This window comes from Oryza glaberrima, chromosome 1 (genome assembly GCF_000147395.1).
Source record: "Oryza glaberrima chromosome 1, OglaRS2, whole genome shotgun sequence".
NCBI lineage: Eukaryota > Viridiplantae > Streptophyta > Magnoliopsida > Poales > Poaceae > Oryza > Oryza glaberrima.
In genome coordinates this window covers 38,267,281-38,530,466 of record NC_068326.1, presented here as the reverse complement: position 1 = coordinate 38,530,466, position 263,186 = coordinate 38,267,281, and the positions used below count along the sequence as shown (strand labels likewise).

The 263,186-nt window shown below is 42.5% G+C and overlaps 35 protein-coding genes and 2 pseudogenes across 45 annotated transcripts; 14 read left to right on the top strand and 23 right to left on the bottom strand.

Annotated features, from left to right (window-relative positions):
- The first annotated feature begins 7,342 nt into the window (after positions 1-7,342).
- LOC127753480 (protein LATERAL ROOT PRIMORDIUM 1-like) lies at positions 7,343-9,939 on the top strand. 3 transcript variants are annotated; one of them, XM_052278971.1, is made up of 3 exons: positions 7,343-7,985; positions 8,282-9,151; positions 9,217-9,576. In XM_052278971.1, the coding sequence occupies exons 2-3, from the start codon at positions 8,515-8,517 to the stop codon at positions 9,435-9,437; spliced, it is 858 nt and encodes a 285-aa protein (XP_052134931.1). In that variant the 5' UTR covers positions 7,343-7,985; positions 8,282-8,514; the 3' UTR covers positions 9,438-9,576. The 3 variants fall into 3 exon arrangements, with proteins under 3 accessions (XP_052134931.1, XP_052134926.1, XP_052134936.1); XM_052278966.1 differs by having other exon boundaries at positions 7,397-7,985; positions 9,239-9,939; XM_052278976.1 differs by lacking the exon at positions 7,343-7,985 and having other exon boundaries at positions 8,275-9,151; positions 9,239-9,939.
- A 9,450-nt stretch (positions 9,940-19,389) lies between these two features.
- LOC127780678 (uncharacterized) lies at positions 19,390-21,629 on the bottom strand. Its single transcript, XM_052307952.1, has 4 exons — positions 21,411-21,629; positions 21,189-21,307; positions 20,370-20,474; positions 19,390-20,286 (listed from the first exon to the last, which is right to left on the bottom strand). The coding sequence occupies exons 1-4, from the start codon at positions 21,504-21,506 to the stop codon at positions 19,773-19,775; spliced, it is 834 nt and encodes a 277-aa protein (XP_052163912.1). The 5' UTR covers positions 21,507-21,629; the 3' UTR covers positions 19,390-19,772.
- A 6,228-nt stretch (positions 21,630-27,857) lies between these two features.
- LOC127754436 (probable NADPH:quinone oxidoreductase 2) lies at positions 27,858-29,448 on the bottom strand. Its single transcript, XM_052279976.1, has 3 exons — positions 29,169-29,448; positions 28,871-29,062; positions 27,858-28,371 (listed from the first exon to the last, which is right to left on the bottom strand). The coding sequence occupies exons 1-3, from the start codon at positions 29,260-29,262 to the stop codon at positions 28,046-28,048; spliced, it is 612 nt and encodes a 203-aa protein (XP_052135936.1). The 5' UTR covers positions 29,263-29,448; the 3' UTR covers positions 27,858-28,045.
- A 2,737-nt stretch (positions 29,449-32,185) lies between these two features.
- On the bottom strand, positions 32,186-33,647 carry LOC127760055 (AT-hook motif nuclear-localized protein 22-like). Its single transcript, XM_052284267.1, has one exon. It carries the CDS (start codon positions 33,526-33,528, stop codon positions 32,734-32,736), a length of 795 nt encoding a protein of 264 aa, XP_052140227.1. The 5' UTR covers positions 33,529-33,647; the 3' UTR covers positions 32,186-32,733.
- A 6,141-nt stretch (positions 33,648-39,788) lies between these two features.
- LOC127760644 (probable NADPH:quinone oxidoreductase 1) lies at positions 39,789-42,298 on the top strand. Its single transcript, XM_052284933.1, has 3 exons — positions 39,789-39,976; positions 40,099-40,293; positions 41,762-42,298. The coding sequence occupies exons 1-3, from the start codon at positions 39,883-39,885 to the stop codon at positions 42,064-42,066; spliced, it is 594 nt and encodes a 197-aa protein (XP_052140893.1). The 5' UTR covers positions 39,789-39,882; the 3' UTR covers positions 42,067-42,298.
- Positions 42,299-46,806: 4,508 nt separating this feature from the next.
- LOC127779777 (uncharacterized) lies at positions 46,807-49,299 on the top strand. Of its 3 annotated transcripts, none has more exons than XR_008018732.1 (3): positions 46,807-47,034; positions 47,130-48,454; positions 48,980-49,299. XR_008018732.1 is itself a non-coding variant. In XM_052306680.1 (2 exons), exon 2 carries the CDS (start codon positions 47,190-47,192, stop codon positions 48,381-48,383), a length of 1,194 nt encoding a protein of 397 aa, XP_052162640.1. In that variant the 5' UTR covers positions 46,807-47,034; positions 47,130-47,189; the 3' UTR covers positions 48,384-48,640. The 3 variants fall into 3 exon arrangements, 1 of the variants encoding a protein (XP_052162640.1); XR_008018733.1 differs by lacking the exon at positions 48,980-49,299 and adding an exon at positions 48,867-48,888; XM_052306680.1 differs by lacking the exon at positions 48,980-49,299 and having other exon boundaries at positions 47,130-48,640.
- On the bottom strand, positions 49,257-51,999 carry LOC127779767 (uncharacterized). The gene has a single exon (XM_052306669.1). The coding sequence runs from the start codon at positions 51,883-51,885 to the stop codon at positions 49,600-49,602; it is 2,286 nt and encodes a 761-aa protein (XP_052162629.1). The 5' UTR covers positions 51,886-51,999; the 3' UTR covers positions 49,257-49,599.
- Positions 52,000-55,873: 3,874 nt separating this feature from the next.
- Positions 55,874-61,296, top strand: LOC127773253 (protein IRON-RELATED TRANSCRIPTION FACTOR 2). Of its 3 annotated transcripts, none has more exons than XM_052299298.1 (3): positions 55,874-56,389; positions 56,480-56,836; positions 58,207-58,308. In XM_052299298.1, the coding sequence occupies exons 1-3, from the start codon at positions 56,087-56,089 to the stop codon at positions 58,288-58,290; spliced, it is 744 nt and encodes a 247-aa protein (XP_052155258.1). In that variant the 5' UTR covers positions 55,874-56,086; the 3' UTR covers positions 58,291-58,308. The 3 variants fall into 3 exon arrangements, with proteins under 3 accessions (XP_052155258.1, XP_052155267.1, XP_052155250.1); XM_052299307.1 differs by lacking the exon at positions 58,207-58,308 and adding an exon at positions 61,180-61,296 and having other exon boundaries at positions 55,875-56,389; positions 56,477-56,836; XM_052299290.1 differs by having other exon boundaries at positions 55,876-56,389; positions 56,477-56,836.
- LOC127773275 (uncharacterized) lies at positions 61,247-61,991 on the bottom strand. Its single transcript, XM_052299317.1, has one exon. The coding sequence runs from the start codon at positions 61,907-61,909 to the stop codon at positions 61,247-61,249; it is 663 nt and encodes a 220-aa protein (XP_052155277.1). The 5' UTR covers positions 61,910-61,991.
- A 1,847-nt stretch (positions 61,992-63,838) lies between these two features.
- LOC127773234 (protein LONG AFTER FAR-RED 3) lies at positions 63,839-69,797 on the bottom strand. Of its 3 annotated transcripts, none has more exons than XM_052299266.1 (16): positions 69,578-69,797; positions 69,294-69,429; positions 69,054-69,193; positions 68,754-68,855; positions 68,553-68,625; positions 67,914-68,020; positions 67,718-67,841; positions 67,119-67,313; positions 66,716-66,801; positions 66,515-66,622; positions 66,051-66,146; positions 65,872-65,970; positions 65,681-65,755; positions 65,181-65,312; positions 64,985-65,100; positions 63,839-64,417 (listed from the first exon to the last, which is right to left on the bottom strand). In XM_052299266.1, the coding sequence occupies exons 2-16, from the start codon at positions 69,376-69,378 to the stop codon at positions 64,243-64,245; spliced, it is 1,713 nt and encodes a 570-aa protein (XP_052155226.1). In that variant the 5' UTR covers positions 69,379-69,429; positions 69,578-69,797; the 3' UTR covers positions 63,839-64,242. The 3 variants fall into 3 exon arrangements, with proteins under 3 accessions (XP_052155226.1, XP_052155235.1, XP_052155241.1); XM_052299281.1 differs by having other exon boundaries at positions 64,276-64,417; positions 64,985-65,060; XM_052299275.1 differs by lacking the exon at positions 66,716-66,801 and having other exon boundaries at positions 66,515-66,603.
- A 989-nt stretch (positions 69,798-70,786) lies between these two features.
- On the bottom strand, positions 70,787-78,754 carry LOC127776722 (uncharacterized). Its single transcript, XM_052303252.1, has 18 exons — positions 78,597-78,754; positions 78,257-78,450; positions 77,918-78,157; positions 77,494-77,640; positions 76,770-76,848; positions 75,954-76,137; positions 75,435-75,500; positions 74,890-75,126; positions 74,592-74,798; positions 74,172-74,475; positions 73,939-74,098; positions 73,736-73,844; positions 73,198-73,333; positions 73,033-73,088; positions 72,657-72,956; positions 72,459-72,581; positions 71,378-72,079; positions 70,787-71,227 (listed from the first exon to the last, which is right to left on the bottom strand). The coding sequence occupies exons 2-18, from the start codon at positions 78,387-78,389 to the stop codon at positions 71,057-71,059; spliced, it is 3,354 nt and encodes a 1,117-aa protein (XP_052159212.1). The 5' UTR covers positions 78,390-78,450; positions 78,597-78,754; the 3' UTR covers positions 70,787-71,056.
- A 2,246-nt stretch (positions 78,755-81,000) lies between these two features.
- Positions 81,001-84,504, bottom strand: LOC127757051 (two-component response regulator ORR4). Its single transcript, XM_052282476.1, has 5 exons — positions 83,973-84,504; positions 83,739-83,842; positions 83,544-83,621; positions 83,352-83,422; positions 81,001-81,833 (listed from the first exon to the last, which is right to left on the bottom strand). The coding sequence occupies exons 1-5, from the start codon at positions 84,076-84,078 to the stop codon at positions 81,491-81,493; spliced, it is 702 nt and encodes a 233-aa protein (XP_052138436.1). The 5' UTR covers positions 84,079-84,504; the 3' UTR covers positions 81,001-81,490.
- Positions 84,505-100,112: 15,608 nt separating this feature from the next.
- LOC127753663 (PH, RCC1 and FYVE domains-containing protein 1-like) lies at positions 100,113-107,638 on the top strand. Its single transcript, XM_052279082.1, has 9 exons — positions 100,113-100,555; positions 101,792-101,878; positions 101,971-102,060; positions 102,818-102,898; positions 103,042-103,236; positions 103,597-105,720; positions 106,149-106,295; positions 106,545-106,900; positions 106,978-107,638. Exons 1-9 carry the CDS (start codon positions 100,487-100,489, stop codon positions 107,108-107,110), a joined length of 3,282 nt encoding a protein of 1,093 aa, XP_052135042.1. The 5' UTR covers positions 100,113-100,486; the 3' UTR covers positions 107,111-107,638.
- A 404-nt stretch (positions 107,639-108,042) lies between these two features.
- LOC127753654 (F-box protein At3g54460) lies at positions 108,043-113,394 on the bottom strand. The gene is made up of 8 exons (XM_052279070.1): positions 112,738-113,394; positions 109,642-112,164; positions 109,341-109,554; positions 108,996-109,247; positions 108,860-108,919; positions 108,612-108,742; positions 108,376-108,490; positions 108,043-108,304 (listed from the first exon to the last, which is right to left on the bottom strand). The coding sequence occupies exons 1-8, from the start codon at positions 113,181-113,183 to the stop codon at positions 108,149-108,151; spliced, it is 3,897 nt and encodes a 1,298-aa protein (XP_052135030.1). The 5' UTR covers positions 113,184-113,394; the 3' UTR covers positions 108,043-108,148.
- A 503-nt stretch (positions 113,395-113,897) lies between these two features.
- On the bottom strand, positions 113,898-115,322 carry LOC127759894 (germin-like protein 1-4). The gene is made up of 2 exons (XM_052284112.1): positions 115,035-115,322; positions 113,898-114,749 (listed from the first exon to the last, which is right to left on the bottom strand). The coding sequence occupies exons 1-2, from the start codon at positions 115,171-115,173 to the stop codon at positions 114,181-114,183; spliced, it is 708 nt and encodes a 235-aa protein (XP_052140072.1). The 5' UTR covers positions 115,174-115,322; the 3' UTR covers positions 113,898-114,180.
- Positions 115,323-117,292: 1,970 nt separating this feature from the next.
- LOC127753844 (germin-like protein 1-3) lies at positions 117,293-118,331 on the bottom strand. Its single transcript, XM_052279295.1, has 2 exons — positions 118,080-118,331; positions 117,293-117,960 (listed from the first exon to the last, which is right to left on the bottom strand). Exons 1-2 carry the CDS (start codon positions 118,201-118,203, stop codon positions 117,413-117,415), a joined length of 672 nt encoding a protein of 223 aa, XP_052135255.1. The 5' UTR covers positions 118,204-118,331; the 3' UTR covers positions 117,293-117,412.
- Positions 118,332-125,668: 7,337 nt separating this feature from the next.
- LOC127760495 (mitochondrial fission 1 protein A-like) lies at positions 125,669-128,816 on the top strand (annotated as a pseudogene).
- A 2,759-nt stretch (positions 128,817-131,575) lies between these two features.
- Positions 131,576-133,635, top strand: LOC127756997 (cytochrome P450 CYP94D108-like). Its single transcript, XM_052282391.1, has one exon. The coding sequence runs from the start codon at positions 131,647-131,649 to the stop codon at positions 133,282-133,284; it is 1,638 nt and encodes a 545-aa protein (XP_052138351.1). The 5' UTR covers positions 131,576-131,646; the 3' UTR covers positions 133,285-133,635.
- Positions 133,636-135,154: 1,519 nt separating this feature from the next.
- Positions 135,155-136,914, top strand: LOC127773353 (cytochrome P450 CYP94D108-like). The gene has a single exon (XM_052299420.1). The coding sequence runs from the start codon at positions 135,157-135,159 to the stop codon at positions 136,813-136,815; it is 1,659 nt and encodes a 552-aa protein (XP_052155380.1). The 5' UTR covers positions 135,155-135,156; the 3' UTR covers positions 136,816-136,914.
- A 325-nt stretch (positions 136,915-137,239) lies between these two features.
- On the bottom strand, positions 137,240-140,782 carry LOC127773372 (uridine 5'-monophosphate synthase). Its single transcript, XM_052299441.1, has 6 exons — positions 139,925-140,782; positions 139,042-139,125; positions 138,400-138,482; positions 138,225-138,312; positions 137,823-138,077; positions 137,240-137,561 (listed from the first exon to the last, which is right to left on the bottom strand). The coding sequence occupies exons 1-6, from the start codon at positions 140,711-140,713 to the stop codon at positions 137,433-137,435; spliced, it is 1,428 nt and encodes a 475-aa protein (XP_052155401.1). The 5' UTR covers positions 140,714-140,782; the 3' UTR covers positions 137,240-137,432.
- Positions 140,783-142,667: 1,885 nt separating this feature from the next.
- LOC127773364 (uridine 5'-monophosphate synthase) lies at positions 142,668-146,105 on the bottom strand. Its single transcript, XM_052299432.1, has 6 exons — positions 145,204-146,105; positions 144,449-144,532; positions 144,265-144,347; positions 144,096-144,183; positions 143,725-143,979; positions 142,668-142,994 (listed from the first exon to the last, which is right to left on the bottom strand). Exons 1-6 carry the CDS (start codon positions 145,996-145,998, stop codon positions 142,866-142,868), a joined length of 1,434 nt encoding a protein of 477 aa, XP_052155392.1. The 5' UTR covers positions 145,999-146,105; the 3' UTR covers positions 142,668-142,865.
- A 735-nt stretch (positions 146,106-146,840) lies between these two features.
- Positions 146,841-150,646, bottom strand: LOC127762691 (probable ADP-ribosylation factor GTPase-activating protein AGD11). Its single transcript, XM_052287162.1, has 9 exons — positions 150,337-150,646; positions 150,095-150,165; positions 149,584-149,677; positions 149,126-149,201; positions 148,193-148,356; positions 147,881-148,058; positions 147,677-147,799; positions 147,496-147,591; positions 146,841-147,395 (listed from the first exon to the last, which is right to left on the bottom strand). Exons 1-9 carry the CDS (start codon positions 150,468-150,470, stop codon positions 147,114-147,116), a joined length of 1,218 nt encoding a protein of 405 aa, XP_052143122.1. The 5' UTR covers positions 150,471-150,646; the 3' UTR covers positions 146,841-147,113.
- Positions 150,647-152,412: 1,766 nt separating this feature from the next.
- Positions 152,413-159,223, top strand: LOC127779497 (flowering time control protein FY). Its single transcript, XM_052306295.1, has 18 exons — positions 152,413-152,751; positions 152,857-152,948; positions 153,191-153,259; positions 154,035-154,139; positions 154,694-154,789; positions 154,867-154,949; positions 155,072-155,143; positions 155,230-155,327; positions 155,453-155,512; positions 155,594-155,654; positions 155,746-155,833; positions 156,385-156,448; positions 156,688-156,766; positions 157,062-157,151; positions 157,397-157,485; positions 157,709-158,154; positions 158,276-158,542; positions 158,668-159,223. Exons 1-18 carry the CDS (start codon positions 152,535-152,537, stop codon positions 158,749-158,751), a joined length of 2,160 nt encoding a protein of 719 aa, XP_052162255.1. The 5' UTR covers positions 152,413-152,534; the 3' UTR covers positions 158,752-159,223.
- A 123-nt stretch (positions 159,224-159,346) lies between these two features.
- On the bottom strand, positions 159,347-163,266 carry LOC127779504 (CSC1-like protein At3g54510). Its single transcript, XM_052306307.1, has 10 exons — positions 162,830-163,266; positions 162,579-162,722; positions 162,153-162,216; positions 161,696-161,905; positions 161,417-161,602; positions 160,974-161,272; positions 160,589-160,868; positions 160,236-160,508; positions 159,697-159,930; positions 159,347-159,574 (listed from the first exon to the last, which is right to left on the bottom strand). The coding sequence occupies exons 1-10, from the start codon at positions 163,108-163,110 to the stop codon at positions 159,422-159,424; spliced, it is 2,124 nt and encodes a 707-aa protein (XP_052162267.1). The 5' UTR covers positions 163,111-163,266; the 3' UTR covers positions 159,347-159,421.
- A 128-nt stretch (positions 163,267-163,394) lies between these two features.
- LOC127760722 (uncharacterized) lies at positions 163,395-168,447 on the top strand. The gene is made up of 10 exons (XM_052285018.1): positions 163,395-163,666; positions 163,757-163,823; positions 164,488-164,534; positions 164,715-164,802; positions 165,060-165,193; positions 165,270-165,368; positions 166,872-166,986; positions 167,156-167,277; positions 167,448-167,569; positions 167,666-168,447. The coding sequence occupies exons 1-10, from the start codon at positions 163,445-163,447 to the stop codon at positions 167,955-167,957; spliced, it is 1,308 nt and encodes a 435-aa protein (XP_052140978.1). The 5' UTR covers positions 163,395-163,444; the 3' UTR covers positions 167,958-168,447.
- A 609-nt stretch (positions 168,448-169,056) lies between these two features.
- On the bottom strand, positions 169,057-171,474 carry LOC127754880 (calmodulin binding protein PICBP-like). Its single transcript, XM_052280482.1, has 3 exons — positions 170,355-171,474; positions 169,802-170,247; positions 169,057-169,693 (listed from the first exon to the last, which is right to left on the bottom strand). Exons 1-2 carry the CDS (start codon positions 171,223-171,225, stop codon positions 169,814-169,816), a joined length of 1,305 nt encoding a protein of 434 aa, XP_052136442.1. The 5' UTR covers positions 171,226-171,474; the 3' UTR covers positions 169,057-169,693; positions 169,802-169,813.
- A 6,672-nt stretch (positions 171,475-178,146) lies between these two features.
- Positions 178,147-178,979, bottom strand: LOC127780762 (glutathione transferase GST 23-like). The gene has a single exon (XM_052307720.1). The coding sequence runs from the start codon at positions 178,966-178,968 to the stop codon at positions 178,252-178,254; it is 717 nt and encodes a 238-aa protein (XP_052163680.1). The 5' UTR covers positions 178,969-178,979; the 3' UTR covers positions 178,147-178,251.
- A 2,059-nt stretch (positions 178,980-181,038) lies between these two features.
- LOC127780791 (probable glutathione S-transferase) lies at positions 181,039-182,385 on the bottom strand. The gene is made up of 2 exons (XM_052307764.1): positions 182,071-182,385; positions 181,039-181,600 (listed from the first exon to the last, which is right to left on the bottom strand). The coding sequence occupies exons 1-2, from the start codon at positions 182,374-182,376 to the stop codon at positions 181,220-181,222; spliced, it is 687 nt and encodes a 228-aa protein (XP_052163724.1). The 5' UTR covers positions 182,377-182,385; the 3' UTR covers positions 181,039-181,219.
- A 339-nt stretch (positions 182,386-182,724) lies between these two features.
- Positions 182,725-184,654, bottom strand: LOC127780781 (probable glutathione S-transferase). Its single transcript, XM_052307755.1, has 2 exons — positions 183,318-184,654; positions 182,725-183,204 (listed from the first exon to the last, which is right to left on the bottom strand). Exons 1-2 carry the CDS (start codon positions 183,627-183,629, stop codon positions 182,824-182,826), a joined length of 693 nt encoding a protein of 230 aa, XP_052163715.1. The 5' UTR covers positions 183,630-184,654; the 3' UTR covers positions 182,725-182,823.
- Positions 184,655-184,749: 95 nt separating this feature from the next.
- LOC127780774 (probable glutathione S-transferase) lies at positions 184,750-186,049 on the bottom strand. The gene is made up of 2 exons (XM_052307745.1): positions 185,705-186,049; positions 184,750-185,268 (listed from the first exon to the last, which is right to left on the bottom strand). Exons 1-2 carry the CDS (start codon positions 186,014-186,016, stop codon positions 184,885-184,887), a joined length of 696 nt encoding a protein of 231 aa, XP_052163705.1. The 5' UTR covers positions 186,017-186,049; the 3' UTR covers positions 184,750-184,884.
- A 1,255-nt stretch (positions 186,050-187,304) lies between these two features.
- On the bottom strand, positions 187,305-188,363 carry LOC127780800 (probable glutathione S-transferase). The gene is made up of 2 exons (XM_052307773.1): positions 187,931-188,363; positions 187,305-187,824 (listed from the first exon to the last, which is right to left on the bottom strand). Exons 1-2 carry the CDS (start codon positions 188,240-188,242, stop codon positions 187,453-187,455), a joined length of 684 nt encoding a protein of 227 aa, XP_052163733.1. The 5' UTR covers positions 188,243-188,363; the 3' UTR covers positions 187,305-187,452.
- A 194-nt stretch (positions 188,364-188,557) lies between these two features.
- On the bottom strand, positions 188,558-189,837 carry LOC127780769 (probable glutathione S-transferase; annotated as a pseudogene).
- A 10,314-nt stretch (positions 189,838-200,151) lies between these two features.
- Positions 200,152-201,200, top strand: LOC127756411 (probable calcium-binding protein CML10). The gene has a single exon (XM_052281749.1). The coding sequence runs from the start codon at positions 200,230-200,232 to the stop codon at positions 200,785-200,787; it is 558 nt and encodes a 185-aa protein (XP_052137709.1). The 5' UTR covers positions 200,152-200,229; the 3' UTR covers positions 200,788-201,200.
- Positions 201,201-201,965: 765 nt separating this feature from the next.
- LOC127756402 (phytochromobilin:ferredoxin oxidoreductase, chloroplastic) lies at positions 201,966-205,289 on the top strand. The gene is made up of 8 exons (XM_052281743.1): positions 201,966-202,388; positions 202,959-203,078; positions 203,507-203,601; positions 203,712-203,805; positions 203,891-204,022; positions 204,188-204,292; positions 204,435-204,485; positions 204,583-205,289. The coding sequence occupies exons 1-8, from the start codon at positions 201,981-201,983 to the stop codon at positions 204,769-204,771; spliced, it is 1,194 nt and encodes a 397-aa protein (XP_052137703.1). The 5' UTR covers positions 201,966-201,980; the 3' UTR covers positions 204,772-205,289.
- Positions 205,290-208,064: 2,775 nt separating this feature from the next.
- LOC127762700 (probable calcium-binding protein CML10) lies at positions 208,065-209,177 on the bottom strand. Its single transcript, XM_052287172.1, has one exon. It carries the CDS (start codon positions 209,039-209,041, stop codon positions 208,427-208,429), a length of 615 nt encoding a protein of 204 aa, XP_052143132.1. The 5' UTR covers positions 209,042-209,177; the 3' UTR covers positions 208,065-208,426.
- An 8,293-nt stretch (positions 209,178-217,470) lies between these two features.
- Positions 217,471-224,415, top strand: LOC127757583 (protein OSB3, chloroplastic/mitochondrial-like). Of its 2 annotated transcripts, none has more exons than XM_052283128.1 (9): positions 217,471-217,916; positions 218,602-218,740; positions 219,341-219,494; positions 220,992-221,089; positions 221,176-221,338; positions 221,412-221,468; positions 221,913-221,974; positions 222,055-222,223; positions 224,101-224,415. In XM_052283128.1, exons 1-8 carry the CDS (start codon positions 217,549-217,551, stop codon positions 222,199-222,201), a joined length of 1,188 nt encoding a protein of 395 aa, XP_052139088.1. In that variant the 5' UTR covers positions 217,471-217,548; the 3' UTR covers positions 222,202-222,223; positions 224,101-224,415. The 2 variants fall into 2 exon arrangements, with proteins under 2 accessions (XP_052139088.1, XP_052139096.1); XM_052283136.1 differs by lacking the exon at positions 224,101-224,415 and adding an exon at positions 222,938-224,085.
- A 28,391-nt stretch (positions 224,416-252,806) lies between these two features.
- Positions 252,807-256,152, top strand: LOC127753294 (BTB/POZ domain and ankyrin repeat-containing protein NPR5). 2 transcript variants are annotated; one of them, XM_052278786.1, is made up of 2 exons: positions 252,807-253,814; positions 255,050-256,152. In XM_052278786.1, the coding sequence occupies exons 1-2, from the start codon at positions 253,284-253,286 to the stop codon at positions 256,034-256,036; spliced, it is 1,518 nt and encodes a 505-aa protein (XP_052134746.1). In that variant the 5' UTR covers positions 252,807-253,283; the 3' UTR covers positions 256,037-256,152. The 2 variants fall into 2 exon arrangements, with proteins under 2 accessions (XP_052134746.1, XP_052134738.1); XM_052278778.1 differs by having other exon boundaries at positions 252,810-253,814; positions 255,044-256,152.
- Positions 256,153-263,186: the final 7,034 nt, after the last annotated feature.

Below are 263,186 nucleotides of genomic sequence, written 5' to 3'. Positions count from 1 at the left end.
GTTATAAAACTTTCTAGCATTGCCCATATTCATGTAGATGCTAATGAATCTAGACATATATATATATATATATATATATATATATATATATATATATATATATATATATATATATTTATTAACATATATATAAATATAGGTAATTTTAGAAAATCTTATAATATGAACTGAGGAAGTAAGCTTCAAGCTTTTCCTCATTGCTCCAAACTTCAAGACAAAACGAAGATCCACCGCCATGCTCCCTCGCTGCCCTTGCAGCCACCACAGAAAGCTCCTGTATTCTGCGATGAGCATATGAAAGGAATTGGACTAGTCCATCAGCCACCTCGTCATCACCAAGCACCAATTAAGCGCGCCCAGACAACCTACATCTTCAAAGCACGAACGAGTACACTGGCATTATACGGTCATCACTGCAGGACACCACACCGATCGAGCTATCGTAACTTAGGTAGTTTAGTCCCTCCTCCCCAAACACCATCTTATATTGTCAAAAAGTGATCGTTGTTATGCCGTCATCACCACATATCATGACGCACAACGCCATATATCATGACAACCATCACCCCACAAAAACAAACAAACCAGTCCGCTGTTGTCCCCATGGGCGGATCACTGGTGGAGAAACCATTTATACTCTCGTTGGTAACCCCCCTTAGCCCCGGTTTTTCAACCGGGACTATGAATCCGGGACTAAATATGACCATCTTTAGTCCCGGTTGAAATAACCGGGATTAAGGATCCATCTTTAGTCCCGGTTGGTAACACCAACCGGGACTAAAGAGAGGGTAGCGACAGTCCCATTAGGTCTTTTTTTTCATTATTTTTTAGCTAGAGTTTAATCCGGTATTTTCTCCCAAATCAAGTGGGATACATATCCCCAAATCAAACCTCAAATCAAAGTAACATCTCAAAACATTCACATCACAAATATTAAGTTACTTATACACACAAATCAAATACATCACAAATCTTAAAAAAATTACACACAAACCAAATACATCACAGATTATATATCTTAGTGAATCAAAAATTATATAAAACAAAAAAGATGCCGGCAGCGGCTGCCGCCTGCCGCCGCTCGCCACTGGGCCCGTGCACAGCCCAGCCGGCCGCCTACTGCGTGGGAAGGGAGGAGGGGGAGGAGAGGGCCGGGGATGGGAGGGAAAGGGGAGGAAGCGGAGGGGGAGGAGAAGGGAGATCAATCTGAGGGGGAGGAGGAGAGGGAGATCGATCTGAGCGGATGGGAAGGGAGGACGGGAGGAGAGGGCCGGGGATGGGAGGAGGACGGGGAGGAGGCGGAGGGGGAGGAGGAGAGGAGGAGAGGGAGATCGATCTGAGAAGATAAGTGCGAGGCGGTTGTGGAGGAGAGGATAGGGAAGAAAGATTATATATTAAGCGTTAAATTTTAGTCCCGGACTAAAATTCTTCTAGATCTTTAGTCCCGGTTGATAACACCAACCGGGAGTAAAGTTAGGATCTTTAATCCCAGTTGGTAACACCAACCGGGAGTAAAGATCCCGGGGGGCCTAACAAGGCCTGACAGGTTTAGAACTGGGACTAAAGATCAAATATGCCCACTGTAGCCACCAACCGGGACTAAAGATCATCTTTAGTCCCGGTTTTTAGTGGAACCGGGACTATTATGGATTTCGGCTGACCGACCAAAGATGGTTTCTCCACCAGTGGATCTACAGGACTAGACCCGGTTTCAGGCGACACCGACGACTTTCGGCAAAATCTATAGCAAAACTGTTTATCCATATGTTATAACACTATGATCTAAACATAATTAGCATACTATGACACCGATAGACATGTTATGACACCAACAAATATGTGTGTATGACAGGTGAGACCATATATTAATAGTATAGTAAGCAACTATTATATGAAATAGCTATTAGATTGGTTATAGATAAATTAGAGTTAGTAGTGGGCTATACTATTAAACTTGCTCTTATCTCACCGGTTCTCCTCTCTTGCTTCTTACCTTTTCGTGTGCCTTGGTGATTAGAGAACAAAGCACTTTGATGTGTGTGTTTTCCTTTTACTGTCGTGTCACTTTCCTATAAAAGCCTAAGATGTGCTTATATATTAGATACACCTATAAGACATTTACAGGTCAGCAGTAAAAATGATCTTTATTTAGCTTTATCACCATGAGAAATAACTATCTATGCACGGACAACACTTCGGTACAAACTTAATGCATGGAAAAAAAAATGATACAGTAACCACGCATTTGAAGCCAAATACATGCAACACACTAATGCACGCCTGGTTGATATTGCTTGCTACAATATGCGCTTGATTCTATCGAATTAATACATCACTAATTGGTGTATTGACGGGCAATCGATACCCTCTTAGGGTACCAAAATTCAATTATTAGTTTCTACACACGACATTAAATCTTGATTATAATAAATATTAAAAATATATTTCCGGTAATTTACATGCGACAGTTTCGGTTAAATTTTTTTGTAACATCCGTATCATGAGACTTCACGTTAAATGGTAGGCATACTGTATTCACGAATGTGCATGACAGCGTGTCTACTTCTTATCTAAGGATTAAATAAACCGAACGGAGAAAAAAAAAAGGTGGTTTGTGACAATTCAGTTTAGATCGGACGTACTACCCGATAGAAGCCGTTTCACGTGTTGGTGTAGCGGAACGGAATAAATGTCGTCCGGTGACTCCGGCCGCAAAGCTGCCAACGCTCTCACCAATAATCGGGGTCATCATCCATCATCACGGGAAGGAGGAAACCGGCACGTTTACCTTGTTTTGCTCGATCCATCGCTCGCATCGCAAGCAACAAAAGCTGACGCTAGCTGGGGGCAGGTCATGCGAGAGCGAGCGATCGAGGAGTTCACCGATGGATGCATCGATCGAAAAGCTCTCTTTGCGTCGCTCGTTCACGTACGTTTGGGACCCCAGCTCGGACGACCCGACCCCATCATCGCCGGTTTGTCGTCACGTATCCATCGTGGTCGTGGCCCAGAGTTGGCTTTGCTTTGCCTACTTTTTGCTCGTCGCAGGCACAGTTTGGTTTGGCGTGCTACGAGTACTAAACCAGATAGATTAGCGTGTGAGATTACGCAAGCAGCTAAGCGTAACCTTTTTGTGTGCAACTGTTTCTACTTCCATTTGTGGCGTACGTTTTTTTTTTCTTTTTTACTTTGGGGAGGAAAGCAAAAGGGGAGCTAGGAAAAGAGCGGCGGTGTTGCGCGCCGTGCGGCGCTTTGATCGACGGATCGGTGATGTGTCCGTCCTGTGCCGAGCAAAGCCGGGCCCCCGTGTGGTGTGTGTGGGGGCAACGCATCGCATGTCATGTGATCCATCGATCGATCGCTTTGCGGCCTAATTTTCGCATGCCCCAACCCATTTGCGGCGCACGCTACAGCTTCGCTCCAGTGGTGGCTTGGCCGGTTTGGACTTTTGGACTCGTGTTTCTTCTCTGCTGTTCATGTGAACGTTTCTGTGTTTAAGGTGTCGGATTAGCCTTCAACTGGGGGACCGCTAGAGATGCCGTGTACGAAGCTGAATCTATGACTAGATATCGAAAGATTGCTTGGATTTGGACGTTGCTGTACTGCACGTCTACTTATAACTGGCATGGATGCAGGCATGTTTCATGCTTGAACGCACCTTTGGTCATCCAGCCGTGAGGGACTTCAATTATTCATTGACGTCCATAGATCTCTACAATGATTGCCATGACAACAACCGGAAGTATCTATTCCCCTCTCTCCACACATACATACATCCCCATACATCCCCGTCTTAAAAAAAACCATCATATTAGGATATAATAATGAATCTAAACATACGCTACGTCTAAACTCTAATTCACTGTGTTAGGATGTGTTAAATCTCAGTACAAGATAGGTTTTTTTTAAGGATGGAGTAGTACACATACAAACCTTCACGTATCCTACTTATGTTTTCTACACTACCAATTTCATGTTGGCAATCAACATGATTAATTAATTCCTTCTCTAATGAAGCACCTTCCTGACTACTGAGCTGACACAGGAAACTGGAGATCCCATCGGATGAAACAAAACGAGGGCGAAGGAGAGCCCACGGCGCAGGCAGTGAAGTGAAAAGAGTCATTCGTGCCTGCCCCAATCATAGATCATGCTGCTGCTGCTGAAGAGCAGAGAGGGGAGATACACAGTGCGTTACTGCTGCTACTCCTCCCGTCCTACCCAATGGAGCAATGGCCGGAGCCCGGAGACGGCGAGGAGGATGTTCCAGATGGAGAATGCACAAGATGAGTCCTTTGACGCAGGTGTATGACATGTGGACCTGTTGAATATACGGTCCATATGTCAGCCACTTACAATTAGAATACAACACTATAGATGGTCTATTCTCAAATGAACCGCATAAGCGTTGGACGCCTAGAATAAGCTCAAAACATATTCAAATGCAACATGCCTCTTTTTATTATTTTAGATTTTTAGTCAAACAATTTATGGTCTATCGATAAAGTAGTACCTTAAAACTTGTTTCGAAGAGATGGTTCTCATTAATCATGGTTACTGTTGGTGGCGTGTCAACATTCTGGTAATAATCCAAGGAGTTCCCTTGGTAAAAGTTTTTTTTTGAAACCTTAGCCAGCTTAGCTAGTTTTATATTTCAGAAGATAAGCACTGTACAAATGCCACCAATGGTGACAAGGGGAAAGACAGGGGGAGGAGAGCAGAAAAAAAGGAAAATTACAACAAAGGATGAGAGGTTAAGGCGCTATTCTCGCAAGATTTTTTGCCCCACATGCCGACCATGTATGTATTTCGTCCATTATTCTTGCCGTTAGTTGAGGGATTTGAAGTTCTTTATCTTTGAAAACTCGCCTGTTCCTCCCGCACCAGATTTCCAAACTCAAGAGCATGTGCAGTGACTGCATCCCCTTACTTTGACATTTGCTTTGTTGCTTTGTTCTTGATTCCCACCAGTCAACCAGGCTCTCGTCCGGATTGTGCACCGGGAAGGGTTGGTTGTGGTTCATCCTAGCCATTATTTTGTCCCAAATTTCTCGCGTGAATGGACAATCCTTGAATAAATGTTGCGCCGTCTCCAAGTTCCTGTAGCAGAGTTGGCAAAAGTAGTTATTGGGCCATTGTCGGAGTTGCAAGCGGTCGGATGTCCATATCCTGTTTTGTAGGACAAGCCATGCAAAGTTTTTGCATTTGGATGGCGCCCATGTCTTCCAAATCAAGGTGGCGGCCCTTGAGTCTTCTCTACCGGCGAATTGGGCTAAATAAGCCGATTTTGCTGTGTATTTTACCGGTATTTGTCCATCTCCAGGTGATGGTGTCTTCAACTCCTTCCTCCAGGTTTGTCTCATTATCCCAGATAAGGCGGAACACTGCGAAGAATTCTCGGATCAGTGGCATGGACAGCTCATGCCTAATATCCTCAATCCATCTGTCATTGGTTAACGCATCCTGAACCAAGTGTTGCTTTTCTTTAGAGTGGTTGAAAAGCGCTGGCGCTAGGTATTTCAGCGGCTGGTGTCCAATCCAGCTGGATGTCCAAAATTTTGCCTTCCGCCCATTACCGATTGTTACCTTTGTTGCGGCCGCGAAGATTTGCTCATCTAACTCATCGCAGGGGGGTGTTGTCCCAACCCAAGGTTTGTCAGGGCACTCCCACTCAAACCATAGCCAACGGAGTCTCAAAGCTCTCGCGAATTTATCAAGGTCCAACACGCCTAGTCCTCCCATCTTTATTGGGGAGCATACTTTTTTCCAATTCACTTTGCACTTCCCCCCGCTAATCTCTTGATCGCCGGCCCAGAGGAATTTCTTCCTAATCTTGTCCATGTCTGTGAGGAACTGTTTAGGCGGCTTTAAGGCGGTAAGGAAGTAGGTTGGTATGGAGCTGAGAACAGACGTGACTAGCGTCTTCCGCCCTGATTGTTGGATTAACTTCCCTTTCTATCCCGCTAACCTTGATTGCAACTTGTCCATCACTGGTTGCAGGTGTTTGGTAAAAGTTAACATTGGAATGATTTTCTTGGGTAAGAACATAGAAATTTCTAACTTTAGATCTCCCACCAAATATTAGTGTATCACCTAGTCATCCCTTCCATCACCGACTAGAGAGTGGGATAGGGGTTAGAGGGAGGGACTAAGGGTGCAGACGCTTTGCATGTGTGGTGGACGGCGATGGGGTACTGGAGACGACCAATGTTGTGCGTTCGGAGAAAACAGTGGGGCGGGAAGCAAGGGAAAAGTGGTTAGGGGGTGATGGTTGGTGGCAGTGGTGGCTCCAGTAGAGTGAGGTGTTTGCTGTGGCGGAGGAAGAAGATGAGAGTGGTTCGAAGGCGGTGATTGTCTAGTGACAACATGACATAATACTAGAGGTATCAAATAAATCCTTGCGAATGGACAATACTAAAAGCATAGTAATAATACATATTATATTAGATTTACAATATGTTTTTAAAAAATAATACTAGAAGCATAGTCAGATGAGGTTCTCGTCACCGCGCCTTTAGCGTGGCTACAATGGGGCTCTCGAGGGAGAAGAGAGAATAGGGGCAACAAGGTTATTTCAACCTGTTGTCACGTCAGTTGGTTGTGTTGGCAAGCAAAAAAAACAGCACAATGAAAACAATTTAGTGGGCTAGCTTGGATGGTAAATAATGAAAGTTTGTCGAGAGAGTGGTATTTGAGCGTGCGCTATCCAGGAGAGTGGCATAAAGTAAAAAGAAGACGTTGGAAATGTCCTTCCTGATCTTTAATTGCAGCGCTGAGTTAATCGGAGCATTAAAAAAAATAATGTTACAACATACTCCACCTGTCCCAAAATAAGTCTAACCCATATGCGATTCATCTCGAACGGGTTAGATTTAATGTATGCGATGAATTTAACATATAGGTTTGAGACAGAGGAGTAGATGGAATAAAACAATAGGTTTCAAAAGATTGATTTATGATTTGCACGTGAAATATGAAAATCACATAAATTGCGTAAACACTTGTTTGTGAAGAGAGGAGAGAGCTGTAAAGTTGGAACGGAGCATCTCTGATCTGAGAGGAGAAGAGAAGGGCTATGGAAAGCCAATGGGAATAGGGAGGTTTTGTCATTTGTGCGCGTGGGGATGCGCGAGTTTTACATTGATACCGATGTTGGTAGCCACCAGAGTAGAATCTAGATCCACGCCTCGCTGGGGTAGCTTTTAACGCAGAGCCGCAGCAGCAACGGCAGGAGCAGAAGCAGCAGCAGCAGCAGCTGCTGCAGAAGAAGCTCGTCATCAGGCAGGCTGCGCTGCTGCAGAGAAAGCGAGGGCCGGTGTTTTCGGTTTGTGCGGTGCGCGGCATGTGTACTATTGCTACACTCTCGTAGTATATGTGTGCGTTTTGTGAGGCATATGAGGAGTGCAATGCAAAAAAGAAGAGCAGCGGCGCCAAAGGCAGGCAATAAAAAGGCCATCCCACCGCCAAAGATAGAAGTAGATAGATCATCGATAGGGAGTGATCGAGACGATCTCCCAGAGGAATTTCAGAGTCCCCACCCCTCCACCCCAAGCCACCCACTTAAATTCCTCATCTCCTCCTCCCTCTTCTCCTCTTTCATTGCCTCCTCTCTTCTCTCCTCTCCTCTCCTCTATTGGAGCGAGAGTGAGAGTGACCCTTCTTCCATGTACTACTACTACACTATCTAGCTTCCTCCTCCCCTACTACACTGCACACAAATCCCTCTCAAATGTGCAGCAGCAGCCAAGTGACAAAAAGAAAAGGAAAAAGGAGAAGAGTTCCCCACCTTCACTTGATTGCTGGTGGTAGTAGTAGTAGTAGTACTATAGGCTCTTCTTGGAGATAGCGGACGAGCTGGAGTCCTAGCAGCCGCAGCTAGCTGCAGCGAGCAGCTATCGTAGACGGAGATAGAGACAGGCCAGTCTAGTGCACTTACGGGAGATCGAGGAGACTTCTCAGCCTTTACTTGAGGAGGCCTCAGCTGCGTGAGTATTTGTTGTTGTTAATTTAGTGGAGATTTTTATTCTTCTTCTCTTCTCTTCTCCTCTCCTTTTCTTCTCTTTTCTTCCTTTCTTTCCTTTAGTTTTTGGTTTGTTTTTGTTTTGTTTTTTCTCTCTGGGTCTCTCATGGCGGCTGCTGCTGCTGCTTGAGAGAGAGAGAGATAGGGAAGAAGGTGAAGAGGAGAGAGAGAGAGAGAGAGCCTACTGCTACTAGTAGCTCTTTAGGGAAAGAAATCTAGGCTCTAAGTGCGGAAATTAAGCCGTATTTTTATCATTTGCAGCTGCGAAATCCGCGGATATAAGTGTGGCTTCGGGACGGCGCTTCCCATCCGACACCGGCGCCTTCGCGGACTGGGTCGCCTCCTCCGCGGCGGCGGCGGCCGCCGGCCGAGGCGACGACCTCTCCCTCGGCTTCAATGCCACCGCCGCGGCCGCGGCCCCCTCCGGCGCCTCGCTGGCCGCCGGCCTATGGGGCCCGGCCTCCTCCTCGCGCCAGGCCGCGCTGAACTATGGCATGGCCGACGTCGGGATGGTCGTCGTCACCCCCGCCGCCTCCTTCCACCACACGCATCACCACCACCACCACCACGAGGCCGCCGCCGCTGCCGCCGCCGCGGCGGCGGCGGCCGCCGATCCTATCTTCCCGCTGCTCTCCGCCGGCCCCTGCGTGCTTGATCCGGATAAGTCGGCGGCGTCGGGCAGCGCGATCCAATTTTGGCAGCCGCCGCCGCAGTCGCCGTCATCGGCGGCGGGTGGTAACCCTAACCCTAGCTCCAGCGCCTTCCCCTACCTCAAGAAGCCCCTCCCGATGCTCGACACCGGCGGCGGATCGTCCGGCTCCGGCGGCGCGGCGACGTGCCAGGACTGCGGCAACCAAGCGAAGAAGGACTGCGGCCACCAGCGCTGCCGCACGTGCTGCAAGAGCCGCGGCTTCGATTGCTCCACCCACGTCAAGAGCACCTGGGTGCCCGCCGCTCGCCGCCGCGAGCGCCAGCAGCTCACCGGCTCCGCCTCGTCTTCCCCGGCAACCGCCTCCGCCGCGGCCGCCTCCAAGAAGCCCCGCCTTCTCACCTCCCAAACCACGACGTCGCACACCTCCACCTCCAACGCCACCACGCCCCGCAGCTTCGACACCACCTCCAGTCATCAAGGTAAACCCGCCATTGATACCAGCACACGTAGTACGCGCAATTCGACATGCTCAATTGATTAGCAGTAAGCTTGTGCCATTGTTGCAGACGCGTCGTTTCGGGAGAGCTTGCCGAGGCAGGTGCGCGCGCCGGCGGTGTTCAGGTGCGTGCGCGTGACGTCCATCGACGACGGCGAGGACGAGTACGCGTACCAGGCGACGGTGACCATCAACGGGCACGTGTTCAAGGGGTTCCTGTACGACCAGGGAGTCGACGACGGCCGCGGCCTCGCCGCCACGAGCAATGACGACTCGACGGCCGGCGGCGTGCCCAACATCTCCGAGCTCCACCTCGGCGGGGCCTCCATTTCTGGCAATGCCATGAGAGAAGGCGGCTCCTCCATGGTGCACTCGGACTTGTACGGCGGCGGCGGCAGCGGCGGAGGCCCGCACATTCTCGGCGGATCGAGCTATGGTAACACCATGAACTGAGCTTCTTATAGAAGAGTAAGGTTATTACACCAATTACTGCCATTCTTTTTCTCTCGTCGTTCTTGCCCCGTACCACCACGAAGGGGCATCAACGCATGCTGTTTGTTCTACTACTCATATCTTCGGTGGTGTTAGTGTTATCGTTGTTGTAGTATAATAACATCGGAGAATTGTTGTTAGCTTGTACTACTACCTTAGCAGTAGCTGTTCTTTTTCCATTTTTTTTCTTTCCATTGGAGTAGAGATTAATAATTGTTAGGAAGAATTCCAAAGAAGATAATGCAAGATTAAATCAGTAAGCATAAGATAGTATTATAATTGCCTTTCGGTTCTTGTTCCCGATGCCTGGTGTTTTTCCTTATATGGGGATTTGCTCAGGGGTGCAAGCTATTATACTGATATACTGGAGCAGCAGGTAGAGGCGTGCACTGTTCGAGCTCGTGATAGAAATACTGTTGTGTGGGTGAAGTATTTCGAGCTGAAAAGTTTGACTCTTGCTTGGCCTTCACTCTTTTGCGTGCTTAATTTGGCCTCCGATGAATTGTTTGTCCGCACTGCACCCTCGTTGTCTTTGTTTTACTCTTATCGCTTCTTTTTCTATGGGTTGGTGAGGGAGGCGTGGGTTCTTGGCTTGGCTTTGTGCTCACTAGAGAGAGCATCTTCTACATGCATCGGAACTTGTATCCGTGACGACAATGTGCAATGCATGTGATTAGAGCATTCCTGCCCATATTATAGGCATCTTATTGCTGTTAAACTATGTTAGCGAGATTGTTGCTGCCTCTTCTTCTTTTGACATGTAGACGGGAAGGGGAGGCAGGATCATGGTGGTTTCCTGCTCCCTTCACTTCATTTTTTTTGGGCGAGTTCCCATATTTATTCCTTGTGCCGGATCCCATCGAGGATGACAGGATGTGAGAAGAAAGAAAGGTGTGGTAAAAGCATAGCCATGCACTGGTTGCTCAAAGACACATGCTTTTTTGTTTACGGGTGTTTCTTTGGTTCCTTTACTCCCTTGTCTTGGATTGCTGTACGCTGTACTGTATTTTCATTTGCTTTGTCCTAGTGAAAATTTTGGTCGGCCTGCTTAGTTGGAGTACTACGCTGTGACAAGTTAACAGCACATGGCTCGTCTAGGCAGTCATGAGTTGTGAATAACTTTTAATTTTCTTTGCATTGATGTGGTTGGGCGCTATCTTGTCATCATCAAATTGTTGTTATCTCATGTATATATATAATCTAGGCGTTTTCTCCATTTCGCCTTGTCGACTGCCCTAAACATTTGGGGACATGTTTACTGTTCATATTGCTTCTTTATTTGATGCATCTGAATGTATTCATAGGCTCTAGCTCGACAAATTTTGCTATCAGTTTCATATTTTTTCTAGGAATTATTATGCTATCCCTTAATTCATCAACAAAATGTTTGCTGTTGCTGGTGGGCTTATCTCTATTAAATAACGGCTATATGTCTTTTTAACGCGGCATAGTTGATCTGTCAATATAGGACGTTTCACTATTGGTGTTTCTTAACTGTTGCAAATACTGACAGACTGTTAGGATTCATGCATATTGATGAGAACTGTACAAGAAGTAGATTCTTACTGACATGCATGCATAGTTTCTTTTGGTTTATCCATTTACATATGACAGTACTTACTGTGCAACCTTGTTGCCGCCGTTAATTAGTGCATCCGTTTTTCTTGGGATGTGGTTATGCATCTACATCCGTCACGTGGTTTATTTTAGCCCTCAAACTTCTACTTCTCTCGTTAATAAATTCGGTGTACCATGTAATGTGGACATCTGCTTTTTGTCTTTTCTGATGATTATTATCCCTTTGACTTCAAGATTTCGTTTCAGCACATTTGTTTTCTAGTAGCTACGTTTGAACAATTCTTCTGTCAGGTGATTCTTGTATCAGTTACAATTTTTTACACTATCAGAAGTGAAATTATAACTAGTAAGGTATTTATACTTTCAGGGATTCTAATGTCTTAACAATTGGTTTCAGAATAACTGCTATTGTTTTGTTAACATTGCTTATCACAGTTCTACAGCAAGAAACTTTTAAGAACCAACTTAGGGTGAGTAATGGTCTAATGTAGACCTATAATTTGCTTGGCTTTTTGGAACAATAATGCCAAGTGTAGTTTGACCAAATATATCATTGAAGTGTAGTTTTGCGGCACACAGTAACAATAGTTGTATCCCTTATATACGCAAGGTTGTTTCAGTCTTTATACTGCTCATTACTATAATCTGAAGTATCTTTTGGAACTATATATGACTTGTTGATTAATATTTTTATAATGCCGTGTTGATGGCCTTTGTTTCCCTTTGAAAACAAGCAAGTTATGAACACTTGTCTGTGACTTGGCTTTTGTTCGTCAACCAAGGTCTGTTAATGACTTCGACTGAATGCTTGGCATTTTTGTATTGGTATGCTATTTGTTGCGAGTGGGAAAATGGTGATGAATTTGTGGATTCTTGTGATAGTTGTCACAACTAGGCGCTTGAGTTTATGTTTTTATCAGTTTTATTTTGTGTTATGTGTATTGTAGCGGTTATTTTCTTATGTAATTATAATTTTGCATATGTTTGTTTGCAAGTGTTTATGGTCCTCTTTACGGAGTGGTGGATGATGCAGGGTTTGCATAATTGCATCTTCAATTAAATGGAAATCCAATGAAAGGAATGTACATATGTATAGTAGTAATTTTCTTTTGATTATACCCATGATTTGTTAGAGCACAATTCTTTCCATAACATTGCTAGCTGCACATTGCACTTTTGCGTTGGTAGCGTAATCGGTTTTCTTGAATGAGTAGTTTTGTTAATCTTGTATTTTTGGTCTTGAATATGCGGATTCTGTTTTCTGAGCAGCCCACAGATGGCTCAAGCATGTTATCTTTACTTGATAATTTGCTTTTGTCCTTTTTTTAAGGTAATCTGATACTTTAGATCTGATTATTCTTGTTGAGGATCTGGCAGTTTCTATGCCGTGTTTCCTGTAACTGGTATTGTGAGATCACCCACACCTTTGGAGACTTTTTTCTTGCGGGATATCTTGGCTATTAACTTGTATTGTTTGGTCAAAATTCGACAATATTCATTGCTCAATCTGCTGATGGTATTGTGTGTTGAACTTTTCTTTTATTACTTGGTGCACAAATGTTCGGTACTGGCACTGAATTACTTGGTGCACATATTGTTTTCAAATGGGTATGGGTGTTCTTTAGATGGTGTGGAGTTTAAGCTTTGTGTTTTGATAGATGTACACCCTCGACACATTTGACACATTGGATTTGTTTTTTTTTTTTACATAGTGACTCCATGTAGGAGTACCTTCATAAATATTGGAATGCTTGCCAGCACGCGAAGGCTTGTTTTGCTTGATATGGGAAATTTGGTTTGTTTCGTAGGAGTACACGGAAGCTTGTGGGGGATTTTTAAGTCTTTTGTTCCGTCCGATCACTCAAATCTATATCTATCAGTTTTTGTCATGAATTATCTGTACCAAGACCGATGCTAGTCATGTCAATGTCAATTTAGTGCCAAATTATTTCGACGGGCATGTGCATACCCTCCGTCCTATAAAAAATCTTATATTCATAGCTATAAATTTAAACATATGCTTGTCTAGATTTATAGGTACGATTTGTATTTTTTTTATTTTAGACATAGTATTATCTAAGTGGTGTTAGAGGTCTGAAACTTAACTCCTATACTGGCCAGTAAAGTGGAATTTTCTTCGAGCTCTAATTCTACGCTTCCTTAGCTGAAGCCAAATGAGCTCTAATTCTACTCTTTCCTCATTAATGTTTAATGGTACTGTTTGTGTTCTAATACTGTACTCCAGTTACATTACATTTCCTTGCTGGCATCATGACGAGCCGCCATTTTTCTTGCTCTTAAATGTAAAGTTAGTACAACTACTGGTAGAGCTGTGCGTGCATGAGTGCATGTCGGAGATACTGTCTGATGTGATCGTACGCACGAGCTGATTTTGTGTTTGCATCCAAGGATTTTTCGGAAACGCTGGGATGACAATAGTACCTTTGCTTGTGGCTGGGGCTGCTTGTCTTGTTGATTTTACCGTCACTTTTATTTTCTTGCGACTTATTATGCTGTGTTGCAGTCACTTTGCTCCTGGTGCTGCAACCTGCAATCGGGTTCTGATTTCTGAGTTCGAAGTGACGGTATAAATTGGCGAACCAAAAAAAAAGTGTTATGGCCGTGTTTAGTTTTGTGCTAATTTTTTTTTACAGATATTAACACACATTTGAAGTATCAAATGTAGATTAATAACAAAAAAAATTATAGATTCTGCCTGGAAACTGCTAGACGTCCATCATTAGCAAATGTTACTGTAGCATTACATTGTTTTATCATGGCGTAATTAGGCTCAAAAGATTCGTCTCGTGATTTACATGTAAACTGTGCAATTGTTTTTTTTCATCTACAATTAATGCTTCATGCGTGTGTCCAAACAAAAAAGTTGGAAGTTTGAAGAAAAAAGTTTGAATCATGGCAAAGTTTCCGACCGAAGGTTCCCTTCTTCCCTTTTGGAACTTGATTTGTAGAAAAAAAAATAAGGGAAGTTGGATTCAAGTTCTATACAAAATTTCCTATTTGGTCATCTGAAAAAAAAAAGATTGGAACTCCAACAATAATATGAAATCATTATGGAGTGGCACAAGACAACACCATTTTGGAGAAAGGCAGCATACCGAATCTCATGGAAACTTTTTTTTTTTTTGCATTTTTATCTCTCCTCTAATTTCTTCCTTTTTTCCTGCCTTGTATTCAAACGATTATTCGTGTGTTTGGCCATCATGTATTACATACTTGCATTTTCTGTTAAAGTGCTGTGTTTTTCTATTTCTATGTTTGTTTTAACATATCCACCAATATCTGCGCATTTGTGTTGTTTATTTTGGTACTTACCATTTTGAGGAGTGATTGGTTTTTGTTCGAAAAATTAAACTGGGACTAATCATAACTTAACATCAAATTGTATTGAATATGAACGCAATGTAACTTATCTTGAACATTATCTTGTTTGAAATGGAACATCGAGATTGTTAATGTTATGATCTTCTACGAAAAGGAAGATTTGAGATTGTTGATGTTCTCTTCTAGTGTAGCCATAAAGGTTGGCGCAATGCATAGTTATGGATCAAGTGTGGTATGCTGCTCCGTGGATCGCAACCGCTCTTGCCTCTGTGTACTAGCTGTCATCGTTGTCGACCTTAGAATCGTCATTATTGGCTTAGGATTGGTTATGGTTTTAAGAATTTTCAGTGTCTTGCTAAACCTAAAATTTTGAGGCCGTATTTGAAAAGCTGGCTACTAATCGTAAATACAGTTGGAATGCATCTGATCATGGTACTGATAACTTGGATGCATTGGTTGAGTAGTAATTGGGCACTTCTCTCCCATTTTTTGTTATTTTTACCGTCAGCAGTTCAAGATTACTTTCGAAAGTTTATTTTGCGTCAATTTCATTTCAACTTTTTTTTCACTTCTAACAAGTGATGAATACTACCCTCTTACTTTCATAAGGAGTATTTTGATTTTAAAATGTTAAAACATATAATATCTGATGAATAATTAGTTAACTTAGAAATTTCTTTAGTGTATAAACTTGTACAACTATATTTATAATCACAATATTGATTTTATAAGAGTATTAGAAATACTGTTTTTATAATAAATTAATGGTCAGGACTTATAAATGGACAAGCAATGTTCTAACTTGAAAGTTACTAAATTTTTTTCAATGTGAACATGCCTACAAAACAGGAAATCATATTACAGTTGAGAATATATCTGCATCCAAGGAAATTGAAAGTGTGACTGCATTGTAAAGTTCATATGACGAGTGAACAAAAAATGTGCGTTTTCTATACCGTGCAAGTATTTGTCATGTGTTTTGCAGTAGATAGTCGACACGTTGGAACAAAGGAATTATGAAGGATTAGAATCCGTTGGAAATGTATTTCTACATGGTCATTTGGAACAAATGAATGACTGCTATATAATCATTCGAATTGAGGTGGACTAGAGGACGAGGTCCGTTAGATCATCGTGATACTTATATATGATGACGACATCATGAGGTCTACACGAAACCAGAAACCAGGTATCGTATATGATACAAGTAAGTCTGATCTAGATCGAGCACTAGGATACTTTATGCGGCGACAACTGGTACCGATGTATCAAGTCTAATACTTGATTTGGTACTGGGATACCAAGTCTGATATCTATTGATTAGTACAAGGTCTCATACCAATAGGTATCAACAAATTAGTACCGAAGCTAACATCGGGTTACCAAGTCTAATATACCTATGGGTACCAAACCTATTGCCACAATACCAATGAAATCATATGCATACCTAGAGAGAACTCAAGAAAAAATAAATCAACTCCAGAAAATCTAATCAAAACAAGTCAACAACAAATTGCGCTATGCAAAAGATTCTTCATTATCAGTCAAGTACAAATTTGACATAAAGCTCCCAGCTAGCTTCTGTCAACGGAATAAGAAATAGGCCTAGAAATTAACCTACTACTATTATTATGTAGCTTCCTTTTTCACTTGCACCAACCAGAAGAGCCCTAACATTTGCTTGCTAAGGATGAGGTAGTGACTCACAATTCTTATACATTTTCTATGGTGCTAGCAAATAATATTTTGTTGCAAAATCACGTGGACTCATTTCATGAAGTATTCATTATTTATCTTCCCTTTTTTGAAATTTTGCATTATGTAGGAGCCCTATCAATGTGTAAAAAACAAACGAATAAAAGGCTTGTCAGGTAAACGCTGCGCTTGAAAGCGCATGTCCATATTCTAGTCCTAGGATGGGACGAAGGGAGTACAAGTGTAGTTCCTCCGTTTCAAAACAGTTACTTCTAATGTAATTCTATCTCAAAATATCGCTATTTTATTACCTACTCCCTCCATGTCAAAAAATGGCATGCAGGAGCATATATGATTCATCCTAGTACGATTATTCTGGATAGATGGTTGTCTAGATTTGTTGTAATAGGAATGTTCATATCTAGGTTGTTTTTTTTTAACAGAGGGAGTACACTATTATCATAGCCCATCATATTCATCTGTAATTTAATTTGTGTACATATTTTCTATTTCAAATCAATCGTGACAATCTCTTATTTAGTTTCATATTTCTGCCTAATCTCCGCGAAACAGTCTTGAAGTGCCTAGATCGTCATTGGTAGTTTGGTACTAGAATCAACCCGTCCGATGTCATGCAACGATGCAAGCTAGGACGAGCCTATAGCATGTGCCATGGAAGCTCAGTAGTCCGTAGGGGACAAAGGCTTTTGCACGGCAAAGTTGCGTGATTGCTCGAGGCACAGGACACGGGTCTCGTCTCTCGCCTTTTGCATGCCACCCCCATGTTCGTCGCAGTACCCCCACCACTGTGTGATGTCTGTGTGTGCAAACTGCTATCAATGCACAGGATCGATGGGGTGCGTACGTGTGTGCCGATCCTACGAAAAATCCGGAACAGTGGTGGAGAATTCGCGGCCGTGGGCTGTGGCTGGCTGGCATGCACGACGATAGTAGATCGAGGTGGATTAATTTGGGACCGTGGCGTCGCACGATGGCGTTGAATTGATGGAGTTGACATGGCCAAGACCATGACGATTAAAGTTTTAACGTGTTCGCATAGGGTATTTTATATATATATATATATATATATATATATATATATATATATATATATATATATATATATATATATATATATATATATATATATATATATATATATATGGTATTATATATATATATATAGTATGTCGTATATGAGGTGTTTGGACACTATTAAAAAATTAATTACAGAATCTATCTATCAGTAATCAGCGAGACGAATTTTTTTAACCTAATTAATCTATCATTAGCAAATGTTTACTTAGCACCATATTGTCAAATCATGGAACAATTAGGCTTATAAAATATTTATCTCGCAAATTAGTTGTATTCTGTATAATAAATTATTTTTTAAGTCTATATTTAATACTTTATGTTGGTGTTCAAGCGTTCGATATGATAGGATGTAAAATCTTTAGTGGGAATTAAATAGAGCACAAGTAAGGAAGCGCGCGGCGCGGTGGCCTGGAGACACGGAGGCGCGCCCCCCTCGCCTGGATTGGATTGTGCTCTCCGAGGTAGGGGGCTGGCTGGCTCTGGCTGGCCCGGCTTGTTGGCTTGTTGCGTTTGCGTCAAGCACCCAACACCTCATCCCGGGACTGTGCACGGCGTCATATACAGCTTCGGCTGTCGATCGATTGGAAATTTGGAATAGTTTACTACGGCTAACAATTTCGTCATTTCGAATTGAAACAATGACAGTAGCAGATGGAATTTGACATTTGATGCCTTGGTAGGTACTCCCTTCTTCCCATGAAAAACTAATATAGTACCAAATATGACACAACCTAGTACTACGAATCTGGACAGAGGTATGTCACATCCAGTCCTAGAGGCTTGTTTGGTTTGGTAGCAAGTGCATGTTTGGTTTGCTATCAAATTTTACCCATAACAGTTTAGATTGAACACTAACCAATAGTGCCAAAATCTGCCAATATTTTGATACTACCAATATTATGGTAAGGTAAAAATTGGCTACAAACCACACAAGCCCTAGATTCATTTTTATTGGTACGGAGTGAGTAGGTAGCAGTATGTTTCGCACATCCGTTACTGCTTGTGGTAAAAATAAACTTCCTGAACTACTCCGTAAAAAAAAAAAAGGTGAAATGAGAGAAATTAAGTCTTTTTTGTGGACGCAAGCGACCACAACACCATGCACGAATATGAAACGTGTGCACCTTCCAATATGCGCCGACACATACTCAAAGATATGGAGTCGCCGGAATAAAATGATTTTTTTCGCTGGGAAAACATTAATCAGAAAATGGTCACTAATGTTTTAAGATTAGCAGGGAGACGGATGCTTATGCCTGAATCATTTTTCAGTAATATAAAATGGTGAGCATAGCTAAAGGTGTGTTACTATACGACGATGCAGTGCTGTGGATGGAATGAATTAAATATTATAAAATTAACAAATATTGTTTGAATAAATTACCTAAACAATGCTGATTAGTATTTTAGTTTTTATTTGGGAGAAATTAGACCTTTATAGAAAGATTATTCGGGTGACCCAAGGGCTCTACCAAACTGGGCCCAAGTCCATCCACAAGCAGTGCATTCTCTGGGCTGGGCCGATAGCTGCTACTGAGTGAAGCCCGTCAAGGCCTCAACAGGCCCGTGGGCTGCGCTAAACTCCACACCTATACAGTTTGCAGACGCGTATCAGAGCAAATTTAATAGTATAGCCCACTACTAGCTCTAATTCATCTATAGCTAATCTAATAATCAATTCATACAATAGTTCCACTATTAATATACTTACTATACTATTAATATATAATATATAGTTCCACCTGTCATACGTATAGTCTGCTGTTGTACCTGCTCTCAAAGGGTCAAAGTGAACCGGCGGCGGTGGTTCACCGGCGCTCTGCGACTGTTCGCTGCGGATTGGCGATCAACGCGTGCGGCCAAATAAGTTGTGCACACTTTTTCTGTGTTGCATCACGCCATCAACTGCAACTGCGTATACCGCTCGCCAACAACTTTCATTTTCAACCATCTGAATATCTGATGGATAGACAACGCTGGCTAAAAGATTCATTCAACTGATAGTCACACAATACATGCAAGAAGACCAGGTTCCTCATTTCATTTATCGGAGGATAGTCACATGCAACATTCTATCTAAACTGATACATTGCAGCACAGAATACTAGCAGAGCTAGCAACTGACATTCTCCTAGTTCAGGGTCCTCTGCATCAGAGGAATCCCGGTAACTGAAAGTATTATCAGATTGAGGTAAACCGCATTGCATCGCCGCATCTGGTGCAGACTGATGTGCAGTTCAATGCTACGAGTAATTTGTGAAACTAAAGTACTGTACAAATCGGCAAGTTTGCCAACGATACAAGGCCACGCTCCAGTCCTTCACAATGGAAGATTATTCGGGTGACCCAAGGGCTGCAGTTTTCTTCACAGCACCATTATCTACAGAAGTTGGTGAAAATCACTCGTTCAGCTGAGGTTCAACCTCTGGAGTTGCTTCAGCTGTTGCTTCGGGTGCCTTCCTGAGGCCCAACCTCTGGAGGTGCTTCAAGTGCTTTTCTGCAGCTGCCTTATCAGCAGCTTCACGCTTCAGAGCTCGTTTTGCTCGTCTTCCTGCAACTTCCTTGGACACAGAACCTGATCCCGATGCTGATACATCTTTCTTCTTGGGAGTCCTGGATGGACCAGCATCAGTGTCATTCAAGGACTGGCGACTCACTGGCCTTGCCTCTTTCCTGCCTCCTCTGACATATCCATTGTCACCCCACCTCCTGTTGCCAATTCGAATGCTCGGAGACCTGCTCATGTAATAAGCTTCCTCGTCAAGGTCATCTTCAACGCCATCATCATATTGATAGATGTGGTATAACTCTTCTTCATCCAGAGCCTCTTCGTGAGCCTCTACGATCAGAGGTTCAAACCAAGTGGCCCTCAGGAGAAGGCAAACGCTTTCCTCGAACATGTAGTCATGAATACTGGAGAAAAGAAACTAGCATCAAGTTTACAGTCTACCTGAAACAAGTATGCCCTCCCCCATAATGGAGAAACAAGGGGTTACCAGCCATCGAGAGAGCGGTGCACGCTGAGGAAATCAAACGGATGTTTGCACTGTGGGCATTGAGGCGTCTGTTTGTAGGACGCCCACCTCAGAATGCACGTCACACTGTTTCCACAAAGTGTAGTTGGAAGAGAATTAGCAACAGGTCTATTGCAAAACAATTTTCAGCAGATGATAGATAAATATGCCCAATATCAGTTTAAAATACATTACAATAGTTGACAACTGAGAACAGAAAATGATCCGTGAGAAAGAATGCTAACAGAAGTTAGGTTCTTCAGCATTAGCTGTGACTCACATACACATAAGCAAGTTATCAATTCACATATGAGGTCAAACACTCATCTAGGGCGTAATACAAGACCAAGTCATCAGACCAGGCACATAGGATTTGTTAGGAACCACCATTCAATATGTAGCTAGTAGTTTGACAAGGAGAAGCCAACCGACCGCACATGGCTAGTATGGTAGATAACATGTTAAATTACATTCCCAACAACGGAAGTCTGGCATTTGATTTGGAATCAATCCAACAAAGCTTTAAGGCGTCATGTTAATATCAGTGTCATGGGTAGCTCGCATATGTTACAGCTAATATGCTAGTATAAATTATACAGTTGAATGAGAAACACAGGCTAATTGAGGCATCGCAAACACCATCAAATCTAAAAGGGTCTCATCCAAATTATTAACCAGTTCTATCCAATAATATTCTATAGAGGCAAAAATCGCAACAACAATCCACCAAAGAAATCGGAGGATCCAGTGCTGAAGCCTAGCAGCAATTCGTATCGCAGGGGAAAATTGTAGAGAACGAACCAGTAGGCGTGGTCGCATCCCTTGACGAGGGCCGTCTCCTGCAGGGCGATCTTATCCAGGCAAATCGCGCACACCCCGCAATCCACCGCCCGGTCGCCACCGCCGCCTACAGCCGCCGCCTAACACCAACACACCAACACAACAACAAGAACCAACCAAAGATTAACCCCCCCCCCCCCCTTTCACCAACAACAAACAGATCGAGATCCAGCTTGCGCCTACCTTGTCGATGGGGAGAGTCGTGGTGGGGAGGGGGACGGATTCGGCCGAGGAGGAGGACGACGACGAGGAGGAGGCGGAAGCAGCGGCGGCGGCCATGTCGGTGGCTGGAGAGAGGCGAGGTGGGGAATATTCCTCCGGTGTTTTTCGGGTGGTGTGTGGTGGGAGGAGAGGAGGAAGGGGGGCCCTTCGCGAAGGAGGCGAGGGGTTCGCGGCCGGAGAAAAAGCGTGGGGATCTGCGCGAGAGATGCCGCCCGGTTATTCGGTCGTGACGCGTCGTCATCGGCGGCGCCCACCGACCTACTCGTCGGCCCATTATCTCTTTGCTGGACGACGGCCCGTCGAAGTGAAAGCCCATGTGTATGTATAGGCGGCCTGGCCCATCGTGTTGAATTGGACCTCCTTTTGAGGCTTTTGACCATAGTGTAGTCAATTGGGTGTTGGTCTACCAGCCGATGACATGTCGGCTGACGACAGTAGATTAAAGATTGTGGAATTTTCATCATGATCGGAAGCGACGTCGTGTATTGTGCGGAGTGAAAAGTTGGTTCAAATTTGCGACTTCTCTCGTCTGCTCCGAATCAAACCGACTCGGTTTAAGACCATATCCCCTTCAAAACGATTGACACTACCGTTCCAATTATACTCGGATCACCCTACAAATCGGGCGCCCGATCGTGGGTGGGGAAAAATTGGGTGCTGACGTCAGATTTACGTGCAAAACTATTTTAAACTGAATTTTCTCTTAAATTACTTATCTAAATCATGATCCGATTGCACCATTAAATTCGTTGCAATTAAATCTTCAAAACAAGACCACGCATGGATATATTCCGACGAAAAGAAATTTTAGCTTATTATTGAATTATTTTTAAATATTACATGATGTTCCACCAGGTATATCGGAATTGTTTCACTAAGTAGAGCGAAAATGTTTCACTCGTTTAAATCAGGTGTTATTTCACCTTATATAAAACAATGTTTCAGCAAATAGCGAAATAATGTTTTAGTTCACTGCAACATTAAATCTGTACACAGTGAAACATTGTTAGTACACTAGGTGAAACATTTTTCGATGGAACAAAAAATAAACCAAATTCCCTTAATAGGGGGTTTCCAAAATATATGGGTTTTTTTTGTTGCAATGGAATGTTTCGTTCACTGCAACATTAGATCTATACGTAGTGAAACATTGTGAGTACACTAGGTGAAACATTTTTTATGGAACAAAAAATAAATCAAATTCCCTTAATAGAGAGTTTCCAAAATATGTGGTTTTTTTTGTTGCAAAAGAGTATTTTAATTCACTGCAACATTATATATATAAATAGTGAAATATTGTAAGTACACTAGGTGAAATATTTTTTTTTAAAAAAGAAGAGGAAGAAGTGAGTGGGCCTAGTAGATATGCACGTGGGAGGAGGGGCGCGCGGGGAGAGCGCCCGATCCGGCTCCCCCGCGGTGGACGCCCGACGAGTATCATTCTCGATTATACTCCTTGGAGTCAAAGGAAAACAGGGGAAAGAACACAGAGAGAAACACAGAACATGGCTCAACTTAGACCCCGTTTAGTTCCCAAAAAGTTTTTTTCAAAAACATCACATCGAATTTTTGGACACATGCATGGAGCATTAAATATAAGATTAAAAGAAAAACTAATTGCACAGTTAGGGAAGAAATCGTGAGACGAATCTTTTGAGCCTAATTAGTCCATGATTAGCCATAAGTGCTACAGTAATCTACATTTGCCAATGGCGGATTAATTATGCTCAAAAGATTTCTCGCGGTTTCCAGGCGAGTTATGAAATTAGTTTTTTCATTTGTGTCTGAAAACCTATTCCGATATTCGGTCAAACGTCCGATGTGTTACCCAAAAATTTTTATTTCACGAACTAAACATGCAATTAAGACGGCGTACGTATTGTCCGATACACTTGATTGGCCGACCCGACCCGACCTGACCGTACGTACGTGTAGTTGTTGGGCCACGCGCGTGCATCAATCATACACCAGCACACCATGGGTTGGTTTGGGAAGGCAACGTGCATCTGCCGTCCCAATGCGGCAGCTTCACAAAATCACAGCACCCCGCCATGCATGCGACCATCTATCGCTGCGCGGCAGCAGAGGCAGAGCAGCTCGTGCGCGAAGTACGTAACGTACCAGAAGCCGCCCCCCTTTCCCCCACACGCCCACGCCAGCCAGCCCAGCACGCACGGGGGGCCGTCTACTACTACACGCGAAACACTGGACACGGCGCTCGCTGCGCTGCGTGCGTCCTGCCGCTGCATGCGCTGCCGTTCCGCCCGGCGCTCGAGGCCCGAGGGGAAAATGCCCCTGCATCCGCTGAAGCCTCCACGCCGCATGTCGCACCAAATTATTGCGTCGCATATCCCTCCCTCGCGTGCGCACATCAGATCGAAGCCTCCCTTGCAAACACTTGTGCAGCGGGACGCGGCAGAGACGGATCGACGGTCGATGACACGATGCAAGGAGTAGCACAAGACCGTGCACATGCTTGTCATGATCGTCGCTATGCGCCTTGTCTAGGCAGTGGACGCTTACGTTGCTATCGCTTCTTTGGCGTCTCGCGCTGGGGCATCCACCATGTTCACCAATCTTATAAGACTAATTAAACCGGCCTCTGCCTGACTGACTGACTGCTTTTGTCTCGCGTTGCCATGAACGAGAATCAACACAACTCTGTTTGTACATTTCTTGCTGAACGAGAATCTAGGGAAATTAGTAAAGAAATGGAAGGCAAAAACGTTCAACTCGAGCTTATTTCTCCCTTCGATGGTGCCCCCAATAATTGCATGCGTGCATCCAAGCTACGTCTGCCACAGGTGACAGTGATCTCACTAACTTAGGGGTTGTTTGAATCGGTGTTGCTGAGATTTTCAGTCAATTAATTGTGTATATTATTGATGCACCAGTTCTGCTGCAAAGCTGCTCAGCTCGTGCGTGTGGGAAGTGGTACTCCGCGTAGTCCTACTACTACTACGATGGAATTACCTCCCGATTTTGAAATTCAGTTGGGCATTGTCCATATACGCTGCAATAGCTTTCAGAACATCACGCTGCATGTGCGTGAATGATTGAGCCTGATGTTTGTGTACGAGCATCATTACATATGGGCCGGTACGGCTAATAACCTGATGGCCCTACCCCATAAGCGAACAATGCAAGATGTTCACTGTTTAGGACAAACAACAAACTGTCCTACACTGCACATCACTACTCGATTCACCTTCTCTCTTTTTTCAGATTGATGCTGCTCTAGTATACCATTTCCATTTGTGGTGCTGAATTTCTTGACCAATGGGTTTTCTCATGGATTTGTGTTATGACGGATTATTATAACTCGGTCATACTTTAGGCCCCATTTGAAAAAAGAAGAGAGAGAGAGAGAGAGACATAAAATTCTAGAGGATTTACATCCTTCGGGAAACAATCAAGCGGAACCCTTTGAAACACTTCAGTCTCTTTAGAAATACCTACTAAATGGGCTATTCTATATGAATTTTGAAGGAAAATAAGTATGAGATCCCACCTCATGTTGATATTCTTATGTCTTTTATGTCTGAGTTTCTGCGTTTTTCATATTTGACGATCAAACGGTGGTTTTAAAACTTCCTTATTTTTCAAAATTTCATGGGAGTTCCATGAGCATGGCAATTATATTCTTGCCTTTTCTTATTCATATGTTTTGACAACCCTGTATTTCAAAGGAGCTCTTAATAAATGATCAAAACTAGACACTTCTCTTTGATTGATCTTTTTTGAAATGCCCTCCGAATGTCGTTTAGTTTTTAAAAAACCTTTCCCAATTGTGAGTAGGTTTGAAGTAATTCGGATTTAAATTATATGTTTTATATTCGCCTTCACTAATAAATGCTAGTCCTTATAAATAGATTATCTCTTTCCAATATATAGTAATAATAAATGAATGATAGTATGAGATATTTCTCAATTTGACTTATATTTGAAATCAAAGAGTTATTGATAGCATGATACATATACAGATATAGATACATAGAGATAAATATATAGTAGATATTAAGATATCAATACAGATATAAATACATAGATAGATATAGATATATAGATAGATAGATAGATAGATAGATAGATAGATAGATAGATAGACAAAAATGATACATATAGAGATATATATAATAGACAGACAAATATAGGCACATGCTGCATTGATAGATACAAATAAATATATATACAGACAAAGATACACCCATACATAGATACAAATTAAAGTATTCAATATAGCACTAGTAGTAAAACTAAAAGCGCCTAAAAACAATCTGGACCGTTGATTATACGTGGCACATCGCAGGTACGGTCCCAAGCAGCACAGTGACGTGTTTTATTCATCAAAACCACACATGGTTTTGTTGTAGAAGTACACCTCCAAGGCTCCAACCTCCTTGAGCACTGCGCCCCAGCTTCTTCCGTCTATATAGGCCGAGACCCCCCCTTCTTCAGTTCTTCACTCACGACTACCTGCAGGTACTCCACATATCTGGCCTTGGACGGTCTAGCTTGCAACCAAGTTAGTGGCAGCGCTAGGTAGGCGAGAGGCAATGTCTCGTCATCGGCGACAACCATCCCGCTCGCTCCCCCTCGACTTCAACGTCGACATGGACGACGAGCCAGCGGCGGCGGCCAAGGGCACGGCGGCGCACGTCGACGGCGGCAGTGGTCAGCCCGGCCGCCGCAATACTACCGATGATGCCAAATCCCAGGAAGCTGGGAACAATGGCAAGAAGCTGCCGCCGTCGTCCGCCACTACAGGCGGCGGCCGGCCCGTGGCGTCGTCGGAGGAGACAGGGAAGAAGAAGTAGTGCGACGACGGTGGATTTGTCGTTAGCCATGCATGTACTGTGTGTGTTGCATGCCGGCATGCAGGTGTAGTTCGGCCTGGGTAACTAGCTATAGCTAGGCCTTTGCTTTGTTTTTGTCCTCTCCATATTGGTCCTCATGTATCCTGTTTTTTGCCCATCTCAACCGACTTATATATGTCCCTGTAAACGTTAAAACGCTATATGTAAGGCCAGAAAAACTTTATATATGCTAGCTTTCATCCCGTTCCTAATCGTCGCGTGTTCGTGAAAATGATCGATCTCAAAGTTCTTCCAGAAAAAAATTGATGTGTTTGTCAGAAGTTGACATCATGATTAATGGCCATAATATGTATGCTGGTATATCTATGTTTAGGTTTCGTGCCATTAATTTTGTAATAAATGGTTGTAGCTTCAATTATAGCAAAGTCCAGGTTTAATATCCATTATGTAAAAAGAATTTCACATATGTAGACGTGTAAGGCTTTTGTGCGCCATGAGGACACAAGAATATAATCAAGATTGATCTTCTTATACAGCGGGGTATCTCGATTATGACTCGTCAGTGTTCGAGGACCATCCGTGATCAATCCGACCCAAATGTGTTGGATGAAAACAAATAGCACCATGCAGAAGAATTAGTGAAAGTTGGTGTGCATATAGTGTAGCAATAGCACAGGCCATGCATGGAGAAAGCCAAATTGAGACGAGACTAGTCGACAGGCATGAACAATGATGCACTGATGACTGATGAGAATTAATTCAGTACCAATGAACTCGTGCTTGATTGGGGTAGATCCATAAGGAGACAATGAATGACTGTCCGGCGTGGAGGGATGAGGTAAAATTCAGCATTATATTTTTGTCGGATATAATCACATTATGTGCTATACCACTATGAGTAGTCGTCAACTCGTCATTGTAGTGCTACTATACTGCCATACTGGTGTTCTGGGGATGAAATGAAGTATGCAGTAAAAAAAAAATCAGCACACAAGTTGAAGTTCGTACAGAATGGCAGGGTCCAATAAACAAGATTGGGCAGAATCACATTCTGTACTACAACAGTACGTACTAGATAGATTCAATCAGTGGACAACATGAGATAACGAAGAACTACACATGAACGGATCGACATGACCAAGGACCACAAGCTAGGTCCTCCTCCTCCTCTTGGTAACCGCATTGTTGAAACATCATGCATGTTGGTACCCATGCTGCTGGACCGCAAGGCTGCCGGCCGGAGCTCATCGCCGATATATATTTAGGCGTTTAGCTCAATGTGAAAATCGTTCCAGATCTAACCTGTGGTCCCTTGTGAAACCCAGTTTATATATGATCATCAGAACTCAGAACAGAACAGAGCATGCACAGCAGTCAGCTGGTACAGATATCCGAAATACGTGTACTGTATGTTAATTTGTAGCTGTGTTTCGAATATAGTTAATCTGAACAATCCTTTCAGAGTCTCAGAGCTAGCTAGTCTTGCTCTTATGACAGAAACCGCGAAGAGATAGCACAAAGTCATGACAAGTGAAATCAACAATTGCAAGGCTTCTATCTGAACTAAAAATATGCAGTAGTAGAAAGCATGGTATCAAATGCATTCTGTGAACAGAAAAGGAAAGTGTGGTTTGGTAATTCCATCAAGATGAACAAGTTACACAACCAAAAGATTTATTTAAGCTACCGTTCAAATCACGGCTACACAATTGTTCGGCGTTAAGATGTCCTAGAATCCAATGAGTTCTATTCATCCAGTTTTTTTTTCTGAAAACCCGCTTAAGCTGCATGTTTAGAGTTTGCAGGTTTGCCCTGGAGCCTCAGGGCGAAAGCTTGCAGTGACAGGAGCATCTCCTTGAGCTCTTCTTTAATCTCCGGATCAATCAAATTGCCATCGCTGTCGAATTTTTTCGGAGGCTGATGTGCTTTGATGAACACTTCAGGCTTGTTGATGAAATGGATGTCCAAGAAAACCCCGACTTGCCTGATGTGGTACATTGATCGGCTGCCACCGGAGCCTCCTGACGCGCTCACGATGGCGGCGGCTCTGTCAGCCCAGCAGTTGGGCGGCCTTGATCCCCAGTCCAACGCGTTCTTCAGAGGACCTGCACAGGATATGCGTACATCAAACAGTTGTAGACACAGAGGGCTCACCTGAAAAATATCTCACGCATTTTTTTTTGACAGAATAAAAACATGACGGGTCTAATTGGAAAAAAAGTAACATTTCTCTCGCTGACTAGTGGGCCCATGCCTCCTTACTGGACCCATAGCCATCACAAAACTAAATTGCCCAAACAAAAAAGAACCTAAATTTACTTTGTTTTTCAATTTTGGTTCTCTATTTACTCATTCTCCACGAGCAGTAAAGAACTTCATAATCAATCAACAACCTGGCAAGCCAATTGCTTTGTGCCTGAATGGCATATGTCACGGGAGGATTGGGATCCTCTAACATGAAGTCAAAAGAGAGTGGTGACTGACATATGGGTCTCACAGCTCACGGCCCCACCTGTCAGTGGCTACGTCAGGGGGAAGTACTTGAGAGGATCCTCTTCCATCACAGGAGAGTTGACATGAGGTCATGAGCACCAGAGCACGTACCTGAGATGGAGTAGTTGTACTCGGGAGAGGCGAAGAGGAAGCAGTCGGCGGCGCGGACACTGGCCCGGAACGCCTCGACGGCCGGCGGGAAGCCGCCGTCAACCTCCATGTCGGTGTTGAGCAGCGGCAGGTCGGAGATGTCGACGTGGTCAATAACCATCCCCGGGATGGACTCCTCGCATATCTCCTTGGCTGCAGTTCAGTCAGAATCAGAGCAGCCGCACATGAGACGAAACGAAAAAACGAAACGGATTGATCAGCCTGAGCTGCAGGAGAGACGATCGATGTACGTACGTACCGGCGCGGATGAGGCCGGTGTTGGCGGAGCCCCTCCGCAGCGAGCCGGAGATCGCCGCAACTCTCAACGCCTTCGGTGACGTCGAGCCTTCCATTTTCTTGGGATCGGTTTAGTGCGTGATTGGTAGCTTAATCAGAGCCTTCGTGCTTATGTAGGCAAATCGATGGAGGCGAAGGAATTATCTTTTTCCCCAGTGGACAGAATCATGGGAACCACATGCTACGCTTACCGGGAAAAGTATGGCGCAAGCCATTCCACTGGTCGTTGCGAACTTTGAATTTGTTTGGAACTTTGGAATTGTTCACGGCTGCAGTTGGAAGACATGCGCCATCACACACGTACACTACCGTTTCCTTGCTTTTTGTTGTTGGCCTCTGCTCTTTTCAGCCTGACAGAGTTGCTTAGCTTAGTGGCCACGGAATAATTGAGCGTCGTAATCCAAGGCCCACGCTGACCTGACCTTTGTACTTGTCGTTTTTTTCCTTCTTGTGTTTCGTATAATCATCAAAAAGCTACTTATCCTTGTGATATGAGCAATCTTATAAGCCGCTTGAACCTTGAAGGCCTCCGCGTACACGTGGTGCTCGTCGTTGTCACCGGCGAGGCGACGCATGTCCACGTACGGCGCCAGCTGAGTCGTCATCGTACTCGACCTGGATGAACATGCCACCCGGGGAGACGGCCGCGATGGAGTAGTCGATGACGACGTCGTCGCGGGAGGAGCTCGTGAGCTACTCCCGCACAGCTCGCCACCCGCGCGCAGCTCATCCCGCCGCTCGTGGAGAGGAGAGAGAGAGAGGAAGAGAGGTAGAGAAGGGAGGGGAAGAAGAGACTGACGTATAGGGTCCACGTGGATCCCACACTAAGTCAGCTGTCATGTCGTATAAAACCGGAATTAAAACCGTCGAGAGATCTAGTTTGCATTATTTTGTAAGTCTGGAAATACTTGTATTCGGTTTTGCGTGCGTTGTATTCGGTTTTGTAATTTAAGGATGATTTTATGACTCGATGACAAGTTAAGGGATCTTCGGTGTACTTTATCTTTCGTGTAACCATCAAAAAGCTACTTATCCTTGTGATACAAGCAATCTTATGGGCTGAAACATGTGGAAAGCCTTTCTAGCATGTCAGCTTTTCACCGATCTTTCGGCCTAGTCAAGCACTCAGCCCAACCCATTAGATATGTCGGCCCACGGATGAACGTGCCATCGTCCCGGCCCTACTCACGACTCTTTGATCATTTATGATTGTTTGGGGAGCTTAAGATTGTGAAAAGCATGTCCGCTGAGAAGCTAGCTGTTGAGAATCTGGAGAAGCTGGAAAACCCAGATTCAGGCTTTTAGTTCATTTTCCAGATTCTACAACTATAGCTTCTCTTAGAATCTGGGTAAAAAACTAGATTGTTTAGAGGAACTTTTGGCAACTAGAGATTTTAAGAGAAGTTGTAACTGTTAGAAGCTCCCAAACAAACCCTAAACCTCGCAAAGAGGAAGGGAATTGAAGCCACAGCATCGGTGCATGTAGGACAGACACGCATTGCAGTTGCAGAGATCGCTTTGGGCAGTAAAGCAATCCAGCCGGCGAGATCGATCGATTACCCTCGCTTCGTCCTCCACAACCACGTACAAGTACGTACAACATTGCCTGCGACGCCCGCGGCAACAGTGGTAGCATGCGCGCCCTTCTGGTCGGGGGGACAACCCAATATTGCTTCACCCTTTTCGCTGCTGTTTCTGTGCCTGTACGCAGTCACAGCCAAGCAGCAGGAAATAAAGCTGAACGAGTAGCACGAGCGTGGTGCGGCCGCTGTAAACCTGGACCTCTCGCTCCTTTAGACTCAACTGCCTTTCCAGTAACCATTGTATCATACTTTGTGATAATTGAGAATAAATACGTTCAAAACAGAAAAAAATGAATAATTGCATTAAGATTTAAGATATGTGTTGGTATGTGTTGGATGGGTGAAAAAATAACTTATTTCAAGATGGAGGGAGTAGTAGCAGCAGCAGCAGCAGTCGTGGTTTGTTATTGAGAAAATATTTTGTGTACACTTATTTATGATAGAAGTACAATATATTTGTTTTATAAGACAATATTTTAATAACTATAAAATTAATATAACTTTTATGTCATATGTACAAATAAACTATATGGTAAACAATATATCGCATAACAACTCATAGATAAAATAGACTCGTTATAAATTTCTACCATCCAATGATATACTCCATAATTTACCTTCATACAAAGGGCAAAATATATCTTATGATAGAAATTTAATGGTCAACTAACGAGAAGGGTGAGAAAGAAATCCAAACTAAAATTAGGATAAAAATTTAAAGACAGAGAAAGGGCTGGAGAAAGTTTCAGGGTACACAAGAAATTTTTATCTTTGTTATAGATATACTTGGAGATTTTATGACTTGTATCTCTGCACTAAGAGCAAAGTCAATAATATAGTTAACTAGTACTACTCCCTCCATCCACAAAAGTTAGACATATTTCACATTTGAGTTTTTCCAGATAAGTTGTTTCTTTTTTTAGTCTTTATGCATTTAAGACTTAAAAGAAGAGATAAATTAAATGTTTGATTAGAATCCAAGGAGTTATCTAAATACTCATTGGTTGCATGCTTGCATTCACTCCTTGATTTTATAATATCCAAGATGATTTAATTTCTTCTTGATCTTAGTGACAAAAGTAATAGGTGTAACTTTTGTGGATGGAGTATTTCTTAAAAAATGTAATATCATACCCACTTCTATAATAATCAGTTGTAAATAATAAACGGAGCGGTTGAGTTACTGTTTACATTATCACACTGCATATGCAATGCAAAGACAACCTGCCTTTTGAGCAGTCAACTTTAGGCTTGCATGGACTGCATCGGAAACTCCACGGTTTCGCGCCTTCCCGATAAAATCAACGTAGTACTATCAACCTTCTCTTTTAGAGCAAGTATAATAGTGGGCTATAAGCCTGCTGAGGTGGTTGGGAGAAAAGAGGAGAGAGATGAGAAGCGGGCTATAAGTTTACACCGACTTAGACACTGGCTTAGACAGACATATGGACCATATATTTATAGTGAAGAGTTAACCACTATATGAGTGAGCTGATAGATAGACTATAAATAAGCAGCTGACTGTATTATTATCCTTTCTCTTACTCGCCATCGACATCGATAACAAAGAAGTAAAAGCAGCCTGTTTCGGTGAGTGATACCTCTACTCTCTAGTTGGTGGCTTGGTGCTGTTTAGTGCAATGCCTACCACAATATGCACAGCAGATGTGGGGAAGTTGGAAAGAACCGAGGGAGCACATTCTCTGCTTGGCTAGTCGTTTCGTGCATGGTAAACTCTGTGAATCTCTCAAGCTCACAAAGCAACATAAATTAACCACATAATACATCTTAAAATAACTGCTGTGAAGTTTGGAGCCAATTATACCAAGCACAACCATCCCGTGTAGAAGTAGTAGACGTGAAATACCCCAGTACGTAACGTACGATGGTAGGGGTGGCATCATGACGCCATCACCATGCCGGGAGAAAGAAATACCGTGCTGGCTAGTAACGACTCGTGGCAGGATGGGCCGGGCCGACTGAGCCTGGCGACTGGGCCCACAAGACCATCTCGGCCTGCTGCTGCTGCTGGTGGTGGCGGCCCACCTGCCCGCCACTCGCACCGCCGGCAACCCCCACACCGCCGCCGTACCCAAGCAGCCCCACGTCGACGGCGCTCGTGGCGGCGGCCACCGTCTGCGGCGGCTGCTGCTGTGGATGCCTCCGCTCCTCACCGCCGCGGCTTCCGGTGGCCTCGTCGTCCTCATCAGCAGGCAACCGGTGCACCTCGGCGCTCCCGAACGTGGCGGCCACCACCACCAACCCGTCCGCCGCCGTCATCTCCCCGGCGAGCGTGCCGCCGATCACCTGCCCGCCCGCCCCGGCAAGAGACACCGAGAACGGCGGCGGCGGCGCGGGCCCCTCTCCGGCCGCGGACGGCAGCACCGTCCCGGACAGGGACAGCACCTCGAACCGCCCGTGCAGCTTCACCGCGGCGGGCGGCGAGGTCGGGAGCCGGAGCGTGACGGCGGCGACGGTGCCGCGGCCGCAGAGCACGGACACGCCGACGCGCCGGCGCCGCGCGAACGCGGCCACCGCGGCGGCCACCTCGCAGCCGGCGCCGAGCTCCAGCACGACGGGCCGCATCGCCGCCTCGCTCTCCCGCGTCACGACCACCGGCGGCTTGGGTTTGTTCTTGGACCCCAGCGGCCGGCCCCGCGGCTTCCGCGGCGGCGACGGAAGGTCCAGCGCCGGCGAAGCCTCGATCAGCTCGGCGCGCGACGACCCCTCGTCGGCCATGGACGAACACGATCGAATCGCCACAAGGTTTATATATCTACTCCGGCTTTCAGCTGCTACAGTGGCATGAATAGTAAAAATAGCTCCGGTTCTTGGCTCTACGAGGAGTACTAGACCAGTAGCCGGTGAGCTTGAAATAGACGCAGCGCTGCATGGCAGCTTGGCCGGGGCCGCGCTTCGATCATCCGCGGTGACCGAGGCGTTCAGAAACGTTCAATCGGATGCGTTGGGTTGGGCCTGTGGGCCCCGTGCCTCCCCGTCTCACGTCAAGCCAGGTACTGTAGCACTCGCGCTGGTCAAGCTGCTCGGTCACACGCTGACTTGTGGGCCCGGGAAAACCTTTGGCCGACATGGAAGTGAGAGGCAGGATGAGTAGTGAGGTGATTGCAGTTTTGGTGTGGTCAAAAAATGCAGTTACTCCCAGTTTGGCGTGCGGTTGTAGCCTTGTAGGTGTAGGATCATTTGCAACGGCGAAAACTGGTGGTCGCTGCGGTTTCTCCCCAGAAATCGCCTCGCGAGCGCAAAGCCTTTCCTCCGGGCTCCGGCATGCCGTTCCGCCTGGAGAAGTGGAGATGCGCTTCAGGATACAGATTGACCGCGCGCGTTTGTATAAGGGGGTGTTTGGTAACTAGGGACTAAATTTAGTCTCTCTCACAAAAGTATAAGTTCCTATGGTAGGGACTTATGTTTTTTTGAGAGGGACTAAAGTTTAGCCCCACTTTAGTCCCTCCAACCAAACACCACCTAAGTAAATTGCTATGCATAAGATCCAACCGTCTGACTCAATTTAACTAACGGTTGTAAACGGCTACAGATGCATATAAACATGTTCTTTTATTGATCCATGGTTATGGCTGTGTTTAGATCTAGGGGTTAAAATCTTTGCTGCGTGTTACATCGGATATAAAAAACACATTTAAAAACACACTACAGATTCCACCCGTAAACTGCGAGACGAATTTATTAAGTCTAATTAATCCGTCATTAGTAAATATTTACTGTAGCACCACATTGTCAAATCATGAAGCAATTAGGCTTAAAAGATTTATCTTGCAATTTATACGCAATATGTGTAATTAGTTTTTTTTTCTATATTTAATACTTCATATATGTGTTCAAACATTCGATATGATAGAGTAAAAAACTTGCCAGAGGATCTAAACAGCCCTGAATGTCTCTAGTTTTATATGAGTTATACAATACTCTTTGCATAAAGGGCCTATTTAGATTCTACTCCCTCCATCCCAAAAAAAAGACAAACCCTGATTTCCGTGCCCAATATTTGACCATCCGTTTTATTTGAAAAAATTAAAAAGACAAGCCACGCATAAAATATTAATCATGTTTTATCATCTAACAATAATGAAAATACGAATTATAAAAAAATTTCATATAAGATGGACAGTCAAAGTTGAACACGCAAACCCAAGGTTTGCCTTTTTTTTTTTTGGACGGAGGAAGTAACTTTTTTCTTCAAACTTTCAACTTTTCCAACTTTTCTACACATATAAACTTTCAACTTTTCAGTCATATTATTTTAATTTCTTTAAACTTTTAATTTTAACGTAAAACTAAACACAGCCAAATCCGTGATGTATTGGTGCATCTGGCCACAAGGCAGCAGCCCGTTGAGAGGCGTCGACTATTCAAACACACCCGTCCAAAAAGAATCAAAACGAATCTAAAGCCGTGAATGCAACAGACTGGTGCTTCACCTTCCTTCAATGGGGCAGCAGCTAGCAGCAAAGCAGAAGGGCAGCTTCCACGCGTGGTCGTAGATACAGGTATGCATGTGGCCGCTCCTCATTGGATGCTAGTACTAGTATCTCCTCCTGCCTGCGCCACCAGCCAAATTCGATCAATGGTCAAAAGGCAGTGAATGGCTTGAAAGAGAGAGTAGTGCAGTGTGCAGTGCAGATGGAGGAGTGGAGAAGATCAGAGCAGAGCAGGACTGAAAAGGCTGAGCTAGGGTGTTCTTAGGGCATCTACAATCAAAGATATTCTATAAATGCTCTCACTAAGGCTGTGTTTAGTTCAGCGCAAAGTTTGGATTTTGGTTGAAATTGGAGATGATGTGACTAAAATGTTATGTGTGTATGACAGGTTGATGTGATGAAAAATGACTGAAGTTTGGATCCAAACTTTGGATCCAAACTTTAGATCTAAACACAGCCTAACTGAGGGTACCCTCTGGGGAACTCCTCTCGCAATCAATGATACCCCTAGTAGCTCAACGAGTGTCCCTAGCCAAAAAAGCTCACATGGTTATGTTACAATATTACCCCTCTCTTCTCCCTTTCTCTCTCCCTCATTTACTCCATCGGTAGCTCATCGCCTCATCTTTGTGACTCCGCCCGTCTCTTCTCCTCCCCTCCGCTTCTCGTGCCGTCGCCGTCGCCGGACTCTGACGGCGGATGCAGGCCGGCGGCGGCGGCGGCTGCTCCCCTCTCTCTCCCTCTCTCACCCATCGCCGCTCTCTCCCTCATCCTCTCTCTTGCCGCCGCCCTTCGACACTGCCAATGAAGAGCGCCGCGCCGGTCGAGGTAGCGGACGGAGAGCCTCGCGCGGGTTGCGTTGGCCGTCGTGGTCCTCCCCGCCTCGCGCTGGCCCCGCCCCGACGCCGTCGCCGACCTCAGTTCCGGTGCCGGCGGCAGCCAGAGGCGGTAGATCTGGCGCCGTCGTGCGCGGATCTAGCCCCCTTGCGGCCAGATCGGGATGGAGCGGCACCGGCCGCGCCACATCGAGGAAGAGGCCACGGCGGCGTGGAGCCGACGGAGGAGGTCTCTAGGTCGTCGCCGACATCGTGTGCGCCACTCGTCTCCCTCTCTCCCTCGCCGCCAACGGTCACCTCTCTCCCGCTACTCGTCACTCTCTCTCCCGTCGCCGGCGGCCGCAAGAGCGACAAGGAGGGTCGCCGCCGCCACGGAGTCATGCGGTTGGTTGTGGAAGGGGACGAGGGTGGAAGGGGAAAAACTGGGGGACGGAGCGGTGTCCTTGGGCTACTCCCCACCCAGCGCGTCTCCCAAATCGATCCCCCAGCCCGGGCGCTCATAGAGACGCGTCCCTCTGTTGGGGGACGCGCGGTTCTGCTGGGGCACGACACGGCGTCAAAAAGGGACGACGTTAGCTAGGGACACGGCTTGAAGAGCCGCATTGGTGATGGCCTTAGTTCTTTGCATGTAAAGTTTTTTAAATATACAGACACATTTGAAGTATTAACCATAGACCAATAATAAAATAAATTATAGATTCCACCTATTAACTACGAGACGAATTTATTAAGCCTAATTAATTCATCATTAGTAAATATTTAATGTAGCATCACATTGTCAATTAGACTCAAAAGATTCGTCTCTAAATTAACATACAGCCTATGCAGTTGTTTTTTTTCTGTTTACATTTAATGTTCTATGCATGTGTCAAATATTTGATGTGATGTTTTTAGCTAAATTTTTTAATCTAAAAAAAAGTCCCATAGTCTTCCTTGTGGCCGCTTCAGTTAATGTCTCTCTCCAGGCTCTGTCTCTCTCTCGCTCGGTCGCCTGCTCCGTTCCTGCAGAGTCCCGAGTCCGGCCACTGTACGCTGGCTCTGTGCATCATCCTCCGCGCCGGCCGCCAGGAACTCGTCGGCGAAGCCCAAGAGCGATTTGTTAATTACTATCTCGATTCCTTTACCTGTTGGGCCGGCCAACTTCCTTCGGTGACTGGGCCTGAGATATCTCTAGCCCAAGAGTACCGACCTCTCTCACGATAGCCCAAGCCTAATACTCCTCTCTCACGATAAACCAATGAGCAAGGGTTTACGATTTCGAGATGGCCTTCCGTTTCGGACTCTGGCGGAACGATGGTTTTCGTAAAATCTGGTGGAAAACCGGTAGATTTCGAACAAATTTCATAGATCAAAATTTGAATACAAATACTCTTAGTTTAGCGATAAGCTTGCGAAAACCAATCAGCTTTAGTGAAATTCCGAGTGAAATCATCGAAATTTGAATCGGTAACTAGAAAACCGATCAGCTTTAATTTCAATCAAAATTTCCTACTATAAATTTCAGTAAATACACGAAATTCATCATTTTTTTAAAAAATTTATATCCCAATAGGTTCTACGAATATCATACTATTTATAAGATTTTATTTGATTTTTTTCCTTTTTTATCAATTCAAATTTGAATTTGGATGAAACTCATCGAAATCTCAACTGGCTTCTACTTTCGAGCCTCGTTGAAACCTCAAAATTTCACGGAATTCGACTAGTATTCGTCCGAATTGTGAACCCCTGGCAATGAGACAAGGAGAAGAACAATGGCGCAATCGATGATGTTTCTGCTTCTAGCCGATAGCGACTACCTGGGTGATGCGCATGACAGGGGGAGATAAATACATATATCGGGTAGTAGTATTGGTTTATGCAGAAACATCCAAGCGCAACTAACTAGGAGTTTGAAAAACAATCAAAATTTGACTCTCACAAATGTAGAACATGCGCCACGTAAAGAAAAAAAAAAGAACAAACACGTTTTGTGCCCACATTAGAGCAGGTACAATAGCAGGCTATAAGCCAGCTATAAACATATTTTAAAGAGATAAAGGAAGAGAGAGAAGATCAGCGGGCTACAGATCTGTAGCCAGCTGCAACACGGGCTCTAAGACGCACTGTATGTATGACATGTAAGACCAGATATTAATAGTATAGTAAACAATTATTGTATGAATTGACTATTACATTGGTTATAAATGATTTGAAGCTGGCAATTGACTACACTGTTAAACTTGCTCTTAGCATGCTCTGATTAGTTTTTGTTCCCATGATTAGGCGACGATACGCCAATTAAAGCCATATCAAAGCTAACGACAAAACATTACTACTAGCGAGAGGTGCAAGCGAAACTTCGAAGTTCCGTCCAATTGCCATGATCAATGATCCATGTGTGTACTAGCAACTTTCGCGTTAACCGGAAATATATAACAATTAAGTAGATAAATCGTATTGCATGATCATATATCAACACTTAACATGTCAAAAACCTATCAGTTCTGGACGTTGTGGGAATCGAGACTCCAATAGTCTATGTTTTTGTTGATTGTAAATTCATGTTTGATGAATTTTTGGATTAACCCTTTTGATAAACCGACCGTTTTGGTGGATGATTGGACCTATATGTATTTTAACCTGTATTGCCGTTGAACCCTGTTGACATGAAATGTGTGCTACCTCACCAAGCTTTTTTTTGGGACCAATTACATGGAGCCAAGAACATAATTTAACCGGTATATGGGGTATTGGCGCTGACCCCTGCTGACCTAGAATTTGTATCACCTCGATAAGTTTTTCGATGCCAATGTACGTGGTGCTTAGATGTTTGGTCTTATCATCAACATTGATGTTGATAAGGTTAAGGTTTTTCTGTTTGAAGTTTTTAGCAAGGTTTATTTTAAAAAATAATTTCCTAAAAAGTTAAAATGATAAAAAAAATCGGTCCAAACCCAATGCAACATTTCAGTTTGCCGGGTTTTGCCTGCTCGCGCATACAGAAATAATTTCAATCTAGCCATCTAGGTACATGTTCCAAAAAAAAGCCATCTAGGTACAGTACAAGACATGCAAATAATCAGAACTACTGTAGAACTTCCTCACATATCTCGCTAAAAATGATTTTTGTTTTGATGCTGTTTCATTCAACTGACAAATTCTGTTCATAGTCACGCGAAGACGAAAATGATAACAAACGGAGAGCAGAGAAAATTAGTCCTGCACTAACCAATAATGGTGATTAGTCCACACTAACCAATAAGGGTGACGGACGCTGTGGAAAAAGATGGAGCGCTACGATAATACTCCCTACGTTCCTATTTGTCGCCGTTAATTTTTTTAAATATATTTATCATTCGTCACATTTAAAATATTTAAGTAATTATTAATTCTTTTTCTATCATTTGATTCATTGTTAAATATAATACTACTAAAGTTTTTAATAATATTTATAAAAGTTTTTAATAAGATGAATGGTTAAATATGTTTTAAAAAAAATCAACGGCGTCAAATATTTAGAGCCGGAGGGAGGAATAAAGAAAGAAAAATGATAAAGAAAAACGTTAGCCGCCGATGGGTCCGACTCCGATGACCTCTTTTTCCATGAGATTTTAAACCTTTTCTTTTCTCTTTTAAGATTATTTGTCACTCCCTACAGGCTACACGTGACCAACTCAGAATTAATTATTCCTCTTTTCCCTCCTACTCTGGCAAATCTATTTATTCGCTTTCCATCTCCGCTGAGTTGGGGGCACTTGGCAGTTGGCAAGCGCGCGTCACCAACTCAGCAGCCTTAGCCGCCGACGGAGAAGACGACGACCATGGAGGCCGCGGCGGCGAGGCCCGTCATCCGCGTCGCCGCCATCTGCGGCTCCCTCCGCAAGGCCTCCTACAACGGCGGCCTCCTCCGCGCCGGTACACACACACGCCATTCCCTTCCCTTCGCTCCCTCACCCCTGGTCCCCCACAATCCCCGCGAGTTTTGGGCTTAACCTGAGACGCCTTCTTCTCCTCCGGTGGCGGCGCCGATCGATCAGCCGCGGAGGTGTGCGAGGATTCCATCCCGGGCCTGCGCGTCGACCACGTCGACATCTCCGGCCTGCCGCTGCTCAACACCGACCTCGAGACCGCCGATGGCGGATTCCCTCCCGCCGTCGAGGCCTTCCGCGACAAGGTCCGCCAGGCCGACTGCTTCCTCTTCGGATCCCCCGAGTACAACTACTCCATCGCAAGTACGTGCCTACTGCTGCCTCCATATGTGATTTGTTGCCAAATATCTCGCCCGAATTCGCGATTACTGGCCGATTTTCCACACGAATTGCCATGGATAAAGTGATACGACCAGATAAATTTGGGGGAATCCACATACCTGTAGTGCGTACCAATTCAGTGATCTGTTCGGTTCGTTCAGACTACAATTTTAGATCAGAGGTTCATCAAGTGATTACTGTCTTGAGCTATTAGGTTCGTTTCCATTTGGATATCAATGTCATGGTGCACGATTTGGTTGGGGGTCCCTTTTCATTCTCGTGACCCGCAGATAATGGAGCTGGTTACCATCTCATTGTCATGATGCGTTCCCTGTTGAGAGTTGCGCAAAACATCACAGGGCCCTGAAGTGTGTAGTAGGGAAAGTGATAAAGGAATTCCAACACTGATTTAGAAAAAGTAGAAAGTCAGTTTCCTTTATTCCTTCCTTACAAAATGTTATGTATAAAGTAGAAAGGAATACCTCAATATTCTTTACTTACTCCTTTAAGCTCAAATTGAATTATTGTGCTTGACTGAATTATTGTGCTAACTACCAGTCAAGCTAACTGATGCCCCTTTTCATTCCACCAAATATCCAGCTCTTTACCTTGTAAAAATAAATAGACCTTCCAACGAAATCATGGTTTCTATACTTGTGTAGACCTATATGTATTTTATTAGGGCAAGTATGGCATCTAGTAGCATAGCTTCAGCATTTGATCTATGCTGCTATCCTGTCAATCTATTCCCAGAAATGTATAATTAGTTTACACTTTACAGTCCAATTCATGTACTCTAGCAATTCAAGAGCCAATATGTTTGGATTATATCCCACATCTCTCACATTTCTGGTTGCATTCTGATTGGCATACTGATTTCAGCATATACTTTGTTTTATTTTTTTTGTTGGCCTGTAAGTTCACTGCACGCCTCTTTTCATCTAGTAGTTATTTAGTTTACCATTTGGCTGCAATTTAATACATGCTATGCTGTGCACCGTCTTGCAATGCTGAATCTAAGTAACTCGATTGAGCAATTCACTCTTCAACTTGTGTTTGTGACATACAATTTAAATTTGAAAGATATCATACGCAACAATTTTATCACTTACTGGTTGACAGATAAGACTATATACATAATATACTACAATACCATGCTCAGTGTTCTTACCATTAAGAAAAATGATTAAATTGTGTAACACCCTTGTATGATTAATAGATATGTTGATATCTAAAGCAAAACAAGAGGCATGGATAACTACCCTGGAAATTCCAGTTACTAGACAACACTAGACTACTTGTAGAAACTAGCCTGCAGATTAAGTGAAATCTCAGAAACTTGTCCAAAGATTCAGTGATTCCCTAAAGGATGGACTGCATGCCTGCTATATTGTATTTCTGATGTTCATCTATGTGCTTGCGCCTCATATGCTTCACGTATCAATTGTAGCCCCACTGAAGAATGCACTTGATTGGGCTTCTAGAGGGCAAAATTGCTGGGCAGACAAACCTGCTGCAATTGTCAGTGCAGGAGGTGGCTTTGGAGGGGGTAGATCACAGTACCATCTTCGTCAGGTTGGGGTATTTTTAGATCTTCACTTCATCAACAAGCCAGAACTAGCCGTAAAAGCATTTGAGCAGCCTCCAAAGTTTGACAGTGATGGTAATTTGATTGATGCGCAAATCAGAGAACGGATCAAGCAAGTTCTCTTATCCCTTCAGGCTTTCACACTCAGGCTCCAAAAGAAAGATTGAACCAGTGAAGTGATACATAATCTTGTTAATCTGCATTTCTGAAGCATGGCTCCTTGGATATTGCATATTACGGCTTATTTGATGGTATTTTACTTTCAATCAAGCAATGTATCGTGGAAAAACTGAAAATTGTAATAAATGCTTGTGGAATTGTTTCCCCTGTTCATTTGAAGGTTTAATGTTTTGGTCACATCTATACAAAATATATTAATAAAGATTTATATTTTACCCATTCCCCTGTACTGTAACCACGATGATACATCAAGATCACTTGGTATCAATTATATCATACTGTAGCCAGGTGAATATTTTCCCTGTTATCTCATTCTCTTCGTTTAGTATTATCACTGAAATTTGTGAAATTGGAAATTCCCACGAAATAACATCTAATTAAGGATGTCTGAATGCAACGAGCTAATTCAGAATTTCAAAGTTTTCTCTAACTGCATCTCTTCTCTGTTATTTATGTGTTTGTATCCGTTGGTTGTTTTTCTTCACATTCTTTGATGGCATGTCTTCATATGGTTTTGCATCAAGCGTAAGATATCCAATCTTTTTCATATGGACTTATCAGAACTATTTTGGTTTTGTATGACTTGTTTGTGTTGCTTGTTAGGTTGATCAGGAATGGATGACAGATTGAGAGGCATATGCCTCACACTGATGTTTTATTGTTGATAAATGGTGTCCATATTCTGAACCGAGGAGAAGAAGCTTTTGCACTAAGCAGCGCGCGTGCATGCATCCAAATAATGCATCAGGGGAGAAAGAAATGCATTTCTTCCAAAAATAACTGTTGAGACACATCGGTGCAAGAGGTGCGATGTTACGGTCGGACGCCTCCGTGGTTCTGTGCTAATGTGGATATTATTGCGTTTTGGCGTACACTGGCATTAGAGATTTACTCCGGTCCAGTAAAAAGTACCTCAACGTATCGGTACCTCGCGATACCAAATCGTTTTCGATCGTTGGATATAGCTGGGCAGGATGGACATTGTTAAATCCAATGGTCGGAAACGATTTGATACCGTGAGGTACCGGTATCTTGAGATACTTTTTGTTGGATCAGAGCAAATCTCCTGGCATTAACATATTGGGTCATCTGCACGGCTTCTATGCATTTGCTAATACTGGTTGAGAAAAAAAAATAGTGTATATAATGTACTCTTAATCTTTTAGGTGATAATAGTTAGGTTGGGATTCTATACCTTTTGTCCTAGGCTTCTAGCACATTGCATAAGTCAGTGTGAACGAGATGAACTAACTCAATGTGAAATGAATCTTGCCAAAATTTTAGCATCAAGCAAAGCAAAAGGCCAAGCTTTCAATATAAATTGGAGACCTTTGTCAAAAGGAAACAAATTTTGAGAGTACTAAATTTGTTGAGTTTCTGGAAGGACTATTGAGCTATAAAAAGGATCCCCCTGAGCTCCCGTTTAAGGAGGTGGACAAAAGTTGATCCAGACCTAATCCAACCAAACTCTGTACCTGGTATATGTGAATATATGCTTGCTGTGTGACCCTTCAGTTTGCTTTGTCACCCTCTCTTGGACTTGCAGAAACACGCCGTGGTGTGGACAAGCGTGGCAGGCACGTACTACAGATTACCAGCCAACTTTGCCGCATGATGTCCGGAGGTAGTGCCACTTGTTTTTTTGCATGGACAGCAAAAGGTGTTTGCAACTTTGCATCGACGTATCATGATCTTTGCCACTATCTCCACTTCACAAAAATCACAAAATGGGAGACCACACACACCATGGAAAATGGCTGACTCATCTATTGGACATTTGGGCCTACAGGTACAACTTCCTGCTTCCCTCTCCTGACTATCAATATTTGGTACTACCTCCATCCCAAAATATTTGACGCCGTTAACTTTTTTAAAAATGTTTGACCGTTCATCTTATTCAAAAAATTTAAGTAATTGTTAATTTTTTTCCTATCATTTAATTTATTGTTAAATATACTTTTATTTATACATATAGTTTTACACATTTCACAAAAGTTTTTGAATAAGACGAACGGTCAAACATGTTTAAAAAAGTCAACGGCGTCAAATATTTAGGGAAAGAGGGAGTACTAATTATGCTTATGAATTATCATAAATAACACGTGCTGATAGGCTATCCAATTGATATTTATTATGCTCGTTAGTACTATGTTTGTTCCATCTAAAAAAAAGAAAAGAAAAACATACATTTGAACCACCCCAACCACTGCAACAGTCATGGTAGGATCTAAGGACAAAATATACTTCCTGGTCTATATAATTTCACCAAAAATATATTCCTCTGATACTCTATTCGTCTAACAAGTACCATGTGATATAATACTTCTTGGCTGTAACTGTAAGCCGTTGTTTTTGGCTTGTGACGTGTAGATCCTCTTTATTTCACTCTTGTGTTTCACGGCAAATTGGTTTAATCAGCGCTTCAAACCATATTTTATTTTTTCTACTGACTTATCTAATAATAAACAAGGTCGATGGCAGCAGGAGCTATTGGTAGTCGTTCAAGAAAAGAAAGGCCTTTCATTGCAATCACTTTCTGGAAAAGGAGTGGAGTAAAAAGCACTAAAACGTCACCAAATTATTCACCTCAGTAAATACTCCAAATGCTATTAGTTTCCAAATTCTCCTAAATAGCATGGGTTATGGTCTAATACAGTAAGCAGTAGAGCAACTCCTGGTACTGTATGAAAGTATATCAAATTTTTGGCCTCTGAAACGGCAAATTCTAGGAAGGGTTGTGAGATCAGACTTTCAGGCAGAGAAGATGACCAAAATGCAAGAAATTATTACTGATGATTATTATTTCTGCTCTATTAATATTTTAGACAACCACTCTTACCTTTCTAAGAGAGAAAAAAAAACTGGCGATGATGTTCTGAAGATATGCATTGTCTTTTGTTTTGCAAGACCCGCTCGATCGTCGGTGGTTGGTGCTCATCGATCAATTAAGTTCGAATTGGTGCCTTTCACTGTCTAGAGTCAGTGTTTTCCAACCAATTCAGTTGACAAAAGGCCCCATTTCTCCGGCACTTGGCTCAATCCACTTGCCTGCAGAAAAACCAAGCCACTTGTTTTGCCAAGTGCAATTTCTCTCTTCTGCCGGCCAGACTCTGAAACCGAGTTCAGACAAAGGAGCAGTATTCTACAACTCAACCATTGTCTTGTGTTCTCAAAGTCAAGATTATGCATTATATATACGGCACGTAGACGAGCTCTGTCTGGTACTGCAGCACACATACGTCGCAGGAGTTCCTTCAGGCGCTGGACTCTTCTGCATTTTGAGTGGATCTAGTTATGGACACTCTGACACCTGAAATCAACAATGACATGGCAACTGGCAAACCACAGGTTGATGGAGCTTCGCTTCTAGAAGGCAAAATGTTGGTAAACCCGTGAAGATTTATGCACACACAATTCGGAGTTGAGAATTCTGAGGTAATTAGTCATCATTTCAAAGAAAGTTGCTTTTGGGCTATGCTCTGCTTTCTCTCGGCTGGCTGGCGTCCACCTTGTTACTTCGCGCAGCAGCAATATTCCTCTTCCCTTCAACCATTTCGTCTTATGTGACGATATTTACAAGATCGTGAATATATATGGCAACAAGATTTTCCAAATGATTCGGCCTATGGAAATTACCATTGGGATTGTCATCTTCAGAAAGGTGCTCTGACTAGTCGTTGCAGTTAACAGAAAAAATGGAACTAAAATATGCCCTACTAAATTATTGGTAGCTTGGATAGCAATAGTAAATGTCTGGATTAAATTTTAATCATAGATAATGCCTATGATCAATTTGGCAGTAATCTACAACTTTCATTTTCATATATTCTAAATTTAGCTTTATATTGGTAGCAATCCAAACATGTGTAATATAACTTCACCCTACCAATGAATTGATGATACCAAAACCTGCCAAGAATTTGGCACTACAAAGATTTGATAGGGTAGAGAACCAGACCTACCCTAAAACCACAAACCAGTAACAGTTAGTATTTTAAACGCAACATCAAATCAGACATTGTTAATTTTTTTTAACGCAAGACCAAATCAGACATGCATCTTCAGTCAAGAACAGTGTCCACCAAAACGGGACCAGATCATCCAGCAGCGTCAGGTTCATCCAGCTGCCAAACTGCACAAACGCCGATGCTCCGAATCCTTCAGAGAGAAAACGTTATTGTCAAACCTAGCTCGCATCAGAAAAGGGACACAACTATTCTTTTCTGCTCTGCTCCAATCGCGTATTTGTCCAAGACAAGCAACCACAACAACTACATGACAGCGAGACCGACGCACAACAAATAATCTAATCGTAATCGATCCGGGAGAGGAAGGAATTGCGATGCAAGGGTGTGGACAAAAAGCAAGATGAAGAAAAAAGAACACGTAGTGGTGGATGGTGCTGTGGTGAGCTACTAGAATGCTAGATAGATATCCGAAAAATATATGATGGTTGTGCACTACTAGCCTTGCAAGGGAGGAGGGGTAGTTGGCTATCCTTTTTCACAGTGTCACTGCAGCCAAAGCCAAGCAATCCTCCTCAGTCCTCACTATCACACACACACACACACAGAGGATTATCTCACTTGACAATTGACATAGCCTGACTTTTGGAAGTCTGCAGCTGCTGCAAGATTCAGCAATACACTAGGAGAAACAAGCCAGCAGCAGACAGTAGTTAGACAGGTAGCGGTTACGGTTACGGTTGGATTTTGCTTGTCTGCGGCCGGTGGACAGCTGAGAGAATGGCAATTAGGCATGTAGTACATGTACATACACCATGTGTGGAAGCAAGGCAATCAGGTGTCGTTTGGGAAAAACCGGACGCATAGCTTAACTTTCTCCCTCTTGCAAGTGCAACCAACCATGCCCTTCTCGCGTGCGTAGCTACAAATGTCTCCATCTCGCGTCTTCTCGAGGTTACTACTGCTGTTCATGTTCTCATGTTCTAAACTGTAAGTGCTTGAAGCCATGGTTTCCTCCTCTCTTCTTGCTTGACATCCTGTGAAACTTCCATATATCAAGTTTGTTTTTGTCTGAATTTTGTCAGGATTTGTACTTGAGGAGTCTGAAACTGTTGGATTTTGTTGGAAGATAGTGGTGATCGACGATGGAGTCGGCGAGGTTTGTGTACGAGCTGGATCATGGGGGAGAAGGCGAGGAGGAGGAAGAGGAGGAGGCCTGCTTCTTGGATATCTACGTGCACGGCGCGCGCGGCATCCACAACATCTGCATCTACGCGGCGCAGGACGTGTACGCCAAGCTCGCGCTCACGTCGAGCCCGGACGACGCGCCGGCGCTCGCCACTCGCGTCGCGGCGGGCGGCGGCGCCAACCCGCGCTTCGACGAGCGCCTCCCGCCGCTGCGCGTCAGGCGGGCGCGCCTGGGAACCGACGTGCTCAAGTGCGAGATATGGATGCGGAGCTGCGCCAAGCGGCTGCTCGACGACCAGCTCCTCGGCTTCGCGCTCGTGCCGCTCGCCGACGTCGCGGCCGCCGACGGCGCGCGGCTCGCGCAGGACTTCTCACTGTCGTCCACCGACCTCTTCCACTCGCCGGCGGGGACCATACGGCTCTCGCTCGCCCTCCACTCCGGACCACCCGGCGACGCGTGCCCGCCGCCGGAGCGCGCCACCGCCGAGCCGTCGATCACGTCGGAGGTGGTGATCCTCGAGCCAGCGCCACCGGTGGACTACGCGAGGATCGAGTTCCCTGACCTTAACGCGGTGAAAGAAAACGACGACATGGCCGTGCAGTACCTGCCGTTCTTGCACCTCGGCGACGCGCGGGCCATGGACGACGACGACTGCGAGATGGCCACGAGCCCGCGCGAGGAGAAGCCGGCGTCCTCGGACGACGGGAGCAAGAACGCCTCGACGTCGACGACCACCGCCGTCAGCGACGACAACAGGGCGGTGACGCACAAGGCGCGTCCCGACGCCGACGACGCCGCCACCGCGCCGATGTCGTGCCGCTCGCCGGACACGCCGACGTCCAACGGCGGCAAGCCGTCGTCGTCGGACAAGGAGAAGGGCGCCGCGGAAGACGTGTTCGACTCGCCGCCCGCCCTGCGCGACATCGACATGGAGGCGGAGCAGAGCGCGATGCAGCGGCAGATCATGGAGATGTACATGAAGAGCATGCAGCAGTTCACCGAATCGCTGTCCAAGATGAAGCTGCCGATGGAGCTCGACGGCGACAATGGCGTCGTCGTCCAGAAGGAGGAGAAGCCGCAGGCAGAGGTGAAGCTGCAGCCCAAGAAGGATGGTGCAAGGGTGTTCTACGGAAGCAGAGCTTTCTTCTGAACAAAAAGCAACCAAAAAAAAAGTTGCAGGGAGAAACAAATTAAGATGATCTCTTCTTGCAATTGCAAAAGGTAAATGAGTTTAAATCTTTGGCACAAAATTCAGTGTGCAGTTTGAGAATTAGGTTTTGCTTGTTAACTTAATTCGTTCATCGAAAGTGTAAACTAAATCTATTTCCGAGAGAGAGTAACAGATGGAAATTGGAATGGAGTTGTGTTTTGGTATCAGTCAAGATTGCTTGTTAACTTACTTAAATACTCCATATTTTGATAGTATGTTCAGATGTTCTATGGTGAAACTTGAAATCTCTTGCCATTTCGTTCAAATGGAAACACAATCAGCTACAAAGATGAGTATGTTTAAAGGGATTAGAAGGAGAACTAGTGTAGCAGTAGAATTCTGTACTAGAGAAACAATCATTTCATTTGAAACAAATTCGAATCACAATTATAAGGAGGAGGTCTTTTAATTGATTGCAAACAGGTCCCCTCAGCAAACAGAAGCTGTTTGAAAGGCTTACATCAGACTCCAATAATTTTTGTTTCAGAAGGAAGCAAGCCATTGATGATTAGTACTAAGCTCTCTCTCTTCTGTAGTTATATCTCAGCAATTCAATGCCATGTACGAAGCAAAATGCCAAAGAACAAAACAGAAATTGGTGGTTGCTGTTTCTACATCGAGTTCAACGCGACTAACAACACGATCAGTTCTCCTGATTACAATGGACTGCCATGAACTTTCAATGCAATTAGTTTCGAAATGCCAATGTACAAGTCCAACATTTCTGCCGGTCGTACACTTCAGTTCTTGATGAAGCTGGGAGACAGCCTTCAGTCATCACAAGAAATTTGGTACTCACTTGTGTACTCTGTATGAACAATGACTTATTAGTATGAGATTTATTAAAGAAGACGAAAACTTGAGACAAGTCAAAGTCAATGGGAGTATTCATTTTGCCGATATGGACTTGGACTAACAGAGAGGAAATTGCACTAGAGAAAGCAGCTTCCACATACTGAAAACTGTACAACAGAAAGGGGCTTTGATCAGTGATCACTACTAGTAGTAGAAAACAGAAGGCATTAAGAAAGCACCTATCTCTACAAATTGAGAAGGATTGCTATAAATCTTCAGTAATCAAGTCACAAGCTGAAGTTTAACTTCTTTTTTTTTTTTAAAAAAGAGAAAAATCTGATTTGAATTCTGAAACGCTTAGCTAGTTCTCGATGATGAGCTTGGCGCGGGCGTGGCCGGCCTCGACTCTGTACTGGTCGCCCATGCCGAAGTGCGCCATGAGCAGCCACACGACGGTGAGCAGCTCGCCGCCCTGGCTGAGCTGCTTGGCGTGGAAGTTGCCCCTGCACTTGCCGGCGGCGTAGCACAGCATCTCCACCCACACGCCGGCCACCAGCCGCCACCGCTTCCGCCGCTCCAGCCGCCGCAGCTGCTCCGCCAGCCTGCACGCGTCGAACAGCACCGACTTGCTCCGGTCCCCCTTCACCTCCCGCGGGTTGATCTCCGTCTTCACCTTCGTCAGCGCCTCCGCCGCCTTCCTCGCTGCCCCGAGCTCGTCCCCCCGGAGGAAGAAGTTCTTGGTCTCCGCGCACGTGTCCCCGAACCGGATCTGCCCGATGCTCGCCGTCAGCATGAACGGCCGCATCACCAGCAGGAACAGCATGTAGTTGGAGATCTCCCTGCTCGCCGCCGGCAGGTGCGACACGTCGTTCAGGTGGCTGTCGTCCGCCGTGGGGGCGTGGTCGGAGCAGGAGCAGAAGCAGCAAGATGACCACCGCTTCAGCTTCCTCTCGCCGGCGTCGCGGCCGTCGTCGTCGTCGTCGTCGTAGAAGCAAAGGTCGGTGGCGATGTGCCAGAGGATGATGCTCTCGTCGAACTCCACCTCGACGCTGGCCCCGAGCTCCTGGTAGCACCCCATCCGGTGGAGGAACCACTGGCCGCGGTGGTCGCCGAACCGCCGGTAGCTCATCGGGTCCGCCGTGCTGTTGGCCTTCTCCTTGAGCTGCTTGAAGACGAGCTGCTTGAGCACCATGGAGACGCCGATGTGGTGGGTGTACCAGACACTGTCCCAGATCGTCTTCACGCGGACATTGTAGTCCCACTCGAGCTTCTCGAGCGCTCCGGTGAGCCATGTCGGCTTGTCCTTGAGGCAGTAGTGGATGAGGTTGTACTGCGCCATCTGGTTCGACCACCGCGGCCTCGCCTCCGGCAAGAAGTAGCTCACCGCCCGGAACACCCCGCTCGCCACGGGGAGGCACTTGTCCTTCTTCCGCAGGTCGGCGAAGCTCCATGGCGAGATGGCCATGAGGAGGATGGCGTAGATCTCCAAGAAGATGGCGCCGCCGAGGAGCACGTAGGAGACGGCGACGTCGACCGGCTTGTAGGGGGCCTTGTCGGTGCCGGAGAAGACGATGAGGGAGAGGACGGGCGCGGCGAGGGTGAAGATGCGGAGGTAGCGGCCGGTCGGGCCATGGATGACGGAGGATTTGGAGTGGAGCGACTCGTACATGAGCAGGAGCTCGATCTCGACCACCTTATACGCCTGATCTCGCTGGAGGCGGCGGAAGAAGGCGAGGCTGTCGGTTCGGTCCTGGAAGCTGAGGATGAGGTCGACGAAGAGGCGGCGGAAGGTGTGGAAGAACCGGTGCGCCTTGACGACGAGCTCGCCGTACTCCATGTGCTCCTCCTGGACATGGATGTTGTCGTCGGGGGGGCGCTCCGGGACGATGACGATCTCGGCGTGCAGGCCGGCCTCCTTGCTGGAGTGGTACTCCTCCATGAACTTGGCGTAGTTCGGGCCAGGGTCGGGGCGCGTCAGCATGGAGCTCCGGAGGCTGCTCATGCTCGCCGACTTGAGCGCCCATGTCCGCTCGCCGTACTTGACGACGCCGGAGACGAACATGAGGATGGCCGGGACGAGGAGGCCCGCGGCGGAGGGGCGCGACTTCCAGTAGACGTAGAGGGCGAGGGCGATCTGGGAGACGAGGCTGAGGAGGTGGCGGAGCCAGAGCTCGTTGTCCTCGATGGCGAACGCGGTGATGGTGTCCTGCCCGCCGAGGTGGAGGATGAGGAAGGGCGCCCAGAAGACGAGGAGGTGCATGTCGCCGCCGCCGTGGGGGCCGTTGCTGCAGAGCTTCTGGTTCTGGGAGAGGTTGCCGAGGGCGTAGATGGCGATGGAGTCGGCGAGGAGGTAGGCGAGCCAGAGCATGAAATGGAGCCAGGCGGCGACGTTGCGCTTGCGGAGGCCGCCGGTGAAGAGGAGGAAGACCTGCAGCGAGAGGCTGCTCAGCAGAAGCACCCGGATCTCCCACTCCCCCCACAGCCGCCGCAGGCCCGCCATCTGGCCGCCTCTTCTCTCGTCGTCGGCGGCGGCAGCTGCTGCTCTGCTCTGCCCGGAGTCGGAGGCGGAGGCGGAGCTTGACTCCAGTGGAGGCAGGTCGCCGTTGACTCGTTGACAAGTCGTCGGCTCGTCGTCGCCACTCGCCATGGATGCGTGATCAGATGGGCCCGATCAGACGCGAGCGCCAGTTTGTACGGCCCACTATGAAATGGGCCAACACATGGATGTGATGGCCCACTCTCACCTCCCCATCTGCTGCCCGACCCATGCAGTGGCAACGCACCGCAGCGGAACGGATATTGCGGTTGGAAAAAAGTACAATTTGGCTCCCTTCAATATAGGTTTGGGCTGTGTAAAGTTCCACCGGCAAAAAAAAAAAAAATTGCTACGTCATATCAGACATATGTGGACACACATTTGAAGTATTAAACGTAGATTAATAACAAAATAAATTACATAATCCATATGTAAACTGCGAGATGAATTTATTAAGCCTAATTAATCAGTCATTAGCAAATGTTTACTGTAGCACTACATTGTCAGATCATGACATAATTAAGCTTAAAAGATTCGTCTCGCAATTTACACCCAAACTGTTTAATTGTTTTTTTCGTCCACATTTAATACTTCGTACATGCGTTCAAATGTTCTACGTGGCGGGGCAAAAAAAATTGTTGGTAGATCCGGAGGTGCCCGGGATGCAGAAGGATGCGGCTTCCTTGTTTTGACTGTGTGTTCCTATCTCTGTCCCCTACCAGGTGTCCTCTCTCTATTGGTGATCGCTTTTCCAACGGGCCCAAGGCCTTACGCTCCTTTTTTTTCATCTAAACGGCTTAACCTCTTCGTTTCTTTTTGAAGCAAACAGCAGCAATCTCCGTTTTCTTTCCCTAATTCCCTTACACTGCAGCGGCATGCCCTAGGCGGGGCAATTGGGTAGGCAAGGCAATTCCAGTGCTTGCCATTGCCATCGATGGGCAATATGCGTGTGCAGGATGGCTGCTTACCGGTGAAGTTGTAGGAGATGTGAAGTTCCTGAGCAGGGGGAGGCTGCACGGCCTCCAGCACGGTGCCCGAGAGGTGGTTGTGCGCGACATCGAGCTACTCCACCTTTTGCATCCTGGGAACCTCCGGTGGGAGCGGGCCGGCGAGGGAGTTGAAGCTGACGTTGAAGAATGTGACCTCCCATAGCATCCATCCCGACCTCGGGAGGGTGACACACAGAAGTTGAGGCCATTAATTGTTGATTTGTTGATGAGGAGGATATCGTTGTTGGAGAGGACGATGAGGGAGACAAGGGTAGCCAGGCATGGTTCGACCATTCATGCAATCAATTTCAGGTAATACTTAAGAATTTAAGATGATATGCGCTAGGAAACTAAAAGAATCACATGAGCAAGTGATCTCGCCGGAGAAATCGTGGCGTTCGGGCGTTCGGTGGGGGAGTGAGCGTCTTCGAAATTTCCTGGGCGCTAGGATTTTTTTTTACTTCATGGATCCATAGCAGCGGTGGGTGCATCTCTGCCGCTCTCCGTGCTGTCACCGCGCTTGCTTAGAAACGAGCCATCCCGGATGTTAACGTTGTTTACGTTAAAAAAGAAAACAAGCGCATGGCCTGGGTCCACTAGAAAAGCAGCAGCCAATAGAGGGAGGACATCTTGCAGGGACAAGGAGGGGAACATAACACAGGAACAGGGAAGCCGCATCCCAATGTTTGACCGTCCGTCTTATTTGAAAAAGTTATGAAAAAAATTAAAAAGATAAGTCACACATAAAGTATTAATTATGTTTTATCATCTAACAACAATAAAAATACTAATTATAAAAAATTTTCATATAAGACGGACAGTCAAACGTTGGCATGAAAATCTAGAGTTTGCCTTTTTTTTTTTGGAACGGAGGGAGTAGACTGTTTCCTATTGCGGTTTGGTTGTGATCTAGCCAGGTTGAGACAGCATTATATTTTTGAGATTGAAAAAATCACCACACATGTCTCACTATCGACTTGTATATTATCTATCGCTGAAGAAATAATTAATCGTAAATGATAACACTAATGAAAGTCTAAAATTTAAACCCGAACGATCATGTTTCAAAACAAGGGACCTTGCCAGGTGAACTACGTTCCGCTACACTTCTAAAATCTCAACACCCTTAGACCTTATATTTTACCGTTATTCAATTAATAACAAATAATACCACCTTTATTAATTCTTGAACTGAAATGTCTTGCCTGGAAAAAGAAAACACGGTCATTCATAGGTTCCGTGGACCTGACATGGAGAGAGTTTTCCTTTCCCGAGACGGTAGAGTAGAGTTACTACCCCTGTCAAAAAAAAAAAATAAATTAAACCCTGAGTTTAAATCTCAAACTTCACGCTAAAATTGGAAGTTTGGTTGAAATTGAAACGATATGACGGAAAAATTGAAAGTTTGTGTGTGGTCTGGTTTAGTTCCCAATTTTTTCTTCAAACTTTCAATTTTCCCATCACATCAAAACTTTCCTACACACATAAACTTCTAACTTTTCCATCACATCGTTCCAATTTCAATTAAACTTTCAATTTTGACGTGAACTAATAAATACACCATGTGTAGAAAAGTTTTGATGTGATGGAAAAATTAGAAGTTTGAAGAAAAACTTTGGATCTAAACTCGGCCAGAGTAGTACTCCCTCCGTTTCACAATGTAAGTCATTCTAGCATTTCCGACATTTATACTGATGTTAATGAATTTAGACATATATATCTATCTATATTCATTAACATCAATATCAATGTGAGAAATGCTAGTATGATTTATATTGTGAAACGGATGAAGCAGTACGTAATATCACGCGTCGTATCGGTTAATTTGGACGCTACACCCAAACTCCCAGGACGGAGACAGACGCCGCGCGCGCACGAGACGTGAGGCCCCGGGGCACGCGCGGCCACGCTCCCCGCCCGCCCAGCCACGTTCCCGGCGCGTGTCGACGCCCACGCGCTACATGGCCGCGCGCGTCCCCCCGCGCCCGACGTTTCTGATTAGATTAACCCTGCGATCGCCGTAGCTTAGGTTCGTTATTAGGATACGCCAAATGATGAAGAAAGCATTCCACACAGTGTATTAAAAACTACTGCTCCTACCCATATGGCTAGCTAATTAGGGCTCGAAAGTGATAAACCTACCCCCTAAGCTGTTCGCATAAACTAATACTCCTTTCGTCTCATAATATTTAAGATATTTTTATGAAAATAATATAACATATCCTAATCCTGTCAAAATTCATAATACTATAATTTAAGACATTATATCAAAATCCCTTATATTTCGAATAAGAGATTCATAGTAAAAACGAAATGTATCACGTCGCTTTAAAATCTCTTATATTTTGAGACGAAGAGGTATAACCATGCATAGCACAATTAATGGTGCCTCAATTTTGTTAATTAATTAGCTGATGCTGACGCTAACCCTGAACTGAACCTATTAGATCGGGAGGTTGCATTAGTTAATTGACTGATTTAATCTCTGTTCGTACCCAAAATATAGCAACTGGCCCCCAGAAAGTAGTACTGCACTCGCCTTACACGTAGTACTAAGATTCCAATAATATGAAGAGAACTCATCAACAAAGGCTGATAGTGTAGTACAACCATGCATAAGGAGTAGTACAAATGATCAAATGCATATCTAGCTGTGTTATATCCGGGTGCAACGTACGTCTCTAATGGTACGTTTAATTTGGAAGAGATAATATAAAGTGTAACTAGCACTTCTGTCAAGTTGGCTCATCATACTGTGATCAACATACTGTGCCCTATATATATGGTTCGTGTGTACTGACAAGTAGTACTACTAAATTAATTAAAGAACCATATGCATGAGATAATTGATAAGTACACACACATTTCCCCCCTCCCTGTTAACAACAGAGTATCTGCACCCACTTGAATCAAGATAACATAATCTATACTACAACGTAACCTTCCCCCTGTACTCACATTATTATCGCATGTAAATATATATATGGATCACTAGTTCTAGTTTTATCGATATATACTTTGGTAAACTACATATATAAATTAAGTTGTGGGTGACACTGACATCCATCATCTCTCTTTCTCTCCCCCCATTATAAATAGGGAAGTCATCTCCTTGAAGCTAGCTGGCCTAAGCTAACTCAATCAAACCTCCCTAGCTTGGCAGAATAGTTAATGTTAATCACCTGATTAAAATTCGATTAGTCCCCTCCTACCCAGCTAACTACTGCTTCTATTTCACGGAGAAAAATGTCTTCCTAGGCTTTCTCTTTCAGCTCGATCGATCCACAGCTCAGCTAGCTCTCTCTCTCTAGCGACAAGCAAGCATGGAGCAGCTGTTCGTCGACGACCCAGCCTTCGCGAGCAGCATGTCGTCGCTTGAGGCGGACATCTTCTCCGGCGCCGGCCAGCTGCCGTCCTCGCCGTGGCTGGACCTAGACCTCGACGACGATGTCCAAGACCTCTCCATGGCGCCGACGACGGCGAACGCGGTGTCCTCCGGCTACGGCTCCGGCGGATCCGGCTCCCACAGGAAGCTCAGCCACAACGCCTACGAGCGCGACCGCCGGAAGCAGCTCAACGAGCTCTACTCCTCCCTCCGCGCTCTCCTCCCCGACGCCGATCACACTGTAATTTAATTTACACAAAACCAATCAAATCCAGTACACCAAATTAACCATGCATATGCATGAGATCTTGATGTGATTTTGCTGCAGAAGAAGCTGAGCATCCCGACAACGGTGTCTCGCGTGCTCAAGTACATACCCGAGCTGCAGAAGCAGGTGGAGAATCTGGAGAGGAAGAAGAAGGAGCTGACGACGACGAGCACCACCAACTGCAAACCAGGAGTGTTGGGGAGCCAGCTGATGAGCGAGGGCATGGCTCCCATCGTTTCGGCTACCTGCATCAATGACATGGAGATCATGGTTCAGGTCAGCTTGTTGAGCAATGTGGCGGGTTCAGTTCTTCCTCTCTCCAAGTGTATCAAAGTACTGGAGAACGAAGGTCTTCACTTCATCAGTTCATCGACTTCCTCCGGATTTGGGAACAGGACATTCTACAGTATCCATCTTCAGGTACACATTATACACACAGCTCTATGCTAGAACGTTTAATTAATATTTCTTATGGTAATATATTTTTGAAAAGAAAATCCCTCTATACTATCTCCATTCTAAAATATAAAAACATAGAGCCCGGACAGACTGTCTGTCCAGATTTGTAGTACGAGGAATTAAATGTCTCATACGATTTTATTAGGTTTTTTATATTTTAAAATGGATGGAGTATTTTCGATCAACAATAACCTAGCATCAAATCAAGGACTAGAGTCAGGTTAAGATCCGGGTAAATTAGATAAAGGATGCTATAGTACAATCTAGAGATACTACTACTCTGCCTTAAAATAGTTTCTTTTTAGCTATTTACTCGTATATATACCACTGTTCAAGTTCATAACTAAACATATAGGTTTTTTAAGATGAAGGTAGTAGTAAATATGAGTAAATTTTATACAACTATGAGTATATTGAATAATATTATAGAACTATACTTTTATATAGCACACTGTCATAAAATTAGAGACTTAATACTACACATTTAAACCACAATAACACGAACTATATAGTTGTATATATGGCACAAATCTAGTATAGAATATATCATAGAACTACATATTTTAATAAGCCATGGATCTAGTAACACAAATTACAGATTTAAATAGTGGTAAATTTTATTAAAAGTTATATATATTCTAAAATTTCTATCGAAACAACAATGTTAGCTAGGGATCTACTAATTACAAATTACAATATACTATTTTGCAACAAATTTGATGCTAGGTCCATAGTTTTTCATAGGTGGTTTAATCTTGCAAAATTGAAAAAACTTGTGGCAAATTTGCAAATGCCCCTTTAATCTACCGTTTATGCTCATAGTTTGATGTTCAATCCATAATTATGTAATATTTTGCATAGTAACAGATGAGAGAAATTATAAGTGAATAAGATGAAATTCTACCATAAGCATGAGAGATATAGTAGTCCCTGAATCGTGTGTGGAATTCATCAGCTAGTTGTTTTTAAGATTTCAATTAGAGCTGACCTTCTTATGATAAAAACCAATGTTGCTTAGTCACAAATCTCAAAATATACTTGTTAAATCGAAGATATATGAATCACATGATAATTGTAAAAATATATGTAGCGTTACTCATGATACTAATACTTGAGATAACCCTCTAAAAATACGGGATATTACATATGAAAGTTTCTCCTTTTTTGGGTTAAAATTGACAGTAGAGCATGTTTGTGTGTATATATAGCGTACAATTAGACCGTTATTTAGTTGTCATAGAAGTTCGGTGTTCTGAAAATTACTCACAGTTTTCATATATATATATATATATATATATATATATATATATATGTATCTAATGTTGAAACAGAGAAGTGAAGGAACGATCAACGAGGAGTGCCCAGCATTTTGTGAAAGGTTGGAGAAAGTCGTCAGGAACAAAGCAAAGCTTTAAGCACTAGTACCGCGCGCGCGTGCCTGTGATAATCCTGAATTAATCAAGGGCCAAAATCTAGGTAAAAATGACCATGCGCAGTGGTTAAATATAGCATTTGGTTAGCTGATAATAATGATATATAAGTAGTGTGCTCGATTTATATTAACTAATTTCTATGACATATATACTATGTTGCTCGATGTAGCTTTTGTACATATTTCATGCATGACTCTCAGTGTATTAATTAATTATATTATGAGATTTGCAAAATGTTAATTTTTGCAATGCGTAACGTTGCTGGAGGAAAATCAAACCTTAAGAATATATTACTTTCGTCCGCTAATATAAGGGATTTTGACATTTTACTTATACTGTTTAGCCATTCGTGTTATTCAAAAAAATTTAGAATTATTATTTATTTTATTTGTGGCTTACTTTATTATCCAAAGTACTTTAAGCACAACTTCTCCTTTTTATATTTGCACAATTTTTTTAAATAAGACGAGTGGTCAAACAGTGCAAACAAAATGTCAAAAATCCCTTATATTAGGGGACGGCCGGAGGGAGTAAGTATGTTTCTGGACATGCTATATATCACTCGACATATTTTAAAGAGAGATCATACGAATTTCTAATCTTAAGATCTACTTCACGACCTCCTTCTCCAGCTTCGACAAACTCTACCGAGCTCCCTAGTAGTCAATTAGCTAGGGTTGTGGAGTGGGTGGTGTTCCACGGTTTATAGGGATGCTAATTAATCTATTCCCTCCGTCCCTAAATATTTGACGCCGTTGACTTCTAAATATGTATAACCGTTCGTCTTAATCAAAAAATTTAAGTAATTATTAATTCTTTTCCTATCCTTCGATTCAATGTTAAATATACTTTTATGTATACATATAGTTTTACATAATTCATAAAAGTTTTTTTTAATAAGACAAACAGTTAAACATGTTTAAAAAAGTCAACGGCGATAAATATTTAGGGACGGATGGAGTATATTTTTGCGCAAGTTATGGGAGGAAAATATGAGGACGCACATCCTTTAGAGTACTTAAAAGAAGATAATGCATGCAAATACACTGCAACCTGCATCCATGGATTAATTGGGATCTTATTTTTTCGCTTATGCTTATGCTTATCAACCAAAATTTAAATTTTCAATCTTAAATTTGGATCTAATTTTGATAGTTTTTTCATTAAAGTTTATTTTTCAGCCTTTGCTTTTAGATCGCTAAGTATACATATATAAAAGTTTTATTTACAAATTATTTTTCGTTTGTAAATATGTCGTTTGGCTTATTTCACGAATAAGCGAAACAATGGCGCTCTTGGATTCTTCTCCTTAGGTACTACTCTCTCTATTCTAAAATGTGGTGTACTACTAGTATTTCATCTGAAAATTAATCGAGCACCAGCTGACAGTACTTGCACATCTACATTACAGTATGTACTAGCAGAAGTAAATGTACTTGCGCGCTCTGTACTAGCAACCAGGAGCAAGCTGATCGTACTCACATGCAACAAGTTTGTGGATAAGGCGTACTCCTACGTTTTTGCAGTTAATTAACATAAATAGGGCGAGAGAGGAGGATTAGTGTAATTATATATGCAAAGACTAAAGACCTTTCCTGCAAATATTTCTGAGGATGTCGAAGGTGTTATCAAAAAGTGTCTTTTCCATTGCAATTCCAGACTAGGCACAAATTAAATTTCGTAGGCTTTGGGGGCTTTCTGCGTGTTATGAGGACCAATAATGAGGTCTCATCCTAGCTAATTTGCTGAAATCGGCCGAGATCTTATAGCAGACCATATGGACCGCATCATAGCATGAACTATGCTTAGGTTTGGCTCTTACTTTAACCGGGTAAAGAGTTGAATCGTACCAAACATGTCACGAGCCACATCCAAATTTGATTTTTTTTTCGCGAACGTGTAAAAAAAATTGCACGTCAATATATTAAAAGAAGAGAGCAGAGTTTGATTACACAACACACACGGTCAGAAGGTCGTTGCCAGGGGTCAAAGAAAAAAAGAAAAAAACAGATAAGCTACTAAGAAAGTAAAAACTCATATCGCAAGAGAGGGTGGGGTAGGGGGTCCTACTACACTCTGGCCTGCGCCGGAGGCAGCGAGTCGGAGAAGAGAGAAGAGAAGGTCATTGCGTGATCTGGAGGGAGGGGTTGGGAGAAGAGGCCGTTGTAAGCCGCAACAGCCTCAGTTGACACAGGACCCTTCTCAGACACCATTCCAAGCTTGCGCTTCAGATTGTGCTAGGCGCGTGAGGTCGTGTCACTCGGGCCGGCAAGCGCGAGCTTGGCCGCAATCCTCTTGCTACTTTTCGGCACTTCTTCCACGGTGGCATGCAATTCGTGGATCTGGTGGCACTAATCCAGTTTTGAGATTTCGTGGATGATTTCATCTAAATGAAGTCCAGGATCTGGTGGCGATTCTATCTATATTGAAGTCCATGACATTTATACTCTCTCTGTTTCAGACTATAAATTTATTTTGACTTTAGTCAAAGTCAAACTACTTTAAGTTTAGTTAAGTTTATAGGGAGATATAGTACTCATATTTACGGCACCAAATTAGTTTTATTAAATCAATAATTGAATATATTTATCTTGGGCTAAAATATTACTATTTTTTCATTAAACTTAAAACAATTTAACTTTGACAAAAACCACAATGACTTATAGTCTGAAATGGAGGAAGTATCGTTTAATTTGAGACTTTGAATACTTAATTTACAAAGAAGTGTGTATTTGTGCCGTGTTTTCTCGCTCTATATATATCGCAGTTTCACCCATCTAATTAGTTGAACAGTGCGTCTTAATCTCAATCTCCATTCGCCAATTGACTGTACATGTCTGAATGGAATCCTTCTATGTATTATCTGCACAGCTAGAATCCTACAACTAGCGTAGTGTGGTGGTGGTCGTCTTCGAGTTCGACGCGCCGCCGCCGCCGCTCATCGTGACGACAAGAGCCTCGCCGGCGTCCGCAGTAGCAGCTTCCTAGTCTTGTTGCACTCCGAGATCGTCTCCAGCCTCGGCGACCACGGCTGGTTCCTCCGCCCCATCAGCAGCGCGTAATGCCGCTTCAGCTCCGGCGTGCTGCACAGCTCCGTCGCCGTCGCCGTCGCCGTCGCCGTCGTCGACGGCTTCCGGCGGCGCGCACCGCCGCCGTTCTCGTCGCAGCTGATCACCTTCTCGATGAACTCCGGGAGGACTCGGATGAGCGTGGCGCCGCCCTCGCCCTTGACGTACTCGAACGGGCACTGCCCCGGCCCAGCCACGGACACCTTCTTCGACGGCGCCGGCGACAGCGACGCGAGCGCCGCGGCGGTGAGCACCTTGAAGCAGGAGAAGCGCTCGGCGGGGAGGACGAAGTACGTCCGCCCCGCCATCAGCTCCTCGCTGGCGGACACCACCGGGATCGGGAGGCCGACGTAGAAGGAGTCGGCCGCGCAGACGACGTGGTCACCGGGGAGCTCCGCCGTGACGTCCCCCGCCACGGCGCACACCCCGCCATCGTCGTCCAGCATCCTCGTCTGCCCGCCCCAGTACACCAGCTTCACCCCCGCCGCCGCCGTCGCCGGCAGGTGCATGCACGGGGAGAGGCCGTTGCCCATGGCAACTGATGTGTCTAGAACCTTCTAGAACGAGCTCGAGCTTGCAGATGGAAGAAGAGGAGAAGAGGAGATGCTTGTGTGAATTGGGGCTCGTGGTTGCGAGAGGGGAATATATATAAGCGAGCGTTGAACGGGGTTGACTTTGGAAAATTCAAAGATGGAGGAGGTAAATACTCCTACTACTACTGGTCTGGCTTGGTCAGCGGTCAAAGGCGATGGCTTTTGAGACGGAAGCGGGTGAGCTCGCGGGGGGCACGTGGCAGCTGCCGATTGGGCCGCGGAGGGGGAGAAGCGAGTTGCGCGTGCGCATCGTCGTTGGTCCGATCGGGTTGGATCCAACCAGATATTCAGAATTTCAGATCAGATGTACAGTAGTACAGTTGCAAGTTGCAACTAGAAGTTGCCGATTAATTTGACAGCTCCTGGCTGCAGGCTGCTACCGCACTCCAACGCCGACATGGCAGGTGTTTTTTTTTTAAAATCTTGTTCCAAATTTGGAGCTGACTGAAGAGAGTTTTATACTCCGTATTATGGGTATGAGTTCATTTATACTCCTATGTCACTTATCATCGATTTGTTTTCGGACTTATTCACTTTTTTATAGCTATTTTCAACCATTACAAAATTTAACAATTCCCATAATTTTAGCAAATTAACGATATTGTTAAGTTTTGGTAGAATAGACTAAGTGTGATGTTGCTAAATTATCTATACATGATCAATATTTTGTAACAAACTAAATACCATTATATATTTATCAATTTTACTGAATAATGTTATGATTTAAAATGAAATCAATCTGAACGTGTCATCTTTTAAAATTTACGAGTTCTAAAACGAACCTAACTAACTGTATGTAACATGCTCCAGCCACAGTAAACACACAAAAGAAGAAAATGGCGTGCGAAATTTGTCCCAAAAAATCCATTTGGCTAACAGCGCACTGTTTCACTTTCACCTAGCCTGCCGACTTCCTACCGTAGACTACCATACGACTGGAACGACCAGTAATACTAACTTTTAAGTAATATATAATTTTAGCATATGCAACTCGCGTCGCTGTGATGATGTGCGTCTTAATTTACAGTTCTTGTTGCCGACTAGTACTACACTACTACTCCTTGAACCTAATCCAGTCCAATATTCATGGCACCCGTTGTCATCGTCAACACCAAGTAAACTGTGGGCGAGACGAGAGCCCTGTACTTTGATCTCCGGTGGCTGCAAACCTTTACAAGTTGTGTTCTATGATTACCGGTGCCAAGTTCAGAGCATCAGTCAAACGTAATCTGTTATTACTAGTAGTACTACTTCTCTTAGAAAATATAAAACGTAACCTGTTACGTAGTATACGTATACTTCTCTCTCCGTATCATTTTAAGTGTAGTTGTAGGTTTTCGTATCCAACTTTTGATCGTTCATCTTTTTTTTTATGATTAGTATTTTTTTGTTATTAGATGATAAAACATTAATAGCACTTTATGTATACTTTATTTTTTAAAATTTTTAAATAAGATAAATGTTAAATGTTAGAACACAAAGATTCACCACTGCACTTAAAATGGAAGTAGTAAGATCAGAGCTGTTTCAATCAAAGATCAGTCTGGCCAACGCTGACGCCTTCATTCAGAAAAGTGGCTTGGCTGGCCTTCGTCAAAAGGGAGAAGCAGTCCGAGTCTCCCCTGTCTACTCTACCGGTTGTCACGTTGCGGTTTACGCAGCACGTGCAACTTGTGCAGAAACGGGCCGTGCGTGACGCAGATGCCTCGTCGTGCCTACCACGCCTTTTTTCTGGAACCGTGAAGTTGGAAGGTGACTGCAGTCTGAGTAAACACAGAACATTTCAACTGGTCAAATCCCAGCTGCAACTGGGACACTTCTTTCCACTCTATATCCATTTCAGCTCGAAGAATAGTATCGCTTTAGATGGACGACCGTTAGCCACAATAACATTTCATTGGCACACAGATGTTGTATGCTGTCGACTTTGCTTATGACAATTACAGTACTCCCTATCCACAAATTTAAGAGATTTTGGCTGTGTATCTCTAGACAAGTGTTTGTTCAAGTACATACTAAAATCTCAGATGTTGTATGCATATGACAATTACAGTATTCACTGTCCACAAATTTAAGAGATTTTAGCTGTGTATTTGGACAAGTGCTTGTTCAGGTAAATAGCTAACTTTGCATATGACAATTACAGTACTCCCTGTCCGCAAATTTAACATATTTTGGCTGTGTATCTGGACAAGTGCTCGTTTAGGTACATAGCTAAAATCTCTTGTTCAGGTACTCAACCTAGAGCACAGTCAGTCGGTCACCTAATGGGATCATGGATAGGCCTGCTTGCCGTTCACATATGTTGCCAAGACGTGGTCCGTTATGTCGCTGCCGAACTCGTTCCATGATGTGCTAGGCAGGATCACAAAATCGGCGTACTTTCCTTCAGATAGGCTGCCCAAAACATGGTCAAGGAAGCAGGCATAGGCGGCAGATATAGTATGTCTGCGTGGAGGATAAATCCATCAGCAGGGGCACCATGACGTGTAATTGTAAACAGCAGGGTATTAGTGCAAGAGAAGGAAACAAATGAATGAGTCAATGATATCTCCATGAACGCAATATGCTAGCCGGTTTATCGTGATAGGTAATTTCACATTTAAACTACGTCAGCCATGAATAGGAGTATAGGACAAAGCTATCATTATGTATCAGAATTAAACTACTATGAATGGCATGTGAGGCCCTATTTGTCATTGTCACAGCAGATGGTATTTTGGCGAACCATTGTTCAAGGAATCGTATTTTGGCATCCTTATTTTCTAGTTATAGGTTGAAATATGTTTATGGAATGCAGATCCTAGTAGTGTGACGAGAACATTTCCATGTTGTCATGTGAAAAACAGTAAAACAGCATTACACGTTGCACGATCTAAAAACTGGCTTCATCTGTGAAGTGACTAAAGTGTTTAGGGTTTTAATTCAGAGAGTTATCCAGTGGCATTTTACTCGAGTACGAAGTTTGCAATGGCACATTCATGAACAAAAATATTTGGCCAAAAATAGACTTACGCTTTCAGAGAATCATCTAGAGATAAGCGTTCCGCAGGGATCCAAGGGACTTCCCATCCAACAGGTTTGCGGGATACTGCAGTTCGAATAGCTTGTAATGGATTAATATCTGAAACCTGTAAACGTGTACAATTAATTATCTATAGTCTACAAAATAAAAATCAAATTTTATTCTTAAGTTTCAGGAAACACATACAGGCCAATCAGAACCAAAAGCCAGATGTGCACCACCATCTAATAGTGACCGAAAAGAATAGGAGCTTCGCTCAGCTTGTTCTATCCCAATTTTCTTCCCAGCAGAATTGGCATCATCTAATATATGATCAGGCTGGCAAACAATAAGCAAATCTTTCAGAAGATGAAGATCGTCGTCCATACTTTTAACTAGCGGGACAAATTGTTGCAATGTAAAATTACTTCCCAGCCTTAATAGATGATGTTTTAGAAAGTTTCACTTTTAGTTTTTGGAACCATATTAGTCTCTTGTCGGAGTAGTGTTAGACAGTTTGTACAATCAATGGATCCTTTATATAAGTAGGAACAATACTTTCCAATAATTCTTAACAAACTATTTATTAACCTCGTTCTACTCAAACATTACCTGAATTGAATTAACTGAACATGTCATAAGGTAACAAAAATAAATTGTTTCTATAGCGGGTATACAAGATAAAGCAGTGGAAGGAGATACATGACCTGCACAGATGCAATAATACCATGTTTGCCAAAGCGCTTGGCTGCACCGGGAGCAAGGTGTTGAGCATGCTCAATCTGATTTAGCACACAACTTTCAGTTCGAATTCCATTCAGCATATTTAACTTTTTGAAAAGAGTGAGTCTGAGGACAGGGGAAAAAAAAACAGTTACGCTATACTATAAGAACATACCCGGAATCTATGATCCTTCATTCCATTCAAATCAACCACCTTCTCATACATATCGAGTAGCATATCATTGGCTTTATCTCCAATTGCATGTATGGCAATCTGAGAAAAAGATTGGTTCAACTTTCTGGATTGATGATAATCAAAATTTAAGCATGCCTGTACAAATGAAAAACATGTACCTGTAGTCCTGATTTGTCTAATTCTAATGTTGTATTGAGCAGATAATCCATGTCAACCAATTGGAGACCATAACTTCTAGGATCATCCTTGTAGTGCTGTAGAATTCATTCGACACTTATTTACAAGAATTGAAAGTTTCAGCAGTCAGAATAGAAGAACAGGAAGTTTAATGATTGAACGTAGGCATGAATGGAAAAGTTACATCTGACATTAATTGCGAATTAAAAACTCCATTAGCAAATAATTGTAATAGTTTCCCTTCTCCATGTTGACTCTATTTGCATATAATATGGAGCAACGAGGTAGCAAATGGCCATGCTCTAACTCTAAGCTCTAGGATAAAGCAGTGTAGCCATGGTGAACACCAAAGCATTTCTGTGCACCCCAAATATACTACAATTACAACTAGGTACAAGTACTTCAGTACAGCAAATGTAGTCAAACAGTACTCTTCACTACTTACCTCATAGAATAAAGCACTGGAAGAACCCAAAGAACCATCAAGGAAAGCTTTAACACCACCTAGATGAATCCATTGACTTAACATCCAACCTTTTTCATGGATAAGGTCCTAAAATCAAGAAATGTATAGTACAAGATATATTCACATAAAGGTAAAGCGAGTAAGATAGAAGAGCTAGGTACACATCATGAAGCGGCTTACATAAACACGAGACCATGTGGGCATGGGGAAGAATAAGCAAACTCTCATAATCATTGTTTCGACAGAATGAGCCCATTCATATATATCTGTATTAATGGAAACGTAGTACTTGCATCAAGGGGTACACATAAGGTCATAGATGGGATAAAAGCAAAAGCGGATCCATAAAAATGGTACAAAAGTATAACATACAATTTCACCAGGGATCATCTAAAATATCACTTAAGCTTTACTGCGACTTGTGCAATACAATACAAGTTTTTGCTCCAACTACAATTTTTTTTTTTGGGACTGAATACAAATATTTCATATTGTCAAGTAGTGAGTAGATATACACGAAGGATGTTTCATATCTGAGTTGCATTTCTCAGAATAGCGATATAAAGCAAGTGGTACAGTATACCTGTAAAATCTTGCCAGACTTGCTTTTCTGACTTTCCAGGGAAATAACTTCCAACATCAACAACAGTAGTCACCCCCCTCATTAGGGCGTGTCTACTTGCCCTAAGAAGAGCATCTCTCCTTTCATGGATAGAGACTTCTGAGATAACATCAAACACAAGCTTCATAGCAGCATCAACTAGAAGACCGGTAGGCTCTACAAGCAATGATGTGGATCAGATAATTTGGTCACTCCTTTTACTTAATCACAGGAATGAATAATCCATATTTTGATAGTGAAAAACGGTCCTTCGAAAGAGTAATCTATATCTCATATTGAAGAATGATCCACTGAAAATGTCATACAGGGACCATGATAATATTCTGAAACTATATAAAAAGCTTCTTACCAGGTACATGTGAACACAATTCACTATATTTGCAATTTAATTAACTGACTTGAACTTATAGTTCTTTTTTGTCAGTGAGACATTTTCTGTATTTTAAACTAGCAATTTCTGCATGCTCGCTAAATTGGTAATCTTTAGTTCAAGATTAACCATAGAAAGTACTGACAAATAAAGGTAAAAAAGGGGCTATGCTAACTTTTATAAAGGTTACCTCCTTCAGTTGTTCTCATAATAGTTCCACCAACTGGATTGTTTGTGTTTTTGTTGATCCCAGCCATTCTCATAGCTAGTGAATTGGCTATTCTCATATGTCCATCCATGCGTGAAAGCCAGACCTGCAGTTCAATAAGTTACTGATACACCTTCTGTCATGGCTTCTCAAAAGAGGAGCAAGTTTGAAAACCCACAGGATTATCAGGAGATATATCATCCAACCAAGCAGCAGTGGGGTAATCACCTCCCCAAAAATCATTGTTCCAACCTCCTCCAAATATCCATTGCCCAGGATGCTTATCTGATCAGAAGATAATTCTCAGGTTCCTATCAAAATTGGTTTCTGAAAAAAATCCTAGAGATACTATGAGCAATGCATTATTTATATGCTAAAGTTTCACAAATTTGAACCGATCGAGTGTATTAAGACGATGTTTCATATCTTCAAGTAGACGAGGCACAAGGGTTTTTTTATTATTTTTTTTTGTTTATTTGCCAAGAAGGCATTTATGGATGAACTAAAGTGAAGACTGGAGTTGATCAAAATCATTCAAATATGAATAAAAATAATGTAGATCTGCAGAAGAACTTAGGTTTATATAGATTAGCAGTTTTTGAATGACATCTGTTTTTGACTGCCTTTATGCAAAAAGTGTCATCTCATCACTCATAATTCAATACACATGTACTAAATCTAATTAATTATGTTGTGTAATCATCCCCCTGATTCATGTTGTGTAAAGTCATATATCATGCTAAGAAGCAAGATAGATTTTTAAAAAAGAAAACAGAAAGGCTAAAACAGGAGAAGGAACAGTATAGTCGTTCGAAACCTTTGACAGCTTCCTTGACCCTGTTGATGAAATCATCTTTGCTTGTAACCCCTCGAAGTGGCACCCGAGCTAACTACAGGTGAGTTCACAAAACAGCATCACAAAACAAAATATACTGCAAACAAATTTACCTAATCCATTACTGTACTTGCAAATCACAGTTTGGCCAAGCCGAATGCAATGGTAGATAAGTGGTATTACCTGCAACCCACCATCAATGAAGTGCACATGGGAATCAATGAATCCCGGAAGAACAACATTTCCACTAAGATTCAACTCCATTGTGTGTCTACCCTTCAACTCCTGCATAGTGCATACATAGCCTCAAACATTCAGAGAAAAGCAAAAAGGTACAAAAACATGGTTCATTGGTGCTTATATAGCAATGAAGCAACGAACATTTTTTTAAAAAAAAAATATTGCAGTTACTCTCTGAAGTCTGAACCTAAACACACACCAAAATGAGAAGGAAAAAAAAAGCAGCAACGAATTGAACACGACCTTAACAGAGTAGTATCCGCCCACGCGGAGCACGCGGCCGGCGCGTACGGCCATGGCTTCGGCGAACGGCATTGCGGGGTCGGCGGTGTAGATGGTGGCATTGGCCAGTATCATGTCAGCGACGGCTTCCCCCAAATCCCCTGAGGAGCGCAGATGCAGAAACAAATTAGTTCAGTTCACCGTGACAGATGCGTTCGTGTAAGAGTGGAAGCGAGTAGCAGAGATGAGTAGCGCGCGTACTCGACAGGTCGGAAGCAGGGCGGAGGAGGAAGATGGCGGCGGCGATGGCAACGCCGGCGGCGAGGAAGGCGCTCCGGGTGGACATGGCGCTCCACGTGACCTGCTCTGTTCGAACTTCTCTCTCTCCTCTCTCTTCCTGAAACAATCAGAATACAACCAAACCAAACCAAACCAAACCAAACCAACCAAACGTGTCAGTGTCATGGCATGGCTTCAGATAAGAAGAGAAATCAGGAGCGGTTTGGTTGACAAAAAAAAATGAAATGAGATTGAATCCAGCTTACTGAATCCACAGCCTACGATTTCGACGAGGCTGCAGGCGGAAGCAATCACCGGCGGCGGCGCGGCGGCGCTCGCTCTCAAGGGAGTGGAGTTTCTGGATTGTCGCCGGAGCTGTGGGAGAAGCAGAGGAGACGGAGTCGGGGCGGCCGCCGTGGATGAAGCCGTGTGTGTTCGCCGGAGCTCCGCCGCCGCCGCCGCCTCGTCCGGGGAGTCCCTCGCCGTGTGAGGGAGCCTAACACAAAAGAAAGCGAAAAGAGGGGAGGTATCTTCCGAAATATACCACCGGATCGTGGCCGCACACGTGGCTATCCAACGGTTACTAGGAATCCAATCCTAATACTACTTTCCAAATTACCCCTGTTTTGGGTCGCCATCAATGATAACGAACTCTTATAAGTTTTTGTTGAATTTCGATATCGTCTACGGGATACTATTTTGACCGATAATATCTATATAATAGTAAGATATTTTAAATAAAAATATTACATATTATAAAAGTTACATCAGTTTATATGATTGATCTTTTTTTATTTTTTACTATTAATAATCAAAGTAAAAAATGTTTGATTTGTTATTATTCTAAAAATATTTATATTTTAGGAGGGAGTAGGTTTTTTTTTTCAAATCCCCCGATTCTACCATCTCGTATGGTTTTTTTTCTTCCTTTTATGAGGAATTTCACTCTTATCATTGAGCTTAATGGATTCAAGAGACATGATGAGGTTAGGAGACACTAGAGATGGCAACGGTTCCCTTGCCCCATACCTACACCCGCAATGGCTAAATGTTCCCATTTAAATACCAACACCCTTCGCGGGTACAAAATCGTCCCCATACCCACAGTCCGTGCGGGTAACGAGTACCCAATGGGTACCTATACCCATATAATTGACTTGTAGCATTTATTTTATATTGTAATTAGCTATATTTGAACTGCAAATCATGAATATTTTTTTTCTCTGGCAACAATGCTATTAACATTAGTGTTCAAAGACGAGTAAAAAATTCTACAACCACATTACATAATTAAGAAATCAAATAATAATTTCATATAACTAGACTAGAACAATGTTTAAGATGTGAAAAGAGTTTTATGCTATGATTTAATAGTAGTTAGGATTTATGTTATTCATAGTTTTAGGCTTAATCTACAGGATTTTTCACCCACAGGTTAGTGGGTAAAGAACATAGCCATACCCACGTACCCAATAGGTAAGAATTTTCGCCCATCAATAGACCCATAGGTATAAGAGTTAGAACATAATTAGCTTATAATAGAGTAAAAAACCCATCGGGTATCGGGGTCATGGTCCCCATTGCCATCTATAGGAGACACTGACACTCTAGTCAAGATTGAGGAATAGCATCAAGCTCGCTCGCTTATTTCACAGTCGACAAACAACCTGGCCATTGCAGCCGGTAGTTTACAGGAGCATATAGACGTCTCTGCTTTATTGCCTCACTTGCCCATCTCAGATGGATCAACAAGGTAGCTGAGAATGGTAGATGTCATGGCACGACGACGACGGCAGCAACGGGCACAGCCTCACCGAGAAGGCGTATCTCGCCGGCGGCAGCAGGTACTGCTCGTGCACGCACGGCGACCAGCTGTCGTCCCCTCCCAGCCCCATGTGCTTGTGATCAAGATGCACCTGCAACACAAACCCAATTTCTCTCTGAAATCATCGCCAAATCACAATCAAAAGTTGTTATCAGTGCAATTCTACCATCATCTATAATGTAATTAAGTTGAGTTCGATAAAGCTTTCGTTTATCCAAACACAATGCAAATGCGAACCCACCTCGATGTCGTCTCCCTTGACGAGCTTGTGGTTATGCGTCGCCCGGTCGAGCTCCACAGCGCCGTAGTAGCTGGCGCTCACCTGCATCGGCGGCGACTCGCCGTAGGCCGACGCGAAGAGGCCGAATCCGTCGGCGTCCTGGAGCGCCACCCACCGGACGTCGGCCCGGCCGCCGCACTCGCCGGGGACAATGTACGGCACGTGCAGGTCGTCGACGCCGCTCTCGTACACGCCGATGTGCGCGGCGGCCTTCCGGTCCGGGTAGCACTCGAATGGCCCCCTCCCGTACCATTTGGCACGGCTCAGGGACTTGTCGGCGTTGAACACGATGCCGACGCGAGGAAGAGGAGGCAGGTCGTTCTTGGGGCTCACCTCGTAGTCCAGGATCACGTCGCCGGAGTCGTAGATCCGGCCGCGCATCTGCACCCGGAAGAGGACGGACTCGGATTCGTCTGAGAGAGAGGTTTCATCAGGCTTTGGTTGATTCCCAGGAAGACCGTAGTAGATGGTGGAGATCTCGACGGTTTGGTCTGGCAATTCCTTCAGAGAAAACTGGCTGCTGTAGAACGAGATGTTGTCGAGAGAAGCTTCTCTCCATCTTGAAGCATAGGGCTTGGTGTAGAAGCCTCCCTTGTCGTTGTCAGTTGGTGTTCGCCAAAAGCATGGGTGTATTCCCTTGCTCATAAGCTCAATGTTGTTGACCTACGGTTCAGAGGAAGTATAATGAGTTCCAGATTTTGATAAGGAAATTAAAACTGACAGTGTATATAAACAGTCTGGAGCAAATTTCAAAACTTGGCTAAGTTTGACAGAGTAACAAGACTCCGCAGAAACTGCCGATGGGAAAGCTCGTCTGCAGTTACTTTCAGTTCAAACAGAAAACTAGTACATCAACAATTTTGGAATTCAGACAAATGTAGCTATTGCGGATTAAACCAAACCATAAAAGGGAAAACAGTTCGTTAGATTGCAAAGAAAAATTGCTTAGATCAAAAAGGTATTACTTCCTAGATCAAAGATGAGCAAACAAATATGCAAACAGAACAATAAAGCAAAGGAAACCCATCCATTTTAGTCTCACCTTCCAACTATCGATTGTTCCTGAAATACTGTTTACTTTGATTTGCCAGGCATTACTTTTGCTGATGAGTACATGATCACCAACACGTTCCGAAACCAAAGAGCTCCTGGACAGTGCTATCGCCTGAAAATGGTAGTTAGCTGGAAGAATAAGACAATTCAGAAGAAGTAGCAACCAAAATGAGGTTGAAGAACGTACATGAGGGACAAAGCCTTTTTTCGGAGGTAAACAAATTTGTGCTGAAGCCAAGATATGGCCATCTTTGGCCCATTGTGTTTGGTACCTCAATTTCACGTTAATGGACAAAAATATTTCTTTTACGGCACAAGTACTCCAAATAGTAAACCAAGGTGATGACTCCATATTGATCAGATGAGTACTCTGTGGTGCTATGGATGGGACATTAAGTGAACCAGAGCCCAAAGCACAGCCATCTCCTTGAAGTAGCCAACTGAAGTCCAAAGCTTCTGTTGTCTCAAAAAAATGTACGTTTTCAATCTGCATGATAATAATAAATCATTTAGATCAACTACGTATGCAAGAAAACAGCTCAATAAATGGCAACCAGAGTTACCTTAAGCATGTTATCCATCATTGTTATTTTGATAGGCTGGTATAAATATTTAACTTCTGCAAAACCAGAGTCAATTCAGTAATTAGTATCACATCTAGAGATAGGAAATAGGGATCTTATGTTCACAACATATATTAACAAAATAAACATTGTATTTCGAGTTACCATGCACAGCTGGGTGAATTGTCCGATCAGGCCATACAATGCCATTAAGACAAAAATTCAAGTCATTTGGAGTGTCTCCAAAGTCGCCACCATATGCCCAGTTTTTAGATCCATCAGCATCTTCCTTTAGTAAACCCTGAAATGAACATTGGAATAATATTGTGAAAGTAGCTTACAGCATTTATAAACAGGTAGAAGTCAACGGTCAATTTTTTTGGCACTTCACTTTTGTGTACCATTGTTCTATATTAGCTTGACAGCCTTGACATTGACTTATGCTATGATAAAAGTCTTATGCAAATGCAACCTCTATGTAGCAGAAGACAAAGAAAGTTAACTTTTACGGCCATGTATCTATTTTATCGAATAAACAAAGAATCAAAGAACCAGGCCATAACTTGATTTACCGCTCCACCTAGGAAACCTCGCATATGGATCCCTTGCAGTCTTAAACAATAAACATGCAAACAGAAATTCCAGGGGATGGCATGCTAAAATGCAAATAAAAGGGGCTTAAGAAGTGAAAGTTGTTTGTAACCTGATCGACCCAGTCCCATATAAAACCACCTTGGAGTCCAACAGTGTTGTCTATGGCCATCCAATATGCATCAATATTTCCATTACTGTTTCCCATAGCATGTGAATATCTTGAAAACAAAATAGAAAATTTTCTTTAACATTTCTGGAATTTTAATACAAAAAAGGGGAACAAGTTAACATGTGAGGCTGCATTGAACATACTCGCAAAGAATGAGGGGCCTATTTTCAGAAGGGTCTTGTGCGATCTTAAGAATATCCCAGACACGCATGTACATTGGGCATACAATATCAGTGGAGGATGTTCTAGAACCACCTCCTTCATAATGGATGGGCCTTGTCGGGTCCTTTCCACGAATCCAGCCTACAAGAATGTGATCTCTTAGATGCGTCAAAAAATATCATTAACTGAACTATCACAGTGAAGAATATTATACCAGACATGGCTGAGTGATTTGGTCCATACGAAGATTCATTTCCCAAGGACCATACTATAATGCATGCATGATTCTTGTCTCTCTCCACCATACCAACAACACGATCAAGCATAGCACTTGCCCAGAAGGGTTCAAGTGTAGGATGTTTGAAATGGCTAGATTCATCAAAGCCATGCGTCTCGATGTTGGCTTCATCAATTACATAAAGTCCAAAAATGTCACATAGCTCATACCACCTTGGATGTTGGGGATAATGGCTGTTTCTAACAGCATTAATGTTGTTTTGTCTCATCAAAACCAGATCCTGTCACAAATAAATAAATAGTTAATACCTGAAAACAGCCTGGGAGAAGAAAACCGAGCCAAAGAGATAGTAATACGAAATGTCTTCAGATATGACAGTTGACAGAAGAGAGCTACCTTAATCATGCAAGCTTCTAAATTTGTCTTTCCAACACGTGGATGATGCTCATGTCTGTTGACACCTCTTATTACAACAGGACATCCATTGACAAGCATCTGCTTGTGTGCCAGGACGACATTACGGATTCCTACTTGGCATGATTCACACTCAATGAGCTTCCCGTTGGAATCTTTAAGGACAACAACAAGAGTGTATAAGTTGGGCTGTTGGAAAGAAAATATAGTTATAAGACAGTTTCAAACAGTACGATTGAAATAAAAATTAATGATATTTCCCTTGTATTAGATCTCTTACATGTTCACTAGACCAAAGTTTTGGATTTTCTACTTTTCCACCAAGAACATAACCATGAAAACCATAACAGTGTTTTGGTCTTGAAGCTGGCTTCAACTTCAAATTGGCCACACTAGCAGCAGACATATCAGAAGTTAAAACATCAGCAGGTCCATAATTGTCATATAATGTTGCTTCAATAGACAAAGTTGAGACATGCTCCCGATCTTGCTTTTGTGAGTCAATTTCCACCTCAACCTGGCATATGGAACAACAGAAGTACAGTAACTGAATACAAATACAGAACAATGAGATTGAGTGTTTACTGGACTCGTGCATCAGTCAGCACTATACCATCTGGACTATTGAAATAGGTAGTTTGCTATTAATAATTAATAACATTATTATAATAAATAATCTTGAAGCTTACAATAATATTCTGACCCAAAAGAATGGATAGGAAACGGCAAGCAAAAAAAAGGTTTGCAACCTTGTACACTATTCCTGTATTTGCACTATCATGCTGCAGAAGTGCACAACCCTGCATGCATAGCTAGCACAATTACCTCAATATCAGCTACACGGAAGCCTTCATCCAAGGTTGCTTTGAAAAAATAATCTGTAATAAAGATCTGTAAACAAAATTTTAGCTTGTTAACTAGCATTTCCATGGATGATAAGGAATCTCTTCAAGAAGTAAAACAGATGTAGAAAATCACAAATGATGTTGCAGTGTGCATGTCAGGAGTTTGACAAAAAGAACATGTTAATAATATGACCTATTGTCAACCAATGCCAGTGGAATAACAATCTTTTTCTGACTTAAATATTTGCTTCCATGAGTATTCAGGTCTAATCAAGTTCAACAAGTTAAGACACCCCTTTTTTTCACTGTAACTGTGTATACCGTGTTTTCTTGTTAGAGTGAGCACATGACAGTGGATTCATGGTTATGTAGTTGTTATTATATTAAAGTACTAAAACCCTGAGACGAAGAAAATGTCATAAGCTCAGCTAACCATTCACTTCATTGCAAAAGGGAAAGAATTCGTTCAATATTGCACGAGCAAAACTAGAGAAGTAACCTGTGGCTTTGATACTAGTAGAACATCCCTGTGAATACCAGATACCCACCAATGGTCCTGGTCTTCAAGATAGGAACCGTCACTCCACCTCATCACTTGAACAGCAAGAACATTTTCCTTTTCTGAGTCACAAGGATGGCAGAAATCTGTGATCTCAAACTCAGCAGGAAGCCTGCTGTCCTGGCTGCATTAACACATCAAGCAAACTGTTTATTCTCTAGATGAACACTCTATTTTCTACATGACCATGTTAGTAAAATCATCATCCCTCAAGAAGTCTAAACACCTTTAATTTTGTAATATTCAGTAGAATAGCAGTCCATAGTCCATCATAAAATACAAAATCAATACAATCGAGCTACTAAATAGTCCAACTAAACCATAGTCAGAAGAACAGAGTGTCATTTCTGATAACAGGAAGACACAAGTAGAAGATTTAGGGGAAATCCAGGATTCTTGAAAATAAGTATATTTTGGTGATTCCAATTTCCAAAGATGATAAATCAAAAATTTGAAGAGGCCTATATGTACCAAAATTATGGATCCTATTCCATGTAGTTTGTGCTGCCAAAACTATTCATGCATTCCATTCTGCTATCTAAGGAAACTTTTAGTGAGCACAAGCAAATGTTGAGTCTGATAATCATATAATCGAAGAAGATAACAGACTTGATAAAACCAATTAGCAGTAAACACGTGAAAAGGGAAGTAGTTTTCTTTTATAAATGGTACTAACTTGATAGATCACTGGAACATTTTTCAGAAATTGAGAAAATACAAGTAATAAATCAATGCAATGCATTGTTTGTGCCATACCTATATCCAACAGGAACGCCGTTTACCCAAGCAAAAAACGCTGAATCAACAGCTTCAAAGTGCAACAAGATTCTTCGACCTATCACAATCAACCCAGAACTGTTTAATATAGAACAGGAACATTAGGGGACAACAGTCAAATGCCGGCTGCATTACTGTGATTATTAGAGAAAAAAAAGACACTATGCATGCATACGAGAAAAGTTTAGAGCATGTCATAAGAAGCATCAAACACTGCACCATACACACAACATATACTCTGTCAGAAAATCAAATACGTGAGAGAGTCCAAGGCGATAATCAATAACTATACCACCAATAAATTCTTCAACAAATGCACGGTAGGATTTGGTAAGTCCTGGATAGGGAACTTGACAACAGGGTAGTCACTATTAACATTTTATTTTTAAGCTGATGAAGCAACTATAGTTAAAATCCTCTCTTGATGTTGTTGGCACTTGTCACTAACAAAACTTCAATTTAATGAACCCTGACGTTACCATCAGCAGGGCACAAAGAAATCTAACTTTCTTGAGCATATCAATCATATTTTGTATTATTCTTCTTAGATAAGGATGTTTTTGCTAGCTGCAATGCAACAAGGAAAACCATAGCAGAAAGGGGAATCCATTTTGGACTTTAAAACATGGTCACTGGCCCCTTTATGACTTGCTGTGCATAAGAACAGAAGAATAAGAAAACGAATGATAAGTACATATCATACCTTTCCACTCTTTTGGGATGCGAAAAACCGTCCTATAACAGCCAGTAGGATTATCATTTGGCACAAATGGCGGGTTCATGGTGAAAGGATAAGTGACATTTGTGTAGATTGGACGGTCAAACCCATGCATTTGCCAGTTTGAGGGAACTGCAACCAAGCACATGTTCGTTTGAGTATAAACTTCAAACGATATGAACAATAAGAGGAAATTCTAGAATATTTGTCATGGAACATTTTGACTAAATGACAGTAAAATGTCTTGTTTCAAGTGTATAAAACACTAGAAGCTAGAAGCTTTACAGTGAGACTGAAATAATAGCTGATGCTATATAAGCAAACACTGAACACTACTGACTAAAAAATGAGAACAATATCAACTAAAGGCATCTAATAAAAGCAAGTAATGATGTAGTAGCATGCATGCCTGGCAAAGCCTCCCAATCTGAATCATTGAAGTAGGCATCATAGAATTTCTCTGGAACAGATTCTGGCGAGGAAGCCAAAAGGAACTTCCAGTATCCACTTAGAGTCTGGACATATGGCAAGCCCTTGGACCAAAACGCAGCACTTTCCAGGGCACCACGAACCGCGTCATCATTCCAAACAGCAGAGTCAGAATTAAGATAGTTCACATTCCTCCGTTCATGCCAATACTTGAGGGCTCCTATTGACAAGAGAAAACAAATCAATCCGAAAATCACTGTACAACCAAATCTTCTATCTACCTACATAGTGGTTCTGGGTTCAGTGCTGCAATCTCTACCTTCAGGTGTGTCATGTGAGCGCAACGGCACATGAGCCTCCCGCTTTCTCCACCTAAAGAATGACGGGTCCTCCCAGGGTTTATGCGGAAGATTCTTGGCGGAAAACAGTGCACTGGCAGAAGCTACAGCCATTATGGTCAAAGATTTATACCCCCTTTCCTCCGATTTTTCACAGGCACATATCCCTCCCCTCCTGCAGCAACATGGAGATGAAACTCGATAAGAAGAACACCTCACCTCACTCGCCCTAAACTATTTTCAGGTGAAAACAGACTGTTGTTTGTTTCTAGTACTAAGGTTAAGGCGAAGAGATGAGAAAGAGGATGTGCGTGTGCTCACCGGCGGCGGAAGCAGCAGCAGGACGGCGGCGGGAGGGATGCTCGCCGGATGGAGATCGGCGAAGGCGGCGGGCGAGGAGACGGGGAGGCGAGCGATCTGTTGCTGCCGATCGAGTTGGAGTGGATTAGACAGACAAGTGTTCCAAAGGTAGAAGAAACTGCAGAATCTGGGCCCCACCTGGCAGTGACCATGGAACCCAGCTTTGAGCGGCTGGGTGGGCCCGGTCCCATCGCTGTCGGGTTCTATTACGTGAGTTCGTATGGGCCCAAGCCTGGGAATGGAATATTCTCTTTTTTTTCCGAACTAGGCCAGAGATTAATTAGCTGGGTTCTGGGCCTTACCTTTACTTCGGCCCCGGGCTAAGCCCACCAACTGTAAAATCGTATAAACGAGATTACTTACGTGCTCCCTCCGTCCCAAAAAGATAAGCATTTTTAGCACAGTGACAAGTCAAACATTTTTAGTTTTGACTATTAATAAAAAAATATCAATCATATAAAATTGATGTTACTAGGTTTATTATTAAACAAACTATCATAATATGCAACTCTTTTTATTTAAAACATCTCACGGATATTATTGATCAAAGTAGCATCTCGGAGACTGTGTCAGGGTCCAAAAATAATTATATTTTGGGACGGAGGGAGTATACAAGAAAAAAAATTTATTAAGTTGGACAGATGATGAAAAGAGTAAATTATACTCATGTTACAATAACACCCACCAAGTTGTTCTACTAGCACGCTTACTTCTCATGTGTCTTGTAGTAAATTGTACTTACATGTCAAGTTGATTTCTCATGAATGTATTTTACTCTTCTCAAAATATGAAGAAAAGTTAAAATAAGAAGTAGAATAAAAAAGGCAAAATTTACCACAAGAGATCTAAAAATCATGATATTTGTTGATGTGCATCTTAGCCTAAGGAAAAAACATGTAATTTGCTAAGAAACACTGCATTATTTTTTTATCATTTCCATCCTGTTTTGGAAAGATAAATATATTTCAAAATGATCATAATGTTCGAACAGGATCATCTGAAATTATTATTTCCAACAGGATCATCTGCGCTCTGGGCTTTACATTCACTTTGGCCCCGGGCTAAGCCCACCAACTGTAAAATCGTATAAACGAGATTACTTATACACATAGAAAAATAATATTTCATGAAGTCTGACAGATTCTGAAATTATAAATAAAAAAGAGTAAAATCAGAGGGTGAAAAAAAAGGTCCAACAAAATGGAAATAAAAAAAGGGAGAATAACAAAACGGTGAGTTAAAGAAAAAAAAATCAGTCGGCCATTTAGCAATTTCCGTTGTTTATTTTTCTGCGTCACCATCTCACGGATGCAAGCAAACAAGGAGTATATAAATTATAAAATCCTAAACATCCACGAAGAGAAATATCATTGGCACAAAAAATTGTCATTAAAGAGAAACGAAGATTATTAGTCAGACACCCGGAATCTCATCTAGGTTGTACTACACTTGTGTATCCCCCAACCCAAAAAAAAAGGGCTTCAGAAAAAAAGCATAAAATGACAAGCATGGTACACCAAATCTTCCTAGCTTCTCCATGCAAACACAAACAGTACTAACAGCAAGGCTGTCATCACAAGCAATGAATTCCCTTTCCTCATGCCAAGCCAAATGGACCACCGGCAAATTGCACAAGTTGGACGGCAAAAAAATTGCAGCAAAATCGCAGGCAGATGCATGGGGGGCTAGCTGATTAACAGCTGCGTGACTGCATATGAATGCCCAATTTTCTATTGGGGGCATTGTGATCAGTCAGATCGGAGAGATCTCCGGGTAATATTAGCTTATTCGATCCGGGATGATCCTGCCAGATCCTGCCTAATTCCCAGCCAACCACCAGTCGCCGGGTTAGTTTGCTTCCATGCCACAAATACCCAGCATTTGCAGCACCACGCAATAATCAAATTTAATCTGAACGCTCCATAATGCAGCTACACACAACAACATTGCCAGTTTGGCACACGCACGAGCACTGATCATCTCTCTCTGCTTGCAACCTAATCCTCCTGAATAAATTACGCAGCGGATAGATTGATTAGCAGCTTGTTCGTCGGAGAAACCTTTGATTTTTTTTTTTGCGTGGTAGTAGATTTGGATTGGACGTACATCAATCAAGAAGAGCGGGGGCCAGTAGAGATCCGAGATCGTCTGCCTCCATTGTCACTCAAGATGAAAGGGACGAGTCGTACTCGTAAGCTGGCTGTGCTGCTGCTGTGCTGGCCTGACCCAGCAACTTAACTGTTCTTCTCCCTCTTTTTATCACTCCAAACAGCGATCAAAAGATCTTGCATGGTTATCTGAATCGAGCTATAGGAGTATACACTAAATTCAGCAGAAAGGAAGAACTTTTTTTAACATAATGGCAGAAAAGAAGAAATGGTAGTACTTCAGAAAAAATGAATACATGGACAATTTGCAAAAGACCAGTTGGTTGGTCCATCAATCTGCTAGACAATTCATAGTAGCAGTAGCACTTAGCTTTTTCCTCTCCAAGTTCAAACAAAACACTAGTCAGCTTGAATAATAAGCCTTAAAATTAGCCTAAAAGCATCCAAGGTGCTGCCTTTATCTACAACTTCCCCTTCCATTTCATTCCCACAACTCCTTTTCTAACGAACACCACTTGGTGCCATGGTGTTCCTTTGGCACAACAAAATTTGTGGATCGAAGCAAGAGCTAGTGTAAAAGTACGTGGACTTTCCTTTCACCTCGAACTACTAATTAAGTAAATTAATTAAAACCCCCAGGAGCTAATGGTTCCATACTTCCATGAGCAGCTCCATAAAAAAAATCAAAACAGAAAAAGAGGCCAAAATCATTTCTTAGTTGGGGGGATTCTAATTAATTCAGTTTCATCAGGTCTCCACTGCAAGGCCGCTGCTAGTGGAGGACAATCTTGGCTTCGTCCTCTGATCAGGTGAGGAGGAGATGACCTCCTGCTCCATTGCAGCCGCCTTCCTCTTGCTGCTGCCGCTGCAGCTGCAGTCACTGATGATTCCATCGGTTTGAGCTGTTGCAGCTTCAGCAATTGCAGCTGCTGAGGGTGCAGCTTCATCTGGTTTGTGTGGCGGCTTATCTGGTGCAGCAGCAGCCATGGGCAGCTGCTGTTTCCTTTTGAGCAGGTGAGACTTGAGCTTCTTCATGTCAGCGAGCTTGACAGGTTTCAGGAAGAACTCCTCTGCACCATCTTCCAAGCACCTGAAATTTCGTGAAGCACAAATCTTTAGCAATATACAGGAAGCATTGGGAACAGAAGAGGATCTTGCAAGGACAAACACTCAAAGAACATGTCAGAGATCTTTGCTAGGACAAGGAAAAGATCTGGTCTTTTGATTTCAGGACTCTTTTGACTCAGCCCCATTTCATGTCCTCTTTAATGCAAGCCCCAATTTTTTGACCACCTGAAAGCGACCTCCCAAAAATGAACCCCAAAAAAAAATCCATTTTTTTGCAATAAATCTTTTTTTGGTGTGTCTGAAAGATTTTGTGAGATCTTGACCCACCACTACATTGGCATTGAGAGGAACCTTTCCTATGCTTTACATCCTTGTCACCAAGATATGCAATCTATGCATGAAAACTCCATGCATTCATTGCCCCCGTTGCATTACTACTAGTACTACAACAGCATCAACGGAGAGAGCTGTTGTGAGGGGAATCCCCGGACTTTTCTCTCGCCCCTTTCTGCCATCAAATCACAATGCTATTCCACTCTTTTGTTCATATCTGAACGGCCAAATCTTCAACATTTGGCTTCTTTCAGATTACTTGTAATAATTTCACTACAACCTAGCGGAAATTCTTAGGTAGGGACTTTAAAAGAACATTTCAAAAAAATAAAACTTTCAACTAGGTTTCAGGGTTCAGACTTTCTCAGTTTTGCGAGTTTTAGACAAACCTGACGCCCAGCCTTTTACTACCAGGCACGAAAACTAGAGGGGTAAAGTTCTGAATCTTTTACGGAGTGGTAGCAATTATGAAATCAATCCCAAAGTCTGAACAGGCTCTTTGCACACATTAAATAATCCCTTGGGCATTCAAGTCTTTTAGGCAAAAAAAAACTGCTATGATGCCATTATATTCCTTCTGTTCCCCAACCCCATGTTAAGCAGATCCTCAGTTGAGTCACTGACATGTGGGTCCCACTTTGCTATGGCCCACATGTCAGGGACTTAACTGGGATCCCTTTCCATGTCTCACATACGGAGTATGTACCATGTTCGTTACTGTTAAAATCAGATCCAGGAAGGCACCAAAAACAGTACTCCCTCCATTTCAAAATATAAGGAATAACTACCCCTAACCCACCCAAAGACTAAGAAACAATTATTATCATCTTGTAGTTTGGATTATCATAATAAATACAATGCATGCATCCAATAGAATTAGAGAACATGAGTGGAGGATTTAAAAAAAGTAATAATTTAATGAAGAAGGGGCCATAGTTAATTAACTACATGCATGCATGCCTTATATTATGAAACATCTAAAAAATAGTTGTGCCTTATATTATGGAATGCAGTGAGTAAAAATAAACAATCTTTTTCGTTTTCTACCTCAGCAATGCATACCAATATCATGAACTTAAAATAAAAACAATCATCATAAAAGCAGGGACCTTGGTAGATTTGTAGGAGTATGCCTCATGGACCAGCAGCAATAATTTCAAGGATAAGCTAAAATAAGGGGACAGCTCAGATAGAATTTTCAGCTCACCTGTTGATCCTTGCAGGCACATTCTCAGAAGACATGATCACAACTGGTATGTCCTTCAATGAAGATGATCCCTGTACCCCCAAAATGAACAGCAAAAGGAACAAATTTTACTCCACTTCCAGCAACAAAAGGACCCAAGATTTATGAATGCTCAGAGGATAAGAATTCAATTCTCTGCAAACAAAAACTTACCTTCACCCTCTTGAGCAGATCATACCCTGTCATGCCAGGCATGCAGTAGTCAGTGATTATCAGGTTGACATCAATCTCCTGTACCAACAGTTCAGAAAACCACATGGTTAATTTCCTGGATTGCAAGCACAGCAGAAGCCAATTCAAAAGAAACATGAAACAGAAAAAAAAAAGAACAAGATTTCATTCACTGACCTGATGGTCAGGTGAGGAGGAAGAAGGTGAAGAGGAGGAATCATCACCCTCATCCCTCAATCCAAGCAGCTCCAAGGCCTTGCTCCCAGAATCCACAGTGGTCACTGCACCAGTAGCAAGCAAGCAGAGAATTCAGAAGAAGAAATGAGAAAAAAAACAAACCAAACATTGAACACAAAACACAAACATTCCACCCAAATCCAAGGTCAAGAACATCATTTTTCACGCACTCACCTTGGTAGGACGAGTTCTTGAGCAGCATCTCGATGAGCTTCCTGTCGATCAGGCTATCATCCACCGCGAGGACATGGAACCGCGACTCCGCATCAACCACCGTCATGGCGAGACAAGAACCAGAAGAAACCCTGAAGAATTGAAGAACCCGCAGAGAAAAAAGCCTCTGTTCCTCTCTTCTCCAGGGGCTCAATCAGAGCATATCAAACCACCAAGAAGTCTTCTCCTGGTGATTTCTTCCTTGCTGCCGCGGCAATGGAGCTAGGGAGAGGAAGCTGATGATGATGGGTGTGGCTGGCTTGGCTAATGCGGCATCTCGAGGATATAAGCAAACTACCCACCGCATCACACCGCGGCCACCTCCACCTCTTCTTCTTCCTCCTCCCAGGAAAGCAAGATCCGACCAGATCACACACCCGAATCTCCACAGCAAATCGCCTCCATGATTTCCTCTTTTCTCTCTCTCCTCCGGTGGGCTTGAGCTGCTCTTGGCTTTGGTGGATGGCAATGCGAGCGAGAGGGAGAAGAAGAAGCTAAGCTGCTGATTTTAGTAGCTCGTGCTGCTCCGATCGGACGGCGACGAGGCCTTTGAGATTCGTGCAAGGGCGCCACGTAGGAGAGGGGAGCCCATCAGCCCATGGTTTTTTGGTTGCGAAGATTTGCTTGTTGCTGGCCGTGCAATCGTCCTCCAATATGCGTTGTCAGTTAATTAGCGGATTGATGATAGCTATCACACGAACAAAAACAGGCGAACGGCCGGAGAAAACAGCGGATTAGTGCGTGACAGTGACAACGACCCCGCGATTTTAATGACCACTGTTTTCTGGCAATAATGTCTGCGACGACATGGGATTTTCTGAATAATTCCTGTAGTAGTAGTAGTAGTAGTAGTAGTAGTAGTAGTAGTAGTAGTAGTAGTAGTAGTAGTAGTAGTAGTAGTAGTAGTAGTAAATAAATAACGAAAGTTTGGAGCTGATTGATCAAACACATGAAGTAATTTTGCACTGTATTTGCACAGAAACAATAGTAGTAGTACTAGATGATTTGAATTTGGTGTATACAAAATCGGTGCAGTTTTGTAACGTAAATCGTACGGAACGGGGGGTTAGCGTCCAACGCCGTACACGGCTTCAAAACGGAACGGAGCAAACACAACACAGGGGTTCTTCTCTTCCGGTCCACACCCCTCTCATGGGTGGACCCCACCAAAATCCCGGGGAGAGATCCGCTGACGTCACGCCCCATGCCTTTGCCAACCCCGATCCATCCATCCATACATGTCAACATGTGTGTATGAATACGTACGGTCTCATGTGTTGGATGGTCGCATGGTCCCTCGTCTACTCATCTACCCTATCTCTTGTATTACTACCGTCTTAATTACCCATGGTTTACGACTTTAAGAGAGTAATTAGTCATCAACCTATGCAAGGAATGAGCTAGGTTAATTTTTGTTATGTTCTGCAGGAGTGAAAATTAAGGTTCCCCTAGTCTAAACTAGCCGAACGGGCTACACAATTCTTATACCGAGTACTCAAGTAGTAGTATGTATAGTTGGTTTCATACTCCCTCCTTCTTAAATTGATCATCATATAATAAAATCAAAATTTCTCAAATTGATCATCATATAACCGTATGGATATGAATTTTATAAGAATACAATTCATACATCATGAGAAAATATGTGCATGCTAAGGTGTAATTGGCATAGTGTGTTTAATCGATACATGCATTATGGGAAAATGTGTACATAGTGTCTTGATTGATGTGATTTAAATTATACTTGGTCTTAGTGCATAAACATATATGATAATCATTTTGGGAATGAGGGAGTAATTCTTAATGTTTTATTTTATATAATGATATGATCTTTATATATGGTTTTTATTATAAATTATAAAAAATAGGTAAACATTTAACTTAAGTATATTTTAAGACTAATACATACATCATGTCTTAGTGTAGTACATCCTTAGATATGTTTTCTATTAAATATTTTTAAAAGTTATTAACAATTGATGTTTCTAAACACAGAAAAATATTTTTTTAATGGAAAAAGACATCAAATATAACTCCACCAGAGTTTGAAAAGTTGAACAGTACAAAGTACTCTAGTTTAGCCATTGGATTTCAGAGGAGTCAGGCAAAGTAAAATATACTCCATAATTTATCAGTGGCTTTCCAAAGCTTAATGGAGCTAGCAAGGAGGAGTAATATGCTTACGCCAACGGGAGATCCGGGTACACGCATCGAATCACACCTACGCAGACCTCGAACTGTTAAGCAATCTTGCATTAAAAAAAAACTGGCAAAGATCGATCACGCAGATGTGGCCAACTGACCATCCAAAAAAAGCTCTCCTTATTGCATTGCATGCAGGATTCGACGCATCCGATCGAAAAGAAAACGAAGTCGATCGCGATACGATCTGATCGATCTTATCTTCTCTCGTTCCGTCAAGAACGATTTTGTGTGTGCGTCGATGGTGATTTCGTTCGTTTTTTCCGATGATTTGGGACGATCCTTTGTCCCGGGAAAATCGAAGCAACGATCAGTACGCTGATGTGGAGTTACTATGTCTGTGTTCAGCAGCAAAGGAAAGGTTGTTTCTTCTTTCTCTACTGGTAGTACCTTTCATCGACTCAAACCTGTTCTTTGGTAGATGATGGATAAAAACTGATTTTATTATAGTTGATGGAGAGCATAAATGAGTAAATTAAATATTAGAAAGTTAATATTTTAGATTAAATTTTGTTCTAAGAAATGCAAAAAAAGTTCATGAAGAAAGTTTTGAAAGAAAAAAAAACATATTATGTAGAAGTTTTATGAAACGTGTTGATGATAATATATACTCACTTTATCCTAAAATATAATAATATGTCAGTCCAAATCTTTAAGAGGTGCTCACAAGGATAAGGGATGTGTGTTCATATAGATGAGTATATACGCATTGTGAACGCTTACATTTGCATTGTGTTTCTAGAAAAATAACAAGTTAATAATAAATTAGATACATCATAATACTACGAAATCTAATACAATATCTAATTACTATATTGTATATTAAGGCCCTTTTTATTTAGGCTTAGGCTTATTAGTCTAGACTTTTAAGTCAGCTTATTGGCTTATATGATTTATAAGCCAGTGGATTTAATGTCCTAAGTTTAGTGGTGGAGTCATACATCTATCTCATATAAGCCAAAAAAGCTTCTCCAACCTAGCTTTTGGCTTTGTTAGAGTGGCTTATGGCTTAAAAAAGCCAAATGAAAAAGCTGCTTGTTTGTTTTGGCTTAGACTGTTCGACTTATAAGTTGGCTTATAAGCCTAAACAAAGAGGGCCTAAAAAGAGAGAATAACCCATAAGCTGAAAACTACATGTCCCCAGTTCTATTCAACTAGTCCTCGATTATAATGCTGAACTTCCACGTGTTTGTCTGGATAAACTGAAGTGTACTTGTCACATCATAATACTGCTTAAAACAAATACTACCACTGTTCTAAAATATAATAATTTTTGGCTTATCCAGATTTATAGCTAAAAATACTTATATTTTAGGACGAAGGGAGTACTAGATATTGTAATTGAATTGGTTATGTTACTTATCCTATTCATCCGGTTCAAGATATTGATTTATCACATGTGCTTATATTTACGATTAATTATTATTTTAATAGCAGATGTTCTACCTATTAATAGTGAAAATCTTTAGTCACTTTGTCAATCTCAGTATGCGACTTAATCTTCGGATGTGCTCATACGTTTAGGAGGTACGTGTCAATGTACGTTTACGGAGTTGAGTATTTACGTGTTATCTAATAATTTATTTCTTTATTACTATGAGAATATCTTGAACTTTAGAATGAACATGATATCTTCTTTCTAAATTACTCTTTCCGTTTTAAAATAATTGAGTGTACTTATTTTAAGACGGATAAAGTATCTCTTATATAGGTAAGTAGGAGGGGAAAAAAAATCAGGAATGAGCTCTACAGTATTTCCACGGGAATTTCCTGTACTAACAGTTCTATTGTGGATTAGGATTTGGCGCAAGCCACAATTTCAACTTTGCTGGCTCTGACGCAACGTAGAAAGAACTACAGCTACGAGCTAAAAACTACAGTACCGATGGCAATAGCTCGGCCCAATTCCACGGATGACGGATGGAAGTTTCTGCAGAGGGAATTATCGAGCCAGCAGTTGAGTGTAGACCAAATCATCGTCTCCAACAACTGAATCTTGTACGGCCAGATTTAAAAAGATTTAGGTACTGTAAAGATGGGTGCTTTGGGTTGGATGGATACATTGTACCGCGCGTGCAGATGGAACAAACAAACATTGTGTTTGTGTGTGGTGACACCTCATCAGATTCTTATCCAGGATATGTTGGAGTCAAGCATAGGCGCCGTTAAGTTTCCGCATAAAAATTTTACACTATATCACATACAATATTTAAACACTTACATAAAACATTAAATATATATTAAAAAATAATCAATTGCACATATTGTGACTAATTTGCGAGACGAATTTTTTAAGCCTAATTGCTCCATGATTTGACAATGTGATGATACAGTAAACATTTGTTAATGACAGATTAATTAGGCTTAATAAATTCATCTCGTGGTTTACTGACGGGTTCTGTAATTAGTTTTTTATTAGTGTCCGAACACTCCATGCGATATCCTACATGATATCTGATGTGACACGTCAAAACTTTACACCCTTAGATCTAAACATCCCCTGTGTTTTGAATATATTTTCCAATACATTTTGTTGAAATTTCAGTTGATCTAGTGAACTAGAGCTACTCGCAAACTTAAAAAAAAAATAAATGTTTTTAATCTCTATTACAAGAGCAAGTTATCTGAACATGTCTGAATGAGAGTATGCTTGGAAAACATTTTTATGGTTGTAGCTCATGCCAACGATGCAATGGAGAAGAATTTTAAGGGAAGATTAATTCTTATATTTTGTTTTAGCAGTCTAACATTCATGGTTGAAGAATAAATAGGCAGAAAAAAAGAACCCGTAAATTTAATTTTAAAATTGGCAGCATTATATATACGCTTAGTTTACTGCGCATGTGATTGTCCTGTCAACGAGATTGTGATGTACACACGTCCTATTTTAGAACTACAACTCAGATTCGTCAGACATCTCTCACATGGTTATTCAGATTCGTCCCTATAGTGAATTACCTCCACGCTCTGTCAAACTAGAATCAGGATGCATCTCCTTTGGAAAATAGGGCACAGCATCCCCTGACTTTTTAGTTGTGTTTCTCTTGCATAATCTTCATTTGTTGGTCAACCGAGTTTAGCAAGGCCATGTTCTAAAGTATTGATAGATGTATCTGAGATTATGTTATTTGATGGTACACACAAATTAATATATGATAGAAAATTGAAATTTTGATTTAAATAGTTCTCTAAGAAATACTGGTGAATATTTTTCTTTAAAAACCGTATTGCTTATAAGCTTATAAGACATGCTTATGATAGTTCATAATCCGTTAACGGTCCAACAAGAACGCATCCTTAAGATTAGAGTAAGTTCTCAGGAAGTCAAACTTGGCCAAACATACCATGAATGTCAACCTTTGGTTTTCAGTACGACCTTGCATTTTCATCAGAATTTCAGCATCAACATTTTACACCTCTAAATTTTTGGACTAGACAACTCTGAATGTACTAGTAGCAAGTTGGATTTGATTTTTCCTCAAGAAGAGTAGTACAAGGCTACAAGTTAGAACCTCCAGAACAGTTGTAATAATTTGTATAGATGCAGGTCAAATACTGCACGTTCGGCGCAGTTTGTACTACTCTCAGACTTGAAGGTTCTGGTCAGGTTTGACTTAAACTGGATAATTTTAGGATTTGAATAGTCATCATTGAACACTATCAGCTTAGAGCAAGTTCAATAGTATAGCCAACTGCTGGCTCCAAATCATCTATAGCCAATCCAATAGCCCATTCATACAATAGTTACTTATAAAAATATACTACATCATTAATACCCGGTCCTACCTCTCATACACTCATAACGTATTGGAGTCCGTGTTGCAGCCGGCTACAAATTTGTAGTCCACTTTCTTCTCTCTCTTCTCTTTTCTTCTCAATATGTGGTTATAGCTACCTTATAGCCTGCTATTGTACCTGCTCTTAGTTAGGAAAATTGCCAGAGGAAGTCGCAACTCATGTGCGCCCCATCTTTTAGCTTATATTTATATTTATCAGCCAAAATTTAAAGTTTATTTTAAGGTTTTTTTTCATTGAAGTTTATTTTTCAGCATTTACTTTTAGGTCGCTAAGAACATTTATATAAAAGTTTTATTCACAAATTACTTTTCGTTTGTAAATATGCCATTTGGCTTATTCCACAAATATCCCAAACAATGGGGCCGGTACTTCCCTGTCACGGTTAATCATATTCATTTTAACTTTGATTATCAATAAATTTTTAATGGTTATATCATGATGTATATAAGTTTCATGACTATATTTAGCATGTAATATACTTCGTTAATATATAATATTTTTATACAGTTTTTTTCTAACAAAAACTTACAGTTAAATTTTTTACATGAATAATATCAAGTGAAAAGTACTCCGTCTATCCTAAAATAAATTCATTTTTCATCCACCCTATAAAAACTAAAAAAAAGAATATATATAATACCCCACTTTATCACAGCCCAATATAATTATTAATACCTTTATTTACTTTCAATGTATTAACTTTACAAACTCCGATGAAATGATTGTTTTAAAACAAAAATTATTTTAGAACAAATAGATAAACATAAACGGTTAAAAATAAACTTATTATGGATCAGAGAGAGAGAGTATTTTGAAGACGGGGAGAGTATATACGCTACTACCACATTGTTTTCTCCGATTAACCTTATCAATCTTTCGATTCCAAAGTTGATAGGCGAAGACCGATCGAAAAAGCGATCGGGGAAAAGCTGCGTGGGGATGAAGGATGATATCGAGGTGTAGGGGACAGAGGAGACCACCAGATCGCTTCACCGGCGTGGCCTCACACCTCTCTCTCTCTCTCTCTCTCTCTCTCTCTCTGCAACGGTGAAATCGAATGGATGGCAAAAAAAGAAAAGAAAAAAAGGAGCAGCAGCACTGCATGCTCTGCATCTACATGCCTCCCTTCTCTTCTCTTCTCTTGTGCATGATTGCTCATGAGCTCAACCTCAAGAGAAACAAAGGGAATAATCCATGCTCTCATGAGGTGTCACCTGTCTGATCGATCATCGCAAAGGATTTCTTGTTTTCTTCTCTGGCTTTGTGTCTCCCTCCCATCATTGATCAACTTCTGGCGATCGGAGTATTATATGTAACTCTGAATTCTTAATCTTCGACAGCTTCGCTTTTCTTCACATGCATTAACTAGATTAATTATCTACCTACCCAACATTTAGTAACATTTTAATAATTTGCATCGCAACAAACGAGAATGGAAAGGAAGGAAACATGCTGCTGCATCCATTCGTGGTCGATGGAAACTTCTCTTTAATTTGGAGGCTGTTCTTCGTTTGCCACGTAAAAGAAGTGCAATCACAGCAACGAGGAAAAGGAAGATAAAAGGAAGAATCAGGCCTGAATAATTCATATAGAGCGTGAAAAAAGATGCATGGCACGTAGACGCAGGCTGCAGGCAGGAAGGCATGGATGAGGATTTCAGATTTTATGGACCATTTTTGTGACCAGTAGTGTTGTTGCTTTTGTTTCTGGAGTACTAAAACAGCAACATTTCTTCAGATTCATCTACGTTATCATGTACCTCCGTTTCAGATTATAAGACTTTCTAGCATTGCCTACATTCAGATATATATTAGATTCATTAATATATACCTGAATATGGGCAATGCTAGAAAGTCTTATAATATGAAACGGATAAAGTACTATCTTGGTTTCATATTGAACTTGTATGCTACTACCTCCGTACGAGAATATAAGCACTTATAGAATTAGATACGGAGTATTAAGAAAGTAGGTTTAATTAAATGGGAAAAAATTATGATTGGTTTAGAAGTGAAGGTATGTGAAGAAATTGAATGGTGGAGGGCTGTAATTGGCTTACAAGTATTTTGAAACAAATCTTGAATGCTAGAAATTATTGTATTTTGCACTTAAGTTGACGATACCAACATGATAAAAAAATATGCTTGCTTTACGATAGTTTAGACAAATTTCATATTTTTTTTGTGGCTTGTGAATGGCCTGGTCCAAACCCAATCTACGTTCGAATAGGCCATGTCAAAATGGTTTGGGCCTGTTTGCCAGATCATAAGGCCGAATACGGCCCACATACTGCCCACGCAGTTTACAGATCATGGCCCAAATATTTCATCCAAGTTGGGCTTCTTTGCAGGTGTCAAAATGTGAGATTTAGGGGTTGTTTGGTTCACTACCACAATTTGCCTCATCATGCCACAACTCAAGTTAGCCAGGTTTGACTTAGTTAGGCATTCGTTTGGTTGGTGCCACACGTTTGGCAAGATTCCTTCACCATGATGTGGGTTCTACATGTCATTGGCACATAAAAGTGTGGCAAGTTTACTCTCCTATGGTTGAAGTGTGGCTTCAATTTTGTTGGCCACATGTTAGGCATGTTAGCTAAATAAAATATAGCAAGTTTTGGTAATGTGAGTATGCCAACCAAACAACCCCTTACTCTGCAGTAGTATTCAGATTTCAGTGGGGGGATACATCGATCGGTTCCGAACTTCCGAACTCGTCAATTTCGCACGGCCCTACGCAGATTCTGAAGATGTAAAATCATCATTGGTTACGATATCCTTCACTCCAAGCAGAATTCCCATGATGATTAGCAACAGTGCCATCATGGAGTGTGCTGAACTTATCTGTCAAATGGTACCATCAGGACAAGAAATTTGAACAAATTGACACAAGTTATGAACTGGACATTGATTGCTACGTACTAATATTATTCTTCAGTTTTTTTTTTTGTCGGCGAGCTTCAATTTCAAAGGTTGAAATTGAATTTAAGTTCTGCAGGCGATCATGTCCATCGATATGGGTTGAAATCATGCAAAGATCTGCCTATCTGTCAATTCTGAAAACTGAATCCACCAAATTAAAAGTTTGGCCCGATAGATCGAGTATTTATACGCACGTAGTAGCATCCAACATGCAATGCAAACTGCAAGCCTGCAAACTCTGCAAGTGGAGAAGAAGCAACAGCTAAGCTGAAATGAAATTGCATGTTCTCTGAAACTGCCTGATCACCATGACACGGTCTGCATCAGGCAGCAGCAAATAACATGGCACGGATCTAACACAATTAATCAGATGCAAATTGGAGTAGCAATATAGCATAGCATGCGCGTGGTGTCATGCAGTTCGGCGATCGAACTAACCAACCAACGCCTGATCAAGAACAAGGCGACATGGCCACCCGTGGCTCCTGCTGCCTCGCTACCTAGCAATCAATAATCTGTTCGATCGTCCCCTACCTACGCTGTCTCAGCATTCTACGTTTTCTGCATGTAGATGGACACTGAAATCAGTGTCCAGCTTTGTCACTACTTTTTCGATCATATGTACAGTACAGATATCGATCGATTGCATAATTGCATTGTGCGTATGGGGGGTTAACTGTTGATCGATCTATGGATTTGTTTGGGTGCTGTTTGTTGCAGTGGATTTGCCGGCAATGCCATGTTGCCATGCCGGCGAATTTCTGGCCGCGTTATGCCTGAACCTGTTGCGTGGGGCTAGCTAGCTAGCTAGCTGCACAGTGATATTTTGGGGACGGTATCAATTAGAGCAGGTACAATAGCAGACTATAAGCCAGCTATAAACATATTTGAAAGAGATAAAAGAAGAGAGGGAAGAGCAGCGGGCTACAGATTTGTAGCCAGCTGCAACACGTCCTCCAAGACGTAACGTGTGTATGACAGGTGGGACCAGGTATTAATAGTATAGTAAGCAAATATTGTATGAATTGACTATTACATTGGCTATAAATGAATTGGAGTCAGTGGTTGTCTATACTATTAAACTTGCTCTTATGGAGGAAATCTGCCTCTTGCACGGCCAAGATCTGGTAGCAGCGGTAACTACTGTAGCAGCAACGGCAATGAGGCGTCAGCGATTGCAGCTTACCAAGATTAGGTACTAATCTAAATTAAGGCCCATTTGAAGTGACACGGCGGTAGGTTTTATTTAAGCTCACATACGAATAAAATAAATATTGAAAGGTTAAAAATAAAGATTCTTTTTAAAGTAATCATCATTTAATAGCTTATAAAACGTGTCCACGATAATCCAACCCTAGCACTTTATAACCAAGGGCCAATCCAACGGGAGTGACAGGTGCCATCAGCCCCTATCCGGTGGAGAGAATTGTAAAGGCTTATTCGTTTCAAAGAATTACAAAGGAAAAGCATAGGAATAGAAATGAGTTTTAAACTACCATTCGTTTCATAGGAATGCACCATAGGAAAATTATAGGAAAGTTTTCCTTTCCTCCATTTTTGAAGGAAAAGCATAGGAAACTAAAAATAATCCACTCCAACCTAATGTTTGTATTTCTTTGTTTGGCTTGCTCAACAACATAGAAAAAATTCCTGTGTTTTTCAATCCATACGTTTGCACATGTATTTCTATGTTTTTTCTATTTCTATATTTTAAAAATTCTGTGAACCGAATGAACCCTAAAGAGAAAGAGGGAAGAAGAGAGAGAAAGAAGAGTAGTGGGGCTGGAGAAGAAAGAAGAAATGGTTTCCTTCTCTGATATTTTTGGATCCGTCTATGTAACCCTCGAAGGCCTAATTAGAATTATCTTTCGGTTTAGCGCTGTTACTATATGATTTAATCATAATCATGATGTATTACAACGTTTTCCATGCGAATGACGGCATCAGATTGTATTTTACCGGCGAATAATTTGGGTTTTTTGGCGTGTTACGTGGACCACCAAATCCACTCACACCGAATCACTGTCGCTGCTGCTTGCACCGGTTGTCCGGTTGGGCAGGCAGGAATTTGCGTACTCCGTCGTTCCTAAAATGCAAGTATTTAGACTCTGACATATTCTCCGAGATATTATTTTAACTAATAATATCTTTAAAAATAAGATGTTTTAAATATAAAAAGTTACATATTATAGTGTATTTTATATGATTGATCTTTTTTTTATTAATAGTTAATGTTGAAGGTATTTTACTTGTCACTATGCTAAAAATTGTATATATTTTGGGACGGAGCGAGTAGTATGCATGATCAGGCTGGCTTTGTCAGCTCAGCTGTCGCGTGTACCGACAAGGTAAACGTAGCTGATCAGCAGCAGTGCACACTGCTCACACACACACACAATGGCCAGTGCCGGTTTCTGGATGATGAGGTCGATCGTGTTGGACAAGGTCGCGTGTACCAGCCAACGATTAAAGAATATGAGAAAAAAAAAGGTGCACAGTTGTGTGTGTGTCCATGCATGTTCTGGTGAGGAAAAAGGCACCAGCACGTACAGTGCTGCCTCACGTTTTCTTCCCATGCCAACTTTTTTTGGCCGTAGCAGTTGTGCCAAAAAAAATGAATAAAAACAATAATTCCCTTTTTACAATTAACAAAAAGAAAACGTAAAATCGAGATGAAAGTTTTAAATTTCCCCCTTTTTTTAATTACATATGTTCTGCTTTCCGTAACTAATTTGTACTATTAGAAAGGAGTTAAAAAAACAAAATCACTACTTTCAAATTCTACTAGTGCTACTCGAAAATTTCCAATCAACCGTCACTTCGCGCGGATTTATAGCTTTAGCTTGCAGATGCGGTAGATCATGGGAATGATTGATCTGATTGGTCATTTGCGTTGGTAATACATGCCCCACCCATTAGTCACTGAAACAGAGGCAAACTATTCCTGCTCGTGTTCTTCGATCCTTTGAAATATAGTCTGAGAGGTGTCATCACAAAGTTTGTTTTTTTAAAAAAGAAGTTATTTGGACGGTTTCTTTCTAAAATCACAATTATAAAAAAGATTTAGGAAAATCTAGAAGGGGAATATTGTCATCTTGAAGTTGAACGAATGGTTGCAGTGGTTACTATGGACATATTTGTGAGAGCAGCTGGGGATTCCGATAAACACCTAATAAGTAGTCAGTCGGTGAGAATCTAGAAAACCTCGGCTTTTTAGTTTTCGACTTTTACTTTATTTTGTAGATTTTATAACATTATGTTCTCATAAATTGGATGAAGAAAACCTCAAGATTATAGAATAAACTATAGCTGCCACAATCTTCTCAAACATGTCGAGCATCGAAAACCCGAGTTCTATTCGAGTAGGAGTGGATGAGTGCTTTGAAGTTAGGACTAAAGATGATAAGGGGCACCCACTTTGTACAGGAAGGACAACCTTTTTGTGGGGGCAGTGGAAAGTGAGATTTATGTGCTGATGTTTTGCCAACCTAGCTTACACACACACCATCAATCAAGCTTGATTAATTAGCCAGCAATGGCCCATTTCCATCCACAAATATATATTCCATTAATTGTTCCACCCTCCCCCTGTGTGCCAATCCATATGTCGACAGACCTCGCCCACAAACAGGTCATCTGGCCTCTCATGTGCACATCCAAGAACTTCCAAGAAAACAAATTAATGGATCGAAAAACTAGGGCACCTTAATCAACTACTTCTAGTAGTTCTCAAATATAAACATTTATGCGATTAAAAACTGTACAACCATAATATATAAACATTTATAGGACAATAATTAATTCCAATACATGGAAATCAATATAACTTTAACCAATTATAGGTGCTTGGGAGATGAATTTAACCAATTCAAAATTCAAAATTTAACCACTGAAAAAACTAAAATAAAATATTTTCTCTTAATCTCAGTACATACTAAACAATCTTAAGATGTTTATATTTTGAAACAGATGAAGAACCAGTTAAGTGTAGCTAAGTACACTGTTCAATACTACACGGTTGATGAGATGAAAAACATTGTGTTTATATGTCATCATTGGCAGAGTGTAGTTAACACTCTAGTAGTATGTCTCTAACTCTCTATGTAGTGATTGGTTGCATGATTGGCAGATAATGCATGATCGATCGATGATAATATCGGTGATTAACTAATTAATCCGTGGTTTGGGAGTGCACTAAATTGGAGTTAATTTGCATTTTTTTTTTGCAGCAGCTGGATCGATCACTTTCGGCATCGTCCTAGCTGGACGGTGTGCACACACCGCGTGCTGCTATCAGCCCGGCCTGACCGATGGCGATTTCTGGCCCATTTTTTCCCCTTGGCTCCAACGTGAGCTCAGCTAATCTGATACCGACTTGTGCTGCATGGTCGGTTCGTTGGTCTGCAAATTCTAAGTGAAAATTGATGGCGTGTGTGTGTGTTCTGATTAATTAATTAGGTTCGTTTTCTCTCTGCAATGTAACTATAGTACGATACGTACTATGGTAATCGTCACTTTGATAATGATGGATGCTATAGCACGTACTTAGATTTAGGCTAAGCTCCCGGAATTAGGCAGTCTTACGTCCGTCAGGATGCATGGATACACCACTACGTATGTATGCGTACGTAGCCCAATTAAGGAGGAGACCACAAGAAAAAGAGAAGTCTAGCTAGAAAGAGACTGGCAATTCTTTTGGTTTAATTAATTATGAGCTGATAACGATGCCTGAAATGCTACATACTACAGCGATCGATGCTTAACTCTACTCCGTAACAGCGAACACACGAGTGGTTTGGTTTTGGTTAGTTGGTTTGGGTGGAGCAGTGTACTCCTTCCGTCCAAAAAAAAAGACAAACCCTGAATTTTCGTGTTCAATATTTGACTATCCATCTTATATGATTTTTTTTATAATTAATATTATTGTTGTTAGATGATAAAACATGATTAATACGCTTTATACGTGACTTATCTTTTTAATTTTTTAAATATATTATTGTTGTTAGATGATAAAACATAATTAATACGCTTTAGAGTGACTTATCTATTTAATATTTTAAATAAGATGGAAGGTCAAATGTTAGAAACGGAAATCAAGGGTTTGTCTTTTTTTTTTTTACGGAGGGAATAGGTGCAGCAGTACCCTCCACTGCAGGAAGGCATATACTATCCCTGTGTGGCTGCAGGTGGGCCCCACGAGGGGGAGTGCTGCCGTTTGGGGGAAGGCATCCCATCTCGGCGTCCGATCTTCGCTTGATATACCGGTACATTTACCGCCGCCTGCTGCGCCTCACCCGTCCCGTCCATCACGGCATCATCCATTTAACGGTGTTGCAGTAGCAGGCCAGGTAGCCAGATGGAGTACTAGGAGAAGTAGGGCCCAACCCAAAATTCTACACCTGTCACATCGAACATTTAACACCTACATAAAATATTAAATATATGTAAAAAAATAACTAATTATACAGATTACAACTAATTTGCGAGACGAATCTTTTAAGCCTAAAAGATATGACGGATTAATTAGGCTTAATAAATTCGTCTCGCGGTTTACTAACGGATTATGTAATTATTATTTTTTGTTAGTTCTCAAACACCTCATGCGACATCTATATAATATTCGATATGACATGTCAAAACTTTACACCTCTGGATCTAAACACTCCCGTAGTACTACTCCCTCGTCTAAAAAAGGCCAATCTAAAATGTGACGCGTTCTCTCCTAATACAACGAAACTATACCGTCCAGAATCGTTCCAAAATATAGTAATGTTTTATTGGATGTGACACTTTTAGTGCTATAAATTATTTAGAATGCTATATTTTGAAACTGATGGAGTGCTATCGAAGAGCTTGAGATTTCGAGAATTGGTAATGCAAGTGGTTGAGTGGAACGAAGAAATTAGCTTTCTAAATTTCATGACTATAGATTGTTAGAATTGATAATTATTTAGATTGTTTAAGGAGTTGGTGCGTTCGAGATGGCATATCGGGTTGGTCTTTTCGCCCCACACCCATAATTATTAAATTTAACGAAATGAATTTTCTTTTTGATTTTTTTTGAAAAAGCTTCTGCATAGAATATTTTTGCACAAAACATATTGTTTAATAGTTTAGTCGAAACGTGTTAAACGAAAAATGAGAGAGTTGTTTTTAAGTTGCTGAAAAGAACTTAGCTTTAGATATTCCGAGAAGAACTACATTTTCAAATTAGGCAATAGTGTCGAGGAAGCGATTCAAAAAAGTAGCCTGTGAAAATCTATATAAAAGCTTAGTTCACTTAGTAACTTACTTTTAAAATTTTACAACAATTGATTATTTTTAAGAATTACACAGTACAACATAGACACTCACAACGCAGTAGATGAGAATTTAGGATGTTTAGAGGAGCTAGAAATTTTAGGAGTAGCTGAAGATACTAGGGTTGTATTTGGCATGTGGTGTCCCACATGGGCAAAACGGAGCAGCTCATTAGCACATAATTAATTAAATATTAGATAGTTTTTTAAAAATAGATTAATATAATTTTTAAAGCAATTTTCGTATAAAAGATTGATAGAAAACATATTATTTAGTAGTTTGAAAAACATAAATGTGAAAAAAAGAGACAAGTAAGATAGGAAACTCAGCTATTGAACACAGGCAGGTGTACTCCCTCCGTATTCGTAAAGAAAGTTGTTTTGGACAGTGATACGGTCTCCAAAATATAATTTTGACTTCTTGTTTCTATAAAATATTTATTGAAAAGTGATAGATGTATACTTTTATGTAAGTATTTTTTAAGATAAATCTATTCATATAATTTTTACATTTTCAAACTCAATAATTTAAGAGTTATTCATAATTTATATTCTCAAGGTTTGACTTAAATATTATCATAAACACCTAAACAACTTTCTTTACGGGCAGGAGAGAATACTCTCCAAAGTCCAAACAAAAGAATGAGAGAGAAAAAAAAGCGGCGAACAGGATAACAGCAGGGCGCAAAGCTACACACACGTACGCACACGCGCACAGGTAGATAACACCAACGCCAAAGCACAGAAAGACGAGACGGCCCCGACGCGAACCGAATCATCACCACTCACCGCCCCCCAACGATCCAGCCAAAAAGCCGACGCTTAAATGGATAAAATTATTTTTAAATTCCCATTTCATTTTTAAATACACGCAAATTTAGAAGAAAAAAAAAGCATCACCCTCCCCTTCTCTCTCCCTCTCCGTCTCCCTCCTCCGCGTCGCGATCTCTCTCTCTCTCTCTCTCCCTCCTCCACTCCCAAACCCCTCCTCCTCCGCCTCGAGCTCCGATCCGATCCCCCCCGGCGGCGGCCGCCACCGCGGAAACCTCCGGTTGCGGCGAGCCACCTCCTCACGGACGGAGATACTCGCCGTCGGCGAGGCCCCCATTGGCGCTCGCGTCGCTGCCCGTGGTGGTGATTGCAGCGGCCATCAGGATAGAAGAGGTGCGCCGCTGCTGTGTAGAGGAGAAGGGCTGTGATGGTGTGGCGGCGGCGGCGGTGGCCGCGGGGTTGTTGATGCGCGCCGCGCGCGCCCATGTCGGACGCGTCGTCGGATCTCGCCGGCGGTCGTGCGGGCCCCCCCGTGGAGCGCGACATCGAGCAGGTGCGGTGCTGCTGCCGCCTCGCCGCCACTCCCCCATTTGCACGACATCTCAGTGAATCGGTTTTCCCGTACTTGTTTTTCTTTTAGTTTGTTTTTTTTTTTTTGGTTTCTCGCGGGGTGCAACTCTGAGGAAGAGAGAGAGAGAGTAGTACTCCACACCACATGCTTCTGCTTGGGTCTCTGTGCTCATGTGCTGTGCCGAATTGGTTGCTGGATTCGTCAGTTCGTGCCGATTGGGCCTTGGGGGTGAAATGGTGCCCGAATTCGCGGAGCTAGATAGAAGCTATTTGACCGTGTTCCAGTTGGTTTTCTAGTATTTGAATTGAGCTGGGATTTCTAGTTGAATTGAATTGGGAGCGACGGCTTGCTCTTGCTCTCGTGAGATTCCGGGAGCCGGAGAAATGATTAACCTGATATCGTCTATCTGGATTCTGGAGTTTTAGTAGTATGCATTGCATTTGAGGTCTAATTGGAGTTAGTCCTTTGTAAATTTTCTGGAGTTGGGAGCCTGAAGGGAGTTCAGTTTCGAATTAGTCTTGGAGCGTCAGGAGTTCGTGTTGTTTTTCAGTTACAGATGCTTGGCTTGTCCTCAGGGCTGTTTGGCATTTGCTAAATGATTGTCCATTCTGATGTAGTTGGTAAAGTGGACCTGAATTTCGGAAATTCTGATGGGGCTATAATAGGATTTTTATGACTTGTTAAAATTGTCGAGAGACTGAGTGCATATAAAGTCTTAATGCTGCTGTGGATTGAACTCCTGTAGATTTCGAAGGAGGTTGTCAGTCAAATGGATAGGAGATGCTTATTTTGCCCGTATAATCCTCTGTCTGCTCTTTTGTCGCTGAGATGAGTGGACTGTTCAGCTGAAATGCCGTTTATTTTGTGTTCTTTTCTGCTACTTTGTATTCTAGTTGAGGTAAAACCTGTTCAACAAGATAAAATGGGAAGTGGGGGTGAAAGCAGGACGGTTTCTGTTCAAGATTGAACCAATACCGCGACACGGCATAGAAATTACTCTATTCAGTTCATTATTTTTATAATTAATGACCGAATGCCTATAGTTAGCGGAAGATCACATTTCTTTATTGTTTGATTTGTTATGAAAGATACTCAGCCTTCAAAACATTTAGTGACTGGTGTTCTATGCCTATATTACTTTCCCTTGTGTCATGGCATCTGAAGGTTGCATTCTCCTGATGATCACTAGCCTCTTTTGATTAATTCGACTTTCTGCAGGCTATCACCGCCCTTAAGAAAGGAGCTTACTTATTGAAGTATGGACGTAGGGGAAAACCAAAGTTCTGTCCATTTAGGTTATCCAATGTGAGTTTTTACTTTCCCACCCGTTAAGTTTTTTTTTTCTGAACTTCTATGTGATTTTCTCACTTTTAAGGTGTCTTTTTGTATTCCTTCAGGACGAATCTGTACTGATATGGTTCTCAGGGAAAGAGGAGAAACATCTAAGGTTGAGCCAAGTGTCCAGGATAGTTCCTGGGCAACGGACTGTAAGTTAACACTCCTAAAAACTATCCAGAATTCTACAAGGCAGGGGTGGATCTAAAAAAATGTCATTGAGGTCACTCTTTTCACATATCATGGTGAAAATGCCTAAGTATAAGAGTGATTTATTAGTTCCTAAGAATATTTGGTAGTGTAATTAGCAAAAGTCATAGGTGTCATCCGACACCAGTAATTATACTGTGGATCTGCTCCTGCTACAAGGTGATCCTGTTTAACTATGCTTGCCCATTATGACAAACTATTCTGATTAACAAACATAATTACAAGAGAAGTTTGATATTTATATTCTTGCTGTTTATGTTTCCTTCAGCCTCTTGCATCATTCTTTTGTTTTCTCTGTGGTAAACTAAACTACGGCAAACTTTACTAGTGTCTCTGCAAGTTCTTACTTGTTTAAGTTTCTATAATATGTATATTTTTTTTTGAAAGACGTGTCTATAATATATTGGCACTAAACCTACTAACCTAGTATCATTAAGTGGAATAGCGATTCCGGACTATGCAATTGGTTCAAATCACTGGTAGCCTTAAATCTGTATTTGAATAAATTGGTTCATTGTCTAATCTGACCAATCTACTGAGGAAGCTATTAGCATCACTCCAAACTGTCATGTGATGGTTTGACCGTATGATCGCCTCCCATTTTTAATGAATGTTCTGATGAGTTTGGTTACAGGTATTTCTAATCTGATGTTGGCACACAACTTACTGACTAGAAATCATTTTTTGGGATAAATCTAGGCAATTTTTCAGAGGTATCCACGACCTGAGAAGGAATGCCAGTCGTTTTCTCTGATTTCACATGATAGATCATTGGACATCGTAAGTTCTTCATGGTTCACATTTCATGTTTATCTTTGTCGATCTCTTTCAAACTTTGATGTAACCTGCATTACTTTCTTTTGCTTTTGACTTGTATGGAGTCTCTTCTTTACATGGAAATATGTTTTCCTCAATAATTTCAGATTTGTAAAGATAAAGATGAGGCAGAAGTGTGGTTTGCTGGGCTGAAAACATTGATTTCACGTAGCCATCAAAGAAAATGGAGAACAGAATCGAGAAGTGATATCATATCCTCTGGTGCAACTAGTCCAAGGACTTATACACGTCGGAGTTCTCCATTGAGTTCTCCCTTCAGTAGCAATGACAGTGTCCATAAGGTATTTGCTATCCATCATCTCTTGAATATGAATGATCTACTCTTGTATTCCGTCATCTTTCCACTTTGCTCATGTCTCATCTCTTGTTCAAAGTCATGCCAACATCTGTCTGTGGTCCTGAGTGCTCTACCTGTAGTATTATAGTTTAAGCTAAATAATATCTCACGCGTGGTCAAGTATTGTTATGTGTGTTTTCATTTCATTGACATGAGCAATAGTTAAACATAAGGGAGTATACAAGTTTTAATTATTTTTATGACCTTCCTTCTCATCATGTTGAATCATATGCTATTCCATTTGATACGACACTATTTTTAACACCAATTCATAAAGTGATTTCTGACAGTTATTTTACATCAGGATGGCAGTGATCATTACCGACTCCGGAGTCCATTTGGGAGTCCACCAAAGAATGCATTGGATAAGGCCTTTTCTGACGTTGTGTTATATGCAGTTCCTCCCAAGGGCTTCTTCCCATCAGATTCTAATGCTGGATCAGTCCACTCTATGTCGTCTGGACACTCAGATAACACAAATGGTCACCCAAGAGGCATCCCAATGGATGCTTTTCGGGTCAGTTATTCAAGTGCTATCAGTTCGTCAAGTCATGGTTCAGGTCATGATGATGGGGATGCTTTAGGTGACGTTTTCATATGGGGAGAAGGAACTGGGGAAGGAATTCTCGGTGGTGGTAGTTCAAGGGTTGGAAGCTCTTCTAGTGCAAAGATGGATTATCTTGTACCAAAACCATTAGAGTTCGCTGTGCGACTTGATGTGCAGAATATATCTTGTGGAGGAAGGCATGCTGCATTGGTCACTAAACAAGGGGAGATCTACTCTTGGGGTGAGGAATCAGGTGGCCGGCTTGGGCATGGTGTAGATTGTGATGTGGCACAACCAAAACTCATTGATTCTCTTGCTCACATGAACATAGAGCTGGTAGCATGTGGTGAATACCATACCTGTGCTGTTACACTATCTGGAGATCTGTATACATGGGGGGATGGCACCTTTAAATTTGGGCTTTTGGGTCATGGAAATGATGTCAGTCACTGGGTACCAAAAAGGGTTGATGGGCCATTAGAGGGTATACATGTATCATCAATTTCTTGTGGCCCTTGGCATACGGCCCTAGTAACTTCTGCTGGCCAGCTGTTCACATTTGGAGATGGATCTTTTGGTGTTCTAGGGCATGGAGATCGTGCAAGTCTTTCAGTCCCCAGGGAAGTAGAATCCCTAAAAGGTCTACGAACGGTTCGGGCAGCTTGTGGTGTTTGGCACACTGCTGCTGTTGTAGAAGTCATGGTTGGGAATTCAAGTTCTAGCAATTGTTCATCTGGCAAGATATTTACTTGGGGTGATGGAGATAAAGGCCGTTTAGGACATGGTGACAAGGACTCAAGATTTGTCCCAACATGTGTGGCTGCTTTGGTGGAGCCCAATTTTTGTCAAGTTGCTTGTGGGCATTGCTTGACAGTGGCTCTTACAACCTCAGGGCATGTATATACAATGGGTAGTGCTGTCTATGGTCAGCTTGGAAATCCACAAGCAGATGGTTTGCTTCCTGTACGTGTTGAAGGGAAGCTGCACAAAAACTTTGTAGAAGAAATTTCTTGTGGTGCTTATCATGTGGCTGTATTGACATCCAGGACTGAGGTGTACACGTGGGGTAAAGGTGCAAATGGTCGGTTAGGTCATGGTGATACTGATGATAAGAATACTCCTACATTGGTTGAAGCATTGAAAGATAAGCAAGTCAGAAGTGTTGTGTGTGGAATTAACTTCACTGCAGCAATATGCATTCATAAATGGGTATCTGGAAGTGATCAGTCAATGTGCTCTGGATGCCGTCAGCCGTTTAACTTGAGGAGAAAACGTCATAATTGCTACAATTGTGCTCTAGTATTTTGTCATTCATGCAGCAGTAAAAAATCTTTGAAGGCTTCATTGGCGCCAAACCCGAACAAGCCTTACCGCGTCTGTGATAGTTGCTACAGCAAACTCACTAAGGGGCTTGAAACAGACACAAACTCCTCAACTAAGCGAGGCACTGTTGTACAGGGATTCAGTGAAACTAATGAGGAGGAGCTGGAAACACGGTCAAATACCCAACTGTCGAGATTGTCTTCTATGGAATCTTTTAAGAACATGGACAGTAGATATTCGAAGAAAAACAAGAAGTTTGAATTCAACAGCACTCGTGTTTCCCCTGTTCCAAATGGCAGTTCACACTGGAGCGGGCTCAATATTTCAAGATCCTTCAATCCTGTATTTGGATCCTCAAAGAAGTTTTTTTCAGCATCTGTTCCTGGATCAAGAATTGTTTCTAGGGCAACATCACCTATCTCAAGAAGAACAAGCCCTCCTAGATCGACAACCCCAACGCCTACTTTGGGTGGTCTAACTTCTCCTAGAGTTATTGCCAATGATGCCAAGCCTACAAATGATAGTCTAAGCCACGAGGTCTTGAATTTGAGGTCCCAGGTATACATTCTGTTGCATTTTTCTGTTTTATCCACTGTTTTTTTGTAGCAATTTGATGATTTCTACCGTTTGCTTTTTAGGATTGTAGTTGTTGATTTTCTGGATTTCCAGCACAACGAGTCAGCAGATGATATTAGCTTAGTAATCACGTAAAGCTGTTGGCTTGTAAAACTAACAGATAGCATTACAAAATTTTTGACGCGATAGCATTACAAAATATGTACATTCTATTCCTATTACCACTTTGAAATCTGTAAAACGGATGTCTGCACTTCCTTGTGTTCTAACAGTAAAAACGTACAAGCTAGTCATTAAGTGCATTATCATTTGACCAAATATCAACCTTTTGAGTTCTATCTGGTTTTACCCAAGTCCCTATTGAACAGTGAGGATCTGATTGCTGATATAGTAAACCTCTCCACTTGCAGGTGGAGAATCTTACTAGGAAGTCTCATTTTCTGGAAGTTGAGCTGGAGAGAACTACGAAACAATTGAAGGAAGCAATTGTAATTGCTGGGGAGGAAACTGCCAAGTGCAAGGCTGCAAAAGAAGTAATCAAATCACTCACGGCACAAGTAAGATTGCATTTTTGTGAGCTTGCCGTTTTGTTCCCCTTGTTATGCATGAATAAGTAAGAACCAACCCCATATCAAACAGTAAGTTACCTAGTTTAGCAGTTTGGTACAATGGCAGATCTAATGGTCTCAACAATTTAAAATACATCAAACGCCACCATGTTCCATAACCCAAGTCTCTATTGACATCTATTTATGCCATTCATGTGATATTTTGTGTAATATAGTTTCCACTCGCTTTTATAATAGTTGAAGGGAATGGCAGAGAGATTGCCTGGAGGAGTAACCAAGAATAGCAAACTGCCGCCCCTATCTGGATTTCCTATGCCAAGTGAGCTATCATCCATGGCTACAGAAAGTTTGGGTAGCCCAAGCAGTGTAGGAGAACAAATTTCAAATGGTCCTAATGGGCTGCTTGCTTCTAATGGACCAAGTTCTGTTAGAATCAAGGCAGGTCATCCAGAAGTTGGCAAAAATGGTAGTAGACTGCCTGAAGCAGAATCATGCCATGAGGCTGAATGGGTGGAGCAAGACGAACCAGGCGTTTACATCACTCTAACCGCCTTGCCTGGAGGTGCGAGAGATCTCAAGCGGGTTCGGTTCAGGTACATCCTGTTAATCCTGTGCAAGAATCAAAGTTTTGTTTGGTTCAGCTTTTCACTCTTGGTTTGTATGAATCCAGCCGGAAGAGATTCAGCGAGACCCAGGCAGAACAATGGTGGCAGGAGAACAGGACAAGGGTATACCAGCATTACAATGTTCGGATGGTTGAAAAATCAGCCTCCAGTATCGATAATGAGATTGCATCTCGGTGACATTAGATTTGACATTTGGACAAAAGGAGAGCTGAGATCCTTTACGATGTGAAGGCGCTCTCTGTTCGGTTGCTAACCTGGCCTCCATAAAAGAGGAGATTCTCGCTATGTAAGAAAGAGAAAAAGAAAAAAGAGAAAGAAAGGCGGCATCTCAGTTTTACGGTTTCTCCCTCGCTCCCCCTCCTTTCCCCCCCCTTGTGTGCAAAGTAGAGTGCTTAAGAAGTAATGTAAATGCTTAGTGGAAGAAAGCTAATTTGTCAAATGTAAATGCATACGCAAGCGCATCGATTTTAGATTATGCATTTTAACTAATTTTCCCACAATGTCGTGCCAGTGCCAGTCCAATATCTGGACCTACCTGAAATCAGAACATTGGGCATCTACTGCGGTCTGCGTGGATGCAGAGGATCTCACCACCCAGCCAGCCAGCCTGGTTCTTTTGTTGCTGGAGGCAGGTTGGAAGATGCAAAAGAAATGTCTTAGCCTAAGGGTGGTGAGCTGAAATTTTATATAGTTTTATCTTAAAAATATGAGCACTAGGTACGATCGTGCAATGATTCATGGGCCTTGACCATCTTGACCAATTACCACTCCCTTAAGCCTTAGAAAATAAATGGAAGCAAGAAGATATGAAACTCGTCTTTTTTTAAATTCTCACTAGCTCCCTCAAACGGTTCAAATTTTCACCCACCCTATTCACAATCAAACATTAAACCAGAAACAAGCTAAGAAACTTGACTTTTCTAAATTCTCACCGGCTGTTTTTATAATCAGAGCCTTGGAATAGCCTTGCCTGCCCTTCAGTTCTGACCGGCAATGGACCGGGCGACGTGGCGTCATCCCACAAGGCAGCAGGCAACTCCAAACGAGCCCGAGCTACATTACAGCCCGGATCGGCCACGATAAGCTCCCCATAAAAATAAAACGAAAAAAGGCAGGAAACAAAAGGACTCATTTCTATATCAAAAGAATTGAAGGGCCTCAATATTGAAGGAAACAGAGGTAATCAAGAAAGAAAATTTTTGTTAGTGTTAGCAACTATAATTTTTCCGGCGCGTCAGATCCTTTCACAAAGCTGAGTTGCGCCAGATAACTGCTTTCCGCAAAATCATGCAGGCTCCGGTGAGGCCGAGCACCTTCATTATCAGTGCTGCTTGTTCCTTTATTCACCATTTGTCTGCAAGCATTGGAATCCTGTGGTGGAGAAAGCAAATAGGTAAGACTTCACAGTGGAATGTTACGAAACGGTGTGATCCAAAACGTACCTGTAAAAGTTTTAACATTTGCTCTTCGATGGTACCACGCATGGCCAAAGTCTCAACAAATATGGGACGAGTAGCACCCATACGATGTGCGCGACTAATAACTTGCTCCTCCATACTGATCAAATGAAAAGGGGGAAATAGAACACATTCGTGAATGAGTCAATGGCACACATTGATAGCGAGATGATGTCACAAGTTATTTCGGCAATCGAAGAGCAATTAGAGAGTAAGATTACCTCCTATCCCATATTGGTTCCATCAGAAAAACATAAGAGACAAAACTCAAATCAAGGCCCAGTGCTGCAGTTCCATCCATGACTAAGGCCATGCATGCTGGATCATCTTTGAACTTCGTCAGTGAACTTCTCTGCGTTATAATTGTGGCAAAATCCACATTAGCATAGTTTCCCCAAAAATAGGCAGTTCATTTTAAAGAGGGAACAGAGGGCAGTGTGGAACAGGATGAATAAATTGTAAAACGTACCTTACTGCCTAATGGCATGGGACTGTACATTCCAGCATATGTTATGCCCCCAATCGTCAGCTGAACAGAGAGGAGATCAGCGACCAACTAGTTCACATTCTTAAGTAAACGCTAAGTATGACCACTTCAAATTTACCTGCTGCTCAATCACATGGATATGCTCCAGAAACTGAGAGAATATTATTACTTTGTCAGGCATTGTGTGTGGTAAACTGCCCTCCACATTATTATGGTCTTGACAAGAAGATTGACTAGAAAGGCAAGCACCATTGGCCATGTTCCTAGAGTACCCATGTTTTATGTTTTCTGCCTTCAAACTTCTCAACTTATTAACCAAATAAGCAACTTTGCTGCTTGTTGTCGACTGCCAGTCTGGATCCCAGTCATCCTACATAAGATGGGAAATTTGTATTTAGAGACAATCTTTTCAACTGCAACAAAAGAATGATGAAGTAGCATAACATAGCACACAAGTACTGACCTGCTTATATGAAGGCTGCAACTCAATTAGGTCTTTGGGCACTGGCCATTTTGGGTTTGGATTTTCTGGCCGTGCACGAGTTTCAGGAGTCTGCATCTCATAATGGTTGCCACAGCCAGGTAACGTGCATTTCTCACTATCAAGAGCTACACAATCAAGGCACAACAGATGCCGACAGGGCGTGACAACAGGCAAGCGGCACCAATCTCTGCACCTGAATATAGCAATAAGGAAATTTTATTAAGGAAAATCATCAAAGTGATGGATATTACATATATATTTTTGTTTAAACCTTTCATACCTGAAACAGCTGGCACCATTTAAAAGAGCATATCTTATGGACTGATACTCCCCCGAAGAAGGATCAAGGCCCAGCTGCATTAATGCATCCATTGTTTCCTGTATATCTTGACCAGCCTCTGCTACTTTGATATGCCCCGCAACACAACAAGACAAGCGCACATTCTTAATAGTTGTAGTACGGAATTTCCATTGCTTGGGGTTCAGAAGTGATTCCACGTGAGAAGGGTCATTCCAATCAGCCATCAATATATTTCTGCGGATAGTAACAGCCAGTTCATTGTAACTTTTCGCATGCCCCTCACTGAAGTCCAGGAAAGTTATCTTTTTTATGCAAGGAGGAATGTTTTTCAGGTCTTGTTTCCTTGCACTAATCATAGTCCTCTGAAGTAGCTGCAGGAGACGACTGCGTCCGTCTTCCATTTGTGCCTCAAAAGGCCTATGAATTCCAGTGTCCCATGACTGGTAGTTTTGACCGTAAACTTCTTCATGAAGAAACTTAAGCATGGGATGAAGGTGAGCAACTTGACTAGTTGGTGTGTTTGGCGTAGGGGTACCAGTTAGAATCCATCTATTAGAAGCAACCAATGAAACAGCCATCTGCAATTTGTTTGTGAGGGCGAGACTGGAACCTAATGTGTGTCCTTCATCTAATATTACCCTAAACCAATGGATCTGCTTTAAAACACTTCTCTTCTTTGGACCCCATTCTGCACTTAATCTACTAAATGTGGTTATGACAATGTCATAGTCCCATGCAAGGTTGTGAGCAGATGGTTTCTTGTGATCTCCCCATACATAAACATTAAGTGTGTCCGAGGAAACATGCCGCTGTATCTGTGTTGTCCAGTGATCAATTAAGTTAGCAGGTACCACTATCAAGGTTGCCCTAGACAAATAAAGCCTCACCAAATCCAGCGGCTTTTCAAGGGCAATTCCAAGTGCAGCCGAATCAAATGCCAAATCATCAAGCATAGATGGATAATACCATCGAGTTATGCCTTTCTCAACCTTCCTCACAAGGCCAAATGCTTGAAAAATCTTGTAATACGGGCGGGCACCCTTACCTATGTTAGCACGTGCATCTAGAACTGGCCGTGTCAAACCAACTGCTTCCATCTCGATATGTTTCTTGGGAGAAAGTTTCGCCAACCACAACAAAGCCTTCATGGTTTCTGAATCGATCAAAGCAGCATGCTCTTTCAATATGTTTGTAAAAAAAGATGCATTTTGCTCGTTTCCTGGTGGTGTACCTTTCTTGTGAAATCCGGGCAAATAAGTTATCTTTCGCTTTAAATCCCAAGATTCCTCTGGGATGCTGCACTTCTGACGTGCAGAATCAGGGTTCATGCTGCAAAACCATGCTGTACTGGAATCAAGTGCAGTTCCGTCCAATAATCTCCGCCACTTTCTGCAAGCATCGCATTGAACCCAGGTTTCACTTAACTCAGAGGTGGCATCTCTCTTCCTTTTATTGCCAACTGAACCATCGCTATATGCCTCCATGAGGTTTTTCCTAACATGTTTCAAGTTTTTGGTAATCTTTAGCACATGAGTAGCTGGAGTTGAATGAGCACCGGTTGGTGCTGACATTGGCGACTTCCCACTCGGATGTGCAGCGATCATATTCAAATCAGGGTTTACTAACCTGCCTCTCTTTCTTGATGACCTTGTACTAACAACTGAACCACCATTATGCAGTGACTCACTTGAACATGTATCTTCTCTAATCACGTCCTTTCGCAACTTTTTTGATCCCGACAAAAAGATGTTTCCATTAGAAGAGTTGCTAGCACTAAGCTCGTAGTATCCATATTTTTTATCTGGTTTATGCATGCACCACATAACATTCATCCCTGGTGGAGGGACTGCCAGAGTCCCATGTGTCTTCAGAATAAGAGACAGTGCAGTCACTGTCTTCCCCAACCCAGGTTCATCACAAAACATACCTCCACAAAAATCATGTACAGTTGGAGCACTACCAGTGGATATTTCACCAGAGGTAACATTTATGTAATAAGGGAAACCATCCATGGTGCACAAACCCTTGTATAGAGGATGTTCTAGGACCTGCAAGTTCTGCTCCCTCTTTAGCATCCATTCAACAGCTGCCTCTTGATGAGGAAAAAGCTTAAGTTTCATGCAAGGCATGATAGAAGCAGAAAGATTCCTTAGATGATGACAAGCAGCTGCAACTCTAATCAAATCTCTGGGTTTCAGTCGAACCAGCACCTTATACAAGACATCATCAGGGACAGACCAAATACCCACTCCCAATGCTTCCTCATCTGGTGTTATTCTTGTTATCTGCATCCTCTTCTCCACCATAACACTAGGTAGAGTTTTGAAGATTTCATGCAGGTCAAACGACTTCTCATTATTCAATACAGATGGTATCTGATGTACCTCACAACCAAGGACGTGGCAATCGGTGCAGGTCCAAATATACTGGTCATCACAGTGTGGATTGTCAGGAGAGGTCCAGTTAAAAGCAAGCAAAGCATTCCTGGCATCCCAATTGCAACTGAAAAAAAAAAAATCTTAGCCTACGAGGTAAGTAATAATGATGAGAAAATTACAGAAACAAGTGAGACATGAACCAGGATCCACTTGGTGCATCACATAGTCCTAGATTTGCATCTTACTAGTTACCATGAGAAATGCACTTACTGTTGCAGTTTTCAGCCAATATTGATAGGAGCACGCATGGTGATACGCACTGAATTTAAAATGAACAAGCATTTCAGATGGGAAAATGCCTAGGTTGGAAGTGGCACATATTTAAGACCTTCCAACAGTTTCAATAAAATCTTCTGATAGGATCATGGGAAACTGAATGCAAACTGTAGCCTTATCAGTTATCAGAGACATGACGCATCAGGGGATGCCAAATTCAGATTTACTGTGAGGCACAAAATGAGACAAATGACTACAATTTTCACACATGCAGGTCACAATTCGAATCGCAGGGAGGCGCGCATGAACAATTCGCCACTCAATCGACGAAATGCCCCCAACCTCTAAACCTCCCCGGAGAAGAGCAGCCATGTGCAGTAGCGACCACCCAAATTCGAAGAGCAGAGGGCAATGCACGCACCTGACGTGTTTGAAGACCGCGGCGGCCGCGGCCGCGCGGGACCGCGGGAACTGCCACCCCGACCAGACGGAGACGGGGAGGTACACGTCGAACAGCACCACCGCCCTCGCCTCCACCTCCCCATCCCCTCCTCCTCCCTCCCTCCCCCTCCTCGCCACCGCTCTCAGCACCCTCCCCTCCACCTCCACGCACCGGCTCGACACCAGCGCCCTCAGCTGCCGCACGACGCCCCCTCCGCCGCACGCCCTCCCCTTGGACCGCGGCGTCGCGCCACCGCCGTCGGGGATCGGCGCGAGGGAGACGCCCCCGCAGGCGAAGAGCGAGCACGGGGAAAGCGGCGCGAGCGCCTCCACGCCCACATCGGATGAAACGGAGACGACGGCGCGGAGGTAGCCCCCCAACTTGCGGCGCACGTCACCGGCAACCTCCTCCTCGTCGCCGCCCATGCCGTTGAGGCCAACTCACCTCACCCGGGCACGTTCACGTTCACCGCCGCCGCCCGCGCATGTCGAGCCCCCGACCTAGCCACCCCTCGTCGCCGGCGAGGATCACGCGGCGGCGATTCCGGAGGCCAAATTCGGATGGATTTCACCTCGGAAGCGGAGGATTCGGCGAGGAGGAGGAGGAGACGAGAGGCTATGATGGGGGAGGAAGCGTAACCGTCTACACGCTGATAGATCGGATCTCTTCCTATGACAGTGGGGCCGAGGTTTAGGTGGGGCCCACTGTCATAGAGGGAGGTGATGGTGTGTTGTGCGATCCGGACTCGGGGAGTGGGCTTCGATATTTTTAGGTGTGGGGGAGGAATCCGTGGGCTTTGGGGTGAGTGGGGGGAGCACTGCTTCGGCGGCCCATAAACCGTGGGCTGTATACAAATAGGTGGGCCGTGACGCATCCACAACATATATTCGGTTTCAAATGACTTTTTTTTTTGACAGTCGGTTTCAAATGACTTGACACTATTGATTGACTAAGTAAAAATTTAAGTTTGACCATCGACGATTTTATTGGTTGGATCATGACTAATATTTTACGATGCATTATACTTTGTTAATATGGAATGGTTTTAAATTTTCTATAGATTTTCTTAGTAAAATGGACGAGCGGTCAAAATTAGAAATGAATAGTATCCTGTAAAAAGTATTTGAAAACAGAGGTAGTATATATAATCGGCGCACGTATCATATTCATGTTTGAATAAATAATTTGGAGTGTGTATATACACCATTACAACCGTACACCAAATAAGAAATTAGGGCACACAATTACGTACGCATTTTTTTTATTACTACTTTCTCCGTTTCACGATGTAAGTCATTCTAGTATTTCCCATACTTACATCGTGAAACAGAGGGAGGGAGTAGCTAGTAAGGCACCGTACGGACGTACATGTACCACTAGCTAGCTTGATCGTGTTCACGACGCCGGCACACTCCGGGCGCCCTACTTGTGCTGGAACTTGGACTTGATGTTCTCGACCACGCCGCCGTCGACCTGGAACGCGCGGGCCAGCACGTCGGTGGGCACCGCCGGCGACGACGAGCCGAACAGCGCGTCGGCGGCGGCCTGCGTTCCGGGGAGCTGGCTGTCGAACGCTGAGATCGCCACGGCGGGCTTCTCGCCGACGCTCCGCTCGTAGTGGAGGAGGCCGCGGGGGAAGACGAAGACGCCGCCCTTGGGGACGACGCGGGTGATGAGCCTGCTGCTCGCCGGCGCCGCCGTGGCGACGACGAAGCCGACCTCGAGGAGGCCGTCGGCGACGAAGAGGATCTCGGTGGCGCGCGGGTGGGAGTGCGGCGGGTTGGCGCCGCCCCACGGCGCGTAGTCGACGCGCGCCATGGACACGCCCAGCGTGTTCAGCCCCGGGATCCTCTCCACCGTCGCGGCCGTCACCGCCGACCCCATCGGGTTGCCGGAGTACACGTCGGCCGGCTTTCCCAGCCCCGGGAAGAAGAAGTCCTCCGCCGTCACGTTCGCCTCCGGCTTGCACGGGAACCCGTTCACCCTCAGCGCTGCACACACAAGATCACGATCGATCAGTCGATCACCATAAGATCTCAAATCGATCAGTATGAAAGCTACTCCCTCCGTCTCATTTTAAGTGTAACCATAAGTTTTCGTGATCAACTTTAATCGTTCATTTTATTTATTTATTTTATAATTAATATTTTTGTTCTTATAAGATGATAAAATGTGAATAGTATTTTGTTTTATTTTTTTAAAAAAAATAATAAGATGGACGATCAAAGTTAAAGCATGAAAAACCATAGCTGCACTTAAAACCATTGGTCACTCACGGCCTTGAAGCGACTTGTAGTCGGCGACGCAGATGTCCTGGAGCATGTCGGGGTCACCGGCGAGCAACGGCGCGGCGAGGGAGAGGATGACGGCGGCGAAGGAGGCGAGGAGGACGACAGTGGGGAGCTTTGCCGCCATGGAAGCTAGCTGGTTGTTGCTAAGCTTAATTTTCCTTGATTGATGTAGCTAAGTGAACTGGAGTACTATCTGTAGCTCTTAGCTGTGTGAGTACGTACGTGTGTGTCACCTGCAAGTAGTTTAGATCAATGATCACTTTTTTTTGACTAAAAAGTTATGGCTTGATGAAAAGCTAGGGGTAGGGGAGGTGGTATTTATAGATATGTGGATCGAGTAGCTTAATAGAGTCGTGACAGTGGAATGGATATATGGATAAAATTGTGGCCATGCAACCAATAAAAATGTACAAATCGAGTGAAATTTGATGAATATAGTCTATTATCTCATGTGTCGATGTGACTGTGTGTGGGGGAGAGTGAGAGTAGTGTAATTAACTCCTCATGTTAATTGTTAATGGAGGCATGCACGTTTTGTTTTATGCAAACTAGCACGCATGCACATGAAAGAGAGAGTAATTGGGGATTAGAGAGATGGAGAGCGAGAGAGAGTAATGCCCAGACTCCAGGTAATAGTACAAGATGGATGCATTTTGCCTTGTAGCTTGCACGGTATACTGTGCACGTGTTCCTGTTCAGATAATCAGATGCTGGCGTAAACGCAAGACTGCTGAGGTTGACGCCAAGTACGTACGCATGCAGCTAATTGACTACGTACTAGCTAGCTATAGTGTGTACTGTAATGTACGTATATACGTACGCTAGCTAGCTTGTTTAATCAAATCGACAAGGTAATTCGCAACATTAAAGAAAAAGCAAATCACTTGGACTTCTAGATATCAAGCTAGCAGAAGTTATTCCTGTAGAGTATGTTGGCATAAGAAAAAAGGATTTTCTAGTATACACATTGTGGACTTATATTAGAGAGCCATATTAGTGTTGTAGGTTTTGTGTATCCTGTTTTTTTAGTCACTTTGTTCTGTTATTCAACATAGATACATGTACATTTGTCTTCTGTTGTTCTGTCATTAAAAAGTGAATATTAGAGAATAATCTTAAATAGAAGGGGTGAGGCTTCAAATCCAGCTCAACTAACCCACCACCTTGTGAAGCTAGCCGGAAGACTTCTAAGGCATTTCTCTTGTTGTTTCTACCATGAGAACTTAAAAAAAATGAAGAATAATTATTCTAACCCAGAAAATAATTTAAGTAATAACGATAGATATATCCAGGTGATCGAGAACTTAATTTCCAAGTCTCCAAATAGCATAATTTTTTATTTTCAATTTTTTCATTCCTGGGTAACTATCATCTATAGAAGTAGTCCACTAGTTAATTATTAAGAACTTTGGAGTATCAGATCGAGATGATTCTACTTTTCCCAAGCCATTTTTCATTTATATATAGTTCTCATTACGAAAAACTGAAAGAATACTTATACTTAATTAAGAATATCGTCTACGTATACATGGCGGTTCAAATACCTTATCGATCATGCGACGATTCCCTAGTGACAAAAACACATTGATTGATGGTAATGGTTCACCAAATTCAAATTGTTTCTCCGATCGACGACTACATTATATCTGATAATCCCTTCCGTGGTAGTGATAGATAACCGGTGCCGACGAAGAAGCTAGTCGCACGACGTTGGGAGTACAGATCGCGCGATGGTGGATATATATACTTGTCGTCAAGCCTCGCCGATGCCAACAAGGTGAAGGAAGCTAGCGGCAGGGACAACGATGAAATTTAAAGGAGAGAGATGAAGAGACAAGAATATATGGATTATATATGTTAATATATTGTTTCACTTCTTTTTTTTTGGATTAATCGATCTTAGCTAGCTGTTCAAATAATGGGTGAAGGGGCGCAAAACTGTTGTTGGAACAGAAAGATGCATACGTACGCCTATACCATTGACGACACAGTATACGTACGTATAGTAGGTAGGGTACGTATAGCTCATGCATGGCGAAAATTGAACAGAAATTAATGAAGTAACAGTGGTAGTACTAAACCATGAAGTAATAATACAGTAATGATCAGGTCCGGCCACGTACCACACACACGTAGTACGAGACACGACCCGATCGATCGACGACGACTCAAAAACAAAAATAAAAATTACAAATCAAACGACTCACAAACACAAACACACACTGACACAAATCCTGCCAATCAAATCACAAACTTTTTAACGGTACGTACGTACGTCCTCTTAATTATTATTATCGCGATAGGGCTAGCTAGCTCAGCTGCCATCTTGTTCTTCCTGCAGTATGCATGCATGCAATGCAATTCTAGTATTTGGGCGGGACGAACTTGGACTTGATGAACTCGACCATGCCGCCGTCGACCTGGAACGCCCTGGCCAGCGTGTCCGACGGCAGCGGCGGCGCGGCGCCGAAGAGCGCGGCGGCGATGGACTGCGTCCCGGGGAGCTGGCTGTTCAAGGCGGCGATGGCGAACGCCGGCGTGTTGCCGTTGTTCTTCTGGAAGTGGACGAGCCCCCGCGGGAAGACGAACACCTCCCCCTTGCAGACGGTGCGGGTGAAGAGCTTGTTGGCGGTGGTGACGAAGCCGACGTCGAGGGAGCCCTCGACGACGAAGATGATCTCGGTGGCACGGGGGTGCGTGTGCGGTGGGTTCAGCCCCCATGGCGCGTAGTCGATACGCGCCATGGACACCCCCATCGTGTTCAGCCCCGGCAGGCTCTCCACGCTCGCCGCCGTCACCACCGACCCCACCGAGTTCCCCGTGTTCCCGGCCTTCATCAGCCCGTCGAAGAAGAAGTCGTTCGCCGTCACGTTCTCTATCCTCTTGCACGGGAACCCGTTCAGCCGCAGCGCTGCACGACATACATATATACGTCAATATGAATCTTCGCACTGTCTTGTACGGGTCGTTAAAAAAAATAGATCAATTCATATTTTATGAATCGATGAACAATAATGGTCCAACACTTACGGCCTTTGAGGGACTTGTAGTCGGCGACGCAGACGTCCTGGAGCATGTCCGGGTCGCCGGCGAGGGAGGTGGCGGCGAGCGCCATGAACACGACGGCGAAGGTGGCGAGGATCAGCTTGGCCATTACAGCTAACTTGGTGAGTTAATTAGTTCGATCAAACTATGCAAAGTGAAGTAGCTGCAGCTAAGAAGATCAGTGAAGCTGAGCAAGCTAAGCTGTGTGGTGTGCAGTGAACTGCATGCAGATGATGAGCTGAGGACGATGAGGAGAGGAAGCAGGGGACGCTGCTATTTATGCTTGCTGGGGCCTGTACTAGCTAGCTACTCTCCTCGTGTAGCTAGCGTAGTAATGAAGAGTTAAGTGGGCGAGTGGTTGTGCCATAGCAATGTGATTAAGCTAAATCACAAAGGCTAATTAAGATGATATATGGGTATGAATCTTCCTCACACGCTAGCTTACTACTCCTAATATATTAAGCTTTTTCAGTGAGAATTGAATGGTTAGGCGAGCGATGTTTTTCGATCTGTCCTTGCCAGGGGGTCTGTTGCCCTCTTGAGATCTAGAAATTAATTAATTAAGGCGAGAGCAATCTACAGTGTACTGGTGTATGGGATCGATCGAGAGATCCAGGTGTACAGTGTACTAAGAACCTGAGGAATAAATTTAAAGCAGCTTGTTCATTTTGTTATCAAATCAACAATACTTTTGATAGTATTAGTTTTGTTTGGTTTGATGCTAGCTTTTACCAAAGTTTAGTGGAGTTTTGAGAGAGAACCTTTAAATCCGCTAAAAATTGGTAAGGTGCGATAGTAGCGGTTGAAGTGTGTTTAGTTTATTGCCATATCAAAATTTAGCATTAGTAAAATTTGATAAATAAGGTTGAAAATTTTTCACAAACGCGCAAAAGAATTACACATCAATATATTAGAAAAATAGAGTTATAGTTACATGGTACAATCAGCCAGACCGGCTTATGCCATGATAATAAGGTTGAAAATGATAACAAACTAAAATCGTCAGTTTATACAATCAAATTAAGCTACCAGTCTAGCTGTACGTACGTACTCATACACGCATGCACATGCAGGAACAGCAAGAGAGATCGATCGATGGAGCAGTTGACCGACAGTTGCAATTAAGACGTACTAATGCAGAAATCATCCGTCCATTAAACTGTAGCATCTGTGTACTGTAGATATCAGCTTTGTGCTTTTCTCAACTGTAGGCATTTGCTTTCCTGTGACTTGCAAGTCAGGAGAACTGCATTAGCTAGCTGCTGAACTTCATTCGCTCACATGCAGTCGACAACATAAAAGAGGAATTGATTAATTATCTTTTCACCTCCAGATTTGAGATTAATTCAGGAGGACACCGATTTGGCAGATCGAATGATCGATCGAGAATTAGTTACAGCAGCTAGCCATATGCCTGCATAGCCAATGGTTAATTTGCACCAATAATTAATCACCAATAATGGTAGTACCCGGTCAGAATCGTACGAGGCGTAGTAACGGTATATACAGAGCACGTGCCGTACCCCTCTATTCATTCATTCATATTAGAACCGTTTTGATCCTTTTTTTCAAATGTTTCTTAATGAAGTTTATAGAAAGATCTCACAACACCTATAACATCAAATTAGTTTTAGTAAATATAACATTGAGCATATTTCGATAATATGTTTATTTTGTAAATGTTATTGTATTTTTTTGTAAGCTTGATGAAACTTAAAAAAACATAAAATTCAAATTCAAAACGATTTATAATATCAAACAAAGTTACTCCCTTCTTTCTAAACATAAACATAAACATTTTTAATTAAGTTGTAGCTAGCCAAAACCTGATAACCATAAATAGGCTGGTGCCAGGGGTTTTGCCTCATGTACCAACAAATCACTGGCCAAATCAAAGAGACCCAACTCTCTGGCATCTCTTTCCTAGCTCTTTCAAGATACCGTACCAGTCCCATATATATAGTCTAGCCTATCGGCAATACACAACTAGCTATCATGGCATCGATATAATTTCTCCCAACGGTTTTCCTCTATCTAAATCACATTGTGACGATTGCCAATTTTGCTTGCGTCGGAGCTCGATCCTATGAAGGCAAGGTCTTATTTGCCTGTGTCCTAGGTCTTATTTGCCTGTATTCAAATTCTAATTAAAGAATAAGTTGTCTATCTATATAAATACAATACTCCCCTAAGAGGGGAGGACACCGAATCATAAATCATAGCCACAAGCACATTGAGATAGACATCTAGGAGGAAGACAATCGCTAGCCATCAACTCCAAATTAAGTCATCGGATAGTTCTCGGTAGATCCTCATTAGATTAGCTAACTTGCTCTCCTTTATAATCAAAATGGTTTATTCGATTGGTATACTCATAAACTGAATTAGAGCTATTACTCATATCGGGGGTCTGAATTGAAACCAGTATAAAAATCCTTTATCTTTCATCTTCTTCATGTTCTTTACCATATAATCTGACGTATACTTGCGTACAATGATCCCTTTACTTTACAAATACCATAGACGGGTGTACAACCAATTGACAAATGTCCCATAAATTAAATACTTATATTGCATATAAAATTTGAATTATGTAACTTCCTGTATTTAAGAACGGAAAAAGTTAGCTTACTCTTTCCGAGGCACAAATTAGTGTGTACAGTGAACGTCATAATAATATATGTCGGTGGTGAGTTGATGTAGCTAGCTGGACCTGCTACGTACGTATACCTAACCTTGACCATAAATATACTACATGTACATACGTAATCACGTACAACGTCTAGATTCACATACGTAATAAGAGTACATGCATGTGAATCTGTTACATGCACACGTACGTACCGACGAATACACAGTATATAATACCCATAAATACTCATACGTACAAATATATACGCGCCGTCTGGTACGAACCTTAGCTAGCTACCATATACATACGTTGTTGGTGTGTAAAGTTGGTTAGTTGTACTAGTATATCTTTAATTACCAGTTTATCCCGTGAACTAATTATTAATTGTTAGCATATCTTCAAGCCGCCGTCGATACAGATATATAGAAAAGTACGTACTTATACGTAGTAGCTAGCAAGTTAAATTAGCATTATTGCAACATATATGTATGTGTTTATATATATCACATTGCTAGCTCGTATGAAGATTAAATCGGTCAAAACAGTGAGTTGGCGTTACGACCTGCATCATCCTGAGTTAATTAGTCGTGTCCTTGCACGGAATGTTTTAACTTTGGTCAAGTTCAAATTTAAATTGCTTTAAGTTTGACCAAGTTTATAGAAAAAATAGTAACATTTTTTACCTAAAAAAATTATTATAAGAATATATTTATTTATTAATTTAATAAACTAATTCGGTAATGCATATTATTATATTTGTCTATAAACTGAGTCAAACTTCTTCAAGTTTGACTTTGACCAAAGTCACAACCTTAAACGGAGCGAGTACATTTTATCTCGATTGATATATAAAATATTATCATATTGTATTTACGGGGAAAAGGAAATTAAATATTGTTCTCCATATATTTCTTTTCAGAAAAATCACTTTTCAACATAAACCGGTGCTCCGGTCCTAATATAAAAAATGTATATGAAAATCAGCTATAGTTAATTTTATTTTGGTAATGTCTAGAATCTAGATGTCACTTTTCTCACCCCCTCAATGGGAATCCAATGATTCTCATTATCTCCACTATTAATTATTCAAAACAAAGTAAGTTTTTTCTTAGACAAAAATTAAACAGTAAATTACAGTAACCTAAACATGAAATTAATTTGAAATTAAAAAATAAACAATAACATGTAAAAGTATTGAAAATCAGATAAAAAACATAAAATCCTATACATTAATGTGACAATATAACTTTAAAGTACAGTTATATTGTACAAAAATTGCACATTGCATAGACTTTCAATTATGAGCTTAGCAACGTGTTTTAATTAGGTGACTGAAAACTATAATTTTTCAGGCGTATTAAAATCTAGCAAATTAAATCCCTTTTATTTATTCTTTCATTAATTATGGACTAAAATATATCCGTCGTGGCAACAGCTATCTCTGGAAAGTCGTTGGTAATTAAGCTTGAAAGACGCAAAAAACTTTGGTTTGTATGTATACCTAGCTACTCAATAACAATAAGACAATAATAGCCGTATCTAAACAAGATCGATCAAAGGATGCATGCTTCATGGCCGGGTTAGTTAATTAGAACGTACAAATGGACTTTGCAACTTTGCATACGCATGCATGCACTAATGACATGACTCATGAGGTCCATATTATTAGATCACTATTTGATTTTCTTTTTTCGACTCTATTGGTCATTTCAATCTCTTAAATTCATCCGCATACGTGAACATCAGTGATCACTATTCACTTATGCATGTGTGTCACCAACCAATATTAATTATTATTATTAATTGAAAGATGAAGCTAGCTAGGGCAAGACAAGGGCAAAGCTGTACTGCCCCGCAGCTAAACGCTCTACTCCTACATATAAAGCTAATCTCTCAGCACCATTGCCGGCGGGTGGTTAATTATTAATTAATCGATCGTTGGTGCATATGTAATTGATGCAGCATAGTATAGCTAGTGTAATCCACTGTTTATATCTCATGCTAGCTTCGTCCCAAAATATAACAACTTTTAGCTATAAATCTAGACATACATTTATCCAGATTTATAACTAAAAATACTTATATTTTAGGATGGAGGAGTACTAATTCATTGGTACTACTTTTGCCTTAATTGGTTGGGGGAGCATCTTTTGATGAGTGATGAGATACATATGCCTTGTACGGCTTTAAGAATATACTCGCTCTGTTTTTAAATATGAGCATCATTGACTTTTAAGCGTGTGATGTTTGATCATTCGTCTTACTAATTAAAAATAAAAAATAATATAGTGAAGATATGAGAAAGGTATAGCAAGTTACAACAAAGCAAGATAAATACTTACATACCTTCTTTAGTAAAGACAAATGGTGGAAACATTGCCATGTCTAAAAGTTATAATTATGTCATATATTTAAAAAGGGAGAAATATAATATATATTTCAGGTTCTGGGCTAAGAAAAAAATCAAACGACTTATATTGTGAAACAGAGGAGTACATGTATTTCAAATTAAATAAAATCATTTATGTGCATATTTCAAAATAAATCTGCGTGGAAATGCTATTTTGGAACGGATGTACTCCATATTTACAGTGCCATATTTGTCACTAAATAACTGTCAATTTTTTTAACATGCAAGTTACACTATGAATCTTATATTGCACGTGCGCACAGTAGATTTTAAAGTTTGCACTGTAAATTTCTAAGTACTCCCTCCGTATTTTAATGTATGACGCCGTTGACTTTTCGACCAATGTTTAACCATTCGTTTTATTCAAAATTTTTGTGTAGATATAAAAATATTTATGTCATGCTTAACGAATATTTAATGGCGAATCAAGAATAATAAAATATTTTTTGAATAAAACGAATGGTCAAACGTTAGACAAAAAAGTCAACGGACTACAACAGAGCCTATAGCACGAGCTGATCAAAAGGAATTCACACTTTCAGTTACCCCACTTGGTGTACTATGTTCCAATTCGCCTGATGAACTGCGCTTAAATGGAAAAAACAAAATAACTGACCGTGCTGTTAATCTGTCCGTATCCTGCAGGCCCCGGAAAGGATCGAGTATCGAGCGTCCCAAAAGTCGATTGCGACCTGGCCAGAAATCCTTTTGCATAGGTTTGTAAAGGAGACGACCGTACCATTTAATTATCAATCAGAAGAGGAGGATATATATGTACTCCACTACCTATGATATATGTAAGTTGCATTCATTAATTCATATTGTTCATCGATTTTTTTTTTAAAAAAAGAGAACAGGTAGATCACCTTTTTTTAGAAAGCAGCAGAGTTTACAGACTCGACTTCGCTTTACTCATAAAGGAAGCTAATAGCATCATATGAGACAAACAGCTGACTAAGATCAGTGTACCCAACAGCTAAAACTCTTCCAGATCAACAAAAAACATTGATCATGGTTTTTCTTTTTCATGGACGATTTTTTGCATCTCAAGCAAAGGGAAGTTTAATTGGACAACCCTTCACCCTAATTACGCGCATGAGTACTTAACAAGCTAGCTATTATTGGCAAGTGGACACTAAAACGCTTAAAGTCAGCTTTCTTTTTTTTTCTTTGGAGGTTAAAGTCAGCTTTTTAGGACAAGACAACACATGCTAATTATTTTAAGTGGTAACATGGTCACTCATGAGCATGACTGAAAATTATGGCTTTACAGCCATATTATTATCTGAGAAATTTAACATTGGCATTTTTTTTACTAATAGTTACTTCAGTTATATTGCTATTTACTTTTAATAAAATGGCAAGGTTAAAGACACCTAACAAGTTGGCCTAAAAAGGATGATGGTATATATAAAAAAAGAGAAAATAATTTCATTGTATTCCATTATGGGAATATCAATTTTTCAGTGTATATAAAAAACACAGGAGCGAAAAAAAAATCTACTACCTCCGTTTCTAAATAGATGACACCACTAACTTTTACACACATGTTTTACCATTTATCTTAATAAAAAACATTGGTGTGGTGATAGTCTGGAGTCATGGGTGCATGACTTCACTTGTCATGGTTAAATAGCAATGCCTATAAATATAGATGTGTTTATTCTTAGTTGATGCTGATGCTGAAAGTTATTATTTCTTTACAGTAAATTTCACAAAACTACTGATACTTTAACCAAATAATCGTAAAATTATAGATTTAAAGTGGTATATCACAAAACCACAAATTTAAAGCCAACTATCACAAACTATACATTTAGTATTGAAGTTATCACAAAACCACATATTATAGCGTTTAAATTCATAGCACTACTATTATATTAAAGCTACAAAAGTTATAGTTTTATGACTAAATTGATGCTACACATGTAGTTTTGTGATAGTTTTATATTAAAGATAGAGTATGTAGTTTTATAATACACTAATTTAAATATATATAATTCCATGATAAATTTAATACTAAATACATAATTTTATGATACACTAAATTAAATCTGTATTTTTTGATAATTTAGCTAAAATATGTGTAGTTTTGTGAAATTTACTTATTTCTTTATTATGCTTAGTTGGTGAGAGGCTTCATGTATGCTTAATTAGTTGGTGTAAAAGTCAAAAGTCATACCTTAATAATATGTGTGACTAATGACAGAAGCCAGTACATAAAACATTTTCATTATCAAAAATAATTATCTCTAATATTGTGGCTAACACCTGGGGGGTCCTCCTAATTACTGTCACTTAAACTTTTTTTCAATCTGCACGGACATGGGCTAGTAGTACACTCAACTTTGTTACTTGCATCGTGGGCTTAGCGTCACGCCAAAGTGACCCCTCAGGCCCAGCCCGGTTGGCCCACTTCAGACAATGTGGGGGGTGTCGTGTTCCGTCCACGAGCCCACGACCTCTCCCCCGTCCAGGCTGCGAGCGAAGCCGAGCCGTTTTCTTCCCCATCGATCAAGGCGATCGGCGGCCATGGAGGCCAAGATCGGGAGGCTCGTCGGCGCCATGGCGCCTTCTTCTCCGGCGGCGACAACGTCCCGTGGTGCGGCCGCGACATCATCGCTGTACGTAAACCACTCGCACGCCAACCCTTTACCCTTGTCCCTTCCTTTCGATACTCTCCCTGTCGCCAGGGGCGGAGTCACGATCTCGGGATAATTTAGGCTTGTGAACCTATCTGAGGCTGTGTTCCTTACCTGTAGTTGGGAGCAAATCCTTCCCGTACGAAAAATAAAGCAATCCATTAGTATGTGATTAATTAAATATTAGTTAATTATATTTTAGAAAATAGATCAATATGTTTTTTAAGCAACTTTCGTATAGAATTTTTTTAAAAAAAACACACCGATTAGCAGTATGAAAAACATGCGCGCAAAAAACGAGGAGAGTGAGTTGAAAACTCACACGAACGAACTCAGCCTAAATTCTTTTGAGATTGTATGGAAATTTTGAAAATATATAGGGCCTTATTGTTTGAAGCTAAAATGTGCTCTATCAAATTATTATTGGCACTTTAAATAGTACTCTAGATAGTGTTTGGTTTTACTACCGAAATATGCCAATAATAACATATATATTGATAAATTTTTAACACTACCAAAAAATCCACGTAGGTTTTGACATTGCCAACATTACAGCATGGTAGCTAACCAAACATACCAAGTAAAATTGTCAAATTTAGCTCAAGGCTTGCAATTTTTTTTTTGGCTCTGCCACTTCCTGTTGCCTCTTGCGTGTTGCCATTCAATAGTTGATAGAAAATACTATGTTTCATACTATCTCCGCCTCAAAATATATTGAGAAATTCTCTTATATTTTTGTATGGAGATAGTAATAGATAGTACAACTCTATCTAAAATAACTCATCTTTGATCACAGAAATGCAAATTAAGATAGTAAAAAAAGACTAAAGTACTTCTCATTGATAAATTTTTTTTATTCCATTATTTGGTTGGTGTGAAGGCATGGGAATGTAAGGGGTATTAAAAGAACAAAACTCATCAATCTAATTGAGATAGGTCATGCGAAAAAGTAAAGTTATTTTGTAACATTTGGTAGAGACTAAAGATGGACGAGATAGGTCATGAAAAAAATAAAGTTCCTTTGTAACAGACGGTAGAGAGTAAATATAGACTTATTTTAGGATGGAGAGAGTAATAATGCAGTAGGATCCAATAAACTAAGTCAAGATCGATCACTGTTGGTTCGTTCTTATCCTGAATTGATCAGTAGACAAAAGTGAAGGCCAGATCATTGTTGATTTGCTGTGTCTGATCTAATCAGGGTGTCGAGAGAGAGGTCGCGGAGGCCGCAACCGAAGAACACAAGAACGTGAGCATCATGAGGCTATCCTGGGCCCTCGTCCACTCGAGGAACACGGACGATGTCAACCGTGGGATCGCCATGCTCCAAGGTAGGTGCAATGTAACCACCACACAATGACACAACAAAACAATAATTTGGCATGTGATGATCTAACCCAGACTCTGACAAATGTTGTTCTTGTGTTTGTGTTGCTTCCTAGCATCTTTGGGTGGCTCCAAGAGTCCACTGGAGGCAAGGGAGAAGCTCTACTTGCTGGCTGTTGGGCATTACAGGAATGGTGACTATCCCAGGAGCCGGCAGCTTCTTGAACACTGTTTGGAGGTTTGCTCCTGAATCCTGATAGAGTGATATAGTTGATAATATGTGTCATACAAAGGATGATCTAATTGTTAATAAGCTTGTCTTAGCGTGTAGCCGTTAACCGTACAAGTCATCTGTTCATGCCAACTGTTCTTGTTCGTAAATTCAAGAGATCCTATGGCTCAGCTTTGGAGTTACTGAGTAGATTGGCTACTTCAGATTATCTACTTAATTATACAAATAGATCAAATATTTCGATAAATAAACAAATAACTTAAAACAAGTGGTACAAGTATTACATTAGAAGATTTTTTTTTTAGAAAAATGTCTTTTTTAAAGCGTGGAGTAAATAATCCGTTTAAATAATAATACAATAAATAGTATGAAAAGAAATAAGCCTAAACGTCTTACTAAGTAGATATGCATATACCAGTTTAGCAACCTGAACATCTGTTGGGGTGGTGCTAATCTTGTTCTGTTCCGAACAGAAACCAAGGTATTATGCAGGAGATTAGATATCTTTTTTTTGTTAAGGCCAAAAGCTTCTTAATTATAATCTGTCCCAATGGGGCCGGGCTAATGTTTGTTTAGCATCTCACATACAGTAGTCATCTTGCCATTATCTAATATCCGCAGTTGCCACCTATATTCAGATTCAACCTGGCTGGGGGCAGGCCCTGTCTTTGAAGAAGACAGTTGAAGATAAAATTGCTAAAGGTGAGATAATTAAACCCAACAATGCAAATGCATTGTACCATTGTTCTTTTATGGTCCTTCTGTTCAAGGATATAGGGTATTTTGGAGAGTAATGCGGTCTTCGACGTTTAACTTTAAACGACTAGTTTTATCTGAAATGTTTATAGGAATTGTAAAACTGTTGCATATTTTTTAATTATTTTTACATGACAAATCAAGTGATACCACTTCTTTTTTTTTTGTGAAACAAATGATAGTAGTATCATTTTTGCTTTAGTCTAACTTTTCAGGCTTTCAGCCTTCTTCCATTCGATAGTGTTAATTTGAAACCTATCTTGAGTTGTATATTTTGAAGTGGCGTAAAGTAAGGACTAAATTGTTTAATTTCCATGGAACAATGGAAGTATTAGCAATAAAATTAATGAGAAGTAATTAACCTTCATCCGAGCGACTGACAAGTTTGATTTATGCAGATGGTGTGATTGGCATAGGTATAGCCACAACAGCTGTTGGACTGCTGGTTGGGATAGCTGCTGCTGTTGCTCGGAAGAACTGAGGCATAGCGGTTCCAGATTGATTTATGGGAATTGAGATTTCTGGCGTCAGATACTCTTTTATGCTGGTGACATTTTTGTTCAAGTTCTAGTCTGCAAGAATTCCCTCTTTATTGACACAATTTAAGGTAGTATGATACAGTATGCTCCGAATGCTTTACAATCTCACCTCCATCTCATAATTCTCTATCGGACAATATTTTCCACGTGATCTTTCAGAATTGAGATCAATCAATCCAATCCAGTGGTCCAATTTTAGTTTTTGTCGTTCATACTTCTCTTGTTATTTTCTTTAAGAGAATTTTTTGTAGTATTTGAGAAAGTATTTCAAGGTATCAAAATTTACACTAAAATTTTTCGTATCTCACGATACATATATAGTACTTAAAGGTGCTAAATTTTATATTAGAAAATGTGGTATCTTTTGATGCCTTCTTAAGAATGGTAAAATTACCATTTCCTTAATTATTAAGGTCAAGCTGTAGATGCTGTGAATTTCTCATCCTTTTTGGCAGGAGTGAACAGTAACCACTGCACAGCTCCACTGAATTGAGAAGCATTCAGCAAAGCATCCATATTTCTGTGAATTACTATCGCATTTCTGTGGATCAGCGTTTTCTGTGAATTGCTGTCGAATTTTGCATCATATTTGGCAGTAGGTCACTGTCGGCCGGTTGGATGTCTGATTCATGCCCAGAAACTTGGTGTACTGTTCAGTTCGTATTTGTGGACAATTAATGGTTCAAGAATACATATTCTAGTTCTAAAAAAAAAACTGATACTGCTCGCGACTTTGGAGTATAGCTAATTAGCTATAGCTATGATAGCACTAATTTAGACATTAGACAATTCAACAGTCACTTTGGTGTTCACAGGCTCATGCGTACTGCAGCCTGGCCCATAATCAGAAGTCATTTTCGTCCAAGCCCGTTACGGCCGGGGGGAAACTATTTTGATTTTAGGGTTTGTCCCTCGATTATCACTATATTCAAATAGTTAGCGAAGAATCTATTATAAAGCTAATAACATTATATATGTATACTTGACAAAATTAAATTTTAGGTCGAAACTCTAGTTACATATAAATCATGAAATATGACTAACACAAGAATTGATCATCCCTCCATAAAAGATGCATATCCTCTTCATTGCCAGTACTACCGATGTAGTAGCCGTGGCTGATACGTGCGTCCGGCCATATGGGCCAACACGTGTTTGCTACTGCACATGCAGTATTGTCAACAATCCTCTCTAGACCATGAATAACCAGTCAAAACTTTGATAGGTAGATGTTATTATCACACGTATTTGTCGATCAGTGCAGAATTCCGGTTATTTGTCCTTTTAATAATTTCCGTGTTTTTTTTTAATCTCTCGGCCAGAATTGATCTCATCCGATAATAATACTGTTCATCGATGGATGTTTGAGGCTGATACAAATCAGTATCGTAAGTTTGCGTATCATAGAACACTATAGTTTTCGGTTGTTTACTGATAGTACATATATCGACTATTATTTTAATATATTTATATATACATATCCTCTTTAAATGGAGAGAGATAAAACTTAACGAAAGATCATTTTACCTCTAAGCCACCGGCCAAAATAAATTTCACAAAATATTGACTTCACCTAATCGTTGAATAAATAAAAATTGAATAAATGGCTGCAATTAATTAATTTAACAATAAAAAGTAAAACTTGAACAAATATCGATTAAATTTAGGGACTAGCCATATAACATTTGACTAAAAATTATTCTAAAAGTATGTCAAATGTAACTACAATACAATTATTGCCATGTAATTTTAATAATTATACTATTTTTGTATTGTAATTATAGTATAAATAGGATGTAAGTTTGTGTGAAGTCATGAAAACCATAGTAGGCCAGTGGCAATGCGGAGGGGTAGTCACGTGCCCGCATTCCAAGAGAGCTCACAGGATCTACATTAATTTTGAAAATTTGACCCTTTGAAAAAACTAATTTTACAAATGAACCGTTGCCAAAACTTATTTCAAAAATGAACCTTTTGTTCAGCGCCAAATCACCTGGCGTTGAACTTAGACACCTCAGCGCCACGTCAACTGGTGCTGAATGCCGTGCCACCGCGGATGGGAGACTAAGTCATAGTGCCAACGTATATTCAGCGCCACGCTATTTGGCGCTGAGGTGTCTAAGTTCAGCGCCAGGTGATTTGGCGCTGACCAAAAGGGTCATTTATGAAATAAGTTTTGACGACGGTTCATTTGTAAAATTAGTCTTTTTTCAAAGGATCAAATTGTCAAAATTAATGCAGGATCTATCCCAGATTATCCCACCCACACCCAGTACCATGCTTTACTTTTTTTTTCTTAGAAGCATAGATCTTGATGCGTATCAAACGGCTAGCAGGAATCTCAAACACATCCAATATCGTTTCATCGTTTACAATATCGTTTGGATGTTAGAAAGTCACAGAAAGTCATGTGACAGTTACAGCCTCGTCTTTTCTCATATGCTTATGGGCTTGTTCGGCTGCTATTTTTCGCAGTTGTATGGCAGCTAGCTGCAGCAGCAAGCAGCACAGCTGCAGCCACGCAACCAAGCGCTGCAGCAAGAATGGCAGCCGAACAAATCCATACTTATCTGTATTTGCTTTTAAATCATTAAGAACACATAAATACAAGTTTTATTTATAAATTATTTTTTTTTTAAATAGAAGTATATCGTCTCGCTTTGTCCTCCAATATGCCAAAATGATGGGGCTGTTAGTACGAAGTACTGTTTATATTGGACAACTGTATATATGTTAGAGAGTTACGTACGCACATTTGCACGTAGTACAATTGCCTGTCGATCAGCTGGGGATGGGAGACGAAACAAAACGCTATTATTGCACGTTAATTTGCACAGTACACCACTTAACTTGCACGGTTCTACTACCTCCACCACGTGTTGAACCAGCCTGCGGCTATATATACTGCACTATACACAGTTTTACACATATCCAACCATGCAAATATGCAAGCGTGCTAAATTTGCAGTGTCAGATTAACTAACACATAGTAGTATAGTACTAGTAGTTGTGTGCATGTGCATGCAAATGGACTCTTCCTACCTCCACCTCGTCCTCCCCGCGTCCGCCGTCGTCGTCGTCCTACTCCTCTCGCTGTGGCGGCGCTACCAAACCACGTCGAGCCACCGGCCGGACACCAGAGGGAACCACCGGCCGCAGGCGAAGCCAATCCTCGGCAACCTCGTCGCCTTCCTCGCCAATGGACACCGCTTCCTCGACTGGTCCACGGGCCTCCTCGCCGCGGCGCCGGCATCCACCATGCAGGTGCACGGCCCGCTCGGCCTCGGCTACTGCGGCGTCGCGACGGCGAGCCCCGACGCCGTCGAACACATGCTGCGCGCCAGCTTCCACAACTACGTCGACAAGGGCGACCGCGTCCGCGACGCCTTCGCCGACCTCCTCGGCGACGGCCTCTTCCTCGCCAACGGCCGCCTATGGAGGCTGCAGCGGAAGCTCGCCGCCAGCTCCTTCTCCCCGCGCTTGCTCCGCCGCTTCGCCGGCCGCGTCGTCTTGGACCAGCTGCGCCGCCGCCTCCTGCCGTTCCTTGACGCCGCCGCTGACGCCGGCCGCGTCTTCGACCTTCAGGACGTGCTCAGGCGCTTCGCCTTCGACAACATCTGCAGCGTCGCGTTCGGCGTGGACAGGGACGACAGCTCGCCGTCGTCGTCGTCGTCGCGGCTGGAAGCCGGCGGCGATGGCCGGGACGACGCGTTCTTCGCGGCGTTCGATGACGCCGTCGATATCTCCTTCGGCCGCATACTGCACCCGACGACCTTGGTGTGGAAGGCGATGAAGCTGCTCGACGTCGGCAGCGAGCGGCGGCTCCGGCAGGCGATCGGCGTCGTTGCCGAGTACGTGACGGCGATCATGGAGTCGAAGCAACGGTGCAGTGACAGTGAGGAGGAGCCGAACTTGCTGTCACGCTTCACGGCGGCGATGATGGAGGAAGACGGCGGCAACGGGCTCGGCGCGATGTTCGACTCGCCGGAGGCGAAACGACGGTTCCTACGCGACACCGTCAAGACCTTCGTCCTCGCCGGGAAGGACACCACGTCCTCGGCTCTGACATGGCTGTTCTGGTTTCTCGCCGCCAACCCGGAGTGCGAGCGCCGCGTCTACGAGGAGGTCACCGCCGGCGACGAGGGAGACGACGGGTACGAGGAGCTGAAGCGGATGCACTACCTGCACGCGGCGATCACCGAGACGATGCGGCTGTACCCTCCGGTGCCCCTGGCGTCGCGGGTGGCGGCGGCGGACGACGTGCTCCCCGACGGCACGGTGGTGCGCGCCGGGTGGTTCGCCGACTACTCGGCGTACGCGATGGGGAGGATGCCGCAGCTGTGGGGGCGAGACTGCGGCGAGTTCCGCCCGGAGCGGTGGCTCGACGGCGGCGGCGGCGGGAAGTTCGTGGCAGTGGACGCGGCGCGGTACCCGGTGTTCCACGCCGGGCCGCGCTCGTGCCTCGGGAAGGAAATGGCGTACGTGCAGATGAAGGCCATGGCGGCCGCCGTGGTCCGGAGATTCTCCGTCGAGGTGGTGCCTGCCGCGGCGGCGAATGCGCCGCCGCCGCACGAGACGGCGGTGACGCTGAGGATGAAGGGCGGGCTCCGTGTGCTGCTCACAAGGCGCCGGGGTGTGTCGTCCCATGCATAGACCCTGGGCATGTGGGCACGAAGCGATACATGGCTAAATGGGCCGCCTTATCATGCCGAGCCGGGCCCAAGTGCTGCACCAACGGCCCAATAAGACTTGGTTGTGCCGGGCCGACCTGAAGGCACGAAAGCCCACCTTGTCTTGGAAAAAGTTTATTTTGCTTTTCTCATCTCTTTGGGCCGTCTCTTATTTAGCTCGAATAAGTTTATTCTGGATCCCTCATATCATTAGGCTGTGCTTTATATGATTGGAATAAATATATTTTGGAACTCTCAACTATTTTGTCTCCCTTATCATTGGATCAGGCCATGACGGGCTAGCCCATCATGCCGAGGCAGAGGTCCAGGCACGGGCCTAACACCAGTCGGGCCGTTAGGCCCCAGGCCTTTTGGACAACTATACACGAAGCTAACAAGTCAACAACTTCATGCAATGACTTTTGACTGGTCCATGTGTCTATTTGGTCTAGTATTTAATTATATGAATTTACAAATTCTTTTGGAAGTTATATATAAACTTTTATCTTATAATATTAATGCCATTTTTTTAAAATAAACAACTTTCCTACCTAATTTTTCTATGAAACACACCGTTTAGCAGTTTAGGAAGTGTGAGCGTGAAACACGGGGATCATCAATATATATAGCAAAAGTGATCCACATAGATGGGGCTTTTATAAATTAACTTTAACTATAGTAATCCCAAGAAGTCTATAGACACAAGGTAGCATTATAAGAAAAGAGAGAAGTGGAGAAATATAATATTATTTATTTTATATGGATAATCCATATGCATATGAGTACCTTTTGCTATTTTCTTTATATTGACTAGTTTATAACGTTAAGTTGGGAACTACCGCTATACTGGCTTATTTGGCACAACTCCAACTCCAACTTCACTGTTGCTAGAGCTGGTGCTCAGCCAAACAGTTTCAGCTCCATAAAAAATGGGAGTGAAGCTAGGTGGAGCACTTCGCCAAAATGAACTAAAGAGGTGGAGCTAGGTTTAGGCTGCTCCACAACTCTACTCCAGACTCAACTTCTGGAATTAAATTTAGGAGTTGGAGCTATACCAAACAGGTTATAAGGCTTCGTTGTTCCAGCATAAAAGAATTTTTAAGCGGCATGGATATCGGAGCAAGCAATGAACACATGATTAATTAATTATTATAAATTTAGAAAATGCGTTCATTTGAATTTTTAAAGAAACTTTTATATAAAAAGTTGTTGTAAGAAATATACTGTTTGCAATTTGGGAATCACGGAAAACGAGAATGTCAGAGTTTAGAACTGTTTTTTTAAGAGGGAGTATATATATCTTTTATGGGATGGAGGGAGTGGTATTGTACTGATAATAAATAGTCTAGCAGTTGTGGTACTCCATACGTCTTATTTTATGTATAGTTGTGGGTTTTCGTATCTATCGTTTAACCGTCTGTCTTATTTAAAAATTATGATTTTTTTTAAATAGTAGCACGTAAAGCATTATTTATATTTTATCATCTAATAATAACAATCAAACTTATAACTACACTTAGAGAGCAGGTTCGGAATGCTAGCCTCTTGTATGGAAAATGGAGCGATCCATTAGCACGTGATTAATTAAGTATTAGCTATTTTTTTAAAAAAAATGGAAAAGTATGATTTTTTTTAAACAACTTTCGTGTAGAAACTTTGTATAAAAAACGCACCGAAATAGCAGTTTAAAAAGCATGCGTGTGGAAATCGAGAAGAAAGAGGTTAGGAACCTGGACAAATGAACTGAGCCTAAGGGAACGAAAAGTTTACTGCACATGTGATGCCGATGTGTTGAAAGGGAACATACAACTACAGGAGAGTAGAAGAATTTAATTGATCGGTCCTGTGGTGCCGGATGGACCACGGAATACCGACTCCGTACATGGTCATGGACGGAACACTTGCACCGCTTCTGCTTCTGCTTCTGCTCTTCCTCCCCGCCCTCCTCCTCTACCTCCGGCGCCGCCCCGCCGCCAACAACCACTGCCCCCACCCAAACCCCGTCCTCGGCAACGCCCTGCCCTTCCTCCGCAACCGCCACCGATTCCTCGACTGGGCCACCGACCTCCTCGCCGCCGCCCCGACCTCCACCATCGAGGTGCGCGGCGCCCTCGGCCTCGGCTCCGGCGTCGCCACCGCCAACCCGGCGGTCGTCGACCACTTCCTCCGGGCCAGCTTCCCCAACTACGTCAAGGGCGCGCGCTTCGCCCTCCCCTTCGAGGACCTCCTCGGCCGCGGCCTCTTCGCCGCCGACGGCCGCCTCTGGGCCCTCCAGCGGAAGATCGCCTCCTACTCCTTCTCCTCCCGCTCGCTCCGCCGCTTCTCGGCGCGCGTCCTCCGGGCGCACCTCCACCGCCGGCTCGTCCCCTTGCTCGACGCGGCGGCGGGCTCCGGCGAGGCCGTCGATTTGCAGGACGTGCTCGGCCGGTTCGGGTTCGACAACATCTGCAACGTCGCGTTCGGCGTCGAGAGCTCGACGCTGCTGGAGGGAGGGGACCGCCGCCATGAGGCGTTCTTCGCCGCGTTCGACGCCGCCGTCGAGATCTCCGTCGCGCGCGTGTTCCACCCGACGACCTTGGTCTGGAGGGCGATGAGGCTCGCCAACGTCGGGAGCGAGCGGCGGATGCGCGACGCCATCAGGGTCATCGACGAGTACGTCATGGCGATCGTCGCGTCAGAGGAGCGCCTCCGGCTCCGCCGCGGGGAGGACGAGCGCGAGCGCGAGCACGAGCAGCACCTGCTGTCGCGGTTCGCGGCGTCCATGGAGGAAGAGGGCGGCGAGCTCGCCGCCATGTTCGGGTCGCCGGGAGCGAAGCGCCGGTTCCTGCGTGATGTCGTGGTGAGCTTCGTGATGGCCGGGAAGGACTCCACCTCCTCCGCCCTGACGTGGCTCTTCTGGCTCCTCGCCGCGAACCCGCGCTGCGAGCGGCGCGTGAACGAGGAGGTGTCGTCGTCGCGGCACGCGGACCCTCGCCGCGCCGACGCCGGAGAAGACGGCGACGGCGACGGGTACGACGAGCTGAGGAGGATGCACTACCTGCACGCCGCGATCAGCGAGGCGATAAGGCTGTACCCGCCGGTGCCGATCGACTCGCGAGTGGCGGTCGCGGCGGACGCGCTGCCGGACGGCACGGCGGTGCGCGCCGGGTGGTTCGCCGACTACTCGGCGTACGCGATGGGGAGGATGCCGCAGCTGTGGGGCGACGGCTGCCGCGAGTTCCGGCCGGAGCGGTGGCTGAACGACGGCGGCGAGTTCGTGGCGGTGGACGCGGCGAGGTACCCGGTGTTCCACGCGGGGCCACGGGCGTGCCTCGGGAGGGAGATGGCGTACGTGCAGATGAAGGCCGTGGCGGCCGCCGTGATCAGGAGGTTCGCGGTGGAGCCGGTCCAGGCGCCGGCGAGCATGGAGACGCCGCCGGCGTGCGAGGTGACAACGACGCTGAAGATGAAGGGCGGGCTACTGGTGCGGATCAGGAAGCGGGAAGATGACGCAGCGCAGCAGAAGTTGACTTGACCACCGATAATAAGCAATTAAGAACTCCAATCATGTTGGGGGTAAAAACACTGTTGTTTAAAAAAGCATTATCTATTCGGCAGTATCTGGTTGAAATTCGATCCAGCATAAAATAAGCCCCAAGACATACTCCCTCCGTCCCTAAATATTTAACCCTAAATATTTAACATCAAATATTTAACGTCGTTGATTTTTTTAAATATGTTTGACTGTTCGTTTTATTCAAATAATTTAAATAATTTTTAATTATTTTCTTATTATTTGATTTATTGTTAAATATACTACTGCTACTCAAGTTTTTGAATAATATTCACAAAAACTGTTGAATAAGATGAATGGTCAAACATGTTTAAAAAAGTTAACGGCGTCAAATATTTATGGACAGAGGGAGCATGAAATAAAAGGTGCTTATCATGCAAGTATGTTAGGAGCAAACTTTATTTATTTACCATCACATAAACGAAATTGTTGCTGGGATAGTGCGTGTCAATATAGGGCATGTGAATTACGAACCACAGCGATGATAGAGCATGCGTATACTCTCTTTTATTGCGTCAGTCAATCGCCTGAATGCCCTTACATTCGTGTTACAGAATGGGAGAGACCTTACAGCATTCTCATGATAAGCTGGATTGGTAAGCATGCCATCCTTGGATGCGGTACTCTCTCGCGGTCTCAGCAGGATTGTTCGCCCTTATAATCCCACGACCGACTATAATTATGTCGCTGCCTCTGTCGTTTATGACCTGTATTTCACAGAAAAGTAAGCGATATATATCATCAGATAAGCAGAGCAGCAGACTGCATCAGAAGAAAAATGCCCAAAAGCTATCAGAATGGATGAAGTTTATTAACTGAAACTGGATGAATACTGGTAATCTCGAATTGCTAACTTAAGCAGACTGCATTAGTTATTATCCATTAAAAAAACTTAAAAGCAGTAAGGTGTGAAGACAACAGAATATCAGTCAGCAAAAAGGGTATGTATTGCCAATGTTTTAACTCACAGAGTAAGGAGTGTTGTACTGTTGACCAAGCGAGTCTCCCCCAGCAACCAACTGAACTCCAGGAGTAGCATGGATGAACGCTGGACTTGACGGCGTCACTGACCAAGATGCAGGATTTACTGATATAAATCCAATTACAATATCAGAATGTTGCTCAGCAATCTTCACGGCTGCAGCAGTGTAATCTCCATGAGCAAGGTTGCCAGCTGAACTCATTTCAGAAAGCAAAAGTAACCCTCTTCCTTTTGGCAGACCCTTCAGTAAACGAACAAAACATTAACCTTCAGTAGCCGGCACTACAACAGTCAAAAGCTATTAGCAGCAGCAACATTGAATTTCTGATTTGTTTTTTTTTAACTCATCGTTGATCACATAGGGCATGGCACTACGTAAATAGCATACCTTCAGCTTCAAGCCTTCTACAATTCCAGGTCCAGAAACTATATGTGCATTAACAATATCAGCCCAGTCTAATATGCGGAATATTCCTCTGAACCAACACAAAAGACATTAACTATATTGTGTATGCATAACAGAAATGAACTTATATATACAGTCAAAAATAGACTTTTCTCACCCTTCATATTGCATAGTTACTGTGTTTCCAATGTCTGCAAACTTGCGGTCTTCAAATATCAAAAAGCTGTGCCTCTCAGCAATCTTCAAGTAAAATTTTAAGAACAAATTAAATATAAGATGAAACACATCAAAACTAAGCTATGCCAGTAGCTTTTTTTTTATAGTAGCTATGCCAGTAGCTTTTAGCATCACGAATAGCCAATACTACACTGATATAATGATATATACAAATGAGCTCTAGTAATTCATTAAAAAAAAGCACTGATAGTAAACAGAGCTGATTGCCTTCGAATGCCTAGTGTACCCAAAACACAAAAGGCATTATGGTGGGTGCACAGAATAAATCCAATAAGCATACGCCTACTAAATGCAAAAAATAAAGCATGTCCCATATGAAAACAGCATGAAAGAAGACATTCTATACTGATGGGCATGACAATCCATAATCATGGGCAAAAAGCATAAATATACTTTTAAAAGAGTAGTGGGTAAAAATCCCACACTTGATTCCAAGAAAACAAACTCCAATTTTACATCTCTATCCGGAGTTCTGCAATAGTATGAAACTACTCAGGACAAGTATTACTAATACCAAAGGATGGTGAAAATAAAAGGACAATCAAGTCATAAGTGAACATACCGAACGGAGCTTGTGGCCAAAATCCGGTGTAAAATCAGACAAAATATCCACATGAGTTTTCAACATGCAGATCTCTGGACCAATCTACATAAGAATTGGAGCACTAAGTTAAACAGATTAAAAGGGTTCACTTAGCAATAACAAACTAATGAACCAAAAAGAAAAACGAAAAGAACCAGGACAAAATCAATATGCTCTTACCTCATAATATATAGAAAGACGATGCAAATGTATCAAATGGGATTCGGTAAAATAGTGAAAAGGTAGATCTATGCCATCTTAGTGAAGAAACTGCACCCACACAATGACTGTATATTAGACCACTCTATTCACAACACTAGATGTGAAAGATATACTGCATCATCTAAGCATAGAAAATATGTAAGAGAAAGAGAAGATGTGATGGCAAAAAAGTATGAAACTAAGAAACTGGTCTATATAAAAAGGAATAATACGACAATAACAAATCAATTTGTTCACAGAATCATCTATCAAGGATTGTAGTTTCACATGACTAAACATAACCAAACATTTCCAAGGCTACAAGCACCATAAATCAGGAGGAATTCACGCAACCCCAAATCTGCCTTTTACCTTACTCAGGGAATAATACTGAAGTAGAAGAATATCATCCTAACATAACCAAACATTTCATAAGGCATAAACAGGCACCATAAATTGGGAGGAATTCACACAGCCCCAAATCTGCCTTTTACCTAACTCGGAATAATACTGAAGTAGAACAATATCATCCTAATATACACCTATCACAAAATTACCCATTCATAATAGCCTAAAAGGAAAAATTGACTTCCTATCTGTTAAGTTCTAAAGTTTACCAAACATCTACATAGCACCAACAATTCATTATCTTATAGTATACCTTATCGGCGAGATCAAGTAGCTCTGTTGCTGTCCCGACATCTGCAGCAACACACAAGTTGCTTTGCTTGGCCTCCATCAACTCGAACAGCTTCCTCCCCATCGGATTCGTTGCCAATCCAGCTCTCTCGGAAAATGCCTTCCTAACTACTTTCGGTTCAACAGGCAGTCCAGGCACAGCCATCTTCCTGTTTGCGTCGAGGAATCGCTTCACCTCCAGGGCCTTCTCCTCGCCCAGCTTCCCGTGCTTCACGAGGACGGCGAGCACCTCCGTGAGCGTCATGAGCGAGTGGAGCGCGACCCCGTTCGCGGCGAGGTTCTCCCTCCCGCCCTGCTCGCGGTCGATGACCACGACGGCGTCGGCGACGACGAGCCCGACCTCGCGGAGTGGCGCGACGGTCTCGAGCACGGAGGAGCCCGTGGTGACGAGGTCCTCGACGATGAGCACGGCGTCCCCGGCGCGGAAGGACCCGTCGAGGCATTCGGCGGCGGCGTGCGGCGTGACGTGGTAGCGGCGGAGGAGCATGGGGACGGAGGCGGCCGCGGAGAGGACGGAGGCGATGGGGAGCGCGGTGTAGGGGACGCCGCAGAGGAGGTCGTAGGGGCGGGTCGCCGGGAGGGAGCCGAGGAGGGAGGCGACGGTGGAGAGGAGGCGCGGGTGGGCGACGAGCATGCGGAGGTCGAGGTAGATCGGGGAGGTGATGCCGGACTTGAGCACAAAGGCGCCGAACTTGACGGCCTCGATGGCGTGGAGCTCCAGGATGAGGGATTCCATTGCGGCGGCGTCCATGGCTAGAGCCTTGAGCCGAGACGAGAGAAGCTGGGAAGAAGAAGAAGGTGGAGAGTGAGAGCACGGGACTTGCGGACAAAAGACGGCAAGAGACGAGGAGTGAAGTGGAGAAGTGCACTTGGAATTGTGTCGACAAAAGTTTTGTTATAATTGAAATGATGTAACGAAAAAAGTTGAAAGTGTATGTAGGAAAGTTTTAATATGATAGAAAAATTAGAAGTTGAAGAAAAAGTTTAAAACTAAACTCGGCCTTCAGTAGGTGCATGCATCAACATCAGCATTCAGCGGCATAGGATTTGGACTAAGGGTGTGTTTGGATAATGGGAAATGAGGGGTGGTATTAGGATTGGGAAATAAATGAAGGATTAAGATTAAATGGAAAAGGAGAAATGAATGGTTAGGATTTAAAGATGTTTTTTTGGTGGGTGGGAAATCATTTCCCCTATCCCATTAGCCAAACACTGCCTAAACACATTCTCTCGAGAGTCATCATCAGTCATCGTCCATTGCTGAACATGAAGGCGATGATATCGACTGGTTGGCTTAGAGCATCTCCAACAGACTCTCTGAAACGGACTCTCCAAACACATATATAGCCAGCTCTCCAATTGATTTGACAAACCAAACTCATTCCTCACTCCAACAGCCTCTCCATCTACCCTCTCTATTACGAGCCTATGACAATTAGGGTCCACATGTCAGCCTCTACTATCTATTCTTCTTCCTCTTTCTCCCCTTCTTCTCTTCTCCCACTGCAACCATCCCGATGATGTCCACGCGATGCCCGGTGGCCGGCGTCTCGTCGATGCGCGGTGGCTGGCGTCGGTGGCAGCGGAGCGTCCGCTACAGAGGAGGGAGGTTGGGCGGAGCTTGCAGCGGAGGGAGGGAGGGAGGAGGCGCCGTCGTCGCCGCGACTTCGCGTCGTCGTCACCGCGGGCCTCCTCCGCGTCGTCGCCACCGGGGGACTCCGCACCGTTGTCGTCGGGGGACTCCACGCCGTCATCGCCGCGGGGCGCCGTCCTCCGCGCCGTCATCGTCGCCCCGACCCCACCCTGCCGCCATCGCCTCGAGGTCGGCAGCGCGGAGTGTGTCGATGGAGACGGCGTTGTGCGGGCGGAAGGCCGGCTCTGCCGTCGCCGTCCCGCTCCAGATCCCCGAGGGTCGGGGGAAGACGATGGGCTGCGCCATCTCGCCATGGACGACGGTGGCGGCGGAGCCAGAAGGATGACGACGGCGGCGGCGCCGGGAGGATGACAGCGATGGCACTGGGCGGATGGATGCGGCGGGCACGGAAGGAGCCGGGATGGGATGGGGAAAGGGGAGAGAGAGAGGAGAGAGAGGGTGTGGGACCCACACCAGATAGTCAGCCGTCCTGGCTGGCCAACTTTGGCTCGTGAGGTGGAGAATTTAGCCAGCCGGATGGTTTGGAAAACCATTTAGCTAGTCTGTTGGAGTAGATTTTTTTGCCCAAGTTTACTAAATTTTAGCTTAAAGAGCCATTTAGCTAGTCTCTTGGAGATGCTCTTAATGTGATGGAGGAAACGACGGATGCCAAGCCAATTTTGGATAGCACACAATTCAGAAAATCGTAAAATGTTGCTGCTTATCTTTAACCAAAATCTCCATTTCCATTTCGTTCCCATGAAACCAGGGTAGCATTTTGGTATAGTAAAATCTCCGGTTTTTGTTGGGCAAGGGGATAGTAAAAATAAATAAATCTACGGGAGGCATGAACTCGAGCACATGAAGAACAGTAGCCTTTCAGGCCAAACCGAGCTGTACCAGTTTAACCACGGCAAGACGAAACGGCCCCCGGAAGTTTCAGCCAATCCGAGCTGTAGCAGTTTGCAGCAACTTTGGCTGTGCCTCTTGTCATCGCCACATAACCATGCAAGTTCATCTTTACAGTATCCATGCGAGAGTGCACCAAAATAATGATGGGATGAACGGCAAGGAGCATGAACGATACTACATCTTTGTATATTAGCAACTTAGTTTCATGACTTCATCATCTTGAACTCTAAATTATTGTTGCAAACAGCGCGTGCCAATACTGATGGAACGCAGAGCATGCTCTTATTACAGTAGCTGCCTGAATGAGTGAATGCCCATTATGTGGCATAGGGTGTGGACTAAACACATTCTCAATTTCTCATGACAAGCTGGATTGGTATGCTTCCCACCCTTGGATGCGGTACTCCCTCGCGGTCTCGGCTGGATTACTCGCCTTTATAATCCCTCGTCCGACTATAATTATGTCACTGCCTCTGTCGTTTATAACCTGTACGTAGTAAACAACGGCGTCGCAAGGAATATATCAGTTCATAAGCATATTGCAACAGGACGGAACGAAGAACTGAGTTCCTGCCTAAGCATCCAGATTATTTACTGACGAATAATAAAAACATAGGAAGATGATGCAGGCATGATTAGGCCATGAGACATGTTAAAGATGGTGCAGGTATGATCTGAGAACTTCAAGATATAGGTTTTGTTAAATCATCTACCGTATGAAAGGCCTCCAAATTGTGTAAAGAAGAAAAGGATAGCATGAGCTCAAATGTTTAGCGCCTGATAATCCAAAGTGAACGTAATACCCAGATAAACTTGAGCTAAGGTAGTATAAGTTAGAAACAAACTATTATTTGGCCCACGAGACAAAATGAATATGGAAAGCATATCCAACTAGGACTTCATCACATAACAATCAGTCTCAACGCCTCTCTGTATTCCACAGACTACACAGGCATCAACAACCTTGATGTTTCGTGCTACTGTATTAATAACTGGGAGACTAACAATCTGCCTTGATGGCTGTCTGTATTCCACAGCAACCTTGATATTTCATGTTACTGTACCAATAACTGGGAGACAACAACCGACGGTCATTCTTTGGTAACTAGTTCTTACTAAGTTTGACTCTTTGGAAGACCTCCAAAAATGCATTAAGACATAAGGAGAAAAATGTGAATCAATCACACAAAGGAATTCGATGGTAAGGTTAAACTCACAGAATGAGGGGTATTGTACTGTTGACCAAGAGCATCTCCTCCAGAAACCATCTGCACTCCAGGAGTGGCATGGATAAATGCTGGACTTGATGGCGCAACTGACCAAGATGCTGGATTAACGGATATAAATCCAATTACAAAATCAGAATGTTGCTCAGCAATCTTTACAGCTGCAGCAGTGTACTCTCCATGAGCAAGGTTGCCAGCCGAGCTCATTTCAGCAAGCAAAAGCAGCCCTCTTCCTTTTGGCAAACCCTTCAGTACAAAACACAAAAGTTACTGTGAGCATTATGTTAAATCAGCTACCTGAAGATGCAACAATACTAACAAAACTTTAAACTCTGGTATAAGTCATGTAAAGCACAGCATACCTTAAGCTTCAGACCATCCACAATTCCAGGTCCAGGAATTATATGGGCATTGACGATATCAGCCCAGTCTAATATGCGAAATATTCCTCTGAAACAAGGTTAAAGGCACTTATGTCACACAAAGACATAAAGGAGATGAGCAGGGATAGGTTGTGGTGCTGTTTCTCACCCTTCATATTGCATAGTCACTGTGTTTCCAATGTCAGCAAACTTGCGGTCTTCAAATATCAAAAAGTTGTGCTTCTCGGCAATCTAAAAATAACGTTTTAAGGGTCAATTAGTAAAGAACAGACCATGTGAAAACTGACCAGGACAATAACTTTAGCATGCCAAACTATAAGTAAATAACATACCGAGCGAAGCTTAGCTCCAAAATCTGGAGTAAAGTCAGACAAGATATCCACATGAGTTTTCAGCATGCAAATCTCTGGACCAACCTACATAAAAATTGGAGAACCAAGTTAACAAGCATTGTTACCTGGGTTTAGCAATTACAGCATAATGTTAAAACACACCAAAAGGAGAAAAAAAGAAAGCTAAAAGTAGTGAATCTGCTCTTAGCATATCTAAAGGTCATGCAAATGGATGAAATGAGACTGGAGGAAAAAACAAATCAGAAAGTACAAATAATGCTAGCTTGACTGCTTAAGGAAGAAACTGCAACTGTGGAGCATTCTTTTTGCAACACTAGATGAAGCAGCACACAGCATATCTAAGCACAGAAATGTTTAAAATACATTTTAAACAGAGAAAAACACACACTGAGCATGTCTCAACTATCAAATCAATGTTTCTACTTCCCAAGGACTCCAGTATAACAGACCTAGTCTAAGTAGACAGTTCATGAAGCAAAAGCAGGTGCTATATAAACAGGTATATCTACCGAACCCCCAATTTGTTTCTTACTAGATAACTCAGGGACTGAGCCTGACATATCAACATAAAGTATGCACAAATTGTCCATTATCTAAAAACTAAAAAGTACACACAAATTGCAGGATTATCCATCCAACAGGAGAATTTGACTTGTCAGGGTTGAAATGCTTATAAATTTATTTAACCAACCAATCTACCAACTAACTCCACAAATAGTAGTGACATGTACTACCTTCTCTGCAAGCTCAAGGAGCTCCTTTGCAGTTCCCACATCGGCAGCAACACATAAATTGCTCTGCTTTGCCTCCATCACCTCGAAAAGCCTCTTCCCCATCGGGTTCTTGGCCAATCCAGCCCTCTCAGCAAACCCCTTCCTGACCACTTTGGGCTTAACGGTGCCCGCCGCTCCGGGAACGCTCACCTTCCTATTGGCGTCAAGAAACTGCCTCACCTCCCTCGCCTTCTCCTCGGTCACCTTCCCGTGCTTGAGCAGCACGGCGAGCACCTCCGTGAGGGTCATGAGCGAGTGCAGCGTGATCCCATTGGCGGCGAGGTTCTCCCTCCCGCCCTGCTCGCGGTCGACGACGACGACGGCGTCGGCGACGACGAGCCCCTGGTCGCGGAGCGGCGCGGCGGTCTCGAGCACGGAGGCGCCGCTGGTGACGAGGTCCTCGATGATGAGCACGGCCTCCCCGGCGCGAAAGGCGCCCTCGATGGACTTGGCGGTGCCGTGGGCCTTGGCCTCCTTGCGGCGCATGAGCATGGGGACGGAGCGGTGGACGGAGAGGACGGAGGCGATGGGGAGCGCGGTGTAGGGGACGCCGCAGAGGAGGTCGTAGGGGCGGGTCGCCGGGAGGGTGTGGAGGAGGGTGGCGATGGAGGAGAGGAGGCCCGGGTGGGAGACGAGCGCGCGGAGGTCGAGGTAGATCGGGGAGGTGATGCCGGACTTGAGCACGAAGGTGCCGAACTTGATGGCCTCGATGGCGTGGAGCTCCAGGATGAGGGATTCCTGCGCGGCGGCGTCCATGGCGGCTAGGCTTAGCTAGGGTTTTGGGCGGGGTTTGCGCTGTGCGGCGGCGGGAGGAGGAAGGAGGAAGCCGACAGGAGGAGGTTTTATTACTACTGTACCTCCACTAGGACGGCTGTTTTCCCCTTTCTTTTGCAGCATAGGGTAGCCTTGGAACTTGAGATGGAAAATGGATGGCTGAGATGTGAGAATATTCCAAACGTTAAGTTCAAAATGTGCGAAAATATTGTGACCTGAAAAAAAGTTTTTTTTAAAAAAATAGAGGTTTAGTTTTTTTTTTGGCAAATTTAAAAGTGTCTAACATTGTTTGTGCTCTCTCAGTTTTTTTTTTCAAAATGTGAGGTGATTTATATGGGAAAATATATGGTGGAAACTACATACCTCTAGTGGAAACCTTCGTTGGATCGAAAAATAGACGACTGAGATTCTTCCGCACGACCACACTATTACGAGTAAAAATTTACTAATAGATTTACTCACGGTGATATGGACGAATCTCATACGTTTATTTTTTATCCAACGATAGTTTACAGGTTTCCACTACATTATAGTTCTCAATGTTCCCTTCCCCCTATGTTGTCAGCAAGGCGGCTCCATGGACAGGCCTGAGAAACTGAAAAAATAGTTAGCTGCCTATTTGATGAAAGTAGTATCTAGTGTTGTTTTGTCAATGTTCCCCATATGTTCGTCAGTCATACTCCATGGATAGCTGAGAAACTGAAACAAAAATCTGTTTATTTGAAATTAAAATCGAACATTGGATATGTAGTTCTGTAGAGATGGGCACGGTACATCCGTTTTGTTCTGAACCATCATGCCATTTCAGATGGTTACAAGGAAGAGACGGTGTGAAATTAGGATTTTAAAAGACAAGCTTACAAATCAAGCAGATTTGTGCCAGAATGATCTCAACTTTAATAGACAAATCGCCTCACATCATGTACTCCTTCCTAACTTCTACAGATACATCTGATGCATGGAAACCTTGAACGCATGGTTGAGTTCTAATTTGCCACAGTAATTACACACAAAGTCCGAAGTGTTTGCAAAGAATTTGTTCGTGTAACCATGTTCTGAATTCAGAATGTCAGAGCAACCCATTTCTGCAGGCGCAGCTATTGTGTGAGCGGGACACACTCGAGCTCCATCTCAAGATGGCCACGCTCGACGTTCTGAAGCCTGACGGTCACCTCCTGCTTCACCTTGCCATCGATGATGGAGATAGCACTGTCCTTGTGGATCCAGATGCCTTCTTTTGCTAGCCATCTGTTGAGCTGTGCCGTATCAGCGACGACCGAGGTCTCATATGCCTTGGCTGCAGCAACCAGTGGCTGAATGTTAATCTCAGCCTCCCCCATTCGGTCGTCTGTAGTGAATGTGTCCTTGTCATAGACTTGCTGCCAAGGAGAACAGAATCAAACGCTAATCCAAAACAATTAAATAAAAAAAGACAGCTACTGATTATTATCAATATCCCTCGAAAGATAAGATACTTACCAATTTAAGCATAGGTATGGGATCAGGTATTGATAGCAAAATCCTTTCATTCCATACAGGATTCAGGCTGCTCTTAATCACCTTTGTTTTCATCGACTAAAATGGTGTAAAAGGGATGTCAATGTCATGGAACTAAGAATTTTGGATAATTAAGATGCAACATTGGTATGAAGCCGTTTACCTGGTGTCCAAGGTTAAGGATAACATAAGGGTCGCTGGACATCATATCACGAACAGCTAGATTTGTGCCTCTTATGACATTGACCTTAATTAATCCAACAAATTCAACCATACCTATCTCCACCTAGGACAGCAAAATGTCAAACTCTAAGTACTGCAGGTAGATTCTAAATGGAACTGTGAATTTGAGACAATGTAGCCGTACTGTTTTCTTCACTGATTTACTCTCATGTTCTTTTCTCCTCCAACTGTTCCTGAAAGCATGGCCTAAACCATGCCTATTTGAACTGCTATGTTGTACGCGATTATGATTTTTTCCGCTCTTTTGTGAGTAGCAAGTAAGCTGTGTGTTGGACAAAAATTGTTGAAGCTCATATTTTCTCCTGCACAGATGCAGATAGAGGGGAAATATCATTTGTGAGACAGTCCTACTATAAATGAAATCTGCTATGTCAGGGTGTCACCCTACAAGTATAAGACATCAAAATAATGAGAAATTGGTAACCTAATTGCATACCTAACAAAGTCATTGCGCCCCTCTGATGAGCAATCTTGCCTTGGCTTCATGTAGTTTTCAGGTATAAACGCCTCGTATATCATGTTAACTGCAGCATTTCCACCTGAATCAGCTAAAATATCAACTTGTTCATCTGTCCACTCGTCTAGCTTTACTGAGACCACCTGAAATAGACAAATTTCTACTCCAATTACAGAAATGATATTCCATAGGCCATTAGTCTAACTTAGCTAAGAGTTTGACATCAAAATATACTATGTGGGACAGCTAAAATATTGAAAAATAAATGCTTGGGACTGTTAGCATTTGTATGTTTCTTCTTTAACAAGCCACTAATCTACAATGTTTTGTCGATGACACTTACACCTGAAAAGGATTTCTAATATATGTTGTGTAGCTGTGTTTGTGCTTTTCTAGAATTAGACCAATGAAGCTGAACCTCAGAAAACTCTGTAGCCTACAAATGGTTGTTGAAACACATCATTTACGGTTAGATATTTCCCAAGCTTCTGCACAATTCTCCAGGATGAAAATGGCAACAATTACTAGGATGAGGACATAAGTTCCCTATATGTCACCAAGTTCTTCTCTCCACCATTTCTTTCCTAAAATATGTCCATGTAGAGATCGGAGGTGACTGGCAAAGCAAGTGAAAGGTTCAAGTGTTTTTCATCATACGCAGTGGATGGCCACATAAGTCACAGGACTGCACTATTTGAGTTACAGAAGGGGATACACTTAGTAATAGCAAACACGCAATGGACACGTCTAGAAAATCATCTAGAACCTAATTGTCCCGGAAGATCAGAATATGTTTCAGCGAAAACCTACAATGGCTGGAGTAGGAGAGCATCTTAAAAGAAATCAAATAAGAAGTAAACTCAAAAGTGGAAGAGCCATAATAAATTGCTATGGTACAGATATCATGGCTACCTTGGATATGTGCACCCCAAGACTTCTATGAGCTCCAGAGCACTTGATGCAAATAAACACACCAAAAGTCAATGACCTGCACACACCAGACGTGCTAGTATTAGTATATAGCACTCTGGCTGAAATACCATGACAAAACGAAATGGTATCTCAACAGTGAATAAGATATACTTAATTTTGCTTCAACTAAATAAGTGATCAGATAATTGTAATGCAAGAATTTTTTTTTTCACGACACACATGCAACAATTGTTACTACAATGTAAATTGCATTGACCTTTACATTTTTAAAATGTTCAGCTCGAATTCAGTTAAGTCAAGCAGGGAATACACACCATATATGAGCTAGAACAATTTCTTTTCAAAATCTTAAAAAATGATCTGCATACAGGCTACATCTATACACTGCAGATTTTGTTTCCTTAAAAAAAGCACTTACGGGATTCATGGATACTTACACCCATTTGGGATCTGGAGCACCACAGTCAGCACAAATTTTGTTTGCTGGTTGGTTTAAAAGATGCTCTAATCTCTCTGCTGTACCAACTGGACCTGGCACCAATCATGGATGAACATCGGTCATTATCACAAACAACAAATGGATAAGTAGCAACTTCATCTGGATTTCTATACAATTCAAGGGGACATTTAGCTTCTTCTTCTCCCTCTCTCTTTTTGAAACAACTAGCTTCATCTGTCTAGAAACTTGCTAAGTGTTAATGGAGTGGCAGGAAGTATTTCATTCTGCTTGAAATTAATAACAGCAGCCAAGAAGAAGTTGAATGCTAAAGTAGACTTCACACTTTACAATTAATATTCATTTGTTCCTCCCTAACGGATGTTCATGTTGACGATTATATAAAAGGAAAAAAAAAAGAAGCTATAGCAACTCTACAATTTCAATTGGAATGTAGGCAGCATCCAATTCCACATGCCAAGATTTCAAAGGGGACATCAAAAGGGAGAAACCTTGGGGATTGCCTCCTTGCTGATTGCCGTGGTCATTCGCATCGATCCTCGTTGCCATTCCACAAATTCTCCTGCACACATGCAAAGGGGGTGGGGATAACATCAGACACCGAATTAGCTCAATCCGTATGAAATGCAAGAACCGAGCCAAATCAATCAAAAAGAACAAAAATTACCAAATCGCAATCGTCAGTCGCAGCATTGGGGCATGAAGAATGGGAGGGGGGAGAGGGGGTGCTTACCTCGCGCTGCGCTGCGGCTTGGGGCTATCAACGAATTGGTGCACTGGTTTGTGCCCCTCCATGATCTTATTATCCTCCTCATAGACATCACATCCCCGCGATGGGAGGGGACGCGACGACGATGTGGGGATCATCACCCCCCGCAAATAATTAAATCGGGGGGGATTTGGGATGCAGCTCAGATCGAGTGATTAAAGAAATGCGCGGCGGGAGGAAGAACAAGTCTTCGTGGGGGGCCGGCGATTTGCCGTCGAGGAGGAAATGGTTGATCCGTCGTTTTTGTTTAATGTTGAGCTGCGTATGAGCGAGCGAGTGGTTGGGTGGGGGTTAATAATAGGGAGCGGTGGCGGTTCGTTTTCCCGGTGAGCCTTCGCTGTCTTGTTCACTGCATGTAGCAGCAAAAATATTTCCTGAAACTAGTAAATGTTTCTGAAACTACAGAATGGACCTTGAAAATTCAAACGCATGTCTTTAAATATAAAATTTCATGCATGCGACGGCAATTCCTATGCAATTTGATAAATTGTCTAAGAAATCTTAAGCCTACCGTCGTTTATGAGATTCAAGTGGCTTTAAAAAAAACAAAAACACACGCAATTTGTACACTTCATGACATGTAGACCGTTTATGGCAGACTTTATCTGTTTAAACATTATATCTTTAGTATGACTAAGAGGAATTAGGATGAATATTTTATATGGTTCAGTGTTATTTGTCCCTTTTTTTCTAGTGATTTTCAAAATGACACTGTTTTACAGTGGGTGGGTTTTTTTCATTGTGGGAGAAATGTGATTTAGGTTCTGTTTGTTTCAGTTTAAGATTATTATAATATAGATTATTGAGCCATATTATAATAAGTTGGATTATAATAAACCAACATAGAATAATCTGTTAGTTGTTTGTTTCTATTGATTATTAGCTATTAGCCACCCAATAATTAAAGAAAGCACATTTAGAGTGGATTACCATATTATAGTAATCTGGCTCATAGATTATAATAATTATCATAATAAGTTATCTGTTTGTTTCGGCTTATTTATAATAATCCATAATATAATAATCCTAAACTGAATCAAACAAAGTCTTAGAGAAGGTTGACGACAACTTCATTTTTACGTTTTCAACAATAACTACAACATGGTACGTGGATATGCGCGCACTTAGAAACTCATACAATAATATTAGATTATGTAAACAACTAGACATCGGTGCTAAAATTATCAAATTCAACTAGAAACCCACATGTACAATACCAGATCGAGTCTAGAGGATCTATGCCTAATGATCTTTTTTATAGAATATATAGGAATATAAAAGCACAAAAAATCAATACACGTGCAAAAACACATATATTTAGGACGTGGGGGAAAATATAACGTGTTGTGTCTGACATAAAATTCGCCGGATATATGGATTTTTTAGGCAGATATAAATCTTATTAAAATTATCACTATTGATTATGATAATTTGAAGTTATATAGCTTGATTTGCCTAGACTAGGTGAATGTTTAAATTCCCATGAAATATAGTAGAATCTCCTACGGAATCTAAAAATACAAAATTTCTCCTCTAAAAAGTAAAAACCCTTCATCCAAAGAAGCACTAGACCATTCGCATATTTGTTTAGAGAAAAACTACTTTGAGTTTGCTTTTATTTGGAGGAAGCAACATGAGCTTTTTTTTTTAAGAAAGAGCGGATAATTTATTTATTACCGTCCACATTTACATTCCTATTCATATTACAAGGAGGATTTGATAACCAAAGATAACGCTCCTCCTGTAAAGTAGAAGCAAACTTAGCTAAGTTGTGAGCATCAAAATTACAAGCCCGATTTTCATGACGAAACTCTACTTTTGCAAAATACTTTCTTTTTGCCTCAATATCATTTAGGACTGCTAAATATTGGCACCTTGGTTTGGAAGCAACAGGAGCTAAATACACGAGAGGCCTCGCATGGGCTAAAAATCCTTGCCGTCAACGTGGATGGGCCGGCATTGAAGGCCCATATAAATGAGGCCAGAGTGGGCCTGTATGGCCCAAATACATCTCGCGAGGCAAGCAAGGCAGCACAGCACTCGACCACTCGCCTCACGGAGCTCACCCTCCCGCTGCGTCTCCTCGGCGGAAGAACCCCAAACCCCCGCGCCGCACGGATCCAAAACCCTAGCTCAGGTCGGCGGGGCTCGCGGCGGCGGAGATGATGCAGCAGCAGCAGCAGCCGCCGCCGCCGCCTCCGCCGCAGCACCCGCCGCCGCCTCAGGCCGGGGGCGGCGGCGGCGGGGAGTTCTACCGGGGCCCGCCGCCGCAGCCGCCGATGCGGCAGCTCTCGGCGGCGTCCTCCACCAACATCCCCGGCGACTACGCCGCGCACCAGGGGCACCCCCCGCCGCAGCAGAACCAGCCGCCGTACGACGGTAACAGTGCCGCTCTTTTGGTAGTTTCGTCGCTGGCTAGGGTTAGGGGCACAGCAGCGGTATTGGTGCGCGTTCTTATGTTATCGTAATTTTGGCTCAATTCAGCTTATGGGGACAATTTCGGTGCTAAAAGGATGCGGAAGCCTGTCCAGCGGCGAACAGTGGACTACACAAGCACAGTCGTCCGTTATGTTCAAGTATAAATATAACAAACTTATTTCTCAAGCAGTTATAGTGATATATGTTTTGTTCTATTTTGTGGGAGCCTATTATACAGTTGAACTTTGCTTACTATATGCTCCTTTTACTGTGCCTGCTGCAAACATCACATGAATATGAAACGCTCATAAGTTGATTTTTCTGTGCAATAAGATCTAGCACCCTGTATTTTTCTTTTTCTTCTGCTAGCACTGATCACCATTATGTATATGACATGCAGGCTCGCATGTGGCAGCGGGATGCTAGGGACAGGCCCACTGTGCAGCCGACTCCAGCTGCTGTTCTGGACGTATGTTACCTTACCCATTTGCCTTGCTTGTAACCAACATGTTAAAAGATAGTTGCCATACTGTTTTCTGTTTTTAGACTTTTATACTTCTGATGCTCACATTTCTTTTGTAATTTGGATTTCAACAAACCACTATGTACATTATATTGATGTCCTTTGCAATCTCATGATTGGGAAGATCTTGAATATTCTTGAGTCAAGGTTCTGGTTAAACGGAAATGTTATGCAGTAAAAATGATAGTCTTAGAAAAAGAAAACTATATTGTTGTATGAATGGATTGTTGTATGTGGATTAATCAAACTCCTGTTGCTATCTAGGGAGAGTGCCTATCAGATCCTGTCTTTGGTTGTTGTTTTTGGGCCATTTAGCTTGCTAATTAATGCATAAGTTTTCAGTTTTGCCACAACTATGTAAATCTGTCTGGATGTTATTTATGATATATATGTGAGATAAATCCTCCATGGTACAACGTAAAACTGAGGGTGCTCAATGGATTAAGCTGACAAAATTAGATCTTTAACTCTTCAGTCTTCAGGCAATATTTTACGTAGAACATACTTATGTCTCATTCCTTTTAATTAGCTGAGTGCTGCTATTTTGGTTAAGGGTTTTGGATTGATTACTGGGTAGTGCTGTCATCTTGGACAAAAGATGATTAAGTTTGATGAATTAATTGTTCAGTTTGGATGATTATGAAATTGTCTGTATCTACTGTATTTTGAATACATTGTCTGGTATCTGGATATCCTGATTAATGTGGGTTTTTTTTTTCAGATGTTGCCGTCTGTTGCATACCCCGATAATCCCTCAACAAGTTTTGCTGCAAAATTTGTACATTCATCAATAAACAAGAACCGATGCTCTATTAATCGGGTCTTGGTGAGTTCTATGATATCCATCTCTATGCTTTCCTAGTATCCCAACTGCTATTTTTATATTTTACAAAGAGCTCCACTAAGCCTTGGCTAGTGCATGGTCACTGAAGGACAGCGATACCTTCAGAATGCTGAAAACTATAGAATCGATCTAACTTCTAGGTGTTCACCACCATTCACCTTACTGCTGAGCTTCCTTTTCTTCTGAAATCTAATTTTATATTTATCTGTAGGCAGCTACTCTTACCATTTTAAATCAAATATATTTGATGGTATATTATATTTTTACTTGTTTTCTACATTTTTTATGGTAGAATTAAGGATTGATGGCAGTACAACTTTAAAATGTCACTTGATAGGCTCACACACTGTTTGAAAAATGTTCCAATTTTTTTACACCAGCTAGTGCAGAGGGTTGATAACTCCATTCCAAGTATCTTTATATTGTTGTAATCTAACTGAATTCGTATATTGTGTACCACGTTGATATTATTAGGCTAAATATGATTTCTCCTTTTGTCATTTATGTGTCTAATGTATCTTTATTTGTTGATAAAGTGGACTCCCACAGGGCGTCGGCTTATTACGGGATCACAGAGTGGTGAATTCACCCTATGGAATGGCCAATCTTTTAATTTTGAAATGATCCTTCAGGTATTCTATAATTTTGCTCCAGATTTTCTAGTAATGTGTCATTGAGTTTGCTGATTTTTGGAGGAATTTGATAATAGGCTCATGACCAAGCTGTAAGATCAATGATTTGGAGTAACAATGAGAACTGGATGGTCACTGGTGATGATGGTGGTGCAATCAAGTACGTTGGCCTTTTGAATTTTTATCACTGTCAGTCTGTCACCCTGTTGGATACTGATCCTTAAGTTAACATGTTGATCTTTTCACTGACATGTCAAGTGCACGTTTTGACTTCCTTTGTAGGTATTGGCAAAGTAACATGAACAATGTTAAAGTTAATAAAACAGCTCACAGAGAATCAGTTCGTGACTTGAGGTGATGGCAGCCCCATGTGCTTTTTTCTTTACTTTACCTATACCAAGTTAATGTTCATTCTCTGTTACAATGCATCTTTTAAACAGCTTTTGTAGAACAGACCTGAAGTTTTGCTCCTGTTCTGATGACACTACTGTGAAGGTTTGGGACTTTGCAAGATGCCAGGAAGAAAGATCCTTAACTGGTAATGTTGTTGTACTTTTCTATGAGCCCGAACTACTTGATCCTCGCATGCATGAAGTTATTGCATGATATCTTATATTATTTTTACCCATCAAGTAACCTGAATTTGCCTTCATACTCAGCCAGGCCATGGTTGGGATGTTAAGAGTGTCGATTGGCACCCTACAAAATCTTTACTGGTTTCAGGTCAGTTATTATGTCAGTTATTATGCTTGCTAGTTTAATGAGCTTATTTGTGTAGAGCTAATTCTATTTTTTGTTATTTAGGTGGTAAAGACTATCTCGTGAAACTTTGGGATGCAAAAAGTGGTAGAGAGCTACGTTCATTGTATGTATTGTTTCATCGTTCGTATTACTTTGCTAATGTTGAAAGTCAGCAACACATCAGCACATGATGACCTGATGAGCTATATCTGCAGCCATGGTCATAAAAACATTGTACAATGTGTAAAGTGGAATCAGAATGGGAACTGGGTGTTGACTGCCTCCAAGGATCAGATTATTAAGGTCAATATTTTTTGCTTGTGTACCCTGTTCTGTTCATCCATTCTTTCTGCAAAGTGTTCTGTTTACACTGCTTAGTTTTCTCATCTATTTGACATGCTTGTGCTAGTGAGGTATACCATGGGAATGGGGGGTTCATACTCAATGTTGATGCAAAATTTTAATGTCCCTAGGACGCATCATCAGAAAAAAAAACAGCTATTCAGCATGACTACTTCCTCTGTTTCACTTTATAGACGTTTTGGGTTTTAAATAGATTCATGCATGTCCAAATTCTTACAGCTAGTGAATCTAGACAAGAGATGGAGAGGCCAAAACGTCTTAAATGTGAAACAGAGGGAGTAATAATCAATTATTGTAACAAAGTTTTATTTGGTGGTTGAAACTATTGTCTAGAGAAGAATTACTGCTTTCTCCATAATTAAGTGAATTCAATATAATATTTTCTGTTTTCTTAATAAGACATTATAAGTTCTGTTTGTTTCATATCTACTAAATAAAACACACTATATTGGATAGTTTCTAACTTGCTATTGCTAATGTGTTTTATGCAGCTATATGATATTAGATCCATGAAAGAGCTTGAATCCTTCCGTGGACACAACAAGGATGTGACTGGTTAGATTCTCACTACATAATTTGAATTTTAGGTTCCCTTCCTGGAGTTTAAGATTTGATACATTTTTCATTTTTCAATCAAACAGCAGTTGTAATTCATTTGTTTCATTGCAAATCATGCATTATGGATATCAAACTACTGACTGAAATGTTGCATGGGAAATTTTCATATCTGCCACTCCCTTATTTGCCATGGTTGTTTTGAATAGATAATATACTCAATTTATTTATTTATGCAGCTTTGGCATGGCATCCATTTCATGAAGAATATTTTGTTAGCGGGAGCTATGATGGAGCGATCTTTCATTGGTTGGTTGGGTAAGACATTAGAAATGCAATTAAAATAAAAAAATTCTAGTTGGCATGGTAGTTTCTTTTCCCATTGGAACTTGGGTTTTTGTTTAACTGTGATATTGTAGTGTTAGACCTACACTCTGGCTTGTGTTTAAGATTACTTAAGTTTACTGTGTGCTTAACCTGTCTGATGAATATATTTAGCTTTCATGTTTCTTCTTGAACTTTTCACTTGTTACATTCTTTTAGAGGAAATACATTTTTTTGTTGGCTACAAATGACTCAATCTGACTAAATTAAAATTTCAATTGATTGGCAGCCATGAAACTCCACAGATAGAGATAAATAACGCACATGACAATAGTGTATGGGACCTTGCCTGGCATCCTGTTGGTTATCTACTTTGCAGGTACTGCCAGAGTTACAGATACAAAATTCTGAATTTGCAGTTTAGATTTATGCTCGTCTTTTTCTTGAGTTATTTTTATTCTTCTAACCTATAATTGCAGATATGGATATGGAAACATAATTATGTTTACTTATTCCTTATTTCTGCATCTGAATGATTCTAACTGCTATTTCTGTTTCTCCTTTTATCTCATTATGCTGTGCAATGCATCAGATTTCACTGATACAATTGTCACTTCCGTTCAGTGGGGGCAATGATCATGCTACGCGATTTTGGTGTAGAAATAGGCCTGGTGATCTTACCCGCGATAAATACAACAGCGGACAGATGCAAGGTAGCTTTTCCTTTTGTTGAGCTTCTTTCTTGGTTTATTCAACTTCTTGTTCTATTCATATTACAAAATACCACGAGTCACCACATGCCTTTGATGGATGATTAGTTAGACAATTTGATGGACATCACTTGTTCACTTACTGCACATGTCTTGGTGTTTTTTTTTTATTTGGGACCAGACAAGAAATGTTTGATACATATAATAAACTGCTATTATGTTTCAGGTTACGGTGACCAACATCCTGCTTTTGCTGGCCGTGCTATGGGTGGATTCCAGATGCCTGAACCTTCAACAACACCTGGACCATATAATACTGGATTATCACGAAATGAAGGCACAATTCCTGGCATTGGGGTCGCAATGCCTCTTGATGGATCTGATCATGGAGAGCAGAGGCCATCGATACCTGGCCTTCCACCTGGGCAACCTCCCTTGCCTCCAGGTCCCCATCCATCTCTTCTAGCCGGTGGGCAGCAACAGCAATATCAACAGATGCAGCAGCAGCATCCTCAATTTCCTCGACCACCACCTCCAAATATGCCTCAATTGCAGCCCCCAGCACACATGCTTCCACACGCACAAGGATCTCGAGCACCACTTCCTCAGCTTCCATCAATGCCAGGTCCACCACCAGTGAATCCACCACTACCACCTATGCCTCACCCAATGGTATTTTAGTATTACCTAAACGTTCTGTTCTCTGCAAGATCTTTTGTTGCAAGTAAAGAAACGTGCTAACAACTGCTAGATTGACAGCTGATATATTGATTTTGATATTTCCACTTTGCAGGCAATGCAAGTACAAGGTTCATCAAACCAGATGATGCCTCAAATGCCACAGCACTTGATTGGCATGAATCAGACACACCAGGGCCCTCCTAGTAATATGCCTCCAATGGGTGGCTTTCCAAATGGAATGGGAAATATTCAAGGTGGATCTAGTGCTTCTGGCATGCAAAACTTTCCTATGGGTGGCATGTACAACAGGCCTCAGGGACAAATGCCTCCACAAGCACAAGCACAGATGACATCCATCCCTGGTCTGAGCTCATATCAGGTAAAACCAGAACATTACATTTCAATGAGTTTGTTGGACCTTAAGGTGATTTTGTTATATATTTATGTTGCTCACATGCTGAGAATTATTTAGTGACGTTGCTGCTTGTTGGTCAATCTTCGCAGCCGGGTATGGGCAATGTGGGCCTTCCGCCGCCACCCCCACAGCATCCACCGCCTCGCGGTTCAGCGCCGCAAGATCTCTTGTAACTGTGCAATGATGATTGGAAGCCTTCTATTTTCCATGCGGTAAAACATATGTAGTATGATCGTATTCGAGGAAGAGAGGAGTCTCCAGCAAATGGAGACGGATATCTTGGATAATGATAGTTAGAATTGTTCTTATCTCTTGCACCGTCGGCTAGGATACATTTTGCTGCCCTTGGACTGAACGGGCTGTGCTGTAACAAACCTGTCCACCTAACAGCTTGTTTCTGCTCCCTATTTATGCTGCTCGTGTTGTATTAGTTCTTATGCTACTGAGGTTTTCAACATAGACGGAGGCTATCAAGCAGTTTTGTAACAAGTGAGAATCATTTTGCCTGGCCCAGTGAATTTGATTGGTTGACGGCGTACGCTCTATATTGTAAACACTTACACTGTTGTCAGGCAATGCTTGTCCGTGGGTTCATCTGTTAGATCCACTGATCACTTATAAGAGGAAAATTGTTTGAATTTGTAATTTTCACCGAGTAAACTGAGCCAAAGCGTGGTAATTACATGTAAAACGACTCCTTGAGCACATAAAAAGCAAAGCATATGCCATTGTTATATGCGAGCTTATATCTGCCGACAGCCAAACTTCACACGAAAATTTGCCTGGTTCTTATTATGTAACAGAACTAAAACCAATACCAAGCTAGCGGTGTCACCAACACTACTATACAGAACGGATCAAAGGTTGTACCGAACTACAATCTGGAGAGAAGTTCGTCGGGCGCATCCATGGTGGCTTATAGGCGCTAATGGCATGGTCCAGGTCACCTTCTCTCATCCCCTCAGCTTCATTAAGGTCGTCATTCTCCTTGGCAACCTTCCACGAAAATCCAAAAAGAAATAGCAAAGATTAATACGTGCTTCGCGAAAGAATGTGACACCGCTAACAAGGAAACAACTACATAAAAGGGAATTATAAAATTAATGCGATGAATGTACCTGAACCGGTCGACGAAGGAAAGTTGGAAGAAACCGAACCTTGCAGTACTCATTGAACAAAATGGTTGACACAAGCAAGGGAACCGTGGCGAATGAAGCCCCCGGTTTCGACTTCAGCCCAAACAGCCCTAACATTGTAATTTGCATGAGTGTGACCGAAAGGAAGATGTAGCGATGAATATTGGGCCAATATTGTCCACAAGTATCATATGTAATCTCATATACATCTTCCATCTGTTAAAAAGATAGCAAACAAATAATCACTACATAAAATAGAAGGACCAAGGTTGGATGGCATAAAAATGGCTAGACTGAACCATATCCATCCAAGCAATCTGCTGGAGGTCACGTGTAGAAAATTTCTGTATTTTTTAAAATCTATGTAATGCTGCTTTGCAAGTAATGCAAAATTGAATAACTTTAATATGAAGCTTATTTTTAATTTATTAAGAAAAAAGTGTTGCTAGCTTAAATCAACTTGAAGTCGCTAAAGAGAAATGCAAATATGAAAAGCAGCAAGTATTATGAATTAAATTTACCTGGTTGATGTACACTGCGTAACCAAGCAAAAAGTAGATAACAAGAATTGGAAGTAGAAGAGGCGCAACAACAGCATAGACCAACCCAATCAATACTGCAAGGGAAACGATGGGCACAACTCTGTAGTAAGGGAAGCCATAAAGATATGGCTGCTCACTATGTCCAATTGAATGTGCCTTGAAGAAATGCCATGTAAGCAAACCAAACTGAAGAACCTCCAAGGAAAACCCTGACATGCCGTCGGTCAAAATGTATGTGATGAAGAAATCTGACTGCAAAGCAAGTAAATGGATAAATTGAATGGCTGCTGTGGAACATAGATACAGTACAACCTTTTTTTTCTTTGCTTTACCTGTGCAGAAACAGCACGGGCCAGACGGCTAGGTATGTCTTTTGGATGTGTAAAGGATTCTCCTATCTGGTGGAGTAGAGAACCAGAAAGAATGCTCAAAAAGAAAACATTCCCTAACAAGAAGTAAAATACCATGTTGCAGGCCTTGATTTCCTTCTGACTTTTTGCAATGCATCCCTCAAATGATGCCATGCCAAGCATCGCGAAGGGAATCAAGTAGATAAAGCCATTCAAGATCATGCTTGGAAGATACCCAGTTACGACAGAATTCAAACCTGGTCTGCAAGATGAAAAAAGTATCATATAAATCAATGTTGTTATACCACGGTACTACATGCTAACATTGCCTACTGCATCACAATATATTAAAGTTTTGGCCACTAACATAAGTTCCACAGCTCTAGCCGGTGGAAACCATATTTTAATTTTCTCAAATTGTACTATCCCTTGCACAGCTGTGACAGGGATGGTGAAGAACACTATTAGCAGAAACGCAGCAATGAAGACACCAAGTTTGTATATAGCAATACGGCAGAAAGGAATAGCCAGATTTGTCCATAGTGCATCAGGTGGTTCAGGAGCATATGTTGTCACCAAGGACAGAGGATTGACATGCTGTTGCATTTCGGCAGCTTGGGCAGCATCCAGCTGTGATTTGAATGAGACAAAAGCAACCGGTAATTCCTGGAGTTGAAAGCAAAATTAGTATGTGATACAAATAATTCTCAATATAAATAGGTGCTTTCATTCTCTCTGTTTCGCAACACCAACATTGAAGATACTATTGGCACAAGCAAGTGGATTGGAGAATACATGAGAATGCAATACCTTCCGTTTAAGCATATTTTCACACTGTAGGAGGCGGATAGAGTGATGGACGTTCTTCAGTTTTTCTTCCAGTTTGCGAGTATCTATCGCTTCTAATGTCAACTTAAACCAGATCCACTTCCAAAAGTTACATCTTCTGGTTTCTCTTTTCCTCTTTATCTTGTCCTCAAGGGAGGATGCCAACTTCTGTAATGATGCAAAGGCACATTAATAGTGTAGTAATAGTCACTTAAGTATGGCACATATTACAACTTCTACCTCAATGTATTAATTACTCACCTGAAGTGCCTCGATGTTTCCAATGTCGTGTACTATGTGATACGATTGGTATGTTCGGTAGTGCTTTGAGAAGAAGTGGTCAGCATAACACCCATAAGTTCCATGATCTGGGCATAGTGGAATTCCTCGAACTAAAATGGTAAATTGGTCAGGCCGTTTCCTGTGATACTTCAAATGTGCAATTCTTCTGCTGGACATTTCTTTGTACTCCTGGTTCAATTCAAGATGCCAGTGCCACATATGTATTGAACAGCATAGTTATGTAATAGTTGAAACGAAATCAAGAATACTTGCTTAGGAATAGGATAGTAAATAAAAAATAGCAAAATATTTTCAAATGGTGGGTGATCAAAATTTCAACATCAATTTTCACAACTGAACAGGGGAGAAAACACAACAGGATCAATTGTAAGATTGTAACAATTGGATCAATTGTAAGATTTTTATAAACACGTACCTTATGAAGCAAATACACCACATAGAATGATATGAAGCAGAGGCATGCAAAATGCACCCAAAGCCTGTTGTGACAAAGAACTAACTCAGTTAAGAGATTGGCACCATGCTGATTGCTAGGCAATACTTATCTGATGAACTTTCAACTCCTATGTACTATCATTAACACTCTGTAGTCTATCAGCTTAAACAAGATATGCCAGTGTCCCTTGTGAAAACTTGTATTGAAAGCAAAACAGCTTGCTCTATTGGAGAAAACTACTCATTTAAATTGGAAATTATAACCAGAGAGCAATTCATGAACGTTTGATTCACAAGAATGGGTTTCCTCCACTGATCTCTGAAACACTAGCATTTTCGACCTGACTACTCTGACTCTGAAGAATACCTGGAGAGGAGGGTGAAAGGAAGCTGCAGAATAGCTAACCTGTTAGAACCCCTTGCCACATTGGATACCGTGAAAAGTTCCATTGAATTTGACCTTTTGGTGTCTTGTAGACCTTCACAGGAATAATTTGTTGGTGCAAGGATGAACAATCCAACGATTGAGCAAACAGCGAAGCACTTGATCCTACATTCTTACAAAGAAATTAGTAAAATACTCCTATTGAGAGAGCAAGCAGAGTAACATTAGCAATTTTCTCAGAGTAGATGCAGATCAGTAGAACACATTCTTACCCGAATTTGAAGAGGCGGACGACGACGAGCGCGTCGAGGCCGTGGCGCCGCAGCACGTCGTCCTCGGAGAGCCGGAGCGCGGCGCGGATCCACCGGAACGACGGGGTCAACCGCCCGTGGCCGAGCGGCAGCCCGCCCCCACCGCCACCGGCGGCCATCCGCCGCGCAAGGTACACCGGCGCGTTGCCGGGCTGCTTCTTGAGCAAGGAGAAGAGCGAGAGCGCCACCAGCGCCAGGCCCAGGTTGATCGCCGCCGACGCCAGCAACCCCTCCGCGTTCATCCCCGCCGCAACCTCCGCCGCCTCGACAACCCCGCGGCGGCATCGCCTCTACCACGGAAACTAGTAGATCGCCGGTGTGCTGGCCGGAGCCGGCGACGTGGCGGCCGGAGGAGAGCCGGGGGTGAAACGTGGCGCGGCTCGAGCTCGACACGTGCGGCTCGCGCTCAAATGGCTCGGCCCACTCACCATCATGGGCCAAGGCCCATCTCACCCCGGGTCGGCTCGGCTCGGCTCGTGTTGCGACGCGGCTCGGCTTTAGCCGCGGATTTGTGTGGGCACAGAGGCGATAGGCCACCATCGGAGAAGGAGAGGTCGCCGAGGAAGAGGAGGAGGGATGGCGGCGGCTGCGGCGGAGGGCGCGGCAGCGACGGCGCTGCGGGCGGTGCTGGGGCGCGCGGCGAAGGCGGCGGAGCGGTCGGGGCGCGCGGCGGAGGCGGTGCGGGTGGTGGCGGTGGGGAAGACGAAGCCGGTGTCGATGGTGCGGGAGCTCTACGACGCCGGCCACCGCTGCTTCGGCGAGAACTACGTCCAGGAGTTCGTCACCAAGGCGCCGCAGGTTCGGAGTTTGATTTTCTTCGTGGATTTGCGGAATCCGCCATTTGGAAACGACTTGACTTGTGGCTGATTGATTCTGCCATTGTTGCAGCTTCCAGAAGATATCCGGTGGCATTTCATCGGCCACCTGCAGAGTAACAAGGTGAAATCACTGTTAGGTATGGTTAATTTCTTGACTTCTACTAGTTTTCTAACCAATTCCCATCATGCAGTATCGGTTCGTACTGAAGAACACATATCACATGAATAACCTGCCATTTTTCTTCAATATATCTATTTTAGAGAGGGAAAAGTAACAGTTATATAATGGTTAACTGATGATAGAGTTCACTACCTTAAAATGATGATTGGTGATGCAAAACTCCTACACTCACTGATGTTTTCGTCCAAGTGCCGATGTGCAGAATATAGTGTAGTAACAAGAACATCAATACATTCTAATAAACTCTTTTATCTCGTGATAATGTTCAAGCCGCCATCATCTATGCTACTCCCCTGATACTTTCAAAGAAAAATGTTTCTGTAAAAAGGTTGAGATTACATTGTAACCATCATCACATTATAGATTTATAGTCCAGTATCCACTCTCCAGTGAACTGAGTTGTCAGTCTCTTCACTCGAGCTTCAAATGCATATTCTAGCATGCTTATTAGGCTAAAACACTAGTATTAACTCCTACCTTTTTTCAAAATGATGGTTGAAATGAACCTCTATGTGTCCCTCGGTAAGTGCAGCCTGTACACAGGGACTTAGGTCCATAAGGAACTAACCATTACAGGACATATGTTGCTCTGTCTTAATACCTCTTATTCTGTTCTGCAGCTGCTGTTCCAAATCTTCACATGGTTGAGGGTGTAGATAATGTAAAGGTAAGCAGCTTAAGCTCCGAACACTTTTAAGGGTTCAGTTCATTATAAATTACACCACACTAGTATATTGCAGCATGCTTATCTCTTTTTTTTTCCCAATAATGCTTTGATGCTTATCTGCTCCTTGTGATGATATTATATGGATATGCCAATTGATACATGATGTTGACATACTTTCAGATTGCTAACCACCTTGATCGTGCTGTTAGTAGCTTGGGAAGGGATCCTTTGAAAGTTTTGGTACAAGTAAACACTAGTGGAGAAGAATGTGAGTACAGAAAAAAAAAACGAAAATCTTGAAAATCCCTATCTTGAAGACCTATGGAATCTCATTTCCTGTTTAGCTTGATCTAATAGCATAGTTTTAGTTTTCTGGCATATCATTTGACATGTTTAAAGTCATCATCGGTTAAACTAAACTGACATCATTACAGTCATACCATTACATCAGAAAGTGCAGTGTAATGTATTGTATCTGACTTTCATGGTAGCAATGAATTTAACAAGGAAATATCATTTATTCAGCAAAATCTGGTATTGATCCCTCCAGATGCGTCGAGCTTGCCAAGCATGTGAAGTTAGCATGCCCACACCTAATATTTTCAGGTCTCATGACAATAGGAACGAAAGACTACTCCTCAACACCAGAAAATTTTAAGGTGGGTTTCCATTATAATATCATCTCAAATGTAGCTCTGCATTTCACTTTCCATAAGATGTGTTATCTGAATACAGGCACTGGTAAATTGTAAACTTGAAGTTTGTAAGGCCATTGATATGCCGGCAGAACAGTTTGAACTCTCTATGGGAATGTCTGGTGACTTTGAGCAAGCGGTAAGAAATACTTTTCATTCATGTAATCGTGTCTATAGGTGAATATCAAATCAAAGTCACGAAATTAGGTTCAGAGTTCCCTGTTTGATCCTTTAGCTAAGCAGTTTTGATTTTCATCATTATGTTGGTTTTATTCAGATAGAGATGGGTAGCACAAGTGTGAGGATTGGGTCAACTATTTTTGGACCAAGGGAGTATCCAAACAAAAAGAATTGAAGCTATGTACATTGTACTCCTGACTCCATGTAAATGTGAATGTGGAACCTGATGTTTATAGATGTATAACTGAATGTGAAACCTGATGTTTATAGATGTATAACTCCAAAGAGCATATCAAAAGGAAAATTTGAGACATCACCAGAAATGGCAGTCCATGCCCTAATGGGAAGATCTTTTCCTTGAAAAACCCTGTTTGTGATTAATCTGATTTCGTACTATTAACGTGCAACTTTTTTGTCTTTGTACTACCTATGTAAAGCACTGTAAATTTGAGGCTCTTTTAGACTTTAGTACTTTTGATTGTTTCACGAACCATGGCTTTGAATTCTTTTACTGCACGTGTACAAATGTACATGTACTACTGCTCAACCGTACTTTTCAAGATGCATTCATTTGGCCATTTAGGCCCAGATAATCTTAAGTTAAATCAACAGAACATGGCTCAGATCAGTTAATTAACAGGCCAAGTTTTCACTACCCAATAAACAAGGCCAGTTACTTACATAGCCAGTTTACTACAGATCTTCATAGCATACTATGTCACATACAAGAAGATTACTTGGCTGCTAAATTCTTGGACTTACTAATCGGTTTCCCATTTTTAAGTTTTAACAATGCAAAAGTGCCTAACTGTCATGCGGTGAGTCTCCCTGATTCAATATACGCATTACATACTTGACGATGATGTATACTGGCAGCAAAAGATTTAGCTGTTATTTACTGCAAGAGTTGATGATAACCAACAATGGTCATGCAAGAGCTGATGATGATGATGATGAACGCACGGACGGGAGGCGGCCATGGCGTGATGTGATCGTCGTCGTCGAACCGGATTCTAGCGGGAAGGAGGAAGACGAAATGGGCCGATACGAAATTTGGGCTTGGATGTGTGGGAGCTGAAAGTCACTTGGGCCATCAGCCATCACGGCCCATACCACTAGCTCGCCTCTCGTCTCCGCGTCACTGAAATTCCCCACCCACGCATCGCACCGCACGTCGCCGCGCCGCCGCCGCCGGCGGGCTGCCCTCCCCTTCTCCGTCTCCGTCCCCGTATCCGGCCATCCTCCCCATCCATCCGCCGTGCTGCTGCCTGCTATAGCGCCCCTAGGCCGGCAGCCCGCCAAACGCTGCCCCAGCCACGCAGCCAGCCGGCTAGCCAACTTCGCTCCCGGCGACAGGGCCGCAGCGGGTCACCTACACCTCCCTCTCGCTCTTATCCGTTGCATACTTTGTTCTGCATCTCGTCTGATCGATCTTGTCCTTTTTTTTTCATCTTTCTTTCAGTTGCAGGTTGCTTCTTCAATGGCAGGTTCGGAGGATTTGAGCGGTTTGACAGCTTCCCTTGGAGAGTTACACGTTGAATCATCAGCTCTGAAGGACAGTGAAATTTCTCATCCTGGTTCGTGTCGCTGCACATGCTGCTATGTATTTATATATTTGAACTGCTTATAAAGCAGCCTGCTATGTTCAAATGGTGGTTGTGTTTGTTGATAATACAAAGCAAAGGAACTAGAACTCTAGAAGTATGTCATGTTACAATAAAGTTGATTTGCGTGTGTTTTGTTCAGGCAATGCGTTTGATGATGATGCTATCGCTGATGATGATGTATGGGATGATGTTTCGGATTCTCCTGGTCATGGATCCACATTAGACAGAGAGTGGGCTCACAGGCAGAACCAGTTTCATAAGGTATGACCAAAGGCATCAATTGGATTATGGGAACTTTGCCCTATTCCTACAGGAATCTGTGAAATTCTTGTGTTCCATGTAAATCATCTTTTCTGCAATATATTTATTTAGTTATGAATTGTGAACTCATGTTTGAACCAGAATGTGTAAAGCTTTCCATTTTTCTTTAGATGGGATACAGGGATGGTATAGCTGAAGGACAGAAGGACATTGCCCAAGAGGGCTTCAATGTTGGGTTTGGGCAATCTGTACATGTTGGCTATAAGTGGGGACTTGTTCGTGGGATTACCAGGTAAAAAAGGATATGCCATTCCAAGTGTAGTTCTTGTACACAGCTTCTTGTAGCATTCTAATTAATTTGGTTTTCTGTTTATTGTCCTTAAAACAGTGCATTAGCTAGTCTCCCAGACAACTTGAAGGAAAAGATGTTCCCCAATGTCCAGTGCAGAGGACAACTCCAAGATCTGAATAATTCTGTGCAAGAAATTTCAGCAGAAGACGCACTTCAGATGTTTCATGAGAGCATTCTTCGGAGTAGCCATTCATCAGAGGAACCAGATGCAACATTAAAGAGAGCTACAGATTCCAGTAGGTTGCAAAGCCTCTCAAAGGATCTTGTGATTTTGTTGCATGAATGCCCAGATGTGAAAGTTAGTGAAGAATTGACAGGAGATTCATAAACAAGTTGGCGGAATTGTGAGCACTACCAATCCTATGTCTGGCCTAGTTGCTACTTGCGTCGAATTTCAGTTTGCTGAACATTGAGGAAGATGGTGATTCAGGGGTGTTGTTGGAGATGGAAGCGATTCAATTCCTTGATCTCGCAACCCTGATTTGCTGTTTCAAACTCAGAAGGCTTAATTAAGCCTCAAAGACCAAGAAATTATTAAGAATGTAATTGTAAATCTTGTAACTAAGGTTTCATTGATCATATAAGCCTTTCCTTTTCCTGCAAGATATAACCGGTTTTGTATCTCTAACTCGCAGTATGCACACACACATTTCACTAGAACTTTGGCAGATGCTAAGATGATAACTTCCTGAATATCTTCTGCAGAAAGTCTGATGTATGACAGTTGCATTGTAACTTTGCATCTTCTGGTTCCAGGAAGTGTTACTTTTTTATCAATTGAGAAGGTTCGAGCCACTCCTGAATGTTGCTACTGCCCTACTTATGTAATGTTGAATGTTGATATGGTGAATGGTCCTTGGTAATTTCAGTTTGACAGCTCATGTCAGTAAGTGGCCCGCTTATATTACATGTGGTTGGTGCGATTGGTGCATCAAGCTCAGCACCTCTTTTCGACATGTACCAGGTTGGTGAGAACATCAACACTTCTATCCGTTGCATGTTGTGAGTGTTGGTTTCCAATATTAATACCATTCATTCATGAATATACATGATTGATCTGGTTGGAGCGTTCATTGATATTTTATACAGTACCGTTATCTTGAATCTGAACTGTGAATGTCTTCCTTGGGTCTTTTGCTTGGTTGCTCCTGACTCAGTTGAATGAAATACTCCTGAGTCCTGACATGCCAATCGGCTGATTGGCACTTCTGACGGTACATGTTATTCTGAATAGTTTCAGTTTATTGGATTGGAGTTTTTTTTTTTTTTACCCAATCCAGTCGTTAAATTTACATCAGAACCTATGCACCAAATGACCAGGCAACAGAGTTTTTCCTTCCCTGTTACTTGTTACATGACATGTATTCAGGTTACATACTCGCATATCAATTCTGATTTCTTGTTCCCAGCAAGTTTGGCACCGTCTTATTGTCAACACACTTGCACAGAGACTGCTGTCACATATCCAATTCTGATTTCTAGTTCCCAGCAAGTTCAGGCCCATCACTTTACTATAGCTCCTAGTGGTATTCTGAAAAGCAACTTAAACTTGCCATCACATGTCAGTCAAGTTAGTCACAGCTCAGAACTTATTGGAAATAAGGAATGGACATAACTTATTAAGATGGAGAAAGATATGCATCTTCTGTTAGTGATTACAGGAAATATAGGAAAAATTGAATCGATAATAATAGCTCTGTACTCATAGATAATCAAGTCATGCTATTGTAGGGAGAACAAACGCTGTCAATAAGAGTTTTATTGATCTTTGCCCAAGGAATACATCCCAACACTCTTGCCACTTCGCAAGTCTCGTACACTTACTATTATTGATCACTACTAATATATCGACAAGAGCACACGAGACTTAAATGTACATGCCCTAATGTACTACACTAATCAACTCATTGTGCTCCATAAAGCTCAACTACCAGATCGAGATGTCATCACCTCAGTGATATTAAGCAGCTCTATCCTTGTCGAGCAGGTCTCTGGCACTAATATTGCAGTGACCACTGAGTTAGAACCTCGAGATGGTGATTAGTTCCAGCTAAAGTGCAAGGCCTACAAAAGCGCGTAAAAGATCAATCAATCATCAATCATATGCAAAAAACTAGAAGCACAAATTCTGCCTCCAGAAGAATTTTTTACCCTATTGCTCTTTGTTCTTACCTCTAAGAGCAGTCATCTGCATGGTTGCGAAGACTTTGTAAGTGTGATGCTTTTCTTATCATCATCCTGTTGAACAGTTTCAAAGGCCTGGACAAGCATCTCAACTTTCCTCTTCTGAGCGCGGGCTAATTTGTTCACTGCCCTCCTAAGCGCATAATCAACCATCCATTCCTCGGCATTTTTCCGATCACCCATCATCTGATGCCTGAGATCAACCTTTTCAGCCTCTGGATCAGGCTCCACCGGGAGGAAATTGGGAGCCCTGGGATTAAAGAGGCGCATTTTCTCCCCCTGCTCAGATGTTGTCCTCTTAGCAATGTTCCACCTTTTTCTCTGACTGCTTGCTGCACCAGTGGGATCAGGACATGCATCTTTGAAGTTCATTCCACCGAATGCGGAGGATATGTCATCAATTGAAGATCCATTTGAAGCATCGACACCACCATCTGCAGAATTATCACATTGTTCATCGTCAATTTACAGTGGTTTCAGGATTTCAGAATGTATATGAGATTTAGCATCAACTGAAGCAATTTGAGAAAAGAAATTTCACCTTCATATTTTGCATCCAGCTCCTCTGAAATGTCTGACTTGCAGGCATCAAAGTCCTCTGCTTCTTGATCCAGGTAAATCCCCTTCCCTCCATCGATTTCTTGTTTGCCGCCGCGAGATTTCGTCACGAACAAATCGACCGAACCACCCGAGATCACATCACTGGATCCGCAAGAACCGTCCACTGAACCATCCGAATCCCGCGCCTTGTCCTCGTCATCCCCGCGACTCCGATGATCGAACACGGCATACTCCCCCTCCCTGGCCGCGGCGTCATTGTCTTCCGTGGAGAGATCACTGCAGCTCGCGCCCGAGCTCACCGTCGGTGCGGCTGCGGCGGCGGCGCCGGAGTATATCTCGACGAAGAAGCCATCGGCGGCGCCGCCGCCGTTGCTGGGCTTGCGGAACGGGGACGCGCCCTTGAGCTTCATGCTCTGCTGCGTCTTGATCAGCCGCCTCCGCGACGCCACGAGGGTTCTGAGGGGAACCACGTCCGCGTCGGCGGCGTGGCATTTGAACGAGCAGTAGGAGTACGGGCAGGCGTGCGCCGCCCCGCCGCGGAGCCCGAGCCCGCGCCCGAGCCCCCTCATGGCGGAGGAGCACGTCGCCCTGCTCACGAACGGAGCACCCCCGTCGGCGAGCACCATCGCCTTCCCTCTCGCCGCGCCCCGCTCCCTCCGCGGCGGCGCGCCGGTGGCCGCCGCCGCCTCCCGCCCTCCACCCCTCGCGTCCGAGCTGCTCGTCGCCCTCATGTAGTTCGGGAGCGCCGTCCGCACAATGGCGCCACCGCGCGCGTGATCCGCCGGCAACCCGTCGTTGGAACCAAGGAGAGAATCTTTGGGCTTCTTGCGCGCCTGCTTCCTCTGCACCATGGCTTTCTTCTCGCGGTTTCTTGGAGTCCCTCCCGGAGGCGGCAAGGAAAGGAGGTGAATCTGGCGAGATGGCAATGGCGATGGCGATGGTCGGCGGCGCGGCGGGGCGAGCGGATCGATGGTTTTGGAATCGTCGAGGAGGAGGGGTTTGGATTGGGAGGTGGCGGAGATTTTGAATGGGCGGCGGAGTTGGAAGTATCCTTTGCGGCTGGAGATTCTGTGAACCCCTCCTAGTGGAGGAGTATACTTCTTCTTCCTCTGTTTTCGGGCTTTGCTGTGTGCGGCTCCGTGGCACGAGGGTGAATATATATAAAAGTTTGTTGCACTACTCTACTCTCTTGGGATGGTTTGACTTAGGCTTTCGCCGTGTTTAGGTTCGACTTTTTTAAAAAAAAACTTTCAATTTTTCCGTCACATCAAATATCTGGACACATATATGGAGCATTAAATATATACGAAAAAACTAATCGCACAATTTGCATGCAAATCACGAGACGAATCTTTTGAGCCTAATTACACCATGATTTGACAATGTGATGCTACAGTAAATATTTGCTAATGACGGATTAATTAGGCTTAATAAATTTGTCTCGCAGTTTACAGGCGGAATATGTAATTCGTTTTGTTATTAGTCTATGTTTAATACTTAAAATGTGTGTCCGTATATTTAAAAAAAAATTAGCACACGAACTAAACACAGCTTTTGTTTAGTTCTCAAAACAAAACCTTTTCACCCATCACATCGAATGTTTGGACACATGCATGGAGTATTAAATGTGGGAAAAAAATTACACGGTTTGTGTGTAAATTGCGAGACGAATTTTTTAAGCCTAATTGCGCCATGATTTGATAATGCGGTGTTATAGTAAACATTTACTAATGATGAATTAATTAGGCTTAATAAATTCGTCTTGCAGTTTTCTAACGGAATCTGTAATTTATTTTGTTATTAGACTACGTTTAATACTTCAGATGTATGTCCGAATATCCGATGTGATAACTAAATTCAAAAATTTTCCTCAACTAAACAAGGACTTAAATATGTGGTTTTCTTTTGCTACTAGGAGTAGCTAATTAAAACTTGGGTATTTGGATAAAAAACTAGAGATAGGATGAGGATGAGGATGAGGATGAGGATACTCTATTCTAAAAGAGTGTAGTTTTAGAGTGAACCAATAGTACAAAGTATTTATTTATACGATAAACTGGCAGAAATTATAATTTAGGTTTATTTGGTGGGCATATTTTGCTAAAGTATTTTAATGTAGTATGTTAAAATTGTGCTTATTAATTGTGAAAGCATTTTCACACTTAATAGCTGCCAACACAATGAATTGGATAATATGGATGGACATCCAGGAGTAGATATGTGGATATAATAGCAGAAAATAACGCATTCCCATTAGAAGAAAACATTTCATTACTTTTGCATTTATATTCTTTGCAACTAAAGAAGATGGTAATGAGTGTTTCATAACCCCTTGGATTAGCTGCTCATAAGTGCCATTCTCGTTTGAGAAAAATACATATACTAGTAGTAGATAATAGTACTTCTAGAACAATAATAAATCTAAGATAATGGTGTTAAATTTTCACCTAGTAGTAGAGCGCTATAAATGTGGAATCTGCAAGCCGATGAAGGGAGAGTAGCCCACAGAGAATCACGCGGGCCACGTGATGACGCGCGTCGCTCTCACCCACTCCAAACTCCCAAACCGTTTTATCCGAATTGAATACTACCCGATCTCACCGGCGCACGCACGGGCTGACTCGGGACGACGCCATCTCATCTGCATCTGCCGATCCGGCCGTAGCGTCGTCCGACCATCACGGAGACAGCAAAACGGCCACGAGAGGAGCAGGGGCTGTTTGGGTTATAGGTACTTATTCTGAGTACTGTCCATCGGATATTTAAACACTAATTTAGAGTATTAAACATACACTAATTACAAAACCCATTCCATAAGCTTGGACTAATTCGCGAGACGAATCTTTTGAGTCTAATTATGCCATGATTTTGACAATATGATGCTACAGTAAACTTTTGATAATTATGGATTAATTAGGCTTAAAAAATTCGTCTCGCGGATTAGCTCTCATTTATGAAATTAGTTTTTTATTAGTCAATGTTTAATACTCTAAATTAGCGTCCAAACATCCGATGTGATATGGGCTAAAAAGTTTTAGCCCCATCTAAACACCCCTGGCGTTGCTCGTGGGGCAAGCCTAATGGGCGGCCGTCCCCCTACTCCCCCCTCTCTCCTCCCCTTCTTCTCTTCTGACTACAGTAAACCATAAAAAAAACTAAAAAACAAAAAGTTAGAAAAATTTATGTATAGAAATACTATATATAAAAAAATTGAATTCAAATTCAAATTTGAATCGGGTATGTAAACTTTTGACTTATAAACTTTAGGTCTATAAACTTTAGGTGTATAAACTTTAGATGTATAGAAATACTATATATAGAAAATATTTGAATTCAAATTCAAATTTGAATCGGATATAATTCAAATACAAATTTGAATCGGGTATGTAAACTTTTTACTTATAAACTTTGGATCTATGAATTTTAGGTGTATAAACTTTAGATGTATAGAAATACTATATATGAAAAATATTTGAATTCAAATTCAAATTTGAATCGGATATAATTCAAATTCAAATTTGAAACGGGTATATAAACTTTTGACTTATAAACTTTAGGTCTATAAACTTTAGATGTATAGAAATACTATAAAAAATATTTAAATTCAAATTTAAATTTGAATTGGATATATAAACTTTGTGTCTATAAACTTTAGGGGTGTGTTTGAATAATGGGAAATGAGAAGTGGGATTGGGATTGGGAAATGAACGAAGGGTTAGGATTAAATGGATGAGGGAGAATGAATGGTTAGGATTTAACGATGGGTGGGAAATCATTTCCCTTGGACATTTGCCAAACACTGCCTTGTATAAACTTTAGGTGCATAAATATATTAAAATAGGAAAGTAATGCGGTGCTAAAAAAAAGAAAACGTGGAGGGAGGAAGGGGGGAGAGGTGGTGATCGCTACCCGATCGCGGTAGCGATCGATCGCGCATTAGACTTGTACTCCTAACGGGTGGGTGATCGCTCCCTCCCCCTCCCAAGCGATCACCCGCCCCTCCCCTTTACTACTTTACCTCCCCTTCTTCTCTTACTACTATACCATACAAATTTGAATTAAAATTCAAATTTAAAATGGGTATGTAAACTTTTTACTTATAAACTTTAGTTCTATGAACTAATATTTGAATTCAAATTCAAATTTGAAACGGGTATGTAAACTTTTGACCTATAAACTTTAGGTCTATAAACTAATATTTGAATTTAAATTCAAATTTGAATCGGGTATGTAAACTTTTGACTTATAAACTTTGGGTCTATAAACTTTAGGTGTATGAACTTTAGGTGTATAGAAATACTATATATAGAAAATATTTGAATTTAAATTCAAATTTGAACGGATATAATTTAAATTCAAATTTGAATCGAGTATGTAAACTTTTGACTTCTAAACTTTGGGTCTATAAACTTTAGGTGTATAAACTTTAGATGCATAAAAATACTATATATAGAAAATATTTGAATTCAAATTCAAATTTGAATCCCGATATAATTCAAATTCAAATTTGAATCGGGCATGTAAAGTTTTGACTTATAAACTTTGGGTCTATAAACTTCAGGTCTATAAACTTTAGATATATAGAAATACTATATGTAAAAAAAAATTTGAATTCAAATTCGAATTTGAATCGGATATATAAACTTTTGACTTATAAACTTTTGGTCTCTAAACTTTAGATGTATAAACTTGAGGTGTATAAACTTTAGATGTGTAAACTTGAGGTGTATAAACTTTAGGTTCATAAATTTACTAAAATAGAAAAGTAATGCGGTGCCAAAAAAAGAAAACCAGGTGGAGGGAGGGAGGGGGAAGGGGGATCGATCGCTACCCTTTCGCCGGACGATCGATCGCCCATTAGCACTTCCGTTTACTCATGGGGCCTCCTCATGGTAGACAGATTTCCAGGTCCGGCCACACAGTGCAGAGAGTGGGTTTCTTAAATTTTTTTCCCTGGTAAACAGATATATACTTCTTCGTCTACTACGTAAAATATAAGAAATTTTGGTTGAATACGACACATCTTAACACTACGATCTAAATTCATAGTACTTATATTTTGGGACAGAGCGAGTATAAATCAAAACATACTGTTTGCTGTGCCGGTTCTCGTTCTGAATCATCCAACTGTTCCTTCAGAAACAGTCACAGGGCAAGCTCAATTCTTGTGCCTGAGCATTGAGAATGTAGTAGCATTTGTCCATATGGAAGAACGACAATGGCACTGATCTCATTGGTGATCATCTTTTTGTTCGTTGGCACGTACAGGGCCGGAATAATCGTTAACTGTACTATCAATCAACTTCGTTAACTATTATGCAAGTCGGTACTACTACTACTACTACTACTTAAAAGGCTAGCTTAATTAATTAGACAGTGTACTTAAGATGGGAGAAGATTGATTGATTGCCTCGGTGAATCAGAAGTTGACAGCCCTAATAGCTACTACTAGTACTACAAGAATATTCTTATTCGTAAACATAACCCTGGACTAATGGTTAACTGGTAGTACTAGTAAATTATGGGGTTTGTTATGGGTTTGTTCATTTGGTTGCCTGCAATATTGTGCAGCTTAGCTTAATTGGCTTGACAGTTTAGCCTTGATGCCTCAGCAAGTAAGCAACGTGACGGGGTTAATTAAAGGCTAGCATAGGGAACAAGGAAAAGATCAGCATCGTCGATCTTACCGTGTGACGCAACCGCACGCCGCTATGTCGATCGATCGAGACCAATGCCAGAACAAACAAGGAGTAGAAGAAAAGTGAAAGAATAATAACAAGAGGAAAAAAAAAAAGAAAAACGAGTTTGTTCGCACGGGAAGTGAGCCTTTCGAAGCCGGTTTTTAATGATGGTAGATATACAAATTTCTCTCCTCCACCGCCTCCTCGCAGGCATTCCTGCACCTTTCCGACGACAAGGAAAGGGAGAAAAAGGAGGAAGGAAGAGAAGAGGGGAAATAGAGGTTTTTAAAATTTTTAACCAACACTCACTGACATGTGGGTCCTATTGTTTTTTCTATTTTAAGTGTCATATCAATGTCACATAGACGCCACGTCAATCGAAACTGTCGTTCAGACCACCTTGAGATCTTATTTGCACTAGGTTTGGAAATTGAGGGTGGGATATATTTCAGACTAAGCGACAAATTAAGGGATATCAAGTTAACCTACTGCGTAGTTCGGCCCGCACGTTCGTGTCAATCCCGCTAGGCCCAATATTTAGGCCCAGTTCGTTCGTTGGATCATGTTCCGGGCCATCATAAATTGGGCTTGATAGTTTGCACGGGAAAAAGTACACCGAAGGTCCCTCAACTTGTCATCGAGTTACAAAATCGTCCTCCAACCACAAAACCAGATATCTGGTATCCCTTAACTAATCAAAACCGGTCACAATATATCCTTTGATGGTTTTAACCCTAGTTTTATCTTACATGGCAGCTGAGTCAGCATGGACCCACATGTCAGGCTGCCATATCATCTCTCTTCCTTTCTCCTCTCTCTCTCACTCTTCTCTCCTGTTGCAAGCCGACCGGCAGCGAACACGGTGGCACCGGTGGTGCTGCAGGGGGCACACGGCGGAGGTGGGCGGCGCTGGTGCCGAGGAGGAGGAGGAGGAGGTCGTGGCGTTGTCGTCATCGTCGTCCTCGGCGCCGGGGAAGAAGGTGGGCGCGGCGGCGGCGGCGGCGGAGGCTAGGGGGTTTGCCGCGGCTGGTGCGGTACGAGGTGCTGGTGCTGGTGCTGCAGTTTTTGTACAGCAGGCAGGCGTCGGTGGCGGCGCCCAAGAGCGGGCAGCTCCCGAAGGTGGGCGCACCGGGGTTGCTGGCACATGCGGTGCGGCGCTGCCGTCGACCTCGCCCTCGACACGCTCGCCGCCGCGCGCTCCTTCGGCGTCGAGCAGCTCGCCCTGCTGGTTCAGGTACTGCGAAAAATTCAGGAACACGACGTAGTGTACGCGTATGCATCCTGCAGCTGCAGATAATCAAAATTCCTCTTCCATCCTTGCAATTCGATCTTGGGATCTGCTGCTAACACTGGATATTGATTAAGAGCACATGATGGTAGTTAGGCTGGCATGATTGGAGAATCTTTTTTGGTGACATTAAGGAGTCAGCAGAAGCAATGTTCAGCTTTCCATCCATACCAGCCGCGGCAACCCCCTAGCCTCTGGTCGACTCCGAAGGAGCGCGCGGCGGCGAGCAGGTTGACGGCGGCACCGCACCGCGTGTGCCAGCAATCCCGGGCGCGGCACCCCGGGAGCGGCCTGCTCTTGGGCGCCGCCACCGACACCTGCCTGCTGTACAGAAACTGCAGCACGAGCACCAGCACCTCATACCGCACCAGCCGCGGCAACCCCCTAGCCTCCTCCACCGCCGCGCCCACCTTCTTCCCCGGCGCCGAGGACAACGACGACGACAACGCCACGACCTCCTCCTCCTCCTCCTCCTCGGCACCAGCGCCGCCCACCTCCACTGCGTGTCCCCCCGCAAGCTCCACCATGTTCGCTGCCGGCCGGCTTGCAACAGGAGAGGAGTGAGAGAGAGGGAAGGAAGGGAGAGAGATGACATGGCAGACTGATATGTGGGGCCCGCGTAGGTCCTAACTCAGCCGCCATGTAGGATCAAACCAGGGTCAAAACCATCGAAATATCTATTGTGATCGGTTTTGATTAGTTAAGGGACACCGATATCTGGTTTTATGGTTAGGGGATGATTTTGTAACTGGATGACAAGTTGAGGGACCTTCGGTGTACTTCTTCCTTTGCACGGCGAGACAGAAAGCAAAGCCTTCTTTATTTATTCCGGCCCAGTACACTACACACCATGACAAAACAAAAGTGGCCATCACTTTCTGCGCGCGACAGCAACATTATCCCACGCTTCATTTTGCCGCCATTGACCTCGCCGTCGCCATGAACATCTCCTTCATCGCCGTGAAGTGTTCGAGCAGCTTGGCCCTGTCCGGGAGGCACGCCTTGATCCTGTCGTCGGCGGCGTACTCCTTCGCCCAGCGGCAGAGGTCGGGGAACTCGTCGGCGGTGACCAGGCTCACCCCGGCGACCTCCTCGAGTACCTCCAGCCAGTAGGCGTACCCACTGGCGGCCAGGTCGAGGTAGCCGATGGCGTCGCCTCCGAAGAATCGCCTCCCCTTGAGCTGCGCCTCGAGGAGCTTCAGGTTCTCCTTGATCTCCGCCGCGAAGCCCTCCCGCACCTCGCCGTCGTCCGTCGACCACAGCGCCAGCCAGAACGGCTTCGTGCACTTGTCGTCGATGAACCGGGCCCAGAAGCGGGCGGCGGCGCGGAGGCCGGGGTCGGCGGGGAGGAGGAAGGGCGGGCCGGGGAACGCCTCGTCGACGTACTCGACGACGACGAGGGACTCGCAGACGGCGGCGCGGTGGTCGTCGTCGCCGTGGAGGAGGACGGGGACCTTCTTGTGGATGGGGTTGTGGGTGAGCAGCAGGTCGCTCTTGTTGCGGAGGTCCTCCAGGATGAGCTCGTATGGCACGCCCTTGAGCCGCAGGGCGGCCTCCGCGCGGTGGCTGTACGGGCTGTCGAAGGTGCCGATCACCTTCACCGGCGCCGGCGCCGGCGACGCCATGGTTGCTTCTCCGCTCGTACTGGATGGTTTGCTGCTGGTTGATTTAATTTGGAGCTGATATTTATAGCTCCTACTGTGTACTCCAGTGATTAGTGAAGCTTCCGTGGGAAGGAAAGAAGGAAGCTTCCTCTAGTTTTTCGAGTAATTTGTTTACGTGATTGCCGATGCTTATTGGATGTAACGTACTTAATCAGTTTATTAATGCTTTGCTAATGCCTGCAGAGTCAAAGCTCTCGTCATGACGCACAGCATAAATGCTTACGGGCAAAATTCGAATTTTCAATCTTAAAGTTAAAGCTGATTTTAAGATTTTCTTCATCGAAATTTTATTTTCAGCTTTTGCTTTTAGATCACTAAGGACACTTATATAAAAATTTTATTCACATATCACTTTTTTTTTGAAAATTTGCTGTATCCACGAATAGGAATAAGCGAAATGATAGGGCCGTGAATGCGGTTAGAAATCCATCTCCTCCGTATGGAAAACGGAACGGTATATTAGTGCGTGATTATTTAAGTATTATATATTATTTTTTAAAAAAAGATTAATTTGTTCTTTTAAGAAACTATCATAAGTTTCATATAGAAACTTTTGTAAAAAAACGTCGTTTAGTAGTTTAAAAAGTGTGCGCCGAAAACGAGAAAGAATGGTTGGGAAGAGGCTGAAACTAACGCAGCCGACTCTGTCCTTCGTTTTTCTGCAATGGATCACTGGATTGTGCTAATACTATCTCCATTTCTATATTATAAGTTGTTATGATTTTTCTCGTAGTCAAATTCTTTTAATTTAACAAAGTTTATAAAATAATCTAGCAACATCTATAACATCATATTAGTTTCATTAAATATAATATTAAATATATTCTGATAATTTATTTGTTATGTGTTATAGATGTTGTTATATTTTTTTTTATAAATTTGATCAAACATAGGAAAGAAGAAAGTCAAAGTGCCTTATAATAAAAAAGCAGGAATGCTAGGGGACGGGATACCGCTGCCCCAATGGGATAGTTTCCCCTCCACCTCCATCAGCCGCAAGAGCACGAGGCACAACGGCCGACCCGGCGGCGAGGGGAGAGCGGCGGCGGTGGCCGGAGCCAGAGAGCCGGGGGAGGGGGGCGGTGGAGGTGGCTGGAGCCGGGGGAGAGAGCGACGGCATTGGCCAGAGCCGAGGCGCCGGTGGCTGGAGCCAGAGAGCGGGGGGATGGGGCAGAGAGCGGGGGGATGGGGCGGCGACGATGGCTGGAGCCAGAGAGTGGGGGGATGGAGCCAGAGAGCGGGAGAGAGGGGCAACGGTGGTGGTAGCCGGATCCGGGGAGGGGAAGGGGTGGCGGTGGTGTGGCGCTGGAGACGGAGGAGGGAGCGGCGGCGGTGGACAGAGCTAGAGAGGAAGGGGCGCTGGGGCGGCAGTGGTCGTCGGCGTCAATGTCGGGTATGTATCGCGTGATACCTAATAGGTATCACCTGTTACATCGTAAGTATCACCTGATAGGTATCGCGTGATACCTGATAGGTATCACCTGATATCTCGCAAGTATCACCTTCTATGTGGTAAGAATCGCATGTTACCTGATAGGTATCACCTGATACCTCGCAAGTACCACCCGAAAACATGGTAGAATCGTCTGATACCTGATAGGTATCACCCGATACCGGACCTGATACCTAACCGGTGTCATCCCGTTCGAAAACGGGATTCCATTATATATATATAGCAGCTCTCCTTAAAATAAAATGTATTTAATTTAGCTTAATGTTCACCTGCAATTCCTCATGGTTAACAAACAACAGATTGTTCGATCTCACTAACCACATGGAAGACATTTGTCTCGATCTCGGCTGATTGCTCTGCTCGTTTAGTGCGGTACAAGCGCCCTGTTTCTCAGATATGTTTTGTTTTTTTAAAACCAGTCAATATAGTTGGAATTGTTTGTTTCTTCGTCAACAAGTTTGGAGATTGATAATTGATATCCTTTCGTGATAAAAAAAAGTAAACGATACGCGCGCTTGATTCATAAAAGAAAGAAGGAAAGAAAGAGAAAGCAGCGTATCCAATCTGAATATGCCATCACAAAGTTTCATCTTAATTTATTACTGCTAGTACTTCTTATTACAATCTTACAACGACACATTGAAAAACAGTAGCTAATAAATTGCAGATACCAGAACAGATAATTTATTAGCAATTTATTCCATGTTGAAAAAGCAACACATACGCATATTCCAGCATCGAAATTCACGAGTAATAAAATTATTTCTGCAACTTTGCCTTGGCCAGCAGTGTATACGCCTCTTTGTTTGCAGTGAACAAGGCGACGAGTTCATCTCTGCTCGGCAAGCACTGCCTCACGGCTCCATCGTTGACGTAGCGCTGCGACCACCGGCACAGCGCGGGGAACTCCCGCTCGCTCACCAAGCTCACGCCGGTGACCTCCTCGAACACCCCGACCCAGTGAGCCAGCCCACTGGCGGCGATGTCCACGAGGCCAATGGCGTCGCCGCCGAAGAACCTCTTGTTGCCGCCGTCGAGCTGCGCCTCCAGCGGCCGCAGATTCTCCTTCGCTTCCCTCACGAACGCCTCCTTCTTCTCCCCGTCCTCCATCCAGAACGACAGCCAGAACGGCCTCGAGAACTGCAGCTCGATCACACACAGCTAATGATCACTAAAAACTTTAACTGAATCTGTTCATCAGGATGCAGAACAAGTACTGAACCAAACTGAAACGACGAGATCAAGACAGATGCATGTGTTGTTTAAGATAGATTAAATCGAAGATAAAAGATTGCATACGCAAAACGAGAAAACCATGAGTACATTATTAATTAAATTTTTAATTATTATAAATTTAAAATAAATCTATTTGATATTTTAAAGCAACTCCCACATATAATTTTATTTTTAAAAAAAGTTTAAGAGTTTAGAAACGTGCTAACAAAAATCTAGGTAAAAAAACTACTCCATCCATCTCATAAAAAACTAACGTAATACTGAATGTGACACATTCTAATAATTAGAAAGTGTCACATCCTATCATTCGTTTTTTTGGATGGAGAGATTACGTCTTAATCAGAAAACAATATGACAGCATTAAGCAGGAGAACCTTATCATCGATGAATTGGGCCCAGAAACGGGCCTGGGCACGGGCGTATGGGTCGGCGGGGAGGAGGGGCGGGCCATGGAAGGCGTCGTCGACGTACTGGACGACGACGAGGGACTCGGCGACGGAGCGGCCGTCGGAGTGGAGGAGGACGGGGACGAGCTTGTGGACGGGGTTGTGGGCGAGCAGCAGGTCGCTCTTGCTGCGGAGGTCTTCCAGGAGGAGCTCGTACTGCACGCCTTTCAGCCGGAGCGCCGCCTCGGCGCGGTGCCCGAATGGGCTCCCGAAGGCGCTGATTAGCTTAACCATTTTTTTGCTTGCTTACACCGGGTTAGTGGCTTAATGCACTTGTGACCCTGTGATTATATAGAGAGATTAAGAATGCTGGGCTGTACTAGTATTGTGGAACAGGTGAGGTGGGCTGGCCTGCAGAAGATTTGGCCCAATGCATTTGTTATATCGGTATGTATTATTAAGCCGTCAGGAACTGCTACTTACGGTCAAAGTTCAATTTAAATAACCGTGCAAAGTCAGAATCACGCCATATAAAAATTGATCTGGTGAGTAAGTAATAGACAAACGATCTGATCTACGCGCAGAATCTTCGGATTTTATCCTGATACGATTCCATTTTTTTTTTCTAGAAACACGATAATCTTTGCCAATACACTAATTAATGGCACGAGTACAAATTTATTCCCAGGTGGCACACAGGATTACAGGGAGATTAATTGATCGATCTATTCTTGCACTGAATCACTGATGCACCATCGCCCTGAACATCATCTTATACTTATCCTTGTTTCTCGTGTAGAAGGCAACGAGTTCTTCTCTATCCGGCAGACTCAGCTTCACGGCGTCGATGTTGGCGTACTCCTTGATCCACCGCTGCAGCGAAGGATACTCGTCGTCGTCCTCACTGCCGATCACGCTCACTCCGGTGACCTCCTCGAGCACACCGATCCAGTGAGCCATTCCGCCGGCGGCGACGTCGAGGTAGCCCACGGCGTCGCCGGCAAAGAACCTCTTCCCCTCGAGCTGTGCCTCCAGTAGCGACAGGTTCTCCTTCGTCTCCTTCAGAAACCCCTTCTGCTCCTCACCGTCCAGCCACAGGGCCAGCAACAACGGCAACGTGCACTGCAGGTGTTCGATCGAACAGTAGTAGCACACTGATCATCAGCAAACGCAAGAACCTGTAAATGTTCAGAGCTTACATGAACGCAATGATGCAACAACATGAAGAGATTTGCCTTGTGATCGATGAATTGAGCCCAGAAACGAGCCGTGGCGCGGTCATAGGGGTCGGCAGGTAGGATGGGCGGGCCGTCGAATGCGTCGTCGACGTACTCGACGATGACAAGTGATTCGCAGATAGCTCGGCCGCCATCGAGGAGGACGGGGACCTTCTTGTGGACAGGGTTGCTAGCGAGCAGCAGGTTGCTCTTGTTCTCCAAGTCCTCGTGGATGAGCTCGTAGGCAACTCCCTTGAGCTGCAGGGCCGCCTCGACGCGGTGCACGAATGGGCTGCCAAAAGCGCCAATGAGCTTAACCGGATCGGCCATGTTTGCTTCAGAGTGTTTTTGGCTATTATTCCTGTATTCTTGGCTAAACCATACATTTATTTATAGGGCCATGTCAAGTTTGCTTTTTGGCTCAAATTTGTAATTTTCAAATGGTGTGTTAGCTACTTCTTCTCCAAGAAGGACGACCTCCCTTATCTGTGATTTTCCCTTTTCTTTTTTCAATCAGTTTGACTATCTGCTTCTCAGTTGCTTCGGTCCAAAGAGCAGGAGCTCATCGGTTTTGTTTAATTAAGCTTGGGAGGAATCACAGGTTTTCTTTGCTTCGGTCCAAATAGCAGAGGTCATCGGTTTTGTCAGCGAGATTTAATTTACCAAAAGATAATATATATACATGTGCAGTTCCCAGAGATAGCTTAATTACTGCCACCATAATGGCTTTCAGACTTTGTATTGATTAATCCTATCAAATTTCTTGAAGAGCAAGCCGGAGCGCAAAGGTAGGGCAAATCAGATGAATTGATAAGATCCAGAAAATGAAAAGATTCCTAGATAGATGGTCCATAGAAAAAAAATATCTATGAACATTTTACTGAGATTTAATCTCAACTAGCGGCGTGATTTTTGAGAAAAAAAATTCTATATAGAAGTTTTTGAAAAGAATTCAAACAAATCTATTTTTAAATTTGTAATACTTAATATTTAATAAATCATTTGCTAATTACAAAGCTTCTCCCGCAAGCCATAAGATGACCAGGTAACTTCTGCACTATCCCCTTTCGACAAGTACAGATCAGTTCCTATCCTGCATGCTAATCTGTACTCCCTCCGGACTGATAATACTTGTCGTTTTAGATAAGGTTGAAGTCAAACTTTAGAATTTTTTATTATGAATCATTTTTAAAATATTTATCTTTCAAATATAGTGACTACATGTATAGATTAGTCTTAAAAAGTACTTTAATAAGATCATATATTTGTTAACAATTTTATACATATTATAATAAAAAATAATGGTCAAAGTTGTTTTTGGAGACCGTGCCCTTGTCCAAAACGACAAGTATTATCAACCCGGAGGGAGTATATACTTATTCATAGTCAAAGTTCAATTCAAAACGTGTAAAGTCAAGATCACGCCATATAAAAATGAGCCGAGTGAGTGACAAACGAACAATCTGATGTACGTGTAGAACTTTCGGCTTTATAATCGTTTAATTATGTTCTGATTCGATTTTATTTAAGAAGCACCATCACCTGAGACATCCACTCCCACTGTCGTCCCCCACAACACTCACAATCACTGATGCAGCATCGCCTTAGCCACCATCTTCAGCTTGTCCTTCTTCGCAGCGAAGAAGGCAGCGAGGTGCTCTCTGCTCGGCAGGCACTGCATCACGGTCTCATCCGAGGTGTACTCCTTGGCCCAACGGCGTAGAGCAGGATACTCGTCATCCTCGTCGGCGCCGCCCATCAAGCTCACTCCGGTCACCTCCTCAACCACGCTGATCCAGTGAGCCAGTCCACTGGCAACAATGTCGAGGTAGCCGACCGAGTCACCGGCAAAGAACCTCTTCCCATGGAGCTGCGCCTCCAGAAGCGCCAGGTTCTCCTTCGTCTCCTTCAGAAGCCCCTCCTGCTCCTCGCCGTCCAACCACAATGCTAGCCACGATGACCTCGAGCACTGTACATGTTCATGAATTTTTACTGTTCAGGGTTTGTTTAGTTTGTGAAATGAAAATTTTTGGGTGTCACATCGGACGTTTGACCGGATGTCGGAAGGGATTTTTGGACACGAATGAAAAAACTAATTTCATAACTTGCCTGAAAACCGTGAGACGAATCTTTTGAGCCTAATTAATCTGTCATTAGCACATATAGGTTACTATAACACTTATAGTTAATCATGGACTAATTAGGCTCAAAAGACTTGTCTCGCGATTTACATGCAAACTGTGCAATTAATTTTTTATATATTATTTAATTAATGCTCTATACATGTGTTCAAAAATTCGATGTGATGTTTTTGGGAAAAGTTTTTGAGTAACTAAACAGCCCCTCAGTAAGCGGAAAAACCTTGTGAAATTTCAGAGGTTATCGACAACGATTATATATATTGCCTTGTGTTCGATGAAGTGAGCCCAGAAACGGGCCATGGCGCGGTCGTAGGGGTCGGTGGGTAGGATGGGACGGCCGTCGAACACCTCGTCGGCGTACTCGACGATGACGAGCGACTCGCAGATGGCACGGTCGCCATGGAGGAGCACGGGGACCTTCTTGTGGATGGGGTTTTTGGCGAGAAGCAGGTCGCTCTTGTTGTCAAGGTCCTCGTGGATGAACTCGTAAGCCACTCCCTTGAGCCGCAGGGCAACCTCGGCTCGGTGCACGAACGGGCTGCCAAATGCGCCGATGAGCTTAACTGGATCAGCCATATTTGGTTGTTTGCTTCCAAGTGTGTTCTTGGCTTTCTGCTCATATATTGACTGAACTGTTGGTATTTCCGTATTTATAGGGGTAACAAGGAAGCTTCTTGACTCGGATTTTAAATTTGAAATGTGTGTTGCTTCTTCTCCAAGGAGGAAGCTCCATTCTCTTCTTTTTTTTTTCGTTTCTTTCCTTCCAGTCAATTCTCTATGTTTTGTTTTTACTCAAGCTTGGGGTAATACAGTAGTACTCCACTAGATTCAACTTCCGTGCTCAGTAAGATGAATGCAGGTGCAGCTAAAAGTCAGCGATAATTGATTTACCAGAAGATAATGTTCATGTGAGGTCAGTTCCATGATAGTGACTTTGTTTGACTGTCGGTAATTCTTTTGGGCTGTGTTTAGTTTCACGTCAAAATTGGAAGTTTGAAAAAATTGAAACAATGTGATGGAAAAATTGAAAGTTTGTATGTGTAGAAAAGTTCGATGTGACAGAAAAGTTGAAAGTTTGAAGAAAAAAGTTGAAATCTAAACAGGGCCTTGGTTTGGATTTTCCTTTCAGATGCATGTAAGAAACTACTCTAATGGAGTTGGTAGCATGACATTTTTTTTTTCTTTTTCAAAGGTATGCTTTATTCATGAATACTTCAGCAGTAGTAGTAGGTTTCAGTGTTGCAAAGTTACCTATGTCCCAAAATAGACGCAACTGTGGATATCAGTGTCCAACGTTTTACCATTCCTCTCATTTCATAAATTTATGAAAAAGCAAAAAAAAATGTTAGTACACATAGAGTACTATTCATATTTTATCATCTAATGACAATAAAATATTAATCATAAAAAAATTAAATAAGACGAACAGTCAAACGTTGGAGATGAACAGTAAAAAGCTGCACTTATTTTAATACGGAGGGAGTAGTACTCAAAACAGAACTGCATAAAGAAAGAATTAAAAAAACTGTACAAACCTAATCTCCTGACTGGAGTATATGGACAAGTCATGTTTGAGCAGTAATAGGATCAAATGGTAAGAGATACGATGCGGGGATGTGACTAATCTGTTCATATTCGTTCTACTAGATTATTTTATTTTTCTATCTAAATTGATTTATTTTGTGGTAGAGATATGGAGGGACTATCCGAAGCTTAATTTCCCTGACATTTTCCTTTCCTTCAACTTTTATCCAACTTTGGCGTCACCGTCAAGAGTTTAGCGATCCGTATATGTCACAACTCACAACAAAATTTAAAATCTACCGGCACCCATACTGATTTCTACCACGATGAAGATGAACTGTAAAACAAACAACATTGGTATGTTCCATAAACTTTTTATCTCCAACATGGAAGTTGAAATTAAGAAAAATAACACGTTGAATCAAATAGTAACTTATTCCATTCCCATGGACATATATTTATTTCTCATGCATACAACTACGTTGGAATCATTTGTGCTGCCTTCCGGCGGCTTTGATCATCTCCTTGCGTTCACGGTAATACGCAACGAGTTCGTCCCTATTCGGCAGGCACGGCTTCACGGCCTCATCGTTGACGTAGCGTCTCCTCCACTCGCACAAAGCAGGGAACTCCTCATCCGTGGCCAAGGTCACCCCACATACCTCCTCGAACGCACCAAGCCAGTGAGCTATCAAGCACGCTGCTATGTCCAAGAACCCGATGGCGTCGCCTCCGAAGAATCTCCTCCCCTTGAGCTGCCCTTCAAGAAGCGCCAGATTCTCCTTTGCTTCCCTCACGAAACAATCCTGCATGTTGCCCTCCATTTGCACGAACGGGATCCAGAAATTGAACCTACCAAACTGCACCCAAAAACAAAATATTCAGCAAATATTTGTGCAGAAAAGATTTCACAGGATCGATGGAGATCATCATCTTCTTGACATGTAAATTAAGCTGAATTTTTACCTTCTGATCGATGAACTGCGCCCAGAAACGCGCCACGGCTCGATCGTACGGATCGGTTGGGAGGATGGGTGGACCATGGAAGCTCTCGTCGATGTACTCGAGGATGACGAGGGACTCGCTCAAGGAGCGGTCGCCATGGAGGAGGACGGGGACGAGCTTGTGGACGGGGTTGTGGTTGAGCAGCAGGTCGCTCTTGTTGCGGAGGTCTTCCAGGATGAGCTCGTATCGCACGCCTTTCAGGCGAAGCGCCACCTCTGCGCGGTGGCCGTATGCACTGGCGAAAGCACCGATGAGCTTCACCCTTTCATCCATCTTTACTCACAACCAACAGCAGGTTTAGACACGGCTGATCCTTACTTATATGAAGCTTCTCTTGGAGTTTCACAACAACAACAAAAAATATATTCTTCGTTGAAACTTGAAAGTGTTTAGTCATTTGATTTGCCTTGTTAATTTGCGGGGAGCTGCTGGCCGGTTTAGCTTACTTGGATGTTAATTTGGGACATTCGGGAGTGACGTAGCAGCTGAGGTGAAAGAGATCGCATCATGGGCTGCCAGAGTGACGTAGGAGCTGAGGTCCATGCCACGTAAATCGTAATCGTATACACAGATTTTTTTTTCCTTGCTCGTACTGTATCATGACGAAAGATTAATCGTACATACGGTCAAACGTGCATGTGACAAACAGAGATTATATACTATCTTTCTTTTATAATCCTCCAGAGCGAGACAACACAATAACACGTCGACAAGAAAGACGAAACTCAATTAGCCACAAGGTGCACACCGCTATTAGTTTATTCGTTCATCACTAGTAACTACTTTGGCAGCGTGGACTTGGCCACCGAAACGCACTTCTGCTTGATCCCGGTGAAGTAGGAGAGGAGCCGATCTCTATCCGGCAAGCACTCCATCACGGATTCATTAGCGACGTAATCCTTCGCCCACCGGCGCAGAGCAGGGTACTCGCCGTCGCCGTCGCTCAGGACGCTCACTCCGGCGACCTCTTGGAGCACGCCGACCCAGTGAGCCAGCACGCCACCGCCGGCGATGTCGGCGAGGCCGATGGAGCTGCCTCCGAAGAACCGCTTGCCCCTGAGCTCCGCCTCCGCCACCGTCAGGCCCTCCCGTGTCTCCTCCATGGATTTCTTCTGCTCCTCGCCTTCCCGAACAGCGCCGGCCGCAACGGCTTCAGGCACTGGCCAACCATATCGATCAACAGAGTTGAGATAAAACATTTTGCAAGCAACTAATTTTTTTTTAAGATAATAGAATAAAACATTCCAGCCTTACTTAAGAGCTACAGCTAATTATTACAAGGATCATATAAAAGCAAACTCACACACATTCAGTATGTAGCTAAAATAATAAAACCAAAAGTGAAAGCAAACTAATAAAAACCAGACAAGGTGAAATCCCACAACTACTAAATTTTATTGGTGAATCTTCACCCAATATTAGCAAAGAGCTACATGATTATCGACTCAAGTTTGTAAGCAACTAATTAAAACGAGGATGGAATGGATTGTTTGTTACATTTTCGTCGAGGAAGTGAGCCCAGAAGCGGGCCATGGCGCGGCGGAGGGGGTCGGCGGGGAGGAGGGGCGGCCCGTCGAACGCCTCGTCGACGTACTCGACGATGACCAGCGACTCGCAGATGGCGGAGCGGTCGCCGTGGAGGAGCACGGGGACCATCTTGTGGACGGGGTTGTGCGCGAGGAGGAGCTCGCTCTTGTTGCCCATGTCCTCGAGGATGAGCTCGTAGGGCACTCCTTTCAGGCGCAGGGCGACCTCGACACGGTGGACGAACGGGCTGCCGAAAGCGCCGATCAGCTTCACCGGCTCAGATGAATTCATCATCTTTTGCTTCTGCTTCTGCCAATCAGTTCAGCTTCTACTCAACTACTCGTAATTGTGGCACTTCCATGACTTAAACTACTAGGTCGTGGGGAAATTAAAGTACTCCTAGTTATTTTCAGCTAAAAGCCAAAGTTGGCACAAATATCATTGGGCCGGGCTGAACCGCGATTGCTCCACCGGTCTTGGGCCATGAAGGATGGGCTGTTCGGCAGGTAACCAAAGTGGGCGTTTCTCCTCCCATGGGCTGGCCTGCAGGTACTCTCTTTTTCTTTTTTCCTTTTTTTTTTGAGAGAGAGAGAGAGTATCTTTCTTCTCTCTTTATTCAGATGCCAAATTACTCGGCTTTTTGTATGGGGTCCGTTTAGTTCGCGAAAAGAAAATTTTTTTAGATGTCACATCGGACGTTTGTTCGGATGTCAGAATGAATTTTCGGACACGAATGAAAAATAATTTCATAACTCGCCTGGAAACCGCGAGACGAATCTTTTGAGCCTAATTAATCTGTTATTAGCACATCTGGGTTACTGTAGCACTTATGGCTAATCATAGACTAATTAGGCTTACAAGATTCGTCTCGCGATTTTCATGCAAACTGTACAATTAGTTTTTATTTTTATCTATATTTAATGCTCTATGTATGTGTTCAAAGATTCGATGTGATGTTTTTGGGAAAAAAGTTTTTGGAACTAAACCGGGCCTATAGTTTTGTGATCAGGATTACGAGATACAAAGCTCGACAGAATGACAGGAGAAAGCATGAATACGATGAGAGGCAAGAATATTTGGAAAACCACAAAGCAACCAAGGTATCAGGGCGATACATTCTTCTCCATGTCGCGTAGTACTAACAGAATAAACTGCTCCCTTCGTTCTCAAATACTTATCACCAGTAATTATTAATATCAAAACTCTGAACCCTCATCTATTATTATTTTTTAAAAAAGAAGTACCTAAAGTGTGTTGCGTAGTACTCCCTTCAATCTAAAATGATCATTATATATGTTTATACACCAAGATCAAGAATAATTTAAATCACATCAAACAAGACACCATTCACGCATTCTACCACAATGAATAAGTCGATTAAAACATCATGCCAATTACATCATAGCATGCACACATTCTCTCATGCTGTATTAATTGTATTCCGATGAAATCCGTGTCCATACAATTATATGATTATCAATTTGACAAATTTTAAATTTTATTATATGATGATCAATTTGTGAATGAGAGAATATTAAGTTTGCGCTCATCATAGTGTAACCATTTAAAAATTATCGGTGGTCAAAGTTATAATAGTATTGGTCGATCGACCTTCACGATTACTAAAAGCTGATAAAAGTTCTCAGTGGTCAAAAAGTTGTAACATGAATTAATGCAGTGAGTATTCTATATTCCTTTATCTATCCAAAGCTGGTAAATTCCTAAAGTTCAATAATTATTTTGGTCCTCCTACAGTATCTTTCAGCTTGTGAACACGCCGCCATCCTATGATAAAAGGTAAACCAGTCTAGCCACGAACCCTTCTTGTGCTGATGCCTGATAGTCTGGTCAAAATACAGGGGATTTGCGGCTATGCTTTCTTTCGCCATGCTGCCCATGCAATGTGCTCGCCGGCCTAGTTACTACTACTATACTCGTATAGTTCACCCTTTTTGACAAACGATTAGTACACAAGCTGTTGTGTTATCAGTATACAGGATCGAGCACGGCATGTTCCCTTTCTTTTGCACTATTTCCACAGTTAAAAATGTACAGAAAAGCTTATGGTAGTACAGAAAGTCAACCAAATAAATTCAACTGATATAGATGCAAATGAGCACTTGCTCATATATAATCCGTACTATGTTCATTTTGTCCAACCATTTTTGTGTAAAAGTATATACTGGCCGGTGAATCCGTGTAGACTATAGGTGTGCCTAGTCCCACGCTAAAATTAGAAGTTTGAAGAAATTAGAACGATGTGACGGAAAAGTTAAAAGTTTATGTGTAAATAAGTTCAATGTGACAGAAAAGTTAGAAATTTAAAGAAAAAGGTTGGAATCTAAACAGGGCCTATATGCGTCCACATCCCCTGTTCCTTTTTCGGTTTGAACTCCTGTTTTCTTTTATAGCTTTAATCATGTGAACTGAATTAACACACGATAGCTCGAAAGAAATCCAACTCGTGTTCGTGTCCGCCAAATTAATGCAAACCACGCGAGAGAGAAGATGAGCACGCTCCATCTGAAGGCTGTGGTGTTTGTTTCCTCTAATTCAGAACTGGGTCTTTTCACCTCGTCGTTACCACATAAACGCCATCGCGTTGTAGTTCACAGCTTTCGGTGAATGAATCCTAGTGGAATGTAGTGGCAGAGAGCCAAGGCTATTATGTGTCATCTTGACCACTGGAGTTGAGTCAAACTTAGCTTCCATGATGATCACATAAACGGGCCATACTAACGACTGATGTAACCGCCAATATCTCTCTGACCGGTGAGCATCATGTCTTGGCAGCTACAAGCACTAGCCACAGTTGCAGCAACTTACTACTAGTAGTATCATGTGTGTAAAATCCCATTCAATTGGTTCATACAAGAAAGTGTATGCATTCTGAAAATGTATTGTTGCGTCGTAAGAGAGTTGCAAAGCTTTCAGTGTCAACTTTCAGGTGGCTTGATGCACAAAGTTAGACGGAACTCATGGACCATAATTAGGACACGGTTTTGTTGGTCATTGTTACGAAGATTTTCTAGAATCCGTTTGGTAACTTTCCTTAATAATAGCTCAGCTTGACCATGTGAACATGAGAGGTGAAGAGCGTGGATTCGCTACTGTTGTATGGATCATTCTAGAACTATATATCCAACTGAAAATGAGAAAGTGTTAGGATGAGTCGGTCACGTCGCCGTCGTAATAAGTCTAGTTAATTAGTACTATGTGCCTTCGTTTGTCTTCCTGACCACCGACTAGTACTTGTTATCTGCAATCGTCGGCAATGTGGAAATGACGATGAAATTGGTGTAGTGCTTAAATCAACAGGAGCACTTCTCCTGAAAAACAAGAAAAGTAGCGAGCAGATTCTTTTTCCTTTTCAGAACTCGGAAGATTGAACATGCTAATATCTTCAGATTCTTACGCGGTATAGGTACTGCCACTACGCAGCTGGCTCTTCAGTAGCAGCAACGACGTACATACAGTGCAATTCGCGTATATCAACCAAAGATCTTTCGCTACTGCTCCTCCATAATGCAGTGCCCGGTAGGCACGTCAGAACAAGAACGACAGCCGTGTACTTAAGTCTCCAACTTGGCCTAATTAGATATCCAACTTGCCCTAATTATAAATTAATCACTACAATTCGAGTCTCTGGAAATAAAACGATCGGAAATCTAATTTAGGCATAGGTAGGACCAACTTGACTTGACCTGGACCTTAGTAAGTTGCTAGTACTACTGATTACGGAATGAATCGGTTCGAGGTTCATTGCCCCCAAAGACAGAGCCTTGTCTTGACAGGCAAGCGAGGAACACGCGTGCAGTGTCAGTGAATCAACAAAACCTTTCTAGCTAGCCAATTACTAGCTGTTTTGCTTTACGAGGACGAACCATTAACAAATCGTTGTAGCAGTACGTAATTACGTGCTTAGTTGCTAATCAATACAGTGATCGCATTCTATATGCGCCTAGCCAACCTAGGTGTCTTGTTAGGTTCGTGGGCACTGGACATGTTCAATTCACCGGGCGAGAAAATCGTGTCGCCACTGGCTAAGGTAGAACTATGGAATGGAAGAATGCGATTGCCGTCGATCAGTGAGGATGGAGGCAAGATGAATATACAACTGAGACATCGACTTCCATCAACAATGTAATTAGTACTAGTTAAGAAATCAATGGAAATTAATAGACGCGGTATAATAATAAGGCAGTTACTTGGCCATCGAGTACAAGCATGTCCGTATCTGCGCAACTGGTGTGTAGTAGTAGTTGCGTGCTGCAATCATCAGATGTTGCCATGTTGGCATATACGCCTGGTTTAGCGGGGGAAGTTTTTTAAGGTTTTGTTGTTACATTGGATATACTATATATATTTAAAATATTAAATGTAGTCTAATAACAAAATAAATTATAGATTTCGCTACGAAACTGCGAGACGAATTTATTAAGTCTAATTAATCTATCATTAGTAAATGTTTAATGTAGCACCACATTGACAAATCATGACGTAATTAAGCTTAGGCCCTGTTTTTTTCAGCTTGGGATTATTATAATCTAGATTATTGAGTCAGATTACTATAAACTATATTGTTATAATGACAAATCATGACGTAATTAAGCTTAGGCCCTGTTTTTTTCAGCTTGGGATTATTATAATCTAGATTATTGAGTCAGATTACTATAAACTATATTGTTATAATCTGTAGTATAATAAGAAGTTAGTTGTTTCTTTTCTATATTATTAGAGCCTAGATTATTGGGTTTACAAGTCTAAAGAGAGAGTGGGGTGGCATGGTGGGTAATTTTTCACCCAATAATCTGGAAAAAACTAACCTAAATGAGCTTATCAGATTATAATAAATTGGGCTCTAGATTATAATAAGCTACTTCAATAAGTTGTCTGTTTCTTTCAACTTACTCCCAATAATATGGATTATAATAATCCCAAGCTGAAAGAAACAGGGCCTTAAAAGATTCGTCTCGCAATATGTGTAATTGGATTTTTTTTTTCCTATATTTAATACTCCATACATGTGTCCAAATATTTGATGTGACAGCGTGGAAATTTTTGTTTTGAGAACTAAATAGGGCCATAATAGAAAGTTGGAAACGATCATGCAAGTGCGATGGTTCAGCAAGCCCAGGCCCCAGGGTCCCAAGCCCTTGCACAGTCATATGCTGATACGCACACGCTGGCTGCGATTACACGACGCAGATCCCTCCAAAAAATGAGCCAAAGACACCGCAGCGCGCACGTACAACGTCTCGGACTCGGACTCGCGTGTACTAACGGAACGGTGCGCGTGTTGCTTTCAGAAGGCATCGGTGGCGGCAAGCAACGACACGATACGGGCCGGCTGCGCGCGCGCGCGGGGCCCCCCGCGCGCCGAGGAGACCGCAGCCACACACGCGATTTTCACCCCCCCACGGGCGAGTCGTCCGCCGTTTGCTCGCGCGCGCGGACCCCGCCTCTCGATCCGCACCGCGCGGCTTGACGACGACGTGGGGGGGCAGTTGGCGCGGTGAGCCGGACTCCACGCCACTTGGAGGAGCTGGACCACGCGCGGCGGGCTCGGCGGGTGGGGCGCCATCAAACGCGTGACGACACTTTTGACATAGGCGCTCCCCGCCGGCGCGGGGCGGCCGGGCTCGCCCAGCGGAGCACGCAACGAAGTGGACAAAATTTCACCGCGGTTGCTTTGCCAATGGATTGCTTTTGGTTGCCGGATCGATGCGGTGTACGACTGTGAAGCAGCGGTGTGATGTGTGCGCAGGCAGGCATGATAGGTTGGATGGTCCTCTCCCTGTGTTGTGCGTTGCACCGCAATTAACGTACGTACGCAGGATCGAAGCCTGTGTGGTGCAGAGACGCAGCCACGTGAGGATGTGCGGGTTCTGGTCGGACGGACCACACAGTAGAGATGGTCCTTGTCGCTGGACTGCTCTCTTCTCTCCGATGCAGCTGTGGCGCTGTGATGAACAAAGCTGGACAGACCAACCAGCTCACCGTCCCGTACCGACGTTTTCGCTCTGGGCACATGCCTGTACCTATCATCTCAACGTACACCGGTGTGATCTAAAGCTTGGACTAAAAGTACACGAGCTGCTCTCTAAGTACTTAGCACTTGACACAATTCATCGATAAGTGTTAGAACTATTAACTTTTACCAAAATCAAAAAGAAATTAACTCGTCTTACATATATAACAAAGATTAAAGACATCCATGCAAACGATAAGTATTATATGTTGCTAGAAGATTTATGTAGTTATAAAATTATAAAAACTAACTACTACCAATAGCTAGAAGGTTCTTTAGATACACACTAACTAGATACTCAACCGCTGCTTCTCGAAATATCTAGATCCCCTAAACATGATCATAATAGTGCTCGTGACCTCAGGAGTTCCCATCAATTGCTTGTGGCACTCCCCGGCATAGGACCGGAGATATTTTTCTTTGCACCAGTAATGGGAGAGACATGACATGTGTGAAGATGGTTGGGAGAAAGAAAGGAACGCATGGTACCGTGGCAAGTTGCCATTCATTGCTGCCATCCGTTCCAAAGATGTTGGCTCCATTACTGAGGCCGTGAAGGGGACAAGTGCCACTGCTACACAGGGAGCTCCCGCCCACATATTTTACCAACGCCAGAGGCGACGCATCAAGGAAGGACCCCAACAGCGCCATACTTCTGATGTGCGGCCCCGGCAGGATTTCAGTAGCAACCATTGTCATCCTGCTGGTTCTCGCCGGATTCTCACCGTGGTAGCTACCAGTAACATAAAGTAAATCGCCAGCAATGTCCCTCTCTCCTGCAATGGTGATTGTGGTTCATGCGTACTAGTAGTACTCCTAAACAGAGAGCATAGATGGTAGATTAATAGATTTGGTAGATTGTCAATATCAGTTGTAGGCGAACCGGGCCGGCCCTTTTCATGTGGACAAGATCGGATTATATTGCTGGAATCGTATCGTAGGATCCAAAATCCGGAATACAGCAGGTGATAAAAGAGCATGTTTGGTACAGCTTCAACTCCTAAATTTAGCTCCAGGAGTTGGGTTTGGAGTGGAATTGTGGAGCTGCTAAAACCCAGCTCCACAACTCTAGTTCATTTTGTGAGAGAGCTCCACCCAACTCCACTTCCAGTTTTGATGGAGCTGAAATTGTTTGGCTGAGCTCCAGCTCCAGGAGGAGCTGGAGCTGTGCCAAACAGACCCGACTATCCTCTCCGTGCAAAAAAGAAAATAAATTAAACAAGGATATGACCCAATTCAAATCTATTGTATTAGAATATATCATATCTCAATTTAGATTGATTTTTTTTAAACGAATGAAGTATACTCACACTCTATTACACTATAGTTTTTTTTCTAAAGTACTACCATACATACGATTCAGTTCTATAACTTATAACTCATGTATAATCAAATACATACAATCGTAGATCAACCAAGAAAAGTTGGTAACCGTCTGTAACCGTTGATTAAATTTTCTTTTCTCTATTCGTTCCTGATCGCTGGTGTGTTTATACTGGTCTGGTCCGACACGGTACAGGGTGACAGGTGCGAAGGGGTACTGCGTAGGGCCGTGACTGTCGCGAAAACGGGGCCAGGTCTCCCACAGCCACAAATCCACGATCTCGTTGGCCGCCCATCCCATCTCACGCCACACACGCACACACGCGCGCACAGTTGGTGCGGTGGTGGCGCACCACGCACACACACACCAGGACCCGCGCCCTGTCGCACTTGTCCCTGGACCCGTAACGACAGGCAGGTAGGCCCCCACCCCCCGGGAGTGTACTACGTGAATGCAGACGGCGCCTCTTTTCACGCGGTTTCTCGCTGCTTTTCCGGTTGCCCGTTCTATACATCGACTCCCCTGATCACGGAGGGAGGCCACGCGCGGTGGACCCCGGCGCCTAACGGTTTCCAGCTTCCAGTAGGAAGGAGGAGTTGATGGGATTTCACCCGAAACGCGGAGACGAGAGCGGGCGATTAGCTGTGCCAGCCATCGCCCACCGCGGACCGCAGTACGCCACGCTGGTGGTGGGCTGGATCCGTCGGCTTCCCTCTCCCTGATGTGCGGAGCACGTTCCCTGTCTCCCTCCCCGTCCGCGCGACCGCGGTTCTCCCCGCAATTTCTATGGATCTCATCACCAGCTGACCCAGGCCCCCTTCCTGTTGCTGTCCCTCGTACGCACTGCGAGCTTGATAAAGGTCAATTGTCTAGTCACGTTACCCGTATGCAGTATTACTAACAAATTCGATGTCAACGGCAATCATTCTTCTTCTCTCGTTACTTTAGAAGACGCGTATACGTGTATACAGCAACACGCATGTACAATACACATCCATAGGGGGTGTTTAGATAGAGGGCGTAAAGTTTTAGAATGTCACATCGGATATTATATAGGGTGTCGCATGGGGTGTTCGGACACTAATAGAAAACTAATTACAGAATCCGTCAATAAACTGCGAGACAAATTTATTAAGACTAATTAATCCATCATTATTTAATGTTTACTATAGCAACACATTGTCAAATCATGGAGCAATTAGGCTTAAAAAATTCGTCTCGCAAATTAGTCACAATCTGTGCAATTAGTTATTTTTTAGCTTATATTTAATACTTTATGCAGGTGTTCAAACGTTCGATGTGACAGTGTGTAAAATTTTTGGTAAGGATCTAAACAGGCATACATGAAACACTGAGTTATAAACTATTGCTTCCCTGTTCAATGTGAGTCCACTTCTTAAACTGTGAAATGCTAGTGTAAAAGTTCTTGTTCGCGAAAAAGTTAGGGTAAATAAAATAAATTCATTTTAAGTTTATAAAATCAATATTATATTAGTTAATTAATATTATATTAGTTATATGTTAATGGATTGCCTTATTTTTGTGTGCCGCCCAAAATCCATCCTCTCTTTCAAACATAGCCTAAGGTTGTACTTGATACTCCGTCTGCCTATCTTTTACTTTCTTTTTTTTATTAGTATACACTTTCTAAAATTGCTAAATGGTTATATATGAAAAAAACTTTAAAAGTATTTTAATCCTTTTTTCAAGTTTTTAGTTGGTACCTGATTAATTAGATAGGTGCTAATGAGTTATTTCATTTTACGTGCACGGCTTAATTAAAAGATCCCATCTCTTCTCAGCCGAACGCAGCCTTAAGTGTGTTCGCTGACATATATTCTCAAGCAGGTGGAGAACACGAGTGAATTTCTAGTCTCGATACTATCTTTCTTGTGTTACAAATGGGATTGGATCTTCATATTGTATAGTTTTCATGTGTACCATGGGAAATATTAACATGGAAAAAACCATGTCACAAATACTATAGTTTCGTAGGAAAAAATATACAGTGCATGTGGTGAAAACCTGAAAACTACCATTAGATCTCATGCATCCATTTTTAGATCTAACGTTAGTTTTCAAGTTTGCATTACATATACACTACATATTTTTCCTAGTTTCATATGCTTAAAGTGGTCATATATAAAAGTATATATTATTATTATTTCGTCATGTTTGTCCCAAATGTGGTAGAACGAATGAACTTTTTTGGCATTACGTCTGCAGGTAAGCATTACGTACCACCCCACCCCAAATGTGTATAGAAGGAAAGGAATATACATGTCGTCATACTACAAGCAAATGCTTTTATTCTTCTTTACTTATAATTAGCTTGCCAATTATCTCGCTGATGACAATGCAAGTTTGCTACCGACCTTGTGTTTGCAACGTGTTAAGTTTGCATATTGTTTGAGAGTTCTATGGTACAAGTAACACATAACCCTTTTTCTCACGATCAAGGATGTCTTTATTTGGGGGTCGTGAAATGGCAGCGTATAAATTTTGAAACGGAGAGAGTAGCATTTTACGTTATCCACGATTAGTTTCCTACGATATCCATCAATAAAACCCATGTTAACAAGTGTACATATAACCATCACATAATTTCCTAAATTTCGTAGGATACTATCAAAATCAAGTAAGCCATCTATGATATCGCAAACCAGACGGAAACTTTACTGGTTAACATAGCCCATAATATTAGCCACATACACCATTCGTCATAAAAAAATATTTTTAGGAACGAACTTAGACAATTATTGTCTAGTTTCATCGTCAGAATTTATCTTTTCTTGGGACGGAAGGGTGTACATGCTTTCCACTTCATCTAAAACGCTTTCCTTTTTTAAAATTTTTAATGTTTATTACAATTGGATACTACCTCCGTCTCAAAATATAACAACTTTTGGTTATGAATCTGTACACAAAGTTGTCCAAATTTATAGCTAAAAATACTTATATTATGGAAGTAGACCATTTACGACTATAATGTATAAATTTATATGGAAATTTATAGTCCGCTTTGGCACCTTGACACCAGGGGTTCCCTTACCGTCAACCACGCGGTTACCGGGCTTACTGCGGGGGTACGAATATAAATACCGTGGTAATCTCCTTAAATTTAAATAAATTTAAAAAATAATTTAAATTTTTGATAAATTTTATACAGTTTTTTACGGTTATTGCGGTTCAGGAAACACTGCTTGACACCTTCCATCCAAAGCCACCCCTCTCCATCTCGGGCTCCGCAGCAGTAACCGCTCATTAATTTTCCGCTATAAATAAGCGGCGTCTTCCTCCTAGACGAGGCCGCAACCACCAAAGCCGAGGAGGAGATCACGAGACGAGAGAGAGGCAGAGCAATCGAAGCCCCACGCCATGGTCAAGATCAAGATGCCCGCCCTATTCCGCCGCCGGAGCGGCTCCAAGTCGCCGCCGCTGCCGCAGGCCGACCCCGCGTCCGGCGGCGGGTCCCCGGCGCCGACGCCGGAGGAGGAGATGGAGCGGGTGTTCCGCAAGTTCGACGCCAACGGCGACGGCCGGATCTCGCGGTCCGAGCTCGGCGCGCTGTTTGAGAGCCTCGGGCACGCGGCCACCGACGACGAGCTCGCCCGCATGATGGCCGAGGCGGACGCCGACGGCGACGGCTTCATCAGCCTCGACGAGTTCGCCGCCCTCAACGCCACCGCCAGCGGCGACGCGGCCGCCGTCGAGGAGGACCTCCGCCACGCCTTCCGCGTCTTCGACGCCGACGGCAACGGCACCATCTCCGCCGCCGAGCTCGCCCGCGTCCTCCACGGCCTCGGCGAGAAGGCCACCGTCCAGCAGTGCCGCCGCATGATCGAGGGCGTCGACCAGAACGGCGACGGCCTCATCTCCTTCGAGGAATTCAAGGTCATGATGGCCGGAGGCGGCTCCTTCGCCAAGATCGCCTAGGATCAATCAACCACCCAATTTCTTCCCTTCTCCTCATCCTCCTCATTGACCAACTCCTATCCATCCATCCATCCGAGCGTGCCGTGTGCGGTGGAAATTTTAAGTGTATATACAACCGATTAAAAGACCACTAGCCCTAGATTCTTTCTACTAATAATTGCGATTCTCAACTACTACTAGTTTCTTTCTTGGTAGATTGGAAATTGGAGGCTAAAAAGCAGCAATTCTATCCTCTGCTTTTGGTTCTAAGACACGCCAATGCTTTCTCTCTTTTTTTTCCCCACAAGATGTAAGCGTTTGCGTGGAGTAAGAGTCTTGGATCTTGGATCTTGCATTCTTGTTTCGATTGTTCACCATCTGGAATTCTGGATGTCAGTTAATCTGATCTTAATATAATCCCCTTCTGGATGTCATGTCAGTAATCTGATCTTTATATGATCCCCTATTTTGAGGGCATTTTATCCCTCTGTGATTGTCTTTTGATTTGCAGTTCGATCACATAAGAATCAGATGATACTAGGTCGTTCTGCTTTCAAACTGAAAATTATACTTCAAAATTCAAATTGGAGTGTATAATCCACCGAATTGAACATGTGTACTCCAAAGGGTTGCACATAAATCATATTGCAGAATGAAACTAGTTTTGCAATGCTACAAATGCAATTGTAAACGGAGGCATCACTGACAGTTTAGATTCTGAGTAGCTTTGGACGTCCAGCCTCTGTGCAAGCTAAAACCTAGCCAGGTTGTTCAAGATTAAAAACGGTTTGAGTGAGTATTTATCCCATTCTTTTTGTGTGCATTTTTCTTTCAGATCAATGTGCATATTGGAACATGGACTAGCCAGTGACCAGGAAGTGAGCAGGAAAGCAGGGAATATTCTTGAGAAAATGGAGGGAATTGTTGTTACTAGTAGTATACAGCAAGCAATGATTGGATTGGATGCTGACGATGGAACGAACCGCTCCTCCTAATACATGATTTGTTTAGCTAATGATCAGAGCGAAGCTGTAACAGTATCATCTGATTTCTGCTCAGCTCAGCCACCTACCTGAACCTGAATATACTAGTGCTGTGCTGGGAATGGCAAGGTCTTATGTAATATTTTGTCAGAAGTAACCTGTTACTAATCTGGTCTCTGCCTCAGGTAAGTACTGCTTAAACTTTTGACCTTGTCAGTGTCAGATGACATAATGGCAGGAAATCATGGAGAGGTTGATCTTCACATGCTTAGTACCCTGTCCAGATGGTCAGAGAGATACATATATAGTTTCATACAAATGATGCTACAAACCATGTGCAGGCATGCATGGATGACAGGCGGGATGCGGTGGTGCTCCGGCTGGCAGGAGGAAAGCTGCTTTGCGATTGGTGCAGGGACAGATGTGGCTAATCTGTTTATCTCTATCAAGAGAACACAACTACTACTTGCCACTGAAGAGTGGCTGCTTGCAGGCTTGGCTTGCAGCTGGGGAGAGAGCATGAGCAGCGGCGGCGTCGGCGGCGGGAGCTTGGGCGCCGGCTTGCCGTACCACAAGTTCGTCAGCTTCGCGCTGGAGGAGACCCGACTCCGGACCACCCTCACCCCTCACCCCTCCCAGGTTCTTCTTCTTGTTGTTCTTCCTACCTTAGCATGCTCCTTGCAGCAAAACAAAATCTAGCTCATGTTCTTGCAACCTAGTAGAGTCTACTGTTAGCTACTTGGTTCAAATACTGGTGAAGTACTAGGTGCCCTTGGTTTGATGATTTTTTTTTCTGTCTGAAAAACAAAATTGTAATAGTTGTGAGCTAGAGCTACCACTACGACCATACTGTTGCGATTGGTCATTACCTGATGATTTTTATTTTTGTTATTGTAGACCAGCACTGGGAAACCTAGCTTTCATATGTGAACAAATTAATCCCTTGTAAACAATGACATAACCTAATCGTTGTTTCTTTAGTCGCAACCAAGTGATTGTGATTACTTGTTTAATCTTGTGAAGAAGCAGGCTACCAAGCATAGACATTTGATTGTGCAATTTATTTATTTATAGTAGTATCTATCAGAGCTATGTCGCCCAATAGTGTCAGCTAGCTTCAACCATGTTTCTAAGCCCTGTCTCAGGCTGTCAATATTTCTGTCTCATGTAAATGTAAGTAGTTGACCTTGTATTGTTTTATGCTTCCAGGAAAAGTTCAAGTCTATAAAACCCAATGATGATAATACAGTTTTCAATGCTCTCTCATCCAGTGCACCGAAAATTAGATTGCTTCGCAGCTTGACAATCGAGAAGAAAAACTCATATCAGGTATTTAATCTATGTTGGAGATTTCTGTTCAAGTTTACTTGATCAAAACTCTCTTAACAATACCACAAGTCCACAATGTTGCTTTCCCTGACTTATCTCCTATTCCCCTGTGCTTTAAACATTGTCCTGGTTCTGCTTCATTGTGATTTGGAACGTTTATATCCAGTCATAGTTCTACAACACGATCCACGTTAAATCTTTCGTTGATCTTTCACTGAAAAAAAACGTATTGCTTTGATTTGATCAATTTTTTACTATTCTTTTTCTACAATGCAACAAATTAAAAGTGTTGACCCGCCAGCTTACGTCATGTTTTACCATTCTCCATATAACATGTGAAGAGTTTTGCTTGCTAGTTACAATTGAATGCCCCATATTTCTATCTAGGAAAATGCTCCACTATACTTACAATGCATATTCCTATGCAGGTTCTTGACTTTGCCGCTTTCTCTGAACCTGAATACGATCTTCCTATATTTTGCGCCAACGTTTTTACAACTCATGCACAAAGTATTGTTGTATTGTAAGTGTCAGAGAATAGTTGCTGTTGCAAGGAAAAGTATTGTTGGCTTTCTTCCTTGCCTAAAACCTAATGGATATGAGCCCTGAACGAACAATTCAAACTATCTGCAGGGACCTCAATCCTCTATATGATACTACAGTGCACAAGGATTACAAAGATAAGTACTATAGGAGTATAATGCCTCTTGTACACAAGTATAACGAGGTACATGGATCTTTCCTGGCTCCACCCAACCTATTGCCTCATAAGTTGTTATTTAGCTCGATATCTTTATTTAGAGGATATGCAGCTTCTTCCTTGGGGTGGCAAGATTACGAGTGAGTCATTGAAGTTCTTCTCTCCAATTGTGATCTGGACAATATTTGAGTCAACTGAACACAACCACCATGTTCTACATTCAGCTTTCGTGGATTATTATAAGGCAAGACCAGACTATTTCTTTAAATTTTCTCAAAAAGTTTAAGAGAAACACGAAATTTGAACAAGTTTCCTGCCCTTGTTTTGTCAATGTGAATTTTGGACTGAATTTCTTGAAGGATTATTCTCTTGTGTGCAGCCATCAAATCTGAATATTCTCACTATGTAGGTCTGGCTTGAATTAATGGACCAAGCAATTAAAGAAAATAACAAAGCAACAATTGCTCGTAACCAAGAAGAACAACATAAATATCTCACATGGAGGGCTGAGAAGGTTGTTTTTTTATTCCATCAGAATCAGATATCACTTTAGAAAATTATACTCGGAGACTTGAGTATTACTTGCCTCATTCTGCTACTCATCCATTGGTGTTATGAAAGATACTATGTTGATCTTGTGCATCCTCTATGTGCAGGATCCTGGCTATCCCCTTTTGAAGAAGTTAATTGGTGAAAGTCGCGCTGAGGTTTTGTCTGGGCCATCACTACATTTATACTTACTTTTGACTTATATTCTGTGTGGTGTTATTTGAATTTTGAGGTATGTATCATCTTGACAATCAGGATCTGGTGATGGAGTTTCTGTTTGAAGGAGTAAATACTCTTGGAACAAAATCATTTCTGGATTATTTCCCTGAATATGCCCGTGATGATGGGTCAGTGAACAAGAAAAGGAGTATGATCGGCAAATCTTTTGAAACTAGGCCTTGGGACGCCAATGGAGAATTCATTGGCGATGCCGAAGCACAGTAAAATGTTCGCTACGCCTTTCGCCCTGATCAATCTCTCTTATGCTTGTAGTACTGTTTTCTTTTTTTTTTTAGAAAACTTACATTTTTCATGCTCATATCCCTGAACTTGGATTGAATAAGAAGAGATTGGTGAATCTGAGTCATGTATTATTGTTCTCCGGTTGCACTGATTGTCGTTGTTAGACGATGGTCTCTGCTCCTGGTAGTAGACATGATCTGAAACAAGAGGGGTCATCCTGCCCTGCCCGGATTAGGATCCTCTGCAGTCTACTGCACCGTGCCTTTGTCACTGACATGTGGACCGAGAGATCATCGGGTCCACCTGTCCGTGAAAAAGTCACGGTGCAGTGACTGGGATCTCAATCCGCCCTGCCCTGCGCTGCACTCCACTGCTGATGTGCTTTGTTGGAAGCAAAGGAGAAAAAAAAGAACTCATTCTTTCAAGCACTTGGGATACCTCCTCTTTCACAAGCTTCCATGGTGAACCCAACATCACCCATGCTGCTGCACTGACTTCTGCTTTGCTTGTGCCTCCAGTTGTGGGAGATCATCAAACCACAGCTAGCAATCCAAGGAAACATCAAGGAAGTTGTCATCCGAGCCTTGCCTGAAACAAAAGAACAAAAAATAACACGCCTCGGATCCCTTTTTCCCCTTGCATGCACAATGTTTAACTTTTAACCTCTCATCACCAAGCAGTAGGAAAAAAGGACTAAAAAGGCAGGAGCATGTGCACGCGCGGACAGAGGCTTCAGCTGGTAAAAGACAACGTTAGTGCTATCTACTACTCTATCCGTTCCATTTTAAGTGCAACCATAATTTTCCGTACCTAAGTTTGATCGTCCATCTTATTTAAATTTTTTTATAATTAGTATTTTTGTTATTATGAGATGATAAAACATAAATAATACTTTACTCGCGACTTATGTTTATAAATTTTTTTTATAAAAATTTTAAATAAAACATACGGTTAAAGTTGGACGTGGAAAACCATATCTACACTTAAAATGGGATGGTGGGAATACTACTACTCGATCTGAAAAAGAGAAAAGGCTCAAGTGAGTGACAAAGACAAACTTGGCTCTCAACAGTAGAAGTAGTAGTAGGTGCGAAACCTGCATTGCACTATTGCAGTCGCAGCCACACCTACTGTTCCGAGTACAAAGCGAACTGAAACTAGCAAAGCAATACTCCTACTACTACTAGACTAGTGGAGCACACTTTCCCTGAGCTTTTGGAGGAAGTTCTAACCCACTTGCACGCACCTCCGTTTCGTTGACGGACCAAACCCCAGAACGCATGCGAAAGAGAGTCGCTCTCGCTTTGCAGGTCGGCAACTGCGTCGCGCTGCAAAATTGCAAAGGCGAAACTGCTAATCCAGGCCTAGATTTACCCGCCGGCGAGGCGAGGCGGCGACAGGGCAAGACGAGCGTGACGGGGACCATTGTCGTGTGGCCAGAGCTCACATGCGGCGAGGTTGCAGGTGCAGCTGCGTTTGTCTTGTCGCCATGGTAACGGCCGGAAATGCAGCTTCACTTTAATACTGCTACAGTAACAATGGCGAGAGAAACACAAGTCGCAGGCTAATGTTGCTGCAACCAAGGTGACCGATGAGCATGCCGAGGTATGAGTACTACTCCCTCAGTCTCAAAATATAAAAAACTAAAATTGGACGGGACATTTTTTATTACTATAAATCTAATCTAGATAGACAGTCTAATATCAAATGTGATGTATATTATAGTACTATAAATCTAAATATAGATTTTAAACATATTTGTTTAAATTTATAGTATAAGATACGTTGTCTCGTCCGAAATAAATCAATCTCATGCGAGAGTACAAGATTGGTTTATTTTGGGATCTAGTATTAGGGAGTAGTAGCAGTGACACGTACTACTGGTTGTAGGAGTACAAATATTCCCTGACCTCGGTCAAAAACTGCATCACAGAGCAGGATACTCTTCTTTGACTCACATTTCTTAAGAGCATGGTTTTACGCAGTAACATGGCCTGGCTAGCGATTGTTGAGAAATTTCCTCAGGCAGAAAGCCGAAAACTGCCAAATATTAGAGATGCACTGTTGCTCGGCCTCGAGTTTCTACCAAGAAACTCCATGGCAGCTTACCAATCTTCAGAAGAGAAAAGAAAGGCAGCTTACCAGGGCATCTGCTAGGCAATTGCTCAAAGCTTTACTACTTCATGCAGGTTGGAAATCACAAAGATGGACTCAAACTACTCCAGTCCTAGTAGCTGTCATAGGAGCTGCCTTGCCATGACAGGTTGACCAAATCTGATCTCCTGATTGGAAGGTCGTTGTCTGAATGTTCATGATCTTGTACTTATACTGTTTATTCAGAATTAGTGTACGGCTTCAACTTGAATCAAACACTCCTCCAGGCTGCTAATCATAATCCGGGTGTCAGGATTCATTGGACTGTAAAGCGTTTCTTGAAGCACCGATAAAAGGAAGGAAAGGCAGCAGCACTGCACGCTTGGAGAGTGACTGCTAGTACTAACTACTAAGTACTTCTTTAATGGAAAAACTTGCCACTGAATTTTCTTCAGAGAAGAGCAGAGTTATTTTGAACAGTCTTAAAAAACAGTTTCTTTTGAAAAATAGTAGAAAAGGCAAGGTTAGGTCTGGAATCAGCACACAGCTTTAAGGAAGAACGACCATCTGAGATGAAGTGGCGTATTTATCCTGTTAAGGCGAAAATGAACCGTGAAAGCGATGAAACCAGGTGCTACACTATATGGTGTACCATAGCTACAACATCATCTTGTGATCACTGATTGCAAAACTACATGTCATGGGCCTTATCTTGGAACTTGCCCGAGCATTTCTGGTAAGCTAAAATAGACAGAAACATGGGCACCTTTCAAGAACCAGCAAGAGAGAGAAAAAATATATACTACAAAGAGTAGAATAACCACAAAGAGTTACTGTACAATGTATCAGTTTTTTTTGTTTGTTTTTGTTAATCAGCAAAGTGGTTATACATTACTGTCACTCAAAGCAGTGGAGCAGTAGCAGCTAATCCAGATGAAACTAGCCGGAAACCGCATGCCCGATGCCTAAAGGGAAATGGACAAAAAGAACACGTTCCAGCTGCTTGCCAAAGCTGCCACGTTGCCATCACGCAGACGCAGCCGGTCTCGTCAAGCCTACGCGAATCGGAATCTCCAATCATTCTACGAAAAATAACAACATTTTCCTCTGCAATCCACTCATTCATTCATTCATTCATTCAGATCACCTCAATGGAGTAGTCGTGTAGTTAGTGCAGTAAATTAATCCATAAGATCTAAAGAATGTTTTATAGTAGCTCGATCGCAGCAAGATACAAGTCCGATTCACACAGCAACGTTAGGCTTACAGCTCCAACTCCAAGTTGGAGGATTAAATTTTGAAAAATTGAAAGAACGAAGCATTCGCCTTGGGATTACTCTCTCTTAATGGATTTTACAGGTTGGGTTTAGGCTAATAATAATATTCCCTCTTCATCTTGGATTAGTAGAGTACTTAATTAGCAGCGCATCTAGTAGTGCTGGCTTTTTTTCCATCGTCTAGTGCGCGCCAAAAAAAGTTGAAGCACACCACATCAGAGCGCATCACGGCCGTCCGATCTTTTTGGCGGGAACGGAGGAATGGATCACCACGATCTCGGGCCGTCCGCCGTCGCCGTGGCGGTGGCGGTGGCGGCCATCATCATCCGGGCGAAGTCCTGGAACCCGACGAAGCCGTCGCCGTCGGCGTCGACGCCGCCGATCATGCGGCGGCAGTCGTCGAGGCTGCAGCCGTCGCCGTCGCCGCCGAGGATGGCGACCATGACGCCGCGGAGCTCCTCGGCGGTGATGCGGCCGTCGCCGTCGGCGTCGAACACCTTGAACGCCTCCATCAGCTCGTCCTCCCCGCCGCCCGCCTCGGCCTCGGCGGCGATGGCCGCGACGGCGTCCAGCTCCTCGTCGTCGGGCTCCCCGTGCCCGAGCCGCCGGAGCACGGCCTCCAGCTCCCGCCGCGAGATCTCCGCGGGGAGCACCGACCTCGGCGTCGACCTCGCCATCAGCGCGTCGTCCGAGGACGACTCCGACTCCGACGACGCCGACGCGAACGACGACGCCTCGCTGCGGGAGATGGCCCGCTTCACGCCGCTCCCGTTCTTGGACATGCCACCATCCCTCTTACTGCTTCCGCCGCTGCTGCTCCACGTCCGCTTCGGCGACGGGAGGGAGAGCTTGCGGGCGAATGATTGGATGGAGAGCTTCATCTCGCTCGAATGGGAGATCGAGAGATTTGGAGAGGTTGATGAGATGAGGAGGAAGAAGGAGGCGAAGGAGGAGGGAGATAAAAAGGGAGGGGAGGGGGGAGGGGAGTGAGCTTCGTGGAAGCTTCGTAGGGGTTGTCACTTGATTTTTGGCTGGGTTTCGTGCGTCTCGTTTGGTAATAATCCCAACATGGGGAGTGCTGCGGATTTATCTCGTTGAGGGTAACCGTTTTCGGCTTGGGGACCCCCGGGATTTGCTGTGGCCTCCCTCTCCTGTGGCAGCTGGAGAGTTCTGTCTGTGGTGGCTGTCATGCCGTCTTTAGGGGTTGAACCGTGTAAGAGTTGAAACCGGCTGGCTGGAACCTGGTGGCGTCTAAAATTGTGCTCTCGTGGTAATATAGTAAATAGTGTTTGTCACTTATCTGGATAAGCCTAAACCAGTTGTGCCACCTCTTATCTTGGGTTTTATCCAGCATTAACACATGAAAAAAATATGCATTCTCTTAACTTTTGTTTGTTTATATCCTGATATTGCTATAGTTAGTATTCTATCATAAGCAAAGGACAAGATACCTAAAATGAAATGAGTCATTAGTATAGTGAGCATTAACTATTTTAAACTTGAAAAAATGGATTTAACTTTACTATAGATTTTTTTTTGAAAAAAACTCATTGTTTAGTAGTTCAAAAAATATGTGTGGAAAAGATAAAAGTTAGTTTATTTTGGAATAAACTTCAAACCCTAAAGTTATTTATTTTAGGATGGAAGGAATATTAGGTTGTGTTTGGAACCCTGGGTTCCCAACCCTTCTCCATCATATTCTACGCGCACGTTTTTCAAACTGCTAAACGATAGTATGTTTTTTTAAAGTTTCTATACGAAAGTTGCTTAAAAAACATATTGATTCATTTTTTTAAAAAATATTAGCTAATATTTAATTAATCACGCGCTAATGGACCGTTCTACTTCCGTATTTATTATGCATGCTAGGAAGATGCTATTCCAAACACAGCCTTAGTTATAATATCTTATTTAGGCCGTTGAGCCTATCCTATTGGCTATATAAGTGGAAGAGTAGGATGTGGGCCAATCAGCCAAGGGCCACGGCCAAGTCGAGTGAATACTTTGAGGGTGTTCAATGCTGGTAACGTTTTGGGTTGCATCGTGCAACTACTGTAAAATTATATTATTATTATGGTTATAGAAACTATTATATTTCATTCATCTTAAACTATAAAATATTTTAGTTATGAGACATATTCTAATACTAGAGTCTGCTAGATTCTAGGTATCACGATATGACTGATCCAATTAAAATTCATTGAATTTTAGCACGACTGGTACTAAAAGAATATGAGAACTATGGCAGCAGTGCCACAGTAGGACATACTACGAGTCGTTCGCCACAAAGAATCCCGAGTATTAAGGAATGAATGAAGTTGTGCGTCCAATCCTGCATACGAGTATATTTTATGAGCTCAATGGGTTGGGCTGTGTTTCGTTCACTCCAAACTTACAACTCTTCCGTTACATCTAATATTTAGACTAAACATATATGTACGGAGTATTAAATATGAACGAAAAAACCTATTACACGGTTTGTATGTAAATTGCGAGACAAATCTTTTAAGCCTAATTACGCCATAATTTAACAATACGGTGATACAGTAAATATTTGCTAATGATAGATTAATTAGGTTTAATAGCTTCATCTCACAGTTTACAGCTGGAATCTATAATTTGTTTTGTTATTAGTCTACGTTTAATAATTAAAATATGTGTTGGTATACTTAAAAAAAGTGAAAAGGAACTAAACACGGCCTTGGTTTGTTTATTTCTGCCACGAAAAGGTCTCATGTTTCATGTTTTTAAATTCCGGGGCATTGTTGGCCTTTCGGTTTTAGCTGTCGTTGAGATGCTTGATTTGCCATTCATTTCTTAATTTTTCTTCATTATTTTTTTTCGCCGGAATCTGAACAAGCATTTCCAACCAATGCGAAAGTAAGGAGAGAGTAATGAATTAACCTTGCTACACACTCTCCTCATTGGAGTTCTACCTTCTGATTAACTTTTAGAAGAAAACATATTTTCAACTCACAAAACAAAATTCGCCAAGGTTAGCAAAGGGGGTGTTTAGATCCAGACATGTAAAGTTTTACCGTGTCACATCGGATATTATATAAGGTATCGCATGAGGTGTTCGGGCACTAATAAAAAAACTAATTACAGAATCCGTCAGTAAACAGCGAGACGAATTTATTAAGCCTAATTAATCCATCATTAGCACATGTTTACTGTAGCACCACATTGTCAATCATGGAGCAATTAGGTTTAAAAGATTTATCTCGTAAATTAGTCGCAAACTGTACAATTAGTTATTTTTTAGCCTATATTTAATACTTTATACATACAATTAGTTATGTTTTTAGCCTATATTTAATACTTCATACATGTGTTTAAACGTTCGATGTGATGTGATAGGGTGTAAAATTTTATGTGGAGACTAAACAGGGCCAAAGTTATTACTGGTAACATTGATATGCAGAAGCCAGAAGGTACCAACAAGCTAACTGATTGAATAGGACGGTTAACAACATAGGCCAGCTTACACCCTACCCCTCTGTAGCAATCCTTTTTCCAGATATGCCGTTGCACAAACCCAACAGTTCAAGTTCAACCCAAACACAACACACCACACCTCGTCACAACATATGGGCATCATTTTATACACGTTTGAAAATGCCATCGACATCAAAATCCTCAAGGACAAACGCGTGGGCAATTATAACCATTGCTCCCTAATCCAAACTACGTAAATGGTAAATTAATTAGATAGTAGCATTAGAGAAGTGCAACGCTTTCTACCACGATTGGAAAAAGGTTCAACGAAATTCCACCGAGTAAGTTTGAGACAAAGAGAAGAAAACAAAACATCATTTTTTATGCGCACGCTTTCCAAACTGTTAAATTATGTTATTTTTTTTAAGAAACTTTATATAGAAAAGTTGCTCTAAAAATCATATTAATCCATTTTCAAGTTTAAATAATTAATATTTCATTAATTATACACTAATACAACGAATTTTCATACGTGGTATAGAGGAGAATGTAGGTTAAGTTTTTCTTTTAATGGGTGGAGTATGTCTCAATCTGCTGTACTCCCTCCGTCATATAAAACACTAAACTAATACTAGATATGATATATCATAAATCTAAACAGTGTTTAAATTTATTATATTAAAATATATCATATCCAATTCAGGATTTATTTTTTCCGTGGAACAAAGGGAGGATTCCTCTCTTCTCAAACATAACCGGCTCGGTCGTGCAAACCGACGTCATCCAGAATTCGCGGCAGCCCGGCCGGCCGGCCGACCGATCGACTGATGGATGGAGATGGAAGGTGACGCGACGAGTTGGAGGCTGTACCATTTTTTGCCGCAGCTCATGTGCAGCTTCCGCGAAATTTCGCGTGCTCGCGCGAGAGAGCCAGTATAGGTGTGTGTCTCTCTCCTATACTTCGTGCGCTCGTGACCGACTTGTGTTCGTGTACCACCACCACCACAAACCAGCTAGGAACAGCTCGGCGCACACGCGAAAAAATCCTTTCAAAATCTGGCCGTTTTTGACACGGCCCTGGCTCCAAAACCGTGTTGAATCTCTCTGAACGTACGTACATGCGCCGTACCGTACTTGATCTTCATCTCTCTCTCTCGAGTTTGTTTTTGGATTTTAGTTTTGTTCGTTGGGTTGATTGATTAGTGGTGATAATTAGCTGCGTATGATGTGTCCCATTTGCACTGGCTCCACCTCGTCTCGTCTCTTCGTGATATGCCATCTTCTGATAAGAAACAGATTGGTGACACCGAGTGCACAACACGTATGTGTGTCCGTTTCTTTAGAGGAATTAACGCGTTTCTTATCTTGTGAAGTCAAATACATAGCCCTTTCTTTCACTTGATTGGTTTTATTGGCTTATGGTTCTATGATTCGATACCACGACTTTATTTGTTTAGCTGACTCTGATATATATATATATATATATATATATATATATATATATATATATATATATATATATATATATATCATCCAGCCGTCGTGGTTGATTAACCGCAACTCCCAGAATGTTTGTTTGTTTATAGCATCTAATCTAATGATTGCTGCTGCAGATGACAGGGTATTAGGAAGGCACTAATGTTGGTTTTGTGGTGATCCGTCGAGCAGGAGATCGACAGATGTCTGCTAGATATCATGCATATATTCATGTTCAGCTGGGAAAGAATATTAACCAAACGTCGTCTTCAGAAACAAGGACTGACAAGTACATGTACAGTATTGTAGTCAGTACGCAGCAGCAGTACTCTTGTGAATACAGTATACTACTGTTTTTTTTTTCCGGAATTCGGAGTACAAAGCCCCATGTGAGCTGCTGTTAGGTGTTCCTAAGGTTTGGTGGCTGGTTGTTGTTCTGTAATAATGGTAACAGATCGATCGAGTAGACAAGTACTTGTATGATTGAGGCAAATCTAATACTTATCTTACTGTAACTGAAATTTGTGAAATCTATCATTAGTCTGTGTGGAGACTTGTCATTGGTCAGTTCATGGTTCGTATTCATGCACGTCTCGTATACTGTTAACGTTCAACGACTATTCAGCACTGTTGATAGCGGACATTACCGTGACGTGACAGTCTACTGTGACATGTTAATAGTTATCCTGAGGTAAGTTTATTTTATTAACCATTGCATCGGAATTCATTAAAATACGAGATAAATATATTGGGAGTAAATAAAATAAGAAATAATTGCAATATTGGAATATAATTAAGTAGAGGTATTTTAGTTTTTAATACTGTTTTGGTACACGAGTAGGATGAGTAAAAAATAAATTTATTTTTAGGAAAAGTGGAAATCGCTTATATTATATTCCCTCCGTAGTCGTAAAGGAAGTCGTTTAGTAAAATGTTTAAGTCAAACCTTGAGAATATAATACATTAATAACTTTCAAGTTGTTAATTTTAAAAATATAAAAATTATATGAATAAATTTGTCTTGAAAAATGCTATAATAAAAATATACATATATCACTTTTCAATAAATATTTTTATAGAAACAAGAAGTTAAAGTTGTGTTTTGTAGACCGTGTCGTTATTCTATAACGACTTCTTTATGAGTACGGAGGGAGTAATAGCGATACTAAGGGCATCCACAATGTAGTCTAAAACTAGTCCATAAGCAATAAAATATTCATTCAGCTACCTCACCACATTGTGGAACTAGTCCATAGCAAGAAAATAGCAAAAGCTACCCATAAGCATATGGGTTGCCCATATAGGATAAAATATGTTATTTGTCTCTATTTCCTCTCTCCTCCTAATACTAGTTGCTATCTACATACATTGTGAAGATAACAATAGTTATAGTGCATATATGTGGGTCCTATAAGATTTGATCGATTGTTGCCACCTAGTTGCTGATAAATGTTGTGGGTCCCGTGTGTGGGGGGGGGGGGGGGGGGGACGCAATACATGCAGGCGTGGTACGAAGGGAACAGCATAACATGGCTCGGTCGCTGCGAAAAAAATGCAAGCCTATCCAGGTTAGAGCTGCGACGAGACAAGACAAGCGACACTTATACTGTTTCAATTGCGCCTACATCGTCAGTGTAAGGTCCCCTTTAAATCGCAGGGTAGAAAAAACGGATGAATAGGAAAAGCACATGATTCTGACAGGAATTGAAGTGTAAAACAGAGGATTGCAAAACATAGGAAAAACACAGGAATAGTCGTTTGATTGGAGCGCAGGAATCGAATGAGAGAGATAGACTCAAAGAAAATTTTTCCAAGAGGTTGGAGCTCTTGCTAAATTTCCTCCAAAATCCACATGCAATGTGCCATTCCATAGGAATTTCATAGGATTTGGAAAGCTTCAATCCTTTGAATCAAAGGGCCAAATACGAAAATTTTCCATAGGATTTAAATCATATGAAATTACTACATAAATCCTTTGATTCAAAGGGGCCTAATTTTGTAATCCTAATTCAAAATATTAGCAGCATATAAACTTTGACAGCAACAATTTCGAGTGTTGTACCACGCACATACCAGTAAGCGTACGGGCTGAACTCTGAAAAATGAAACAAGCAGGCGTACTGTACGAATGTGGTGAATCAGCAGAGGCGATACGGCGTTTTTTTCTTTTTCTTTTTCTCTTTTTTTGAACGACAACACGTTTATCTCGCTGGGAAGCAGCAGTTGATGATGGAGGCGAAGGGAGTCAGCGAGTCCGAGTCGTGGTGGTGTCGTACTTGCGCCGCATAGGTCGATCCGGCCAAACAACCGCCGCAAATCAGCGTCGTCGTGTCATCGCCTTCGTCTTGTGGCGCGCGTGCCATAGCGCTTTGCAATCGCCAGCACGTTTTGCCCCCCCCCCCCACCCCCCACCCCTCTCACCGCGCGCCACACGGTTGACATGACAGACCGCACCGGCGGGCGGCGGCTACTCTACGTGACACTTTAGTTTCCAGGCCAGAGCTAGGGCGTTACGTCGCCTTGTCGCTACGGCAACCTCACTGCTTACGGCCGCTACCGATGTCAACCAGTAGCACCAGTGGCGGACGCAGGTTCAAGATACAGATGGGGCGGCGGAGCTAGCCCTCATTAGATGATGCCACCAGGACGAATCTAGAGCACGAAGAACCTGAGTGCACACTTCATTTACGCATGTAATAGAAATGTAAATGTAACATATACAATGACAAAAAATGCTTATTAAAATGAAAAATCCGGTAGTACATGTCTACATAGCAATGGGCAAAATACATAATTAAGCTGAGTTCTTGATGAGACGATAATAACTTGTAAAAAATGCTAATTAGATCGGGAAAAAAATTGATGACTTACTTGACATGATTTCAGTACTAGTTAAACTCCTGGTCCTCAAGTCCCGCCAAATTCTTTAGACCTTCTTTTCAATAAGCAAAACTATAACCTCAATTGCAAACCCTAACAATATAATTCAATTCAATATAGGGGAATCGGTAATCAATCAATTGAAACACTATCTTATTGCTTCAAAAGAAATTAATTTGCACCAAAATTGGTCAAGAAATGTTTTCATACCATCGCAATGCAGAAAAAGGGAGGAGACGTGGAGGGCTTGATGCCTTGATGCCGCAACCTGCAATCAGCGATTCCTGCTCGATGAGGCGTGCTACCATGCCGTGCTGAGCACCTGAGCGGTGAGCCGGTGGCCAGCGATCATGGCAAGTGGGTGCGCCGTGCAGTGCCTCCGCTCCGCCGCTTCCAGCTTCCGCCGTTCTGCGATTTGGGGGCGCCGGGCTAGGCATTTTGCGCGAGGCGGCGAGGGACGGCTTTTCGTTTTCCCTCTTTCTTGGGCCTTCATGGGCTGCCTGCAGCCTGCTAGGCAGCTGAAGGTGGTGCACATATTATTTTTCTAGGGAGTGCACAAAAGGTGGAGATTAGATGCTAATAACTAAAAGCTAAATTTTTTCCTCGTGCCTGTGCACTCGGCAAGCTCAACATGGTGTCGCCCCTGGATGCCACAACGCATACAAAACCATAGTCACTGCTTCACGGCATTGACGCAACAGCGTACGGCACGAACATCGAGAAAGTTAACAACGAAAATTGGTAGTCGAAAAACATATGACTTATATGTAGAGAGATAAAAAAAAGATAAATGTATCTAGACAATAAGGGGAACCACTTTCAATAGTTCGGGGGTATAAAATGAGATGAAAATTATTTTAGGGGTTTAAGTGCTTCGCCAAAATAGTTTAAGTGAGTAAAATGGATTTTATATATATATTGCCAATTTAACTATTTTACTGTAGATTGTATTATGCACTAAAGAAACAGAAAGAAAATCGAATTTTATGTATGGCAAAATCAAAAAGGGTCAAAATGGTACTACTTACACACGAATTTTCATAAATGTTGTTGTTCCTACTTAAAATACTTGATTTATCTGATTATTCAATAGTAGACTGATAATTAATATGCTAGAAACAGGAATAGAAATGAGGTTTAGGGGTGTGGGGCGACTCGGACCGTAGTTGGACCGGCCGACCCCACTCTGCCCAATGGGTGTGTCCGCCACTGAGTAGCACTCCATCCAGCTGATGAGGTAACTGCTGCCTTCGACTCTTCTTTTGTTAGGCTAATACCAAGCACTATATTGATTGGGATCTCGGGTACACCGGTTTTGCAAGACGAGGGATACTGGGATTATGGCTCGAGGATGATATTTGAACTCAGGGTTAAAATGAGGGATCTTTTCTGACCCACAAAACTGGGCCAGATCACCGGCCCAACTAACACAGGACGCGACGGTGGTCCACTCTACCAGCCGGCCGGACGGCCCACCAGTTAAAAGGAACACTTCACACCTCCTCCAATTCACAGCTTCACATCACACCCCGTCTCCTTCCCCACTTCTCTCCTCCTCCTCCGCTTCTAGGGTTTAGGGTTTTTGCCGGCCACCATGCGCCACCTCGCCCGCCTCCTCAACAACCGCATCCTCCTCCCCGCCTCCTCCTCACCCGCGGCCGCCTTCTCCAAGCGTACCTACGCCCGCCGCACCAAGCCGGCTCCGCCGACCGCCGATGCGGCCGCCCCCGCCGCGGTGGAGGGGGAGGGGGAGGAGGAGAGGGGGCCGGGCTGGCAGAGGGAGAAGCTCCCCGCCGAGATCCCCCGGCCGTCCACCATCGCGTTCCAGCCGCGCGTCGCCAACGCCGTGCGCCTCGTCGGCACCGTCGGCGCGCCCGTGCAGCTGCAGCGGTTGCCCGACGGCCGGTTCTCCGCCGTCTCGGTGCTCGTGCAGGACCGCCACGCTGATTACCCCAAGTTCTGGTACGGCCATCGCTTCCCCTCCCTATATCTATCTATCTACGCACTGCGTCACTGTGATCGGTCGGTACTTGGCGGTGTTTGGGACTGAAGGAGGCTGAAAATGCTGTAGCACAAACCGCCTATGCCTTTTTGTTGCATGGTTTTGTGCCATTTGTTTCCCAGACGAAGTAAACTATGTGTAGAATTGGGGATGAAATATGTAGAATGGGTAAAGTATTTTATTTCAGGACTGTTTGGTTTGTGTTTTGGTACCGTCAAACAGTTTGGTTTGGTATGATTGGCAAAGTTGCTGACATCAACTTTGGATGGAACGGAAAATATCAATATCTTCTAGTACCTTTTTGTTTTTTCCCTGCAAAATGCATTGATAGTGCATTTGCAGGGATTTATTGTAATAACAATTTCCTGGAAGACATTATCGGGCTAAATGTTTGGCAATGGAACATGGTCAACCTTTGTTGCTATTATATCAAGTCTGAAAATATGCGCAAATTTTATCATCAGTGATGGCTAAACTTGATCACGCAGGTCCAGAAAGTTCCAGCGATCAGCACACAGTAGCCTTGCCTTGTTCCTAGTGTGTATTTGACTTGACATGTTTGATTCTATGGAAGGAAACACAATCGTTTGCAAGTTCAGTGTTCACTTTTCTTGGATACCTCCCTGACCGACTTTCCATTTTCAGGATTCCCATAATATTCCAAGATGACTTGGCACAAGTTGCCGCGTCTCACTTGCAAGAGAAGGACCATATATATGTGTCTGGGCAACTAACTGGAGATATCCCACCGACCAAACTTATGGATGGCCAAGCAAACATTCAGGTATGTAGCTACTGGACATTCTTTGTTGAATAATATTAGTGCCAGGAAATATAATGCTGTTCTTCTTCCGTATAACACATGATAGAAACTTCCTATTTGTCTCTTGTACTTGGCCATACTGAAACCTTTTCAGTTCATTCAATATTAGAAATGACATGTAATCAGATCAGACGATGTCTACTCTCTTTTATTCTTGTGTTCACAAGTTTACCTTTAACCAGCTACTACTTTGCTTTTGCATCTTGTGGTAATGAAAATACTACCAATTATATTATAAGTTGATAGAATAGACAATCTAATGCGAGATATGCTGCTCAGAAAGTCGAGTGGGTCTGTGGGCTATGTTGTGTATCATCTCTTCACAATATTCTTTTTGCTAACGTTGTTTTTTTTTTCTCTATTTAGTACTTTCATGAAGTCTTTCCTCAAACAGAAGAATAAATCTTGCAGCTCTTTTTTTTTCTCAATAGTGGATGGATTGTTTTAAAGTGAACAATTCTTATTTCCCCGCTTCTTTCTCTTGCATGATATAATTATGTTTCTTATTTTTTTTGTTTATATGATTGGCATAAAATATTTGTACTGATTAATATATTCCAGGTTTTAGCCCAAATGCTATCATTTGTTGGTGGTAATGCAGTTCAAGCAGATAGCATGGTGGATGAAGAGGAGGGATTTATGCAGATTGTTGAGGCTGAAAAGAAAGTTGAAACTAAAAAATTCATCCCTAAATATCCACCACGCACAGTTTCAGGTGCTGTATTCACTCCCAACTAAATTCATCCCCCCTGCTTCATTATGTCTAAGTTTATCTTCGTCGCGTTGTACCACTGAGAAAATTGTAATAGTGCTTCATTATTGTTCACTATACTCTTGTTAGTTTATTTCTTTGGTTGTGAATTAGGGGCAATGGGCATGACTAACAAAGCAATTTCTTTCAGCCATGCACCTTTATTCACCTGTCCACCAGTTTCACAGTATTGTGAGTCTAGTCAATGAATTTGGGCACCCTGACTAGTAAATTTGTTAGAGAACTGCACAATCGGTCATCCTTTTTTTTAATACCAAATTTTGACCCAAAACAGTAGGGGATCTTCCTTTTTCTACCATGCAGCTCGGATCAGGGATAAGCCACTCTTTTCACTTTGGACCAGATGTGTTTACAAAATGTTCCCCTTCGGACCAGTTCTTCCTCTGGCTCTCCTCTTTTCTGTCACCCGCAACCTTGCTGCTCCAGTGAGCTGGCCCCCATACTCAAGCATGAGCTCGTGACTATCAAGAAGCAGAGGAAAAAATGGGGATGGCAAAGAAGTGAACCTATCGTAATAGCGTGTGGTGTCGGCGCTGCTGGAGCTCACTGCACATTAGTGTGAGGGCAGGGGAGAGCGTACTTACCAACATGGAAATCTCAATATAGAGAGGGAAGAGAGTGGAGGTCGGACAGCTAGAGGAAGAACAGGTCGAATATTTTTCAAAGATCTCTGGTCCAAAGTGATGTGCTGCTTACCCTGGTCCAAGCTGCAAGATTGGTAAAAAAGGGTGCTCCAATGTGCATTTACTCAATTTTTAATCTGTATCTGTTATTTTCTGAATGAAACTTGCAAACATTAGTAGTTTTAACTATTTTTTGTAGGGTAAATTGTGTAGGTCTATCTTGACACTTAAACTCAAACTGAAGGAAACCTTTTTAGACAACTTTTGTGATGCAAAAGTTGGTGTGCTTGAAATTTTGAGCAGTTGCTCATCAGTACTGAATACTGATTCACACACAGAGTTTAAACTAGTGTTACAAAGAATGCAAGACTTTAGGGTTTATTCGGTTTGGAGGAAATTTCAAATCATAGGAATAGGAGAAGTGGAGGAATAGGAATGCATGCACACACCAATACATAGGAGTTTTTCCAAGAGTTTTGAGTGGATGGAAAATTTCGTATGTTTTCTCTCTACAACTTGTAGGAAAGGAAAAATTTCCTTTGGTTTTCCTATACTTACATTCCTACAAACCGAATGACACTCATAGGAATTAATACTTAGGATCCAATACTTTTGTTTTCCTCCAAACGAGCAAGTCCTTACAACGCACACCAACAATGTATGAACCCCAGTATATGCAGACAACATATTGATTGCACTTTTATAGTACACAAGAGGGACATATAGTAAAGATTTCTTATATTCAATTTTTTTCAGCTATGCTTTCAATTGTAAATGAAACTTTTTGCTGTTTTTTATGTTTAATTATATTTCGCAGGTTACAGAAACAAGGATAAGCTAAACAAACTCTGGAATGATGTTGTGGCTAATCCTCAAGACTGGACTGATAACCGACCTCAGAAGAAAAATGGATCTGTGAGCATATTATTCATAAAGTTTGCTTTTGGTGAAATACGGCCTGTCAGCTACTACAACTCTCACCACTTCTCCTTTAAACACAGATAAATGCGAAGTATCCTGACTTCAAAAACAATGTGTCAAAAGAGGCACTTTGGCTTGACACTGCACCAAAAGCAGTGCTGGAAAAGTTGGATGATTTAGTATTCAGTAGTGATTTCAGTGCTGCAAAAAAATACAGGCCTTTTGGTGGTGACAAGGGCAATGGTAAAAATTTAACCGTTTGACTTTCACGTCATCTATTTTTATTTCTGGATAGTACTACAAATAGCCTGTACAGGTACAAACTGGGCAAAGAAGAGTCAAGATTCTTCTTCTATCTCAAAACAAAAACAAGGTTTGTATAAGAATTGTTCGTTGTTCACTGGAAGTATTTTACCATATGATGAACACAATAATTGTTTCTGGTCATAATCCTTTACATAAGTACCCACTTTCATAATTTGTCCTCGTAAATAAACTGCTCAGTGTCATCTGTTTATATTGCTATTCTGCTTGAGCTCTCATTGAGTCTCCAAGGCATTAACACTTCTCTGCAAACTATTCTGTTCAAGTGCCTGAAATATGTACGAAGATTAATGTATTTTTGCTGTTTTTTATACTCGATAGCTGTATATTTGGTTATCTGTTATACTGCATAATGTAGGATAATATCATGTTTGTCTGCTTCAATTAGTGTTTATGATGTTTTTCTTATCAATATAAACCTTTTTCCCTACAGCAGAAGTTGATTATTTGCATGCAACCTACCTTTTGTGATGGTGTATTGTTTTGTTTCCAGGGGAGTTGTGGCAAGATCTGGTGGACAATCCTGGAAAATGGTGGGATAACCGATCAGATAAGGTGAGTCTCAAAAAACTCGTTTTATGTTTATTATTCCCAGATTGGTGCTAAACATTGCAGATATCTGGTTTGACATGCAGCCTTCAATAAAATATCCTGATTTCAAGCACAAGGAAAATGGCACGCCTCTGTGGATTGGATCCCAGACACCTAAATGGGCTATAGATGCGCTTCCACCGGCGAAACCATCCAAGGCACCTTTTAAGCAAGAGACCTTCCTCTCATGATTTGTAAGAGATCTGATCAGTGGTAAGCCCTTCCCTGTGCAATATGTACCTCAGGTTTGTTCTATTTAGTACAAATATTATAGTTGTCTTAAGGAGCTGGTTCTTTTTCTTTAAGGCAAGTCGCAGTGCCTGCTAATACCTAATTCAGGTAGGTATTAGCGAATGAAATTATTTTGGCTTGACTACCACATGCGCTAATGGAAGCCATGTGGGCCCGGTTTCATTAAGGTTATGTTAGGATGTATATACTAGTCATTCCAATTAATGCCAATACATATCGTCATATCCCTGATTTTAGTTGATCCATTTAGTATTGAAGTCCTTGAGCCCCAGAATTTGGTGAACTGTTACTGGGTTTTGCCATATCTGGGGGACCTGTTCTAAAACACCTGCCCACGGGCTGGAAAGTACGTTTTTGATACAACTATGGGCCTATCGGGGAATTGTTTTGCTAGGTCTTTCTATTACTCTCGGCCGATGTACAGAACCTTGACCATGTAGCCTTATTAGCGCCATAGGAATGCTTAGCTTGTTCTGAGTTCTAGCCATCCCCGGTCTTGCTACTGTATTTGTGCAGTTGCTCTTTTCAGTTTTCAATAGAAAAAAAAGGAGCACTGTTTCGTGCTAATTTAGAGCAGCCTGGTTGGTGCCAAGTTACAGTTTTTGTTTTGCCTCCTTCAAGATTGGTGGGGTTCCAATCATGATAACTGTCTTGTCACGTTGTGTCGGTGCTCAGAATCAGGAATGATCTTATCATTGGAAATGGACGGCATCGACAACCCTGATGTTCATCTTAGCACTTACTGCAAAGAAGATCTCTGCTACTACCTCTTAGATGCTGGTAATGATGGTCTCTGTTACTGTACTGGAAATCAGACAACCAAGTCCGGTGCTCTACTTGTAGTAGTATCATTGGTCACCTTAGTAGCTAACCGTCGCTGGAGTTCTTAACATTCCATTGGAGAGCGAAGCTCGAAGGGTGATGCATCAAAATGTCGCTGTTGGATGACCCGCCAAGCAAGGCTATACATGGCCCGTATGAGATGTCAACTTCTAAAGACAGAAGTGTAGTTATCAAGTGCAACCATCACTAATTGGTGTGCGAACATCTTATCTCTGGAGATGACCCATTATTCTCAGGACAATCACACCAAAGAAGTGGAGAAGAGCCCTGGCCCCTAAGAGGAGTAGATGCTACCACTCCCAGTTGAAGAGCATCTTGAAAAGACAAGACCCAAAATGCAGCCCCCTCCGTTGCTTTCCAAGGCCCTTTCGGAGGCTACAGGCCCCCACCCCCCACCCACTCACACAACACAACTGCTTGTGTCCCCTTAGTGCAGCCGTTGACCCAAAGGCCCTTCTTCCTCCCCTCCATTCCCATCATTGGCTCATTGCTTATCAAAACCTCTCATCCATCCAAACCTCACCTCCAAATGCTTGTATCTTCGCTGGGACACCTCCACTTTTCATCCCTTAAATGGTCTCTCTCCCTCTCCCATGGTGTGTGTGTGTGATGAGCTTTGCTTTGCTGCTCCTTTTTGAAGGATTCCAGTGTCTAATCCATATCTTCGCCGATAGATGCACAATCCTTTCTTTTTGGGGGGAATGCAGCATTGGTGCTTCAACTTTAGTGAGTTTGCAAATCAAAACGTTTACTTTGGAGTGTCACTATAATTCCTTGATGTTATGATTTCGATATCTTGGCGATATTTTGGTGTGATTAGGTTATAATTGCACAGATTCAGTAATCTTTTAAAGGAAAAGGAAGTCCTTGAAACCGTCTTACTAAAAGCCAAAGGGAGTGGTCCACGCCGACTTGTTATCATAGGATTATAACATTGATGTTGATTAGTCATAGATCCACATTTATCAATTTTAAATTGATTGATTTTCTAACAGATACAACGACATAGGAGGTACTACTGTCCTGTCCAGGAAAAGAGACTGGCCGGAAAGATGAAGATTGAGGAGTTGATGAAAGGATCCACTCATGAATTTTGGAAATTTGATAATCTCTTATGCATGTCTTATCTGCCTATCCCATCCATACATACTACATCTATATGCCTATTGGGAGGTCGTTTGGACCTAAATCAATCGTTGGTTGCACTACTGAGGAAGGGGATATCTAGGGCCATTACACGGGTCGATAAAGCCATCATTTTGGTATCAATTTTCACGAGAAAAAAGGGGTAGGATGTGATGCTGGTGTGACATGTTGGGCTCACTTTGTGTTTTTGCCTATCTGGGCTTCCCATTTGCACGGCTAGCAACCAGTGGAAGTGCCAAACCGTTGAATCGTCTCCTGGTGCAGTTAACTAGGAGTAGCTGATATTTACTTTTATCAATGATAACTGCTCTATTCTCGTGGTTATCAACCTTATCTACAGGTAGTGTTAGTGCATCGATGAAAGTCGATAGTTTTGTTAAATGAAATTTGATAAGTTTCGAGGGATCAGCATAGTTTTGTTAAATGAAATTTGATAATTTTTGAGGGATTAGTGAGACAGACAAGCGGTTATAGGCTTCTCGCTGGGGCTCATATAAGATAGCGGCCAAAATACTGAATAGAAAAAGTAGTATGCACATCCATATAACGAATTCTGTACCATTGGCGTATTACTGCTCCTCACTCCTATCAAGTCGTGGAAACACTTGAAATCTCGTTTGTAAAAAGTGCGAATATTAAGATGTCTGGAGGTAGATCGAGCTATGATATCTTCCTTTTATAGGTGATTAAGACAAGGTATCTTGATGGCAGCTAGAGACGATAAATGACCCATCACTCAACTGCCAGCTGCGGCTTCAATTTCATGTCCACAATTAATTAAGCCTAACTTACAGTTTCAAATCACCATTACTTCTGTTGGATTTTTGCACATGTCACCGTCATGTATGCTGGTTGTTCTCCAGCTAGCTGATCCTGACTGGCTAATTAAACTTAATTAATTGCTCTTCGCACTCGCGGCGGCGAAAACCTCAATGGGCATTTGGGCGACACATGTCTATATCATAGAAAAGGACGGCACCAACTTGTCACCTATCCATAGATCGCAATTTGATTAGTCCAGATCCCAGCATCACGAATGTGCAATGCAAGCCATCGAATTCACGATTTCATACTTTTGACGTAACATCCGAACCAAACATATCTGCCTGCAGTGCAACTCATGGCTCTTTTAATTCCTGCCCCACTTCAATTCACTGCCTCCCTCCTCAGTTGGAAATACCCTAGATATTTTTTTAATTTAAAGAAATTGTACGGTGGGTTACATGTTATCAACATCGTTTCACTTTAGGCTATGTAACATTGCCTATTATAGTTTAGACAAATTTAAAGAAATTGTACGGTGGGTTACATGTTATATTATAGTTTAGACCACCCTATCTCTCTTAGGCTTCGTTTGGTAGAGCTCCATCTCCTAAATTTAACTTCAAGAGTTGCGTTTAAAGTAGGGTCATGGAGCAGCTTAAACCTAGCTTTACCTCTCTAGTTCATTTTGTGAGAATGTTCCACCTAATCCCACTCACATTTTAGGTGAAACTGAAACTGTTTGGTCGGATTCTAACTCTAGGAGAGGTGAAGTTAGAGCTGAAGTTGTGCCAAACTTGCCCTTAATCCCTTGGGCCCTGTCTTTTCCCACAGGTTCTACCTTGCAACCTACATGTCCAAGTATTGGCAGCTAACAGATGGTGAGTTAGTGGAGACCTGAATACCTGATGCCCTCCAAGGCTATAATGAGGGTGTCTCATAAATTGCAATGAAGGTGGTGTCACCGTGACATGCACGATGCCTTCCTAATCAAGAGTAATATGGTAATGGGAAGATGCCAACAACTTACAAAACTGGACGGGACGGTGCTGTGCTTGAGCGGCAAAAAACCACTAATGACAAAGTTTTAAAAAAGAGGGTCAGAATTCTCAACATTCAAAATCATCATAACTTTTATCACTGATAGGAGTCTGAGTTACGGTGTACATCCTACCCACATGTCAATGACAAAGTCATGTGATTTTTGAGGATCCTGGTAAAAAGAAAAAAGTCGGATCAAAGTGCAATTAATGTACATCAACATTACCTAACCTGAAGCTAAAGTTTTGTCAAGACCCAATCTAAGATGCAATATTGGTAAGAAGACCTTGTCTACTGTGCTTGATAATTTGGAAGGCACACCCACATAACACTCACACAAGTGCTCCATCTTGATACCCATTTAGGGCCACTTTGAATCGCAGGAATGGAAAAACAGAGGAATAGGAAAAACACAGGATTCTGACAGGAATGCAGGTGTAAAATAGAGGATTGGAAAATACAGGAAAAACACAGGAATGACCGTTTGATTGGACCACAGGAAAAACGCAGGAATGGGATGAGAGAGATAGACTCAAAGGAATTTTTCTAAGAAGTTGGACCTCTTGCTAACTTTTCTCTAAAATCTCTATAGGATTACCCATTCCGTAGGAATTTTAAAGAATAGTATAGGATTCAATCCTTTGTTTCAAAGGGTTTCATAGGAAATTTTTCCATAGGATTGAAATCCTTCAAATTTCCTACACTTTTCCTACAAATCAAAGGGGCCCTTAACAATGGGAGACTATAAAGAAATTTGTGAACTTCATGGATTTTAATGAAGCAAAAGCATAAGTTTCTAGTGGTGATGCAGCTACTATTCCGTTCCACACACCGAATGCTCTTTCTCGTGTTTTATAAATATTACATAAGAACTCCCATCAATTTACTCTTCTGCTTATAAGCTGTAGTCAAAAGTTGAATTTTAAAATTTAATTTTGCAGTGATTTAGGGTTTTTCTCTATTGTAGTTTATTTTCGAGCAATTGCTTTTAAATTGTTAAGAGCACATATATAAAAGTTTTTATTCACATTTTTTTTCCTTGATAAGGCGTTATGGTAACCGAAAAGAGATACTCCATCCGTCCCATAATAAAAGGGATTTTGGTTGGATGGGACACATCCTACTACTATAGATCTGGACATACTCTATATACAGTTATGCATCACAATTTTAATCTTGATGAGTGAAGTCATACATGCACCAGTAAATTAACCAAAGGTGCTTCTTCACTCCATTTAGGAGTATTTATTTGGTCTTATATGATCTGGTCCCTGATGATCAGTATATCCGCCATGAATGATGGTTATCGTCTTCGGTTGTAAGGAAATCAATGGATATTGTGTGATCATTTAATTTCTTCATGCATACGTCTACATTGGTATTCACTGTGAAATGCCAAAAATGATCCCCACTTAAAATGGTCCACACACGTGCAACAACTGCTAGTGATGAAAAAAAACAAAAAAAAATGTTGACAGTAGCCTAGTATGCAGCTAAAAGTGTACCATAATAAGTAAAGTGCCGGACCACCGAGTCACCGACACAGCGAAACACATGAGGCTACATCTTCCAGAAAAGGAAACGGGAGAAGGGGAGCAAACTGGAATGTGATTCCATCAATGATAGCAAAAGATAAGCTTCGAATAGTGTTGGCTTAGGATAATTAACTATCAACTTAATCAGCCCCGGATAAGAAAAGATGAGGCTAATCTAGCTAAAGAAGGTGTTCCTATCCCTGTCTCTCTCCAGCAACCACGCAGCTGACAGTTACATGGCGCCAAAGCAATCATTTGCTGAGCTCACTGTATGTGCACAGAAATCTTTCTGCTAGGATTCTCTGCACCAGCCGATGGCTAATCTGGAATTCTGGATTGCTTGGCCAGATTTTCTCCCGAGTTACATAGATTCCATAAAGCGAAATCTTACATACACAATGAAAAAAAATGTTTGTTTCTATACCCCCGCCATCAAAGATAGCTATATCTTAAAACAGATGGAATAGAAAATATGTTAATATATTATGGCAAGGTTCATACTCACGTACAATTGTAGTACAAAATTATGGTATGGCATGAAATGTTTGGCAATGGATTATCAAAATTATAAATATTTGTGCAAACTTCAAAATGCCACTTAAAATTTGTGTAAAAAAAATTTATATAAAATTTTCTTGTAATACTTTACTAAAGCAAAGTTTCAAATATAAAACAGTTAATTTGTTTGTTTATATTCTTAAGTAGCTATCAAAAAAATATCAGATTATCTAATGAATCAATCAATTTAACCATCTCAAAAGGGGCATACGTCGTAGAATATGTTACCTTCACCCCACCGGGTTAATGTAACTTTCCTCCTCTATATTTTTTAATATCACACAACATTTCCTCACAATATTGCTATGAAATATTTTAACTTATCTGTCTTGACATACAAGTTATTTTACTAGTATTCTCTAAATATATCACAATTCTTTCATTGTTTTCTTAACTGCCGACAGGATCAAGAAATGGAATTGCTTGAATAGAAAAGTGAATCGCACAAAGTTATTGTTTAATATTTTTTTTTGCTGGGATTGTTTAGTATTTTAACTACGTACTGTGTATAATTGTTAAAATGGCAGAAATTTTACAGTCTATGCATTATTCTTAAAATGGTAGAAATTTTACAGTCGATCGACTATTTCAAGTATTAATAGATCGACATAGATATCAGTAATTATGTTTTTTGTGGGGTCATGTCATCGTATCCCCCCAGCAAATAATCTTGAGCAGGAGAATGATAAGTGCAGGGGAGTACTAACTTACTGTATTACGCCAAGATCAGAAAGGCCAATCTTGAAAGTATATGTTCTACGGCATAATATGTCACAGTACATATGAGCCAGATCGAACAATGTTCTTCACAGGCCGGGAAGGGAGAAACAGTAAAACTGGCATCCTTTTGTTGCAAAAGTACCCTATATCACTATATCAGTTGATCACAACCAAAAAAAATTCTGTGTTTGGGTACGTGTTTATCCTGTTGGGGAGGGTAGGATCGATCGGAGCAACGCAAAAGGCAAAGCCAAAAGGTTAAACAGAAAGAGGAGACACCAATGCAGCAATCGATGGGACCCATATTGAACGTACGGACCGCCCCTCTCGCTGACAAGGAAATAAATTCATTTCCACGTCACGGCGTGGAATGGCTAGCTTGGGATTAGCGCTATTTGATGGGACTTGTCATCAGAACCATACCTGCCCAAAGCAACAACAGAAGAAACAACAGGGAATTTTTTACTACCTCCGTCCCAAAATATAGCTATTTCTAGCACAGTACTTTGTCCCAAAATGAAGCTATTTTTCTACCTACCTTCTCCTCTCAACCAATCACAACCATTCTTTTCCACCTACTTTCTCTTTTCAACCAATCACACACCTTCTTCAATCATTCTCACCTACTTTCTTAATACCCGTGACAACCTTAAAAATACTTACATTTTGGGACAGAGGGAGTAAAAAAAAAAGAGAGAGAAGCTTAGCATTGCTGCAAAGGAAAATGTGCTCGTCTTTGTCTCTCAACCACAAGTCCACAACCAATTCGATGACCCGTCTACTGTACGCGGACGTTCCAAGCCGCAAGCTCTGAATTTCTCAGGCATGTCTCCCGGCCTCGATCTCCCTCTTTACCAGCATCAACAGTAGCACAGTGCACATAAAATGTTACAGTACGCCGGCCAAACGCTGTCGAAATTAATAGTACACGACATACATTCATTCATCCACCTATTATATCCGGCACATCACTGTCCATGAAACGTTTTTTTATACATAAAAAGAACATATGACAAAGCTACATTATGCTGCACGAGAGTGATCAATCTCACACCACAAGAATGAAGCAAGTGAGGTTAATTTCTGAGAATTGTTCCCCTGTTTGATGCCTACCTAGCTACATGATCGAGCTGTTCATGTCTGAACCTATGTATGGACGAGTCTTAAACAGAGGTGCTACATATATGGAGTACTTCCTCCGTCGCATTTTAAGTACAGCTATGAGTTTTCGTGCCCAACTTTGATTGTCCGTGTTATTTAATTTTTTTTTGAAAAAATTAAAAACATAAGTCACGCATATAATACTATTAATATTTTATCATCTCATAACAATAAAAATACTAATTAAAAAAAATTTAAACAAGATGGACGATTAAAGTTGGGCATAAGAACTTATGGCTGTACTTAAAATGATATGAAGGGAGTATATATATATATATATATATATATATATATATATATATATATATATATATATATATATATATATATATATATATGTAATGCAAGCACGACATGATCATAACACAGGTGTTTTAGAGTGTCACTGGAATGTGGGGCCGGGCACCCAGTGGGAGAGTCGATGGGGCCCAGGTGAAACTGACCCTGCGGCCGGTCGCAGGCACGCTTGCCTCTGCAGCGCACGTACGCAGGAGCACGTGGTGGTGCATGGGGGCAGTAGCTAGTCGACACGTGCAACATCGGACGCCGACATCTCGCACTGTCGCTCGTGTCAGAGGCGCCTGTGGCTGGCTTGAGCTCTTCGTCGTCGCAGTGCGCAGTCATCTAGTGCTAGTAGTAGTTGCTGTTCCTGTTGCTAGCTGGAGTAGCTGATGATGTGCTGCTACGCTCCCTCGTCTCACTCGATTTTACACTTTACAGACGCTCACTCCTACTCCCTCAGTAAAAAAAAAAAAAAAAAAGACAAACCCTGATTTCTGTGTCCAACGTTTGACCGTCCATCTTATTTAAAAAATTATGAAAAAAAATTAAAATGACAAGTCACGCATAAAATAATAATCATGTTTTATCATCTAACAACAATGAAAATACGAATTATAAAAAAAATTCATATAAGACGGACAGTCAAAGTTGGACACGGAAACCCAGGGTTTGCCTGTTTTTTTGGGACGGAGGGAGTACGTACCAACACCCTTTCTTCTTTCTACTCTTTTACTGCACTCGTTCTAATATAAATACAATCTAATATAAATAGAAGTATGACATATTTAAAACTTTTTTTAAAAAAACATATTTAAAACTACAAATCTAGAAAGACAGTTATTCATATTCATAGTGGTACAATACTATGTTACTTATATACTATGTTGCCTTTATATTGGGACGAAGGGAGTACATCTAAAACTTTTCACGGTGATTGGAAAGAGAAGTAAATTAAAACTACATATGATTGGTAGAAACAAAATAAAATTAAATAAAAAATGATTATGATGATTAAAATAGGAATTCAAATTGGTGCATAAATTTATTGTTACTATATTATATGTTTTTAGGACAAATTTTAAAATCATACTTTGAAAATTGATTCTACTCCGTTGCAGAATATAGCAACCTAAAATTGAATGGAGCATATATGAATCAGAATAGTCCTGTCCAGATTTGTAATAGTAGAATACACTCCATCCGATGATAGGTTCTTATATTCTGATACGGATACAGTATATTTTAAGACGAATGGGGCATAATGCAGATTGCATCAAAGGGTTGAGTTGATGGCTCCGTTCTCACTTTTCCCTCTCGATCGTGTGATAATGGCCAATCGTACGTATAAAAACATCCGTACATGCCTGGAGATGCGTGTGCACATCAGAAGACGTAGGCGTGCGTGCGTTCGTGTGACTGGCGTGGCATCATTCATGTCGTCGTGTGGAACGTACGTACGTACACCAGCGCCTGTCTTTGCGGGTGGTTGGCGTAGTATGGGCGTGTTGCTCGCCATGTTCAATCATGCGTGCTCTCTCACACACACAAATGCACACTCTCTACACAAATGTACTACACTCCCTGTCTCTGTTTCGCTCTGGATGCTTCGTCTCAAGGATGTGACTGATCTGATAGCGTGCATTCAGTCCCATGTGTGCTTCCTCATAATTTCGAGCCCTAGCTGTCTACCTGGTTGGACATACGACCTCTTCTCATAGCTACTTCAATCGATCGACTCGCTCATCGATGGCGATCGCTTGGCTCTAGCTTATTTGGTCGGTGGACAAAAAGCCCGGGCCGGCCTGTACGTCCACTCTTGCATGTGTTACGTTACAAACACTACTACTACTACTAGAAATGAAGCATGATCATGCATGTTGATCTCTCACAGATACTCCACTTCACTACAGATCGATTAAGCGTACGTCGAATATAATCAAATATATCGATCACGTCGTGTAACCATCATGCAATCTTGACTTTGTCGGTCGCTAGGGGCCAAAGGCCAGGTAGATTGATTAAGAAATGCTGTGTCGGTTGTAACCCCCCCCCCCCCCCCCCCCCCTGATGATCCGGAGTAACGGGCCACGCCACATGCACTGCCCCCATGCACCACACGAGGTGAGATCAGTAGTGACACGCACGCACGCATCGATCCTAGCTATTGGCAAAACGGCAAGCATGCCAATTAAGCCGCAGTCGTCCATGCCTGCCCCGTCTCCTGCTCGCGTTTATCACTACTCGTAATCAGACGACGGAGTATTATGTCTCTAGTTGTCGTCTGCCTCTCTCGCGCGAGAGGTCGTGGAAAAGCCGGGCATTGCGGCGTTGTATCGGGTCGTGGAAATGCAGCGATTGCGCGCGTCGTCGTTGTAACGGCGCGCGGGAGACGAGACGAGACGAGAGAGAGGCCCGGGGCGACAGAAAGTCAGCAGGAGTGACATGACAATGAGGGCCCAGCGCAGCTAGCCGGCCGACCGACATGACCACCCCCATGGACCCTTTCTACTCGGCCTCAACCCTACTACTCCAGCCACTGTACCAGCGTACTCCATCGATCCATCCATCTAGGAGCAGCCTGCATGCAGCTTGTCACGACGCAATGTGCGTGCATCCGTCTCATCTGCACGTAGTATGTCTTGACTACTGCTGCTGCAATTGGATGGGAGAGGTCGTCGAGACGTTTTGTGGCATGGGCCGTGCCCGGGGGATGGGTGGATGGAGTAGTGAACAGTGTTGGTTGGTCGATCGATCGATCGATCGATGTCTTTCCTCTGCAAGAGTATGTAAGATGTCTCGGTCGATCGAGGTAGGGCAGGCAACAACTTTTCCCGCGGTACAGGTTGACAGGACGTGAAACTAGGGGAAAAAAAAGGGCAGGGGAGGAAGAGATGTGTCATAAATAAAGACTGGCTTAGCTGCTGGCTCAACTGTACTTTGCAGCCAGTGGGTGGCCTTGGCCTTGATTTGTGTGGTCACCGGCCGCATCCGCATGCATGCATGTGACCATATGTTCCTCGCGCAAAAAGTTGGGGGCAGACGGTGCCAGAGACGCATGCATGCATGGCTGCTTTCCTTTCCTCTCCTGCTAGCTTGCCTCTTTTCAACCTTGAACTCTCTCTTCTCTCTGTGTCTCTGTGTGTTCTTTTCCAATCTCCATCCATCCATGCATGGTCGATCTGCTTGTTGATGCTTGCATGATTGGCACACACAACCCGGTATACTAGTATGTGTCGAAAATTAATGGAGTAGAGGAGCGCTCGATAAAAAAAATATACATGGAGCAGGTGCAGCAATAATTGTGTGCGATGGGACACTACTGGCAAAGCAGAGGGACGGAGAGGCCGAGGGGTGGCAAAAGGAATGGGATACGTCCGTGTCATGGGCGTGCGTACGTACACGACGCACGCACAGGCCGGGGCCGGCGACAGAGACAGAGACGACCTCAAAACGCGCACGCACAAACACAAGTGATCGGAGCGGAGTAGTAGTACGAGCTTGGAAAAGAGCTGCACGCACGCACGCACGCACGAGCACAGAAGAGGTGTGGATGTGATGTGTGCGATACGCTCTCCCGCACCGCAGGCAGCTGGGCAGGTAATAGTACGCGCCGCGCCGTGGGAAATTGGGAAGCGCGCGCGCGCGACGACCACCAGCTGATCGATCAGAATTCGATGGCTGCGCGCTTCCATCTCATCCGCTACTGCTGCTTGCCTGCAGTGCATGGGCATGGGCAATGGGCAAATGGCCGGGCGCGCTGATGCAACTCTCCCCGTGTGTAAGAGAAGAAACAGCAGCAGGTAAGGTAGGCAGAGAGAGGGCAGTAAGTGGGGAGAAGAGATCTCCAGAGCTGAGGCAGGAGGACCAGTCAAACGTCATCTCCAAGGCCGGAAATCATAAGATCGACGGGGTGCAGTGATGTGTCAATCAATGGGATTCCCCACTTTCGGATCACTTCACGTCCGTCTCTCTCTCTCTCTCTCTCTCTTCGACAGCTCCTATAATCCTCCTATGCAAACGCGCACATAAAGCTGGCACGGTTGGGAACTTTGGGGAGTGGGTACGGGGTCTCCCCTTCAATTCTCACACCTAGGAGTAAGCGGTATTTGTACTCTCCCTTCTCACTTCTTCGAGCAAGTATAAGAGCAAATTTAATAGTATAGCCCACTACTAACTCTAATTCATTTATAGCCGATCTAAAAACTAATTCATACAACATTTGCTTACTATACTATTAATATATGGTCTCATCTGTCATACACACACTGCGTCTTAGAATCCGTACTGCAGCTAGCTACATATCTGTAGCGCACTGCTCTTCTCTCTCATCTTTTATCTCATTAAAATATGTTTATAGCTGGCTAATAGTCTACTATTGTACCTGCTCTAAGCAGAGAGCAATAAGCCTACTATAAGAACAAGGCTCATAATACAAATCGATTTGTTGACAGTAAGGTTCTCTGCAACCTTCTCTCAGCCCACCTATATACTCCAGTTAGCTCTTTACAATTAATATAGGGCCTACTTATCTCTCTCACAGAGTTTCTTGGTTCTTGTGTCCAAACCGACTGTAAGTTTACAGTATGCTTCTCCCCTCTCTCCTCTCTTCTCTCCTCCACCTCAGTATTTAGGCTGTGTTCAGTGGTGGGTGTTGGGAACCCATCACCCATGCATGGATAACAGAGCAGTTCATTAGCGTGTGATTAATTAAGTATTAGCTATTTTTTTTTCAAAAATGGATCAATATGATTTTTAAGCAACTTTCGTATATAAATTTTTTGCAAAAACACAAACCGTTTAATAGTTTGAAAAGCGTGCACGCGGAAAACGAGATGGGGGATTGGGAACTCCTGGTATCAAAAATAGCCTTAGTCAGCTTACAGCCTCCTATTATACTTGCTCTAAGCTTACATGGAGGAGAGAGATAACAAAAAATCAAAATTGTTGGCTCTCATACAAGAGCTAACTTAACACAAACTCCAACACAAATACATTAAATGTATAATTGAGAGATAGAGAGAGGAGAAGAAAATTGTAGCCAACCTTATAGCTAATCTATTATATATGTTAGCTTTAAGAAAAGCTAATAGTAGGAAGTGAGCTCTACTTGTAGCCAATTCTCAATCGCTTTCTGTCCGCCTTGATCGCTATTGACCCAGCCACACACGCGATATGACGTTTCTACCCTTCACAAGTACAAGTAGAAAGCATCACAATGAAGGGTAGATGTGAGGGGTAGAAATGTCATATCGCGTCCGTGGCTAGGTCAATAGCGATCAAGGCTGAGGAAAAACGATCGAGAATTGATGAAAGTGTTATCAATGGGAACGAGGTGAACTTTGGGTGCTACTTTCGGTGCTATTAAAGTGAACCGGTATTTTTCGGTGCTATAAATTAAAAACATGAACTTTCGATGCTATATAACCAATTTTGTCTTTCTTTTTCTTATATAATGTGTGATAGTATGTAGGAGTATGAAAATTACATCTACTCTTGAAATATTTACCATGTAAGTTTTAAAATTTATAATATGATTAAATATGTTTTTTTTCTAAATATACAGCTAATCCTTTTTATTATTTGGGCCGGAGAGCGCAAATCGCGTTGTGCTACGAAAAGAGTGTCACACTGTCACTAAAAGGACAATATTTTTTTTTCTTTTGACACCTTTGGGATTTGCATTCTTCTCATACCTCGACTAGTTTGTTCCAGGCCAATACATACGGCGTCACAGATACTTTTTTTTGCCGGACTTCCGCGTCACATATATATATGGGCAACTCCATGAAAACCAGTAGCCAGCTCGACCGCGCACGTTAGCCAACCCCGCGGAGGCCCGGATGAATGTACTCCTACGAATAAAAGAGCAGCAGATGGTGGGGAGGGGAATCGATCCACGGATCGACCCGCTCGCACCGGGAAGTCCGCTTGTCCCCGTGGGATCTGACGTGCGTGCGCGTAACACACAGTTCTCTACTCGATCACAGCTCTCGATCGTTATTTCAACTCTCGTTATGTTTAGCAGAATCCGTACGTCGATTTATACGGCGTGACAACGAAACGACGCCGCCAAACATCAGGTACTACGTACGCGCTGTGTGTGTCAGCTGCGCGACGCCGTCGTTACATGATCAATGCCATTATTATTTCTTCCATTTGCGTCCGCACTCCCTGCCGCGCAGCAGCCAGAGTGTTTGTGGTACTAACAAGTATAGATAGTACTCATCCTCCCCCTCCATGCTGCAGCAATCGATAGTGATTAATATACGTGGTCTCAGTTGCCCGGCATGCAGTCATCCATTATCCAATCCGTGGTTAACTGCCCGGCGGCGGTACAACAAAACCGTTGTCATAGCCAGCTAGCCACTTACTACTACGCCAGTCATTTACTCCACTGGTACGTGCCATAGCTGCTACGCCTGCACTGCGATGCAAAGAGATCCCATCTCCATCGATCGATCAGGCCAAGCCAAGCCAGCCCGGGCCCTCGCGGTTGCGTCGCATGCGCTAGCTGCTTCTGCTTTAATCGATCGAGATCCCTCTCCAAATCCAATTATACCAGGAGTAGTAGTAGGAGGAGGAGTATATACTTTGTACAGTACAATGTTGGACGCTGCAGGTAATTAATCAACCCACCCCTGAATCCTGATGAATCGGACGAGTGGGAGCCTGAGGTAGCGGCGCGGCGCAGCCGGCGCGGGCGCGTACGGATCATGAGTTTGCCACGAAACTACAGTGACGTACACTGCTCACTCAGTCACTAGCATTGGGCAGTAGTACGAGCGGAACAGGGAGGGGGCCTGGGTTGCATGTCGTTGGATCATCAAGGGGGACGGGGGAAAAGCTCTCACTGATCACTCTCACTGACTGACTAGCCGGGCCCCGCGTCCTAAAATTCTGTGCCTCGTGGATTAATGCCTGCCCCCAACCTTCCTGCACTCCACTGCATCCAACGTCCGCTAAGCAGTAGGAGTAGTACTAGTACCACTCACAAAACCCCACCGCTGCCCCACCGCCCCACCGATCCTTTAGCATTGCTGCTCAGTACTCTCTCTATCAAGCAACTACCACTGCCAGTCCCCGGTCAGGCAAGGCAATCACCGAGTACGTACGTGTCTCTCTACCTCATCACTTACCGTATCTACGTATAGTACGGAGTACATACTGTATAGCTTAGCGATGCATGATGGGATCGATCGGGCATATGCAGATGCAAGGATCGAACACGAGAGTCGCGGGGAGACAAGGGCAAAGTAGGTAGGAGTACGATACAAGAGGAGAGGAGACGAGGCAGATGGATCGGCGCGGGCGAAGGCGACGAAAGCGAGCGCGGAGGGGAGGGAGGCGGCCCCGCCCACGCGGGGGGCTTTAAATTGCGTTTAGGCAACAGGTCGGCTCCGCGGAGGGCAGGGCTGCGTGCGCGGGGGCCAGCGGCGAGGCGTGGATTGCGTGTTCGCGTTTGCGTGCTCGCGTTTCATGCATGCATGGCCTATCTGCCTGCGGGCTGCATCCCTGCATGCATGCGCCTCCGGTCGTTTGGCTAACGGCGCGATTCCCCGTAACTCCACTTGCGTACAAACACCATCAGTGTTTACGTGCGTGCGCTACAAACCCGATCGTTGACGGTTGACATTGCCCGGGAACAAGCAACTTTTTTGCTCCGCTACAAATTAATCCGCGGACCATGCACGAGGCTCGATCGAAAACGCTCAGCCTCGTCAGACTTTTCCACGGCTCCCGTGGTGCAAAGCTAAAGGAGGACCTACCGGAGATAGGGCGGCGCCTGATTAGACTTCTGCCTGGCCCAGTTCCGTCCGTGTAAGAACAATTCCTATGTTTACCAACTACCCGATCCCCCATTTGCCGTTGGAAATATTCCACTCCCTCATACCCCGGACATGAACAACACGGACGGTGTCCCCATCGTCCACTCGAACAATAGAGAATGAAAACACACAGCACAAACATACTAGTCCATGGCCCGCATGTCATATCTTCCATTCTCTATCCCGTCGCCCACCCTTCTGTATCCTCGTCGCTCTTTCGTCTTCACAAGATACACGGCCGCCACCACCCTTCCCTCCAAAATCGTTGCCGATGTCCACTAATGCCACGTCACCAATAGAGCATGCCGACGATCAAGCTCCCAACGGTACAGATCAAGACAGACTATGTGGGCGTGCTCCTACCCAAGCAGACCAAGGAAAAGCATGCCGGGTCCAATGAGGATGAGCTCATTGGCGATAGATCCGCTTGGCATCAGTGATAGATCTACTTACAGAGCTTGCCAGAGCCGTAGCTTCTCCAATGTGTATGCGCCTTTTGCAGGGCATGAGCGTCCCAAGAAAGGCACACACGGTTCTAGCTGAGCTAGCGGTGAAATTCCAATGTGGCCTAATAAGGACACTCGCTCGCCACGTTGTTGTGTTACACAGGACATACAAGGATCCCTTCAATGCCATTACTACTGTATAGGACCATATACCTACACCTGCTTCAGAACACATAAATTTCGCTGGATTTTCATAGGAATTAGCTCAAATTCCGCAAAGTTTTAAGAAATTTCTCAATTACTAAGAGGCCTAACTTATGAATAGATATTATATGCCACTCCTAAATTTGATCATGAAGAGTCTACTTATTTGAATTGATTGTGGCATATAAGAAAAAAAAGAATTTGAGATTTTAGAATTAATTTAAGATTTTGTATTGTCCTATTTTTCAGCCAAGCTTTTAAACCACTAAGGATAGAAATATAAAAGTCTCATCTAAAACTTATTTTTCTTTACTATGGTCATTTTGTCTTCGACAGCTGTAAGCCCATACAATGCACAGAATATCATCGGCTATATACACTGTTTATTTCAGTTTAGTCTTCGCTCATTAATATCGTTTTTGACATTGATATGGTCTTCTAAATGCATCTTCGACAGCTAAATATTACTTCTTCCGTCTCAAAATAAGTGTAGTTCTACACCGTTCATATTCAACGTTTGACCGCTCGTCTTATTTAATTTTTTTATAATTAATAATTTTATTATTAACTAGTACTTTATGTGTGAATAATTCTTTTTAAAAAGTATATATTTTAAAAATAAGACGGACGGTCAAACGTTATACACGGATACCCATAACTGCACTTGTTTTGGGACGGATGTAGTACTATGTATCAAATAGACATAATATTTCACCGCTATTCACGATTTGTAATTTGTTTAAAATGGAGATCGTCCCTAGGACAAACCAATGGCGTGTAGATTATAGATATAACATATTAATTTGTGAATGGCAGATCTGAAATTAGACCGATCGAGCGCTCTTCAGTGGTAAATAGTAAGGAGTTTTGCTCCTAAAATTTAAGACGACGCGCGCCTGCATGTACGTACAGACAGCTAGCGCGTCTGTGCGCGCGCTCTAGTGGGCAAGTCGCGTCGAAGCAGGGCATGCATGAGTTGCAGTGGCCACGGGGATGTAGGTGAGTACAGTACAAGAGGTGTAGAGCTGTACGGAGTACATGTAGAAGAGTGAGTGTTGAAGGCCAGAGGCAGGCATGCAGGAGCACACAGAGATCTGTTCAGCTTCCACCGGCAGGAGCAGCAAAAATTTACGAATCACTATCTTCGTCGCTTTAAGTTTTTCTTTGTGATATTTGATCATTTATCTTATTTAAAAAATTTTAGAAATATTATTTATTTTGTTCGTGACTTGCTTTATTATCAAAAGTATTTTAAGTATGACTTATTTTTTTATATTTATACTTTTTTTTAAATAAAATGAATGGTCAAACGTTGTAAAAAATCAAAGTAACATCTATTATGGTATTATGGGATAGAGGCTATAAAAGTGGCAATGAAATATTGCTGCCGTACGGTGCATTTATACATGCATGGGTGTAATTAACGAACCAACGTGGCATCTGCCGTTTTTGTTTGTAGGGGACCAATGAACCTTATCCCGCTACTGCTACAAGTGGTTAGGCAGAATTACCAAGGGCAGCCCTTCTTGTTACATCTCTCACCTTCTATGACAGCTTTCTTGACAGGAAAAAAGGAATGGAAATAAATGTAATTTCACCCCGTTACCTTGTTTCACCGATATATGGGTTTCTCCTATTTTCAACCAAATTATTTCTTGGAGTTAGCACAAATAGCATTAGAAATGATGCGATTAGATATGGCTGGCACGGTAGCATGTCTATCATATATAGACCGGTGGCTAGGAGGCTTTCTTCCACATCTATCAATTCTCTGGAAAGTTATGTACACCGTTGTGTCAAGACACACATACTTTTGTGAGGGTACATATACTACGAAGTGCTTTCTTCTATTTTCTTCTTGATTTATTTATTTTTCCTTTTTATTTAACTTTGATTTTTTTAAGGCTTTCTATTTACTGGTAAAGAAAGACTAGGGATCTTCATGAACATATAAAGGGAATTAAGGGGGAGCCGGCATAGCGAAAGTGGAAGACAAAATGGTTAAAAAGAGCACTCAAGAGTGGGTGCCATCACTGATATAGATTTACTGCATTACAATAAAGTGACATTGTAGCAACAGTGGTATGAATATGCTCCAACATTTCACATGGTAGTACCTATTAGTTGTAGCAACAACGTCTAATTTTAACATGAAGTGAAGTACGGCGGTGTTTTACTGTAGTCATTTATCAGACAGTTTGCTCTGATCGATAAGAGTAAGATGGTAGGAAGAACTACTCCCTTCGTCCCAAAATATAAATACAGATGTCCAGATTTATAGTTAAAAATACTTACATTTTAGGATGGAAATAGTAGTTAACACACAACACTATACACCTCCTTTATTTTAGATGTGTTGGCGTCTGAAAGAAGACCCATGCTAGTTAGACAGTTTCCTTATAACTTTTTTCATATTTTAGTTGGTTATCGTTATTACGAAGGAGACAGATCGAGGTTTGTCCTAGGATCCAAAGTCTTCTTCTTTATATATTTTAATCATGTCTCCTTTATATATATTTTAATTGTGTGAGGCATGCAGAGGCCGAAGATGTACAATTGTACACCATTTTTCCGTTAGGCCTTGCGGGCTGGTCCGAGCACCAGTTGTGTAACAGGCTCTCCCGTATGGTGGAGAGCAAGCAAAACCAGAGCAGACATAGCGAGAGAAAAGGGGGATTTCTCACATGCCTGGACCTATATATTTCTCTCTCATGTTGCTTTCTCATGAGCAGCCGCGTGTTGGGGGATTTCACCCGTACGCGCGCCCGCCTCCGAGTTGGACGTGAATGTGCCAATGTGCCATGTGAAATTTCGTTCCGCGTCCGGTACATGCTCCGTATCAGTTCGGCAGGAGATTGACAAGCGGATTAACGGTGGCTAATCTCATAGCTAGTACACGTACAGTATTTACTGTAACTAGCTTGGATCTGGGTAGTATACACACACACACACACACACACACACACACACATATATATATATATATATATATATATATATATATATATATATATATATATATATATATATATATTTATTGTAACGGAATACCGTGGGTAGCTGCCCTCTATTTCGAATGGGCCTACGTGCCACGGCGTGGCCGGCCGGACGTCGCCTGTGCTTATTATGCTCGTGATAGTAGTAATTATCGATCGGCCCTCCTGACAAGGAATTTTCACGCACACGTACGTACATGTGTGGTTGCCAATCCGACGGCCAGATCGATCGACCAAGCTACAAGACGATACATGTGTGGACAAAACGTCTCTTCAGAAGATGCCATGCATGCTCGATCACACACATCTAACATTGCAGCCGCTGAGAGACATGATTTGTGCGTGCATATCTTCGAACATCGCCGTTCAATCTAATCTAGGAGTAGCTTATGTATCCTCCTGATGCATGATGCTTCGCATAAATGAGCAACACATGCATATCTTAATTAATTAACTAATCCCGTCAACTAACACGACACTGGCCGGCTACTCTCTGTCCAAATCCAAACGGTCAGGCCTACATTTTCCCGTGGAAACGCGAAAAGATTACACATTAATATATAGAAGAAAATATTTTTTTTATACACCACGCAATTAGCCAAACCGGCTTATGCCAGGTAAGACAGAAAAAGCAAAATGAAAAAAACAAAAACAGAAGCTTATAAAACTATGGCGGCTAAACATAAACTCCAAATAGAGGGAAGGGTCGGGCCAAGTCACGCTACACTCCCAACAAGTCCCAAAAACGATAATGCCAACTAAAGATCATAGATAACCCTCCGAGTGGATGGACTTCAGCATCATTGAGACCGAAGAGAGTGTACAGTCGAAAACTATGGAGTTTCGTTCCTTATTACGTACATAAATGCTATGGTGTACATTAATACATACTGTTTCACTGATCGATCGTTATGCATGCATTGTGAACTATTACCTCCGTCCTAAAATATTATTTTAACCCATTCTAGAACAATTAATTTGGACAGAACCTCTATCCAGATTTATTGTCCAAATTCTATCCTAAATAGCAATATTTTGAAACAGAGGAAGTACACTGGGATCATGGAGACCATGCATATATGCAGCATGGATGCATAGCCGCGCCGAGCAACAATCTGCTGCCAGAGGCAAGCAAATTAAGGCGGCCGGCAGATAAAATAAAGGAAACGGCGAACGTTTGGTACGGCGGCGTGGCTGCTGCAGGTTTCTGATCGATCTCTTCTCTTCCATGCACGATCGAATCACCTTAACTTCGTGTCACAGGCCTCTGCTGCTGCACGTAAGTACTTCTACTCCGTAAGACATGGGATGGCGACTGTGGCACGCATACCTTGGGCGCCGCCTACCACATTTAGGGCACAACTAATTGCGAACAGTGCCTAATGTCCCTGCAACACAAAGGTGGGTTAATACCACTGTTTCCGTTTGTCTCCACATCAGAAGCAGCTACAGGGATTCTGCGTGTTACCTTTTGACCATAGATAACTTCCACCGTTCTTTTTAACTTGACACTACAAGTAATTGTTATAAAAACTTTGACAACGTACTCATCTTTTATTAAAAATTATAAATACTAAAAAGAGGTTGTATTATCAAAGTGGAGTACTTAATTTATAATCATCAAAACATAATTCTACTATTTCCATTCATCAAAACATTAATTAAGAGTTTTACTTGTGGAAAGATAAAATCTCACTAATCAACAATGTCAAGTATATGGGAATAGAGGAATATTTAACTAGGCAAATTAAGTAATCATTTTTTTCCTATTTGACCAAACTAATTAATACATTGGAGGGATTCCAGTTATAGGCTGTCTACAAAAATCGATTTTCACAAATGATCACTTATAAGATAGGGAAAATTGTAACCAGCACTGCTTGTGAAAAATAATGTCCATACTAAAAGATTATGCGAAGTCCCATACCCCTCTCGGCCATGCTAAGTCCTTTACTCCTCTCTTTCTGGCTCCCCAACCCTACACCTCACCTGCTGCCCAACTCCTCTCCTCCCTCCTCTTCTCTCTCCAGGCCATTAGCGCTTCGGCAAGCGCCTGCATCCTCCATCCCTAGCCCAGTCCGAGCGCCGGTGAGCTAGTCGAGAGAGGCAGTGGCGGTGATGTCTAGATGTGGTAGATCCATCGATGACGTGTGCGGATACGGCGATACCGATGCCTAGAGGTGGCGTTGGTAGGATCTGGTGGTGATGAGTCGTGTGGTGGCGGATCCGGCAGAGACGAGTTGTGTGGCGGTAGATTTGGCAGTGGCTAGTTGCTAAGGCGACGGATCTAGTGGAGACGAGTCGTGCCGTGGCAGATATGGTGCTAGCAAGTCACGCGGGTCAACGTGCGAGCTCATCCACGCGGGTGGTGGGAGAATCCAACCGTGAGCTTGTCCACGACGAGCGGCGCAGACAGATCCACGCACAAGCTCCATAACGCCAGTGAGCTCATCCAGCGCTGATGCGGCGAGCTCGTCCATGGACCATGGCAATGGTCTCAAAATGGCCTGGACTTTTTATTGGCAAAACCATTTTCGTTGGTCGTCTAAACATAGCATTTTCGCTGGTGGTCCGCTTAAGAGATCCTCGTGCAAAAAGTTGGTTTTTTGCACGCTGTTGTTAAGCCTCATGGGAAAAACAACTTTCACTGGCTTATCATTGCTGGCGGCAACTTTAACCGCATGTGAAAAATGAATCTGGCTACCAGCGATTTCTTCTTTAATTTTATTAGTGTTTAGCCACTTGTATTTAAGGCCCTTTGTTCTTGAATAATTGATATTGGAACTATTCAAGTTTAAACTTTAGCAAGATATAACCTTCTTCTTTTTTAAAAAAAACGTCCTTTTAAAAAAATTGTAACCTAGAGAAAATATGTTCTATTAATATATTCCGATCAACAATCAATCTACAACGTTGTATAGAAATTGCACCAATATATCTCATCTCAAGTAGTGCTTCCTGCAATTAAGGGTGTGTTTAGATCCCAGAAATTTTTGGCCAAAAATGTCATATCAAATTAAATGTGGATGAAAAAACCAATTACACAGTTTGCATATAAATTGCGAGACGAATCTTTTGAGCCTAATTGCGCCATGATTTGATAATATGATGCTACATTAAACATTTGCTAATGACGAATTAATTAGGTTATAATAAATTTGTCTCGCAGTTTACAGGCGAAATCTGTAATTTGTTTTGTTATTAGTCCACGTTTAATACTTTAAATGCGTTTGTATACTTTAAATTTTTTTTTTGGCCAAATAACTAGACACGACCTAAATGTTAGTGTCATAAAAATCAACTAAGCCAGTACGCACCCTTGAAACAATGGTAAGAACAAAATCTCTACCTACAAGCAATAAATGAAGAACTAGATATATATACACATGTTCTAAAAAAAAGATATATATGCACATGGATGTGAGTGATCAGGATCGATATCGTGGTCATGAAGATGATGACAGGAATTAATGCTAACTGTGACTTTCTTTCTTCTTTGTTTTTTTTTTTTTTTGGTGAAGGAAACGGCAAAAGCTTATTTGCCATGGTTAGCGAGTTGTGACTGTACGAAGGTGGTTCCATTGTCAGTAGTCTTTTTGTTTGGAATGAGATGTGATGGACGAGAGTCGAGGAGGACAGCACTAATTCATCGCAAGAGCAGTAATACAAATGGCATCGAATATGTAGAAAAGATAATCCTACGACAATTCAGCACTTAAACCATTTGCATGACCGAATTTGTCAAACAAAGAAATTGGCGCACTCTAAGTACCGATTAGTAAAAAAATTGTCAAAGATAAAAGTAGCTTTTCATGCATGCGTAGACAATTTTGATGTTTATATTGGACTACAAAATGAGATTCACAACATGAAAACATCACCTTAAGTTAGTAAAATCTATTGTAATTAAGGGCAAACAGACCAGGCCCTATATATAGTCAACTAAGTTGCTATCGTCTACATATGCAACATGTCTAAAACTGAAAACGACCCTAAGTAAATACTACTCATCTAGGCCTCTTTTAAGTTAACATTAACTCAACGAGAAAAATCAATCCCCTCATATATATATACACCTTGACACGACTGTGTGAGTATACATGTATCATCGAACACTTGTTGAAGCCAAGAACAAAATATTCTAGCCAAATTAGTGGGCTAGAAAAGAAAAAAAATGAAAGAATAAATAGAGAGAAAAGATCTAAACATATTAAGACGCATTGATATATGTATTGAAACATATATACTCCCTCCGTCCCCAAAAATTTGACGCCGTTGACTTTTTTATACATGTGTTGGCTGTTCGTCTTATTTAAAAATTTTAAGTAATTATTAATTCATTTCCTATCATTTAAATTTATATATACATATAGTTTTACCTATTTCACAAAAGTTTTTTTAATAAGACAAACGGTAAAATATGTTTAAAAAAGTCAACGGCGCCAAATATTAGGGACGGATAGAGTATTTTTTAAGGGGAGGGGCATGTGCGGTCACCCATCTCACCAATGCATAGGGATCAACCTGCATTCGTCTACACTCTCCAGTGATCCCTGTCCCCATCCAACCTCTCTTGATGATCACTCTTTTTCACACCTCACGATTGTATATGTGTCAAACTATTCCATGATATCGGTGACCTAGACACCAACAAAACTTGCACCAGTGCATAACCCTGTATCTTAGTATCTAGAACCCACACCCTCTCCTCTACCTCCCGTCGTCTTAGTCGCTCCCTTTTTCATGCCTGGTGTAACCATTTAAGCTTCGTGCACCTCATTCATCGTGTTATAAAGGTTAGCAAATTTTTTGGAAGAATAAGTACTAACCTTTCCGATCTTGCTAGCCATTGATAAATCTAGATGTATGTCAAATAAAAATACATGAACACACGGTATTTATAAGCAAGATTTTACCAAAGCTTATATCACGGAACTATGATTATATATACATATGGTCACTGCTCTTCAACCAACATATAATCCATAGCCTCTACCATCTTATCTTTGCGTGCATGCCTTCACAACATTGTAATCATCATAGTTACTACTGTGGTTCCCCTTCATATATATCTAAAGTGACTCTTTCATTATATTATAACTACTAAAACTATTATATTCAACACCTATTCTTATATATGGCTTCGTCCACATTTCGAACCTTATTTATTTAATTTTTTTAGTACCCTTTTTCCAATCTTGTTATCTTCTACTAACTTTTAGTAACATGTTCGCTTGTTTGAGTTGTTTCAAAAAAGAATTTAAGTGAATGTTTTTTTTGAGACCGAGAGTGAATGTTTACTGCATACATGTATGCCAATGCATACTCATTCACTCCGTCTATCCAATTATATTTAAGGTGGGTGTAATGATGTGTTTTGCATGAACTGTGACATGTGTCCACCGAATCCTGCTGACTGCATGCCCTGATCATGTTCATGTACTGGCGTAATATGTTCCTGCTGCTGTCGAGTGTGTACCATGCATGGCGACTGCAAGGCATGTGCCAAGGATTAAATCGATCGATCTGTGTGGACTGTATCAACTTCAAAGGTGAATAGTGCATTTGTGTGTAAAAAGCTAGCTTAACATATTGCAGCTACTACAAGCATATCCACCTGCCTTTGACTCAGCATATGAATTTCAGACTTTGAAATTTGAATGTTCCAAAACCTAAAAATTAATTAAAAAATCAGCCTCCCCAATTAGAAAAACAACAAAATATAAAAAGGTAGAGAAAAACAGGCGAGTTAGCTAGCTGCCTTGAGGGGAGCAGGTTGGAACATGGAGAGAAAGCCCTTGTTAAGGGGAACAAATTAGCTTTTGGTTGTCAAAAAGCTAAACTTTGACTCCTCCGGCATGCATGCAAGTCGGCAGCCGCTAGGCTACATATATCTCACCGATTTTACGACATGTCACTCATCGTGTTTCAACCGTGCAAGCATCGTCAATTTCTCACGTTTGCATTGTACTCACCCCATATTTTAATACATGGCGCCATTAACCTTTTGACTAATGTTGACTATTCGTCTTATTCAAAATTTTTACTAATGTTTGACTATTCGTCTTATTCAAAATTTTTGTGTAAGTATAAAAAAATTTATGTCATAAAACATTTGATGAAAATCAAGTCACAATAAAATAAATGATAATTATATAATTATTTTTTAATAAAATGAATGGTGATAAAAAAGTCAACGGTGTCATAAATTAAAATACGTAGGGAGTACTACTGCTTGATGACTTAGCTTAATTTGCTCCCAAGCATTCTCTGGCTGCATGTGGAACCCACTCTTGAATCCGTGCAATCAAGCAAATTAATTAGGAGCCTCAACAGCAGCTTTCATAGATAGATATATAGGCTTAGTTCCATTTTCTCGGCGGACAAAGTACTCCATAAGAAATTCTTTCCCTTGACTAACTTTGTTATAAAAATTAAACATGTCCAAATTAATTAGATAGTTTGTCGACTTATCTTGCTTGCTTGTGCGCTCGAGTCGGATGGTGATCTGACGAGACAGTTAAGTTGGATCGATCGAGCTGCAATAATTAGGCCGAGATGTTGAGATATCATTAGGATTTATTTGGTACTACATATTAGCTGAGAGCAACAGTTGAACCGATCAATGTGTGTGTTGAGCGTGAAGACTTCGAGTACTTAATTAGTTTTTCCCCTAAAAGTATTCGTAGGATATTCTAGAAACATTAACAAACTAAGATACAAATCATAAAGGGCCAATAATTTAATTAATATGTTTTTCAGAATTAATAAATCGTGCAGTGAATATGGATTTTGATTACTTAAGTTTGTTCCTTTACACGGATACGCCATGACCAAGGTTTAATTAATTTTTATCGTAGTACATTATATTTACGATGATCTTTAATAAGTAGTTTTCTACTATATATTGATATTATCACTAATATAAGTGATTTTTAATCATTAATTTATAAGTTCTACTATCGATAGAAAAATATATTCTATTGTTAATAGTTAAAATGGTAGTAATAATTAATGATCAATTGGATTATGAAAGATAAATTGTATAGATTGATTCTACTATCAATGGAGACCTTCATAAAATGCATTTATCTAAATTTCAACCTGCAAGCTTAATTGACAAAGGGTTTTAGCCTCTCCATGGGAAGTTGTCAACATCGAAGAAAAGATTAAGAAAAAACTTTGTCTTTCCGCGTGATGTAAACAATAGCCACCTGAGTGCAATATTATACTAATGTAGGAGTAAATTATAGGGATCAGGAGAACAGATTCGTAGCAGGTTAACAAGAATCATTTGGCAGAGGTAATCCTATATCTAGACAGATAAATAAATTATTTTTCCTAGATTCTAACAGACATCTCATGGGAGTATCTTAATTAATTATACTCTTTAAATCAACACAGAAACACCAATAGTTATTCATATTGCGTACCCCTGTTCATGACTGAAGTTGACGGTATATAATTGCTTTTTGTTTCTAGCTATCTGTCTTTGAGTAGGTATCGGGCGATCAAATTGGCTAGTCTAGTATTAATATAATTAGTGTTGCTCTCGGTATACTAAAAGAGTGATTTTACACTTTTTAGAGGTATCGGGAGACATTATTATTAGCTTCTTTTAGTGTAAAGTTTGGTACCTTCTACTTTCTTAGATCAAGTTTATTTGACATTGGAGAATCATGTTTAGTTCTGTTAGTGCCGATCTTTTTACTAGAGAGCTAGAGAAGTATTTTAGGTAATGGGAGTACTAAATTTTATTCTAGAAAATGTGGTAATACTTCTTGGTATATTTTTGAATCAAAAGGAAAAAGTTCTCGTAGTACTAAAAAGGTATTGGGATGTATCTCAAATATTATCCAAGGGCAGGAAAAATAGGTCTTCTACTGATGATTATATTCCAACACCAATTTTTCACCTCTTTTGAAAGAATTAGCTAGACTAGTAATCTCTACATATAGAAGACTATCCAACTTTTTCAAAAAAAAAAAAGATCGATTGGTGAAGACGTGAAGTATGCGGCAATGAATGTGGGGTTTCATGCATGAATGTCCAAAGTCATTGGCTACACCGTTTATTTGGCAGATGCACAATCTTCATATAATCTTCAAAATAGCGAGTTGATCTATATATAAATAATCTTCTATATATATATATATATATACTACCTTCATCCCAAAATGTTTGACGCCGTTGACTTTTTAAAAAATGTTTAACCGTTAGTCTTATTCAAAAAATTTAAGTAATTGTTAATTCTTTTTCTATCATTTGATTTATTGTTAAATATACTTTTATGTATACATATAGTTTACACATATCACAAAAGTTTTTGAATAAAACGAACGGTCAAACATATTTAAAAAAGTCAACGGTGGCAAACATTTAGGGAAGGAGGGAGTATATATCAGCACGTACGTACTCAATTCCCCTATCACAATTTTTTTGGATTAACTATATAACCAACTACCCTGCAACTAACTCTCAAGAGAATTTTATGACGCAGACGCTAGTCCACATATTATTTTAAGTTCTGCTGTTCGAGATTGATATATATATACTACTCTAACATACCCATCCTTCTCTTCATCGATGATTTTTTTTTTCGTACTAGTAGTAATTATTATGGGGGCAAAGCATGGATGATATATAGTTCCCTAAATTTGCCAATATTAGTGTAAGTTCAGATAGATGTTCTTAGACCATGCATTAAAAAAATGCCACAACGGCCAACATTAATTAATTGGTGGATGGATAAGGCAGTATTATATATCGGGTTATTGGTTATTATCGACGTCCTGAGAATAATAATTTGTAGCAGGGAGCATATTGAAAAAAAATCTAATCAATCTTTTAGCTAGACACATTATCCACAATCTGTCTCAAGTTATCCAGCGTAAAGTTAGAAAAAAGTACGTGAGGGGGAAGAAAAAGAAAAGAGAGGGAACAGAAAAGTTAAGAAGAGCGCAACATAAAGTATACTCCCTCCGTTTTGTTTTATTTGACGCCATTAATTTTTTAGCACATGTTTGACCGCTCGTCTTATTAAAAAAATTTAAATAATTATTAATTCTTTTTCTATCATTTAATTCATTGTTAAATATACTTTTATGCATACGTATAGTTTTACATATTTCACAAAAGTTTTTTTTAATAAGACGAGCGGTCAAACATATGCTAAAAAGTCAACGGTGTCAAATAAAACGAAACGGAGGGAGTATATATATAGTATAACTGTATCAACTAACGAAGCACAATTACAAATAAAAAGTACTAATCAAACAAAGATGCCCTCTTAATACTTTATGCCTCCCTAATCATCAGTTAATGATGCATCACATCATTTGGCAATTAATAAAACATGATGAAGAATCTTCTAAATTAGTCAATCTCAAAGAAATTAATGATTATCAATATTATAGGAGGTGTTGTATGTATACATATACACACACATGCATATATCAAACAGATAGAGTATGCTCTAATTCTTTCGTGTCAGCAAGGTGCAGCTAGCACGCCTATGTGACTAGGCCAATTAATACCTTAAGGTTGCGGCCGGCTTGCGTTAATTTTACGGATCAGATTTTGTTTATTTGGCAGGGCGTCACTATTTTTCTGCCTCCCATTCTGACTTAATACCCATCTTCTTCTTCTTCTTTTTTTTTGTACTTGTGCTATTTAATAATTAAGATAATCCAGATACTTTGAAATAGTGATGTGCCACCTACTAGTAACTTGTAAGGCCGGTTAGCTAGCTCTCCAATCTTGGAAAAGATATCGAGAATATACCTTTTATTAAAATATTTTACGTTTATATACCTGCATGAAAAGAATCATACAAATATACGCTTGCCACATATTGAAAATACGGGTGTGCTCACAAATTGCGTTGCGGAGATGTGGGACCGTCAACCGAGTTGTTCCCACAAAATGAGCGAGTGGAACCGCTACGATCACGTGGGTCAAAGGTATGAAACCATGAAAGTACCGTGGCCTGTAAGTGCGACAGCGCGGAAGTCAGCAGAACCGTGCGGGATCGTCTCGGTGCCGTGCGGCCCCGCTGGCCACCATGCTGCTGCACTTCCGGGCCACGGACCGTTCCGCACTTCTAGCCCACGTATATTTCTATGTTTTTTATCATGCAGGTATATAAGTGCAAATTATTAAAATAAAAAGTATATTCTCAAAAAAAAGGTCTCCAATCTTTGTGCACATATATATAACAAAACAGTTAGTGTACAAAAGCTTTTACCTTGAGAATTGATTAGCTGAAAATAGACTGTCACATATTTATTAAAAATAGACGAATTTCTACAATGGGTGGGGGAGATCAACTGAGAGCAACCATTGGATATTAATCCAATGAAAAAGATCTGCACTGGTAAGCTTAGATAATTAAATTCCCCTTTATTAAGCAATCAATTTGGAATTATCAAAATGTTTGCAACAACAAAAACTTAGTACTGTTTAACACAACATTAATCCCAAGATTGTCAATTCATTATTAGTGTCAATTTCATATAAGCTGACATCTATCTAGCTATCTGTTGATCATGACAGATCCAAGCTATATCTTGATCGATATATTTTTATACAAAATACAATATTGTACATAGAAATGGAAACAAGACATGTATATCAAACAAAACTTTTCACTTAATCTAACTTAATATAGAACCGGCAACAAATTTTGGGTGGTTGAATTAAATCTAAGGTAGGTTGATTTATGACTTTAGTTCTACTGTCATGGGTGTGAGTTCTCTCTTAATTCTACAAGTAATTTTGTTCGCACACACCTCATCATGGATATGTACAATCTCTCCCCTTCTTATATGTACATTTTTCCAAATTATCCTGGCCCCAGAGAAATAGACATGTACTCATGCATGTTTTGTTTGTGCAGATACAAGTAATTTTTAATCATTTCCCCCAATCATTTTAAAATTAAACCCATCAATTATTTATGCTTCAGCCACCAGCCAGGACAACCACCCATGTTGCCCTCCCTCTCCCCATACATACATACACCTCACTCACTCAAGTACTCAACCCCCTCCCTCTAAGACAACCCCAAAAAATCTCAAGCATATACCACTTGACACTTAATTGAGAGAGAGAGAGAGAGAGAGGAGAGATAAGAGAGCAACACCAAAGCAGAGAGTCCAGAGAGATAGAGAGGGACTGGGAGAAATAAATAAAAGAGGACAATAACAAGCAAGAGGGAGATAGAGAGAGGGAGAGAGAAAGACAAGTGAAGTCTAAAGAGAGGAGAGGAGAGGAGAAGTGGTCACAGACAGAAGAGAAGATCAAAAGAGATCGGGAGATGCAGCACAAGGTTGGAGGAGGCCAAGAGCAGCAGCAGGAGGAGCAGAGCCAAGAAAGCAACAGCAACCGCTTCCACTACTCCTCCCCCTGAGCTGAGCTGATCTCTCTCTCCTCCGCTCACTTCCCTTCTCTCCAAGCTCCAGCTCATCGGAGGCAGGAGGAGGCCGAGGGCGGCGGCGGCCATGGAGGAAACCCTCAAGTCGCTGTCCATGGACTACCTCAACCTGCTCATCAACGGGCAGGCGTTCAGCGACGTCACGTTCAGCGTGGAGGGCCGCCTGGTGCACGCCCACCGCTGCATCCTCGCCGCGCGCAGCCTCTTCTTCCGCAAGTTCTTCTGCGGCGCCGCCGCCGACCAGGCCGCCGCGCCGCCGGGCGCGCTCCTCCTGGATCACCTCAGCCCGCGCTCCCCTTCCGGCGGCGCCTCCGCCTCCTCCCCGCGCGGCGCCGGGGGCTCCGCCGCCGCCGCCGCCGCGGCGACGCCCGGCGCCGTGATACCGGTCAGCTCGGTCAGCTACGAGGTGTTCCTGCTGCTCCTCCAGTTCCTGTACAGCGGCCAGGTGTCGCTGGTGCCGCAGAAGGGTGAGCCACGGCCGGGCTGCGGCGAGCGCGGCTGCTGGCACACCCACTGCGCCGCCGCCGTCGACCTCGCCCTCGACACCCTCGCCGCCGCGCGCTCCTTCGGCGTCGAGGAGCTCGCCCTCCTCACCCAGGTAATCAATCACCCACTCCACTTTCCAATTCCTCCAATTCTCCCCTCCTCCATTCCAATTGCTTCTTCTTCTTCCTTTTATCCGTTCTTGAAAAAGACAGAAGAAAAAAACAGCAAAGAAAACAAAATCGAACGCTTTAATTTTTTTCTCTCCTGCGGATTGTGGGGATCAAGATGGGTGTTGGGGTTGGTTATTTTGGGATTGGCGAGCATTCTGCAGCATTGATTTGATCTCTGTACCCTTCCATATATCTCCACCCTTTTTAAATGAAGCGAGCTCGATAGTGGAATGGTGGTGAGTAGGAGGACGAGATCGCGAAGAAGCTGCTGCAGTGACGGCAGCTGCTACTACTCGTCGTCTCGTCGCCGTCGTCGCCGTGCGTGCGTGCGTGCGCGCGCGCGGTCTTTCTTTCTCCATCTCTCGCTAGCTTTTCTTTGTCCATCCATCTATCTTTTTCTCCATCTTTCTCTGTCCGTCCATTCACCCATCCATGTCCATCCATCTATCCGTCCGTCCGTCCATCCATGTGCCAAATTTGCTTCCTCCTCCCTTTCAACATGGTTCGTGCTACGATGCGATCTCATCATCATCATCCATTCATTCATTCATTCACATCTCCATCGCTAGTAGCAGCTAGGGTTCGTTCCTTCCTTACAAGGAGATTTAATTAATTTCTCTTTCTTTTCTTTCTTCTTCTCCTTTTTGTCACTGTTCGTGCACACTGGCCGTCTTCTTCTTCCTCCAGCTTGTACAAAGGAAGCAGCAGCAGAAGAAGAAGCAGCTGCAGCTTAGTTGACCAGTAGTTGTAATATCGCCGCTCGCTACTGTGGCAGCACAGCGCTCAGCTAGCTAGCTTTCCGCGCGGCAATGCAAGTGCAGGTGCAATTAGGGATTCCAGGATGATGAAAGACGCCTTTTTTTGGCGGTAATTTGCGATTTCGGGCTAGGGTTTCTTTCCAACTTTTTTTTTTGTTGTTGTTGCTCTCCCTTTAATCCTTAGCCCCAATCAGCGCCATACTGTTGCACCCTTCTGTTCCCCTCCTTATATTTTATGCACAGGGCCAATCCACTACGGCATCGGCATGCACAATCTTTTCTTCTTCCTTTCTTTCTCCTCTTCCTTTATATTCCCCCACCTCCATGCTCGCGAGCTTTAGTGAGCACAGTGAATTAAAGCGAAGCGATGTGAAAATATAATTGTGTACATGTGTGTTGATGGATGTGTGCAGAAGCAGCTGGCAGGCATGGTGGAGAAGGCGTCGATCGAGGACGTGATGAAGGTGCTGATGGCGTCGAGGAAGCAGGACCTGCACCAGCTGTGGACAACGTGCTCCCACCTCGTCGCCAAGTCGGGGCTCCCGCCGGAGGTGCTCGCCAAGCACCTCCCCATCGACGTCGTCGCCAAGATTGACGAGCTCCGCCTCAAGTCCATGTCGCGCCGCTCGCCGTTCCTCTCGCACCACCACCACCACCACCCGCACGCGGCCGCCGCCGGCATCGAGGCGTCGTCGGCGGCCGAGCTCGACGACCACCACAAGATCCGCCGCATGCGCCGCGCGCTCGACTCCTCCGACGTCGAGCTCGTCAAGCTCATGGTGATGGGGGAGGGGCTCAACCTCGACGACGCCCTCGCGCTGCACTACGCCGTCGAGAACTGCAGCCGGGAGGTGGTCAAGGCGCTGCTGGAGCTCGGCGCCGCCGACGTCAACCACCCGGCGGGCCCCGCCGGGAAGACGCCGCTGCACGTCGCGGCGGAGATGGTGTGCCCGGACATGGTGGCCGTGCTGCTCGACCACCACGCCGACCCCAACGTCCGCACCGTCGACGGCGTCACGCCGCTCGACATCCTCCGCACGCTCACCTCCGACTTCCTCTTCAAGGGCGCCGTGCCCGGCCTGGCGCACATCGAGCCCAACAAGCTCCGCCTCTGCCTGGAGCTCGTGCAGTCGGCGGCCATGGTGATGTCCCGGGAGGACGCCCAGACCGCCGCGGTCAATGCGGCGCCCATCTACGGCGAGTCCCCCGGCGGCGGCGGCGGCGGCGGCGTGTACAATGCCAGTGGCACCAGCTCGAGCATGGTGAACCTGAGCTTGGACAACAGGATGGTGTACCTGAACCTGGGGATGGACGCGCAGTTCGGGAAGATGAACGACGGCGGCGACGGCGACGACGGCGGGAGCAGAGGGCCATCGTCGTTGTTCTCCCCACATGGCTTCCCCTGACGACGAAAGGGGGTGTGGCCGCTTCTGCTCTACTATCTCCTTGTAAGCTTAGAACTAATTAATTACATGTTATTTATATCCACATTACAGGAGATGAGAATGATCCTTTTGGGCTATTTTTTTAATCTCTCTGATCGAGCTGAGTAGGGAAATTAAGATCATGCATGCTGCTAGCTAGCTGCATCACAAATTAAAGGATTTCTTGCATTGGTGAGTTGTTGATCGTCGACTATTAATGTTCCTTTTTTTTTCTTTTGCCTTTTCTGTGTACCTGTTGATTGGGGTGATATTTTGGAAATCAAAGAGGTAATTTGGAGGTAATTAAACTGTTTGTTTGGGGGGCCAAATGTTTCTTGGTTTTTTTTTTTGGGCGGGGTGGTGCATGTGTGTTGGTGCCTTGGTGGGTCATGTGCATTGATGCATTGAGACATTGACAAGAAAGGTTGATTACCCTACTTGATTTTGTACCTTGTCTTACTACTTTCTTATAAAACCACATGCAAAGCTTGATATTGGGTATATATATGTATCCATGTTGCTCTGATTACCTAAAAATAATAATGGTGTATATGGTCCTGCTTTCATTCCAAATCTTACAAAAAAGGACTGTTTTGTGTGCACTTGGGCATAGTTAGGTTGGGTTTCTCTTTGAACAGTGTGAGGTTTGTATCTTGTCTTATTGCTTTCTTATAAAATCAGATGCGAGCTAGATATTAATTTGGTATATATGTAATTATGTATCATGCATGTTGTTCTCATTATCTATGTTTATGGTCCTGCTTTCGGTCCAAATCATTTATATAGAAAAAGAACTGTTTTGTGTGCACTTTGGTTTCTCTTTAAACAGTTTGTGAGATATCGATCTGCTCTCTTAACAACAATATAATTAATTAATTTCAACACGCGCTGAACTTTCTTTTCTAAAAAGTGTTGCATTAATTCAATTTTCTTGCCAATAAAAACAGTAGTTACATGCGTACACCTGCATCCTATATATAGATATGTGTAGCTATCCATTTTGTGTACAAGAATATGTTCTAACTAAAGGATATATGGGAATAAGCCCTTTAGGATCACCGTCAATCTGTTTGCCTTTTACTGTTGATGGATGTGGTTTTCTTTTGGATTTATTTGAGGCCAGAAAATTTTGAGTGTATTTGGCGCAAATGGGAGGGCCATATGCAGCTGATCGAGGGGTACACAAGCATGTGGGGGATATGAAGAGGGAGACAACGAGAATCTAACTTAGCTATGAATGATGGAAGCGATCGATGCCGGTCAATGTTTTAACCCCACACACCCTCCCAATTTATTCTTATTGCAAATTTGGTCTCCTCCCATGCTACAACAAATGGGCAGAGAGAGAGTGAAAGTGACCCAGCAAAAAAGAAAAAAAAAGTTTTCATTTTTTACACTTCTTTTTTCCTCTCCTCTTTTGTTGACCTTGCTACTTGTTGGTTTACCTGGTGTTCATGGCTGGTTACTGTCTTTTTCTCTCTAGTACACATTTGCCTATTTTTTTCTCTTGGTGCATGTCTTGGTTGTATGTATATGGTGATAGAGAGGGAGAGAGAATATATAGTAGCACTAGAGCTATACTACTAGATAGCTTAATTTGGGGCAATGGAAATCTAATGCTAGCTAACTCTATCTTACTAATAAGCTGGCCATATACTATATCTTACCCAGTATAGTAGTAGTGAAGGGCAGAGATGAGTTGTCTCCTATCTCTCCTTCTCTCTCCTTCGATCTATAGTGCATTACTATTGCATGTATTGATTATATATATTATCTCTCTCTTTCTCTCTCTATTGCAACGCTTTCCATGCAAACATGGCCTATTCTGTCTTTATGGCCCAATAGTGTTTGGGGGCTCACACACACTGCCACACACATACTCATCCCACGCAGAAAATAGTGGGGTTTGCACAGCTGTGGACAAATGGATCCCTTGTCTTGCATGAGTGCAACATTGACTGTGACTACACGGTACGCACACCATCTATCGTCTCCTGCTCTTGCATGCACCTCCATCTATATCGATCTCGAGATCTCTTGATATATGCACACAAACGGCACCATTATTCTTGCCCTCTATTTTGTGCTGTGTTGTGTTGTGATTTGTCTTCATAAAGCTCTTTGCAGCAGCTGTCTTTTGTTTTGGGGATCGGTTGGGAATCACTTGCATGGGACGGGCAAGTGGTTTTTTGACCACCTTGGAGTGAATTTCACATTCAGCCACACATTTAACCAGGGTTAATTTTATAATGGATGAGGGTAAACCAATATTTTCACTTAACACCATACCACACATCTTTACATAAGTTTTCAGTTTGAATTAGGGTGAGCGTACTAGGGGAATATGTGAGAGAACTTCATTTGTCCCTTTGCATAGGTCAATTTGTGTCACCTTTTAATATTGTATATCACTATTTTTAGGTATAATTTTCTGAAAAAGTTGTTTTCTGATTTGCTAAAAAAAATTATTTGATGGGATTTTCTAAACAGATATATCTTACCATGATTGTTTGATCCCTAGTTCAAAGTGCTAACTAGTGCAAAAATATGTGGTGTTAAGTGAAAAGTTTGGTTTGGCTTTTGTACCTTGTGAAATTTTGGTCAAAATATATGGTCCAATATGAAATTTACTCCTCTGCTTATCTCAATTCACAGTTCTAGTTAATCTTTTTTGTCCTTCAAAATTTGTGGAAAATGAACTATATATTACTAAGGCAGTTTTATGTGGGTACCGGGATTGCTCACTTGCATCCCTAGGGTAAGCATGCACTTAGAATCAATTGAGCTCAACTTGTGTGCCAATTTCTTCTACGTTATTTATTTGATGCGAAGTTTCTCGATTATTTGTGTCATTCATATTTTACATTAAAAAAAACACAAGCATGCATGTACATACCTGTTCATATTCATATAGGTTCGTAATGTGGTAATTTCACTAAGTAATTAAGGTCTTGATTGGAGTAAGAGTTTTTATGTCAAATTTCCGCTTGAAATTGATATGTATCTTCTTGTGAGATCTTTATGAAAAATTCTAAGTTATTTGCACATGTGCATATGCATGTGTATGACGCAGCTGTCTTCGCATGGTCACTCCCATCCACAAAAAAAATTCTTAACAAAAATATTATCAAAGTTATGTACGTTATGGTTAGCGCACGCGTGATCATATATTAAATTGTATATGTATGAACAATATGTGGATCGATTTAATTATGGCGTTTATATATTATTTAGACTATAAAGACTATGTACTAGCTAGCAAGCAAGAAAATAATATTTATCTGAAGCAAATGGTTTGTTCTTGCATGGTTGTTTTGGCACATCAAGAATATATAATTAAGCTCCAGGCTAGGCATGTGGATATGAAAGATATAGACTAGGTACACTAATAAGCTTTTTGCATGCATTTTTTTAGTAGTACTATATTTGAATGCTAATCATTTTTAATGGCAAATTAAGGCTATCAGTACGTACGTACGTCCCAAACTAAGATAGACTGATGAAGCATCTATATGGAAAAGGATTTTCTTGGCTTTATTATCTTCTTAACTCATACTCTGTGTTGTGCTTATTCATATTTTGGACGTTCTACTGTCTCATTTGGTGATCCATCTGCATTTCAGAACAGCATATTTTGTTCTTATCTGTCTTAGTTATATATGATACCGCAGGTCGTCCATGGGGTCTTCAGCTCCTAGTGACTATATTACTGCTACTACTCAATCACGTATTGCATTTGCATTATTGCACAAGAGACCGGAATGTTTTTGAATTTATATATTAATTATGTGATGCCTTTCGAGAAACTCCATGCTACTATATGTGATTTGATTTGATCTGCCATGCATGCTATTTTAACTTGATACAATATATGTGCAATGAAATGTTGTCCCCTAAAGAAACAAATGCATGTGACCACACCAGCCCAATAATGGCAAGATTCATCTCACTGTTTAATTATGTCCCATGCATGTACTATTCACCCCTGCTTCCTTTTTTTATCCTTGAAGAATTGTGTTTTGGTCAAATCAAAGAGATTAAAGAGGTCATGAAACCTATACAGTATGACACGGTAACAGAATGATCATTGATAATAGCAATGACTGATCTGAAACAAGAGCTGTGATAGTTTAGTATGTGTGATGTTGAAGAGAAAGTGAGGGCCGGGCTTAATTATTTGGAACACAGTAAAGAAAAGCTATAGGGATAAAAAAAAACACATAGTAACAACATACTCCCTATCCCATAAAAACCACCCTAGTATTGTATGTGACACATCCTAGTACTACGAATCTATACGTACATCCAGTCCTAATTCATTTTTTTTGGGACAGAGGAAGTAGAAATTGTCGACGTTTGATGTCGCGATTCCGGTATTTGCATAGTATGGGGATCGTTGGTACTAGGATATATGCGAGACTGAGGTAAAAGATGGCGACGAGGATTTTTATACAGGTTCGGGCCCCTGAATTGTCAGGTAATAACCCTACTCCTGTTGGCCGAAGCCGGTCGTTGCTCTTATTTACCATAATCACACCAGTACAATATTTGGGGTAGCCTATCTAACTGTTGTCGACTTGGCGGTCTGAAGTGCTGACTCGTAGTGGACAACAGGGTAGCCTTCCTCCTCGAATCCGCATTCGGCGAGATCAAAGACAGCACTATGTCTCTCCTGACAGTATCCGTAGACACCGTAGGGGACTAGCCATGCTTATCTCTGAAGTCGATATCCGGCGTCTTGTCTTGGCGTATGTTGGCTTGTATGTTGATCTTGTGTCTTGATCTATTGTTCCGTGTCCCCTCTCCTCCTAGGGGGCCTTGTATTTATACCCATAGGTGTCCTCTTGTCCAAGTAGAACTAGGGAAACCAATATAGATACAATCCGAGTAGTCCTTGTCGTTTCCATGTAGAATTCTGGTTATCTTTTTTTATCCGGAACTCCCTCCATATCCGAGGTCAGTTTCCGTATAAGACATGGTATGTGGTGGGTCCTGCCGAGATTTAGTCAACTACTATTAGGTATGTGGTATCTATAACCCTGACAGAAATATATATGCAAAATAGATAAATAAAAAACATTGGAAAATATAACAGATTTTTTAAAACATAGAATTCTTGTAAAACCTATCAAGTGTAATATCCTTTTGGTCAAATTATCCTCAATTAATTATGGTCCTTTTTACAACTTCGTTGCTTGATTTTCCTTGGACTTAGCAAAGGAATGATAAAAGGGGTACTGGTAGATGTTTGAATTCTTACGAAATCTATACCAAAGAAAAGCTTTCCTCTACTTTTCCTATGCACAAATCCTTCATTCCAAATGCATGAATTGTATCAAATCCTAATAATCCATTTTTTTCATGCAAAGCTCCTTAAAAACCAAGGGAACACTAAAGATGAATGAGGTGACTTGGGTACTAAAACAAGAATGTAAGAAATAAAATTGGTTCATATTTTGGAATGGAATGGAATATTTATACATTTAGGATGCATGACTTGACTTTTGTGTCATAAATTGAACTTGTCCATGCATATAATTGTTTAATTTCTATGTTCACATTAATTCAGCATTCACTACCAGAAACAAGATCTTTCCTGATCGTATGATTCGAATTTTCCTGGCAATCCAGTGAGCAACCCACGTGAAACTATATCTTCATGAAGGTTAAGTAGTAGAAATCTAGCACAAATGGTAGCATTGTTTTACATATTTAAATTTTAATAGTGTGATAATATGTATAGATCGAACTCAAATCATGCATGCTTAATCTATGAGCAACTAATTAACTAGTTTAATTTAGCTGTAAAATAATTAATTTTTTTTTGTTTTTGTTCTCGGTCTAAATTTTAGTAAGGTCTACATATTTAGTAGTAATAGTTGAGATCAAATTGATATCGCATGCTTTGTGAATGCTTTCTGGTCACATCTTCTTAATTTAGGGAACCAAACAATCAGTCGCTTTGTGAATGCTTTCTGGTCACATCTTCTTAATTTAGGGAACCAAACAATCAGTCTCTAATAAAAATTGCAATCTACAGAGAAAGTTGTTGACAATATCTAGGGAAAATTGTAACCATGCCATTATAATTTTACAAAATTTAAGATATAACATCCTGACCCACATGTCATTGATCCAATGTCTAAGATCATACTATGGATGCACTCAAGTTGTTGCTGCCGACCCGTAAGGAAATTATATGAAGCAGATCGATGGCTTATTATATTTACTCCACATCATCTAAAGATAGCTCAAAATACATACACAAATAAAACATATCAGGATTCAAATTCTAGTACCCATAAATATTAGTTACGTACATATAGGTGGACTATCAATAAAAAATTAATTAGTGAGATAAAAAATATACCGTTGATTTTCGTCTTTTGGAACATGTGTTAGAAGACATATTCTTGGATGTGAGTGTGGTGTTATGTGTGTACTGACGTGTGTGCATGTATAGCTATCACGAAAAAATGCTCCATAAACAGCATGGCATTTTTAATCTCCATATAGTTTATCCTTCCTGTTTTTCTTCCTAGATACGTACCTTTTGCCTCTCATATATTATGCGTGAATTTTTTTTGCTAGCTAGTTCAATTCTCGTTCTCTATCTCCACTCTTCGACCTGTCAGCAAGAATTAATTAATCACTCTAGTGACGTTGGGTTAAATTTCTAATGGACTATGAGGCCCCTAACGTTTACCGGTATATCATCTCTTAAGAGTACACAAGGGTTTTGCATTTTTATCTACTGAAATTTTGACTTGTTCAGTTTATCATAACTAGTACTATAAGTTACATGCATGGCCACCGTTACGACTTACGAGGTGCGAATACCTACGCATAACATGAAAATGAACTATTCATGATTTTTGTTTGAAACTAATACTTATAAGTTAAATATTACTTTCTCCAACCCGAAATATAGCAATTTCTGGTATTTGGAATTTATCTTCTCTACATTCTCCTCATCTCAACCAATCACGGTCATTTCTCATTTGATTTCTACACCTGCTTACTCATCTCAACTAATCATAATATTCAACTATTTATTTCTCTCTACTTTCCTAATACCCATGCATAGCTCTATCGTTTGCTCGTTGGCTTATCAGAATTCGATCAGTCAAAT

Excerpts from the sequence above, each read along its gene's own strand:
- LOC127753480 (XM_052278966.1), top strand. The coding sequence starts at position 8,515 with ATGGCCGACGTCGGGATGGTCGTCGTCACCCCCGCCGCCTCCTTCCAC. Across the intron at positions 9,152-9,238 it reads CACCACCTCCAGTCATCAAG|ACGCGTCGTTTCGGGAGAGC; the intron begins GTAAACCCGCCA and ends CCATTGTTGCAG.
- LOC127780678 (XM_052307952.1), bottom strand. The coding sequence starts at position 21,506 with ATGGCCGCCGCCGCTGCTTCCGCCTCCTCCTCGTCGTCGTCCTCCTCC. Across the intron at positions 21,308-21,410 it reads CGACTCTCCCCATCGACAAG|GCGGCGGCTGTAGGCGGCGG; the intron begins GTAGGCGCAAGC and ends TGTTGGTGTTAG. Across the intron at positions 20,287-20,369 it reads CACCGCTCTCTCGATGGCTG|TATTCATGACTACATGTTCG; the intron begins GTAACCCCTTGT and ends TCTTTTCTCCAG.
- LOC127754436 (XM_052279976.1), bottom strand. The coding sequence starts at position 29,262 with ATGGAAGGCTCGACGTCACCGAAGGCGTTGAGAGTTGCGGCGATCTCC. Across the intron at positions 29,063-29,168 it reads CACCGGCCTCATCCGCGCCG|CCAAGGAGATATGCGAGGAG; the intron begins GTACGTACGTAC and ends ACTGAACTGCAG. Across the intron at positions 28,372-28,870 it reads GTACAACTACTCCATCTCAG|GTCCTCTGAAGAACGCGTTG; the intron begins GTACGTGCTCTG and ends TATCCTGTGCAG.
- LOC127760055 (XM_052284267.1), bottom strand. The coding sequence starts at position 33,528 with ATGGCCGACGAGGGGTCGTCGCGCGCCGAGCTGATCGAGGCTTCGCCG.
- LOC127760644 (XM_052284933.1), top strand. The coding sequence starts at position 39,883 with ATGGAGGCCGCGGCGGCGAGGCCCGTCATCCGCGTCGCCGCCATCTGC. Across the intron at positions 39,977-40,098 it reads CGGCGGCCTCCTCCGCGCCG|CCGCGGAGGTGTGCGAGGAT; the intron begins GTACACACACAC and ends CCGATCGATCAG. Across the intron at positions 40,294-41,761 it reads GTACAACTACTCCATCGCAA|CCCCACTGAAGAATGCACTT; the intron begins GTACGTGCCTAC and ends TATCAATTGTAG.
- LOC127779777 (XM_052306680.1), top strand. The coding sequence starts at position 47,190 with ATGGAGTCGGCGAGGTTTGTGTACGAGCTGGATCATGGGGGAGAAGGC.
- LOC127779767 (XM_052306669.1), bottom strand. The coding sequence starts at position 51,885 with ATGGCGAGTGGCGACGACGAGCCGACGACTTGTCAACGAGTCAACGGC.
- LOC127773253 (XM_052299290.1), top strand. The coding sequence starts at position 56,087 with ATGGAGCAGCTGTTCGTCGACGACCCAGCCTTCGCGAGCAGCATGTCG. Across the intron at positions 56,390-56,476 it reads TCCCCGACGCCGATCACACT|AAGAAGCTGAGCATCCCGAC; the intron begins GTAATTTAATTT and ends ATTTTGCTGCAG. Across the intron at positions 56,837-58,206 it reads TCTACAGTATCCATCTTCAG|AGAAGTGAAGGAACGATCAA; the intron begins GTACACATTATA and ends ATGTTGAAACAG.
- LOC127773275 (XM_052299317.1), bottom strand. The coding sequence starts at position 61,909 with ATGGGCAACGGCCTCTCCCCGTGCATGCACCTGCCGGCGACGGCGGCG.
- LOC127773234 (XM_052299266.1), bottom strand. The coding sequence starts at position 69,378 with ATGTCCACCCGGAGCGCCTTCCTCGCCGCCGGCGTTGCCATCGCCGCC. Across the intron at positions 69,194-69,293 it reads CCCTGCTTCCGACCTGTCGA|GGGATTTGGGGGAAGCCGTC; the intron begins GTACGCGCGCTA and ends TGCGCTCCTCAG. Across the intron at positions 68,626-68,753 it reads TCATTGATGGTGGGTTGCAG|TTAGCTCGGGTGCCACTTCG; the intron begins GTAATACCACTT and ends ACTCACCTGTAG.
- LOC127776722 (XM_052303252.1), bottom strand. The coding sequence starts at position 78,389 with ATGGCTGTAGCTTCTGCCAGTGCACTGTTTTCCGCCAAGAATCTTCCG. Across the intron at positions 77,641-77,917 it reads AGATTGGGAGGCTTTGCCAG|TTCCCTCAAACTGGCAAATG; the intron begins GCATGCATGCTA and ends GCTTGGTTGCAG. Across the intron at positions 73,089-73,197 it reads AATTCACCCAGCTGTGCATG|AAGTTAAATATTTATACCAG; the intron begins GTAACTCGAAAT and ends CTGGTTTTGCAG.
- LOC127757051 (XM_052282476.1), bottom strand. The coding sequence starts at position 84,078 with ATGACGGTGGTTGATGCGGAGTCGCGGTTCCATGTCCTCGCGGTGGAT. Across the intron at positions 83,843-83,972 it reads CAAGAACTCGTCCTACCAAG|TGACCACTGTGGATTCTGGG; the intron begins GTGAGTGCGTGA and ends CTACTGGTGCAG. Across the intron at positions 81,834-83,351 it reads GTGCCTGCAAGGATCAACAG|GTGCTTGGAAGATGGTGCAG; the intron begins GTGAGCTGAAAA and ends ACGAAATTTCAG.
- LOC127753663 (XM_052279082.1), top strand. The coding sequence starts at position 100,487 with ATGTCGGACGCGTCGTCGGATCTCGCCGGCGGTCGTGCGGGCCCCCCC. Across the intron at positions 105,721-106,148 it reads TCTTGAATTTGAGGTCCCAG|GTGGAGAATCTTACTAGGAA; the intron begins GTATACATTCTG and ends CTCCACTTGCAG. Across the intron at positions 106,901-106,977 it reads CTCAAGCGGGTTCGGTTCAG|CCGGAAGAGATTCAGCGAGA; the intron begins GTACATCCTGTT and ends GTATGAATCCAG.
- LOC127753654 (XM_052279070.1), bottom strand. The coding sequence starts at position 113,183 with ATGGGCGGCGACGAGGAGGAGGTTGCCGGTGACGTGCGCCGCAAGTTG. Across the intron at positions 112,165-112,737 it reads GCGGTCTTCAAACACGTCAG|TTGCAATTGGGATGCCAGGA; the intron begins GTGCGTGCATTG and ends TTTTTTTTTCAG. Across the intron at positions 108,491-108,611 it reads GAACCAATATGGGATAGGAG|TATGGAGGAGCAAGTTATTA; the intron begins GTAATCTTACTC and ends TCATTTGATCAG.
- LOC127759894 (XM_052284112.1), bottom strand. The coding sequence starts at position 115,173 with ATGGCGGCAAAGCTCCCCACTGTCGTCCTCCTCGCCTCCTTCGCCGCC. Across the intron at positions 114,750-115,034 it reads CTACAAGTCGCTTCAAGGCC|CGCTGAGGGTGAACGGGTTC; the intron begins GTGAGTGACCAA and ends TTGTGTGTGCAG.
- LOC127753844 (XM_052279295.1), bottom strand. The coding sequence starts at position 118,203 with ATGGCCAAGCTGATCCTCGCCACCTTCGCCGTCGTGTTCATGGCGCTC. Across the intron at positions 117,961-118,079 it reads CTACAAGTCCCTCAAAGGCC|CGCTGCGGCTGAACGGGTTC; the intron begins GTAAGTGTTGGA and ends TATGTCGTGCAG.
- LOC127756997 (XM_052282391.1), top strand. The coding sequence starts at position 131,647 with ATGTGCATGCAAATGGACTCTTCCTACCTCCACCTCGTCCTCCCCGCG.
- LOC127773353 (XM_052299420.1), top strand. The coding sequence starts at position 135,157 with ATGGACCACGGAATACCGACTCCGTACATGGTCATGGACGGAACACTT.
- LOC127773372 (XM_052299441.1), bottom strand. The coding sequence starts at position 140,713 with ATGGACGCCGCCGCAATGGAATCCCTCATCCTGGAGCTCCACGCCATC. Across the intron at positions 139,126-139,924 it reads TACTTGATCTCGCCGATAAG|ATTGGTCCAGAGATCTGCAT; the intron begins GTATACTATAAG and ends ATTCTTATGTAG. Across the intron at positions 138,483-139,041 it reads TTGGCCACAAGCTCCGTTCG|ATTGCTGAGAGGCACAGCTT; the intron begins GTATGTTCACTT and ends TTTTACTTGAAG.
- LOC127773364 (XM_052299432.1), bottom strand. The coding sequence starts at position 145,998 with ATGGACGCCGCCGCGCAGGAATCCCTCATCCTGGAGCTCCACGCCATC. Across the intron at positions 144,184-144,264 it reads GTGACTATGCAATATGAAGG|AGGAATATTTCGCATATTAG; the intron begins GTGAGAAACAGC and ends ACCTTGTTTCAG. Across the intron at positions 142,995-143,724 it reads AGTACAATACCCCTCATTCT|GTTATAAACGACAGAGGCAG; the intron begins GTGAGTTTAACC and ends TACTACGTACAG.
- LOC127762691 (XM_052287162.1), bottom strand. The coding sequence starts at position 150,470 with ATGATCCCCACATCGTCGTCGCGTCCCCTCCCATCGCGGGGATGTGAT. Across the intron at positions 148,059-148,192 it reads GGGCGCAATGACTTTGTTAG|GAGAAAATATGAGCTTCAAC; the intron begins GTATGCAATTAG and ends GCATCTGTGCAG. Across the intron at positions 147,800-147,880 it reads GTAAATCAGTGAAGAAAACA|GTGGAGATAGGTATGGTTGA; the intron begins GTACGGCTACAT and ends TTGCTGTCCTAG.
- LOC127779497 (XM_052306295.1), top strand. The coding sequence starts at position 152,535 with ATGATGCAGCAGCAGCAGCAGCCGCCGCCGCCGCCTCCGCCGCAGCAC. Across the intron at positions 155,328-155,452 it reads GGAAGAAAGATCCTTAACTG|GCCATGGTTGGGATGTTAAG; the intron begins GTAATGTTGTTG and ends ATACTCAGCCAG. Across the intron at positions 157,152-157,396 it reads GTTGGTTATCTACTTTGCAG|TGGGGGCAATGATCATGCTA; the intron begins GTACTGCCAGAG and ends ACTTCCGTTCAG.
- LOC127779504 (XM_052306307.1), bottom strand. The coding sequence starts at position 163,110 with ATGAACGCGGAGGGGTTGCTGGCGTCGGCGGCGATCAACCTGGGCCTG. Across the intron at positions 162,723-162,829 it reads GTCCGCCTCTTCAAATTCGG|GATCAAGTGCTTCGCTGTTT; the intron begins GTAAGAATGTGT and ends GTAAGAATGTAG. Across the intron at positions 160,509-160,588 it reads CCCGTGCTGTTTCTGCACAG|TCAGATTTCTTCATCACATA; the intron begins GTAAAGCAAAGA and ends CTTGCTTTGCAG.
- LOC127760722 (XM_052285018.1), top strand. The coding sequence starts at position 163,445 with ATGGCGGCGGCTGCGGCGGAGGGCGCGGCAGCGACGGCGCTGCGGGCG. Across the intron at positions 166,987-167,155 it reads CAGTGAAATTTCTCATCCTG|GCAATGCGTTTGATGATGAT; the intron begins GTTCGTGTCGCT and ends TGTTTTGTTCAG. Across the intron at positions 167,570-167,665 it reads CTTGTTCGTGGGATTACCAG|TGCATTAGCTAGTCTCCCAG; the intron begins GTAAAAAAGGAT and ends TCCTTAAAACAG.
- LOC127754880 (XM_052280482.1), bottom strand. The coding sequence starts at position 171,225 with ATGGTGCAGAGGAAGCAGGCGCGCAAGAAGCCCAAAGATTCTCTCCTT. Across the intron at positions 170,248-170,354 it reads GCTGGATGCAAAATATGAAG|ATGGTGGTGTCGATGCTTCA; the intron begins GTGAAATTTCTT and ends ATAATTCTGCAG.
- LOC127780762 (XM_052307720.1), bottom strand. The coding sequence starts at position 178,968 with ATGGCGTCGCCGGCGCCGGCGCCGGTGAAGGTGATCGGCACCTTCGAC.
- LOC127780791 (XM_052307764.1), bottom strand. The coding sequence starts at position 182,376 with ATGGTTAAGCTAATCAGCGCCTTCGGGAGCCCATTCGGGCACCGCGCC. Across the intron at positions 181,601-182,070 it reads CCCAATTCATCGATGATAAG|TTCTCGAGGCCGTTCTGGCT; the intron begins GTTCTCCTGCTT and ends ATCGAGCTGCAG.
- LOC127780781 (XM_052307755.1), bottom strand. The coding sequence starts at position 183,629 with ATGGCCGATCCGGTTAAGCTCATTGGCGCTTTTGGCAGCCCATTCGTG. Across the intron at positions 183,205-183,317 it reads CTCAATTCATCGATCACAAG|TGCACGTTGCCGTTGTTGCT; the intron begins GCAAATCTCTTC and ends GAACACCTGCAG.
- LOC127780774 (XM_052307745.1), bottom strand. The coding sequence starts at position 186,016 with ATGGCTGATCCAGTTAAGCTCATCGGCGCATTTGGCAGCCCGTTCGTG. Across the intron at positions 185,269-185,704 it reads CTCACTTCATCGAACACAAG|TGCTCGAGGTCATCGTGGCT; the intron begins GCAATATATATA and ends GAACATGTACAG.
- LOC127780800 (XM_052307773.1), bottom strand. The coding sequence starts at position 188,242 with ATGGATGAAAGGGTGAAGCTCATCGGTGCTTTCGCCAGTGCATACGGC. Across the intron at positions 187,825-187,930 it reads CGCAGTTCATCGATCAGAAG|TTTGGTAGGTTCAATTTCTG; the intron begins GTAAAAATTCAG and ends TTTTGGGTGCAG.
- LOC127756411 (XM_052281749.1), top strand. The coding sequence starts at position 200,230 with ATGGTCAAGATCAAGATGCCCGCCCTATTCCGCCGCCGGAGCGGCTCC.
- LOC127756402 (XM_052281743.1), top strand. The coding sequence starts at position 201,981 with ATGGCAGGAAATCATGGAGAGGTTGATCTTCACATGCTTAGTACCCTG. Across the intron at positions 203,079-203,506 it reads AGAAGAAAAACTCATATCAG|GTTCTTGACTTTGCCGCTTT; the intron begins GTATTTAATCTA and ends ATTCCTATGCAG. Across the intron at positions 203,602-203,711 it reads GCACAAAGTATTGTTGTATT|GGACCTCAATCCTCTATATG; the intron begins GTAAGTGTCAGA and ends AACTATCTGCAG.
- LOC127762700 (XM_052287172.1), bottom strand. The coding sequence starts at position 209,041 with ATGAAGCTCTCCATCCAATCATTCGCCCGCAAGCTCTCCCTCCCGTCG.
- LOC127757583 (XM_052283128.1), top strand. The coding sequence starts at position 217,549 with ATGCGCCACCTCGCCCGCCTCCTCAACAACCGCATCCTCCTCCCCGCC. Across the intron at positions 218,741-219,340 it reads ATGGCCAAGCAAACATTCAG|GTTTTAGCCCAAATGCTATC; the intron begins GTATGTAGCTAC and ends AATATATTCCAG. Across the intron at positions 221,339-221,411 it reads TGGTGGTGACAAGGGCAATG|GTACAAACTGGGCAAAGAAG; the intron begins GTAAAAATTTAA and ends TAGCCTGTACAG.
- LOC127753294 (XM_052278778.1), top strand. The coding sequence starts at position 253,284 with ATGGAGGAAACCCTCAAGTCGCTGTCCATGGACTACCTCAACCTGCTC. Across the intron at positions 253,815-255,043 it reads AGCTCGCCCTCCTCACCCAG|AAGCAGCTGGCAGGCATGGT; the intron begins GTAATCAATCAC and ends GGATGTGTGCAG.